This window comes from Lepidothrix coronata, unplaced genomic scaffold, assembly GCF_001604755.1.
Source record: "Lepidothrix coronata isolate B3197 unplaced genomic scaffold, Lepidothrix_coronata-1.0 Scaffold112, whole genome shotgun sequence".
Taxonomy (NCBI): Eukaryota; Metazoa; Chordata; class Aves; order Passeriformes; family Pipridae; genus Lepidothrix; species Lepidothrix coronata.
The window spans coordinates 1,944,699-2,180,776 of record NW_016690292.1 but is presented as its reverse complement, the minus strand read 5'-3'; the positions used below and the strand labels follow the sequence as shown (position 1 = coordinate 2,180,776).

At 51.3% G+C, this 236,078-nt stretch overlaps 4 protein-coding genes and 1 long non-coding RNA gene across 10 annotated transcripts in view; 3 read left to right on the top strand and 2 right to left on the bottom strand.

Moving 5' to 3' along the window:
* The window catches only part of SLC6A9 (solute carrier family 6 member 9), a 19,585-nt gene extending 8,489 nt beyond the window's left edge, over nucleotides 1–11,096 (bottom strand). Inside the window, exons 1-2 of one of the 3 annotated variants that reach the window (XM_017824714.1) lie at nucleotides 11,033–11,096; nucleotides 8,497–8,643 (exon numbers count right to left, since the gene is read on the bottom strand). In XM_017824714.1, the coding sequence (XP_017680203.1) occupies nucleotides 8,497–8,526 (30 nt within the window). In that variant the 5' untranslated portion in view covers nucleotides 8,527–8,643; nucleotides 11,033–11,096. Of the gene's footprint in view, nucleotides 1–4,059; nucleotides 4,181–8,496; nucleotides 8,644–8,763; nucleotides 8,897–11,032 lie in introns of those variants that run through there. The other 2 variants (XM_017824713.1, XM_017824712.1) reach the window with 2 other exon arrangements.
* Nucleotides 11,097–43,286: 32,190 nt separating this feature from the next.
* Nucleotides 43,287–46,855, top strand: KLF17 (Kruppel like factor 17). The gene is made up of 3 exons (XM_017824741.1): nucleotides 43,287–43,419; nucleotides 43,695–44,670; nucleotides 45,488–46,855. Exons 1-3 carry the CDS (start codon nucleotides 43,327–43,329, stop codon nucleotides 45,661–45,663), a joined length of 1,245 nt encoding a protein of 414 aa, XP_017680230.1. The 5' UTR covers nucleotides 43,287–43,326; the 3' UTR covers nucleotides 45,664–46,855.
* A 1,145-nt stretch (nucleotides 46,856–48,000) lies between these two features.
* On the top strand, nucleotides 48,001–48,741 carry LOC108502138. Its single transcript, XR_001876348.1, has 2 exons — nucleotides 48,001–48,175; nucleotides 48,309–48,741. It is a non-coding gene; the product is annotated as an uncharacterized LOC108502138 (long non-coding RNA).
* Nucleotides 48,742–52,145: 3,404 nt separating this feature from the next.
* Nucleotides 52,146–82,840, top strand: DMAP1 (DNA methyltransferase 1 associated protein 1). Of its 2 annotated transcripts, XM_017824740.1 has the most exons (11): nucleotides 52,190–52,212; nucleotides 52,596–52,751; nucleotides 55,458–55,549; nucleotides 56,155–56,350; nucleotides 60,691–60,849; nucleotides 62,003–62,170; nucleotides 63,140–63,325; nucleotides 66,206–66,277; nucleotides 77,304–77,376; nucleotides 79,213–79,496; nucleotides 80,363–82,840. In XM_017824740.1, exons 2-11 carry the CDS (start codon nucleotides 52,650–52,652, stop codon nucleotides 80,417–80,419), a joined length of 1,389 nt encoding a protein of 462 aa, XP_017680229.1. In that variant the 5' UTR covers nucleotides 52,190–52,212; nucleotides 52,596–52,649; the 3' UTR covers nucleotides 80,420–82,840. The 2 variants fall into 2 exon arrangements, with proteins under 2 accessions (XP_017680228.1, XP_017680229.1); XM_017824739.1 differs by having other exon boundaries at nucleotides 52,146–52,212; nucleotides 79,213–82,840.
* Nucleotides 82,841–85,873: 3,033 nt separating this feature from the next.
* Nucleotides 85,874–215,301, bottom strand: ERI3 (ERI1 exoribonuclease family member 3). Of its 3 annotated transcripts, none has more exons than XM_017824750.1 (8): nucleotides 215,289–215,301; nucleotides 205,529–205,800; nucleotides 191,633–191,749; nucleotides 186,616–186,675; nucleotides 184,283–184,374; nucleotides 164,844–164,916; nucleotides 122,921–123,020; nucleotides 85,874–87,463 (listed from the first exon to the last, which is right to left on the bottom strand). In XM_017824750.1, exons 2-8 carry the CDS (start codon nucleotides 205,775–205,777, stop codon nucleotides 87,381–87,383), a joined length of 774 nt encoding a protein of 257 aa, XP_017680239.1. In that variant the 5' UTR covers nucleotides 205,778–205,800; nucleotides 215,289–215,301; the 3' UTR covers nucleotides 85,874–87,380. The 3 variants fall into 3 exon arrangements, with proteins under 3 accessions (XP_017680239.1, XP_017680238.1, XP_017680240.1); XM_017824749.1 differs by having other exon boundaries at nucleotides 87,357–87,463; nucleotides 215,263–215,292; XM_017824751.1 differs by lacking the exons at nucleotides 85,874–87,463; nucleotides 215,289–215,301 and adding an exon at nucleotides 122,036–122,553.
* Between the last annotated feature and the right edge of the window lie 20,777 nt (nucleotides 215,302–236,078).

Below are 236,078 nucleotides of genomic sequence, written 5' to 3'. Positions count from 1 at the left end.
GTGGAGAGATGCCATCACGGGGTGTGTCAGCTGGGGACCCCCCCACCAGCTCCATCGGAGGGGTGACAGCCACCAAGCAGGGCTGGGTGGTCCCCTCCATCCCACCCACACGCCAGCCCCCCGCTGCCCGACACGCACAGGCAGTGCCAAGGAGGGGGAGGGCAGCGGTGGTGGCCCCCCTCCTGCCCCCCCGCGATGAATGGCTCTGCCCGGAGCCCGGCTGCAGCGAAGGAAGAGTCTGCAACTCATACAAAGCAGGTTCGGGCGCCTGAGCACAAAGGGCCCTCTGTTCTCATGCCCCCCCTCCCTGTGCCCGGCGAGAGAGGTCCTGCTGGGTGGCCACTGCCCACAGCTGGGGCAGGAATTGCAGGACCCCTGGTGTGAATCAGAAGCCCCCCTCAATGGGAAGTGAGGTGCAGTGACTAGAGCAGGCAGGGGGCCAGGTGCCTTCCCAGAAAAGGCACCCTGCAGGGTCCTGCCACCAGCTCAGCACCCAGCAAGGTGCAGCACCCATGCTCGGGGCAGCTCACAGGGCGTCCCATGCAGGTGGGTCCCCTGCATGGACAGCCCCAGTGCCCAGCTGTCCCTCACTGGAGGGGACAGGGGAGGGCAGAAGGGGGCAAGAAAGGGCTCTTTGTGCAGCCTGCTGCACAATGTGAGCTCACACCAAGAAGGACAACAAGAACCGGGACGAGCACCCGTCACCCCTGGCAGGGATGGCACCCATCACCCCTTGGCCGTGCCCCAGCACAGCCCTGGACTCATAATAACGTCCTGCCTGCACGCTGTGGAGCTCTGGCAGGTTGGGCTGAGGGCAGATGGCATTTTGGAGTACAGGGGTGCCCCAAGCCCTCCCTTCCCCACCTGAAGCCAGGTGATGGGTGCATGGGGTGAGGGTGCTGGTTGCCAGTCCACAGCCCCACAGAACCCACAACCCTAAAGGAGCAGCACAAGGTGCTGGCAGCCCTAAGAGCACGCTGGAGCTCCACAGTGCCAGTTTTGTCACCACAGACACCCCCGTGCCCATGCCCACTCGCGCTGCTCCCCCTCTTGCCTCCCGCTCCGTGTGGCCCCCACGATGGCTGCCAGTGAGTGGGGCCACAAATGGGAGCCGTCACTTTGTATCTGCTCACGCCGGCGGGGTGCAGGCAGCAGGCGCGGTGCACCTAACCGTATCATTTGATTAGGGCCGGCGCAGCCGGGACGTGATGCCCAGCGACTCCGGCACCGCGCTGCCAAACAAAGCCATCTGCTGCGAGCGGGGCCCGCACGCGTCGCGGGCGGCGGGGGGGCTGCAGGGGCGCGGGGCCGGCGGAGAGGGGCGATGGGGGGACCGCGGGCACTTTGGGAAGGGCTACAGGGGCGATACGCTGTCGTGCCCGGCCGGAGAACGGGAGCGCCCACGCCTGACTCCATGAAGCAAAAGGTCCGTCAGAAACGAGCTCACAGCAGCTCCAGGTGCTGGGGGAGCCCCCTCTCAGGGGAAGTCCTTACTGTGGGGTGCTGTGCAGGAGCAGGGCTAAGGGGTCCCCAAGGCGGGGTGGACAGGACACTGGCACTGTCCCTGTGCCAGGGCACACTGCCCATTCGAGCAGACTGATCTGATTGGGAAGCCTCTGATTAAGCTGCTCACACTAACGAGGCTCCTAATGAGCAGCACAGCCAGCAGGAGGGGGGGCAATGCTCCAACTTGCCTGACAAAGGGTCTGGTGGGGGGATCACATACACTGCATAGTCCTGCCTCAGCCTGGAGCCCTGGTGCCCAAAGGGGACCTCATCCCTGTCCCAAGCCACCGCTCTGCTCAGGTGACCCTGGCACAGCTTCACTCCCATGCCCGATGGGGCATCCCAACTTGGAGCTGTCTGGCATCAGTGCAACGAAACAGCCAGGCCTCTGCTGCTCCCCCCCTCCTTTTCTGCAGCACTGGGCTTTGGTGCACTTGTCCCCAATAAGGGGGCAGCCACACGTGTGTCCATGCATGCACAAGCAAGCACACGTGCGCAAACACTTGCATGTTCACCCATCGGCTTGCTACCAACCCCCCCCTCCCCAAATCTAGGAAGGTCACCCCGTCCTTTACACTCATTAACCACCCTACCAACCCCACATGGTAAAAGAAGGGGGGGAGACAGAGAGAACCCAGACATCTGGAAAGATGAAACTCCCCCTTCTCCCAGAGCTGGGAAGCAAAGTGAGAGCTGCCACCCAGCAACTATGCAGTCCCTGGGGGGGCCAGGTCCTGCTCCCAGGCCCCAAATTTTCCATGCATGTAGTCCCATGCAGCTCTAAAAGATGCCTGGCTTGGGTAGTAACATCAGTGGGGAGGAAAGGTGCCCTAGGCACCCCAAATGTCCCCAAAAAGGGAACATCCAAAATGTCCCAAAAGGGGAGTGCCCAGGGCATCCTTCCTCCCTTACCCAGGGAACCCACTGTACACCATAGACAAAACTTCCCCAGCCCAGCAAGGCAGGCATCATCCATCACCCTGCCTGGCACCAAAGCCTTTCTCATGCTAAGGAGCATTGCCTCACACAATGACAGCTTGGCTGGGGTGCCCGGATGCCCCCCACTTCCCTCAGGGGCCCTGATTTATGGCTGGGAAGCTTGTGGTGGTGGCAGGGTCTAATGCTGGAAGGGGATGTCCTCACTGGAGCCATCTCCAGCATGATCCCCCTCCTCTTTCTTCCCCCATTCAAAATGCCCACACTAGGGTATTTCAGCCCAGCAGAGACACTCTGTGGGGTATGAGCCTTATCCAGCCCCCCCCTGAATCAGTGAGGGATAGTCAACTCTTCCACCCAACCTCCTACTGGGGTGTCAGGTCTGCTCCTGCAATGCCTGTGCAGGGTACCAGCCATCCCCTGATGTCATCAGCCTGATGTCATTGGTCACTGCCATGGCGATGGCAGCAAAGTCATGACTGGGTTAGGCAGGGGTTGCTGGAAGATAGAAATAGATGCTAATTACATCATTTGCCACAATAGTGGCTCTTTCAGGGCAACAAAGTGGAGTGCAGCATGCCTGGGGCAGACGAACCCCAGCCTGAGGTGGGGGTCCCCAGGGGTGGAGGGATGGAGTCACTCAGAGAGGGGGTGTCCTGGGTGCCCTCGCTGGCTGTCCACTGATCCTGGGTGGTGGGGGCCCTATAATCAGTCCCTGTACTCCTTGTCCCTGGCACATGGGGTAATGAATCCACAAGTGTCAGCCTTGCATCAGAAGTTGCTGTGCCCTGCCAGCCTTCCCATCCTGGTTCTGCCAGCCCCACCGGCACATCCTAACTCTCCCTGCTCTCTCTTTGGTGCCCAGTCCCATGTTTGCCTCTGCCCCAGCGTAGCAGAGGCATGTTGCCAGGAAAAAGGCACCCGGCATGCCTGGGCAGTGGCAGCATCATCCATGGGTGCACAGGCAAGGGGACACTCCCAGGGTTGGGGTGATGCAGTGACAAGGGGGATGTCCAAATCCCAGGACCTCCCAGCAGTGTTATACAGCCCTCACCACCTCTCAGTGCAGGAGGCTGCCCAGCCCCAGTGACAGCCCTGAGTGTGCTCTGCCAGCCACCCACAGCAGCACCAGTGCTGCCCCGAGATGCCACGGGGAACCAGGACAAGCTTTGACATTGCTCACTGATGCCCGTGAAAGATAAGATGATGGGGAGGGGAGAAGGAGGATCTTTGCTATACTCTGCCCCTGCACCCTCAACCCAGGTGCTGTGCACCTCTTGCAAAATCAGTAGGTTCCAGAGTCAACAAACACACAACTGTCAGACAATCTCCTCTTGCTCCCAGCACACACGAGGCCACGGAGGGGTTTGGTGCCATGCTGTGCCCTCCCTCCCCTGGAGCACCCCATGTCCCTGGCTGTAGGGTTTGGGGGTACCTCTCCAGCATGCCATGGCACAAATCTGCAGCTGTGGCTCAGCACTGCACAGCCATCACCCCAAAGCCAGAACAAAGGGTCTCGGAGAGCCATGGTGGTGGGGGGACAGCACTGGCACAGCCACCATTCAGCCTGGCCCCCCCGCTCTGCCCCCCAGACCCTGTTCTCACCTGCCCACTGACCTGCTGAGAGGGTCCAAGGGGGCCCCGCTGCTCGCAGCTGCCATCCGGGGGCCCAGGCTGGATGGCTTGGTGAGTCCCCAGCTTCATTGGCACCTCGGGCTCCGGCGCAGCAGCCGCCCACCCTCCCGCCTTCCCCCGCCCACTGCCTCCAGCGCTTGGCACTGCTCCCCACTTGCCTCCTGGCCAGGCTCGGCCCCTTGTCGCCTGCCCCGACACGGCACCGGTGCCCCACCACGCCACCTGCCCCGGCACCATCCTGCCTGGCCCACACCGCAGGCACCCCCGTGCCTACGTAACCCCCACAAGCTGTACCCCCACGAGCCAGGTGCCCTTCCTGGCCGGCGCAGGCAGAGCAAGACAGCGCAGGCTGCACAGCAGGCTCAGCCCTGTCCCACTTAATGAGGCCTCATTAGCAGGGTCCAGCTGCTCGCAGCCCCACACGCTCCAGCAGGCAGCACTGCCCTCCCAGTGGGCACTGCAGCCCGTCTGTCTGGGGCCAGGAGCTGCTCTTGGAGCGTGGTAGAGGGCCACGTTCCCTCAGAGCCCCCCATTCCCATGCTCCATCACCCCCTGCCCCACACATGCATTCCTGCCCCTATGCCCATCATCCACACAGCTGCCCGACCCTGCCTGCCCAACCACAAAACTGTGCACTCAAGGGCTTCAGGGACAGGGCATGGCCCCGCCCGGGGATAGGGGCACAGGGACAAGCCTGTCGGCTGGCACATCCCCAACCTGGTGCCATGCTACTTCACTCAACGTCATACTGCTGGCGACATCATGGGGTCTCCATGGCAACCCTCACAAGGTCAATGCCCCGAAGGGGACCATCTGGCTGGCAGGAGGTCTGTGCCACGACCCCTCCGCTGCCCAGGCACCCCACAACCTCCCTGCTCACCCCCGTGCCAGCATGGGGTGGGACCCTGGTGGGGTGCTGTGTCCCATAGGAGGGCAGGCGCAGGGTGCCCCCCAGCCAGGCTCGGGGTTCCCCAGCTGCCTCCAGCCCTGTGTCCCGGCTGGGGAGTGTGGCCAAGGCGCCAGCGAGGCATGATGGTGCATGGAGGGCGGGGGGACGGGTCGGCGCTTTCGGGAGACCATCTGGGGTCCGGGCAGTGGCAGCCGTGGGCGCACACGTGAACAGCACACGTGTGTGGGGTGGGCGCTCAACCCCCCCCATGCCAGCACCCAGTGCTTGTCTCTGTCCTGCACCAGCCACCCAGTAGCTTGGGATGTGCCCCACCCATGGGATGGCAGCACCCAATTGCGGTCCCCAGGATGTGTGCAAGCCCAAAGCCATCCCACACTGTGCCAGCCCCAGTGATCCCAGCCCAGTCATGCCCTACATGCAACCAGGCACCTCTGTGCCCAGACATCCTACAAGGTGTGTGGGCACCTTGTGAGCATCCCTCTGTGCCCCGGTTCAGCTGCATCACTTTGCCTGAGTCACCTGTGTGCTACCACCAGGTGTCCTGCCTCGGGCACGCTGCCCCTCTTGCCCCCCACAGCAGCCTGAGCACAGCACAGCAGAACCCACAGCCCCATCCTGGGGATGCCAGGCCCTGTGTCAGCCCGTGGGAGCAAAGTGCCGCTCCCTTGGCAGCCCAGCCAGAAGACAGAGGGGACAGCCAGCTGCATGGAGACACACCACTGGAAACAAAGGGCCTGCACTGGGACCCTCACCTTCCCTGGCGTTCTGGTCCCCACCCTGGCTGGCTGGTGCTGCTGAGGCTGAACTAGACACAGGGGGGACAGGTGCATGGGGTATGGCCACAGGTCTCCCAGCCCCTGTCACTGTCCCCCGACAGGGCTGCAGGGTGACAGGGGCAGGAGTGATACCCAGGGACCTGCCCTGGGGCCAACATCCCCTAGCTGAGTGCTTCCCGACAGGGCTGCCTTTCTCTGGCCCCATTCTACCAGGGCAGACATGATTCTCCCAGGGCGTTCAGGCAGAAAAATCCCCCGCCAGCCCCCCCCATCACTGCCCCTTGGTATTCCGGGAAGGGCTCCTGCAGCCAAAAGCCACTTCCGCAGCTCCTGCTGCTGGCCGGTGGCACTGCGCCGCTGGGGGTGTCTGGGACAGGCAGAGCCCCCCCAGCCCTTAACTCCCAGCAGGTCAGTGGGAGCAGCACCCCAGTGTCCAGCCAGGGTGGTCTTGGGTGACCACAGGAGCCTACCTGAGCTGGACACCCTGTGGCCAAAGGCTGCCCAGCTGTGCCAGCAAGGCAGCCCTGGGAGTCAGGAGCCACTGGCAATGCTGGAGCCTGAACAAAGCACCCTGAGAACAACAAAACAAAGTGTCTTTAAAGGCCAGAGAGGGAGAGGCTGCTAGACCCTCCCTGCTTCCCTGTAGCCCCACAGGGACTCCCTCTGCTCAGCCACACAGGGACTGATCCAGCTCCAGAAGGTGCCCTGCACCCTATTGGGCATCTGCTGTCAGGATATTTGTGGGGCTTGGGAACAGTAGGGTTCCCCCCCGCCGCTTGCTGTTTTGGAGTGAGCATTTAGAGCTTCACAGGGGTGCCCGCAAAACACAGAGCCTGCAAAAGCAGGACACAGCACCGCCATTCCCCAGGCCCCAGCCCTCAGGTGGGGAAACTGAGGCACAGCTGTGCATCACCCAGCTGCTGCCTCCATCACCCCTGTCCCTCCCCAGGTGTGACACAGCGGGCACCCCAGGTCCCACTGCACCCGTCTGGCCCCAGAGACTGCACACACAACGCTGGGCAGTGGTTGCACGGCAGGAGCCTGACAGAGGTGGTGGGGGGATGGTAGGAGCTGCACCTGCAGGCAGGGATGAGAGGACAGGCAGGGACCAAGCTTTGCCAGGTTACTGGCAGGGCCCTGGAGACAGGCCAAGGAGATTAGCTCCCTTCTCCAGGGACCCAGGCAGCTCGGTAGCCAGTGCCTGGCCTGCTGCAGCTCCTCCTGAGGTTCTCAGGATGCAGGGATGTTCTAGGAGGAAAGATGCTTTCACAGGGACCTGCTCTTCTCCCTGTAGCCTCCATAGCAGCACACTCCATCCCTGTGCAGGGGTATCCTTGCACTGTGTAAACAGAGGAGCCCTGGAAAGAGGGCTGAGAGCCAGGGGAGTCAACACAGCATGTGTCAGACCCTGTTGCATCTGACACCCTGGCCCTGGGGTGGGCTGGTCAGGTACTTCCGAGAAGCAGGTTAAAGATTTACTGGGAGTGGGTGGGCATTCTTATCTCTGGCTTTCTGCTGCCCATGTCAGGCTCAGCCCTCATCCTGGTGCAATGCTGAGTGCTCTGGCCAGGGTAACAAAACACCAGCAGCATGGAGTCACGACAAGCACCATGTGCAGAAGTGCATCCCCATGACAGACTCCTTGATTGTGCCCAGATACATTCTCAGCACCTCCCTGTTCTCAGCATGGGGCTTCTCCTAGAGAAATCTGCCCTTCTCTCCCACCAGATGCCCTGATCCCTTCTCCACTGTGGCAGGATGGGTGCTGGGCTCCCCACTGCAGGCACAGCCAGTGGGGCCACACTGGGACACACAAGCGGAGAAGCCGCATGCACGCGAGTGCACTGAAAGCGCTTGCTGGAGCATGCCGCTCCCCTGGCTCTTGGCTTCCCAGGCAAATCCTGGCTCCCAGCCCTGCGGCTGGAGTGTGCAGCTATTTCAGGAAGCCCCCCGGGAAGGGGAGGGCCTGGTGACCGTGTCAATCCCAGCGTTCAGCTCCCATCCTTTGGGAAAAAGGGTAAAAGCCAAGCCCAGCTTGGGCTCACCTGCCCAACACAGCACAACAGCCTGTCATGGGAACCTGAGCTTGGGGCTCCCAAACCCCTCACTGCACAGCAGAGCTGCCACAAGCACGGGGCCATCGCAGCCCTCTGACAAAGACATGCAGTGGGCACATCCCGCATCTGCCCAGAACACCGAAGCCATCCGTGGTGCAGGTGAGTGCCTGGCAGCCCCCAGCATCCTGCAACATATCGCTTGTCAGGATGGAGGATCAGGCACTACACCAGTGCCTGGAGAAAACTGCCTGCACACCATCCTAACCAGCCCAGTTCGGGAGAGCCCGCTGGATGGAGGCAAAGGGGAAGCAGCCACATCCACGCCCTTCTGGGGGTACCTGGCATGGAGGAGCCCCTGCACCCTTTGCCAACAGCAGGTTGTGGAGCCGCCCGCCTGGAGAGCTGGGGCAGATGATAAGGCTGGGCAGAGCGCCTGAGATGGGCGATAGCATCTCCAGGCACAGCAAGACACCGCACCCAAGGAGCCCCACAGGCAGCAGAGAGAGCACCAGCCCGGCAGTCATCATGCTGGGGGAGCACCGAGGTGGCACAGCCCCGACTGGGGGCCCCAGAACGGCATCAAGCCCTACAGGAGCCCCGGTGTCTTGCACCCTGGTTCTCTGGGTGCCCGAGGCAGTGGCGTGCACCAGCCCGCTCCCTCCACCCCAGCACTTACCAGCAGCCCCTCGCTGCACTTATCGGCCATTCCTGGAGGCTGGAGCACGGTGCCGGCTGCCCAGTGCAGGGTCCCTCGCCTGCCCACTCTCCGTCACGCTGGCTGCGCCACCAGCACTAGTGTGCTTCAATCCACCGTCAGAGCAAGCTGGGCAGAGGGGAGAAGACACCAAGAGAGACGTGACTGGTGGGGTGGGCACGTCCCCCCCAGGCCTCCCCCTCCCTCCAGGAACCAGGGGACTGTGCCAGACGAGTTGCTCCCCTGTACCTGCCCACGGGGTAGTGGGGCTGGTGGAGGACACCGGGCCCGGGGCCAGGTGGGCTGGCGGTGGGGTCTCTTCCTGCTGGCTCCCACCCGCTTCAGCGTCTCTGAACCCCCTGGCACCCACGGGAGCAGCGGCTCCCAGGTGTTTCCCAAGAAGCAGTTAAAGATTTACCCGGTGTGGACAGACGACCTTGCGGGCAGCTGGCTGCCGGCCCCCCAGCAGGTGGGTGTCAGGGGCCGCGGGCAGGAGTGGGGGCCCCTGGAGCTCTCCCCCAGCGAGAGCTGAAGCCGAAGTGGCTGCGGCACACGACAGCGCCGGGACTGGGCGCTGAGCGGGGCCAGTGCAGGGCTCAGCTGCCGCGCAGGACACAGATGGGAAACGATTGCCTTCTGCCCCGGTGCATCTCATGCACGTGCAGCGCAGGGGGGCCGAGCCGCTGGGCTCTGCCGGGTGCCAGGTGCTGCTGAACAGGGCACAGGCAGCTGCCTCCCCGGCCCTTACCCCTGCCCCAGCCTGGGGCTGCCGGAGGCCCCAGGGGAACACTGAGGCCTGACCTCGCCAGGAGGGACGGACAGTCTTGCAAAACACCAATCTGATTGTCTGTGCAACAGCATCGGTGTTTGCAGAACCCACATCAGTGCTTGGTGCCCTCGGTGGCTAAAGGACCCCTGACCCCCACCGAGGGTCCCTGATCACACCACCAGCAGTCAAACACACCAGGGCCTATCCCCAGGCTGCCATGAGTCTGGAGTGATCAGCAGAAGCGAACGTGGCCCTTAAGTCATGGGGAGGGAGCATGGGCAGTGGAGATAAGGGGCAGGAAGCTAGGGGATGTAGGGCGAGCCCCCAGCCCCTCCAGTGCAGACAGGCTGCTGCCAGCAGATACCGCACCCCACTGCCAATGCCTTCTCCAGAAGTGGCTGCATTTCCAGGGTAGCCAAGATGTCATTACTGACACAAGCCTGACTCCTTGCATGGCACAGGGATCTCTCAAAGGTGGGAGGTGCAGGGTCAGTGGCCAGACTTCACCTATCATCACACACCTACCGCCTGCCAGCCAAAAGCTGCCTGCCCTGCGGCCCTGAATTCAGACCAAGGACTCATCCCGTGTCCTGAGAGGGAAGAGTGCCCAAGGGACTGGATGGCTGCCACTCCCCTCGGGGTCTGCCGGGCGCTGATAAGGCTCCATGACTGCATAGATGCCACTGGCGTTGGCTCCCAGCCTAGCGTGGAGCGAGCGTGAAGCCAGCAGCGGGATAGCATTGGGACGGATGTAGGGATGCCCGAGGATGCAGCATCCCCTGGGACAGCCCGGCAGGGATAGGGATTCAATCCACTGGTGGCTCTCCCAGAGCTGAGTGATGCCATGACAGACAAGAGGACAGGGCAGCTCGCGTACTTAGAGACGGCACGAGTGACACCTGGGCACACACAGAGGCTCCCATAGGGCTGTCACACCTCGGCGGGGGAGGCAGCCCGCGGCACCCAGGGGAAGGCCACGGATGCCGGGCCGGAGGATGGAGTGCCCTGTCCCTTCCTGCCCGGCGGGTGGGCAGCCCGAAGCACCGGTGCAGCAGCCGCTGCCACCTGCGAGGCCGTTTCCTCTGCCAGCATCCGCCGGGCCCGCCGCAACCGGGGTTCCCCGGTGCCCACGGGAGGCTGGCAGCGGGCCGGCCTGTCGCCGCCATGCTCCCCCTCCCGCCCCGCGGGGGCGGCTCCGGCGGCGGCTCCGCGGGCAGCGCTCGCCGCGACGCGCCCGCCGCCCGGCTCCCCCCCGCCGCCGCCGCCCGGTGCAGAACGGCGGCGGGGGGGGCCCGGTTACATCAGCCGCCACGTGGTGGCTGCTCCGCCGCCCCGCCCCGGCACATGCCCGTGGAAAATTACCGCCAGCCCCCCCACCCCGCCACCGGGCCGGGCCGCCCCGGTGCCCGCCGTCCTCCCGGAGTGCAGCGGCGGCGATCCCGCTCTGCGCGCGGCGCCCCCGCGCTCCCCCGGCACCGCGCCGCCACCGAGCACCGAGAGCAACAGATGCGGGACCGCCCCGCATCCCGCTATGCCGCTGTCCCGCTCCCGACACGGACTGACGGGTGGCCGCTCCTGGTGCTTCTCCCGATGTCCCCGACCCCGCCACCCCGGAGGCCCCCACCGCCCCCGTCTTCTTCCCGCCCTTCTCCGGCAGCCCACCCACCCCTCTCCCGTCCCATCCCCAGTGCTGCTGCGGCCGCCGGACGGGCCGTGCGCCCGGTGCCGGCGGAGGTGCGCGCCCCTTACCGTGCCCATTCCGCCGCCCGGCCCCTCCCGCCACGCCGGGTGGGCCCGCGGGGGCGCCGCTCCGCCGCTCCCAGCCCGGTGTCGGTGCCGGTGCCGGTGCCGTACCAGGCCCGTAGCCGCCGCCGCCGCCGGTGCTGCCGCCGAGTTAATGAAAGTTTGGAGGTCGGTGGGGGCTGGCACCGCCTCTCGCCCTCGCCGCCGTGCTCCGCCCCCCGCTTCGCCGCGTTTCCCCCCCCCAGCTTCGCCGCGCTCCCCAGCGCCCCGCCTCGGCACCCGCACCCGTGCCCGCAGCGCGGCTCACGCACCGCGGGCACCGCGGAGGGCGAGGGCGCAGGCGGTGCCGCGGGCACGCGGGGTACGGGTGGCACACACGCACACGCGTGGGCACACGGGCACACACGGCGCACACGGGCACGCACGCCGGCACACACGGGCGTGCTGCACACACGGGCATGGCGCGGGCACACGGGCACACCGTGCGCTTGGCACACTTGGGCATGCACATGGCACGCTTGGCACGCGTGGGCACCGGGAGTGCACATGCAGCCCACAGGCATGTGGACATAGAGGACCATATGCAGGCTTGCCCGCAACCATGGCACATGTGAACATACATGGGACACATGGGCACACACAGGCTCCTACTGGGCACACGCGCATCCCCGCACACACGGGTTTTCACACGCAGAGGAACACCCAGACGCAGCGTGCGCACAGGGCACAGCGCCGTGGTGATCCTGGGCAGTGGCATGGCCACAGGCTCCAGCCAGGATGTGTGAGGTTAGTGTGGGTGTTGTACGTGTATGGGGGTCTGTTGCACATATGTGGGTCACACACTGTATGCCCCTGCCTGTGCATGCTGCTTGCTGGCACATGTACACGTGTGTGTGCGTGCAAATCTGTACACTTACACCCATGTATCTAGGTGTGTGCCTACATGTGGTTGTACATGTTTGCATCTGCATGTGTGTGTAAACATCTGTGTCTGTGCATGTGTGTATGCACATGTATGGGCACTTATGTGCGCGTGTGTGGGCACGTATGCACATGTGAACATGAGTGTACAGGGGTGTGGATGCATGTACTGATATGTATGTACACATAAACACAAATGTGGATGAATGTGTGCCCATACCCATGTGCATGTGCACACATGTATGTGCAGCCAGAGCACGCCCCCACATCCCAGGCCAGATGTTTCCAGTAATGCATGAAGGGTGCGCCAGGGGCCGCCCCTTGCTTGGCCCCTCGCCGAGGCCTTCTCTCCCTCCCCTCTCCTTCCCAATGGGCTTCCCACGTGCTGGGACGGGTGCCTGCACTCCGGCACCCTGCCCTGCTCCCTGGATCTGTCCCAGTTCCTGGGGTGCACTGTACCCTGGGGCTTCAGGGCATCTGCTGGGGAGCACGGCAGGGGTGCAGCTGAGCACGGCAGGGGTGCAGCTCAGCACCCCAAGTTCACCAACAGCACAGCCCTTCCCACATCTCACCCACTGAGAGTCTTCCGGTCTTTTCCACCTCCACAGCCCTGCACCCCATCTCAGGGCTGACCCCCTGGTGTTCCTGGTGTTCCAATCAACTTGGGGAGCACCCCTTACGAGTCTCCATGGATCCCTGCTGTCCTTGCGGGTTGCTGCCTAGTTAAGGAAATCCTCCACAGGGATGGGGTGGAAGTGGGGCAGTGATGGGATGGGTGGCCCAGGGGTGTCTGTCCAGGCCACACTGCAACAGACTCACCAGGGTTCTGGGCTGCAGAATGGGAGACAGCTCCAGCACAGTCATATGCCAGCACTACTTTCGTTTTGCGTGTGGTAAAGCCAAAGTCAGGGCTCCCACAGCAGGAAGGGGAAGGCAGCAGTGCAGGCGGGTGCTCATGTCCTCCCACGCCCTCCTAGCACCCGCACATGCTCTGCACCAGGAGCCAGGTTTCTCACTAGCAACCTCGCTCCTGGCTGCCTGTGGCCTCACACCCCACCCTGCAGCCCAAATCCAGCACCCAGCACCTGAATCCAGCACCCCACACCCAGCGTCCTGTGTCAGAGCCAGAACTCAGCTGCAACCCGCACCCCTGCCTCAGGGTCTGGGCTTTGGAGAGGAGCTGCCAGCTGTGGAGTTACAGATTAGATCCTTAAGGGATGGATTTCTACGGGTGAAACTCATGCTTTCAAACACCCTTCTCAGGATCTCTCTGCCTTTCTGTGTGCTTGATGTGGGGAAAGAGGAGGAGGGGTCCTGCAGCCCCCAGGAGTGTCAGTGAGGGGCTGCTCCTTCCCCCCTTGCAGCCTCCAAGACACTGCAGTGCCCTTTTAGCACCCTGCACCTGGGTGCAAACACCTCCTTCCCAGGAGCCTAGACACTTGGTGTACCCTCAGCTTTGGCCATGGTCCTGCTGTGCTGGTCAGGGCTTTCCTGGGGTCTCATGGTGCCCAGAGACGCAGCAGGAGCAGAGACCAAAAGTAATCTGTGAGGTGAGAGGCTGCAGTGCCAAAGGAATTTAGGAGGGGTGCTCCAGCCTGTGCTTGTGCCCACTTCATCCATCTCTCCCCATCTGGTAGCAATCATTCCCCCATTCCTGCCCTTGGGGAACCCATCTCTTTCTTTCCTCACCATCCCTCCCCAGGCTGGCAGATGTCACAGTGTCCCCAAGCCCTCGCACAGCGGTGGGGGTGATGCCACAGCACCCCTTCCCCAGTGCCATTCAAATCTGTGGGGCTGGAAGCTTCTGTTTCTGCAGGCAGGTGCAGTGACCTCATGGAGTCAGCGCCAGCTCCGTGGGGGACATGGGTTGACATGCTGGTGGCACCGCTGCCTAGGCAGCATGGCCTCTCCTCTTGTATCTCCATGGGTGCTGTTGCCTGGGAAACTGTGGGTAAATGCGGGCAGGGATCCAGGGGGGTGAAGGGTGGGGAGGAAATGCCAGCTCCCAGCACCTGCAAGAGGGATGGGCTGGTCAAAACACCACAATCATCCCTGAAAATTTCCTATGCACTGGGACAGCAGCACGGGCTTGTGGTCATCCCCAAGCGGTTGGAGCCCCGACGTGACCCAGTGCTTGTCCTTGAGTCTGGGGGTGCATCAAAAGCAGCGGGATTTAATGCTGTCCCCACTGTGTGCCTGACATGGAGGCTGGCTGTCCACCTCCCCAGGGGGACCCTGGAGTTTTGTCCCAAGTAATTCCTGAGCACTGTGTGCCCCCAGCACCACCAGAGCTGGATCTGGCCTTGAGGTCTCCCCACGGTGGGATGCTGCATGCAGACCTGGGGGCTTCCTACCCTCCCCATCCAGGATCACACCCCCAGTGCTTGCATGAGTTCTGGGGTGAGAGGCAGATGGAAGTCAAAATTCAGCTTTGGCATGATGGTACATCACCAAAATGTGCAGGTCAGCATTGGGCTGCCTGAGGAGCTGCCAAGATTGGGGAACCACACACTCTAGAGTGACCCTCCTGCTGGTCCCCAAGCTTCCCACCTGAGCACTGGAGCCTGGAGAGGGAGTGAGCTGGTGGGGAACAATCTCTGTTGTCAGGATTGGAAGAATGGGAGTAGAAGTCCCTACACAGACTGGATATGCCCTCTCTGGGGATTTCACAACTGGCCCTACATTACCAGGAAAGACCCTGCAAAAGGAGCAGGGGAAATGCCACAGAAGAGCCACTAGCTCATGTTTTGTCCTTCCAGCTTTCACATCTTTCTTTTCTCTCTGGCATGTCATTCCCACCCTGCCTGACACATGGGGAAAGGCACTGTTCTATGACAGCATGTCATTCTCCCACCCGAAAGGTCCCATGATGGTATTTGAGCTCTCGGAAAGCCCCCCAAATTGTCCCTGATTTGCCAGCAATTCGAAGCCACCTCGTAAGAGCTGCCTTGCTCCCCAGCGTAGACCTGATGTGTTTGCAATGCTGTGGGGGCAGTGCCATGCTCCTGCTCTGGCACTATCCTGCATCCTGAGACTCCTGTACCTCCTGTGCCAACAGCTGCCCCTCATCCAGCCCTGGGCTTAGCTCCCCACTCCCTGTCACTGCCATGCCCTGCCCTGGGCTTTACTGGCTTTACCAGCAGCTCACACCCTCTCCAGCTCCAGGATTCTGCTGAGTGCCCTCAGCCTGGGTGAGTGCCAGGACAGGCAAGTGACCTCGGAGATGGGAGGAAATGCCACAGGCATCATTGCTCCTGGCCACAGGGAGCTCTGTCCCCAGCAGACACAGCTCCTGGGAACTTTCCACTCTCGTGCCTGCTAGTGACCTAGGAAAATTCCCTTACGGAGGATCCAGTCAGCCTGGGGAAAGCTCTGGCTTGGATGGGCAGCAAGATGGGCGTGGATGCCCTGTGGGACAGCAGCCACAAGGGTTGAAGCTGGCCCCCACACTGCCCCATTGTGCCCTCCCTGCAGCCTTCTTTGGTGGCACACACAGCACCCAGCTCACAGCACAGGGCTTGTGTCTCACACCATGGATAGGTGTGGCTGGTACGGAAATTCCTGGGTACAGACAAGAGTTTCACTGCTGGGAGCTTGTACTGAGGTCCTGAGGCTGTTGTTCCTCCCTCTGTTCTGGTTGCACCTGGCTGGGAGGCACAGAGCCATCTGGGTGGGTTCAGCATCACTCATATCAGCTCTGCACTGGGTTGCCTGGTCCCTGGGATGTGGCTCTCTCCTAATGTGGGGGGCAACAGGGTGCTGGGCACCTCAAAGGAAGCATGTGCACCTCCCCTAATGCTTCTGAGGGCAGTAACCAATTCCCTGCCCCAGTGCACTGTGCTGCAGAGAGCATGACAGCTGGGGTGCCTTGGGCTGCCCAAAATAGCTGTCCCCACTCCCCCGCTGCCTGGCCACTGGGAGCTATCCCATGACAGCACCCCACGGACCTGGAGCAGCTGGAAGGGGTTGCCATCCTGCTGCAATGCTCAGCCCACTGCCCACGTGCTGCAGAGAAACTGGGGCTGGGGCAAGCATTGCCCCAGGGACTGTCTCCTTGCCCTGTTCCAATGCCCCCATGGGTGCTCTGCCTGGGGGCCAAAGCCCTGGGACTCCTCAAACCCACCTTTGCCCCCAGACAGGGATAGCTGGTGCCCAGAGGTTGGGTAGGGCTTGCAGAAATGCTCCAGGCTCCTCTTGCAACTTGGCAGCCAGCCATATGCCACTGGGTGCCCCCCATCCCCTTCCCCATCCCGTTCCCCTTTTGCCACAAGCCAGCCATACACAGGGACTGGGCTTACAACTCTCTGTCACCAAATTCCTCTCCCCAGCCCAGCCAGCTGGCTCTTGGGCCCTGGCAAAATGGAGTGGTATTGCTGCCCTGCTGGGGCTGGTGCTCCATCCCTGAGGAGTGGTGGGCAGGCAGGGACCCCGGCATAGATCACACCTGGATGCTGAGGCTAGGCTGGGCAGTTTCCGTGGGGTACAGGGTAGTGGCAGTCCCACAGAGAAGGCATAGGAGTGAGGGACAAGGGACAACAGCTGCACCAGCGTGGCAAAGCAGCAGCTGGCACTTGCCCACCTATGACATTTGCTGATGCAAATCCCTGGAGACTGGCCTCAAGGCCACCTCCTTTGCATCCTCAAGGGCAATGAGGAGGACAAGGTGCTGCCCACCCCGCTCACCCCTCAGTGCTCCACCCTGCATGACACAGGGGTTTCAGTTCCCCTCGGGGCATGACCATGAGGTTTCTCCTCACCCATCCTCTTCCCTTCGGGGAATTCAGCCAAGCACCCCAGTGGAGGTGGGACACACAGTGACATCATCAGGGCTGGGGGCTAGGAAACAGCTCATCCCCCTGCAGCTCTGACATGCTGCTACAGCCAGGGTGCTGCTGTGGCCCTGGCCAGGAGACCGTGGTATGCCGAGGAGTTAGTGACCCATGTATCAGCAAGTCTGAGCAGGCCCAGGCCTATGCTGTGGGCATCCCTTGGCTCCGGGGTAAGCTCCTTCAGGTTAGAAATCAAGCAGTAACAGAGAAGTCTGCAGGGAGCTCGTGCCTGGTACTGTCATGTGCATATCTGTGCCTTCATCTAAGACAGCAGCAAGAAGTTCTCATACTACTGTAGCAGGAAAATAATGACTAGGGCTGTTTACTTATAAGAAAATCCTGTAATAGCTCAAAGGACTCAACTGGGATAACCTTTTCCATTGACAGGGTTTGCATGGTGTGCTATGTGTGGATTGGAAGTCTGTTTAATGCAGGGAAGCTCAGCGTTCCTGCATGTCAAGGGGTTGAAGACTATCTGTAGTAGTCACTCTGTAGTGTGAGCTCTATTAAACAGCATTTTAAATGTCACTTAAAGAGTGTGAGTGCCTTTCTCACTGGGACCGTGACAATCCAGCACCTCGTGGTGCAAAAGAAACACCAGCTGTGTTTGGAGTGAGGGTCCCAGAGTGTCAGGGGGCTGCTGGAGGGCTCCATGGTTGAAGCCCATGGACCCCAGGACAGGTAATTTTAAATTAAATTCCTGGTGCTGGCAGAGATGAGCGGGTGCTACGGGTTCTGCCAGCTGTCGTGACAGACCTGAATGCTGGGGAACCCCTAAGCAGCTGGGTGGGATGTCCCCAGCACATATCCAGAGGGATGGAGACAGCCACGCTGCATGGACAGGGCTCAGGTGTGACCCAACCTTGCTCAGTGAGGGTCACCCTTCCACCCACCTGTCCCGCAGCTCACACTCCTCTGTGCAGGGGATCCCGGGGGACCTGGAGATGCTGAGGGTCCGCACGCACGGGAAGAGGGGTCGGGGCCCGGAGAGGAGCTGCCGGCAGGAGGAGAAGGAGGAGGAGGAGAAGGAGGAGGAGGAGGAGTGCGGCCGGAAAGGAGCCGCGCTCCCTCTGCGGACAGATGCCTCTCACTGCAGCCTCCGGCAAAGCAGCGGGTCCCGATCCTGCCCTGCTCCTACTGTACCCTTTGGGCGGTGGGCACAGCCCGGCGTGAGTCCTCTTCGTCCTCGCTGCTGACAGGTACAAGGGCTGTCTCTTCCTGAGTGTCCAACGCCTGGTGTTTGCCGGTGCTGCCTTGTAGCCGAACACCCATCACCCCCAGAATGGCTCATGTCTCCACATGTAAAGCTGGAGATAGGAGGAGCAGATTAAATCCAGATATCCCTGCCCTGTGCTGCTAAGAGTGTCTCCAAGCCTGAAAACAAGCTTGGGAATGTCTAAGGACAGGGACAGGCAGCCTCTGGGCATGGCCAGGCTCTGCCATGCAGAGCTGCCTGTCCTCGGGACACTCACCCCAGCAAGCTCTGCCGTGCAGCTTTGCAGCTTTTAATGCGACTTGGCAGCAGTAAGGGAAGCAGGGGACAGAGGGAACAGGCTGAGAGGGATGGCCCAGACCTGAGGAGCAGCTGGGTATATTGTCCCCATGGAGAGGGGTGGCATGCTGGGGTGATAGGCATGGAGGCCCTGTTCAGGCTGGCCAGCCCTGAGCTCCCACTGCTCAGAGGCAGAGTCGTTTAGGACTTTTTTTTGGTCCAGGAGGCAGGGATTTCAGGACGAACTAGAGGTAAAAGGCTTGGTGTCAGAGCAGGATGAAGCGCAGCACATTTATGGGAGGACATGGGGCTGTCTTAGCTGTCAAAGGCAATCACAGGCTGGTGGGCATCACATCTATCCTGGAGAAACAGCGGAGTCTGAGATGGGATCTAATTAATAAAGACTAAGCGGGTAGGGATCCTAATGCACGTTGCCTTTGCCTCGTGGAAACTTGACCTCGCCTGTCCAAAACTATCGGGTCCCTCTCTGAGACAAGGAATTCACTTGTTAAAGGCACTGGGCAGACCAGCAAGGAGTCTGGTAAGATGAGCACGGTGGCACGTCCACACAGCACAGGGCTGCAAGCCCTGAGGGGTGCTCAGGTGAACGTCCATGGCACCTCACACAGGTCCGCATGGGACGTGGGGCAGCCAGGTCTGTGGGTGTCTGAAGGCTGCTCTGCACTTCACTGCAGGGCAGGGGCAATGCCAAACCTCTGCTCTGCAGACGATGCCATAGCGACACGGACAGAGCGACACACGGAGCAGCCGGAAACTGTGGGAACAAAATGCCGCATTTCACCGAAAGCTGGGCGAAGGGGAAGAAAGGGGCAGTGGGCCTGGCTGGCAGGGGATGGTGCTGCCTCGGGGCCGAGGCACCGCAAAACCCGGTGCTCCAAGAGCCGGGAGCGGCAGAGCGGAGCGGCGGGTGCCCCGCTGCCGGCAGAGGGAGGCAGACACCGCGGCGGCGGCGGGAGATGCTCCGCACAGCCCCGCCGGCCCCGCGTCAGTGCCCGGAGGGACGGGGGCCAGGGGACAAAGCCTGCTGAGTCGGGGTGGCACAGCGTGCCCCATGGCCTCGGGCTGCTCCAAGCTTACCCGGCTGAGCTCCAGGCTGTAACTTCGGGATGTAGCCCCAGGGTTGCTTCTGAACCCACAACCAGCCCCACATGGCACTGAACACCCAGCTGGGAAGGTGTCAGTTTGTGTCAGAGGAGATATGGACCTGCCCTGCTGGCACTGGCGTTCTCACTGCGTGGGCACAGAGCCTGTGCCATGATCCTGGAAAACCCTGTCCCCCTGGGATGCAGCCTCATCCTGCCCTCACAAGAAGTGCTGCTGTCCCCACAGTCATGCTCCTGTGCCTTGCACCCCACAGCGGATGGCAGTCCTGGGGGTGCCAGTTCTGGGGCACATCTGGTGCTGCTGGTGTACCCACTGCCTGAGTTGGTGTGGCAGCTCAGGCTGCGCCGGGAGCTCCCAACGGCCGTCAGCACTGGATGGTGCCTGGGTGTGTCCCCAGCTAAATTTAAAGGACTTTGCGATATAAATATCCTCAGTCGTAAATAAACAGAGAGGCTAGATGTTTATCGGGGCCTGCCTGGCAGCCCCGATCCAGCACGTCGGGCACACCGCGCAGTCTCTGTAGTCCTGCCTGGGCTGTCCCCTCTGCCGGCAGCACAGCTGGGTCCTGTGCTCCCCTACAGGGACGCGGCCACAGGGAACTACTCCATGCCACAGCCCTGCTCCGATCCCACTGGGCCCTCGGGGGAAAAGATCCAGCAAACACTCTTGCTGCTCCTCCAGAAACGTTGACTCTTGCAGTTTGCTGTGGGAGCGGGGATGGCCCCAGGCCCTGTGCTGTCGCCTGCCACCAGCCCCGTTTGCCCAGTGCCCTGGGAACAGGTTTGCACGGGGACACAGAGGGGTGGATTTGGCTCCTGCCACCTTCTGTGGCTGGTGTGGGGCACCAGATGTCTGATGCTGGGGGTCACTGTGGGAACCCGTGCCACAAGTGCTGGGACCCTGGGAACCTTGAGGCACTCTGGCCCCAGCCCCAGAGCTGGTGCATGAGGCGTCCCTGGGCTGTGGTGGCACTGCCATTTGGGGACCTACAACCGTGGGACCACCGTGGGGCAGGGTCAGAGTGACAGTGAGAGGCAAGACCCAGACCACTACAGGGAGAGGAGCCAGACTACAGTGTGGAGTGGAGGTTGAGGTGTTGGGGAAGAGCCAGGAACATGTGAATCAAAGGTAAGGACCAGGCAGAGCAGTAGGAGCAGGAGCAGCCTCTCAGCGCTGGCACAAGAACCCTTGGGCCCAGAACCCATGTTCCTCCCAGTCTTTCCTGGACTACCCATTTCCATCCCCTGTCCTGCACCCTGCACCTCTCAGGATGTCCAGCTGCTCACTTTCACGGTCCTAACTGACCTGCCAAAGATGTGCTGCACAGGTCTCCCCACCACAGCTCCCACCATGAGGCCTCTGAAACCCTCCTGGTGCACAGAGAGGCTGGAGCATCTCTCTGCAGGAACCAGCAGCTCTTCCATGCCCCATGGCTGTGCCAAGAGCATGGACTGAGCTGAAAGGGGATGCTATGAAGGGGACGCTGCCTCAAGCCAAGCCTCACTGTGCTGTACCCTGGGGTGGTGTCAAGGTTTAACCCCAGTCAGCAGCTGAGTACCGCACAACCACTCACTCATTTCCCCTTCCCACGTCCCCACTGATGGGATGGGGACGAGAATCAGGAAAAAAAATAAAATAGAATCTATGGGCTGAGATAAGAACATGAGCCTGTGGGCATGCTGGGCTGTCAGTGGGTTGGCTGCACCTTGCAGAGGTGTGAGGGGAAACCTCTGGCACATCCGCACCTGGTAAAAGGTCACCAGAATTCACCCAGAGCTGGTCTCCAACACCAGCAAACTGTTACTGGCTAGTTCAGATCCGTCCTCCTCACCATCTGCAGCCTGAGGTTAATGAGTACCTCCAGGGTACACAACTGGAGGGTCATTAAACAGCAGTCGAACAAGATGGGGCTGCCAGCAGCACTCGAACAAAGAGGGCTGATTCACTGTTTGCCCTGCAACAATATTTACTGTGGCCGGGAGTGAGGGAATGTTTGTGCGGGACAGGACAGCAAGGCGACACAGGGACTGGCAGGGGAGTGTGGCAGTGCCAGGGAGAGGACCACTGTCCACTGCAGGTAGGGTGCTTGGCATGGCCACCTGTGTCCTCGGCTCAACAGGGCGTCCCTGTGCCCCCCTGATGTGTCTCTCTGTCGTGGGGAGCCAAGGCCACCTCCCTGGGTTCCCAACCTTCCCCAGTCTGGCAGCCTGCTCCAGCATCCTTGCTGGCATGTTGTCCTGATCCTCTCAGCCCATTTCCCAAAGAGGTAGGGAGCTGAGGACAAGAACAACAGGAATTGGGGGTACCTGTCTGAAGGTGGGGAAAGCCCTCCCCCAGAGACATCTACCCTCAGATCCTGGTGTGAGACTGCTTGTGATTCAGGTGTGGCTGGGAGGAATGCTTGGGGAGGACTTGTGTCCTCACTGATCCTTACTTGTCTTCTTTGCTGTGCCCAGAAAGCCAATGTGGGGGGGGGGTCATTTGCTGATCAGCTCACTATCTAATTAGCCTTGACTGGAGATGTGTCACGTGCACAGCCAATATGCTCATGCTCAGACATATGTGTACACACACACACACGTGTCAGTTGTGTACTCAGCAGCCTGAAGGCCAGGACACCCATAGAGGAACATGCTGCATCCCCTGGGAGATGCTAAGACACAAGAAGTGTTCAGCAGAGACACTGCTTCATGCCAGGGCCTGCCACAGAGCCGGCTTCCCTAACGCAGCAGTGATGGGCTGGGGCACGCAGCCTATACCCTCCCCGTGGGCCCTCCAGCCGCTCTGGCTCCCAGCCCTCTCAAAGCTGCCTGGCACAGCCTTTTCCCAAAGCTGTGCATGTACTGCACCTTGCCAGGGCCTCTAAGCACCCTGCCAGGATCATGCTACCACCTGTATGCAGGGACAGGAGCTGCTGGGATGTTGGTGGCCACTGGCTAGTGGGACTGGGAAGCACCCTCCAGGTCACCCCAGCACATGCCCCTGGCACAGGGGCAGTGCTGGCCGTGGTTGTTGTGAATGTTCAGTTGCAGGGTGGACAAGCAGCTGGTGTCAACCCCAGCTTCCTCCCCAGAATCCCGCTGGAGAGTCAGGGCTTGTGTCTGTGAGGCAGAGGGGTTCTGTGCAGATACGGCAGCACCGTGGGTGCCCCGCCTGTGAAGGGTGCTGCCTGCCCTGCCTGTGCAGGGCTCACAGGGCAGCAGCCCACCTGCACACCCCTCCCTGCTCCTCTGGGCCCTGCAGCCTCCTGGGCTGAGGGCGGAGGAAGGCAGATTCCTTTCCAGGTGGAAGATTTCTCTCCTCAGGAGCAGTGAATTATCTCTGGACTGTCGCACGCGATCCATCTGCTTCTCCACCCACCTGCTTGCCAGGCTGCAGGCACAGCACCTTCCCTGTGTGCTGGCTGCACCAGGGTCCTACTGCAGGGTCCTGCCTCTGCACACCATGTCCACAGCCTGGGTTCCTCACGTCCTTGCAGCCTCACAGGGTGCAGGACCTCAGCAGGGCTAAAGCATGTCCAAGCACTGGCTGACCTTGGCTAAAGTGGGGACCCACACCTCCATCCCCAGAGGACTGAAAGCACCCTCAGCACCCGCAGGAGTGGGAGCTGGTCCCACTCACCTCCCTGCTCTGCCCTGGCCTCTTCCAGTTACAGTGCCCAGCTCAGCCCATGCAGAGCCAGACCCTGTTCCAGCATCCATGGCTCCAGTATGTGTCCCAAACAGTGCTGCCTCCTGTGTACCCCTATGCTGGCATGGGTGAGCAGTGTGGGGGGCTACTGGCCCCACATGCCTCTTTGCAGCCCATGCTGCTCTGGCCTGGGGCTGGTGCAGGCTGGAACCCGCTGCCCAGGCATCCATCCAATCCTGGTACACCCTGGCCACTAGAAATGTGGTGTCCTGAGACAGGACCATGGCTGGATGGGGTTCCTAGCTGGCACCAGGATCCTCAGGTTTGTGGATGACAGTGCTGGGATGTCTCACGAGCTGACCCTCTGGGGCTCGGCAGATGAACTGGAGCCAGGACTCCTGAGTCCCTGGCTAGGCTCCAGCAGCCAAGGTATCCCCTTAGTGTAACACTGGGGGGGGGTGGGAATGGCTGGGAATTGCTGAGTTCAGCTCTTTGATAACTACTCTTTGCCGGGGGCATCCTCATCCACCTGTCTCTGTCGGGGGTAGGAGCAGAGGGGACAAAAGCTTGTCATTACCTGGTCCAGGGAAACCTCCCTCTGGCCAGAGCCAGCCCCCTGCCCCGATAATCACACTCCCCTCATTAGCCAGCTCTCATTCAGCCCTGATGAAGGGGAACAGCAGGGAATCCTATTAGAGACAAAATGACAGACCAGGGCAGGGATCCTGCTCTACCTGTCCTGGCCCCAGGCAAGCATCACTCATAGGGTAAAGGCTCTTGTGGGACAATGTGGGGGACAATAGGAACATGGTGGGTTTGTTGGGGGCCTTTGTGTCCAGCACCCTCACTCTAGACACTGCTGTGATCCAATGGCGCTGGAGCCAAGGCAGGAGTCACAGGTGCTGCCCACATGCTGCTGCAGGGGATCTGCCCCTGCTCTGCACATCCGTCTGTGTGTGTGCCAGGCATGTACAGCCCTGTGCACAGATGTGTGCAGGTGTGCCAGGCTCTGACACCTTGTACTCAGGATTAGGTTCCTCCAGTGATGAAAATTGCTGATGTCCCTTCTGGGGCAATGCACTTGGCTGCCTTACACCACAGCAGGCCCCTGCCACTGGCTGCAATGGGCAGACCTTCACCCCAGATATCCACTAAGGGTGCTGCTTGGCCCCTGCCACAGCCCCATCCCTGTACCTCCACCCCACTGCCCTGTGGGGACCACAGGGACCTTTGGGTTTCTCCAACATGGTCCTCCCCCAAGCCATTCCCCAGGACACCTGTGGGGCTGGATGGGACCACACAAGATGTGCATATTCTGGCTCTGCTGGGGCATCTGGACTTGTCAGTAGCCAGCCCCGAAGTCTGGGTCCCTATGGCTGGTGCATCCTCACCTTCTAGTTCTCGTCAAGGAGAGGACACGGGGCAGACTGCAGGAGCCCAGGCAGGGAGGGGTTACAAACGCAGAAGGACAAGGTTCCCAGCACCTTCCCAGCAGGAACTATGGGGCTCATTAGCCAGATGTCTATGGCAAGGATGGGAGGGACTTCATTGTGGATGGAGAGTGGAGCTCAGGAGCACAGCCTCCTGGCACTGAGGGGCTCTATCCCTCCTCTGTCAGCCAGGATCTGGTCTTGCTTGCCAGGGACAAGACCCTGACTCAGCAGTGGGGCTGGTCAGCCCCACTCTTCCATCCTGAGGGCTGAGCCAGTGATTCTCACTTCACTTGCCTCATGTTTCCTGGTACCCTGAACAGTGGCTGCTGGTTCACCACACCTGAGGGGCTCCTGGAAATGCCAAGGACAAAGGGAGCCCTTCTGTCTCTCCAGTGGTCATGCAGGGTCTGTCCTTCTGTCTCTCCAGTGGATCTGGCAGGGTATCAGATGGAACTTCTAGCCTGGGGGTCCCTCTGGCTCCCTGCAGGAGGATTGTCCCACCAGGACCCTGCTTCTGGCAGGAATAGTGATGGGTAATTACAGACCCTGGCAGCAATGTTAATCACAGGTTTTGGGAATAAAGGGAGCAGGTCCAGGTACCCAGGGGCCTGCACCTCCTCTGCCCCAGCCAAGAGCCCATGTCCTACCTGGTGTGGCCAGGAGGGCACAGAGCCACAGCCTAGTATGGCCTGGAGGGAAATGTCCCAGGACTGCTCCTGGCTGTTGGAGACACTGAAATGGATCTGGCGTTACCATAGTACCTGAGCTGCATGCTCCAGCTCTCTCCAAAGGATGCTCTGGCAGTGCATGGGGCTGGGCAGGGCTGCTGTCTCAGTGCCAACAGCTTCTCTGGGGCTTAACCCAACATGTCTTTTCTGCCACGCTCTCTGCCTCTTTCCCCACATGCAGAAGGATGGGAGGGCAAGAAGGCATGTGAGCTGTTCTGCTGTTGGGGCAGGAGTGGTGGCATGGCCAGAGTTGCCCTGAGCAGGCTGTGGGGACAGCGAGGCACAGCAGGGCTCAGCGTGGCAAGCAGCTCCCACGTGCCTGCCTGCGGCCACAGCTACACCCTCTGCTCAAACCCATGTCCTTATCCGTGGCATGGAGCTGTGGGTGGCTCTGGACAGGAAGGGTATTTCCATGGGTAGTGTGAGCTTGGCCAGAGATTTGACCTCACCCCGAGGCTGAGCATCCCTGTATGGCCGGTACTGTCCTGCACAATGGGAAGGAGAGCCCAGCACACTAGAGCCATCCCAGCCCAGTCCTGCCTGCCCAGCTTCCAGTTCCGGGCAGTCTCTGCCTTCCTGCCCAGCCCCGGGCACCTCTCCCCAGGTTCCAGCACCAGGAGATGCCCATCCCCACCAGCACTGCTCCTCCCGGCACGTCCTCCAGCCACAGCGGTAAACGAACGGCGCCCGCGCTGCCCGCCCGGGCCTGACTCGCCCAGCCAGTCCAGCCGCCCCGACCGCCCGGCAGAGGCGGCAAGTTTGTCCCCGCACCTCCCGCCCCGGAGTGACTCAGAGCCCGCCCGCAGCCAGCGCTCGCAGCCCCGCTCCCTCCCCGCCCGCCCAGCATCACCAGGGAGGGAGCTGGCCAGCACTGAGGAGGGATGCCGAAGCCAGAGCACGGAGCTGGGGAGGCAGGGCTGGAGCCAGGGAGATGTGTTGCCCCAGCTTGGTGCTCCAGGAACTTGTCCATCCGGATGGGGAAGAGGAAGGTGCCAAGCAACCATCCGGGAAATCGCAGCAAGACCTGACATGACTGGCCTGACAGGCTGGGAAACAGCCGGAAAGAGACAGCCCGGCCCCTGTGTCACGGCTTGGAGCCACCGCTGTGGGGAGAGGCACCAGGAAGGGCTCAGGACTGCTCCCCAGCCACCTGCCTGTGCGGGAGCTCGCTGGCCTGCTGGCACCGAATGAGCCACACTGCTGAGTGCTGGGAACTCCTACCGTGGGCATTTGCACATGTCTGTGTGTGGTGCAGGTGGACAGACACACACCCGACATTGTGTGCACCTTGCACTGTACATCCTGTGTACACGCACACGTCACCCACACGCACACCCCCTGCAACCCCCTCTACACTGTCCTCCCTGGGAGCAAGGCACATGCCTGGACACACATCCCACAGGCACACACAGGCCTCCCCACACCCCTCCAAAAATGGTGTGCGTGCATCAGTATCCCCCACACACATCTGCACAGGCAAATGCCCCCATCAGAGTGCATGTGCACCCCACACATGCACACACACCCTGCACACGTATAGACGTGCCCTACACATGCATATATGACGTACGCCCCCACCATATCCACGTAAACCTGGGTGAGCCCAGACCCCACACCATGTATCCCCCCACATCCCTCACACCCCACACATGTGCAGAACCCTGTGTGCCCGCTCACCAACCCCCTTCACTTCACTTCACTTCACTCCTCCCCACGTGGCTGATTCCCCCGGGGTTGTCTCAGTGCGTGGCTGGTGAGCTGCTGTGGTGTGCTGGTCATCCAGACTCTTCCATTGTGGTGGTGCATCCCCCCTGCACCACCCCACCCCAGCCATACTATGATCTGATAATCTTGTGTTTATTTCAGTTCAGTCTGATATTGATTTTGGATTTTTGTGTGCTTTTCCTCTGTATATTTTAGCTATCTAGTAAGTAGTCGAGTGAACCTTGCCAAGAACCCTGTTGTGCCATTGCCTTTATATTAAACCTGCTGTTGCTGATACCTTTACTGGTGATTATTTTGAGTGACCTTAAAACACTCATTTCACAGCATCCATCCACACAGCCTCACTGTCCCGGGCTTGGCAAAGTCACTGCACACACTGCCACCGGCATGAGCCCATGGCCTCACGGGAGGGAAGCTGGGGTGGGAATCTCTGCTGTGCTGGGGGTCACAGGTTGGCAATCCCTGGCATAGCTTTGCCAGGCTTCACAATGAATTCAGGGAGTCCTGTGCTGGGATGAAGGGACAGGTGGTGGGAGAGGCGTGTGCGCTCCTTGCTGACAGTGAGCCATCCTGAGAAGTTGCTGGGGGAATGCAAGAGGGAGCCTCACACACCCCTCCCTCTGCACCCCATCCCCACAGCCTCCCCAGCAACCAGTGTCACCAGTCAAATACTTCCCATGTGCCTGAGGCCTCGGTCATGGCTACTTTTGCAAATGCCAGGCCAGGCCCAGTGCTGCAGAGGTGGCACTCCTGGCATTGTTCCCTGGGATGCTTGGGGTAAAGGTACAAAGGTGGGTGCTCCCTGTGGGGTGCAGGACCCCCAGCACCAAAGCTTCCCTAGGGCAAAGCAGGAGCATTTGCCCCACTCTGCTAGGGTGTAGGGCGGGAAACCCCTCCCCAGGGCAGGGGAGAGTGTCCTGGAGCATACACACACAGGGACAGGTGCCCATCGCCTTGCGTGGAGCCATGCACGGCCACTGAAGCCAGCACGGGCTGCTGGTACAGCCAGGCACGGGTACAGGTTTTGGCAGTGGAGATGTCAGTGACTCAGAGCTGGGCGGAATGTGGAAAATGCAGCCTGGCCGCAGTGCCACGTGAGGCGCAGGCAGGGCCAGGCCTGCCAGCGGCCGAGCTCCAGCGCCGCGTGCGCCGCGCTGGGCGACGCGCGGCCGGGGCAGTGAGGGTGCCTGCTGACGAGGCACCGCCAAGGCCCTCATTAACTGTGTGGGTTGCGGGGACAGGTTGAGCTTGCCCTCCTCTGCAGCGTTGAGCAACCCTGCGGCAGGCTGGCACGGTGTGGCTGCCCGCACAGCCAGCAGCAGCAACCTGCCGGGATGCTTTGGGAGCCCAGGGGCCACGGACACAGCCCCTGCCCACTGCAGCCCTGTGCTGGGGGTGGCTGTGGGTGGCTGCTCCAACAGGGATCGCCAACAGGCAGGCTGGCCAAACTGAAGCTGCCTGGCTTTTCAGGATGGCCACGTGTGGGGAGTAGGGACCCCAGCTCTATGCTTGTGTCCCCCACTGTGATATGCCACTGCTCTGGTGATCACAGATGTTGTCTGTGTCCCCACTGCCCTGTGGGCCCCCCAACCCAACCCCAGCCCACCCCAGGTGTATCTGCTCCTAAACAGACATCGTGCTGCTGGAAGAAGCTGCCCAGAGAACCTCCAGTCCTCCCTGGGTGTCATTTGAAGGTGGCATGAGCTGTTCTCTGCTTCCCAGTGCCTCCAACTGCTCCAGGACAGGCAGAGGATGGCCCTGGAAACCAGCTGTTCCTGGCAAGACCTGGAGCACTGGCCCTTGCAGGTGATGTTGCCTTCAGCCAGGGAAGGAGACAGCAGCAGTTCCTGAGTGGCTGAATTCTTCATCTAGGGCAGAGCTTACAAGTCCCTCTGGGCAGGGCCAGTGTGTGTCCAAGGAAAGTGGCCAAGGGATTTAATGCCGCAGGGAAAAGAAAATGCTGGAAAGAGGTGGATCCCAGCCGGCGGTTTTCCTGAAGCATCCCAGGAGCACAGGCAGGACTTGGGCTGGCAGCAGGGGTAGGAATGAGGCCGGCTGCAATCCAATTAACCATGGTGCTCAGTCACTGGGTCAAACACCAGCTGAGTGAGACCATGGACTTAGTGGCACAGGCAAAATCCAGGCTGCAAAGTGCAAGGGGGTTTGTTGGCATCTTCTCTTCCACCCAAAACTGTGTCCATGACCCCATCCTGGACAAGGGACAGGCCCTTGGGGTCCAGGTGGGATGCAAATAGCATCCAGAGATTTGATTTGAGGGGAACAGCCATGTGACGCTTGCCTGCTTGTTCTCATCCTATCAGGGGACAATTTGGAAAGGCAAAGACCCAGGGACAGAAGAGTTCAGGAACCAGGGAGCACTCCCAGTGGAGTGGTCTCAGGGACAGGGAGCTGTTTACAGGCAGGTTGGGATGCCTGGAAAGTGAGTGAGAGCCAACAGGTGAAGCCGTAGCTGGGGTAGGAACAGCTGGGGGCAGAGAGCACCCTCTGAACCACAGGCAGTGAAAGGCGGGAGGGCAGGAAGCTGTGGGGTCAAAGTGAGTCAGGTGCAAGTCACAGCCAAACAAAAGGTGAGATGCTCGGATAAGAACCACAGCTGACTCAGATTTTCCACCTCTTCCACCTCTTCCAGAGTGACCACAGAGAATGGCCAGGGACCAGCTAGTACACATTTCTCATGGAGGCAGCATTTGGAGGAGGCAGCAATTGCTACCCAATGCCTTTGAGAACCCAGAGTCCAGATCTGTGGTGGGGAACAGCACCCACCACCCCCTCAGGACCCCCATCCAGAGCGGGTTCCCAGGGGAATCCCAGCAGGAGCCCAGCAGCCAGCCTGGGAACCTGGGCTAAGAGCCCATACCTTCTTGGAATGCCCCAGTAGAGGCTGTTTGAATTAAATAGGAGAGATTTCCCCCTTATTAGCAGGCTATTAATCACATTCAGGTTTTTTTTTTTTGAATTGAGCTGTTGCACAACAGGTTGAGTAACAGCCTAATAACAGGCTGTAAATCTCAGTTTGCTCTTGGGAGATTACAGATGTTAATAACAGATAATGACCCACAACTCACGAGCTGTTCCTCTCCCCCGCCTCTTTGATCCCTCTGCTCCTCTCCTCACCATACCCAGCCCCCAGGATGGAACAGGGCTGCAGGGAGACCCTCAAAAATGCAAACCACCACACATCAGAGCTGAGGTCCAACTTCCCACCCCTGATTGCCCACCCCCCAGCCCCCACCAACCCCAACTTCTGCAGCTCCCAACCATCTCCTCTGCTGTCACTCACCCCACACCCCCCTGGAGCACAGGTTTTGGGGTCCTTGGCTGTGTGTACCCATCTTTAGCCACGGGAGCACAGGGAGCAGCAAAGCAGCAGTGTGCCCACAGCTGTGCTCCTGCAGCCCGGGAGTGCTGGCTGGGAGCTGGTGCAGGTCCCCAGCAGCCTGGGTGCCTGCAGGACTTGTGCAGGATGGCTGGGGCAGGCAGGGCTTGGGCCCCACTCTGGCAGCTGCCAGCCTGCCTCTTGCCAGACCCTGGGCATGAATCTCCCCATCCCATGTCCTCCCTGCTGCAATCAGCATGGGGACCAGGCCTCACGCTCTCTCAGGGGGTGCTCTTGGGCTTGCTACCACTCCAGATGTGGCAAGACCAGAGCACATCACTTGCTGCAGGAGACCACTGCACTGAAGGGTCGCAGCAGCCGTGCAGTGGAGCCAAACTCTACTGGGAAAACCTCCTGGGGAGGGTTCCAAAGCTGGTCTCCTCCCCACCTCCTGCTTGCTGCCTCATCTCTGCCTGGCCCATCCCCCACACCCTGACCCAGAGCACCCTTCTCAAAAGTGGGACTGACAACCTGGATGCATCCCAAAGTGTCTTTCCATCCCCTCTGGATGCATGCAAACGTTGCCTGCATCCTTTCCCTGGGATGTGCACACCCCTGTGAGCCCCTGGGGCAGCTGAGTGAGGTGTTTTGCTGAGCAGACCTCAGCTCAGCCCCAGGTGCTGCTCTGGGAACAGGGACAGTCCCAAAAGGACTCCCTCTCTCCCTGCCCCATGTACTGGCTAGGAACAGAAGGATGGAGGCACCTTCGGAAGACAGTTGAGGTTTCCCCCCAAGAGGGGGAAAAAGCAGGGAAAAAAGAGTGGAGGATGACTTTCTCTTGCCCCTGTCCTGGATCTGGCACCACCAAGCCAGGGCACGGGAGCAGGGTGTCAAGGTGTAGCCTTTGCCATGTGATGTGGGGGCCCTCAGGCCCAGGGAATGTCCCCCATGGGTGGCAACTGTCCCTGCCAGCACCACACAGGATCTTGGCCCACGGCTGCTGCTGTATGGAGGGTGCAGGGGCTGGCAAGAGCCATGGGACAGGGTGCAGGAGGAGTCACCCAGCAGGCAGGGCTGGTGAGGGTGGTGAGTCACTGCCAGCTTTCCCTGCCAGGGTGGGACCGCCACAGTCACCTGCGTCCTGCTGCGCTCACTGGTTGCACTGGCAGCACCAAGTCACCAGCAGTCTTGGCAGAACCCTGCCCTGCCCTGCCCCAAGGGCTCCTTCCCCCACATGCTGACCTTGCCAGGAGACTACCCCATCTCCAGCAGGACAGATCAGGCACGGGTCAGCCAGCAGTGGGGCCACCTCCCTTGTACAGGCACTTAAGGCCCCCCACCCCTCTCCTTGCCAAAGGGTGCAGCTGTTTAGGGGGTGCTGGGTCCCCCTGAGGCCAGGCAGACCCCAGTGCAAGCGCTCCCGCCACGCTGTGCGTACCCAGGCACTGTGTACACATCAGCACCATATGGCAACAGTCGCTGGCGCCGGCGCCACGAGCCGGGTACGGAGAAGGATGGGGAAGCAGCTGTGTTTGCCATGAGAGGTAACTGCTGGCCAGAAGCCATGGGCCAGCGCCCTGGACAGCACCAAGCCAGTGCAGCCAGCACCCCTGTGCCACTGAGTAGATGTCCTTGTGTCCCTCCAGGAGCACTGTGCTGCCCCTTCAGCGGACCTGAGGCCCTGCTGTAGATGGATACTAGGAGAGCTGTAGCCAGGAGCCCATCCAGGCAGGGCATGGGCTCTAGCATGTCCTTGTGACAAGGATTGTACAGTGAGACAAGGGGGCTCTCAGGTCCTCCTGAGCAGGAGGAGGAGGGCCACCAGCCCGTGGTGTGAGAGCACTCAGTACACACCTCCAGATGCAGAGATGGCTCAGATCTGTCCCGCCTGCAGGTGCAGTGTGATGCCACCTTGGGCAATGTCCTCTCCACACCCAGGGAAGGCTCTCTGAGGCTACCCTGGGGAGTGCAGAGGATGAGCAAGGAGGAAAGCAAGAGGAGGAGATGCTGGTTGGTCTGCAAGCACACCTTGGGGGATATAGCAGCCACAGCCAGGCCACTCAGAGGTGCTGGCTGTCCCATCCAGCTGAGCCTCCAGCATCTGGCACCCTGCTAAGCAGATGCCAAACAGCATCCTCCCTGTAGGTACGTGGCACAGGGGCTGCCAGTCCTTTCTCTAGGGACACAATGCAGTGGGATGAAGACGGTGACACTCCCTGGTGCAGGGAATGTGGGCCAGGGCTGTCTCAGCCGGTTTCCTTTCGGATGTTACTAGTAACTCCACACATGAGTCACAGTGTTTGTGGGTGCTTCTGTCCTGTGCTGGCCCCGTGGCTCCCTTGGGTGGGTGGAGGGATCTGTGGCCCCCTCCCCAGTCTGTCCATGGCCAAGTTCTTCCACAACCTGCATGGGAACAAAAGAAGTCCTACAGAGAAGGAATCTACAGCAGTGGGGTGCTGGAGTGACCAGGCTGGATGAGGCTTCAAGCAGCCTGGTCTAGTGGAAAGTGGCCCTGCCTATGGCAATGGGTGTTGGAACTAAATGATCTTTAAGGTCCTTTCCAACTTAAATTATTCTATGAGAGGGGTGCAGGCAAGAGCACGGCGGTGTGCCCATCCTGCACCCAAGGAGGGCTGGTGGTCCCTCACGATCCCTGCTTCTGGGGCTTCCACCACCCAGAGCTCCCCAGGAGCCGGGTGACAGCCACCCTGGCAGTGATGAAAGGTGGTGGAGGGGGAGGTCTGTGGCCGGGAGGTTGCTATAAGGGAGCCGGGGACTTTTGATGTGCAGAGTTCTGGGATCGCTGATTGCATTAGCGGGTTTAAGTGCTTGAGCAGGCTCCCAGCCCCGCTATCAGGAGCCGACGAGCCGCTAAAGGGCCCAGCTTCCATTTTAGATGCAAATGACCCTGCAATTGTGTACTTGGATGGCAGAAGAATCCCCACACCACCGTCTCTGGAAGCAGACCTGGCTGGAGACTAAAAAGGTCTCAGGTGGCTGGAGTGGCTGTAATAGTCCCACTGATGGCTCAGGTCCGGGGTTCCTTCCCGGAATCAGCCTCTTTATGGGAAGTGCAGATTCCCTGAGGAGTTTCCCACCATCCCCACCGCCAGCCGGGGCTGCTTGCATGTTCCCCTGCCTAACACTAATGTCCTCGGGCCAAGCGGCCCGTGCTTCTGCCCGGGCTTTGATGTGCATCAGATTGGGCTGGTGGGGAGGTGCCCACACCAGAGCAGTGGCTGAGGGAGGCGATACCCCTTACCAGGGCAGGGATGGTGTGGGGGAGGTGACAAGGCATGGCCAGAGATCCCCGGGTGTCCCCCAAGACCCTGTGCCCACTGTGGCCCAGTTTGCAGCAAGCAAACTGGAATAGGCTCAATGGGGCAAACCTGGGTTCGAGTCACTTTAGGGGCATCCTGGCTCCCTAAATCCACCCATTCTCTAAGAGTGAGGTTGGGCCACAGTCCCAGTAGGATGTGGCAGCCCCTAATCACTCAGGACAGTGAAGAAGGCTTTCCTCATCCTTCTCCTAACACTATCCCTGTGCTGCTCTACTGGCCACAGGGCACCTCGTGCCACCTAGCATCCCCATTCCATATGTGTCCTCTAAGTTGCTCTGGGCCTTCCCTTGATGGGAGGGGACCTGCTCACCAACCCATGGCTCCTACCCCCCACACCTGGTCCCTAAGTCTGTGAGGGCAAGCTCAGCAGGCTTGGTGTTGAGGAGTGCCTGAGATGTGGGGCTGGGCTCTCCCCACTTGGTCCCTTGCTCACCGACCCAGGGACAGACTGAGAAGCAATCCTGTAGAGTTCCCAAGCTCCATAGAGAGCTCCACAGTCTCAGAGCCCCTGGAAACTTCCCCCTGCTCCCCAGAAGCCTCTACCTCAGAGCAGAAGGAGGGATGCAGGGCCATACATGGGGGACAGCAGTGGGGCTAGGGTGGCCTTACAGCTCTAAACTCCTGAGATTCCCTCTCCGCCCTCTCCAATTCTTCCTATCTCTTAAAGTGCACACAGCAGCCTCCTCACCATCACATGTGCCATGAGTTCAGTCAGGCCTCAGTCATTCCACATCTCTAGGAGAGGAGATGGATTTAGGGCCACCAGTCCGTGGAAAGCCCCCCAGGCCCTCCCTGCACCCCACAGTACATAGGGTGCTGGGGGAGTCAGGAGGGATTGAATCAACATTGTGGAGAGCAGGGGACCTCAGGGTCCTGCACAGTGCCCCATGGTCACTGCAGTTTTCCAAAACAAGGAGACAGGCAGGCAGGTGCACAGGGCACAACCTCCATGTCCGTTCCTGTAAAACCACGTGGCTCTGCTTTGATCTAGGTGGAAAATTCCCTGTTTGGCTGGCAATCTGTGGGGCTGGGGACTCCAACATCGGCTACACTCGGCGAGGAGTTAAAAGCGTGTTTTTTGGAAAGATTTTTCCACTCTTGACTGGGGAGGTGACATCCGAACCTTATTTTCCTTTCCATGCTGGGACACGTGCCAGTGGGGCCAAGTGGTCCCTGGGGAGCCACAGGACACGGCGGCTGCACCGAGCCCCTCGCTGACACGTGGGAGGTAGTGGTGGAGCGGGACTGAGGCACGGCAGGGAAGATGGAGCCAGGGAAAATGGAGGCCGCTAGAGGCTGGGTTTGCCCATAGCCAGAACACGCGCTGAGGTTGGGCAGGGAGCCGGCTCGGCTGTGGATTTTAAAAGAGCACCTCATCTGCCAAGGACCCTCCCTCCTACTCTGCCACGGGCTGGGTGGATCCCGGCCCCGCTGTGCACCTTGTGCTGCTGGAGAAGCGCTGCATGCCTGTCCGGCTCCTCTTCAGCGCTGTAGCTGCGGGGCTGGGAGGCAGGGAGTGGTGTGCTGGCTGCTCTGCCACACGCCTGGCCATGGCCGTGCACCAGCTCAGCTCAGGGACAAGCCGCCTGTGGTCACCCCTAGGCACTGTCCAGCCAGGGCACACTTATCCTCAGTCATCCTCCAGGCAGGCTGCTGGGCTTCCAGCTGGAGAGGAGCATTCCCGTTTCCTGGCATTGTCTCCATCAGCTAAGGATCCCAGGGACCCTCCACCCCAGGGTGGTCTTTGCTTGGGACCACACTTGCGGGATGGCAGTGCCCCTTCTGCCTACTTCCCACAGGGCACCAGCTTAGGGCAGGAGCAAACCAGGGTTGCCGCACCAGAGCAACCCAGGGAACAAGGAGGAGAGTGGGATGTGAGTGCTGGGTCTGGGAAAGCTCAGGCTTCCCCCAATCTCTCTCCCATGAGACTGACCTGCTATCCCACAGCTTGTGAACAGCAGCCAGGTCCCCTCTGGAGCAAAACGTTCTGAGAATCAGCCCTTTCAGGAACCTGCTGCCCTGACAACCCTGTGGAAGTCTTGGGGATTGAAGGCTGGAATAAGGATCTTCCTTTGTCTTTTCAGGTGTGGGTGCTGCTCTGGGGGGACACCAGCAGCCAGGCACAGGCTCTGCCTGAGCTGGAGGATGCTGTGGTTCTCACTTGACCGGCTGCAGCACTGCCAGCACCTCACACATGTGTGCACATTCACCTGTGGATGAGCTTGCGAACTTCCTGGGGATTATGCTCATGCCATGAAGCTTCAAAGCTTGATGGGTGCTCTGAGGCAACCCTGCTTCATCCCCAGAAATGGCTGTTGCCCCAGTGAAAGGGAGGGCAGCTTTCTAGCTCTGGGTCTTCATTGATCTTTATTCATTCTCCTCCTGCCTGAATGCATTTACCTCTATCCATCCTTGGACGAAGAGCACTCAGAGGTCCCCTCCACCCCCACAGTCCCCACTGTCACCGATGCACACTGGTCCTGCCAGCACTGCCAGGGTAGGTGACGCAGATGGTTCTCTCTGAGTGACTCATGCTGAAATACATGACGTTCACCATATTTCAGGGCTTTCAGCTTGGATGAGAAAAACATCAGAGCGTAAGAAAGTTTCTTTGCTAGCTGCTCCTAAAAGACGGGAGGGATTTCTCCTCCCACTTGTTCACTCTCTACATTTTTGGGGGAGAAAAGTAGCATTTTTGATTGTTTATAATGTGGAAGACAGACGATTAAGCAACGTATTTTACCTTGATTTATAAAGAAAAAAAAAAAAACAACACAAAGACCGTCTGGGTCCATCCCAAACAGCTCCTGGCTGCACACAGTGAGCAGTTAGTGCGTGGCCCTTCAGTTAGACACGCTGGCTCCACCACCTCCTCTCTCCACCCTGGACCCTCTGTCTGAGCCTTCGTGTCAGGCCAGGGAGCCACGCGGCTACTGTGGCCGCTTGCTGCCTGCCTGCCCACAGGGCTGTGCCATGGCCATACCCGGCAGCACTGCCCATCCCAGCACGGCTCTTCCAGCAGTTCAGTGTGGTTTCGCTGCTGCGTTTGCTCACGGGGTTATCTGCTCCGGAGCTGGTGTTGGTTTTGGCACGCAGCGCCGGGACCACACCTACCATTTAAATACCACAGCCAAGGGCTCACAGGGGGAAAAAAAAAAAAAAAAGGAAAGAGAGAAAACGAATATGAAATATTTGTTGCGGTTTGGAGATACACACACACATGCACACACAACACAAACACACCAGCCTGGCTCCGGATCGCTGGCAGTCGAGGAAGGAAGACTCCGGCTAAGATTGTCTTCAAAACCACCCTGGCGTCAGAGTCTGCTGAAGGGAAACCCTTTGGGCCAAAATTAGCCCCTGCAACATGCCAAGCTGGAGCCTGCCCTCACTGGGCTGGGGAAGCCGGGGCAGCCCTAGCGGCACAGCCGGGGCCAGGGAGCCTTGCCAGCCCTTCCCGGGTGGCTGCGCTCCTGCCAGGCTGTAAAAAGCCGGGGAAAGGGTGCAAGGCATGGAAATCCCCAGGGAGGCAGTGCTCCTGGGGACTGGAGGGTTTTCCCCCCACAACACCATGGAATTGGAGGTCTTGTCCTAGAAATACCCATTGGGCTGGCAGGACTTGCAGTGAGGCTGGGGATGGAGGCAAGGCAGAGCTGCTGCTTGGTGCTGGTTTGGGATAAATGGGCACCCAGCAGCTAAGGATGGACTGGTGCTGGGAACAAGGAGGATGGTTGTTCCATGGGAGCAGGTGTCCTCGATGGGACAGGTTTAGCTGTACCCTTATCCAGTGCTGGACCCAGCGAGGCAGCTGCTGGCATGAAGCCACAGCAAAGTAGCCCAAGGGGTGCTGGGTGGCCGTGACATGCAATGCCATGCTGTGCCATGCTGTGCCACGCAGTGAGGCCTGCTGAGGCGGCTGGGGCAGGTGGATTACCGCACCTTCCTTTCCCCAGGCTCCTTCCCCAAGAAGTTTTCCTGATGATCTCACTGGATGCACATTTCTAAATCGTTTGGTTGATTGTTTCATCATCGGAGGTCAATTAAAGAGAAGGCGAGTTCCTGTCACCCTGCTCTGAACCCCTTCACTGCCAGAGCCCCAGAACAAAGGGAGGAATTGGGCTTGGGCTTGGCCAGCTTGGATTCCCATTTGATTATTTCCAACAAGGGAGCGGATCTATTTTGGAGCCGGTGTTCCCAGGGGATGAGCTCACCAGTGCAGAGCATGAGCAGGGTTGGGGAAAAAAAAAAATATAGCCTTTTGTAATGTGTTGGAAACCTATTTACTACCAGAAGGCTGGGTAATTAAATGCCACTTCCTGGAGCAGAAAGAAGCAGCTCTCTGTGATGCTGGTCCAGAGGGGTTTGCTCCCAATGCAGGGTGGCCACTGTTCCTGCCAGACCCTGCCATGAGTGTTGTGGGTGGGAAGATGCACTTTTGTGGGTTGCTTGTGTGAAACTGCCCTGTGGCATCTCCCTGTGGCTGGCTGTGATCAGGGCCGGTGTCCTGTGCCACAGCAGTGTCCCAGGGGCACGGGATGGTGGCAGGATGACTTTTCCATGCAATGCGTGATGGTGTGTGATTTACACTGGTAGGGTTGCTGTGGGCAAAGAGCTGTATTGGAGGAATAATAAAATCAGATGACCCGGAAAACAGCTTCCACACAGAGCTCTCCAGCTCCTTGCTTGTCCTGCTGTCCCCTGGGCTGTCCCCTACTCCTCACACCAGGCTGTCTCCCCATGGGTGCCAGTGACTCACGGTGCAGACTGTTCACTCAACCCCTTCCCACAGCTCCTGTTGGAAAATTGTTCCCCTGCTGGGGCAGGAGTGCCTGCATACTGCAGGGACACCAGTGCCCAGCTTCCAGGGCCAGCTATGCTTTCCCCGGGGTGAGAAATGGTGTATACCTCCAAGGACCAGGCCTGACTGGCACTGGCCTTGGCACCCACAATTTCCCTGCCTCTGTGGATGGCAAGGAGTGTTTCCCCTACTCACTGGGAATCCAGGTTCATTGGAGACTGAATACCTTAGAGTATCACTGGGGAGAAGGAATGAAGACTGCTCGGAGAAGAGGGGCAGAGATTTTTAACTGGGTAATTTGGAACTTTTGTAGTCAAACTGCTTTTCCATGATGTACAGCTTCTAATCCCCAGCACATGAGAGAAGGACTCTAGTGTGCATATCCCCTGTGCAGGGCAGCCATTCCATGATCCCCAGTGCAAAACTCCCAGTGCAACCTGCTGGCACTGTGTGCTGCGGTATTTTTTTTTTGAGATGTTGGGAAAAATATCCTGTGTTCCTCCTGGTCTCCCTGTTTCTCACAAGGAACCAGAAAACAGCAATTCCTCCTTTTACCCCTCGAGCTGCTGGGGTGCTACAGGTCTTGTCCAGCACTTTAGTGAGTGGCGGCCAAATCAAACAACGGCCACGGCTGTGGTCCAGTCCCAGGGTGATCGTCAGGCCAGGGGGAAGGATGCATCCCTGGGCTGGCACGTGAGCACATGTGTTTGCACGTGAGGCTGCTGCTGCGAGGGCTGTCCAGATGCCTCCAGTGCACTGCACTGTTGATGGAAGCTGTGGCATGTGCTACAGAGTGGGACATCTCTCAGCACCACGCTGAGTGCGATGTCCCTGCTGAGCAGGGGAATACCCCATCCCGTCGTGGAGCTGGCTTGTGGCTGTGTGCAGAGTCCAGGGCTTTCAGCTTTCCTGTACCAGTGAAAGTTAAGAAGTGGAGGAAAAACGTTGCTGTATGTTATAGAGGAAGAGAGGTAAAAAGGGCAGGAAATTTGCACCATGTCCATTTCCCTTTGGCCCCCGGCCGCTGCTCATTCCGGATTCGGGATTTGCGTAGGCAGAGTTAAAAATAACAGGGGTATATAAAGAAGGACGTAGAGGGCTGCGCTGGCCCTGCAGCCGCCAGGGCACAGCCAGGCAACAGGCAGAGATCAAAGCAGGATGAGGTCCAGCCAGTGCAGTGGGGCCAGGAGCGTGTGTGGGGTCTGGGGGGTGCTGCTGTGCTGCTGTGCCAGGGGTCGGGATGCCCAGCTCTGCCAGCTTGGCAGCCTTCCTGGGAAGGCAGCTGAGCAGCACCCGTGGGAGATGGGGCATGTGTGTTCCCGTAGGCAAAGACATCACTCCTGAATGCTGTCCCTCCACAGCCTTTACTCCATGGTGACATTCACCAGGAGTCTGGTGAACAGGTCAACCTGACCTGTCTCCCCTGGCCTCAGAGCTGTGCAGGGAGGCTGGATGTGGCCCCCAGCCAAAGCCCACCATCCAGGGGCTGATCTCCCTGACTGTGCTGCCAGGGCGCTGCCTGCCTCCCCAAGCCCCCAGCAGTCCCGATCCTCAGCCGTGCATCCCGGTGTTCCCCAGGCCTGGGGCAGGCAGGGTGGACACAGCAGCTTGCTCGGCCGGTGCAAACGAATCTGCCCTCTGTGCCCTGATAACATTGTGTTTGTTGCAGAGCGGGAAGAGCCTGCCAGCACACGATAAGAGCAGATGACTTTACTCTGGACCCGCTCCGGATTGAATTATGCTTTAATTTCATTTTCGGTTCCTCTTTTCTTTTCAGGAGGGAAAGGGGGCTTGGGGGAGTGCAGGCAGGTCTGGGGGGTCCCGGACACTTCTCCAGGCAGGCCAGTCCCACGCAGAGGGAAAGACAGAGAGTAAAACAGAGCCAGATCTGTTTTCTGCTCTCAGAGACATAACCCTGGAGTATCAAAGTAGTCTGGGTGTCCTGTAGTGTGGATCCTCCTGGCAGCACCCCATGGGGTCCTCTAGGAAGCTTTTGGGGTTTGGGTTTTTCTTCCCACTGAAGCAGAAGCTCTCTGGGCTATGATGTTGTGGCTGGTGTTGAAGAGTGGGCATTGGAGAGGCTCCAAATGAAAGTCCTCGGGTTCAGTCCAGATCCCCAGCTCTGGTTAACAGAGCACAGAGGGGAACACGGTGCAGGTGTTTTTCAATCCCCAATGTTTTGTGGGGTAGAGGACTCCTCTGGGTCTCTTGGGAGCCCTGTTTGGCAACCTGGGCACTAATACCATCTCTGGCAGTGCCAGAGGTCATCACACCCCTGTCCGCCCCACATGTGCTGCGTGGCATTGGGGAGGGTGCCATGGTGCTGTGGCAGCACTGGCAGGGCTGATGGTGCTCTTGGCTTGATGGAGCCACCTCTGGCACACCATGCTGGGCATGCCACGCTCCTCACTCCTGTCCTCACTGCTCCATGCCAGATGTGCCAAAAGCAAGGATAACCATTAACCCTTTCCTCTTCGGCCATCACCTGAGTGGATAGCCCTTCCCACCCTCTGTTTGTTCTCCTGCCTGGCTGCCGTTTGATCTCCTGGGATGCCAGCAACTTTACAGCCTGCTGTAGTGGCCCGGGAGATAATCCACATTTCCTAAATGGGCTTCTGTCAACAGTGGGCTGTGCATGCACTGGCTGCTCCTGCTTGCCTCCCTCTCAGCTTGGAGGGGGCTTCTGTGGCTGAGGGGATGACAGGGCTGTGACAGGGACCCCCACACATCCACCCCAAGGCTCACTGCAGGAAAACCCTTCCTGTGCTGCCCTGCTGGCTCCCTGTGTGGTCAGCGCTGGCAGCGCTTGTGTTGCTGCGGTGCCTGGCGTGCTGCCACTCTCCACCGCACCAGCCCTCCCACCAGAGCATCAGTAATAAGAGTTTCCTGGGGAATATCCCACATTAGTAAGAAATATTGGCTGTAATATTAAGCTGATCGGTTGGCGACGCCTCTCTTAAATAAGCCGGCGCTGCATGGTTGCAGCTGCCAAAAATGCCTGGAAAAAGGGGAAAACCAAGTGGAATTAGTGTTTGACTCCCATGGCATCTTCTCTCACTTATCTATAAAAGTTTGGGGCAGGAACTGCCTTGCTATTAATTATTATTTGGCCAAGAAACAAATAATGGGATTAACTGGTGACTTAAATAAGCTACTCTGGGAGCCAGGCTAAAAGTGATTTTAACTAATGACCACATGCTTGTTTGCCACTTTGGAGGTGACTTTTTCCAAGTAAAGACTTTGGAGCCCAACAGGTGCCATTAATAAACCTGCTGCCTCGCTGGCAGCCAGGCACATGGGGCCCAGGCAGCAACCCAACATGTGCTCTGGAAACCAGGGCAGGGATACTCGGTAAAAGGGGGAAGATCTGAATTGTTGTTGTTCCACTGGATTACTGAAATAATTTATTGCAATGCTCCACCCTTATAATTAAAGCATGGTGATGAAAGCAACTGGTAGAGTAGCTTTGGATTCAGAAGCGGCATGTGCGTGTGGTGTGTGTGCACACCTCACCTTTGGTGTTTATATTTGTGTTTTTTTTTAAATTGACTCCTCGCTTCTGAACAGCACAGGCAGCAGCCCCAGTTCTTAGAAAGGTATCTGGGGATGGACAGCCCCAGAGAGCAAGGAGACAGGCTCCAGCAGATAAGGGCCATGGCTTCTTGATGAACGCAACAGTAGCAGGGCCATTCCTGGTACTGGCTGGATGGGGGCCAAATGGAGAAGATCTTGCTGGGAGCCAGACAGGGTGGCAGAGAATCCCCGGGGAGGCCTGCCCAGTGCCCTGGGTCTCTGTGCCGTGATCCAACTAGCCAGAATGGGGTGGGTGACCTGGGTGTCTCCTGTGAGGTGGAACAACCCGCTCTCCTTTCTTCCCCTGCCATGGGAAGCCCTCGGGAGGGCAGCACTTCCCCAAGGGCTCTATAGGGTGGGCAGGGTGGGACAGCTGGCCCGTGCCCCCTATGGCAGGGCAGTCGGAGGCTCAGCCACAGCGCTGGTCCCCAGGCAGGGCAGACAAACATCTCATGGGGGCTGTGGAGTGAGATGAGGCGATGCAGGCTGAATGCCAACCCCTGACAGGGTCTGCCGGGCAGTTATCTCGGCTCGCACACGCACCCTGCACGCAGCCAGATGGGAGCTGGTGCGCTCTGGGCTGCTGATTGCCTCACCGGCAGCACCGGTGCGAGAGGACGCGCCTTCACGGGTGCGCTGACATGAACCGAGGGACGCGGGGTCGTGGGGGTACCGGGACTCAGATGCCCGGCCCAGCTCCCACGGTGGCACAATCGCCTCTTGTTGAGACGGCACCTTTGCTCGCTGACGCGCTCGGAGCCCCCCCGGCCAGTGCTGTGCCCGGCTCACTGGCTGGCGTGCTCTCACCTGTCCCCCCGCACCAGGCCCCTCCGGGACGCTCCGCCCGTGTCCACACTCAGGGGAACCCTTGCCCCACTCGGGGCAGGGTACCGGGGGATCCCCGGCTCTGCCACCTACAGCCCCTCTCCCTTACTCGTAGTGTGGGCAAGGCACAAGGGCGCCGTGAGGACGGGCAGGATTCTGAACTTTGTGATTCACAACTGCTCCCCTGGGCCTTCTCCCGCTCGCAGGGGAGGGCAGAGCCGGGAGCGGGAACCTCGCCGCGCTGCCCCGTCCCGTCCCGCGCGGGCTGCGAGCGCTGCCGGGGCACCGGCAACCGCCATCCCCCCACACGGCGGGGCAGCCCCGCGGGAGAGGGCGTGGCCCGGGCGGCGGCGGGGCCAATGGGGAGCGGCGGCGGCGCATATCAATGCGGGCCGGGCCAATGGGCGCGCAGCCATGCTGTTAACAGCTTAGGGGCGCGGGGCGGCGCAGAGCAGCGCTGCTGCCGCCGCGGGGAGCGGAGCGGTGCCGGGTCCGTGCACCGCGCTCCCCCTGCCCGCCCCGGCCCCGCTGCCCCGGCCCGCCATGGCGGCGGCCGTGGACGAGAGCGCCCTGCCCTCTATCTCGACTTTTGCCAGCCTGCTGCCGCTGGAGGAGCGGCCCACCGACATGCTCAATGTAAGCACCTGGCATCGGGGAGGGGGCGGCGAGAGGGGTTACGGGGCAGAGCGTCCCGGGCTGGGGCTCGGCCTGGCTTGGGGAGGGGGTGTGCCCACTCTCCCGCCGTCGGAGGGCGCCCCGGGGGCGGCGCGGCTCAGCCGGAGCGGTGCCGACCCGTCGGACGGGTTGGGGGGAGCCGCCGCCCCGAGCGGGAGGCGCGGGCCACCGTGTTGAGGCGGCGGGTGCCGCCGCAACCGTCGCCCCGCCGGTCCTGACGCCCCATTTCCCCTCAGAGGATGCTACAACAGGACGGCCCCGCTGCCGTCAAGCGGGAGGAGGACGACCTGGGCAAGTTCGTGGACTTGGACTTCATCCTGGCGCACACCAGCAGCGGCGGGCAGGCGCCGACCGGCCCCAACTACCCCCTGCCTGAGACCCCCGAGAGTTGCGGCACCACCTACGACAGCGACGGCTCGTACTCCACAGCGGGCAAGTTCCCGGCGCCTTACCCTGAGGGCCAGGGCCACAGCTACGTGGCCGAGCTGCTCACCCCGGACCTGCCCGGCCACTACGACCTGCAGCGCAGAGAATACACGGAGTTGCGGGTGCCCGGCGGCACCCCACACCACCCCCACCCCCATCACCACCAGCCCCTCCACCCGGCCCTAGCCCGCCCACTGCCCCTGGATCCCCCTCAGCCCTTCGGGCCCCGCATCAAGAAGGAGCAGCCGGAGGAGCGCGCCTGCATGCTGGGGATGCCCTCCGCCGAGTATCTGGGGCCGGGCGGCGGCGAGCACAAGCCACGCGTGGCGCCGTGTCCCGGGCCGGGACCGGTGCCGGGGCCGCCGCTGCCCTACCCGGGCTTCGCCCACGGGCGCCTGGGGCCCCCCGAGGAGCCGCTGCCTGGCACCGATTCCCACCTCCTGGCCGACCTGCCACCCCACTACGCCGTGGCCCCGCACCGCTATGCACCCCACTTCGCCCCCCAACCGCCGCCGCAGTTTCATGGACACTTCAGTGTTTTCAGGGAGCCTCTGAAGGGGCCGGGGCCGGGCCCGGCGGGGCTGCCCGGGCTGCTGGTCACGCCGCCCAACTCCCCGGTCCTGGATTACTTTCCGGCCGGGGCCGCCCCCGAGGACTGCAAGCCCAAGCGCGGCCGACGCTCGTGGGCGCGCAAGCGAACGGCCACGCACAACTGTGAATACCCGGGCTGCGGCAAGACCTACACCAAGAGCTCCCATCTCAAGGCGCACATGCGGACCCACACGGGTAAGGGCGTGCCGGGGCGGGGACACACACGGAGGGTCCCGGGTGGGGTTACCGGGGCACACGGTGAGACCCGCGAGCACGTTCCAGCGTGATTCCGGGTGTGTGAAGGGGCGTCGGGGGAGGTAGCACCGGCGGATGGGGGGGCGCGTGGAGAAGACCCCTGTGGTCTGTCGGGGGGTGCATGGTGGGTTCCCCGTGATGGGGCTGTGTGGGGGCACCCCACCCAGAGCTACTCTGCAATTGGCGTGGGGCTGCGTGGAGGGATTCTGTGTGTGGGACAGGGAGCAAGTGGGGATGGCCCCGAGAGTGCTCAGAAAAACTCCCGTGGTGGGGCTGGGCAAGGACACACAGGGACCAAGGCACACAGCAAGACCACCCCCACTTGCTGGCCTTGGGGTTTAGGGATGCCTGAGGAGGCAGGGCTTGGGAGAAGCCCCCCACCTGGGCTAGGGGCAAACAGAGCAGGGAGACAGACTGGGGTGTATGGTAAGACCCCCTGGTCGAGCTGGGACATGGCACAAGGTGCTGCCCCATAGCAGGGACAAAAAGGGGAGCACCCAAAGTTTGAAGTGGGGCAGGGGCACGTGGAGGGGTGCTGCAATGGGGAAGGGATGCCCAAAGGATGGACCCCATGTCAGGCACATGGGGAGGGGCAGGAAGATGGAGGACAGAAGAAAAGTGGGGCAGGAGGAGGTGCGCAGGAGTCGAGTTTGCAGCAGGGCTCCCCTTCTCCTAAGGATAGGGATGCTGGGCAGGGTAGCATAGGGCAGGAGGCACGGGAACCTATAAGCCCACTGACACCCCCTCTCCTCTGCAGGCGAGAAGCCCTACCACTGCACCTGGGAAGGCTGTGGCTGGAAATTTGCCCGCTCCGATGAGCTGACCCGCCACTACCGCAAGCACACGGGGCACCGGCCCTTCCAGTGCCACCTCTGCGAGCGGGCTTTCTCCCGCTCCGACCACCTCGCCCTCCACATGAAGCGGCACATGTGAGCGGGGCCGCGACCGGACTCAGTGTCCCCAGAGCCAGCTCACGGTGTAAATAGCGTCGGGCCAGGGATGGCCCTGGGGAGCAGCCTGACCACCCAGCCCTCTCTGCTTGTAGCTGATAACTAGTTTTCTTCTCCTGCTCCTGTGAGAGCTGGGCCCAGCCAAGTGGTGGGGAAGGGCTGCTTTGGGATGTATATGGGGATCAGAGCTACAAGAAACACCTGCCCAGGCATCGCCACTCAGTTCCCCATGCCTGGAGGGTCCCCCCCAGCAGGTACCTGGTGAGTGGAGGGGGGGTGCTGGTGCATCAGGGATCTGTCCCCAGAGCTCCTGGCTTGTATTTGGCATCAGCTTAATCTTCTTCCCCCAAATTCTGGTGCCCCCCCTGGCTCCAGGGACTGTGGTGGCTGACTCTGGCTGTGTTTTGGCTGGAGACCCGTGCCCATTGGGTGCGTGGGTTGTGGTGCTGGGAAATGGGTTGCCAGTCTCCTCGGTTATGGCCATCAGAACAAACCTCCTGACCCAGAAGCCCGGAGTGGATAGGGTGAGGGTGGGACTTAACTGGCTCGTGGCTATAAAGGTTTGCAGGGGTCGGCAGCACAGCATCACCTTGCCCAGGGAGCGGGGATGCTCCTGTCACCAGCTTGGAACCCCGCCAGGCAGTCCAGTCCTGGCCATTCCCACAGTTTTCCACTCAGGAGCCTAAAATGGTCTCTCTCGGCTCTTGTTTGCTTTAATTTGTCTTGTTCTTCCCCTCAGGATGACACCAGGTACTGTTGTAGCTGCCTTCCCCATGCTGCTTTCTTAAATTTAGTGTGTAAAGGACAGTGAGTCCAGCTATGAATGCCCAGGTCTCTGCTATACTTGAAACTTTTGTAGGGGGGGAGGGGGAAGAAAGCTCAAAAGAAAATGAGTCTTTTTATGTGCAGCTTCTGCAAAGCAAGTTGTAAATTAAACAAAGCAGTAATATATAATGTTTCTGGTTTTTTAATATATTTTTTTCTTCCAGCTGGGAATACAGATGAGTCTCAGCTTTGGGAAGTGCACTGTTCCCGTCTGTGTATATTGTTAATTAACATTTCTCTGCTTGGGCACGTTAGGTCTCTTGCACTCCGAAATGTTACTTTTCTTTATATGCAAACTGTTAAAATATTGTGATCTGCTGTATAAAAATAAACAAGATGTAAACATGAAAGAGCCAGGAGAGTTTACTTTAAAGGTTTCTTCTAAGAGGAGAGGGTGAGGCTGGGCTTGTTTGTCAGTAAATATTTACATCGATGTTCATTTCTGCTTAAGTTAGCTGTGGAGGATCAATGGGGAACGCCCAAGCCTCGGCATCTGAGCAGCATCTCCTGTGCAACAACTCTTGAGTCACCCCACTTCCCCGTGCCTCAGTTTCCCTAATCTGCAGATGGGGCAATTGCGGCACCGGGATGGTGTGACTGGTCCTGCGGTGAGTCATCTCCAAGGGGAATGGCAGCCGAAACTGTACTGGGAGCCTTGCTGGTCCTGTCTCCTTCCTGAGCTGTCCTGTCCCGCCGTCCCCTGCAGTGGGAGCTCTGTAGTACTGACCTTGTGGTCACAACTGGGAGGGAGGTCAGTGTCAGCTGCCTGGTCCTGTGTGCTGTCTCTGCCGTCCTGGGGATGGCCTGGCAGCTTGGTGGGGTTCAGGTGCTGAGGTTTCCCTGCGTTAATAGGTGGTGACTCAGCACAAGCGTGCTGGCAGGTCCCGAGCTCAGCAAGCAGGTCTGGCTCCATCCCTCCCTCCCACAGCTGATTACCCGTGATGCACGCATCGCTATGAAGGCTGGGACTTGTCCAGACCTGACACCATGCTAGCAGTGCAGGGAGCACACTTAGAGGCAGGCTGTGTGGTGCCCTGGCCCAGGGTGGTGGTGGTGGTGGTAGCTCCTTCTGTGCTCGCTGCCACAACCTGCCAGCTGGCCAGGGCTGGGGGATGCCCTGGAGCTCCTTGCCCTGGAAGTGGAAATGGGATGTAGCTGTGCTGCCAACATGGGCTGGGCTGATCCCACTCTGTCCTGCTGAAATGGGAATGGCAAAGCAGGGCTGATGTCCCGCTGAGAGGTGGCTAATGTTTTGGTGTTGGGCTCTGTCCTGGGCCTGGCACCTGGCCTTGTGGTCTGCCCTTGAGTGGGTACAAAAGCGTGGGTGACTCCAGGCAGGGTGACAGCAGCTTGGGATGTCATGTTTTGCCTGCAGGCCTGAGATCGAGACCATGGGGCTGCATCCACAGGTGTCACAGATCCATCAGGCTCAATCACTTGTCCTTTCCACTGCTGCCTCCACCCTCTGCTTGCCCCACTTTCTCAAAGGTGCCTGTGTGGGGGTGACAGTGCTGGGACACATGTGGCCTGTGATGAGGTACTGGGTACATCTTGTTCCTGGGACTCCCAGGACCCAATGACAAGTACAACACCAGTGCTGTAGCTGGGACAAAACTTCTGCCTCTTCCCCAGAGACTCGTTAAAAACGTCACATGGAGGGAGAGGGAAAGGTGTGGGCTGTTTGAATTAGCGATGAGTCAGGCTGGCAAAGCCAGATGGGGAGAGTGCGTGCCTGTGTGTTTGTGTGCGTATAAGTAATCTCTGGCTTTGTGTTTTTATTATGATTATTATTTTTATTTCCAGGGGAACGATGAATTTCTCCAACCATCCTGTCCCACTGGAAAGGCTGGCTCTACTGTCCTGTCCTCCCTAAGCATCTTGGGAACTGGAGTGACGGTTCGTGGCTGTTTTGAGCCTCGGCTCTGAGATCAGAGCACAAACCAGTTCTTCCTCGCCTTTCATCATCGCTGTGCCAGGGCAGGAGTGAGGTCCGGCTCTGCTGCCGCTACCTTACATGGAGGCAAGAGCAGAGGAAGGTGCTTTTGCTTCTTCTCCAAGCAGAGCTCCTCCAGGTTTGCTCCCCTGTGCCTGGGGCAAGGCACTCCATCAGGCACAGGATGGGGCACGGCAGTCAAATGGGCTGGCATGGCTGGGAACCTCACCTGGGGGAGGAGTGGCTGCAGTGGAAAAGGCAATTACGGTTAATTTGTTGTTAATAAAAAACACCCTCTTCCAATTGCCTGGGCTAAGATACACTCTCCACTGGAGGAGGGAGCCCAGTCCTGTCCCCAGCAAAACCTGCCCTGCAAAGTGATGAGGGCAGCAGGAAAACACCTTCAGCAGCACCAAGGGAGGCATGGCTGGGGTGCAATCCCTGCACTGTACCCACAGTCAGCTGGAAAGCCCTGGGCCATATCTCTCCCTTCCTTTCCCACCTTGGTCATCTCCTGGCTAAAAGGACCCTGGAAACTGTGCAGAGATCCCCGACCCCTTTGTAACTCGTAAAGAATAGCACCATGTCTTTTGGGGTGTGACCTGGCACAGAGAGGAGGCAAATGGGGAAAGAAAGCAGCAAGGCATGGAGAAACACCTTCCAGCAGAAAGGTGAGTCATGGCCACAGCATGGCCTGGCACCATGCAGTCACCTGCCAGCTGGGCTGGGGCCCTGGGGGTTTCAAAGCTGAAGGTAAGTTAAAGAAGAGCTCAAGTGGGTTTCAGTCCTCTGGGGATGACCCAGCTCGTGGGGATCCCCGATGTTGCAGCCAACGGGTCCCACAGAGCTGGCCCAGTGTTGTACGTCTGTAGGGAGAAGGAGTGTGGCAGATCTGAGAGGGCTCCTTACCCAGAGTTTGACCCTGGGGATGCTGCTGTCCACGGGGACAGCACAGAGTTGGGGCAAGAGTGCTGTAGGATGGAGCCTGGGTGCTCCAGGGTGGGAGGGATAGTTTGGGCGTGCTTGGAGGGGATGACACAAATCGTTCCTCACCACAACATGAGGTTCCCCAGGGCCAAGGCTGAAGTATGTTCATGTCTCCCATCGGAAGGGCAGTGGGAAGGGTCCCACCCCTGCCATGGGGGGAAGGTCCGGCCGTCTGCCCCTGCGTTTGTGCCGCTTGGGGTGGGCCAGGCGCCACGATAACGGGGCTGTGGCTGTCACCGCACCCTTAGGAAACATTTGGCTTCAGGCACCTGAACCCACGGGGAAGCGATAACTCCCCGGCTCGCTCGCCCTGCCTGGACCCACACCTGACGCTGTCGTGCCTTAGTCATACACTGAGAGTTTTTCCACTGCCGGGCCCCAGATAACCTCCTCCCGCCCCACTGGTCACAGTGTTTGCACTTGTCCTCCTCCGCTGGTGCCAGCCTGGGAGACATGCACACCCTGAGCCCTGGTCTGGAGGCACGCACACCTCTGGCCTGGGGCCACCTTTGGTCATGCATGGCAGCCAGGGCACGGCTAAAGGGCATGAGGTGGGTGAGGAGCTGGCCTGGAGGGGGCCAGTGCTGCCTTCCTGCCAGGGCTGAATGTGGGGGGACATCTCTCCCCCGGCTGCTGGGTGATGGTCAGATCTTCTGGCTTGGTACTCTGGACATCCCTGGCATCCAGGACAGTTGGAGGTGGGTGATGGTGTTGCAGTGATGCCAAAGCCCCAGAGCACAGAACCACTGGGCTCCTCAGCATTGCTGGTTTTCCCTGACCTGCTACATTCCCTGGGCTCTCCTTGTGCCCTGGCTAGGCAGGACCCTGGTGCTCCAGGAAGGTGACAGATCTGGGCACATGTCCCAGTGCAGGACTCTCAAGGATGGACCAGGTATGTGCAGGCTGACTGAGGTCTCCAGCTATGTCTCTTTGCTCTTTGAAGGCAAAGCTCTGGGATGCAATGGCCAGAGGCAACAACTCCAGGTCCCCTTGCAGCAGTGCTAATCACTCCACTGATGACCAGGTTAGCAAAAGCACCAGTTAATGTGTTTCACCTGTAGGTCCATACAGCTGGTGGGACATAACCTTGCAGTGACACCCATGCTCACAGCTGCCCACAATCTCCACCATTCATGACATCAAAAAGCTGCTACTCTGCGGAAATGAGCTCAAAAGTGCCGCAGGCTGTTTGTGAGAGAGAGTTGATCACTGTGCACTGAGGCAGAGTCCTGCTGGGATAGGGCTTGAGCAGGTCTGGCCTACAAGGAGGGGATACAATCAAAAAACAGACACTGAATGGCCATCCCTGGGTTTTATTGTTGGGACTGGTTTTGTTTTCTGTAAGTGCTGTTTAACAACATGAATAGACTGTGAACGACCCGCCAGCAAGTGGCAAAAAGACTCTTTTGGTCTTGGGGGAGTGTGGACCCCACCTCCAGGTCAGCTGTGGCAAGGAAGCAAGGAAATGTGCTAGAAATTATTGGGAATGGCCACACAAAGTGATGGAGAAGGGCTTGGGTGGACGAAGCAGAGCTGAGGGAAAATAGGCAGTACAGGAGAAACCTCAGGATCAGCTCTTCCTTGTGGAAGAGCCAAGATGCTAAAGGACATCCCTGGCAGTGTGGAAGGCAGCAGAAAAGGAGTTAAAACACTGGGGACAACAGATGGTACTCTGGGGGTGCTACCAGTTCCCATTGTGGCACACTGGCACTGACTGGGCCCTGATGCAGAGGTAACATGCCAGTCTCCGTGGGAAGGGATTGTCAGCAGGATGGGAATGGTGGGAACTTCAGCACAGCCTGGCTGGCACTGGGGGACTCCACGCAAGAGTAACCCCATCACAGCAGGGTTCAGCTCATCCCAGGGCTGCACAGGAGAAGAGATTCCCCCAGAGACATCTCCTCTCCTGGGCTATCCAAGGTGGCTGGCAGATCCCCGTGCATCTCTGCCCTGTGCTGAAACCACCTGCTTCGGGCAAACTTCTGCCAGGCAACCCTGATGGTGGCTCTGAAGTCCCTCCTGGCCCTTCACTGCCGTTTCCTCCCCTCTTCCCATTCTGCCATCTCTTTCCCCCTACAGCCAAGAGGAAACGGGACAGTCTTATCAATAAGACTTTCACTCCTGGCTGCCCCAGGTGAGCGCAGCCACTCTGGAGCAAGGAGCGGGAGGGCGAGGAGAGCACGGCCTGGAACACGAAGCCAGGCCGAGCATCCCGAGCGCACCGCGCGGTGTCGGCACCGGGCTGGCACCCGGCACGGCGGGCAGGGACAGCGGCACGGGGCAGAGCTGCGGGAAAGGAGACGGGAAAACTCCTGGCGAGCTCTGCGGAAAACTGGGCTCAGCCCCGGGGCCCCCGTCACAGAGGCCCCGAGCGAACGGGCACCCCTGGCCGGGGGTGAGGGGGGAAACAAGGAGCGCACACGGGGCGACCCTTCCCCGCGGGCCGCGCTCGGAGCCGCCGCTGGGGCGCGGCTGTGCTGCCACCTCCTGGCGCGGGAGCGAGCCCCGCCCGCAGTGAGCTTTGCGCCCCGAGCGGAGCCAGAGCTGCCGGGCCCCGGGTGGGTCCCGGTGCGGCCGCGGGGGAGGCGGCGCGGGCGACCCCGGTCCGGGGCGGCCGCAACTTGCCGGGAGCGGGGCTCGAACCCGCGTTCTTCCGCGCTCGGCCCCGCGCGGTGCTTCCCCCAAAGCGCTCCGGGCACTTCCGGGCGCCCGTTGGCGGGAGCGGAAGCGGCGCTGGCCGGGCCGCCGCGGCGGTCGCACGTCCCGGTGGCCGCGGAGCCGGCGCCGGTGGGTGCGCGGGGCCCGCTCGGGGCCCGCTCGGGGCGGCGCGGCCGCGGCCGCTCGGGGCGCGCCGAGTCCCCCTCGCCCTCCCGCAGGCTCCCCGGGACCCCGCCGCGGGGCCGCGGGCCGCGGCCGCGGCGCGCGCAGCCCCCGGGACCCGCCGGGTGCAAGGCCCCGTTGTTGGGCCTGGCGGGGGGATGGGAGGCGGCTGAGGGGGGTGTGTGTCTATGTGGAGCTGCGCGTGTGAGTGTGTGTGTGCACATGTAGGCGTGTGTGTGAGCGGATATACGTGCGGGTACGGGTATGCACACACACACGCGCGTGTCTGTGTGTGCCCGCGGTGCCCCCGAAGGAGTTAACCCCGGACCCCCGGTTTCCCGCCCTCCCAGAGCTGGAGGGGACGGACAGGACGGCGCAGAGAAGGCCAGAGGGCAGGCGGAGAGATGGCGACGGGGGCAGATGTACGGGACATCCTGGAGCTGGGAGGCGTGGAGTCGGAGAACACGGGCACCATCAACAAGAAGGACATCATCAACTCGGATAAGGTGAACTGCAGTGTCCTGAGGGGCTGCTACGTGCTTTCTGGGCACCGACCGACCTTGTGTGTGGTGTTCGGGGTGAATATCGGGAAAAAAAGATGGAATAGAGTGTGTTCCTACCATAGTCCATTTATAGTTGTGCTTTCTAGGAGTGTCAGGAAATGCCTGGAGGGCCCCAGTTCTGGGTTCCCGGTGTTCTTAGTTAACTGTGCTGTGGCACTTGGTGTGGGATTTAAGCTGGAGCTGTGTAAGTGGTGTCCTGGTAAGCTGGGCCTGGCCCTAGGACGTTTTCAGCTGTCGCTAAAATTCCCATTTTGTGAAGTGTGTTTACCATCTAACCCCCCCAGGCAGATGGAAATAATATAACACAGTCCTGCTTTAGAAGAGAGAAAACATTGTCTGAGTTAATCATAAATGTCTTCCAATCGAGGGAGCATTCCCTGTGTGGGGAAGGTGTGTGGCTGGGCTTTGGGACAACTGGGATGTGTTGCTTGGGAATGTGGGCAAGTTAGTAAGCTCTGTTAAGGCTGTGAGATGTTCCGTGTGGTAATGTGCTATGTTATCTTGTTGCCTTCTGTATTTTAAATTCAGGCAAGGTCTTGGGTGTCCCATGTTTTGCAAGGTGTTGGGAAGGTCCATTCCTGAGTGTTTATGAGCTGTGGAGGTGTTTGGAAGTGAGCCCAGGGAGATGAAATCGCCAGGAGCCCTCTGGTACAGAGATGGTCTGGTTTGAAGTCAAGTCTGTGTGTTTGTTTGGGAAAAAAAAATCAAAACAAAACTGAACATAGGCAACCATCCCATCCCTAAAGCACTTCCTGGCTGTCATTGTTTGCCTCCACTGGAAAGTTTGTCTCTGAGGAGAAGCACTGTGCTTTCATGGCTGCCTTGTTAGGGGTAGGACACACAGGATCATTGGGGTGATGGAAAAAACATAAGTTTCAATCATTTAAAGGCTGAAATGTAAAACGCCCAGTTATCAGCTGTGGTGGTGAGCAGCTCCTTGGCTGGGTTCAGCCTGGGGTGTTGCCACTGAGTGCTCGGGGTTGTGGGTTCTTTGATTTAAATGTGTTTGTCTGTTAACCAGCAGAGAGCTGAAGGAGCACTGGTGCCTCTCTTTTTGGAGCAGAGAATAAGATCTCTCCTCAGATTTACTGTAATGGAGAGAGAGAGAGAGGAAGGGGAGATGCAGTGAGAGATTTTGGGAGGAATGCAGGAGGCTACTTGACGCCGTGAGTGAAACATTCTGAATTTCTACAAAGTACAGAAACTCAGCCAAACCCAAGGTATGAGCTGTTATCATGTAGAGAGCACATAGTTGCTGATAACAGTGCAGCACTTGCTCAGGAAATAGATCTGCTTTCAATTAGAAAAGAAGCAGATTGATGTCTTGAAATCAGGAGAGAACCGTGAAGTACTTTCCAGTCCATTAGTGACTGAGAATGTTAAATAAAAATTACTAGGCATAAAAAGATTTAAATCAGCAGGACCAAGTAATTTGTTCTCAACTCCTAAAGAGCTGGGTGAGCTGATCTCTGGCCTGCTGATATTAACTTTTAATAAATCTGGGAACTCTGGGGGGATTCCAGAAGGCTGTCTTCAAACAGGGTGTGTGGTGACCCATGGGTAAGTGCCTGGGTTGGCCTTACATTGCTCCTGGGCAAAGTGATGGACACACCAGGAGAGAGGTGTTTGATCAGGGATGAAAAGGTGCTGATATAATGCATGTCTGTCATGAAGTTTTATGGAAAGTAGTTGTAGTCCAAGCTGACACGTTATTATTTTTTCAATGGGATCTTGAATTTGCTTGATAAAGGTGACTGTGTGGATTTAACACAATTTATGATACAGTGTTACTTTTATCAGAAAAATATTCTGATTTGAAAGTCGGTGGTGACGGTAAACAAGTATGTGATAGTAGTGATGTGACTACTGTTATAGAGATGGTTCAGTTAGACCAAATGCTCAGTAAATTTGTCCCACTTAAATAAAGTGCAACTTCTTAGTGTGGCTGTTACTGTATCTACCTGAATCCTAAGCTGATGATCTCATAAAGTTGTATATGTGGTGTGAGTTGAACTGTATCTTAGAAACCATCAGTTCTGACAAGGTAGGGGCCAGGTTGAGTTGTGTACCCTGAATTCCTTGTATGAAGAAACTATGTAAAAAAAAAAATTGTTTGCTGTATAAATGGGAGAGCCGAGTTGGGACCGGAGAGTTTTTGTAGGTGGTACAGGCAGTTTTGCTGAGGGGCTGCTGCAAGGGCTTGATCACAGCTGGTAAAAACTGAAGTTGCTGCAGAACAAAGTGACAAAGACTAAGAGGGGCTGGGAAGACATTTCTTATTATCTTCTCTAAAAGGTAGAGAAGCACTTAATTAAATGCATTAATACCTCTGTATGAGGACCTAGTGCTTACCTAGTACGAAAAGACTTAGTGCACCAGCCCCTGAAAACTACAGCCAGATGTTCAGCTTGGAATTTAAGTGTGTTATCAGCAACAGCAAGTGTCTGAGTACTGGTGAGTGCTATCGCTGAAAGTGGGAACATTTTGTCTGTCAGTGTCTTCCACCGGGAACAGGCACTTTCCTGGAGAAATTCAAGGTGTCTAAACCCAGATAAAATTAAAAACCATCACAGGACACCAGGTTATATAGTTTAATGTTCCTTCAGGAATTGCTGCTTCTCAATCTAAAATGCAGTTCTTTTGTTTCAGAAAAAATCCAAGAAATCTTCAGAGACGTTGACGTTTAAGAGGCCAGAAGGAATGCACCGAGAAGTTTATGCACTTCTCTATTCTGACAAGAAGTAAGAGCTTATGGTCATCTGTGCAAGTTGTGGGGTGGCCTGGGCTTTTGGTGGCAGGGCAGTGTCCTCTTGAAACCAGGCGCAGTCTCGCTTCCCAGATTGATTCCCCTTTTGTGCTTGGCCCATGCTTGTGCCCTTCCCTAAGACAGTCATGGGGAGTGTCTGTCTTCTCTCTTCTAAATTTGAGGGGTTTGCTTGATGTAGGAAATGAATTAGATACAAGCACAATAGTCTAGTGCAGTGTTCTTACCCTCTGTATCTAATTCTCTCAGTCTCAAATGGGAACATTATCCACTTTTATTTCTGCAAAAAGAGTTCTGCAGCCTGTATTTATTATTTGTTATGGATTGTGCCTTTGCCTCAGAGGTCTCTTGCACAGTTTACTTTTCAGATGGTTCTGTCAAACCCATTTGTGCTGTGTATTCTGTCCTCTGATGAGGGAAGCATTGCAGTCTGAGAAGTGCAGAACTTGGAATAAAGCCTAAACTTGGGTTTTCCCACCTTAAACATTGTGGTGGCAGATTCCACTCTGAATCTGAAATCTCTTTGGGTTTCTCTTGGGCCACTCCTTGCTTCTCTTCAGCCAACACTTTTCTCCACCACAGGGATGCACCTCCGCTGCTGCCAAGTGATACAACTCAGGGTTATCGAACAGTCAAAGCAAAACTGGGGTCCAAGAAAGTCCGGCCTTGGAAGTGGATGCCTTTCACCAATCCAGCCAGGAAAGACGGAGCAATGTTCTACCACTGGAGGAGAGCAGCAGAGGAAGGGAAGGACTACCCTTTTGCCAGGTTCAATAAAGTAAGTGGGAGCACTTTCAAACAAAAGCATATAAATAGCAGCTGGAAAATACCCTTCAGTCAGCTTCTTGACTGTCCAGAGAGGAAGTTGGTTCTTTCAACAAGTGAAGGCTGTGTTAGGTTTGGTAATTGCATTTTAAATTGCAGCATGGCCTGCAGCCACGTGACCACAGACTCCAAATAATTCAAGGGAAATGGGCTCCATGTGTGGTCAGAGCTTGCTGGAGCCCCCTGTGTTTCAGGTGTGCAGTCATTGATTTGGTGAGGAGGCACTCTACCATCTCTCTCAGTTCCTGACCAACATCCTCCCCCTGATTACAGGCTCAGGGTACTCAAAGATATTCTATTCTGAGTGAGACATTAAAGTCATAAGTCTTGTTATTTTTCCCAGTATGAAAAAAATTACTTGAGCTTCATGGCCAAAAAGCTGGCTTGCAACCTTTTGGCCAGATTCCAGCACAGATGCTGAATTACGTTGTGTTCCCTCTGAAATTGCTCTTGTGGTATCAGTGTGGTGCAGTACCCTGTTCTTTGCGTCTTATATTAAATTGTCACAATGTGTTGTTGTAATCTCCTGCTGTCTTTTGTCCCAGATGTATCTGCTTTGAGTGGCTGGACCTTTCATGTCTATGCACAAAGAAAAGTACATCAAGATTTATACTTCAAAGCCAGGACCTCCAAAGTTAGGAAGGAGCGGAGTTAGGGTGCCTACATAATGTAATTTAACTCCCTTCATGATGCAAATCTGAAAGGGTAAAAAAAAGCGTGTGCTAACGTGATTCCACAAAAGCTCTGCTTGTGTGTAACCGTATACAATATTTTAAGTTTGTAACCCACAGAGCATCAGCTCTAACAAAGCTTGGCTTCCTGCAGAGTTAAGTGGTTGGTTGACCTTATATGTTAGAAGGCTCAAGCTCTGACTGATGCTTTTCCTCTTGCTGGGACATTGGTAAGAGCCTCCTGTGGTATCTCTTCTCTGATGTCTGGGGTGGAAGTCTGAAGTATGACTCACTTAGTCAAGGCACCTACCTAGCTGCCTGAGTGAAACTTTGTGAGGCTAATTGTCTCCAAGACTTTACTGCTGCAACTGGCTTTGGCTGAGTTCAACTGAGTTTATCAGAGGAGGCCACACATGGGTGTTGTAATTATACAATTCTCGTTTCCTTAACTTTATCAGGTACTGTGAATTGACAGACAGAAGAGCCTTCAGCAAGGCTGTAACCTTTAGATTAGTGGTACAGACCTCTGCCATCTGCACAATCACATAATATTAGGAGCAAGTTGTTACCCTTGTGGTTCTGTAGTTAAGAAGGTCGAAGGCAAGATGAAGAGTTTTGCAGATATTTGCTGTGTTAGGGGAATTTTATTTAGTTTTCCAGACTCTTTAGTGGGTTCCTTCTCTCATACTTGATACCTTTGCCTGAATCTCTCGCTCCCCTTGGCATGAGGCTATTTTCCTGTGTAGTCTGTCCTGTTGGTCGCTCAAGCTACTTAACCCAGCTCCTGAGTCACTGCTCAGTTGCTTCCCTTTTGTCTGTGCTTCCAGTCTCCAAACCAAATCCCTCCTCTTCATTGTGAGATCCAAAATGTAAGCTTGGGTTTCACCGTGTACACCGAGCCTTGTTTCAGGGTGTGAAATAGAAGTATGAAAGCAGCTTTCCTGGTGTTAGAGCAAAGCCCTGTCTCAGCTGATATTCTTTTTCTGGCTACCATCAGTAAAGGCTTAGAGAAGGAGCATGAGAATGGGGCAAATATATTTTTTTCCTAGCTTCTTGTGGTCTTTGGCTTAAGGATTTCTTAACTTGGAATTTGTGTTTAATAATTCTTGCTAGGTATGTTCAGGGCAGAAAGCTGCTCTGTGAATATCCCATGGTAATGAGTTCTTCAGGTTAATTTTGTGTGGTGTGCAATGGTGCTTTCTTCTGCTCATTTCAAACTGCTGCCTTGAGGTTTCATTTAGTGCCTCTGAGATCTCGTGTTACATAATGTAGTAAATGGTCCTTGCTGTGTACTGTGTTTTCTGTAATTTGACATGCCCTCCTGTGCACTGTCTCACCCTCGTTGTTCTCAAATATCCTTTCTTTTGAAATGGGTGGACTAGGAATGAGTGTTTCACTTATGAAAGCGTGGTGGGTTTGTACGTGGGCTGTGTTTCTCTATTTCCCTCATCATTCTTACTGTTCACTTTGTCTTTTCACCACTACTAGGCATTGTGCTGATGTCTTTTTACAGAACTGTCTCATGGCTCCAGGATCCTGAGCAGTTTCAGCTAATTTAATGCTCATCATTGTGTGAGTTTATAGTGTAAAATGTTGGACTGAGAGAGGTTTTCTGGGCCATTGAATCCTCCTCTTGGCTCTTTTGGGTCCTGCCACCATCCAGTCCCTTTCATAAACTGATCAAGTTCCTTTTGAAAAGCGCTTGGCTTTTCCTGCCCCTGTGCTTCCTTGGGAAGCTGTTCCAGACTGTCTCTGCTCCATTTCATTTCCAGGTTAAATTTTCCATGTTAAATTGGCATTTTTTTGCAAGTTGGTTTCTTTCCTTCTTATTTCAGTTGTTCTTTTCTTCCCAGGGATGTTCCTTTCGTTTCATCTAGCATACTTGAAGTCTGCAGATTCCCTTCCAGACTTCCTTTGCAAGGCTGCTTTCTCTTCCAGTCTGCTGTGGGAAGACAAGCTCTCCACCCCATTTTTCATCCTCGTTGCTCTTCTCTCTACTTGTTTCCATTTCAGTTCATCTTTCCTGGCCAGGGATCAGTAGTGTTGTAGTTGGTATTCCTACCAGTATTCTTGTTGTGCAACTGAAACACTGCTGGTTTCTGCTGGAAATCCCTCTCTGGGAGTCATATTTGCCTTCTCATGGTCACATTGCATTCGAACGTGTAGTCATCCCATGGTGGGCTCAAGCTTTCCATCTGTTCCCACCTTCTCACTTCTCAGTGGTTCTCACCTAAGCAGCCATGAGTGGGGGCTGAGGAAGTGTTATGGAAGTGCCTTTGCTCTTGTTGCTCTCTCTTGTCTGGTGAGGTGTCTGCCACCTTCCCTTCCATCCACTGCAGAGGGCCATGCTGGCTCTTCTCATGTGTGTGTGTGCTACTCGAGAAATTACTTTGTTTCATGATGTGCATGGGACATCCTTGCAGTGTCTGGTAGGATGGCACATTGCTCCTGGTGGAAGTGAGGCTTGAAGGTTGAGGTGCAGTGCATCCCCAAGAGATATGCTTTGGGCTTCTTGTGTCTAAGTGAGGGAAGAACAGCAGTAGACCTAAAGAGGCTGTTATTTGGAGGCTCAGAAATGCTCCTCAGAGATGTTCATGAGGGTAACTTTCCTGGTATAGGCCACAGGGCTGTAGAGGTGTTAAAGCACATGTGCTGCTCACATGCACACCATGTTTTCTTGTGGAGGCAGGATCTCCTCAGGCTGAGCAAAGTTTTACCACAGGAGTGGTGGGAGGAGGTAAGGGGGGAAAGCACAGGCTTGTTTACACTTTTGCTTTACCACATGCTAGGGTTTCCCCTAATATACTAAGTATTTTTACTGTTCCTTTAGTACTCATGTGATACTTGTGTTCTGGATAGAGCCCTTGCAGAGCAGTTCCAGACTGAGGACAGTGGTGTGGGCTTGGCCTTTTAGGCACCTTGGGACACGGAGAATTGGACTGTTGTTTGGCTCTGTGGCTCTGCTGGAGAAAGGGTGGATGAGGAAGAGAGGGACAAAGTTGTTTACCAAGTTTATGGCTCTCACTTGTACAGTACTCAGCATTTCAGATCTTCCTGGTGCTGTCTGCACAGAACATGAAAGGAGCAGGTTGAGTATCAAAGCAGAAGGTGTGCAAAAGGCTGGGCACTACTGCTCCTTGCCTTTCCTGTTCATCCTGTACAAGCGAGTGTGTCCCAACCCAAGAAAAGAGTCAACTGTCAAAGCAGTTTACGCCAAGGTATTGATGTTGCTGTATGGGAGGAATGCAGGGAGGCTGGCTGGACCTTGGTTTCACTGTCATGTCGGCCTGATAATTTTGAAACCTATAGTCAGGATGTGGCTTGCTGACCTCTGCCTGTGTCAGCAACCTGAAATTGGTTTCAGCCTTCCAGGTTGTAGTTCCTGGTTGGCTCCCCAGAATGTCATGTTTATGGCCCTGGGATCACACATTTGCTCCATATCAAGTCCTCTGCCTGCTCGTCATGTTTCCTACCCTGAGGACTCATTGCTCAGGGTCATGGCAGCCCCTTCCTGTCAGCGCCGTGCTCATGTTCTTGGCTCAGGTATCCCGGCCCTTACCGGCTGGCAGCGAGGAGGGCAGTGCCGCAGGAGAGCTACCGTGGTTTTCTTTTCTCTTCACAGACAGTGCAGGTACCTGTCTACTCGGAGCAGGAGTACCAGATGTATCTCCACGACGATGCGTGGACCAAAGCTGAGACAGACCACCTCTTCGACCTGGCTCGGCGCTTTGATCTGCGCTTCGTGGTCATTCACGACCGCTACGATCACCAGCAGTTCAAGGTGAGTCCTGGGGGCCAAGGTGCTCCTAGAAACCTGCTGCTATGGCATGTGCAGGGCTTTCTGCACTTAAAAGACCAAGTTACCCTTTGTATCAACTTCATTAGGGGAAAATAATGGATTATTGGCAGCAAGGAATATTGAATTTCCAGCACAGGGCATTGCTGCTTGCTTTGTTTGTAATTAAATCCACTGTGACTTGTGCTCATTCCCTGTTGTGTTTTATTAGAAAGTTAGAAGGTTTGCACCTGCCAGGAGAACAGCTCGTTGTTCCTTGAAGGTAAGGCAGCTGGGGAGTTTGTTTAGCTGAGTAGGCTAGGTGTTTTGGATTCCAGCCTAGGCCCTTGGAGAAGAGTCTGCTAACGAATGCTGGAGATTGGGACTTTCCCTGGTACTGCTCCTGATTTATGGTCTGACCTGGTGGGGGTTTCCACCATCTCTGCCATGAAACAGGGACCACCAGTGGTCTGGAAATGCAATCCTGGTGTCATAATCTTAAATGTCCTGTAACTACTGGTTCCATGCTTCCTGGTGACGTAGGGAAAGATGTGACTCGTACAGAGCAGCTCCAAATGCTGGAGCTTTTTCTTGCCCTCTGAAACGCTCACATAAAGAGCCTCTAGCAAAGTGAACTAACAAGAGTCTGCCCAGCTGAGCAGCCCAGACACCCTTGATGCTTGTGGTAATGGTACACAGCTCAGGCTCTGTGATGATGGGCAGTGAATTGTTGCAGCTGATACCATCTTGGTTGTGGCTTGAATGACCATTGTCTGGAGCAGCTCAGAGACCTCCTGTGCATTTGTTGCAGTTTCCTGCTTGAAGATTTTCTCCTCTCAACTCTCTTTGCATCCTTTTATCTGGGGGTGCTCCACTGCTGTGTTGTCTCTAAACCCTCAGTGGAATAGCTGGAGCCTTTGAGTGGTGTTTTTAAAGCAGTAGCTGTGAACCCATGACAGTTAATTCACACAGCTCACTGAGAAACTCCTCCTTCCCTGTCATTCCTCCAGCAGTGGCAAAGCTTCCTGCTGGTCGTGCTCCCAGGCATTGTGTCTTGTCTTGCATCTGACATCCTTCAGCCAGTGGTCCTTGAGTGGCTACTGCACAAGGTTTTGCTTGGTACTTCCATAATGTTGTCTTCCTGTGATGTCTTCCACAGAAAAGATCAGTGGAGGACCTGAAGGAACGATATTACCACATTTGTGCCAAGCTGGCTAATATTCGTGCAGCTCCAGGCACAGACCTGAAAATCCCAGTCTTTGATGCTGGCCATGAGAGACGAAGGAAGGAACAACTGGAAAGGCTTTACAATAGGACACCAGAGCAGGTAACTTGGTCAAGAGAGCATCACTCCTCCAAAAGATTTGTAAGTTGAGTCAGTAGGTGCATGATATGGGCCAGAGGGTGGGAAAGGAAAAGAAAGGCTGGACAGCAAAAGAGCAGTACCTGAGTACTGCTTTTGTTTTTGGATTAATGTCAATTTAAGGGGTATAAAAGGACAATAACTGAGAAATCTGACTACACAGGAGAAGGGGCTATGTGAGCAGAGTTATGGTCTCTGGTAACTGCCAGGACCTTGTCAGTGACACTTATTGGACTAGTCCTCTGGATAGAAACAAATTCTCAGATCAATGCCCTCATGAGTCCCAGAGTCTCGTGAGGAGAGAATTATTTCCTTGAGAGAAAAAGTCTTACCAGAAAACATCAAAACCTGTAAATCTGTATGTTTAGTTCTCCTCTTTGCTGAAGCTATGTAATGGTCCCACAGTTTAGAGGTTAAGAAACTGTGTGTTCCCCAAAGGCTGGGGGAGAGCATCCTTTTCAGTTAGTAGTTCCCTCTATGGACAAGTTCATGCATGTAGTTACTCTGCTTGTGCTTTCCTCATTGACAGGTGTCAGTACTAGGCATAGCTGCTCTAGGTTCAGTTTGCTGTGTCTGGGAAGGGAAGCCAGCTTTTCACAACACTGCATTTTGCAGCTATGGTGTATTTGGACTTTTTTACCCATCTGTCTGTGCTCTTGGTCTCTTTGGAGATGGGATTAGTCATTTATGGATGCTGATGTAGGGTGCATCATGGATGTTGTGATACAGCACCTCCCAGATTGTAGAGTGGCATTGCCATGGACGCAGGGTAAGGTTATGGAGCATAATGTGCTCTACAAGTCCAAAATGTTAAGCAGGAGCATAAAATCATTCCCAGGCTAGCCTGGGGCAGAGCTGTAATCGGTAGATGGCCCCCTTGACTTGCCAGGCTTCCTCTGCTCTCTGATTGCCTTGTCGTTCTCTGGTCTGCAGGTGGCAGAAGAAGAATACCTCATCCAGGAGCTCCGCAAAATTGAAACCAGGAAGAAAGAGAGAGAAAAGAGAACCCAAGACCTGCAGAAGCTCATCACAGCTGCTGACACCACAACTGAGCAGAGGCGTGCCGAGCGCAAGGCTCCCAAGAAGAAGCTGCCACAGAAGAAGGAGACAGAGAAGCCTGTAAACACTCCTCTCTTTTTCCTTCTTTTTTTTTTTTTTTTTTTTTTTTAATTTCCCCTGTTTATGCTCTGGCTGGGTAATGTGTTTTTCTTCAGCAACCCTACAGGGATCAGGCCCTTTTTGGGCAGGGGGAGCAACTGCTGGCTGCCTTCTGGCAGATGTTTTTTTGGTTGCATCTTTGGAAGGCAGATTAGTGTAAGACAACCATCGTCAGTGTCCTCTGGTGTGCTCTCTGTCTCTCTCCCCTTTGAAAAATGCTGCTTTAAGTCTTGTTTCTCTTTCCTTCCCTGAGAAACGAGATGAAATGATGCCAGCCATTCATGCATCATGGCAAGGAGAAACATCTATCTCCCTGCTTCTCCCAAGTGTATTCTGTTACTGCTCTGTAGGGTTGGCCCACATACCCATTGTCTTTCACCTGCATTCTTTTTCTAGTCCAAGTTTTCCTTTCCTCCCCATCTCCTGAGTCTCAGCAGCATCTCCCCAAATTCAGTACATGCCCCTCTCCTGATCCTCAGCTGCGATCAGAGCAGCCCTGCTGTGGGACTCTTGTATTCTGGGACCTATTGGTATTTCTCCCTGAGCTGAGCTGAAGTCTAAGGAGTCCAGAACACAGGTTTCAGTTCACGTTTGATGCTACCTCAGTTTCCCTTTCTGGAAAGAGGAGGACAGCATGGACTGATCTAAATTCAGCACTTTCAGTAGGAAAGGGCTGTTAAAAAAATCTCAGATGTTTCCAGTGAGTCCCTGGGAATTCCTGTCCGTTCACCTTGTGAACAGAGAGCACTTTTCTCCAAAAGGTTCTATACAGGGAGGGGAGAGAAGTAGTGAATGCTAGACAGTTTTTTCTAGAACTGTGCCTAATGGCCACCACTTCCTCAAAACACTCTTTCAGTGTGTTGTGTCCCGTGTGTGTCCCTGCTATGTGATGAATATAGTATCACTGGGCACCTCGTGCCTTGAATTCCCTTGAGTGTTCATCTGGGAAAGCTCAGCCATAGCTGACATATCTCCTTCTAAAGAAAGCAGTTCATCGATGGTGGTAATGAAAAAAGAGGGCTAGAGAATGGTGCTGGAAAGATGCTGAGGATGCCAAGGCAGGGGAGTCCACCCCTAAATGTTGGCTGGTGCCTGTCTGCAGGCACATAGTGGATGGGCACGCCAGGGTGGGCAGAGAAGCAGTTTCTGTTGTTGCACTAGCATCATTTCAACCATGACAGAGTCCATTAGGAGTCAATTACCAACTATAGCTGGGAAATGTTAAGAAAAAAATTGCATTTTAACTAAGAATTTGAATCGGGAGCTGCATCAGCATCATTTCAACAAAGGAAAATCATTTACCAAAGAGTCAATTGAGGTTGAAGCGTTTACAGCATGTACAGGCTGTACAGGCACACGAGGCAAAAGAACCCATTTAATTGCTTATGTGCCGAGCGCAGTCGGAGTGGGCTCGGCTGAGGCAACGATGCTGATTTACCCTCACTGCTTCTGTCAGGGTGTTCAGCAACAGGCTGAGGGGCAGAGTTCGGGGAGTCTGACAGCCAGCCTTCATCCAAAGGAAGCAGAGAGGGTTGATTTTTGATTGCAGCCTTGTTTGTCTCTAATAATGTGAGCAGGGAGGCTATATCCTACCACAGATCAGAGTGATCTCTGCAAGTTCATGGGCCCTGTTGGTACTTAGAGAATACCTTTTCCTTCATGGTCCTATTTAGGACTCTCTTCCTGGGCCCTCTGTTTATTTGACCAACAACAGATAACTGAAATAATATTAATGCCTGGCCACCTCAAGACCAAGACACAGAGATAGCTAATAGAGATGTGAGAGTCATTGGCAGGGAACTTTAGAAATCAAGTCACTGCCCTTCAGCCTCTCTTATGATCTTGGGGCAGCCCTGCTTGTCTCAGCCCTGTCTGGAACAAACAAAGAACAAGCTGCAGGGCCTCTCTGCAGAGAAATGTGGGAGCAGCAGGCAAATGATGTCTCTAGAGAAACTGGGAGATCTGAGGTGACTCTTCCTTTTGGAAAAATATGGTTGTGCATGTGTTTTGCAGAGGTTGTGGCTATTCTTAGGTTGAATCATGAGTATTGTTTACCCATTCAGGGGACCCCACCCCATTCAGTGCACAGGGCCCTGCAGATAGCCTGTTTTAATAGTTTAAAGGTTTGCTCACCTTGTGCTTTGCTCAGCAGCACAGACTTTTTAAAGACTTTTTATTTCTTTCCATTTTGTTGAAATGCAACTAAATGCCGTAGCGTTAGCGACAACAGCATTGGAAGTTTGCTGCATTTTACTGCTATGCTTAAAATGTGAAGTGAGTGAGAAGGAAAACTGTCTAATGAGTGGACAAATGACAAAACATGTATGAACAGCAGGCTTCCCTGGAGGGGGCCAGTCACTGCATCCTCATTAGTGGGCTCATGTCTGTACAGATCAGAGGTTTCTCAGCTCATTCCTTAGAGAGTTCGCAGTCAAAAGCCAAGATTTAGGGAAGTCCTGGGCTGTTTTGATCAGTGAAATGGGTCTAACTTAGATAAGGATAATATTGGGCAAATGTGCATGAATACCATTTAGAGTTAGGGTTTCTGTGTGGATGGGTATAAGTGTCTGTGCAGAGCAGTGCATTCAAACCAACTGACCAAAAATGCTTGAGCTTTCCAAAGATACCTTGAACTGGAGTATTTCCCTCAGTGAATTGCTTGGGATTTTCCCACTGAATCCCATTGCTCGGGATTTTCCTCTTGCCTCAGCTCCAACATGTGGCCGTGGCAGGTGGTTCTCCGTCATAGGAAACAGTGTTTCCCCTTCAGATAGTCTCTGTATGAAATCTTGTGTTTCTTGTGTTTCCTCCCTCAACACATCCTGTTTCGATCTCTTTCAGGCTGTTCCCGAGACTGCTGGCATCAAGTTTCCTGACTTCAAATCTGCAGGTGTCACGCTGCGAAGCCAGAGGGTAGGCTGCTGTCCTGGTCCCGTGGGATCTCTGTTAATGTCTTTCAGTCTGCTTGTCTCTCTCCTCATCTGTTCTCCTTTTATAGCTAAAGAAAGTCAAGTTCTTGCCTCTAAAATAAGAAAGGAATTCCATAAATGTGGAGACTCAGAAACCTGGAATGCTGGCACTGTCAAAGGCAGCTCGTCGCCTTGCAGAGGCACCTGAACTTGCTGGTGTTTGTTGCTGGTGTGCCTGCTCTGCTGTTAGACACGTGTGACAGACCCAAATGGAGCTGTCCAGTCCAAACAGAGCTCACAGCCAAAACTAGTAGGCCTCGTAAAGGACATATGTCAATAGCTGAGAAGTGCTTTCAGAGTGGTTTGAGTTGGAAGGGACCTTAAAGATCATCTAGTGAAGATCATCTCTAAGAACCGGATGTTCAGGTCATGTCTTGAAAAAAACAGAGACACATAAACACATATGATTTTTAGCCTTTCTGTTTCCATTACCTTAAAAAATATTTTTTTGGAAAAGCCCCTCTGTTCATTCTGCTGCAGAGATATTCCTGAGAAAAGACTTGAGACCTGCCTCTTAGCCACAGGTTTTAAGATATTGAGCAAGTTAAACCTGCTTGGCTGACTGAATGTTTTCAGAGGGGTTTTGACAGCAAAATCCTGTGTGCCCAGTACAAGTGCTAATTTTTAGTTGCTTTACTATAGCAAAGTTGGATAAGTAGGTTCCTTGTCTGGCACCCTCACTTGGCATAGTAATTTAAAAGAGTGTTTTTATGGAATGTTCTTTTGTTGTCAGAATAGTTTCAGATCTTGCTGGGAACAGCCTGGGGCTGTTACTAGAAATGTGTTTGGGATCGTGCTGCTTTGACATAGAGGTGCACGTGCATGTTAGAGGCAGGATGCCTCAGCAAGGTCACTGCTGAGGAACCCCTGGAGTGTACAAGTGCCACCATGTGCAGGCTACCTGTTTGAGTGAGGGGCTACAGCCTGGAGGAAATCACAGTCAAGAGACAAGCAAGACTGCAGTGCATGTGTTGAGATTTATGGAGACGTGGCAGATGTGTTCTCCGGCACTAAGATAAATAGAGTAATTTATGGAGATTGATTTGGATTTTGAAAACTAATAAGTGGTGGTTAATCTTTTCTATTTTTTTTACCCCCTCTGGAAGAGAAGCTGAGCAATAACCTATCAGTGATGGAACCATCTGGCAAAGCCAGCAGCCTTTTTGTGTGCCAAACAGGCAATTCGAATCCCAGCCTTCATGAAAATGGGTGCTACATGCTTTTATCTGTTCCCTTTAATGGTCACAAAATGCAGTGATAAGCTGAGGCATGGCAGTCTGATTCAGTGACTTTTAGCCTGCGGTATCCAAGCTCCTGGAATGACCTAGAGCAACTTCTTATACTCGAAATTTTTAAGGAGATAAATGCTGTTATTAGAAGTACCAGTGGTTTGTGAATTAAAAAAAGATGGTAAATCACTGATCTAGGTGAAAAAACAACACTTTGTTGTTTGAAAACATGAAACCCACCTCTAACCCAGTAGAATGAATTCATTTTTGTCTTTTAGCCAGTCATTTGGCTTCCTTATCCAAGTCTTCACTGTTTCTAAAATGGGAGCTATTAGACTCACTTGCTTCACAGATGCATGATGGGGAGAATTAATTACGTGAGGTCAGTACGGGCCTTTTGAACTGGTAAGAGGTGCTGAAGTGCTAAATGGTGTAGAGTTGACAATCCATGCTAATCCAAATGATTTTACTTGTGGGATTTCTGTGGCAAACCCTCTGCACTCCAGTGGTGTGGAATTGATCAGGGTGGGAGCTGACTGGGACTAAGTGAGGAATTGGGATGAATTGCTGGAAACTTGTACTCTGGCAACGAGCAGCCTAAGATGTTTTGCCCTTAGCACATTGGAAAATGATTTCTAAAAGCTTGTGATATCCTGCAGTAAGTTCTTTTGCCTGAGGACCTAAAGAGTTCCCCACCTAAAGGCTTCTATTGTCCTCCTTTATTTTGTACTTTGCTACTGTGCTTTATACTTTCCTGGTTAGGCGAAGTTGGATTTTGCACTGAGATCAGGGCTCAACCTCTGTCATGTGTGAAAAATGTACCATATCATCCCCAGGATAATAGCACTTACTCTTTGATTAGAGATTTTTTTTTTTTTCCTGAGGATTTACAATTAGTCTGAAATCTTGAGTTAAAATTAATTTATAGAAATGAGTCCTTGAAGAAAAAGTTAGGAATCCGTATTCAACTTAATTTGTTCCCAGTAGTTTTTATGACAATAGCCCTGGCTTTTCAAATTCCCCCTGTCATTACAGCTTACAAAATCTTATGGACAGGCTGAATTTGAAGACTATTTTTTTCCCCCTTAGGATTAATGGTCACTTACAGCCATTATTCTTCATAACCGAAAGTTTCTCCTTCAGCAGACGCTGAAGAGTAATCTTCTGCAGTGAGTTTGACAAGCTGCCTTCTATCAGAGTGGCTTCAGTCTCCCATTGTTCTCCATGGGACTGTGGCCACAGGCAAAGAAGGCCACAGCCCCCGTGCCCTTGCTCTGCATGGGATTTCCCCTCTGCCTCCTGACAGCACAGGCTGCAAGTTTCTCTAAGGCAGTGGGAAACTGGGCATTATGAAAAGCTTCCTCTTAATTCAAGGCAGTGTATTGCCTTGGTGCCACTGAGAACAGGAGGCAGCAGCAGATGTTTTGGAAGGGGGCAAGCCTTTCAAGAGTTCCTTTGCCTTTGCTGTTAGTAAAACCGTGTTATGAAAATAAGATCAGAAATGTGTTATTAATCCTAAGCATTGCTTCTGGAAAACGTCCTGTTATACCAGACCTGCTCAGCTGGGAGGGCAGACAGCCAAAGAGCCAGAGGACATGAAAGGTGGTAGGGAATTTGAACAGGGAAAGGTGAGGAAGAGACTAAAGGAAAGCAGGGAGCTATGAGGAAGGAGTCCTTTGCTGAGGATCTGCCTGAAGGAAAGGAAAATGGGAGCTGTTGAACTTGAATCTTTTCCAGGACCCAGACAAACCAACAGTAACCACACATTTGTGATCTGGGCATCATGTTGCTTCTGTAGGGCAGAGCTGAGTTTGTTTTGGTTTCACCACAGTGTTTCTGTAGTATGTCATGTTCAGCTTTCTTTTAAGTTTAACCTTTATCTTTGACTTCATTGTGTTTAAAGTGCTTGACTTTGGCATACCTAACATCTCTGCACTGTGTTTTGAGTTATTCTTCTCTCTTGACCCTTTCTGTGAATTTTAACTTCTGATTTCAATACTGCTGTTGAATTTTTGCAGCAGTGCTTTTAAGAAGGAAGGTGATGCATGGAAAGGGGTGGATGTTTGTCCCAACTCCTGCATGTTGAGGGATACATCTGTGTCCTTGCTCTGTTGTCATGGGTTTGGAAACAAAGGAACTGGAAGAGAATTGATTGAGTGATGTCTCATCTGGAAACAAGACAAAACTCCATGATGAAAAGGAGTTTGTAGAGTTCTCAATCTGCAGAAAGGACTGAGGGATGTTCCAGCTTAGTCATTCAAAGCTGGCCTCCTCCCCTCAGAAGAGGCTTCCAGCCAGCAGCCTGGCTCCATATGCTAACTGGGATCTTGTAGACAATTTGCCAGTTGAACAAATTAAGAAAGAAATAGAGGAAGGAAAATTACAAATAGAGCTTTAGTATCCATTGATTCAAATATTCACACTCAACAGTTTTTAAATATTTAGTAGCCTGCTGAGCACTTATTTTTAGCACTGATTAATGAATAAGAATTTACCGTGGTTGTGGGGGAAAAGCGTGTGTGTGAGTTTTTCCTTTTTTTTTTTTATTTTCTCAGAGTGAGAACTGAGTACTTACTGCACCTCCAAGGTGAATGATATTTCTAGAGGAAGATGGGGTTGTGTGTATGTGTTTAGACATGTTTATTCTCTGTATTTGATCTGACCTGTAATTAAATGGCCAAGCACGCTGCCTGTCTACTCTGCAGCGGAGACTCTTGGCTCTGTTCCTTCCCTGTCATTAATGCAAACCCAGACCTCATCGGCTGTGAACATGGGAAACATCTGTCTGTCCTCCTGTGATCAATGCTGTCCCTTCAGAGGTTCAGCTTTGGAAGCAGTTCCATAAAATATCAGTTATTTTTATTTGGATTTGATAAATCTAATTACTTGGAGCAATTAATTATTTATTTGTTTTGTATTGATTGCACTCCAAGGCATCCTGACATCAATCTGATGGAGATCAGCACACCCTTATTAGTTAGGAAAGTTTATGTTTCCAGGTCTGGACATCCCATGGATTAGTTAGCTGAGATGTGCTTGTTGCTTCTGTTAGCAATTTTTCATTAGCAAAGTTGTATGTTTTGCGCTCTACGAGAGAGCGGGCAAGAGTAATTTCCATGGGGAGCCTGACAGAAGTGTGGAAGGGAAGTAGTATTCTCATTTCTGTGAATAAAAGTTATGAACAAATGATGCAGGCTGGATCGAATTCATGTTGTGGTATTGCCATCTATTTGTTGTATTATATGCCCTTTAATTAGGGCCAAGAGAGTGCTGGTGCATTTCCTAATCAAACTCCTGCCTGTAGAGAATGAAATAAAGCGAAAATATCGGTGCATTTATTTTTAAAGGGAACAGCAAAGGATACAAAATCTTGAATGAACTACAGAAAGTGAATTCAGCACTTCTCTCCCTCCATTCTTGTTCTTAGCTAAACTAGTGTTTATTAGGTGCCTAATGAAAGGCACCTAATGTTAACTTGCTGAAAGAAAATGCATCCTTTACCTTTTTCGTGGAGGTTACTGGAGTGGGAGAGCATCCGGACCAAAGCCTTAGTAGGTTGTCAGGTGTAAAGAGAGCACTCTGGATACAGGAATGGGGCCTTTAAAATAAACTGTAGTTCTGGAAAGGACACACTGTGTTGCTGCTTCTGTTGAATCATCCAGTACCAAACAGTGCCCATGAAGCATGAGGCCTTTGTTTGTCAGTCCTGGCCCAATTTGAGAAGCTTTTACTACCTTTGTGTGCCTGTAGTGACACAGTCCTGAGTGCCATTCATTAGCTAATTTTATTGTATGTAACTTGTGCAGAGCTCCATATATATCACTTTTTTTTTCATTAGGGTAACCAATATAATGATCGGACTGTAATTAGTCACAGTGGTTGTTTGTATTTGTGTGAGTGTAGATTCACTTAAATTATTTAAGAGAAAAGCGACATCAAGACTAAATGCATGTTTTGCTACAGTTTCTTGTGTCTGATCTGGAAGTTCACAAAAGGTTCTTATACTATGGGAGAGTATCCTTGGAGTTTCCCCTCCTGTGGACCCTCCCTGCGATCACAGCACACGCTTCTGTGCTCTGGAATTGTTTCAGTCAGATGCAGCTTAGGGGCTGCAGCCTGTCAGGGTTTTGCAGCCACCTCTACAGGTCTCAGCTTGTAGTGAGAGGCAGGGGTAGGACTGCAGGGGGAATCTGCAGATCTGCTTAAAGCAAAATTCTATAGTGTCGTTCTGGTAATGCGTTTTTAGCATAAAATAGCCCCCAGTAGAAAATGTCCTGTGCAGCTCTTTCTTCTGCACCATGTATTTTCTTATTTTTCCTTACACAAACACTTTCTGTAGTCCTTTTGCATTTATTTTACAGGCTTGTGCTATTTTTAAAGCAAAAGGTATTTGAGGGCAGGGAATCTCAGGATTTGTAAGTGGTAGATAATGCTTTGCTTGCAGGAAGATGACCATCTTCTAAATGGCAGGCAGTCCTGACAAGGTGTGAATTCTTCTTGTTTTCTCAGTTGTCTTGTTTCTTGTCACAAACTGTGTGTCAAACTGGGAGAAAGCTGGTGCTTTACAGGTTTTCAGCCATCACTGTGTGGATTCCAAGTAATTCTAATTTTAGGCCACTTGTGTAGTGTCAAAGCTATCTGTACCCCCTTCCTAGGGGAGAAAGGGTGGGAGAGTAGTATAAAAACCTTGAATACCTTCTTGCCTGCACTGGTGAAAACCCATCGTGCTGTGACATTGATGCTCCAGGACCTTTGGTTCCTTTAGGAGATCTCTCTTAGCTTTACCTCTTGAATCAGTGCTACAGATGAATAACGAGGCATTAATGTTTATAGGATCAGTGAGCTGCTACTTTGCCATATGCCTACATGTGCTGTGCTTCTCTGGAATCTGTTGGCCTCCCTCACCTGACAAAGCTTTCACTAGGTGTATTTCTGTAAAACTGGTTTAGTTTACCAGGATGATTCAAGTACAGAATTTATATTTGTGTACAATTGATTTGGGGATTTGTGAGGTCTGTTTAACTTCAGTCCAAAAAACCCCTGAAATAACCATTTACATAAGTTATTATAGTAATGTTTTCTTTTTAAAAGATTGGTTTATTTAGCATTAAGCCTCACTGATGGAGCAAGTTGGTGGTCACGTGCCACCCCAAAGAGATGGCTGCGTGTTTAATGTCTTACGGAGCGTAGTAGAGATGGCATAGTGGTATTAATCCTTATTTTTACCTGTCCCAAATCTTAGTGTGACAGATCAGCAGGCACAGACGTAAGACACAGCTGTAAGCTGGGGCAGAGGGAAGCATGTATGTTCTTTGAGACAGAGAATACCTGTGCAGTTCCACACTTTTCTAACTTTTGGATATACCCATTGCATGTGCCCGTCCGCCTTCCGCCGCAGCACCCGAGTTCCGAGCAGTGAAGCACCTCAGAGCTTCAGAAACGTGCACGTTCGCATCCGAAATTGAATTTCTCTGTTGGGGTTTTTTAAATTCCAGAGTGCTAAGACTAAAGTGCTTAATAGGGTTCTTTCCTTCCTTGAGTCTTAAAACTGTGCAGGAGCGGAGGCTCTCTGCTCCCGCAGAGTAGAGCCGTGCAGCCCAGGAAAGTTTGACCTTCAGGCAGAAAATGCAAAAAACGTTATTCATCTGAAACTTTAGCACTTCTTCCTGGAAACCCACTAAACAATTCAGCTCTAAAGATACCTATGAAGAAAGTGCCTATGAAGAAAGTTTTTTTTCTTTTTTGCTGCTGAAATCCACCAAGAAGGTGGTTTTCAATGTCAGTGAGCTGTATTATAATGCTGAACAATACTGGTGCTGGTGCATAAAACCCCAGGTTTACAGCTGTACAGACACAGGTCAGATGTGTGGAGATTTTAGGATTATCAGTTTTAGGACAGTCATATTGTTTAGGGTTAGGGAAGGTTGATTTTTAAAGAAAAGGTTATCTCAAAATTGAATTAAAATGAAGTGCAGCTTGGGGAGGGGGTGTGAAATATTTAAATAACCACTGATTAATTTTAAAAACCTTGTATTTTGGTGATGCACCAAACAACAGGTTTCAGCACAAAAGAGGATTTTGATGGGGGGGCTGGGCAGTTGTAAGCACCAGAAAAGGAGCATTTATGAAGAAAGTGATTAATTGAGAGCAGGACATTTAAGATGGCCACACAGATGTAATCACTTGAGGGACCTAGCTGAGTGTGTCTGTAGATCCTGCAGACCTCTTCCATTCCTACTGCAGATCCCCATGACAGTCTCTACCTGCCAGGTGGTGATGCTGTAAGACATACCAGGGGACTGTGTTGCCAGCTCTGCTGCTACTTAGACTTCATTACTCTACTAAAATAGATTCAAATACATTTACAACTATGCTTAAAAGTATTAGCATAAATCATGAAAACTGAATGGCACACAAAAATAAATGAACCAAGTCTGTTTGGGGAGGCTATATCTTCAGTTATTCCTTATGCTGTTTGTTCATTTAATGAATTTTGCCAATTAGCAATTAATTTGCAGTAGGTCTCCTAGTCATTAGTGTGAATTAGCAAGGTTTTGTTGGCGGAATGCCTCGAACATTAAATAAAAACCCTGTATCGTGCAAGACCTCAAGGGTACTCCGTGGTGAGACCCTCTAGAGAAGTGGAATTGCTCAGGGCCCACCCCAGGTCTCTTTGTGGTGGGTTCTGGGTCTATTTAAGCTGCATGGCCCAACTCCCAAGCCATGTCCTCCTCCCTCGGGGGAGAGCAGAGCAGGTCAGTACCGGTGTATTCCGTGCCTCCCAGGCCAAGTGCACGCCAGTAGATTCTGCTTATCCCAGGCTCCTCTCTGCACAGGTAGGCTCTGGTACTGTGGCTTTGTGGTGTTGACTCACACAATTTTCAGTAGCTCTTTATTTATTTTTCTCTTGGTACATGCAGTTCATGTGTTTAATGCAGGTTGTTTATAGCAGGGACAAAGGATTACAGTCCTTAAATCAAAAGCTACGTTTGTGTAATTATAAGCACAGGCTGGTGTTGCAAAGAGGACTGTAGGGAGAGGCTGTCAAAGGAGAAGAGCATCCAAAATATAGTAACCTCAAAAACCCCGGCTAATCAGTTTTCTGATGGGAGCAATCTGTTTCCCAGGTATTATTATTATATGGGGACTTTAAAGATAATAAATAACAATAATAGTCTACTATGAGGAAGGAAAGAAAAGGGCAAATGCCATTCACCTCGGAAGCTGTGGTTGCTCACTGGAATTCTCCGAGGAACATAATTTTCCTCAGCCCCTGCAGAGGACTCGATCCATGACAACACCAAGAAAATGCCAGGAGCTGTGGTGTAAGCAAGAATATTGCCCAGAGTGGCATTTCTGTTAATGCAGAGATATGGCCCACAGAAACCACATGTCCCAGTGCCCACATCTCAGGCCAGAGAGCTGTTCTCTGGGCCACTGGCTGGGACTTGTGGTCCTGGCAAATTACCTCATTCTTTGGGAATGAGGGCAAGTGAGCACCACTTCCAGCACTCTTGTGCTTCTCTGGACATCTGCTGAAAAGACCAAAACAGAGAAGGGCTTTCTGAAGTAAGCTTGGGCTTATCAGAGCTGTGCAGGGCATGAAGGCTTCTCTTGCAACAAGGCAGCCCAGCTAACGGACCCTGGCTAACAGATTATCAGCAGCGTTTGAGTAATAGACTGCTCATTTAGTTTTAATACATTTTGCATAGAGAGCAATCAGCCTTCATCAGTCTTAGAGATGAATTGGCTTAGCCAGCTAAATTCTAAAGATATTAGGCCGACAGCAGCCACATAAATCATAACATTTTCTTAATGATGGTAAAATTAAAATATACTCTTGCTTTGAGAAACCAATGAAGCCTTCCTGTTTGCAGGCCAGATCCTCCTGCCTGAATTAAAAGGAAGCTTAATTGATGTGTTTTTAAACTAAACTCCCAGCCCCACTCCTCCTGAGCATCTCTAGTGTTCCTTTCTTTGAAGTTAAATTAATTTGTCCTGCCTCTCCCCGCTCCATCCTCTAATCTTCAGGCGTGTCAGTGAACACTTTGGCTCAGTATTCATTGACCAGACTCCTGTGGGACATGAGCCAGACGTGCAAAACATCACAGTTGAAGACTTTGCCAGGTTAATCGTTTCTGTTGCCAGTAGTTCCTTGAGCTAATGGAGGCCTCCCAGGAGAAAAGCTTGTGCTCTTCCTCTAACCAACAAACCAAGACCTCCTGTCTGTCCACCTAGCCTAGCCAAGGGTGAACTTTTCTTGTTTCTTGTCCTTTGTTCCTGAAGCTGGGTTGGTGTCCAGCCTGCTTCTGCCAGCTGGTGTTAAACAGAAGGGAATCCTGCCTTTGGCTAGAAAGACCATGATGCTGGTGTTGGGGCAGGGGTGAAGACAGACTCTCAGGGCTGCAGTAATCACACAAGTATTGTGTGTCCAGAGCTCTTCAATGGGCTCTGTTAACTCTTTGTGTCCCCCAAGTTAAGAAGTTCCAATTGGTGCCTCTTGTCATTTTTGTGTGGGGCAGGGAACACTGGAAATGATGGGTCTAATCTGGGAAACTGGCATTGGGCTGTCTGTTTTTGGTGACTTCAGCATGTGACTTATGGGAAGTAAGGTGACCACAGGATCCCCCAATAAGCTCACCTGAGAGGCCAATTTTAGGGTGGAGTGAAGAATGTCTCTTTCTTCAGGTCATTCCCAGCCATGTTGGGTTGGTTTGGCCAGAGTTTGGGCTGCTGATCAGTAAGTGGAGTGCTGGATGTCTGCAGGATGCTCTTGCCTCCTGGCTGTTCAATGCCCTGCTCGGCAGCTTGGGTTGGTGATGGGCATCCAGGGTTGGATGTGGAGGGGCAGCCTATGCCTGGGTGCAGTAAGATGTTGGCAATGTGACGTTGAGAATAATTTCTTTCATGGAGCGTCTGCTGGCGTAGCTGAATGCTTTAATTTTTTCTTGGATGTATCTGCAGGGCTTAGAAACCTGCTCTCTCTGCCATATTGTGCCAGCTGCATTTGTGCTGCTGGTAATCTAATAAATGCTTGGTCTGAGCAGCTAGCACTCCTGCTAGAGCCCAAATGAATGCAGAGGAAGGACCCTGCTAAGTGTATGCATTCTTCCTCTCCCGGCCAGCTCCGAATCTCTTTCATAGCTCACATCTGATGCTTCCTCTCTCACCTAGCCCCTTAGCTCCGATGTAAATGTGTGTGCACACTTCCGCCAGTCAAGTAACTGTGCTCTCTCTGTCTCTCCCCTTTGTTACAAAGCCTGCTCTGTAAATGAATCCCACAGGTCTGGGGCTCAGCAGGTAAAAGGAGAAGTGAGTCTGTTAGCGCATGAGTCTAATCAGGCCGGCTAAAGCGAATAAAGTAGGGCAGCGTTGCACATTAGCTGCTGTGTAAATGAGCCCTTTGATGGGCTGGGCACCGCAGGAGAGGGTTTGAAGCCAAGAAGAACTTTTGTTGTTAATTCAGTGACACATGGAAACTGTAAAACAGCGTGTCTTGCACACACACGAGAGAGAAAATAAAAGCCCTCACGACCGGGCTTTTCAATACCTGCCCTCGGACCTAGTCTGAAAACTTTCAGCCCCTGTCTCCCTCTCTTACCACTTGATTTTCCTTTCTCTCCCTTTCTTTTTTTGTTCCCCCTGCACTATAAAAAGAAAAGCTCTCTTGCCTTTTGAACTAGACGGCTGTGAGTGAGGGCTATCTCTGAGCTGTGTGGCTCTGTTACCTTTGTGTTCCAGATGAAACTGCCAAGCTCGGTGGGACAGAAGAAGATTAAAGCCCTGGAGCAGATGCTGATGGAACTCGGAGTAGGTGAGTAAAGGGGGCACACGAGAGAGAAAGAGACACACAGAGCTAGCCTTTGTTCTCGAGATGGGCTATTTTTTCCCCTAGTAATACAGCCAGTTTCTTGAATAACAGTATGTGAATGGTTTTTAAAATATTTTATGTGTTTAAAAAAAAAAAAAGAGAGGGTAAAAGCCAGAACAAGATGCACAGGGTTTTTTTTTTTTCCTCCCAGTAGAAAAATCTTTTAAAAGAGCCTTTGTTTCTCTCTTGTTTGGGCCTTTTTAACCATCAAGAGAGGCAGCACAGTATTAGGAAGGCAAATCTCAGCCTTGCCAGGAGAGGTACTTCTAAGTGTGTTAGTGACCATGGCACATGCATTGTTCAGGGCTGCCCTGTCTCGCTTTTAAGCTTCGTTTCCTCTTAATTTACTGCTCACGGTGGCAAGTCCAAAATGCATCTGGGACTGTTCATCCCCCCTTTATAGGTTGCATGCTGTGTGAAAATCTGGAGCATCTCTGCTGAAAGGCGAGTAAACACACATCCCTCACTCTTGAGCTCGAGTGTCTTAGCAGCAGAGAGAAGGGTTCACTTAACACATACAATACCTGCTCGTAGCTAGAGGGGAAGAAGTGCAGCCCGTGGCCAGTGGCTGCTCTCCGTGCAGTGGGTACAGTTTTCAGGTGTTACAGGTCCCAGCATGCAGTCCCTCTTGATTAGACACCTGATGATCCCTTCCCTGTCCCCCCTCCCTGCTGTGGCTGGGGGGATTTAAAAAAAAAAAAAAAAAAGAAGAAAAATAAAAGCCTTATTAGTGATTTACAAGAGATTACTGAGCTTGCTCCCAGCACTGGCTTCTGTTAAGTCTTGTTAGTTTTTTGGGTCAACTGGTTTATGGCTCTGTGTGTTGTTTAGGAGACCATGTGCAGTTCTGAATGCCTCCTGTGGCTGGTCAAAGTGGCTCAGCCAGGACGATTTCCCTTTTCTGCTGCAAAACTAAGGGAGTTACTGTTGAGGGAAGCCTTGGGGAAGGATGTGAGAGCTTCTGAGAGCTCACTTTCCATGAGGATAAGGAGGGGTTCCTGATTCCCCGCTCCTGCCTTACAGAACACACATATCTTGAGGGCTTCCTGGTGCTCCAGCCCTGCTGTGTCTTTGAGTGCAGAACCACACCTGGGCTTTGTGAGGGTGAACACATTGCTGGCAGGAAGGGGTCATGTGGGCAGCCCTGCAGACAGGGGCCATTGACATATGTCAGGGCAAATGTGCAGAGCTTCATCCTTTTCTTCTCCAGAACTTGCAGCTCTTCCTGGCTCTGTGTGTGTGCATAGTGGGGTGCAGCAGAATGCAAGGCGTGGGGTGGTGATCTGCCAGTCCCTGCTACAAACAGGTCTGAAACACAGCAGTAGAGCAGTTCTCTGCCTCAGTCCTACCCTGGGAGGAGGACAAGAGAGGCAGGGGAGCTCAGCCTGTCCACCCTTTTTTGGTAAAGATGTAGGGAACAGCAGGAGCTCTTCTATGCTCTGCGGCAGTGTGGATACAGTATCTCTGTAAGACAGAGCTCCCTTCGTGTAACCTAGTGGGTAGCAAGGTTCAGTCATCTGGTCTTATCCGTACCTTCCATCATCCTTCAGTTTCTGAATCCAGGACTTGCAGGTTCACCCTTAGTCCTTGGCCAGAACCAAAGGACAGCCTGAAAATTCAGGTCTGCAACCCTTAGGGATGGCTACTGATGCATATAATGGGAGTGAAGCTCCTGGCATATATTTTGTGGGAGTGAAAGGGCAGCCAGGACCTTTCTAGGGATTTTCCATTGTAAGGTTGTAGGTCTGGGTGTTTAACAGAACCCCTTTTTCTCCCTAGATCTCAACCCTATGCCCACAGAGGAGATCGTGCAGATGTTCAACGAGCTGCGGAGCGACCTGGTGCTGCTCTACGAGCTGAAACAAGCCTTTGCCAACTGCGAGTATGAGCTGCAGATGTTACGGCACCGCTACGAGGCCCTGGCCAAAGCTGGGAGCATTGGCCCCCTCAGCGTGGAAGGTGCCCATCCAGATGGCCAGACAGGGCTTGGCATCGAGGAGGGCAAGGGAGATACCAAGGACCAGATCATTGATGTAGTAGGAGCACCACTGACCCCCAACTCGGTGAGAAGGAAGGTTGGGGGGGCAGAACAGGGAGCACTCAGGTCTCCGACGCAGATGCCCTGACGAGCGCTGGGGATGCTGCCCTGCTCTCCCTCCAGGCATGCGCGTCCAAGGGAGCAGAACACGCCTGTTCCCCCCCAAGTCCCAGTGCTGCTCTCTGGGATTGTCTCCTGTGCTGGACAGTGTTCTTGGTGCTACAGGTGGGGTCAGCAGGGCTTTCTACATCCTGCATGCAGGCAGATGGCTTGACGTGGGTGCCACCGTGGACCAAAGCAGCGAGGCTTTGGGTGATGAGAGCTTGCTCTAGGGCAGCAACAGTACAGCTGCAGGCCTGAGGCATTTTCCGTCTAGACACAGTCCCGTAAAGGTTGCTCAGCAGAGGGAAGCGAGTGGGGAAAGCAGTCTTGAGGTGATGAGCCATGACCTGCCCGAGACTCTGGGGTCAAGCAGTAGCCTTGCCTGGAGCAGGAGGCTTGGGAAGGAGAGAGGTGTTTGAAGAGCAAAGGGGTGTTTTTATACCCTACTTCCAGTGCCAAGAAAGAAAAGCCAGACCTAGGGGTTCTTTGAGTGCGAGCCCTGTGGCAATGTCCTGTGCATGTACCTCTGCAGGATGTGAATCACTGGCCTCTCCTCCCTGCCTCCAGGAGGGCAGGCTGCCCAGCCCCTCACCACTGCCTCAGGGCCAAGGGTATGCCTGGGGATCAGCTGAGGCTGCTTTCCCCTCTGTGCAGTCCCCTGGCACAGCTGAGCTGAACTGCCTGATGAAAGCTGCCCATCTCCACACCGTGGCATCCCCGACGCCTCAGACACACTGCCCCTGGTAGCGGCACAGACCCTTACTTTCTAAAATGTATAATGTATTGCAGGATATTGAGAACACCTTGTCTGTCAACGGCAGAGGCGACTCGTTAACCTGGACTTGAGTAATGTCCTATTTGATTGTGACAATATGGAGTCGTAAGGAAGAGTTCCACTGAGACAGGTTCATGTTTGTAAAGGAGTCTTCTGAATTATTTTTTTTTTCCCCTACTGCATTCAATCTGGAATCTCACCCCTCCCTCCCTCCCTCTCTCCCTGTGGTCTGGAGTGTCCTGGTTTGCAAACTTTTTCGGGCTGATTTACAGCACACTTGCTCTCTCCCTTGGGACTTGGCTTGTTGGGAAGGTGGAAGAGGTGGTGGTGGTGGTGGCAGCCATGGCTGCAGGACGAGGGAGCCCATGCATGTGTTTCTAACCACGTTGTTCCCCAGTGCCACCTCCTAGAATTGGAAACAAAGGGGTGGGCCCAGGCAGCACAGAGAGGGTTAAACTGACCTGGTCTCTGACATATTTGAAAGAAATATAATCAAGTTAATTCACTGCAAGGCAAATTCAGTACCTAAAGGGCCCCCATGTTAAATACAGCACTGACCTTTACCGGCTGATTACACAAAGACGACACAATTAGATTAGTCCAAGACAAAAGGTCAAGCACATTCACACTGTGACCATTTTTTGCTACCTTTTGAGGGGGGGCAGAAATTACATCCCAGCTGGAGAGATATTTTGGAGAGGAGGAGAATGGGACTGCTGTACCATGTTCTGCCTGGCTCAGATATCTTTGGAGGGTCAGGCAGGGCCTGTCACTGTTCTTGCCCTGAACCTCTCCTGCGGTTGTTGGGCAATGTGGTGGTGGGAGAGATCAACAGCCTGCAGCCCACAGCCGGCTTTTCCAAGGATAGGCTGAGCTGAGTGGAGGTCACGTCCTGGTGATGGTCCCTGCTGTGCCCAGAGCCGGCAGAGCCGTTCTGGTGCCTCTCATGCAGCATCATGGCTGAAAATTGGCCTTGGAAGGTCGGTGGGCTGAGAAGGGGGGTGGCTGGGGCAGTCGCTGGCTGTTTGACTGGTGGGGTGCGTGCTCGTGTCCCCACCCCGCACAGCGATTGCCCCAAGTGTCCCAGGCCCTGGTGCAGTGGGGACAGCGCGGGAGGCAGCGGGGCCGGGACACGGCGCTGGGGGAGCAGCCCCTGCGAGCACAGTGCTTTGCCCCTGCCCCGGGGCGCCTGCAGGGGCAGCGCTGTGGGGGTGGGAACAAGCAGCTCTGGAGGGCAAGCACAGCCGTGCTCCGTGGTGGCCATTCCCTGCCTCCTGCAGCTGACACCTGCCCTTCCCCTTGTGGAGGTGACTGAGAGGTTTAACCCTGCCACGCCAGCCTTGAGTTCAAGCCTGTGCTTTGCCACTGAGCTGCCGGGGCCTTTGGGGGAATCATTTAATCTCCTCGCTTCAAATTCCTCTGAGTTGGAGAATCCCTCTGTGCTGTCTAGCACTGCCTGTCCATGGCACTCTACATGTTGGATTAAACGTGGATTAGTTCAGCCTCTAAACCAGCTGCTCCCCTGAAGCCAGGTTTGTTTCCCTGGAGAGAAGTATCTTGCTCCAGATGTTGGAGGGAGTGAGTGGCAAAGCTGGGAATAGGACAGACTCCCGACTCCTGAGCCCTTCCTGACATGCCTGGATTCATTTCCAGGAATTGGAATGGATGGGCAAAGGCACACCAGGCTCTTCTGAGATACTGTTGTGTCAACAACCGTCTGCCACCACCCGCCTTGGCCAGCAGTGGGGATGGGGGGGGACATGTCAGCAGGGTGTGTTAGCCCAGCTTGGGAGAGGCATCTGCTTGTCTCAGCAGTGAGAGCCCATGGGGCAGCGGGAAGCCCAGCACTGTCCTGCCCCACTGTGTCCATCACTTCTCCCCTGCCCTGGCTGCCTGTCCACCCTCTCCCAGGGGCTGCGGTGCCCATTGCTGACCATTAAAGCGGAGCTGGGATCCCCCCAGTGCTGTTTGAGGCTGACCCCGGTAGGGACTTTACTCGGGGCCTTCAGGAGGTGAAAGGTGAGCCGAACTCGGAACAAATTAGTTCCAAGCAGAAGTTCAGCCAGTTACTCCAGATTGGATCCTTTGATTTCCGCAACTCAGACTCCACTCAGTGATCTGTAATGAGTGACTCTCAGAAATCCTCACATTGCAGCACTTTGTTCCTGAGCTCACAAGTCAGCCCATTAATGGGTAAAGGAAAGGACCTTGAGTCTAAGAAGTCTCGGGTTCAGAGTCAGAATTATTTGACTTTTAAGCTTCCTTTATCTGAACTCCTGCTGACTTCTTGTTTTCTGAGCCTGTTTGAAAGCTAGAAGTTACATTGTTAAGATCAAACGTTCTCTCTTTCCAGATGGAGTTACAATATCTGTCTTTTATATATATATATTTTAATATATATAGTGTATATATACCAGGGTGTATATATATTCCTCTCTTTTTTTTAATCGTTCTTTCCATTAAAAGAAACTAGACTTGTAAGCTCTTGTAAATTATAATGTAAAACATTTTTTTTAACCAGACAGTTCCCAATTTTGCCCGAGGCAACTGGAATAGCTGTGCCACGGAAGGCAATAGGAAGGTGATTAATATGAATTTGTGACATATTTGAAAGATGGGTCTTTTGCCATATAAAGATTATCAAACACATGTGCTCTTCCCCATTAATTCCGCAGCCCTCCCAGGAAAGCCACAAAGCCCAGCTCCTTTGTTTCCAGGGTGGGTTTTTGTTTTTTTAAATGTACCTTTCGGTCCCCTTGATTACCCTGTATTTGATTTTTATAGGGCATCTGCTCACTCTGCTGTGTGGGTTCTCTGGCCCTTTTATTTCCCTGTTAATCGGATCCCGTGAAGGCAGCGGTGCCAGGGCCTCTGACGAAATCCGTGTGTGTGTTGTATTTAACTTTTAGCCGTGCAAATTCCATGCTCTGTTTGCCGTCTGCCCGGCGGGAACTGGGGGCTGCTTCCCGCCGGGGGAGGCAGCGGGGCCTCCCACGACGTGCGCTGCCTCCGGGAGCAAACGCGTGCGGGACTGGCAGGGATGGAGGAGCAGGGATGGGCAGGCCTGGCTCCTTCCAGAGAGCGGGTCGGTGCTTGTCCATCCCTGTGTATTTGCCGGCCGGGCCAGTGGCTCTGCAGGCTTTGGGGACTGGGGATGGCTGCAGGGCTGGGCATGGCAGGGTCCTGACCAGAGTTGCTGTGCTGGTGCAGTGCCGGCCTCTGCCTGCAGTGCCTTGTGCAAAGCGGGCTCGGTGTCCTGCCGTGGGGACCCCTGGCACAGCTGGCCGTAGCACAGAGTTGTTCTGCCCTTCTCTCAAGGCCCTGCTCCTTAGGGCTTGGTGCATGCCAGGTTTCTTGGTCAGGGCTCCTGGGGCCACTGAGTTGTTGCAGAGCTCAGCCCCTTTCTCCTGACCATCCCAAAGCCCTGTCCATGTCAGGGAGGTGACATCCCCTGTGAGGGTGCCATCCCAGCCCCTTGTCACTGCTGGATTAGCTCTGCCCCTCCCGTGGTGCAAGGACCTGGCTCTCTCTCCCTTCAGCTGGGCAGTGTGGTCCATTGGGCTCTGCCCGGAGTGCTGTTGGAGCCCTGGAGTTGGCTCTGGGACAGGTGGGTGTGTTTGCACCACCCGGGCACTCCCACCTGCTGACCCTGGTTTTCCTTTCGTTTCCTGTCTCCCTCTTGGAGTAGAGAAAGTGAAGGGAGTTGGCCTCCAGCTCCTCCTCCATCAAGAAGGTGAAGAAGCCATGAGCCCCCTGTGCAGGGTGAGGAGGAGGTGCGGAGCTGTGTGCAGGGGCAGTGCCAGCTGTCCCAGAGCTGCCGGGGACAGCTGGCTGCCTGCAACCGTGGGGCAGGATGGGGGCCTTGCTGGGCAATCACTGCAGTGCTCCAGAGAAAAATGGGAGCCATCCCCTGCCCAGCACCGTGGCCCCAACCCCATCTGCCCTCAGAGTGGTGTGACCTCTGGGCACCTGCAGCAGGTGCTGGAGGGTGGCCACAGGGCTGTGCAGGGCTCTGCCCAAGGCCACCCACGCTGCCCCATGGCCAGCATGGTTTATGACTTTTTTTTTATGTGCTCTGTAAATACAGAGCCCATCACTTGTACTAGAGCAGAGCCATCCTTAGCCCTGGTGAGCCTGCACGGAGCTGTCTCACCTCCACCTCAGGCAGGCTGGGCACTGCTAACCCTATTGGGAGCCCTGCCTGCCGGTGACCGTCCCTGAGCCCATCCACCTCAGTCACCAGGTGACAGCTGGAGTTGCTGCAGCAGCCCCTGCTGCCTTTGGGGCTGCCAGGTGCTGCTCCAGGCTGCTGCTGCACTGCCCACACCAGGCTGGGGAGCTCCATCCAGCATCCCATGTGCCCAGCCCCTGTGCAGCTGCTCACCTCTGGCAGCTGTTGCGTGCCTGACACCTACACCTTGCTTGGGTGAGGGGATGCCCCTGCTGGAAACAGTCCTGTTGTCCCCCCACTTTCAGGACAGTTCCTCCTCCTGCTGCCTTGCCCAAGGTTTCCATGTGGTGAGAGGCACCCCTGGTCACTGCACCTCATGTTTTGCAGGGCTTTAGAGGGGCTGAGGCATCGCGGTGGGAGCCCTGGCACAGGCAGCCCTGTGGCTGCGTGCCCCACTCTGGGCTACTGCCCACCTGCCCACCCCGTGTCCCCTCCACCTGCCTTTCAAGTGTGACTGGCCATCGATCCACCGTGACAATGTCCTCTGAGTCACATTCTTGCCTGCAGGAGTAAAGGGCAAAGGCCAAGTTCTTAGTTTTCATAAAAAACTAATTAGACGACTCCATCGAAAATGGGTCAATAAAGCTGATCGGGGCTGCAGCGGGAGCCAGTACAGCCCCTGTGACCTTTGCATGGAACAAGTGGCTGCCCCTTCCCTCTGGGAGCTGCCCACTTGGTGCCAGCTGGATACCTGTGACCCTATCACCCGGTGGCACCCTGGTTCTGGGCAGGTCTCTTGGGCACCTGGAAACGGTGGCAGTTCTTGCCCAGCTGGATGTGGCTCCCACGCTCCCTGGTGCTGCACTTGTGCTGGCTCTGCTGGCTGGGGCAGAGTGGGTGCCCCGGTGCCCCAGTGCCCAGGGCAGAGCCATGCTGGCCCCAGCCTGTAGCTGGGATGCTCCAAGTGCAGCAGTGGCTGTGTGGGAATGGTTTACCAGGCTGCAGGGTGGCGGGACAGATGCCAGTGGGATGTGGTAGCGGCTGTCACGCTGCACCAGGTGTGCACCCGTGGGTATGGCCCAGCTGTGACAGGCTGGTGGCAGCCTCAGGGCAGAGCTGCCTTGGGGCACGAGCAAAGCCGAGGTGGTGGTGGGGCCACTGCCCACCCACAGTGCCCATGGTGGAGAGCAGGGCAGTGTTCCCAGCAGCAGGGAACCTTGACCGCCCTTTCATAGTCCAAGACCTTGCCTTTCCAGGGAGCATGGACGTGCCATACCCAAGGGAGCACCCTGCTCCCACCTACCCAGGCGGCACACCCCTGCCTCTGCCCCCCACACAAACTCACACATGCATGGGCACAGCCCGGGCTCCTTTACCCCCAAACTTTATTCATGTGGCACATTTACAGCAAGGATTGGAATAACTAGACAATGAAAATGCTGGGGTTGCATTATCGGTTGGTTTAACTGGAACACCACACACCATGCAGTCATGTACCGCCAAGTTCAGTGCCTGTATTGCCCTTCTGGCTGCCGTCACCGGCTTCGCTCCAGGCCATGCACGCACGGGCCCGGGGCTGCAGCCTCCCTGCAGGTCAGCGCCCGGACGAGGGCTCCATTCAGCAGGGCCCCGGGGCTGGGTGACTCCGAGGGGACGTGCGCCCTCAGCCCGCCCCATGGCTGCCCCCCAACCGCGCCGGCCGGCCGGGAGCCCACCCAGCCGGAGGGGATGTGCTCGGCAACTCTCTCAGGCAACAAGCCAGCTGCTGCTGAGCGTCCGCAGGGACCTGTGAGGGGCACGGCACGTGGGGGGCCGAGCCTCAGCTCGGGAACCGAGGGAGGTCGGGGGGGAGCGCGCTCAGGGCCGGGGGCGATTTGCGGATTTGCGGATTTGCAGCTGCCCCGCTCGGGTGCCCCGGGCCGGGGCCAGCGCGCGCGGGCACGTCCACCGCCGGCAACGGACGCGGTGCTGGGCGCCTGTCCCCGATGGAGCTGGAACGGATGGGCGGGGACGGGGCAGGGCTGGGCATCCCACCCAGCCCCGCAAGAGGCACGAGCAGACGGAACGGGGGCTGGACGGGGCTCCATGCGGACACTGTCACCTCCCTCCTGCCGCCCGCCCGCCCGCCCGCCGGGCCCCCGCCCCACTGAAGGGAGCCCTCTGGGGCCCCGCAGCCCGCGGTGGGGCTGCCAGGGGCTCTGCAGCGGAGAATACAGGCACTTCACCTTGAACATAAAGAGACGGATCGCGTTTGTCACATACAGGAGTCAGAGAGGGGTTAGTGTTGACTCAAAAAGGGGAAAAGGCGCTCAGGGGAGAGGCGGGGGGGCTGGCGGAGAGGGCGAGGGGCCGTCTCGACACGCTGAGCCTCCGTGAGCGCTGCCCGAGTGCAGGCACACACCGGCCTTGCTGCAGCAGCCATCGAGGCCTGAAAACATAAAACCAGAGAAGAGAAAGAAGAAGGAAAGGTGGGTACGGCCCATGCCGGGGTGGAGATGGGGGATGCTCTGGCTACGGGGCGGGAGAGGGAGGACGGGGTGGGATATGGAGGGAGGGACGGAAATCAGGAGCCAAAGAAAAAGAACAAACTACGAGTCTAAAATGTGGTGCAAGCGCCCTACGCGGCTGTCCGCTAGCATGGCATAATGTCCGGAGCAGCCCAGAGAGGGAGTCACATCAGGTCTACACAGATTTGCCTTCCCATATATACAACCTCTACTGGAGTTAACAGCTGAAATTGAGATTTTTTTTGTGTCGGTTCCTCTGGCCTCGGTTGCCGTTTTTTTTTTAATGCTGGAGCCCGTCCTCCCCGCCTCGCCGGCGCCGGGCGCATGCAGCCCTTGCCTGGCTTGCCTTGGGGATCAAAAGGGTTTGGAGGTCTGCTTGAAGATGAAGCCTCTATGGGCCAGTGTCTTCATGATGTTGGCGATGTTCTTACAGTCATCTGCAGAGAGAGCACAACAGATACTGGGTTAGAGACACAAACCAGGCAGGAGTTGTTTGATCAATCCCGGAATCCCACGCTGGGGCTGTGTCCCCACCAGTCCAGGCACTCTGTCCCAAGGACCTTGCAAGTGATGTGGGGTGATTGCGAAGTCTCCAGCTCACCAGCACTGGCCACCTGCATCCCAATACAACCCATCCTGAGATGGATCCATGTCCAGGACCTGAGGTCAGAGTCATCCCCGTTCCCACCAGAGCCAGCCCTTGGTGCTCTCCCATGCCCAGCGACCACAGGGTGACAAGTGGCAGGTGGTCGGGACAAGCAAGCCACAGGCACTCCCAGTGTCAGGCCGTGGCAAAGCAGCAAGACAGGAAGGGGGAAGGCTCTGGCTGGTGTTATTTACCTGGGACTAAACTCAGGCACCGTTTGCTAAAATAGAAGCCGGGCTTAAATTGATTCCTAGTGTCTATATTTCATGTTGAAAATTGGCTTGTAAATCCATGTTTTGATCTATGAGGGCCGTCTCCTTAAGAAAAAGCAAGAGTAAATGTGTAATTTCTCCCTTGACAGCACACGGCGCAGAGGCGATCCTTCTTCCCGCTCCCCTCCGTTTCGGGACAGCTCCACTCGTTCCGATTACCACTCTTTCTTCCTCGCCCCACGCCTTGATGTCTCCATTTCATTACCGCCCGCCCATTTATCAAGCTGTTACCGTAAGGGTGACTTTGCCCACTTGCGTGTGGCAGCGGGGCCCGGCTGACACAGGGAGAGGGTGCCCCAGCAAGGGGGGGCACAGGCAAGGCCCCCCTCTCCCCGCCACTGCTGGATGGATGTTGTGGTGGAGGAAAGGCTGCATCATTACTGATGTGTAAATAAGCCTCCACATCCATCTCCCAACTGTAAATCCAGGGAGTGCTTTATAATCAAGCTACAGCAATAATAATGTGAAATTAGGTCTCTCTATCAACGGGAGGAGGCCTTTTAATCACGGCTTAAAGGGTGCAAACGCTGTTTATCATAATTGAACTGTATCCGGGCTAATTGTGGCCATATTTCACTGTCTAGGAGACAGCAGGCTGCCTGCTGACAGTGCCGTGTGCTGGATTGAGGGCCCCCCGCAGCCGGGCAGCTCTGCCCTGCTGCCAGGAGCCTGCCTGCAGGGACAGGGCTGCCCAGCCTCCTGGACACTCCCTGATGGACTAGCAGTGCTGCCCTGCCCCGCTGCACCCAGTGACATACTGGCAAAGCCATCACCTGTCCCCCAGTGTCACTTGGAGGTGCAGGGGCTTTCCCCATGCACAGCTCCCTGAGAGGCTGGCCTGAGCTGCCAGGGACCATCCTGGCTGATGGTTGGCAGTGGAATAAGTAATGTCCCCATCAGAGCCATGTGTCTCCCAACTGTCCCCTCAGCCCCTCTCATGGCACTCCTTTCCCTTGCTGGTGTGCCAGGCAGGGGACAGGAGCTGGGCATGAGGACAGCCTGACGAAGAAGGGGTGTCCCCAGCCCACTGATTGGCACAGGGGCAGAGATGAGCCTGTCTCTCTGTGCCTTTGTCCTCTCCGCTGCCCAAGGTGGCACCTATGGCTGCAGAAGGGCCCTGGAGGTGACAGGTGTCCTGCCCGGCCAAGCCACAGCACCAGCTCCCACTGCTGTCACTTGTTCCTGCTCAAGGGAGCCCCTCACTGTCCTTAGGACCCTCTGCTCCATCCATCTCACCCCCCAGACACCTGAACCCCTTGGAGCCAGCTGCTAGTGGGACCTAACAGGGTAACAGCGGCTTAAAAGCTGGGGAAACTGAGGCAGGGGGAGGGCAACTGTCCCACCCAGCCAGCCCTCGCCTGGTAGCCCCCAAAACATAACAGAAAAGTAAATCCTGGCCTGTGAGCTGTGGGAGGTGTGTGGCAAGTGAGCAGTTTGGATGTGAAAGCACAGGCCCAGACATCCCACTGCCCACCTCCCTGCCTGCAGCACCACCCCGAGCTGGAGTGGGCCACTGGGGCTTGACTATTGCTCCATATTGCTGGAGGGGAGCTGCACAGAGACCTGGGGAGCCGCCAGACTGGCAGCAAGACCCCACAGCACCTCCTGGGACTTCTGAGCTGGTCCCTGGGGAAACCCTTTGGGACTGCTGGCTGCTTCCTGAACCCCATCAGCTGCCTCCCTGAAGCCCCAGTGTGCTCTGGCGCTGGGTGCCAGTGGGACCCTGTGGGGTCAGTGCCAGCCACACGGCTGTGCCAGCAGCACCGTCCTCGCCATCCCAAACCATGCCATGGCCCCTGGCAGCGGGTGCGCCAAGCTTGTCATAAGTCATTTAGTGAGACTCCTTCCAAATCAGTGCTAAGGTAAACACGCTTATTATAATTATCCATGTAAAAAAAAATCAACAACAGCAGAACAACTTTCTAATATGCAATTACAGCCATCTATTGATTTTACAATGTAATCCGCTCCGATTGATTTAATAACACAATTATAGGCTGGCTCTCGGGATATTAGAGTGGGAGATTTTCATAAACTCCAAAGCAAAAAACTAAGCGGCTTTTAAAACAACACAGTCAGATGGCTGTTTGGGGAATTATTAGCAATATGAAATCCTCTAAATCTGGCCGTCGTTACCTTGTGAAAGGAATTTCTATTACAAAAATGGCAATTGACAGCCTAAGAGAGCGCAAACGGGATTGCTCTGCTGCTTTTCAGTGCTTAATCCATCGCAAAGGTGACCACCGGGTGGGGGATGAGTGGAGTCCGAGGCAGGCGGGAGGGCACAAGCAGCCCTGCCCACCCTGTGGCCACTCTCCCCAGCCCAGCTCTCCCCAGGGGACACGTGGCTGTGGCAACATTGCCCCAGCACCCAGACTGGCACCCACCAGCCCTGTCCCAACTGGGTGACCCTGCCTGGGGCCGCAGAGGCTGGCAGGGTGCAGAACACCCTCCTGATCCCCACCCTGGCACACCTGGCACGCCCCAGTCCCAGACACCTCCAGGGGCCACAGGGGTGCCCCCCTGTGTCCCAAGGCTGAGCAGGGGGCTGGGGTGAAGGTGGTCCCACGCTGCCGGCCGGCGCAGCTCTGCGGGTGCTGCAGAGGCTCGCGCGTGCACACGCGTCCCCGCTCTCCTCCCACTCGCTCCCTCAATGTAATCCCGACTTTATGGGCACATTTTTCTTGTCAAGCTGACAGGGTTGCTAAGTGGATTTCTCCCTGATATGCGGACGGATTATCACATTACTCCAATGTCCTACACAAACATATTACTTTATATTCAATAGCCCTAATGAATATAAACTGCTTTTTCTTTTTTTGGGGTGGGGGGTAATCTATAGATTTTTAATGAGGGCACTATTAACTCCCTCCTCTTTAAAACAGACTTAGGTGCAGCCTCTGAGTGGAAAATCAATGGTGTTATTGTAGGAATATTGTATATTGATATTGTAATAATAAGATGCAATTGATTTAGGGGTGTTGTGTGGTGTGTGTGAAAGGGGTCAGCAGGGGGTTATCCTGCCTCCTGTAAACGGAGTGGTGGCTCTGCCCTGCCTCCCTGCCCCTCACCTTGCTGTACCACTTCCGAGCATCGTCCCATGTCCCAGGATAGCTGGGGCTGAGTTTGCCCTGAGGTGCTGGGCCCTGGCTACCTCTGGGACCCTCCTTTGACCCAGCTGCCAGTGTAGCGTGGGGTGACGCGACACTTCAGCCTCTCCCTGTCCTGGCTGGCTTAGCCCACCAGGTTTTAAACCTCTGCAATATCACACTGCTGCGAAACCCATGTCCCGGCCCTCTCCACAGCTTGTCAAGCTCTTGCTGCAGTGACAGACAAGGACAGCGGCACGTGCATGGGGCAGTGGGATGCTCTCTTAGTTAGGGCTGAAGTTTGCACTGTTCAGCATTGCTGGCTGCCCTTGTCCTTGGAGGGGGCAGACATTCCCATCACATTCCTCTGCCAGGATAGACACAGAAACGCCCCAGCCTGTGCTGCTGGGCTGCTTGCCCGGTGAGTGCCCTCCCTCGAGCCACTTCATAGCAGCACTCCTGTGAACCCAGGATGAGCTCAAGGATTCCTTCAGCAAGAGTCTGTGCTGCGGGATTGAACTGCCAGGAGCAGTGATGATCACTCTGGGGAGAGTATCCTCTCCACACCCACTCCACGCACTGGGAGGAAGGGCAGGGGCTGCCACCCCGTGCATGGCAACCTGCCGGTATTTCTCCCACCTCTCCCACGGGACCAAACCACCCAGAGACCTCCACCACGGAGGCTCAGGGGACCGAGCGCTGCCACAACCGCCGTGCGCTGGGCCGAGACGCTCACGGTGCAAGGAGGGAGCTTTTCATCCCGGCAGCTGCCCCGGCAGGCCGAGGGTGATCGGGGGACTGCAGGGCCCCCCCAAATGGGCTCATTTGGTGGCAGCCCCACTGCACCTGTGCTGTGGCCGGGAAGACGGATCACCCCCGGCCCAAGCTGAGCAGGTCCATATTTAAACTGTCCCCATGCTTTATGGGCTGTACAAGAACTGATGCTCAGGCGCCGAGGGGCCATTTGTCAATGTTCTAATGGCAGATTACTGTTAATGAATAATATCACCGCTGCCTTTGAATAACAGCTCCCTGCAAAGCGGAAACAGGGCCGCCAGGCCGCCGCCGCCCTTCGCCTCCCCGCTGCCGACCCTGGGTGACAGCAGCTGGCCTTGTGACCAGCGGGAGCCGTACGGACCCCCCGCAGCCCAGCACTGCTGCTGCTGTCCCCAGCAATCACGAAAGGGAGTGCTGGGTGTCGTGTCCCCACAGTGGGATGTGCTGCTCCCCATGAGCAGGAATGTCCCCAGCAGGGGACAGCCATCAGGGGCAAGAAGTGACAGTGTCTTCCCAGCATGCTCTCGCATGCTTCCCAGGCTCTCGCAGCTCCTCACCCTGCCCATACTGGAGCCAGGAGGGAGTTGTGTCTGATCTAAATCTATCCCCACCAGGATGCCAGACATAGTGGTGACAAGTATGTGTCAGAGCCCAGAGCTCCCAGCTCCCAGGGATCCACAGGGACACTGGGGATGGTCCTGCCGAGCTGCTCCCAAATTAATGGCCTCATAATCCTGTGCGTGGGGCGAGGGGCTCTGCGTGCCCCGCACAGCCGGCAGGTATATTAGGTGGAGCTGACAGCGACGTGCAGAATATTAAGAATAACTTACCTCATTATCTGCAATTACGTTACTGCCACACACCTCATTTCTTCATGAAGAAAAGAAAATTAGTTTTATATTGACTTCATCCCAGTGCCTCCCTGCCTGCCCCACCACAGAGCGCCCGCATGGGCTCTGAAAAGGGGTTGGACACAATTCACACTCACCCTCCATCAACCTGTTGCTGTATGTGTCCCAGGGGGGATGGGATGCCTGTCCCACCCCTACACACCGGGGTAAATGAGACCTTCAAATCCACTGTATCCCAGCAGGGACACTGAAGCAGGGAGGGCCTGTCTCTGACAGTTCTCAGGTCTGTATGGAGGTGACAAGCGCAGCAAAGGGGTGGTGAACCTGCTGCCCTGGGCACCTGATTCCTCCCACCTGTGCTGGCCACTGTCACCCTGTGGGTGAAAGGATGCTTCCTCCTGTCCTCAACATTGGGGCCATTCTTCCCATCCTGCACTCACCATGCTGGCCCCCTCCCAGGGCAGAGCAGAGTGGCTGGGGACTCTACACTGCAAGACACCCATCTGCTGAGACAGCCTCCAGCCTCACAGGCTGCTGGATGGCCTGGCACAGGCGATACTGTGTGTGGGAACCCTGAGATCTGGGGGATCCCTGTTGGAAGGAATGGGCAGCAGGGGCTGACCTCTCTTACAACATTCCCAACAGCTCCTGGAGCCTACGAGCCTGAAGGGCATCGACGATGCTGGGCAGAGAGTGGCACAGCACGCTCAGAGGCCTCAGCTTGTCCTTCAGCCCTTGCACTGTCCCTGCACACCCAGCATCCTTGCAGGCTGGCTGCCGGGCATCCCTGAGCAAACAAAGCGAGCGCCGCCATCGCCCCGCTCCCGGCTGTGGCCACGGCCGCGCACCGGCCGGGAGAGAAGGGGAGCGGCGGGCACGGCAATACAGGGAAAAAAGCCAATTTCATCTTTATTAGAAGGAGATTTCTCTTTTAGTAATAAGCGCACTTCAAATAATTAGCGTGTTTTACGTAATAATGAAATTATGGAAATGCAGGCCACTTATTCAAACAAGTCACCATTACCATATTTTTAAATATTAGACTTAATTAGAGTTTATCACTTCAGAGAAGTACGAGGAGTGGAGATTTTTTTTCCTTTACAAAAAAAATCCTCATAAAGTGTTTATTAAGAGCGGGTAAGAAGGGGATAATGATCTGTTTGGAAATTAAGGCAATCAAACATTTAATGCTCTGCACTCCTGTAGGCAAAAGCATTCAAATGAGTCAATTATACATCCATTATCCAGGCACGATTAAACAAGGCAGGACGGGGAATTTGTCCTCCGCATCATGCGATTGTCGCGAGGACTTATGTCCACTTAAAGGCAGATAATAAAACACTAAACTTGGGAAGAAGAGGAAGAGAGGACTGAGCCAAGGGAAGAAAAGGGAAGAGAGGCAGCGGGTCAGTGGGACCGCAGAGGGGCAAGGGTGGGAGGTGGATAAAGATGGAGCCGTGTCTGCATCCCAGTCCTTCATAAATCAAAGTAATTAAGTTAACATGAAAATCAACTTCACCATCCCGTTAAATTACAGTATTTGCATATTAGGACTCAAATGAAGTAGGTAGCGGGCGAGGGGGCTGGGAGGGAAGGAGGGAGTGGGGGGGGTCAGGGGAGAAGGATAGGGAGGACCGTGCACCAAAAAGGGAACCATTTATTACGGTGAATAACTAATTTCAGAATTTATAGTACTGGATTTTCGTTCCTGTGCCATTTATATTACAGAAGGAAATTAAGGGGCGGGCAGGAGGCTGGCTGGACATCTTTCTGCGTTATTGCTTGTCTGCCATTTGCAAATCATTATTAATTGTGGCCCATGTCGCTGGTGCAGCAGGGCAGGGTGCCTGGACAGCCGGAGCAGACACACATATCTCTTCATCAGGACCCCAGCCGCTAGCCCTGGAGAGCCAATTACCCCTCCCTGATTGGTATCAGATAAGGAGGGAATTTTTACAAATTAGGGAATAAATAGAATTTCCACACGTGGAGCAGGGAGGGCTTGAGAGGCAGTAATGAAAAACGATACATCACCATCAGCCAGACAACCCTATTCATACGCCGATGCATTACACTCACTACTCATAATCCTACCGAGTGACAGACAACCGCCGAGCCGGAGGGGAGCGCATCCCGATGGCCAGCCTGCTCCGGAGCACGGTCTCCAGCCACCAGCACCCTTGCAGCAGCCCACGGAGGTCCCCGCTCCACTGGCCCTGTGGCACAGCCTCTGCCATGACCTCGACAGCTTCACACAGCCTGCATGGCATCACTGGGCTGTGCAGGCGGGAGGGACAGACCTCCTGGCAGGGGTGATGCTGCACGGGAGCCATCCCTGCTCTGCTGCCAGCAGGAGGAGCCCAGCGGGGCAAGCCTCCAAACTCAGCCCCAAGTTTGGCCATTAAAGTCACCCAGCTGCATCTGAGCCTCTCACCTGATTCCCACATCTTCCCTAAAATTACCCAGTCCAAACTGTGTCCTGAAGAAGGCTGCCTCCTCTCTTGGTGATTCATGGCATTATCCTGCCATGACCACAAGACCCTTACCTAATTTCCAACCTGTATTTGTCTTCTTGTACTATTCAGCCCCCAGACCAGCCCCTGTGTTGCTCAGCCAGCCCTGGGTACCCAATGTCAGCAAAATCCCTGTGTCACCTTGTGAGCAGTGCTGGACTCGAAAATGGGAGAGGCAGCACCAGCTCCAACCAGCCACAGGAGCAAAGGATGTGCTCCTGCACAGCTCTGCAGCATTGGGAATGGACTCAGGCTGGGATACCTCCATTCCCCTCAAGCCTGCCATTGAGGCAGCCCCAACGCCAGCCCTTGCTCAGGACAGACCCCAGAGATGCCAGCCATCTGTGTCCCACAGTCCACCTCCATACCCTGGCAGCTCCCTGCGGCAGCACAGTCCTTTCCCTGGGCTGTGATGGTGCTGGATGGCCCTGGGGATGCAGCAAGCACCCAGCTAATGGGGCTTGGCATGTGGTCGGCCTCAGAAAGAGCAAACCCCGGAAGTGTGGGGACCCCACCAACACTCCTGAGCCCAGTTTGCTCCGTACTCCCCAGCGCCAGAGCCACGCACCTCCACACCTCTAATTAGCTCTCCCTTATGACAAGCACGTCACTAAACAAAATGCTCAGCAGATCAATCTCGCCTGTAAGTCACGCAGCCTTTAATTTATTCAGCATACAATGTCGCTCCACTGCTGCCTTCCTGTAATTTATACCGTACACTGTCGTGTATTATTTAAGTCCCCTGAGTGTTTTACAGTTCCCCTCAAAGTCGCCGTGCAAAATAAAGTCACAGCGGGGCACTGGCGAGGTGCAGGGAGGACGCAAACTGCCCCCATGCTGGTATGAGACCCCTGTCCTTGCACAGGGACAAGGTGATGGTGGCAAGTTCCTCCTTGTGGGTGGAAATGGAACAGAAGGTGGGTCCCCACAGGAGCCCAGTAAACCACAGGTTCCAATGCTGGTGCTCCCTTAGAGGAGGAGAGGCTGGCAGCAAAGGGGAGAGAGCAGCAGGACTCATACCAGGCCCTGAGAGCACGAGGTCCTATCCCAAAACTGAGGTAAGGACCAGGGTTGGACTGGGCTGAGAGCTGGCTGGCAGCTGGCACGGCCGCTCTGAGCAGCTCGAGAGCTTGTCTTTGGCCGTGCAGCTGGATGGAAACAGTCAGTGATGTAAAGCTGGATATCCTCCGCAGGGAAGGTTAAAACCTCTGTTCGGTGTAAAGTTGCCATATCTAAGCACTTATGATCATGATATTTATGGCTAGTTTATTCCAGGCTGTTAAAGGCAGCAGTAGTTATCCACAGATAAAGGGAATTCGGCTCCCCTGACACCTTTTCTCCCTGCAGTGAAGGCATGCCTGGCCAGAGCCGGGTGCTCATGGCGTTGTAACTCATCCAATGGTCCCTGCCAGAGCCAGCACTGGGACCAGGCATGCAGACGTTTGGCAGGGCAGGGATGGTGGCTCTGTTTCTGCTGTGTGGGAGCTGTGGGGACAGATGCGGGACATGCTGTCTCCCTGCCCCTGACTGATGCCACTGGAGCCAGGAGGTCCCCAGGTTGCAGGGAGTAATTCAGTTTGCCCCCCACCACTGCTGTTGGCTCTGCTCCACATCCAGTTCCTGACACTCAGTCCCACCAGTGGGATTGGGACCCTAATTAGGGAGAAATTTCAAGGGAGAAAAGAGAGAGTTTATAAAGCTGAGTTTCTCCTGCCTGAGTGACATGAGATGTCAGAGAAAGGAAATAAAAGGCAAGAATGCAATTCCAGCGCTGCCGAGAGTGTATCGTGAGTCCTAATGGAAAGTTCTCCTGCTCTTTAAAGCTTGGTCAGATGGCCTAGTTATTGCTTTAAAAGGACCCAGAATCAAACTGCGACGCCGCACTCTAAGCCTTCAAATAAAGCGAGCTGTTTCTGCAAGTCCGGCGAGGCAGAGGCAGGCGATTACACAGAGAAGGGCAGGTCTCTCTATCTTGGAGGGAGACCTACCTATTTTTAAACATTAGCTCCAAATCAGCAGCTCACCTCTTTGTCTAACCCAAACCCTCTCTCGCCTTCTGGAGACGAGATCAAACGCCAGCCCTGCTGCCATTGTTTCTCTCCCAGCGAGATGGATGCGGGACTGTAATCTTCTCACAAAGCCACATGCTTCAAAGGTATCAAAAGTGCTTATTAAAAGTCCTAGGAAACTAATTTAATAACATCCCAAAGGGCTGGAAAAATCAGCGCTGGCAGCTCAAAATATAACCTGGCGAGGGAGACAGGCCCCTGTTCAACACAACTTTGTCTGCGGGCAGCTGCACACAGGGCCAGGGCACTTCTGCAGACCTGCTACCCCTCTGCGGTGTGACCGCCCTGGTGCTGCCTCCTCTCCTGTCAGGGTCACAGCCAAGTGAGGTGCGTGGAGGACTCTGTGGGGCCGTGTAAGACTGCATCTTCACCACGGGCTTTTTTGGGCCAGAGGCATCCTCACATGGTGGGGCCAGAGACCGTCTACCTGCCCCAGCTCTGCGGCTTGGCTCCCCTTCTCGAGCCAGAGAGTCCTGCACCATCCCAGAGGCAGGATTTCAGGCTTGCTTCAGGAACATGAAAAGCACTGTGGGGCTTTTCCAGCTATCTCAGCAGCTGCTGGAGTGGTGGCTTTGCGCCAGGCTTGTCCAGCCAGTCTGAAGAGAGCCACACGCGAGGTGGGTGCATGCTGGTCCACACATGGTGCAGGCGAGGATGTCAGTCAGGCCTGCAAACCCACATCAGAGACCTGTGTGCTGCGTGAGACAGATCTGCACATCTCTGCAGGGCTGGGCCGGCACATGTGCCTTCCCACTAGTGTGTACGTGCAGCAGCCACGTGCTCCCAGCCGCAGTGGCATGAGGGCTGTGCTCCCCTGTATCCCCCTGAGCCAGTCCCTGCTCCCAGCCTGTGTCGCAGGACCCTGGGGCTGCTTCCCATCTGAATGGTGCAGGCTCCCGTGGAAAGGGGCAGGGGATGGAAATTAACGCTCCAGCCTCCGTCTCATCCTGCCCATTAGCGGGGCTGTTTTACTCCGGATCATTAAATATGTATATCTTATTACACGCCTTGTTACAGTATTGAGCTCTATTGACTGATAATAAATTCCAAGCATCATCCTGGTCATAAATTTATCTGGAGATGATGAAGACTCAATAATCTAGTCAAGCAGATAATATGATAGGGCCTTAAAAAAGATCATTACATTATATGCCAAAATTAAAAGTGAAATACACTTTATTAACACTGTTTCCACACTCGGGGCCATTACTTGTTATATCTCCTCTTGCCCTCCCACCCACCTGCACACCGTCCCTCGGGTGAGCCAGGGAAGGTGAGATGAGGCAGAGTTGCCAAGATCTACCCTGGTGGAGGGGTACAGGGGGGTGGCAGATGGCACACACAGGACTTTCCAGCTTGACCCCAAGGATGCTGGACCCTGCCTGGTACAGCACCACTGCTCTGCCCATTGGGTAGTGGTTCCTGAGCAACTCCAGGTGTCTCAACACACCCCTGCCCACAGGCAGCCCTCAGCTGTAGTCATTAGAATGAAGGACAGCCTTGCCTCCCACCTCTATAAGGAAAAAACAACTTCCTGCAGCTTCAGGTCTCCTGAGAAAGCTGTCTACCCAGTGGGGTTAACCCAACATCTCCCACCCGACAGCTCCTCTCCCACAGGTTTGGGCAAGCTGCAGAGCCAAGACAGGGGTCCTCACTCACAGCTGGCCACACTGCAGTGTGGCACAGACAGCCAGAGAGCAGAAATGGGGATATGGGTGCAGTTGGTGACCCCTCTGAGAGAGGAAGGTGCCTGGGAGGCTCCCAGCACCCTGCTGCCAGTCTCACCGAGCTGTCCCTTGGTGGGACAGTAAGGGCCCGGGCACTGGGGCTTGGTCCCCTCCTCCTGCTGGCCCTTCAAAGCCATTCCTCTCCTTTAATAAGCAGGTCACAGCCATTTAAACTCCTCTGATGGGGGCAGGTGGCTCGCACCCCTCCTGCCTGGCAGGGCAGCATGGCTACGCTCCTGCCTGCACATCAGTGGCACGCGGCAAGTTTAAAGCGTCCCCACCCCGGCCCCTCTCCCCTCCGCCACCCTCCTCTCCTGACACGCAAGGTGACAAGCGCTGGGGGGCCCATGGATCAATGCTGCGACACAGATCGGCTGCCGGGAAAAACCAATCGCAGATCAGATGGAAACTGACTTCTTCTTGTATCTGCCCGGCTCTCGCAGGGATAGATTGGCTGGAGAAATCCGATGGTGAGAAGAGACAAAGGGGGAGGCGATGGGGAGAGGAGGAAAGGGCTGATAATGCTCCTGCCACGGCTCTAATCTGTGACAGCCCGAGGATTTGCTGAAAACCATTATCACACTGCTCTCCCTTCTCTTGTCCCTGATAAAGCCCCAGCTAATCTGTTTGTTGCAGGTATTGAACAATGCATTTAGCGAAACAAGGGGTGTGTGTGCCCGCGGAGCACATTTTTTTTCCTCTGCACCTCTGGCTTCACTGGGAGGCAACGGGGGAGAAGGAAGGACAGGGATTATTTTGTCTGTGGACTCTGGGCCATGCTGTGGGCTGGAGTGTCATGCCTGGCACAGGGAAACATCCCTGCCGATCACCCTTAGCGAGTTTTGGGGAGCTTTTCTCTAGGACGATGTTCCATCTTCGTAACGCAATCGCAGAGGGCAATGAGCGAAGAAGCCCTGGTGATGCTGCAGTGCCGTGACACATCCCAGATGGAGCACCACCACCGCCCAGCGCACACCCAGCCGCGCTGCCACGGGGCAAAGCAGCTGAGACGGAGGGACACAGGGAGTCTGTGCCCCGGAAACAGCTCCCGGGTCCCCCGTCTGCTGGAGTCTGACTCGCCTAGTGCCTGCCTGTCCCAGTGCTGACCTCGTCCCTCCCCTTGTGAGAGGTGCTTTCTCCGAGGAGGAGAGATAATTCAGTGGCTGTGAAAGCCCAGACCCGGGGCTCTCGCAGCCGCCTGTTACAAACAGTTCTAGTGGAACATTAATTATAGTAATTTAGCCGTGGAACACTAACTGCAGCCAGTGCAATAGCATTCAGTACATTAGTGGCTATAACCCACTCCTTAAAAAAGACATTTGGCTACTGACAGCTGATAAAATGAGTTGTGAAGCATAACCAAAGGGGGAAAAAAAATAATCAGAAGCGTGCTGTGAGCGAGCTGTGGGGCAGGAGGGTGGGGGGCAGCACCCCATGGGGTGCTGGGGAGGGGCAGGAGGTGTCAGGGGGTTGCAACAGGCACCCTCCTGCCCGCCATGTGGCCCATGGGCCAGCGGGCTCCCCGTGCCCCGGGCAGGGCTCAGCGAGGCGGGGGCGCGGGGCTGTGTCTCGGCAGTATGTCAAACAGAAGGACATTTCCTTCTATCTCCCAGCTGCTGCCCCAGGGCACAATCCACCTACATTCAATCTTTACTCCACTACACATGTTTCCTTTCCAGCCTCGGATTATTTTTTATCATCAAATTACCGTGGCGATAAGATGGAGCAGATGTGATAGCGAACAGAGAGTCCGCCCTCCCTTCTCCCGCACTTCCCCAGCGTCCCTCCTCCCTCTGCCAGCCCCAGCCTCCTGCCCTGAGCAGGCAGGGGGGGTATCCAAATCTCAGGATGTGAGGAGAGACCCCCTGAGCAGCTGGATTTGCTGCCTGGGACCAAACCGTGGCTGATAGTGAGCACCTGAGTGCAGGTAAGACTGTAGGTCGCTATCAGGCTGGCTGGGAAAACTTGCAGGGTGCCCTGTCGTGGCATGGGACCTCGCCAGCAGGAGCTGAGCATCTGCTCTCCACTGCTCCTCTGCAGCACCCTGGCTCCCTCACATCAACCAGTGGACCACCCAGGCACCAGAGGTGTGACAGAGTGGTGATACCAGTGAGGCAGCAGGGACGAGGGAGCCCTGGTGAAGGGGTGGCAGGAAAAGTACGGCTGTGCCATCACCAAGAAGTGCTGCAAGAAGCATGAGAAGCGCTGCAAGGCTCTGCTGTGATGAATCCTTCCCTTCTCCTTGTTTACTTCAGCCTGCAACAAATGAGTCCCTGTCCGTCCAGGGATAGCTCATCCGGAGGAATGCTCTTTCAGACCTCTCCCTCTAATCCCTATTAATTTAAATAATGCTTGCCCACTCTTCTCAAACTATTTATTATTTATCAGGTTTGTTTATTTGTAGCTAACAGGTAGCGCTCAGCATGCGTTCCCGGCACAGGGACAGGCGCCGTTCATCACACCGGCTCCCCCGCCATCCACCATCCGTCAATTACTCCTGCTTCCTTTAATTAGTAATGAGGACTAATATCTCTGCCTGGGATGGTGGCTGGAGCGGAACTTCCCTCCGGTGGCATCTGAGCAGCACAAGGGAGGGAATGAAAAATAAATAACTGTACCAGGCTGTGGCTGCTGCTCCCGAAAGAGCAGAGGTGCTCACCAGCCCCACACACCCATTCCTAGGGAGGGTCTGGTTCCCTGCACACCAGAGGCTCCTACCCAGCAAGGCAGGGGAGGCAATACCAGCCATGTCCCGATCCATGGGTGCCCTTTTCTGCACAGCAGGGCCATCCTGAACCACAGGGGAATCCCTGCTGAGTCCCAGCTGCTGAGCTCCGCACAGGTATCAGCAAGGGAAAGTCTAAATTAAATGCCCATTAGAGCCTCTGGCCTCGCCTGGCGGTCCCTGGGAGCTCTGTATCAGAACATGCCATCCAGAAGGAGCCTAATAGCGAAGGCAGCACATGATATAAATGGAGCCCCTTTGATTTATTGACTGGGAGAAGTTTTTACACGATAGCCCATTAAGACGGACGGCTCTGTTTACAGCCAGGCCATCTAGCTATAGGGACCCTGCACTGGATGGTGTGTTTTGCTATTGCTCTTCAGGCAGACATCTCATTAAGGGGAACAGCATATGGAGCTCTTTGGATCTATACTTCACGAGTCCTGAGGGAGGCTTTTACCATTTTTAATAAGCGGGCAAGGTTAGCAAACCTGCAACGCAGTGACCTCCCCTCCCTGTGCGATGGATCTCCCTGAAATGCAGAGAGCTGGACTCACTGGGTGCGCACAGGACTCCATAAATCACCTCCCTGCTGCCGGACGGGGAAACTGGCCAGGCAGGACGGCAATGGGGGGCTGGAGAAGGCAACGCTGCAGCCAGAACAGGACAGCAGCCACACATGGCTCAGCCAAACGCACTGAGGGCAGGCAGCTTGGCAGAGAGCGGTGTGGAGTGTGCTCCAGCCCATCGTGCCGGTGGGGTGACGGGCAGCACGTGGATGACTCAGCCAGGAAAGGTGCTTTAAGGAGAGAGTGTTAACACGATAGCCACAGTGAAGGAAACAAAACCCCCAGCTGGCTGTTGAGGGGGATTATTCCATATTCAGTAACACGGCTGTTTAGGAGAACAAGTAATCTCTGGCAAAGACCTCGGGCTCTTCTCTGATCTGATAAAGCCGTGCAGCCCACAGGCAGGCTGGCCCCTGCAGGCACTGCCGAGGATGGATGCTGTGGGCTGGGGCTGCTGAGGCAGGAGGAGGATGGGGAAGGCAGGCACATGGGGTGAGCCACCATGGGATATGGGGGACACACTGCAAACAAGCTCACCCAGGACATTTTTCCAAAGCGAAAGGGTTTGTTTGTGCAAGGTTTGGGTGTTTGTGCTTGGGCACCACTTACACCCCCACGTAGAGCAGAACAGACACGCAGCCTCCAGGCAGTGGTAACACAAGCTTATGGGCAGAGCTCCCACCTTCTCCTCCTAGCCTGGGTACACCGCTGTGTGCTCACCCATTCTCCAGCAACAGCAATCTGGCTCTTGCCCATCAGCCAGACCTTAAATCCCTGTTTTCCACTCCTGTGGTACCAGCTAAGCACTGTAAACATCACCAATCACCGGCATTTAATTTACACATCTAAAATTCGCACCATGGAAAAACCTGCCAGAAAAGCAGGGAACTAAGAACATGATTGTTTCCTTTTGAGAAGTCTGCCTGACTCTGGTTGGGAAAGAGGGAAGGCAGAGAAGGACAAACAGACAGACGTGGTGGCGTATTTGGGTCTCTTTCCAGCAATTCCCTCACAAACAGTTTGAGCATCTTTGAAATGAAATTTTGTAGGCGATTAGCTCACAATGTGAACTTAATTGCTTCTGGTATTTAAAAAAACCCATTAAATTAAATGGCCGAGATATTGAGGCTTAAGCAATGGCTGCTTGCAATGCACAGTAACTACTGGCCTCATTACCAGGATGCCAAATCCAGCGGGAATGCACAGACCTATGTGACGTGATCGGTGCAGCTCTAATGCTCCCTCCCTGCTCACACTCATTGGTGAGAGGATCTTCAACAGCAGTCAGAGTATGGCTTAGGGCAAGGCTGGCATTGAGCAGCAGCCCAACAGTATCCCAAGCTCCTGGTTCACCAAATCATCCCTGTTGGACAAGATGAGCTTGACCTGGGTGTCTGGAAGCCAAGGGAGTATTGGGCTACTTCAGCTTGATGAGAAGAGCAGTTGGAGTGGCAGAGTCCCACACTGCAGGACACCTGAGTCCTGCTCTGCCAGGACAGCAGGGTGACCTCCACTGATCCACTTTGGCCCCTGTTCCCGTTGCTTGCACTGTCCACACGCAGAGAGCAGCAGGTGCACAGCTCCCACAGGTGACTGTCAAGTGATGAGAGCTCAGCTGGTATCATTTATCCCCAGAGACAGCCCCAAAGTTGGTACTTTGCACCTCTTTACACCATCACTGTGCAAAGGAGCTCTCCTCTGACACAGAGCTCACAGCACTGCCCTGCTTTGCATTTAGTGCCATAATACAGCAGTGCTTTCACCTTACTTTACTTGTTTGTTTAAATTATTTACACTCCTTAGATGCAAGATTGCTCTCCAAAAGGAGCATCCTTTTGGCTGCTGCAGCCTTAAAATGACTTGCATCCATCACTCAATCGCTTTCAGGTCAAACACACGCTCCCGACTTAATGACCACATTTCCGCAGCAACAAATCTGTCACCGCTGTTTGTTTAAAGCCAACAATCTGTAGGAGCAGTGTGTGCAGGGATTGAATTAACTCAGCATCTGAATGACTGTGGTGCCAGATCATTCAAATTGCACCTTTCCTAAGATCTTCCAGCAATGTTAATTAATGTTCCTTGGGTGATGTGCAACATGCTGCAGTGCACAGGGTTGCTGGAGAGAGCAAAGCACAATCCCTGTGGGCCTGGAGACATGGGAGCCAGGTTCCAGGTTGCCTCAGCCTCAGGAGCACACGGGGGTATTTGTGTTGGAAACAAAGAGGGACTAGTGTCTTCCCCTTGCTCTGACACAACCTACCCTGATTTTCCCCAAAGTTTAGTGATTCAGCTGAGATATTCCATGCTGGATGTCCAACTCACACTGAATTTTCTTCCCAGGAAATTCCAGTCTGAATCATTAATACATTGCCATCAACAAGAATGACAAATATGTTGCTATTTCCGTTAAATTTCAGTTACTTGCCGTTGCAAGGTTTTTTTGTGTGTGCCCAGATGTTTTGGAACAAAGCCTTGTAGTCTGTTGGGAAGGTAATTCTGGGGCCAGGGAATGTTTTGGATTTCCCCTCAGAATCAAGCCAACTCTGGGCAAAGCCAGCCCTGCCTGCAGCCCTAGTCAGCTGCACGTGCGCTGACACCCATCCCAGTTCTGGCCCCCTGTTCCCAGCTGCTGCAGCCCTCCTGGCACCCACTCCAGACACCTGCGTGGGAAGTGGGACCCAGCTCTCCGGGTGCTCGATGACTTCCCCAGGAAGTGTGAGGGAGGAAACTGCGTTATTGAAACGCTTGCACCAACAAGAGCTGGAGTCAGGGGCAGGCAAGCAGGAGGAAACAGTGATGGTGAGTTAGTGGGGCTGGTGGTGGGGGCAGCTGGGACGATACCTGAGACATGAGGGAAGGGACTGGGACAAGGAAGCAAGGACAAAGAGCTAGGATGTGGAGAGAGAGGCAGACTGAGCTTGGCAAGATGTGCAGAGAAGGAAGGAGGGAGTAGGATTCAATATAACACCAAACCACCTAGGGTCTCCTGCTACCCCATCCACAGACTCTGGCTTACTCCAGCCCTTGCTCACCAGCAAGTCCTTGTCACAAAGTCTCATCCAGGCCCCTGGCCATAGATTCTGTTTGTCTGGGGAATTCACATCTCCATGGAGCAGAACTGGGGTCTTCCAGGAGGTCTTAAACTGGAGAGCTAGAGCCCTCCCCCAGCCTCCCCTCAGCTCGCTGCAGTTAATTGGGGCACAGCTCTAATCTCTACCTGCCATTGATTTAAATTCAGCTCCAATTTTCTTCTTTGACCTTCTCTCCTCCAGACCCTGCTTGCAAACAGAACACAAATCCTCAAACATTCTCTTCATTTTTCCTGCAATATTCCAGCATGCCCCAGTCCCAGGGTGGGGAAGGCAATGACTGATGCCTGTTTGAGCCTGGACCCTCATGCACAGGGATGGACACACCACTGCCTGCAGACACCTTTCCCAGGGCATGCTCATCCCGGCTCCAGCATGGAAATGGAAGTGGTGATGCTCTGACACCATCCAAATGACAAGAGAAAAGCATGATAAGGGGACTTCCAGATGATTTCCTCCAGGATAGGTGCCTTTTTCCTAGAAGCCTGTGGATCCAAGCAGGGCATATGAGAGTGTTCCTGACTGTGCCCAGATCTCAGCTGCTGGGTTTGCTCAATGCAAACACCCATCCCACTGGAGGGATCATCTTCTGTCCACCTGAAAACTGGTCCCTCTGCGCTGAGCCCCAACCCTGTGTGGGTTGGGATGCTTCAAAGGAAAGTGGAAGGAGATGAGCTGGCCACGAGCTAGGGGAAGATCTCTCCTTCCCTGTGTCTCCGGGGCCATGGATCAGGCACAGAAACCAGGAGCACCTGCTCCCAGCTCCCTTATGCCCCTGGTACTCTGTGCCATGATCTGGAAGGGGAGCCAGCCACTTGGAAGCAGTTAAATCAGATTACAGTGTGCTGGTGCAGACAAGCAGGGGAAGTGAGGGTCCAAGACAGTGCCTTGGAGATGTCCCTTGCAGAGAGACACTGCCAGCACCACGAGGAATGGGGGAGGAGCTGCCAGGGGAGTTCAAGATGGGAAAAGCCCACGCCTTCCTGGCACCCCAAAATGGGTAGGCAACCTGCATCAAGGCTCCTTTCTCAAGAAAGTCTGGATGCCAGAATTTCAGCCCTCCTGGGGTTCTTCTTTTCCTAGCAGCAATTCGCTATGTAAAGAGGCTGGATATTTATAATTATGCTCAAAGTGGCCACTTTGAAAATCTATATGTCTCTAGGCTCCCTGTACATCATAATGTCAAGTCTGTGAATGGAGGCATCCATCAGAGGCCTCACATCACAGACCTCGGAGCTGTGATAAACACTTGGGAAATGCTCACTGAACCCCATGTCCCACTGCTACCTTCTGGGCATGAGACTTGTCTGTGGGGGGTACCCCCATGCAGACTCCTCCAGGAGGGATGCCACTGGCTGCTCCTGAGTCGCTGCTCTGAAATGGGGATGGGAGCAGGGTCTGGGTTCCTCTAGCCCAGGGTCTTTCCTGCTGACCCTTGCTGTCCTCCAGGATGGGGGAGCTTTCCTTCAGGTGGGACCGTCAAAGCCATCACCCCATTTCCATGTTGTGGGCACACTGTCTGCAGAAAGGCATCGTCCACCTCTCCATATCTGGGAAAGACTCAGTTCTGAGAGGATGGTGAGCTACAAGGTCAAGATACACCCTTCAAATACCAGGTCCACTCTTGGTCATCAGACTCCCATCCCTTGGCCCCATCAACCCCAGGATGATCTGAGCCTGACTGAGAAAGATTAGGTTAGTGACAGAGGCAGGGCTCAGTCCTCATTCCCAGCAGGGAAACCAATGGAGGGAGCTGAGCTCTCCTCTCTGGTACAGAAGAGTCAGAGCTGACCCCGAGGTCATGCTCCAGCCCACTGCCCCACTGCGCTTGCAGACAGTTTCTACAGCACCTTTCCCAACATGGGGACACAAAGCCCCCTCTTCAAGTCACCTCCTTGAGAGGTGGGGCAGGTGCCCTGCCAGTGAGCCGACCTCAGGAGACCAGGAATGCCCCTCTCTGCCGGCAGCGTGGCGAGAGGACGCACAGCCTTCAGTGACGCTTTGCCCAGGCTGTTCTTAAAAATTTATTACTCTGTTGCAACATGAAAAATAAGACAGAGAAGTAATCATTAGTATAACTATAACTCCCCGTGCAATAGTCCCACTTGTAAATTGAGATTTATGATTGCAGCTGCCGATATTTTAGAGGCTGGAGCAGGCAGCAGTGGCAGTACAGCCCAGCTACGCGCTGCCCCGACGCAGTTACAGTTTATCACAATCTGCAGAGATTATTGCAATGAATAATACACAACAGGCTGGCAGTGAAGAACTATTCCCGATCAAACGCTTCTGTAAACAACTGAATAAATAATATTGCTCAGCCCCTCTTTAGAGCCCTTGGAGGCCCAGGGAAATCTCTCATTACTCAGCAGGAGAGGCAGCAAAGGGCTTGGAGATGCCATGAGGAAGAGATGTAGTGACTCTGGGCAGGCACGGGACATCCCAGGGATGGGCATTTGCCAAGCAGACAGCTCACCCTCTCGTTTTTTCACAGAAAAGGAGGCTGAGACACTGAAAAGACCTGCTCATGGCCTCACAGTTCCACGTGCAGCCAGGAACAACCTGCTTGGACAGCCAGACAGATGCAAGCCCAGACAGATAGGTATTGCTGTTCTCTCTTCTGCTTGGCAAGGCTTTTGCTCACTTCTGATACTGAGTTGGAAACAGGTAAAGAGCAGGCTGGGGGGTAGCCTGGCCCGCAGGCAGCTGGACCCATGTGCAGCAGGGATGGGACATTTGGGGCCGAGCCCACTGGCAGTGGGGCTCCATGCACTCCCTGAAATGTCAGTAAGTAATGCAGTGTGATCGGGGTTGTGGTTGTGTGCCAACAGCTGCAGAAAGGGCATTTCTCACACAGCTTGAAAGGATAAAGTTCAACTCTGTGATGCCCCAGGTTCCCCCACCACAGTGAGCTCCGACTTGGCCACCACACCGTGCTGCCACAGGTATTGGGTCTGCAGAGACCCCCACCCAGAGGGGAAGCAGGGAGGACTCACCCCTTCCCCAGCACAGAGAGGTTCTTTATTTAGTCTCCAAATGTCTGCGCTCAAAATACAGTCAGCACTGGAGGAGGGACTTGAAAGGAGCTAACGAAGCGCTATAACCCTTCTTGGGCTATAAACCAGCCCTGCAGCAGCTCTTGGATGTTTCAGAGCCTTCATACCATGCTTTCTGTGGGGTGGGGTGCCCACGTGCCTCTGCTTAGACATCTGCAGACAGGGAACAACCACCTCTACCTGTGTCCTGCCTGCTCCAGAACCAGCTCCTAGGGGTGTTCCCTGCTTCCTACAGGCTCTACCCACAGTCAGGTCCTGAGAGGCAAGAGAAGAAAAGCAGGAAAGTTTGCATCCCTGCATCTGCTGCTCCACAGTGCCTGTATGTGCAGCAATCAGCTCCAATTAATCCCCCCTCAGCCTGGCCCGCCCGCTTCATTACCTCCCCTTGATGAGAACCATCAGTGGGGCCTGTAGGATTTTGCTAATTAGCCTCACTTCGTTTATCATTTCCATTTTCTCCCAGAGACGCTTGGCTTGCTGGGCGACAGCTTCATCTCCTGCTGAAACAATGCGGCCCCTTCTGTGCTTGTCTCACTTAGCGCTGTCACTGCAGCCATTATGAAATTGGGGTTTCATTTACACACTAATTAAACATTACAGCTTGTTCACAATTACAACATGGGGATGAGGAGGTAACTAATTACTTAAGAAATGAGCTAACATTTATCTCTGATTCTTCCCCCCCCCAGCCCACCACCCTCCTCTCCAATCAAGATTAGAAATTGTTGTTGGACGGCGGCAGCCCAGCGGGCCCCTGCCCGCCTCCGCGTGTGCCACAGCCCCATTGGGGGGCTGCACTGAGCCCCTGGCCCAGGGACAATCCATCAACCCCTAATTGCAGCCGGGATGACGGGGGGCTGTGGCAGTGGCGTGTGGCGCTGTGCCAAATGGACTGCACAGGGACAAGCTGTGACGCTGGGGATGCATCCGTCCCGGCTGGATCTGCCCACTGATGCGCCATCCCCGGGACAGCCCAGCCACAGTGATGGCAGGGGCTGAGGTGCTCCCTGGGCATCACAGCCCTCTGCACCTACCAGGTTCTTGCCCACTGGGTTAACGCCTGGCACAGGGGCCAGGGATGCCAGCACACCCTCCGTGTCCCTGCTGATGGGCAACTCATCCTGAAAAGACATTTTCTTCAGGGAGGAATTAACATTTAAAACTGAGAACCATTAGAGTAGATAAAGCAGGCTGTCACTCAGATCAAAAGGAAACCCAACGTTTGGGCTTGGGACACAACAGGCCCTGGGGAGCAGGCACAGTGAGAAAGGGGCAGGCACCCCTTCCTTCGTCCTTAGGGGTGCAGTGGATGACACGGGCAGGCCAGCACGCCGTGTTCAGCCCAGCAGGGCTGGGTGCTGCTGCTGAGGAAGCAACAGCCTCCTTGCATGGGCAGCACAGGGCTACCATGTGCTGCTGTCGCAGGCAAGCAGTCCCTTTGGTCCTCACCTCCCTGCAGTGAGGGCAGCGACCAGAGAGCTACAGAGAGGTTAGAAGAGAGGGCAGTGGAGAAGGGTGACAACAACCAGGATCATCTTGGGATGGATGCACAGCTGCCTGCAAGGCAGCTATCTGGCTGATGGCAAAGAGGCTGGGGAGGCCACCGGTGCTTGGACACTGCTGCGGGCTCTGGGAGAAGACTGCATGGCTTTTGAAACACAAGAAACTCCCCACACAAACAGCCCTAAGCACTGGAAATGCTTTCAGGAAAAAAATGTCTAGTTCAGCACCAGACAATTAAGGTTCTTTTGCAACTCTTAACCCATGATTTTGAGACAAAGAATTTGGCCTTGGCATAATTTGAACTGCTAATTGCTTTCCTGATCTACCCGTTGTTTGTCGATGAACTGAGCAGAAGCGGACACAAAAAAATCACCTTCCCTGTCTGGGAGAAAATTCAGAGCTGCTCTCCAGGGGGAAGGGGATGCTCTCTTCTTCCCTCCAAGCAGCTTAAAAAATAATGATCAGGAAACAGTTAAGCAAAATGGGGGTGAACTGGTGGTTTAAAAAAAAAAGAAAATTCACACCACTTTATAATAATAGTAACAACTCATTCCCATAGTTTTTATCCTTCCTGTCTTTAGCCCACCAAAAAAAAAAAAAAAAAAAAAAAAAAAGAAACCCTGAGCTAAACTACTGACACTGGCTGGGAGCTTAGAACTGCCGCATCAAACAGAGCCCTTGAATCTCCTGAACATAATTGTGCTGCCCTCTAACCTCAACCTTCAATCAGTGCAGTGTAACTATCTCATTTTAGCCTACAGGACACACCCCTCTGCTAACTAGCAGCCATATTCTTCTCATTAGGAGACTGCTCTGGATGGGAGCGTGGAGGCAAAGCTGGCGTCTCTCCTTTTCTTTCCCTCTCTCGGCTGTTATATATGTACTTTTGGAGGGGGAGAGCACAAGCAGGGGGCTTTGTGGGTGCTGGAGATGACCCAGCTGCCAAGTCCCAAGACTGCTGGGCATGCACCTGGAAACACACAGGCAAGGAGAGAAAGGGGCAGGTGCCCCTTCATTCGTCCTTAGGGGCGGAGTGGATGAATGGGAGAAGGGTCCCGGCCCTGGCCCCTCCGCAGGCTCACTCTGTCCACAGAGCCCCCAGGGAAAGGATCCTGAGGTGGCAGTGCCAGGGCACAGGTCCCCTGTCTGCTGGGGCCAGGCTGAGAGGTGGCAGCAGGCAGGGAGATGCACGACCTGGGAAGCAAAGGCAACCAGCAGTGCCAGTGCCATGCCTGCTGCTGAGGGTGGGCAGGAGACCAGGGGCAATGCAGGGGTGGTGCACTGCAGGAGGGTCTGTGCAGAGGCAGCTCCTCTGGCTGGCTGGCTGCTATCCCTGCACATCACAGCCTGCATGTAATTACAGCAGGAAAAGTGACCCAGGGCTGCTGGGCGCTCTCCATCTCCGGGGGGTTTGCATTGCATCACTGGATAAGGGTTTTTCATGGTTAAAGATCAGCTCTGTGCCATGGGGGGATGAGGCAGGATAGCTCTGCAGCCCACCTGGCACAGCCCAGCCAGCTGATCCTGCTGCATCCCTGGACCACCACCTGGACAAAAACTGATAGAAGCTCTCGAGTCCCTGCTTCATGCCATCTCTTGAGAGACCTCTGGGCATGTAGAGCAGATATATCACACCACAGCACTGGCCATGGAACCTTGGTGCCAAAAGTGTGGATCAGTGCATCCACTCTTAGCAGTGACCATGACCCTCCCCTCCTGCTTCCTCTGCAGGTCCTGCACACTGGCAGCACCCAGTTTGGAGACCAGGCTGGGAGAAGCTGCTTGGGTTCTTACTGGGTTTGAAGAATGCAGGGTTGCTCAGGATCCTCAGGAACCCATGGAAACACTGCCATTCCAGCACAGCCAGCTGTGTGTCTGCTACAGGACTAGGAGCAAGCCAGACCTTGGGTGGTTAATGGCACAGCTGGGAGATGCTATGGAGGATAAAGAGGAGAGTAGATCCCCTCTGATCCCACTGCAGACCCATGAAAGGATCAAGGCCGTGCTGGGAAAGGGCAACAGTTTGGTTGGTGCAGCCCTTCCCACCTGTCAGGGCCCTTTGCCCTGTGATTTTAACATGTTAGCAACTTGGGAGCAGGGGAATTATGCTGATTTGTGTAAGGACAGCGAAGTACACAGCACTGGACAGATTCTTGATGCCTCAGTGCCCATCTTCCCCACCCAGCAGCATCTTCCCCATCCAGGCCTCATCCCTAGATCCTCTGCTGAGCTATACCAGCTATTAACACACTCTGAGTTTGTTATCTTAAAACAGGCCACTCCTCAGGACATGGGGCCACGATCCTGAAACCAATTAATGTGATCCTTTGGTTTCTGGGGACTGTCAGCACGCAGCGAGGCAGGAGTTACGGGTCAGAGCCTACCAGCAGAGGTGCTCCTCAGCTCTTCACAAGAGGCAGGGGTGGCAGGCAGCTGCCAGACCTGGCTTCTGTTAGAGCCCTTCTCTGCATCCTCAGCCCTGGCCCAGTGCCACTTCCCAGGCTCCAGGGAGAGTAAAGGAAAGCAGCACCAAGGTGCTTAATGGGGGTTCAGTTGCCAAAAAAGCTGCTGCTGTCCCGTGCCTGGGTCAGGGCTGCCAAGAGGAAAGCAGTGATGGTACCACATCTCAGCACTCATTCTGGCACAGCAGGCACATGGCACGGAAGGGGCTCTCCTCTGCCACAGTGGGAACAGCCACAGTGCTCAGGCTCAAGGCTCTGGGCACCCCAGGGTGCCAGGGGCAGTATCACCCTGCAGCCCAAAACTTTCCTCTTTCTTTCTTTCTTTCTTTGCTTGGCCGTTTTTTTAAAGCAGAAGTTACCCTGGCGAAGTCTTTTGGGGGAGGTGGAGAGAGAGTAGGAAGTCAAAGAGAATTGTCTTGCTAGTCAAAGCCTTTAACAACTATTTTTAATATCAGGCAGAGGAGCAGGATTTTGAAATGAAACAGACGGTGCAGCTTTGATGGGTGAGCTACAGATCTTGAAACAAGGTCCATTCCCTCCTCCTTCACTAACTAACAGCCATATTTCTCTCATTAAAGACAATCTGGCTGTATTTTCAAACTTCTTAACAAGGCGATCATCGTAATTTGAGATTTCTATTATCCATGCTCCTATTACAACAGTCTTTTAAGCAGCCAGCTTTTTTTTTTTTTTGCTTTCTTTCCCCGACTTTGTCTCTCCCCTCAAACTGCCATTAGTGGTAATGACGTGCAGAAAACAAGAGCGCCAAGAACCACCTTTCCCCCCCCCCCTCTTTTTGGTAGTAGGTTGTGTGGGGGTAGCAATAAGGAATAAAATAAAAAGCAAAATGAAGTTTGGTTATCTCTTATCTGGAGTTTGGTTTTTAATCCGCCCAGGAGAGCAAAGGAAGCCAATGCAGTACCTTATCTCCCCCGTCGATCACGGACCCCTGCCCAAAGACCCCCATCTCTCTCCCCTTCCCAAAGGCGCCTGGTCCTGGCCCCCTCCCTGCCCCATTAGTCCTTTACTGGGCTCTGCCAGATGGATGCAATTTGCATAATATCACCAGCAGAGGCTGGCAGATCAACTGGGGTCAGGCTCTGACATCTCCAGCACAGTCTATCTCCAAGTGCTAATTTGGACTGCATTGATCTCTCTTTCTGATTTCTTTGTCATTTACGTCTGCCACAGTTTGACAGGAGATACAGAGACAGACAAGGGGGGAAAGGAAGGAGGAGGGGGGGAAGAAGAGGAGAGAAACAAAGATTGTAGTTACAGATGTCTTTAAGGGAAAAAACAGATTAATCCAAGGACTCCTCTGAGGGTCGCAGCTTTGAAACATCCTAATTATCCTATTCTTATGAATTCCTGTACAGACTTAGAGGGGGGTCTTATCAGGGAACTCAAGGGAATGAAAACTTGTTAAATTGCAGTGGAGTCTCTCTGGCTGACTGGTACCCCCTGCCCTCCTGCACCTTGCAATCAGTTCTCATTAGGCAAAGCGGGGCAGCTTTAAACCTGGCGTCCCTTGCTGACACAGCCTTCCCTCCATACCTCTGCCACCACTCTCCTTAAAGGTGGATCCTCAGTAAAACTTAGGCAGGAGTCTCTCCTCCTTGCAGAGGGGGACCACGATGCTCACAGCCACCAACCCCATGGCTCCAGGGAGTACCGAGATGGGAAAAGATGGATGCCCAGACTCCAGAGATGAGGGTTAACCTCAGAGGGACAGCAGCATCCTTGTGATCCCCCAGGATAGAGGCATGTAAGGGCAGATTTGGGGACACATTGCTGTTGCAGGACAGCATGACGTTAAAAGATACCTTCCACCGGTGTCCAGTGCAGAGCAGGGCTGGCAATTGAGATGTTTATGTTCATTAACACAATATTTATCTTCATTAACATTCTTCCCCTCCTCACAGCTAAGGGAAGACACGTTACCATTTAGCCTTGTCTGGGACATATCGCAGAGAGACACCAAGGCACCAAAAGAATCTACGGGAAATCAAAATGTCACTCAGTGTTTTACATTGCTGCTTTTTGCAGAGAAAGCTCTGCAGAAAGTTAATGGTCTTCCAAGGCTTCTCACCTAACACACATCTCACTGCTTGGGAAAGCTGCTGTTACAGGGGCAGGAGAACAAGTGCTAGTGAAGATGTTCTACCTGCCCAGCTCAACATGGGACAGGGCTCACTCACTGCAAGAGTTGTGCCAGTAGTGTCTGGGGAGAATATTTTGCAAGGGCTCAGGACTGGACAAATAGCTTACAGTGCAATGGGTCCAATGCAGTTCCAGGGTCTCTGTAGCACAGATCAGTTCAGGTCTGCACAGGTTTTGGGACTGGCTGATTGCTAAGACAGAGCACACATAACACAAACCATCTGCCTCTCTCTGTGATCCCAGTTTAGAGTGGTATACATATAAGAGGTTTCTCATCTGTCACTGGGGACAGAAACTGGGCCAGGTGTTGGGCTGAAGAGGGAGGGTGGGAAGGACAGCAGAGCTCACCAATGAAGACAGTCCCCAGTGCTGGCCCTAAAACCACAAGCCAGAGGAAGGGGGTACCAGAGCAGCCCCCCTACCAGAGGGCAGTTCCAGGATGATGGCAATGTTGTCCTGCTGGGGATCAGCCAGATCTCAGGCTTGAGACAGGCTTGCTCCAATCTGCAGCTGGGCCTCCCAGGCATTGCAGCACAGCAAACAATCCAGAAATCCCTCTTAAATCTTCAGTCTAATACTGGTGCTGCAAACATAACTGCTTCCAGCCAGAAGAGAGAGGCTTGCACATACCTTCCACGCATCCCCAGGGAGCAGGCACTGCCGCTGCTTGCCTGGGGGCTGGGAGGAGCACATGGCAGCACCCTGACTTTTCTCAGGCAGCTGAAGTCCCTGCAGCCATCACACTCCCTCCAAAGATCACTCTCCAGGGATGGCGAGCCCTCAGCCAAGGACAAGGTGTGACAAATCCATCACATCCCCGGCAGGCAGTGGGGTTGGATGGGCGCTCGACCAACTTTTGGCAGGGTAGGACGGAGGGGTGAGTGCAGTCAACACAAACACTCAATCATCCTTCCTTTCTTTCTTCTGTGTCTCCTTTGTTAACTGCAGGAAACAGCTGAAAGACCTTGAGTTTCCCATTGTAGCATGTATGGGAACAGAGCTGCAGTGATCAGAACATACCCCCTGCTGCTCCAGGGGAAAAAGGGAGAGCAGAATCCTTTCTAAAAAGGGTTTACGATTAGAAGAGTGTTCTGTCACTCTGGTGCGCAGTAATCCACTGCGCCACCAAGTCCCTTCAGAGAGATGTCGAAAACTTAAATGACTGAAAGCAAAAGAGCCCCGGCTCAGGTTCCCAGGCAGCCAGACATCCTAATTATCTTTAGATCCACTCCCACATGGAGGGGAGAGAGCATACAGGAGTAAAAAAAAAAAAAAAAAAAAGGGAAAGAAAAGAAAAAGAAAGAGGGGAAAAAAAAAAGACTGTCACATTGCTTTTTTCTTTTTTTAAAAGCTTGTCTCTGCTCACTGCTTTTCCAGCTGTGACACCTCTCACGGTAGTTAATTAGAATCATGTCACCACGTTAATGTGCTCTGACTGGACTCTGACAGTTGCTCATCCTCTAACTGGCCACCCTGGCCGGCCCTCCCTCCCCACCCCTCCTCTTGGATGTGGGACCCAGTGCTCGCAGCAGGACCCCCTGCCACCTGCCCGCCACCCTGTCCCCATGGCCATGGTGCAGCAGATGCCCCAGAGCAGCTGTGCCGGACCCTGCACCCCACCTGGGTGCCAGGACACGCTGCCTGGCCACGACACCCCACACGCAGCCGCTCCACCTGTTCTGGATCCGCCTGACCTTTACGAGCACTAATTCAAAATGACACTGCTCATTTGGTGACATTTCTGTTGATTTTTACTTAAGTCTCTTTTAATTATTTAATTCAGAGTCCTTCTCCTTCTGCCTTGGGCTGGGGCTGCTGTGTGCGGGGCAGTGCCCCAAGGCAGCCCTGTGTCCCACTCCACAGGAGTGAGTCCTGTGTTCAGCTCTCCCTCTCGGTATTCCTTGGCAAAACGATGGCGTGGTGCAAATGGCACTGCCCCCTAGGCTTGGCACCAGCTGTGTGCCACCTCCGCTGAGAAATGAAGCTGAAAAAGAACGGGATATGCCTGCTCTGGGAGAGTACAGCGCTCTCTGAGGCTTCTCCCATACCCTGGGAGGGACAGGGAGGATGGGACTGGCTCTGTCTGGCTCTTTCCATCCAGTGGAAAGTGGTCAAAAACATGAAGATGAATTTCACAAAATGCTGTCCACCTCCTTGTTCTCCCTGCCCTGATGCAGAGGGGGCAGGTGGGAACCAAGGGTGGCTGAGGATCCCACAGATGCTGCACCCCCAAGAGAGGCAGGAAAACCAAAGAGGGGAAAGGAAAACAGGGAAGAGTGAGAGGAGGCTGAAATAAAGCCAACAAGCTGCCAGGACCACACACTCCCAGCACCTCCCAGGGCGAGGCAAAGCCTCATCAGCCCCCCCCGAGGTCCGCGGGGGAGAGCCGGCGCTGACAGCAAAGGCCCCCATTACGGCGGTGGCCCGTCACTTGCCACCGCACTCGGCGAGCGCGGCCCTCGCCGCCCTCTCCCTCGGTGTCAGCCGGAGCAGCCCAGCGCTGCCGGGCACAGCGGCAGGAACAGGGATGGCTCCGCCGGGCAGGAGGCACCCCGGCAGGCGCAGGCCCGGCTCCCCGCGGCGGTGGCAGCTCGAGGTAGTTAATTAGAATCGTGTCACTAAGTAAATGTGCTCTGACTGGACTTTGACAGACGCTCACCTATGACACTGGGGGCCAGGAGACAATCCACATCAAACTACTGCAGTGTGACCCTTTTAACACAAAGAGTAAACTCACTGCACATCGAGTTGAAGCTCATTAAAACTGTCTACTCTGCGAGCATCCCATTAACCTCACTGTTAAAAACACGCAATTCCTCTTCTTCTTTCCGAGGCCTAATTAATGCTCTGGATAAGGAACAATATCACATCCTAACCTTCCGAGATTTCCAATCAGTAAATGAAAAGAGAGAGATGGAGCCAGGAAGGCACGGTGGCTTGCTGGGTCGCTCACCGCGTGGGCTGCTGACCTGCCCAGGCAGGTGAAGCTTTTCCATTTGGCACGGCAGAGATCCCCGTGGATGGAGCACGGCACAGCCCCAGCCAGGGGAACCATGGGCGCAGGAAAGATTGTGAGTCCTGCACAGAGGCTCACAGCTCACAGGATTATGCCAGCTGGTGTAAAACAGCCCAGTGAGGGCACTGCATCAAGACAGGTGCTACTGTGGGACCAGATCTCCTGGTCACCTGGGATGGGTACTGCAGTTCAGCAAGACACACAGAAGCCTGGTTGCCCTCTTTCCCCTAAAAAGAAATAAAAACCTCCAAACAAACCAGACATTTACAACTAAATCTAAAATCACAATAATGTGTGTACTAAAGCCTAAACTTTAAAAACTCAATTAAATTCAATTAGATTCAAAAAAGATCAGTAGCAAGGGGTAATGTCACGTTTTGAAGATGGTCAATGCACTGCAGATGGAAGCATAGCTCACAGATGAGAAACAAACTTTCCCAGCAGGAGCAGATACTTCTGCAGATTTGGAAACTTTTTCCTGTTTCTGGTATATTTGCAGTTCAAGAACTGGCTTATTCAGGGCTGAGAAACGATAAAGGACTGACAATAAAAAAGAAGGTGTGCTTTTTATCTTTCCATAATCAGGGAAACAAACAAACCAACCAACTAAAGCAGGAGAGGATGAGATGTACTCATTCTAAAGTCTTGAAAGGGTAGTTTCCGGAAACACTTCTTCAACTCACTGATCACTTCTTGTTTTGGTTTCATGCACCGTGTGTTTTAACCTAAAAAGTATTCTCAAATTTACTTTTCGTTCTGTATTGTGTATTTGCAAGGGAAAGAGATTTTACTAATAAAATCAATTCAAACTGCTGGGGTACTTTAGCATGGCATTACAGTTTTCATCCAAAAGAGCAATCATGAGTAATAATTTAATCACCACCTCTTCAAGAGCAAATAGTGATTCACCATTTTTCTAATGTAAAAAATATCTAAAAACTAAGACTAAAGGCATACTATGTTACATAATCGATCAAAATAAAAGTAGCAAAAATAGAGTATTTGATGAGTAAAAGAATAACCAGATTTAACAACTGAACAGTGGTAAGGAAAGCTATACTTGGTTTCATAGGTGCTGTTCAGTAAAACTTGACCTTTTTTTCAGGGAAACAGCTTAAAAAGAAAGGCAAAACCAGAAGAAAATCAATTTCTGAATGCAAGTGATCTGCTGTCACTAAAACCTGTGATTTTGATCCTTCTGACCTATATCAGTCTCTGACTATCAGTAGAGAGACCCTAACACAAGTACCCAGCTCCACTGGTGTGGAGCCTGTGAATGCTGGTCTTTGTGTGCGAGTGCCAAGACCCCCATTACAAGCTGCAGCTCAGTTTTGGCAACCACCACCTCAAACACACGTTTTAAGAGCGGCAATGTCCATACATATGTGACATTGAGTAGCTTCTTGGCAAGACTCTATTTCATTTTGTTGAGGGTCAAGAAAACAGCAGACAAAACCAAGTTCCTCACCCCAAGATTCTACGGCTCACACTGCAGCTGACACACAGCTAATCTGTGTTACAGAATGAGATGGAAGTCGCAAAAAAATGTCCTCTCCGGTCCTCAGGGCCACATTCAGCCCTTCCTTTGAGCTGAAATATCAACCTGAGAAAAGGTGTGAAAGAATAGGCTTTATGCCCCTTTTGCTCCTTTCTGATCTCTCAGGTAATTCCTGCATCCTCACTCTCAGGAAGAGGACTTTTCTGACTTTTCTATCTCCTTATTCTGCCCAGCGCTTCTCAGAGAGCTGAAATATTGATATTTCCCCCCTTCCTCTACCTTTTCCCTCCCAAGAACACAATGGCACCAGACGTGCACCCATCCCACCCCAAGGCAGCTCTATTTTCAGGGTATGCAGAGAGACTTTAGTCTATTTGGAGACACAAATCACTTTTCTACCTCCTCAACAAGATTTGCAGCTCACTTGCTCACGAGTACAAACCAGGCGAAAGCTACAACATGAGCTCTGTGCAGCAACCTGCTCTATGTGCAGCTGTATATCCCAGGGGATGTGGGGACACTCCACTGTGCTCCAGCACGAGACCCTCCTGCCCATATGCACCAGATGCTCAAGGTGGTTCCCATCCAGAATCTGGCATTGGCCCTGAAGGGTGTTGAGCGCCCTGAACTCCCCAGATTTTGGACATGATGGAGGAGAGAACATGAAGCATGGAGTGGGACTGGTCCCAGAGCATGCCAAGTGCAGGGATTTGGAGCCAATCTCTGCTGAGATCGTGAATCAGAGAGTGATTTGAAAACAAAGCAATACACAACCGATCAGGCAAGACAGCAAAATTCCTTGCAAATCGTTTGCAAAAACAAGTGGCCATCCACTGCAATTTTTCTGTCAGATTTGAAGGGAAATATCCTTGTTGCACATTCCTGCATAAGCAAGCTGAGGCTTCACAGGAATGTCTACATCCCCCTGGACCACTCTCCATGCTGGAGAGGCTTCCCATGCTCCTGGGAAAGGAGCTGCACAGACAGTCTCTTACATGGCATGGTATTTGTGAAACTGGTGAGGCTGGCTAACAAATCTACTTGCTGCTCCCTTCTTGGCCCTCACTGGTTTGCAGATTTCTGGACATCAGTGACCCACGAGGATCATAAACATCAGGGGCTGACCCTGGTTATACCCACCTTAGATGCCCCCCTTTCAGCTCCCCAATGTTGCTCAACCCTGCTGCACCCTAGGACTGAGAACAAAGAGAAAGGAGGCTCTAGACCACATGGGAACCACCCCCAGAACCACAGCCAGCTTCTGTCTCACTGTGGGCAATGAGAGGCTGGCAGGTAGCATGCTTCACCATTCTTCCCTCCCTTCTTGTGCAGCAATCCTTGATTAGAGGTCATTTATTCACCTGAGAAGCAGGGCTGTGTTGGTAGCAAGGCTCCTTACAGTCAGGGAGGGGAGGGCAGCCCTGGGCAGTGAAAGGGATGGATGGCTCCTCCCAGCCTTGAAGCAGTTGAGAGCATGAAGAAGAGAGAGGTGAGGACTGCTCAGGGCACAGGGCAACCATCAGCAATTGGGATGACTGTTCCCAGTGGCCCAGTCCTAGTGGCTAACATGGAAAGACACGGCTGTGGAGGACTGACACTTGCTCCAGGACAAGGCAGCAAAGCCAGACCCAAGGAAGACAGGTTGCCTCTGCAGTGAGCAGCCCCTCCTTGGCCCTTGGCTTGGGGACATCTCAGGCTCTCACTACAGCCAACACCTGATCCATTCCTAGGGCCTGAAAAGCCATCAGGCTGGGAAATAAAGTGGCCAGGAAGCTTGTTCCTTGAAAAAATGCCTGGCAAGGCATGCCTCCAGACATCAGCACCACCCCTTGGCTTCTCCCAGGAGGACACTGGGCTACCAAGCCCCAAAGCCAACAGCCATGACAGCACAGGCAGTGGCTGTGCCTGGGGCTCCCAAGCTGGCCAAGAGGAATAGTTCTTCTCCCCAGCTGCCATTCAATGAGCCTCCAGCTCACTCCTGAGGGTTCAGCCTGCAGTAAAGCTACTTGGCAGAGAGTGCCAGTGTCTGCCACCTCTGCAGGCAGTCAGAGGATTCTAGACATCCCAGACAGATCTGCTCTGGAGCCAGCTCAAATGGAGCAGCCAGTAGGCTGTAACACACAGGGCACATGTGCACCCTTGGCAGTACCAGGGAGATGGAGACTGTCACACTGCTGGCCTGGCATCCCTCGCAGCACCCACGTAAATCCTTTCCAAACTGTGGGAAAGGCAAGTTTGCCACTGGGATGAAGTGCTGCAAGAATGGAGCTTGGTTGCTGGGTCTTGCTTCTCCATGGGCAATTCACCCACAGTTCACCCTGTACTGGGGAGAGCTGGGAGTGCTCCCCCACAGAGGGAGTTTGGCAGAAATGAAGAAGCAAAACCCTCCTAAAGGACTGGAATGGGGAGGGACATGAACAGCATCTCTCTGAACTCCGTCAGGCAGAGGAGTCACACCTGTGCAAGACAACAGCACTGAGGTAAACATGGGCAGAAACCAACGGCAGACAGATGATACTCTAGAGATGTGGATGCTTTGTTGGAGTAAGGGATGACAGCAATAGAGAGCTCATGATATAAATAATATGAGGAACAATGAAGCAGAAACCAACTCTGCATCCCCTGGGAGACCCGAGGAAAAGCCTAAGCCCCCAGAGCAGGATAAGCACACACAACTCCTGAAGTCCCTGCTCCCTCCCCATGATCCCCCAACATGGCACACAAGCAAGGCAAATCTGCTCCCAGGCAAGGAAGCAAATTTTAATGCTACCTCTGTCAATAATGCAACCAGATCCATAGTTCAAAAGGAGCTTGCTAATTAAAAGCTGGTGAGCTTTAAATAATTCATCTCCTTAACTTGGATTGATTAGAGAGTTTAATGGTTAGAGTCTTGAAACAATATTAAACAGCCTCTTCAAGGCCCAGGTAGCCAGTGACTTTTCCAAGTAAATCTTACCTCCTTGCAAACTTTAATGCTCAAATGTCACTGAGGATGAAGAGCTGGGAGGCAGAGGGAACACCTGACCACTGGTCTCCAAGAGGTGATCCACTGCCCCGCAGAGAAACAAGACAGGCAAGAGTGATGCAGCCCTGACTCAGCCCTGTCTACAGCCCAGTAAATCTGAGCTCCTGCCCGTACCACAGCCTGCTGCTGTCCCAGCTCTGCATCCCCAGGGCTAAGCAGCAGGCAGATATATGGCCTCAGTGTCCTGGGCGAGGTCTCCCTCATATCACTTTGATCCCCGGTGCAGAGGAGTTGGGGCATACACAGAACTCTGCCACTGTTCATCTTGAAGCACTGTTTATCAGTTGTTTATCTTGGAGCAGGCTGGGGGACCACGAAACTCATCACACATGTGAGCAAACAGGACGATGATTCAGTTCTCCAGCTGGGACCGTGCATCTTCACTCTGCAGTGTGTTTCCAGCCAGCTCCCAAGGCTGTGCTGCCTGGCAGAGCCTCCTTCCCAAGGACGATCACAGCATCCAGAGCAACTCAAGGGCTGGTCCAACAGGAAGAGCATCCCACCTAGCCTGGGGACCCTTGCCCTGTGCTCCACGCACCTGGTGCTGCCCCACATCCAACCCCAACCCAAGCACTGCTAGAGCAGTCAAGGAGGGAAGCAGCTCCCTAGCCAGAGAGACCTGCAGGTATGTTTGGCACACTGGGATATGCCAGGGACAGGCAGGTCATCTGTGTGCTCATCCTGCCCTGACACATCTGCATCCCTTTTACCAGCTGGAGACCCTGCAGTCCTTTGGCTGGCTCTTAGCACCCCAGACTGGACAAGGTCTTGGAGCTGAGGCACGTTCCGCGCACCCGGAGCAGCAGCCGTGGGGATGGGAATGGCACAGGGCAGCAACACTCACCTATCCCGCTGTGAGGCCTCCCTATGTGCTGTAGGTTCAGTCCTTTGTTCATGTCTAAGAGCCCGTTCTTTGGCCAACTCCCCATGGCAAAGCTGTACGCCTGGAAGAGAGAAGCAGAGTGTCAGACAGCACAGCCCATGTGCAGGCATGATTTGTGTTTGCCCAAGTCTGGCTGCTCCCGGGGCTAGCGTAGGTCTGCGTTCACCATGTTCAGTGCAGACCCACACACCACCCTCACAGCAGCTCTCCTGGAGCTGCTCGCACAAAGTACCCTCACCCTGCCCCCGTCCCACGTGGTGCTCCTCAGAGAAGAGGTATCCAGAACCTCTGGTGGTGTCCTGTACAGCTGACAACCCTCATGAGGGAGGGATTTGCATCACTCAAGACTACCTTTGCCATGCTGGGGCAAGCCAGGGGCTGTGAGCTCATCACCCATGTCCCTTGGTTGCTCCAATAAAATCCCCCCATTCCTGCCTTACTAAAGATGGGGTCATCAGCAGGAGTCAGGGGGATTTGGAAAGGGGCACCCATGCCAAGGCTGGCCTGGCCAGCAGTCCCCTTCTTCTCCCTCTGAAAGCACAGCCCTCCAGGCTCCCTCTCCTTTCCACCCCCAGCCCCCAGTTGCTTCAGGGCTCTCCATCGCTGGGTGAAATCCCACTGGGAGACAGCACTGCTCACCCCACTGAACAGAGCCTGCAGCCTGGCCAGAGGGAGCCTGCTCCATCCCCACTGCATCCCCTGGCAGGGTTTCCAGCAGGAGCAAGGCAGCTGGGAGCCTGAGCAGCACAAAAACCCACTGGACAATGCAAACATAAAAGCAGCCAGGCCTCTGTGTGACACGCACAGCTGTAATTACAGCCTGACAGCCACATATCTTCTTCATCTTGAGGAATTAAGCTCAGCAACGCATTGTGAGCAGTAAGAAGGGTGCGTGGGCTTAGCGTCGCTCACGCTGGCACTATCTCTGCTGCTGTGAGGGCCATTGTCCCCAGATGAGATCAGGTCAATCCAGCAGCCCCTATCTCCCTTCTGCAGGGGGGATCATCGCTAACTGCAGCCACAGTGTGGCGGGGCATTGCCGACACCCTCCGCAGGCTGCAAATGCCGTGGAGATACTCTGCAGCAGGAAACTGGGCGAGCAGAGCTGAGCAGTGCCCCCCACCAGCCCACCAGCCACCTGCCTGCCACTGGGACCTCCTGCCAGCCCCTCTTCCTTGCTACCTGCTGCTCTGCCCACCACAGGCAGGTCCGGCCCCTGAACAGCCCCGGCTGCCGGCAGCCCCCCCGAGAGCCACAGGGCTTGGGGGAGTTAATTTATTAGTGGCCCACGTAACCATTCACGCTGCTTTGTTCCTCCTGCCTTAGCAAAACAGAGGGCTCCACAGATAATTAATAGACAGCATTGCTAATCCTGTTGGGAGATGATTAGCAATTAAAACTCCTAATTAAGTCTATGCATAATTCACTGAAATTACACTTTGTGTACACAACGGGGAGGTTTCTTTTGCCTTCGACAAATACACTCTGGCATGTTCACTGCCATGGGCGGGATGCAGGCTGGCCAGCCACAGTGGGGGGGAGCCAGAGGTGCAGGATAGGACCCTGCCACCCATCCACTGGTGACCCTGGATGATGGTGGAAGTGGTTCCACACACGGCTCCCTCTCCTGGGCTCCATCCCACAATGCAAACCCAGGCACAGCACAGGAAGGTTCTCGCGCTCAGCACCAGCATGATGACAGCACTGGGGGCCATCCCTAGGGAAGGAATGTCCCCGGATGGGGAAAGGCTAGGGGTTTCCCTGCACAGGGAGCTACCATATTGCAGGCTGCCTTCCCAGTCCAGACGTATCCCTTGGACCCTGGCCAGGAGCAACTGAGGGAGCACAGCAGGAGGCTGGCAGGATCTCTGGAAAGCCATGGGGACAACTCTGGAAAGCTCCTGGCAGCTGGGTGCTAGTGCCAATCCTGGCCTGCCTCCCCTGGCTCTGCAGCAGTAGCAGCATCAGCAGGGAGCTGGCAGCACGTGCCCCGACCCTCGGATCAGCACCGGGCCCATCTCTGCACAGCGCTCTGCTTTCCTGATCAAGGTCATTCGGAACAGCCACAATACCTGAGCAAACTAGCTAAGCAGCCAGGGTGGAAGTTGGCCTGACCACTGAAGGTCAAGTGTGCACTTATGCATATTCAAAGCTGCCTGCAGGATCGATCGGGTTTTAATTGTTTTTCCTGGGGTTTTGGAAGGAAGTGCCAGGGGCATTGATCAGTCCCAGACAAGGCTGCTCACACTCTGGGGCTGGCAGGGACCGTCACTGCTGCAGGCAGAGGAAAGTGCAGGCAGTGATGATGAAGGGATGAAGGCCAGGCAGGGAAGAGGTCAGCCAGCCAGCATCGGCCGGGAGGAGGAGCCATTGCCAGGCTGCGCTGGAAAATAAAGTTTTTTAATTAAAAGTGGCAATTCCGAGCCGCCTGCCGGCAGCAGCCACACAATCAAGAGCGAGGAGCTTTGCTGTTTAATATTTAAAGACAACGTTTAATCTTTAAACAGGAAAGTTCTTCTTCTGACTGTTAAAGCGAGGCAGAAAACGCCGGTGGGTCCCCGACGCCGGGGTCCCCAGCCCACAGGGGTGGCCATGGCCACGGGCTCACTGCAGTCACCGGGACACCACCACTGCTCCAGCCCCACACAGCTGCTGGCACTGGCACAGACTCCTGTCCCTTCAGCCTTTATCCCTATGGCAAGCTGTGAAAAAGTCTGAGACACCCCTGGTTCGCTCGCAAGCCAAAGGATTTAAAAAAATGCCATGAAACCCTTTCTGAGAGGAAACCGCACTATTTTGCCCCTCCCTCCACTTCAGTCCTGGTGTTGCAGCGACTGGGTTGCTCCCTTTTAGGTCAGATGCTGAAGCAGGGTGAGGACCCTGAGGCTTTTTATTTTTATCTGCATTTTAATTGATAGAAAATGTAGACATCTTTTAAAAAAGCTATTTTTTAAATGGTTTTGGCCAGAATCCTGATTTAGAGAGAAACTCAATGCTTCTGATCTCCCAAAAGCCACCCAAAACAACATTGGCAGAATAATTTCCAAGCAGCTTGGATACAATTACTTCATTCATACAAGCTCCTAGAAAGGTTTTCCTTTTTCTCTTGATTTTGTTTGTAATTCTATGAAGGTTACATTTACCTCCCTGCCAATGCTGCTCTGAAGTCAGATGATTATTAATTATATTTATTTACTTATACAATCCCATAGGCATACGCAGCAGTTCACAGACAAATACTGCCCTGGGTCCCTGATGGAGGGATCTCGAATCAAAGGTAAGCAGATACTCCTGTGATAAATGTGAGCTAACAGCAGCAGGAGATTAGTAACATACTGTGTTTCCATGCATAGAGCCAGCACCACAGATAATCCACACCTTGTTAAAAGTGCTGGTATGGGGAGGTAGGTCCTTAGGTAACCTGTACCTCACGTATCCTGCAGAAAATCCAAAACCCAGAAGTGAGGATAAACATGGGGTACAGCAGCTTGGGGCATGGAGATGATGTGTGTGTAGAATCATAGCATCTGAGGCTGTATTTATAATAGAGCAAAAAAGGGTCTGAGACCATCCTCTCCCATTGCACCAGGTCACAAACCCTCCTGGTGGCCGTAATGCATCTGCCTCAGTTTGCAAAGGGCCTGAAACGAGAGCTCCGTGGCTTACTTCTGGCACCGCTGGGGTCCCCTCTGTGCTGGGGCAGGAGCACATGGAGCACATGACTGTGGGGTTGGGCAGTCCCGTGGAGCACAGGATTTGTGCGGTCTGGCACTGAGTTTGGCCTGCCTGCCCTTGCTGCAATCCCAGTGCACCTATCCCCAGGAATGCCGGGGCTGGCAAGGCGGCAGCACCAACACGGTTGGCTCCTGATGTGGTGCTCCCTGGAGTTTGTTTGAGTTGCACACCATGGATTATAAGCAGCAGAGCTGCAGAGAAGATGTTCCAGGGCGTCAGAAAATTCCAGGAACTGGAACTTGTCAAGCTGATGTATTGATCTAAGTGGACTGAATAATGCTCCATCATTTATTTATGGGGAAGTGCCCGGCACACTTCACAAAAACTGGTGTTCGGCAGGCACATTAAGGCAAAATTTAACATCCTACACCATGCAAACAGGTCACCTGTGCAGAGGTCAGGATGCTCACTTACATGAGGAGCCCCACAAATCCTTCTTGCACGCACAGGAAGAGACAGGGCTGGTCCTCGCGGAGCTGCTGGAGCTCTGTCAGGGCAATGTGTCGATGCTGACAGAGCCAGCCCTGTCCTTTCTGCATGTGTCTGTCGATGCTGTGACCTGCTGGCCAGCCCCTGGCCCCTCTGCCCTCCACTAGAGCTGCAGGCATTGCATGGCCCTGGGTGCTTTTGCTGAAGGGCAGGAGGGAAGCAGGGTTTTGTGCTTTGCAATGGCATGAGCATGTTCACAAACCACAGCAGCAAAAACTGCCAGGACCAGCACAGTCTCTCCTCCTACCCTGACCAGCAGGGCAGGTCCTACCAAGACGTTTTACAGGTCCTACCAAGACGTTTTATATGTTTCATCTGCTAATTGTAATTTTAATATTAATACAGACACTTTCAGGCAGGCAGAAAATATTTCCTTTGGAAAAAATTCTCCCAGGAGCAAAGGGGCTCAGCAGTTTGAGAAGATGCTAAAGGGTGGGTAGGAAGGAATAAGAGAAGAGGTGTTTTTTGCTCAAAGTTTTCATTCAGAATTTAAAAAAGACACCTGAGAAAAACATGCGTTTAACCAGATAGAAAGTGGCTGCGACATCTCCCAGCTGCCCTCGGCCTGGGCAAGCAGCAGGTGCCAGCTGTGCTCCCCCAGTATCAGGCTGGGCACAGCTGCCTGCTGACCAAAGCTGAACCCCCTGACATTTTCACAATGGAGAAAATGTCTTTGGAACAGAAAAAGCATCTTCCTCCTCTTGTCACGTCAACTGCGCGCTGTGTCCGCCCAAAATAAGCATTTGCCTTTAACTCCTCTCATCCTGCTGCTGCCACAATGAGGTTTTATAAGTGATTTAAAACCTCAAAGTCAAAGTTTTATATTTCCTCATATGGTGGGAAGAAAAAAAGAGGTCATGGCTATGACTAAGTGAACTTTTAAACACAGCTTGAAATGTTTTTAGCAAACGTAAGGTTTTGGGGCTGGGATTATCTTGGAGGCCATCCCTGAATAGCACCCAGGGCACTGGAAGCTCCAGGGCATTCCCCTGACATCCCATTTTAATTGCATGCCACTCCAGGGATGGGAAATGGACACTTCTTGTTGGGATTTCTTGCCATGCAAATTTACCAGCAGGACATAAATGTAACACCACTGAGGGGCTGACCCCACCATGAAGTCATATACTGGCAAGACTCTTGGACAGGGCTGAATGCAATTAAAGAAGAGGCAGGTAATGAATAAGCAGCTTGCCAAGCCCCAGCTGACAACAGCAGAGCTCCTCTGTTGCAGGGAAGGCACGGAGGAAAGCTCACCCAGCAGGATGGAGGCATGGAGCCTGGGATGGCTTCGGCAGTGCTGGAGCCTGCTACCCTCACTGGCTGTCAGGAGGCAGGAGATAAACCCAGGTGTAACGTGTCCCTTTTAAGCAGTTTAGTCAGAAGTGCTGCCACATTCACAGCTTTTCAAGTATTTTTAAATCACTTACAAAAGCAGGATTAAATGATCAGGAATTCCATTTAATAGGACAAATAAAGAAATAACAATCTACTCCATCAGCCCTGTGAAAGGCAGGTTTGATTTAAGAAAAAAATAAATAAAAAATAAGTATAAAAGAGAGAGAGAAAAAAGGAAAGGGAGGTGGAAAAAAAAGGATAATGTGTGTTTACTCAAGCAAAGAAAAAAATATTTAAGTGATGTAGGGGAGAAGATTGCGGTAACTAGTGAAGAATAACATCGTCTGCTTTGCTGTCAAATCACACAAGAATTTCAGTAATAGATTCTCATTCTGACACTCAATTCAATTCGAAGGTGATCCTGCTTTATCCCAACACATCAAATATTAAACACTCGTATTAGCCAGGGTGCCGTCGCCTTTCCCGGCTTAGACGCGGCAGGAAGCTTTTCCCCCTACTTTCTCTCACTCGCTATAATATTCTCAATGTTATCTAAACATGCCTTCATACACTGGGGTTCCTTATCAATCCCATTTGGGGAGGGAGGGGGGGTGTACTTAAAACGGTATTAGTTTGGGGGGCTTTTATTATTATTATTTCCAAAGCTTTTCAATTTTGTGTGGAAAAAGCTTAGAAAAAAAAGGCGGAGGGAGGGGAGGTGGCGAGAGAGGGAGAGGGAGCGCGGGAGCGAGAGAAAGTATAAGAAAGGGAAAAGCAGCCAGCAGCTCTTGTTTGACTGATGCCTTTCAACAAGGGCAGTCTAGCTTGTCAAAGCCCGGGCTCGAGATGAATTGGCATATCTATTCAGCCTGCCTCTGGATGTCATGCAATACAGTTTCATATTCCCAGATAAGGCATGATAAGCAATTGCTGCCCTGACACCAACTCCATCCATCCCTGCCTTTCTGTCCACGCGTATTACAGATCTCTGCTGCACCACTAATAAGAGGCATTTAATTTTTACAAACGCGGCAGCAAGAGGGACCTCCAGAATGACCAGGTACCACATTAACACCACTCAGGTTTAATTAGTTTGTCTCAGCGCACCGAGCTCCCCGAACACTCACGAGTGGTATTGGGTGCACAAAAACAACTTTTGCCCAGCATGGCACCTGCTAAGCCTTGGATTAAACATCTCTGCTTATCATTAACGGGTGGGGGCGATAAGAATGAAGGCCGTTTGTCCTCTGCCAAATATATCTGCAGTGTCACTGCAGGAGGTGGTTTGGCTGGGGTTTGGACATGAGAGGACCATGGGGAAGAAGTGTCCAGTGCCCTTTCCCAGGGAACAGTCCCTCTACAGAGCACAAACCCTCTGAGAGCTGCTGGGGCAAAGTGAGCAGCTGACACACTGAACAAGGGGACATCACACATGGCTTTGGCCCCACTTGGGTGGAAGCAGGGAAAAACTGGAAATCCCTGCCACTGGGAGGATGAGATCTGGACAAAATCCTCCCATGTTGCTGAAAAGGTGCTAGGGCCTTGCCTGGTGCTCTGCCCTCTTCAAACAATGGCACTCAAAAGCTTTTCAGAGAACAATGCCACACAGTCAGCTTCTCCCGTGTCCTGGATGAAGGGAGCCTTTGGCAAACCCAGCTGGTGTCCACTTCAGCCCATTTGCAAAGCTGCTTGTTAGAACAGCAACATCTTTATGCCTCATGTTAGGGAGTAAATTAAACAAATAAAAAGATGAATGGTCTATTTCCAGAAAAGTGAGCACTGGGCACACAGGAGCTGCCTGGCTCTGCCCACCTTTGGGAAGTGCTTTACAGAAGTAAGGTGCCCCTAGACGATGGGAGGAGGACAGGTCAAGCTTAAGGGAAGGCATTAAGATGTCAAATAAGATGCAGAGGATGCAGTATAACTGTACATGCTTTCTCCTTATTAAAACAATCAGCCCATGCCATCAGAGCTCCCTTCACTGGACCTCTGCAAAAGGGAAACTGAGGCACGCAGTGATCTAATGCCTGGGCCACTCCCACCCAGACAGACGTCTGAGCAGCCTTAGTCTGCCCGTGTTTGGCAATACCTCAACACAGCCACAGTTATACAGATTCACTGCCAAAACTCCTCTGAACTTCAGGAGGGAAAGGACAGACCCTGGCAGCCACCAACATCCCCTCTCCAGGGTGCATTTGGATGCTGCGGCCCCATCAGGCAGTGGAGAGGTGGCCCTTCCACTGCATGGGATTAGCGTGTGCCCTGGCTTAGGCTGCAAGGGACACACACTGGTGTGCCTGACTCCGGGGTGTCAAAGTGCCAAGCGGTTTAGGCTTCACATTTCCCTGTGTTTGAACAAGAACAGTTTCTGCCTTGCTCCCAGGCTACGGATTATCCTGGATAAAATGTTCTTGACTGCTGTGTGCTCTGCAGCTGGCTACACACTAGGTTAATGCCGTGGAGACCTGAGTCAAAGCCCTGGGTTTGGTCACAAGAGAAACAAAGCTACAGATCTGGGTCCCTGAAGGGCTGGGAAACAGAGATGGACCATGTAAAAGTCAGCGCTGGCCCAGGAGAGGGGACAAGCAGAGCCATAAACCACCAAGAAAGCAGCTCAAGGATGGGGGCTGCTTGCAGGACCGGGTCTGGGCTTGGGAGCAGAGCAGTGTGGCAGGAACGCAGGGGCTGCTGCAGATACAAGGGTCTGGAGGACACATGCCCAGTGCCTTTCCCAGTCTGGGACAAGTGGGCAGGCTTCCTTCTCATGGTGTCCTGGCATTCCTGGCTGCACTGCAGGGTGACAGACCCCAGCTGGGTTATGCTGATGTATGCAATCAGCTCCCAATGTATCTTGGCTCCCCATGCTAAGATACACAAGCAGCTCCCGATTAGTGCCTGGAAGGCAGAGACACATGACGACATGGCAGACAGCTTCCAGGGAGTACCTACACATGGCTGATTTACCCTCTCGGCTCTGGAAGGATGGGCTCACGTTCTGCAGTGCTATCCCCCGACCACCCCAACCAATTCAAGCAGGAAAGCAGTGCTAAGCCTTTCTCCATTACAGCTTTGTGACCATCAGAGCAGGAAGCTGGGTATGATACGAAGGAAAACCCACAAACACACTTCATGGATGATTCATCACAGCTTCTCCATACAGGAACCGGATCAGTCCAAGTCTGGCTGCTCTTGGGGAAACTGGGGGTTCAGGGGCAAGGAGAAGATGCCTTCAATAGTTCTGGAAACAGGCAAATGTTGGGACTGCTCCGTAATCAAACACACCATCAGCCTCTGTATAATGAGGACAGAAATCAGCATGACAGGGTCCCAGCAGATGTGCCTTGCTGCAGAGCTGAGCTGTTAGGGCAGCAGCAAGGTGGATATGTCTTGCCCTCCTTGGATTTAGCTTCAGATGAACAACCACCAAAGAGAGCTGCAGTTTTGCCATATTACAAGAGGGTGGATAACAGCACCTCTCCACCACCCTCCTCTTTCCAGAGCCACAAATGATGGCTGTGATGCTCAGACACACGCCACAGTCCCTCAAATACACACCCTTTTACTCTAACCCCAAGCCCTTCCCAAGCAAAGCTAGCACCAGGCTCACTGTCAAAACCATCAAGCCCTTCCAAAGGGGGTATTCCCCCCTCACCAATTTCTATCTTTACACACACACGCGCTCGCCTCTCCCTCGCTCGCTGTTTAATTTCCGTGTGAGAGGGAAGCAGGTGCCCGTGCTCCCGTGAGCTCTCCCTTCTCTAGGTTTTTTTTCCCTTCTTGGATCCTGCCCCATTAGTTTAGTGCCCAGCCATCTGCGACGTCTCCTGTAATGCTGTCCCCCTTGTGTACCAGGGAGCTTTTCCATTAGCGCCTTTAATATTCTGACACCTTAGCACAGGCTGCTATTACATTCAAACACTGATCGCCCTGTGAAATTACATCGCAGGGCTTGCTAAAATGGAATTGTGTATAATCAGGCTCCTCCATGCACTGTCAGTCCCATCACAAATACAACGTAAAGCAGGCTTATGGATGGGCTTAGCAGCTGCTACAAGTGTATTTTTTTTTAATAGATGAAGTATCCCTTATTTAAAGCATTTCCTTAAGAAAAAAAAAAAAACAAACCAACAGTGAAAGACAAATCAACAGCTGCTGCATTATGTTAACCATACCACCGGTCTCTTAAAACATGTTATTTAATAAGGTAGCTATCTGTTTATCTATAACTATATCAAACAGAGAAGGAGGGTGAGATAAAGATAGTTAAACAGACAGCCAAGGAGATATCTGCCACTGGGAAATAATAGCTAAATAAAAAGTACCATTATTTACTCCAGAGAGGGGAAGAGGGAGAGTCAGCAATTTCCTCCCAGTGTTGCACAGCCTCTGGTTTGTAAGGGGAGCCTGTGCCAGCCTGCAAATGCCCCAGCTCACCTGGCTCCAGCCTGCTCATCTCCCCATGACCGTGGCAGATAAATGTGGGGGAAAAAATGCAACATATGAGGGCTGCAATGCAGGGAAAGGCGAGAGAGGGCAGGGAGCTGTTCTGCTGCCGGGAGCAGGCTTGGTGGGGCAGCCCCCCACCTCCACAAAGGCTGAGAGTGGCTCAAATTAAGGCAAAAGTGCTCAAGGCAGAGGGTCTGGGTGCATTCCTGAAGTGGAGACTGGTTTTTGTGTGGCCAGCATGCAAGCGACCAACTCCCCAGCTTTTTTTTTTTTAAATTCCAGCTAAGGAAGTGATGGATTAGGACAAAGGTATTTCAGGGGGATGCAGGAACTGGCAGGGACACAGATGATGTGTCAGAGAAATGAGCTCCCGAGCTCCCCAGCTCAGAGTTCAAAACGCTGCCTCTTACCATGCCCTAAAGGTTATTCTGTCTGTCTGCTGTGAAATGCGACGGCACATCACCTGAAGGGAGATTTCCAGAGGCACTGTGACCCTTTTGCTATCTCCTCTGAGAAGCCTCTGCAGGAATGATGAGATTGTAGCTCATTTCCACACACCTTGAAAGAGCCGGGTTGGATCAAACGTGCTGAAAGCAGAAGCAGCACATCCCTGGGACTCATCCTTGCCTCCTGGCAGGGAGCGTGCTCTTGCTGTAACGGGCTGGGAAATGGCATCCACCCCACTGAAAGACCAGTGCTCTGACACTGCCTTTCATCCTAAACCAGGATGGAAAAGCCAAAATATTGTCTTGTTTCACTATGCGGGAACAGTTCTGCTTCGGAACCACAAAGTAAAACCCAGTGACAGAACTGTTGCCCTTTGGAAAGGAACAATCTATTCCTGTGCAAAACACTGCTGTGACATTTTGACTCCAGTTTCTCCAGTGCAAAACAAAGCCATTTGTCCAGAGCAGACACACTGCTCCTTTGCACCACGCACAGCATGTTTCAGCATATGGTGTTCTGGACACTTTTGGCAGGGACAGCTCTGGTGATGGTTCAGCTGCTGTGCACAAACACACCAGACGGGGAGGATGGGACCACGGAGGGTAGAGACCCACAGGCAGGTTATCAAGAGAAAAGCACAGGGAAGGTGATGTACAACTGCACATCCATTCATGCTGCAGGTGCCACACAAGGCAATTCAACCTTCTGGTTTTCACTACCTATCATTGCCAAGGTTGCTTGCAGGGTGGCAGCAAGGGAGGGGTGCTGGATGACCAGCAGGTTCACATCTCAGTTTCATAATCTGTTCCTAAAACCCAGGCCATGGGGATTGGGAAAGAAATCAGAGAGTGATCCTGCAGGACCTTCTTACCACTTCTATGCACCTGTCTGTATGTCTTATCACATGTCTCCCTCAGTTCACATCCTACAACCCCTTCCATTCTCATGTTCACTAGGCCTTCTCGGGACAGATACATGACCTTCTCTAAAACTCACCTGTGGCACACTGCAGAGAAACTGGCCCATATACAACAGACCAGAGGGGCAAGGAGATACAGGCTCTGCTTCTTCTTACCTCCTCCTCTCAGACATCAGACTCTCAGGAGCAAAACCCAACCTTTTGTATTTGGCACAGCATCAATCTAACAGAGCTGTCGGGGCCTCTGAGTGCTACTGCAAGAATCGAATAAAGCAGAGTTTCTCTGCACTCCCACAAGATGCAAAGCCACTCAGAGGAGAGGCAGCTGGAAGAGCAGTAAAAAAGAAAGAGAATACAATGCACAAGGCATCAGGGAAAAGATCAATAAAGATTATGAGGGCAGCAGCCACGTCCCCTGCCCGTGTTGGAGGCTCTCATGGCTGCACTGAGGGAACACCAAGGAAAGCTAACAAGGTGCTGCTGCACCAGTGCCTAGGGATGATACCTGTCTAATCAAAGGTAGAGTTTACACTGGATCATCTAAGCAGCAGCTCTTCCCCATGATTGTTGACTCAGGTCAGGGTTAAGACTAAGGAGGTTAAAGCGGAGGCACCTCTAAGAGCTGTGATGGATGCAAACACCAGGCAAGCAGGCAATGCATGCAGCCCAGAGAGCAGAGACTGTCGGGGCAGCAGCAGCAAAATTGAGGCTCCCCAATTTCAGTGGAAGAACAAACCGAAGGAGATGGTCTGAGGGGTTGGACAGCACACCATGAGAGAATCAATTTGGAGAGAGGTCAGGAAAGCAGAGAATAAAGGGACCTGAGAGGAGGATGTGTCAAGGTCCTGAGGAGAGGTTATTAAAGGAGGCATTGGGGGGATGAACCACAGCAGCTATGGCCGGGCAGGAGTTAGGGGCAGGACTGGCTACCTGGCCTGGAAAGGGGGCACCAGCACTGTGTTACAGCACTGAGAATGTGACAGAGGAGATCATGACACAGTTGACAGAAATGGGCCCCCAAGGCCTCAACTCACATCTCCCAAGGCACCTCCAAGGCTCTTTAGTGCTGCCAGGCTCACCAACCACCAGCCAGGCTGGGTTCCTGCAAGGACACAGTGAGTGACCACCCTTTCTTGCAGCCAGCCAAGTAGGGTCTCCTTACCAGACAAGCTGGGACACTCTCTGCTTATGGCTTTTAACCATGTCTACAATTCTGCCTGTAGTAAGGCACTGGGGAGGGCTGTGACACCCAGATACATGGATGCTCCTGGACCCTGCTCCCTGTGGAAGGAGCCATCATTGCTTGTCACTGCTGAGGCCCAGATTCTGTGGCTTGGCTGGCTCTTCCCTGCCAGTGCACCTGGGAAACACTATTAGGATTTGTCTAGTTGCTGCCTGCTGATGGTACGTGACCAAAGGGACAGGTCAGGAGTGTATGCCCAAAAGAGTAATTACCGAGCCTGGGTAGCAGCAGGATGGTCCCCATGCAGCCACAGCACAAGGACAGAGCTGTGGGGTCATGGAACACTCATGGCACCCCCTCAGCATCCTTCAGCTGCCCTGTGAACCCAGCCTTAACCTCTGTGTGCTGTCTTGGCTCTGCCTGTGGCTGGTGGAAACAAAAAGAGAAAGTGAGAACAAATGCCCACAGAGAAGAGCCGGTCTGCAGTTGAGGGCTGGAGGGCTGAGATGTGATGAGGAAGTCCATGGGCTGTCCAGAAAGTACTTGGCTGTGGATCACCTGGCTTTCCCAGATGTGGAGCCGTGCCAGGCAGTCTGCCCACTGCTTCCTGCCAGTGTGCCAGCAAAGAGTGAGCTGCTGGTATGGAACAAAGTGTCCCAATTAGCTCTTCACTAATCTAATTAGATCTCCATGGGGACAACCTGAGCTGGAGAAATGACATAGCTGCCTCCTTGACCAGACACTCAAACTTTTCCGCCTGCAGCATTTTATTTTTCAGATTTTTAACTTGCAGTATCTTTTTTTTGTCTGGCTCAGCAGAACCTGCCCTGCCTTGGGTCCTGTCGCTCCTCACCAGAAAAGTGCAATTACGTGTGTACACAAACAGGCATTCAGTGATCATGCAGAGCATCCAAGCTCTCTGCTCCTGTGTCAGGGAACAGCTGCCAGGGTTGCAAATCAGAGGCGTAAGGAGAGAGACAAGGGGCACCAGAAGGCAGAGCTGATCAGGAGGACATGGCAGAGCGCGCCAAGTCCCTCTTACTCCCTCCCCGAGCGACAGCAAGCCATGCAAGCACGCCTGCCCTCCCCGCTGCTGCCCCGCACCACCCCAGAGAGCTGGCAAACAAGCTTCAAACCAGCCCGCTCCTTGTAATCGGAGTCAGTCAGTGTGTGTGTTACGCTTGAGTTGATGGCTGGTGTTAAATTCAATGCCTTGAGTATTGATTTCCTTGCACATCCCGGACTTTGTTAAAGGGTTAGCCGTGAACTGAGATCAAAGGGAGGTTAACTCGTTTCTCATAAGTGGTAAAGCAGACCTCCAGCAGAACCGGGCGCTGGGCCTCCTCCGCAGAGGATGCTCCGTGCATGTTGTTAGCTACCCGCTCGCCTCGAAAGCCAGATAAAGCCACAAGGCCGCCTCAGAGCGGGGAGAAAAAATGAACTCAACAAATCCCCACGGACCCCCAAGCTATCAGGACTGTGCACTGGGAATGGGCAGTGTGGGGCAGCGTGCTTCTTCTTCATGACCTGTCCCCCACCACAGGGGGCTGCTCCCCTCGCTTGGCCACAGGAAAAAGGGGGGAAGCAAGCCTTTGATGGTTGCACCCCAAAGAGGCTGCCCCTGAGGGGCTCAAGAGATGGGGAGAGCCCTCCTCGCGATGACTGGGGTGTCCTAGAGCTATGGGTGGTAGAAGGGGAAGGCACAGGGCTGCTCCCCAAAGGGCCACCTGGCAGGGACATGGCACCCTCCCTGCCATGGCCAGGTGGAGAGGACAACGTGAGCCAACACTGCCACCAACACCACCTCAACCTGTGCTGCACATGCCTGCTCCATTTTACTTTACTCTCTTCTTGGCTTTCCCTGTCCCACATGAAGTACTTTTGGCACTGATAGCATCAAAATCAGCAGGTTTTACTGAGGCAGCAAGAGTTAAGTGTACAAATAACATGACACTAACAAGCATTACCTTTGTAATTTTTAAGGGATGGAGGCAGGGAAAGAGGTGTAGGAGACAATCTGAAATTGTTATCACTAGTATTAATGAATGCCCAGAGGCACTGAGCAAGAAGCATCCATTTCAGATGAACATCTGTCAACAATAAGTGGTAAAATTTCAAAAGCTAAGGTACTTCAGAGCCTGGATTGCACCAGCTTCCCAGGAGGCTTAAGCACCCAAGTAATTTCTAACAGCAGGACCCTTGGCCCCTAAGTCATCTGGGCACCAATGCTATTTCTCAACTCCTTTCCTCTGCTCTTAGAACTACCTGCAGCACAGTACATCTTTCCAGCAGCCATGTTTTTTTCCAGTCAGAATCACGGAATATGCCAAGTTGGAAGAGACCCACAAGGATCATCGAGTCCAACTCCTGGCCCTGCACAGATTCACTGGGTTTCACTGGAACTGTATCTTCCACTCCAGAGCGGCACCATGCCCAGTCCCCACCTCTCCCAGGAGCCAGGCAGCTTCAGCTGCAGAAATTACAGTACATTCTGCCCCTACACCACAACTCAAAGCAACTTAGAAATGCTGGGGGTGTAGTTCCCCAGGTCCTGCAGCACTGGTAGGGAAGAGGGATCCATTCAGCCCATCTTGGGGGTGAAATCCTCCGTGGGAGCTTTATTCCTTAGCACCTATAGTCACACTTAACTATGAGGTCCTCCTTATGGTGCTAAACAAGTACTCCCTCGCCCCTTCTCCCCTCTCCCAAACTCTTGCCACCCAGCACTGCCCCAGCAGCCAATTTGTTTTTAAGTGAAAGGTTTACACCAAAGTGCTTACAGAATATCTGCTCAGTGCCCAGCATACCAAGTGCTGAAGATTTAACCTAAACTCCCAGCATCTGTGTATCTCAACTAAATTAAGCTATTTGCTATAAAAGAGCACAATGACAGTAATGGAATAATAACAGCATTAATAAAACACAACAATCCTTGAATGAGAAGTGGATGCATCAGCTAGCTTCAACCAAGAGAAGAAGACTATTTTAAAATCACACACAAAAACCATCTGGGGGTGGAAAAACACAACAAAAGCTCTGAAACTCAGAGGTCAGACTGAAATTACGTTTTTAACCTCAAAAGAAAGATGCTTGCCAGAGCCTTCCCAGTCAGAGCTCCCACACCGGTTGGAAAATAATTTCCACAGCTCCCAGCAAAACAGGGGCTTATAATGGGCATGCTGGCTCCACAAAAGAGGAGTGGGAGCACTCTTTGGGGGGAGAACATAGAATTGAAAGCCCAACATAGAAATGATCCCTCAAGCATCGGCAAGGTTTGTTTTTGGGGACAGACGCGTTGGAGCGGGGGGTGATGCTGAGCTGAACGTGTGAGTGCCGAGCTAGCGACACGGGGCCAGATGCTGGTGCATCATTATGCAAACATCCAGATGTCTCAAGCTCACTGCACTGCCAGTCTCCGCTTGGTTGGAAAAGTCGCCTTCTCCCCATTCACAAATTCTTCCTCCTTCCTTTGTTTTGGATGAGGATGAGATTAAATACAGCACCTTCATTTTCAAAGTCACCTACACGCTGTCTCACAAAGGTAAAATAACCCTGAGACCCGCAGCAGGGTTGGGGACAGGTGTACCTGAGTCCTAATCACAGCTCTCTGATAAGGCCACATTCCCTTGCTGCCCCCCTTTAGGGGAGGAGACTTAGCATATGGTGATGATCAGAGCAATTAATGTGCATTAAGATGTCGTGCTGTATCTCTGAGGTCTCGCCACAGCCCCATCCTGTCCAGGGAACACCCCCAACTATTGTTTGCCTTGTCTGGGATTAGGAGGGTGGATGACAGTTGTTTCCCGGGAAGGGGAGGAGATGGAAGAAAAGGAGACCTCTGTATTTACCACCAAATTCATATCCCACACCATGCTGAGAAGGACCAGTAGCAGGTTTGTGCCACCAGCACGTGGGGACTTTGTGTTTCCCTTGCAGGTACATTTCTCTAACCCAGGACTTGCCAGAGCCCAGTGGGCAGTGAGAGCTGAGTCCCTTCCCTGCCCAGGCTCCAGTTTAGCTGTCTGCCTCTGCAGAAGGTACATAACTGGGATGGCTGGAAGCCTTCTGGGTACAGGTCCATAACACAGGTCCTCCTGCTCATCTTCTAAGCAAACAGGTTCAACTCAACTGACCTATCTCCTCCAGGCAATCCACAAGACAGCACTCCAAACTTCAACCTTTCTAAATTCCTATGGAGAAAATGCCAAAGCAGCAGCTGCCCTAGACTTAAACAGGCTGCAAGTTTCTTTGTTTTCATTACAAATTCCAATCCTGATGCCTTTTTATTTTTTTTTCCAGCCATTTCTTCTCTGCCCCCCGGAAGGTGCTCCTGTGATTGAATGAAACACGACCCCAGGCTCCAATAAGTGTATTTCAATTACATCTGTCACCATGTAACAATGTAATGATATATCATGTGATATTAAATCCATGGTAATCATATCAGCGATTTTTTTAATAGTGCACTAATCACATTATTACATCTCAATAATTAACAACAGAAGGCCTAAAAATCCTGGATACAAAGCAGAAAGCTCAGAGGGTCCCCAGATCATGCCTGGGAGAGGCCCAGTGCATAGCAGGATGGCAAGGTACTGCCAGGTGGGCATGGCGTGACAAGGAACAAGGGTACAGGAGTTTGGCACCGGCACCATCATACAGAGCAGCCTGGCAAGACCAGATTCTCTCCTAGTCCCAGACTAAAGAAGAAGCGAGTATTTTGGAGATGGGAAGAGACACTTGTACATCCCGTCTTGCCCAGCACTGTTCCCTTCTCTTCTGCTGCTCCTGCGCTGCCACTCTTCCTCCAGCAAACCAGCTCCTCTGCTCTGGTAAGTGCCTTATGAAGGTGTTGTCCTGAGCAGACAACCACTGCTGGTGCCCCACTGCAGAGGGAAGGATGGTGTCTTGAAAAGGAAGGACGATCCTACCAACACATCCTTACTGGGCTGCTGGAAGAACGACATCATTTCCCTTATCCCCTTGCACCAGCTTGCAACGTGCTTTAGAGCACCTCACCTTCACAGAGCCACTGCAAGGCTTGAAGTCACTCTGATTTTTGGAGCAAAACAAATCTGTCAGCTTAAAACTGAAAAGTGGTCAGAGTCCTTTGGAGGGACAGTAGTCCTCTGGCTCACCACCTCCACCCAAGCTCTCACCCGCATGCCTGGAGCAAACTGGGGCTGGTCTCCAAAGCACTGACTGACACACATCCCCTTGTGTGGCAGGGAGTCACCCAGTTTTGTGCAAGCAGGCTGCTCCCCCCAGCTCCAAGCTGTATTTTACTCCCTGCAGGATGAAGGTGAAGCTGGCTGCAGGCAGCAGGGAGCTGTGGTGGCAGCAGGCTGGCACAGAGTGCCCTGCATGGGGAGTCCCGTGCTGTGCTGTCCCCAGCTGTGACAGAGCTTTCTTCCAGTTGCAGCCTGGTCAATGTAGCAGTTTCCACATCACAAGCTGATCTGAAGAGAGCCTCATTAACTGCCTTAAAGTTCCAGCCAAGCACTTAGCTCTTAAAGACAGGATTTAAGAAATATTTGACTGATCATTTTTCTCCTCATTTAGTTTGGCTGCTCTGAACCAATTCAACCTGTGAAGTTGAAATAGTGAGAGCAGGAGGAAAAGTATGTGCAGGCAGTCACACCACACATGACGTCCCAGCTCCCCTGCCAGCTCTTCCCAAAGGGTCACATCTTGTCTCAGCCTGATCCTCACAGCCTCTCCTGTGCCAAGAGTGGCAATGGGGCATTTCCCAAAGGGGAGAAATCTCTTCCTCCCCACCCCTAGTGGGACAGGCATTTGGGGGACAATTAATTCCCTGGCATCCAGACAGTACCTTTATGTATGCTTGGAAATGCCAAACGCATCATCCTGGACCTGGCAGAAAAGGATGGAGAGAGGGAGGAGCCAGCCAGGATTGACAGCACCACCACTCCCACGTCTCCAACTGACCCAAGACAGGACATTCCTGTGTCCTTCATCCCCTTGTATGTCTCCCTCCTATTCCACTTTCCAGCACTGCTGTCCCCACAGCCGTGCCACACAGCAGCTGGGCTGCCTGTCCTGCTGCCTGCCCCGACAAGGTGTCACACACCCAGAAACGCCCTGCTCCCTCTCCCTGGGGACCAGAGCCTGTGGAGGGGTTGGGGGGAGGTCACAGGGAGGTGAAGGGGCTCCCAGGGCCAAATGGGAGTTGTAGCAGCAAGCAAAGAGGCCCTGCTAGTCATTCAGGGGCGATCCTGCCAAGGGCAGGCAGGACAGATGGACGGATACCTTGCTGGCCAAGGCACTGCAGTTAGACTTTCTCTCCTTCACCTATCTCTTTTCTTTTTTTTTTCCTTTTAATTTTGTCTTGGAAGCCACAATCCTTTAAAGATGTGCACGTCTCATTAGCTCTACCTTGACAATCATTACTGTTCCTGCCAAGGCAGGAGCAGAGCTCAGCCCAAGCGCGGGGGAGTCCATTACCTTGTAGTTAAAGGGACATTGACAGCGCTGGGCTGCCCCGTGGTCTGACTCCCCCTTCGAAGCAGGGTCCCTCCCACACACCACTGTTCCCCCTCCTCTACTGAGCAACAATTCCCCACTTGACCCAGGCAAGATGCAAACCTTGCAGTGGTGGGTGGTCCTGCACCCGCCAGTAGGCACTTGCTGCTCCCCTGGAGGGGCTGTAGGGCCAAGTCCATGCTCACGGCCTCTAGGGCGAGGGGCACCGAAGCCCCCAAACCTTTCCAACACACAGCACATTGGCCTTCACACAACCACCTCTCACTTCAGCAGATGCATGCTCTCTGGCTGGACCACAAGACCCAAATCTAGCCATAACCAAGCAATGAACACAAAATATCCACAGCAGAGGCCATAGCACAGGCTGAGGTAAGGACTCCCACAAAGGACCCTGGGACAAGGGCACAGTCCCCATGTATGAATGCCTGGTGGCATAACTTCAGGGCAGTGAGCTCTGTCCTTGCTTCAAAGTGCACTGTAATGTACACCTATGAGTCTGTCCCTAGCTTTTCTGGCTCTGCAGGGTTCAACATGGGGCACCACACACCCAAGGGTGGGGATGAGGAAGGGTTCAAGCGTGTGAGTGTGCAGTGGAGTGATGCCAGGACAGAAGCCAGGACAGAACCCTACTCACTAAAGATGCTGGTCCAGAGTCCTGTTTTGCCCCATAGCTGGGGGCAATTACTCTGCCTGGCTGGTCCCAAGCTTGCTTTGCCCCACCCCAAGGTTGATAACAGGGGACCTGACTCATGTTATGCAAGGGCAGGATTCCTCATTCAGGAGATTCGGAGCAAAGACACCAAAGCAACTTCTGATGAATACCCCATGCCACACAGGGCTTTGAAGCCCGGTGCAATCCTCAGGAGGCAAACACAGCAGGGTGCAGCCCTAAGAAGATGATCCTGGTTCTTTGTGCCTTGCAGGATGGGAGCTCTGCTGCAGCCACGCTAACTCCTCACTGCTCTCCGCAAAGCCACGGCAGGAGACAATAAAGCACGGCCGCAGCCACACTCCAAGGAAGGATCCTACCTCCACACAAGGCTGTCCAAGAACTTGACAGGACTCTGTTTGAAAAAGATGTTGAAAGAAATGATCTCTTTAAGTGCAATGGGAGATATTTGTCTCTGATTTACCCTTGGCTTTTTGCTCTGGTTCAGGTAGGAGCGGTGTGGGATGGCTGGCAGATCTGAGAGCATGGCACGCCCCAGCGGGCAAAGCGAGCAGTGCGGAGGAAGGCGCGAGTCAGTTTGGAGTGCTCCCCATTTATCAAACTCACGCAGCCCGCCAGCAGAGCGAGTCTTTCCATCATTACAGCTCTCAAAATCCGATTCATACCACTAATCCTGCCTTCATTCTCCCAGATTAATAACATCTCTTTCAACCTTCACAGTGTGATAAATAGACAAAGAGAGAACAAAAGGAGAAACAGAAGTGAGAGAAAGAGCCAGAGCAACTCCACATAATAAAGAGAACCAAGAAAGGGGAAACGAAAAAAAGGGAAAAGAAAAGGGAAAGAAAGGAGCCGGCACACTTGACTCTGCCATTTACTTTAGCAGATTCTCCCCAAGAGCTCCCTACGATCCTTAAAGAATGTAAAACATTGCTCAAAGGAAAGGCTCGTTAGCAACCCTGACCAGCCCAGGTTTGCTGGAAATCTTTTCTCTTCCAGCCTCCACTCAGGTCAGCACTGAAAATGAGTTTGTTGGTTTCTCGTCCTGCTCCTCCCCAGACTCCCACAGAGGCAAAGCCTCCAGCACACACTTGCTCTCTCCTTTACTTAAGGCACCAGCTTCTCGGAGGGGAACAGGAGTCTCAGCCGGTGTCTGCTCCAGGGGTGTCCCAGCAGCTCAGCAAGCCCAAGACAGGCTGGCAGAGCAGTAGCAGAGGAAAGGGGAAGCCTATATGGACACAGCAGAATTGCAATAGGGGTGTCACAAGCCCCCCAGCTCCCCATGCTGCACCTCTCTGTTCCCTGCCTAGGGGAGTAGGGAGCTCCTATCCCTGCCCTTGTTGTACAGCCCAAACCCACATTTGGGCCATCAGAGTCCCGCTGATGATTGTGGAGCTGCAGCCCCCCTGTATGCTCATAGAGCTACACATGCCTGCTCCAAGCAAGGGGGTGGCACTCACAGTCACCCCCTCCCCAGCACTCCTCTGCTCTGGTTTGTTCAGAAATAACTGAGCCCCAGGAAAAGCTGATCCTACAGCCCAGGACCCCAGAAAGAGAACCCCACTGGCTCCAAGATGCACGGACAGAGACATTTGGCCATTTCCCAACCACAGCCCTCACCTGAGCTGTGCTGTTGGGCTTCTTCACTCTGCCACACCATATTGAACACTCCGTGCACTCTCTTAAGTTATCCTAATAATTAAATGCTTATTGGCACATTTTTCCCATACTGCTTCCAGACTTGCATGACTTTCTTTCCAGTGAGCGACTTCCCTTGGCTCACTCCTTCCACAGGATGCACACCTGCAAAACGTTTCCTCTGCTCCCCCCACATGGAGCATCCAGCCCCCTTGCAGCCCATCCCCATGGACTCCTGGCAGGTGCTGTGCACACCAAACACCACCATGCCAAGCCCAGATGAACAGGTTGGGAAGAGCGCTGGATTTCTGGCTGGGATGGTGCTCTATTATGGCACTCTCAGCCCCTGTGCAGAGGCTGGGCTAGGTTGGGTTTTTTTATTCTCTCTTCTTTTACACTGTTCCATATTACCCCAGGCTTTGAAGTACAGAGAAAAGCAACACTCAATGTGACTTTTTTTTTTTCCTCCTTAAAGCTACCTTTATCATAGCAAATCTTTTCCTTCTCCGCTGTGTCGTTGGAGATAGATATCAAGCAAAAAGAAAGTCTCCCCTTCTAACAATGGATTTCCCTTCCCTTCTGAACTTCAAATAGAAAACTCTTATCTACAGCCACAGTTGACCAGAAGAAGAAAAGAAATGAAAACAGACATATGAACTGAATCCAGGCTCTCTTTCTATTCACTCAGAAAGGCTGTGCTGGGTTCTTCACACGGAGATGCTCTGAACATGTTTATAGCACCTATTTACTTCACTAGCTATCCGCCCACTATGGAAACCCACCTCTCCTCTAGAACAACTCTCCTTTGCAATCTTTTCTTTGCCTAGCAAACTCCACGCACCTGGGCCAAGCAGCACAACACCACCTGCGCCTAAAGCTGGGGACAACAAGAGCTCTTCAAACTCAGCTAAGAGTAACTGCAGCAATGCCCCTGGCACACAGAAAGCATCACTTCTGTACAGTGTAAGTTCTTTAAATGACAGGATGGATTACAGGTCAGACCTTGCTGGCTGTACTTGCACAAGATGCCTTGCACTGGCTGAGACCAGGCTGCTTCAGCCACCTATCACCTACTCACACCCCCCCCCAAGCAGCACCCATGTGCCACTGCTGGTGCCAGCCAGGTCCCCCGTGTGTTTTAAGATCTCTCTTTGAATCATCTTCTTGCCTTTGATGGAGCTGCTCCGAGGAGAAACACAGAATCATGAAAGTTCTTTCTCTTCCCTTCTTCGGATTCTGGCTGCAGACCTCTCCTGTCCTGGCTTTCCTCCCCTCCAGCTGCTTGATCTCTGGAGAGGCACTGCCAGGTCCCAAGCTGGGTTGAACACCCACATACTGGGGTCCAGCTGTTGTGAAACCACCCTTGCTCTCTGCCCAGCCAACAAAAGTTAAAATGTGAGCACCGTGGTTGACAGGTAGCATTTCTCTCAGAGTGCCAGGACCAATACACACATAGCATGAAACACAAGGAGGCAGGCACTACTGCCTTCCTCACCTCCCATTGTGTCCTGCTGGGCTACACGTGCTTCTCAAACTGGTCTTGATTTCAGCTTTGACAGACCCTGTCACACAAGCCTTGAGGAACACGACCTTACAGCCCTGGAGCACCTCCTGGCTACGGCCATGGAGCTCCTGTTTCTCCTAACCCTCTCAAACCCATCCTGAGTTCAGTTACAAACTTATTCACAGGAGGCTGCTGGACAGATGAACTGTCCTCCTCACCACACAAGGCACCATGGGCTCTGCCACCAGAGATGGACACAGCTACTGCCACATGTTGTCCCCAGCCTGTCAGGGGGACCAGAGTCAAAGAGACCAATGGCTGGAACTGAAGCCAAACTCCCAAATCAATTGGGGCAGAGAGGGCTGGAAACTTTCCAGATAATTTTCCATTAGAAATAAGAAGCTTCCTTCATCAAAAGCCAGATCTCATTCTCATTAGGGGAATTTGGAGCTCCCAGCCAAAGGGAGGATGGACTCCCACCTGAGATATGGCCAGGAATCCTATGCAGTCACACTTGGAGACAGCGTGCAAGTCCAAGCTCTGACTCACTTGTACTGGAGACAGTTTTGGTAACTCTACCTGGGTCAAAGCAGCCCTCAGTCAGGAGAGCCCATCCTGCATCCCCAGCTGTGATACCTTACAGAGCTATCCAGGCAGCAGCATCATTCCTTTCATGTTAAACTCCACAAAAGTCCCCAGTGCTCTTCCCATGGGGCAGTCCCAATGTTGCAGAAGGCTCCTCCCTGTGGAGCTACAATGGGAAGATCAATCAGACAAAGCACCTTCTCTTCAATCTGCCTGATGACAGATGTTCAGCCAACGGAGCAGCGGGATTGGTGGAGCACCACAGAAGCGCTTTATAATTCCTGCTCCTCTTCTCCTTCCTCAGCGTCTCCTGGGAGAGACACGATGATGGACGGTGACATAACTGACTGTTTCCAATCAAGGTAATGTAAGTAATGACAGCTGACGTGATTCCTGGAACGTGCAGGCGAGGCTGGCCCACGTGCCTTGCCTACCACAGGCAGCACTGCCAGAGCTCGTGGAGAGAGGAGACTGGAGCATGGAAGTCTGGCTGGGGGATAGGACAGGGAGAGTCCCAAGACACAGAGGCTGTCTCCAAATCAGCTACAAATAACTCATTACATCAACCTGCAAACAGAGCAGGAGCCAAGGGGAGGCAGACAGCACCTATGTCATGGATCAAACCCCTCCTGGGCTGTATACAACGCCTGCCTCATACCTGGACCTGGACACCACTCTATCTTTCTCTAGTGACAACTGAGACTGTAGCACTCCTAGTTCTTAGGAGATGGTTTGTGGGGGTCTTGTCTGGTCCCTCAAAGTTCAGTAAGGCTTTTATTGCTCTGGCCCTACCCCTGCTCTCCCCATCATCAGTGACTATCTGGAAATGGGAACATTAAGTCAATAACCTGGACCTCACCTCCCCATGCAGCTGGTGTGCAGGCAGCACTGCAACATCTGAACCCAAGGCAAGGGGGTGCAACAGCCCCAGACTGCACACATGGGTGTTCAGAGACTAATGGAGTGAAAGAAAACACTGTGCAAACTCATACCCGCAGTCCTCTTCCAGAGCCTTGAAATTAGTAGGCAAATTTAACATGCAGAGAAGCGACCGATTAGTAACCCAGCATTGACTTAAGAAGACCTTGAATAATACATAGTGCTTGTACATGGAAGGGGAAAAAGTCAAGTCCTTCTGCTTGTCAAGTGTATCTGCCTCCCAAGCACCGACACTTGATGAGAAACCTCCCTGCCAGCCAGCCACAGTTTTAAGCAGCTCTTCAGAAACACCTTTTGCGAAGATGAACGGCAAAACTTTGCGCCAAGTTAGACTGGCACTTGGACGGGTCCAAGTACGGTGTTCTTTTAAATGTAATTAGCACTGCTTGTTAATTAAGTCCCTTTAAACCTGCCAAGCAGAGGATGATGCTGAGCATCTGGAGCCCACAATGATGAGCCATGCAGATGCCCCATGTTGGCTATGCTGGTAGGTGAGAGAAAGGACTGTGAGGCTGCCCCAACCTCTACTCCACCCTGTCTGCACTGCAATCCTTCCAGCAGCTCAGCCATGTCAAGGAAAAGTCAGACCCAAACAGACAAAAGACTGGCAGAAGCCCAGCAGCAGGTGCTGGGCTCCACTGCATGATGACAGCAGATGAAGCTATGAATGAACTATTCCCTTCTACAGCTTGATTCCAGCTTCTGTTGTTCAATGCTGGTTTTAGCGTGAGACACTGAGTAGTGGTATCAGCATCCCTGTGTGATGCTGTCTACTTTCCCAAATGATGATAGCTGGAGAAAAATTTGCTCCCTTTCGGGAATATTCCAAACCAGAATTGACAACAGCCATTTTTGTATGGGGGCTACATACACAATGCCCATTGTGAGAGGAGCGGAGAGTTGCAGAGCACCAGGGATTTGTGTAGCGTCAGTGAAATACTGTGAATCAAATACTTTTAATTTTTGAGATGGGGAGAAAAACTGAACAGCAGCTCAGGCAGAAGCTCCCAAAAACCGGTCATTCTGACTCTTGCAGCTGAGTGACCCTCCTGTGCAGCCAGCCCATGAGGATGCTGCACGGATTTAACGCCTGCAAAGTAATTTGAAAGTGAAAAGCCTCACAAACAAGCCTTGTGGCTGAAGTCCAGAGGCAAGAGAGACGAGACCTAATTTCTGTTTCAATCTCTGATATGGATTCACAGGAAAATCATCCAACCTCATGCCTCAGTATCCCCATCTATTGAGTTTTATGACCCTAAATTCATTCATGTCTTTAAAGAGCTTTAGCATCTACTGCCTGAAGACCAAAGGACCATCACTACGCAAAACATGAGCTGTGTACAACAAAAGGTCAGAAGGCATTTAAAAAAGCAGCCACCCAGTGCAAAACACAAGGGAAAAAAACTGAGCAGGAAACAAGATTTGTCTTCTTCAGATGTAAATGAGTGCCAGCTAGCAGTAGAGCTCCAAAGACACATATTTGAGCATTGAAGAGTGTTTCTACAAAGGAAACCAAGAAAAAAAATGTGATAAACAGGCTCAATTCCTAAAGTTTGATTTCCAGAGCAATAAGCACAGAAACTGAGCCCAAAGAAACGATCTGTATTAGAAACCAAATCCAATCATTCCTATAATAAAGAAAAGACATCTGGACTGGTGCAGAACTATTTCCAGAGAGAAGTTTGTCTCCCCATCCCTTTCACATCCTGCAGTGGCTCAATGGAAAAATACTTAAGAAGTTGCAAGTTTGGTCATAATGTGTAAAAAGCCCCTGAAATGCGACATCATTTACTCTTCTGTGGTATTGCTCAGCAGAGCTAATAAATCTTGCATGAGCAGAGCTGATTCTAATTTTCTAATATGAAAAGGCATTTGGATTGAGAGAGAGGGGAAGATAAAAGTGATTGAATCTCCAATAGCCCAGCGTCAGTGACAAGAAACATCCTGCTACGGACCCCAAGGAAGAATGGCTCCCCCTCCTCCCCGAACCACAGGCACACTCACCGCGCGCACATCCAATTCTCTCTGCTTTCTGCTCGCCACGTCTCAGTCTCCCCTATTGACAGGACGTGGTTTTAAACACAGTTACACAAGTTATCATTTCTGCCTTTTGATCAATCTGAATTTTCAGGACAATTACCCTCTTAATCAATGATTGCTATCAGCAGCCCCTTGGATTCTTCACCAAGGCAATCGTGCCGCCGGGGCAGACGGCGTGTGCATATGCAATGAAGCTGCGGGGAGGCACAAGTCCATCTTCCCCTGACGTAGTCGTCGGCTGAAAGGGTGGAGAGCTGTGAAGGCCACTTCAAGGAACACCTGACGTAAAAAATAAGTGGAGGGAATTAAAAGGGACGTCGCGCGAGGTATCTGCGGCACAGCTGGGCTGGGGGGGCCAGGGACCTGCTGAAAATATCATCGAGTTGAAAAATAAACCAACTAATCCAACAGATTTACCATCCACCGAAACCATATATTTAAGAGCTATCTATAGCCAGCACTAACCACTCCTAATGAGGCTAATAAAGTCAGTTTCCAATTAGAGACTGAAACGACTAGAAGGAAAGGCGGAGAGGCAGCTTTTAACAACCTCTAAAGATGTGGGATTTCGATATGTGGGTTTCTGTATTTTTTTTTCCATCAGAAATTACTTAATATCACCAAAATGCCCCTAGGATTTACACACACAAAGCAAGCCCCCTGCTGCTCTTTCCTGGCAGGGTATATGTTTCAGTAATTGATGTTTGCACAGAACCTCAGCTCTTGGAGGACGTGGCTCCTTCGAGGCATCTCTCAGCACCACGGAAACGTGGTCTTAGGTATTTAGACGCCACAAGAAGCCCCAAAGCAGCCAAAACCCAAGTGCAGGGGCCATGGGCTGGCTGGGGGCTGAGGCTTAGCATCCCTGCTCTTACAAGAGCACCACCAGGCCTTTGGCAGGTTCGTGCCATCTGGCTTGTGTTTTTGGTACTCCAGACAAGGCAGGGCAAGGAGAACGCGGCTCCCACCCGCACATTGCTCTGCGCTGCTCCCTTGACAGCCTTCAGTGCTTCCCCTGGGCATGGGACTCCTTAACACATCATTCTGCCCCAAAAACACCTCAGCCAGACCCAGATGGCGTTGTGTCTTCCTGAAAAGCGCAGCAGGTAGACAGGCTGCATCTTTTCCCAGGCTTGGAAAGCATCCTGCACCTCTCCTGCTGCGTTGGCTGAAGAGAGCTTTGGGACCTGGGTGGCATCAGGGAAATGCTGCTGGAAAGCAGTCGAGCTCCCGCAGAGGAAGGCACTGGGGTGGCTTCACCATCTTGACCACCAGATCGGGCTGGCAGTAAAGCAGCAGAGGCAGCGCCAGGTGAGGCTGGTGGGCCAGCTGCCTCTGCAGGCTGCTGGCTGGAGGAGCTCTCCGAAAGGCACAGTATTTCACTAGCTATTTTGCATGGAGAATTGCCGATCAAAGATATCCCCACTGTGTACTCCAGAGCAATAAAAATAAAAAAAACCCACAAGAAGAATTCTTTAGGCGGGTAATGGGCATTTTATTCCTTTTTATGACACTAAACATAGGCAGCTGGCATAATTACACCACAATAAAGGCATAATGTGCACCTAGCAGAACAAACTCATACTTTTGATAATTAGGCAGAGCAAACACAGTCTGGTATTCAGTCACATGGCTTCACTGTCTCCTGGATCTGTCGGAGCCCCTGTCTCCACAGCACATCAGCCCCATTCCCGCAGCAGGATTTAGCTGGGCCCCATGGGGAAGGCTGAGCAAGGAATGTATCACCAGAGCTCTCCTGCACTGAGAGGAATAGCCATGCAGCTCCACTCCTTAGAGCAGATCGAGAGCAAGGTGCAAGGCAGGGAGATGCAGGATGGGTCCATGTGCAGCTCCTGGCAGGCAGCTGGAAACTGTGTGTGGCAGAGCACCAGTGGAGGATGTCAGTCACCTCCTCACTGGCACTGACTGTCCCCATAGGCAAGAAATGGTGCAGCAGAACCAACCCCATGTGGTCAAATCATACATGGTACAATGGCAAAGGGAGACCCAAAGCACAGGAGAGACACAGAGCTGGTTTTGGTTTGGCAATTCCACTAAGGCCAGTTCCAGTAACTAGAAGGGCTGAGCAGAGGCACAGGGACACCTCTCCACAGCAAAGTCCTTGGCCAAATGCAGTCGGTGCCAAAAGGCAAGAAAAGAACAGAAGAGAATGTCCCAGACCCTCACCTACAGAAAGAAAGGCCCAGCCTGGACCTGCTGGAGGCTAGCAATTAGCTCTTTGAAGATTCTGTGCTACCATTAGTCCTGGTGGTCCTGCTAAGCTGCAGACCTGCCTCCTCCAAAACACGCTGTCAGGCAGCAAGCACACTCCTCTGGCAGCTGCAGGTATCCACACAGGACAGCTCTTCCCTGAGTGAGGAGCACAGCCAAGGCAGAGATCCTAAATGATCTCTAAAATATTAATGGCATCAATCAGAGCCAGGCTGACAGAGCTTAACACACTGGGAGAGCACAGAGAACAGGCTTTCCTGAAGCTGGCACAAAACCATACACCGAATAACTACAGTTTGTTTAAAAATGCATCTGCAGGATGCATGCAGGAGCAGTGCTGGTAGAACAGCATGCTGAGGTTCCATCTCCACACCACTTAAACCCATTAGGGTGTCAACCACTGCTTGCAGGAGAGAAAACAGCTCAGATACACTCCATCCTGCATGGCTTAATGGAAGTCACTGGCTTTAAGGTATTCTCAGTGCAGTGCAGGAATGCCAAAGTATCCTGACTCAAAGAAAGGCGAGGGGTGTGGAGCTGATCCATCAGCCATGAGAGAGACCTGCACATTCACCTGTGGATAGGATGTCCAAGAAAACATCAAACAACATCATTACGACCTTTTGTAACACAAGATTGAACACAAGGAAGGGAAGGTGCACGTTGTCAGCAAATAAAAGCATCCTGCCTCCCCACTACCCACTGACACCCAGAAGGGCACTGCTGAGAACTCGATGGGTACTGAGCAAGCGTGGGAAGGCTGCAGTGAAGCAAACCAGACCATCACTTCAGGAGGGCCATTTGCTCAAGAGCTTTGATGCCCTATAAAGATGGCAGCAACATTCATGTCAGAGCAACCAAGGAGAAGATGCTCATGGTCTGCAGGAGACAGTGCCCAGGCAACTGGGAAAACCAGCCACTGTGAGATAGACCCTGACTGGGCACATGCTTCGGCGTGATGAGAAATGCCCTTCCCAGCAGGCCACAAAACAGGAGAAGTTTATGCCCAGATGAGGGCAAAAGACAGGCTGTTTTCTAAACAAAAGCAGACTATATCTGTAGACTTTCCAGACAGTTCTTAGAAAGCCACTCTGATAGGTCCAACCCTAGGGCTGCAGGCAAAGAGTTCAAGGAAACCTGCAAGAGAGCAAAAGCCAGGATGGAGCCAGAAGTGCTGTGACAGCATGGGGGAAGGGTGACAGGAGACTTTTAATCCTAACTCTGAAATCAACTTGCTTAGTAGCCTTGGGGTTCTGAGGGATTTAATTAATTAATTTAATGAGTGTGAAGTACTGCAAGTTATTAATATACAAATTCCACTACTGTATCTCCCATCTCCCTGCTCATCATCTCTTGCCACTTTATATCGAGCCCATGAGAAGCAAAAGCCAAGCCCCAGTATGCCTCTGTGCAATGGGGCAGAGGCTGCACATTCACACTTTCCCAAGCTCTCTCCAAGACAGCAGTAGCAAAGTCCCAACCCTTTGAGCAAAACAGTGCATCACACTTGGCACAGGGCACCAGAGACACCTCATACAAAAAAAAAAAAGAAAAGTTCTTTCCACTTACAGGTAAGCCAATGGCTACCACAAACCAGCCTGCTGTTGCTGGTGGAGATGGCAAGCTGTCACTTTCCCATTTGTAGCCATGCTGCCTTGGTAGGACAATGAGGACTAAACCAGTTAATGTTATAATCCCCAAGGGCAGAAAATCTGATTAACCCCTCATGCCTTCCTGGAGAATTGCACAGGTCCATTTTTATGCTCCTACATGGAGCTCCTGTCTTTTAAATGCAGAGAAAAGATGACACAGCTCCTTTCCCAGCCACTAGGCAGCTATGCTGGTACCCAAGTAAAGGTCCAGCTGAAGGGCTGGGATGCAGGGATGCTTTGCCCCTTGCCTGTCCCATGGGACTCTAGGAAAGGCCATCTTTCACGCACTGTGCCTTCAACTCCCAGTTCCTCCTGGCCTGGAATGCAGCACACGTTGCAGGATTATTGTAAAACATGCTCTGCCTCTAATCCCTTCTCCTCTTCCCTTGCTCTGGTATTGACTGCAGGGAGCTGTGTCAGGCCCGGGGTCAGGCTTCCCTCTCACAATACCAAGGCACACGGAACGCTCCAGCCCCTCCAGCTGACCTCAATAGTTGAGACATAAGGAAATGCAGGCTGTCCCAGACCTTCACATAAACAGGCAGGTGAGACTGGAGGGCTCCAGCTTCTGCCAACAGCACCAGCGCCCGCAGGTGGCCCTGCATGCAGGTGAAATTCCAGACCTGTGCCAGACTGACGTCCAGCTCACTGGGAGATTGAGGGCCTAATTTTGACCACCTTTGTGGTTCCCTTGGCTTGCTCCTATGCTGCTATGCTAAGGGCATATTACAGGGCAAGTCTGCATGCAAGCTCTCTCCAAAACTCTGTCTTAGGCACCTACAACACAATCCCCCATAAACAGGCAGGACTGGGACTGCCAGTGTGGCTCCTTCCTCAACCTGCAAGCAGCAACCAGACTCATGGAGCAAAGGTCTAAGCAGTATATTTAACCTCAGCAGCAGTGCACACACAGCCAGATGGGAACCAGGAGGCTCCCCAGTGCAGGGGACAGATGTTCCAAGTCCCCCAGCACGGGCACAGCGAGGTGCAGCTGAGCAATATGGCACTCAGCAGGGAGAGCAGCATGCAAGGTCTGAGCAGCTGCTTCTCTGTCTTTTGCCTGCAGCAACAGCAATGTGCATGAGGAAGAACCACAAATGCCAACCTGCCTCCAACCACTTGCATAGACAAGGATGCTTTGGTAAATTGACCACTGCAGTGCGCTCAGCAAACTGCTGCTTAGAATTTCATCTGGAAGGCAAAGCTTTTGCCCTGGTTAAAAAAAGCCCAAAGGCAACAAATTCTACTCTCTCCTTTGTCCAGTAGCTTCAGGCTGCATGGGGACAAGGAAGATAATTGTGCTCCTCGGTTTCTCTTCTCTTCCAGCCCTATTCAAGAGCCCCCTCTATCACATGTGGCACCAGGAGTCCCAGGTCCTTGCTGGAGCCCGAAGGCCCTGCCAAGTAATAAAGTCTATCTTGGGACTTTCCCAGTACAAACATCTGGGACCTGGGCAGACAGCATCAGGAGAGGAGTGGAGACTGGATGTGGCACTCAAAGCAACCACTCCTTCTTTCCTTGCTCACGTCCTCTGCATTGCAGTCATGTGTTCCAAGGAAAGCAGGCAGCCTGCGTCCAAGTACAGGGGCAAAGGAAGTCACAGTACACAGGGTAGGCTGGAAGGGAGAAGTGCTTCAAGGCAGGACCAGCTCTGCTCAAATCATCCCCACAAGACTATTTTAAACTCCCAAGAGTTAAAGGTCCCATATCCCTGCTCCCATTCACAGAGACTGTTTACTGATCTGCATGCAGCAGGTAAGGACGTCATCAAGAACCATCCCACCACAACCAGCCAGAATAAACTTTCCTCTGAGCATTTTCATTCCTCAAAAATGATTTCTGCTTAGTCTTCCCTAGGCTGAATATCCCAGATACCTCAGTCTTATTCTGGAGGTCACATCTTCCTATTCTCTGACCCTTCTTCTGTTCCCTCCTGTTTTCCACCTGTGCCAGGTCCTCCCTGAATAAAGTAGGCAAAACTGGTTTGTTCCAAAGGCTAAAACCAGGCTGCAAAACAGTCTGCCTAGCAAAGGAAGTGAGATTTTAACATGCACATTTAGTATGTATTAGCAAAAGAAAGCATAGGAGAACTCCTGATGGTAAAGAAGTTGACCTGCCTGTGAGATCCATGAGATGAACACGTGCAGGATAGCTACGGAAGGAGAGATGGATGGAAGGAAGTTACAGGAAGAGCTTGTTGTTAATAGGACCAAAATACTTGCACGTCCCCTTTGTCCTGGAGTAGCTCTAAATGGCTTCCATGTAACAGGACCTTGTCAGAGGCTATCTTTACCCACACAGCAGAGCCTAAATGCCAGTGAGCAAGGAACAGGGTGCATGTGCCCAGCCCACAGCCTTCTGCTTGGCAAAAGTTTGGCAGAAAGAAGGGTGCTTTTTCACACAGTTGTGGGTTTTATGACCAAAGGAATCACCAAACTATTTTGCAAGCCAGGAAACTTAGCTACTCTCTAATGAACCAAAGCCAAAAACTTACATTAACCCTCTGGGGATCACATCGTTCTGTCTGCTCCAAACAACCCGTACAGACATGTTCTACAGAAAATTGCTCCTGTGCTTTTAGGATGCTATTAAAAAATAAAATCAACAAAAAACCAAAGGAACGGGAAACACACAAAAACATTTGATCTAAGTGAAAATGGACAGTGCTCATTTCTGCCCTTCTGGGATGGGCATGTATGTTATCACTCAAGTCATCCAAAACCAGTGAAGCCTCCAGGCTTCATCTAGAGCCCCTCTCAGCTGTAGCACAACCAGCTCCCGAGGCTGCAAGAAAAGGAAATGAAATGCGAGGCTGGGATCATTACTTTGAAACTATAAGCTTGTGCCACTGAGCCAAAGCCTGTTATATCGACATGGGTTTGTGTCACCCCAGCAGCAGAGATCATTCTCCATCTCCACTTGCTCAGTTCCCCGCCTCCCAGGACAGCTGGCAGCACAGCCATCTGCAATGCTCTGCGAAGTCTAGCTACAGAAAACTCCCAATGCTTTGCCCAGCAGGTTAAAGTTATAGTACTGAGCTACTGCAGAGTGCAAAGCATCCTGCTGACTGCTCCATCACACTTGGAAGCTGCTGGCAAAGCACAAAGTGCCACTTGCAGAGGAGTAAATAGCAAAAACTTCCAAGTTTCCTTCCCCAGAACAGAAAGTCCAGAGGGAGGTGGTGCTTCTTAAAGCTTCCAGTATTTAAAAGACACTGAATTTGTACCTCAGCTGTCACACAAGATACTCCTGTTCTGGGTCTTCCGTCACCAGCCTGGGCAGCACCTCTGAGGGAGGCAGACAGCCCTGCCTGGCAGTGAGTCCCAGGCTGAGAAGGTCAAGGGCAGAGCCCTGAAAAACAACTACTGTCCATGCAGCTCACATGCTGTGCCTGTGCTTCCTTTGTTTTATGTGAAAGTGGATGTTGAAACCAACCCTGATGGTTACTCCGCATTACATGAGCACAATACCTTGCAAACTCACCACATCCACAACCCCTTGGTCCATCTGGTTACAACCCCTAGGGAAACTGAGGCATCAACCTATCCTGTACTCTCTTCTAATGAGTCCAGGAGGAGAAAAGGGAAAAGACTGCCAAGAACTTCCAGACTTTCCTGCCTACTGTTTTCCTTGGAAATGTATTTTTACTCAGCACTCCTTGTTAAATAAGAAAGGAAGGACAGGTCCCTCTGCAGAAGGACAGAGAAGGCTGCTCCTTTAAGGCCTCTCCTGGATGCCCTTTCCCTTTGAGATGACTATCCTCGACTCCCTCCTCATCTCCCTCCCTTTGATTTAAGAGTTCCTCTCCTGGCCCTGACAGTAAGGTATTTCTGTCCCACAGATTATAACTCACTCTGGGCTATTATTCAACTCCCAAGCCCTGGCCCTGCTGCATTTAGTCCAAACATAATATCCTTCATGCATATATTATCTGTCTCCCTATTATCTGGAATCATTTCGGAATTAAATTTCAGTCCTGCAATATTGGCTTGAAGAGCGGCTCGCTTTATGGGCTAGTCAAAGGTTAGAATACCAATCAAAATAACACTGCCGATGCAGAGAGACATTTTAATATTCCAAAACCTGGTAATTGTAAAAGGACATAATATTTTTTCCCTGATTACCCCAAAGGCAACACATGTTAACAAGGCGAGGGAGAGAGTGAAAGAAATTTCAGAGTTCAGACAGCTGCACGACAGATTTAAAGGAGAAGTCGTGGATGGCTGCCGTGCTCCAGCCCCGGAGCAGGAGGGCTCCCCTGCCCGTTCCAGAGGTGCCGCGTTCCCCGGGATGCCATCCCCTCCATCCCCAGCCTCGTGGTGTCCGTGCTGCCTGTGCTCCCCCAAGTCAGGAGCCCTCGGGAGCGCTCTCACCGCAAGGGAACAGAGTGGCCAGAGCTGTGCAGAGATGGACAGTCAAAGATCACCACGGCAGAAGAAACCGCCGCGATCGGCTGGCCTGACTGTGCCAGGAGACTGCCCCAAAATCCTGTCTGAACCAGAGCTGATGTTTTTAGGAAAAAGCCCTCCCTCCCAAGATGGAGAATCCACCACAGCCCTTGGTAAGTTGTTCCAATGGTTAATTACCTCACACCATAAAGATCTGCACCTGAATTACCTTGCTTTGGCTTCCAGGAACTGGAACTGCTTACGCTTTTGTCTGCTAGAGGGAAGGAATCTCTTGCCACATCTTGGATATTTAGATATTTATCTATTTATCCCCTTCAGATATTTAGGGACTACAGCCAAGTCTCCCTTACCCTTCTCTCTGGCACCCTAAATGGCTCCCAGGGTCTTTACTGCATGGCGAGTGTTCCCATGGGTCTTGCATTCTTGTCCAATCGTCAAGTTTCCAGAATTCTTTCTAATGCTGTGATGGGACCCAGCATCCCACACTGATCAAACCAGTCCCAAAGAAAGAAATGATCCAGTCCCTCTGCTCCCACTCACCACTGCCTGTTTATAAATCCAACAGCAGCTGCCTCGTGGATGCACTATCTGCACACGTTATCGAAAATGATTTTTATGTTGTCTTTCAGGGCATTGATAAAAGTGTTAAATACAAGAGGTCTGAGAAATAGATCCCTGTGGGACCCCACTAGGAAGACATGCACTCCATGATGATTATCCATTTACAATTAAATGCTAGGAGCTGTCAGTTTGCTCTTTCTTAATCAATGTAATGTGTGCCATGTTGATTTTGTATCACTCTTGTTTCTTAATCAAAATGTCATAAGGTACCAAGTCAAATGCCTTCCAGAAGTATATTACATTGACATGGTTACCTTTATCAACCAAACATGTATTCTCATAAAAAAAATATCAAGTTAGTTTGAAAAAGATCTAGTTTCCATAAATCCACATTGATTGGCATTATATTACCCTCTTTTCATTCTTTATTAATCAACTATGATATCTGGCTTTTCATTACTTTGCCCAGAATTAATGTCAAGATGATAGGGCTATAATTACTTCATCGGTCATCCCATTTGCCCTTCTAAATTACTGGTACAACATTAGCTTTCTTCCAGTCCTTTAGAACTTCCCCCATGTTCAAAGACTTATTTATAGTCCAAGGTATCTCAGCCAGCTCTTTAAAACTCCTGTAAACCCGCTATGCAAAATGCCAACCAAAAGACACCACTTAACCTTATCAGAAAACTGCATTGTAACAACAAACCTCTTGCTCAGCAATATGGCAACATCTGCCTTTCTGTAAATACAGAGCAAAGTATTTATTAAACACAGTCATTTGGCTGTTATTAGCAATTCCTTCCATTTCCTTCGAACCAGTGCTATTGCACAGACACTTTTCTTTCCTCATCTTCGTAAAAGAGACACTCCCCTTAACCCCAGAGTTGTGCTTTTCCTTGTGTTGCCTTTCACAACCTCTCCCATTCCTGCCTTCTGAGAGCAATTTCCCAAAGCCAAGAGTTCCGTAGAAGGGGTGAGGAGCCAGGCAAGGCCAGGTCCCCTTGAAGAGAAGGTGTGACAGAGTCTCAGAACGCGCACCCCTGCTGCAAACCAGCAAAGCACTGGGCACCGTGGGTGTAAGAGCAGCTCTTCACAGTTCACAGGCAACATCTATTCATGTGCTTGCTGCTTTGGCCATGAAGCACTCTGCCTGAGGAGTCCTCCTCTGGCATTTCTAACCTTACTAGGCATTTTATTCCCTGCAGCCAGTAACTCAATAAACAGGCAATTGATAGCAAACACTGTAAGTCTTCAAGAAGTTAGACCTCACAAAAGCAACTTCCAGGCATATGGGTTAAAACATAAACCATTTCTCATCTGTACCCATTTCAATGATCTTCATCTTCAAGACACTTCAGCACCAAGTGTCTGAGAAGCACTCAGAGCTCCTCCTCCCACCCCAAAGGCAGAAGGAATTGTTAATTCAGAGGAGAGACAGAAAGCTGTTAGCAAATCTTTGTTTGTTTAAGATGTTTATTTCTAGTAGCCAAATATTAACAAAAACATCCTATTACATGCTTCCTCTGTCAGATTTCACAATGCAAGTAGGTGACCTTAAAACATTTGTGCATGTGTATTAACAGTTTGCTTCCAACCAGGAATATCTACAAATCAATAAAAACTGGCCCTGGAAAAGGCCAGCTCTGCACAAAGCCATGGCACCCCAGCATGGTCACGTTGTGCTCCCCAAGGCTCTGTCAACTCAGTTTCATCATGCCCAGAGAAGGAAAGTTGCAGTTCTCCACACACATCATTCCACTCCTGCCTTTCATAAAAACTCTCCTGGGTTTCAGGATGATGTCAAACTAGGACCACTGTTCTGTCACTCCTAAAGCAACAACTATTCCTGTATCTAAAGACACGCTGTGCCCTGTGAACAGAAATCAAAGATGGTCAAACATGCCAGGACAGCTGTCCTGAGAAAGGGACAGCTCTGTGATGGGTATGAAGATTGTCCTTTTTTAAAAAATAAATAAAATATCATTTGAAAAACAAGGAATAAAACAAACCCTTAGTGGATACATAAACAACTCCTCTTATCTTTTAACGGTATAACATCCAGAGAAAAAATGGAAGATCAGGATAGTGTATACAGTGTTAAAAACAACTTACACAAGCCAGTTCTAGAGTCACAGAGCCTGCAAGTGCCTTTGTGCCAGCCCTCCAACAAGTTTTGCTGTGCTGGAAGGGACAATTAAACAAGAATATGGCAGAGGTCTCAAATCATGAGTGAGTGGCATGGAGAAGAACTAGAAACACTTACTTGTTCCATCACACAATGCAAGACCTAGGCCCAAGAAAATGATCTGACAGTAAGTTTAAAAGAAACAAAGGGACCTGCATCTTCACACAATATCTGAGTAAACAGAGTATAATTGATGCATAATTAAATAGCAGAAGTCATTGCTGCAGGATGCTGAAGAAACTGAAAGCATGAGCAGATTCAGAAAAGGATGTACAAGTTTCTGGTAGACAGATGTGGTAAAAACAGTGGGTGCTAAACACAGTGGTCTAGGGACAGCTGCCAGCTCTCAATCCTTGAGGAGACAATTGCTGGGAATCAGAGAAAGCTGACTACAGCCATGCTCTCCCTGTTACACCTGCATGGTGTAACCAGCTACTGGCCTCTGGCATGGAGACAATCTGGGTTAGACCTTTGGTTTGGCCATTTTCACACCCTCATCGTCCTTCTAATGTTTTTCTTGCACAAGCTCATTGTTAGAAAATCTATCTTCACTCTTCTTCTTCCTCCTCCTCCTCCTCCTCCCTCCACCAAACCACTCTCCTCTCCGTGATGTGCTCCCAGCCTGGTGGTGCTGACATTCCTGCTGCCTGCCGTGTTTCCCATTCTCAGGCTCTTGGTCACACTGCAATTGCAGGCACCACATCCTCAGCCTAACACAGCACTGGCTCCAGTCCTGGCGGTGAGGATCCATCACGGGACCAACCATGCTGCTAACTCAAGCAGGACCTGGAACAACAAACCACAGAGGCTCCCAAAAGAGCAGAGGGAGCACAAATGAGAGCTGATCCTTGTGTTAGAATAAGCACTAATGAATTTATCCAGGCTACCTGAGGATACTCTTGGGGCAGCAGCTTGGTTGTAGCTTGTTAGCCGCAGCAGCTTTCCTTTCTGCATAAATCTTGACCCACGGCCTCCTGCTTTCTGCACGTATTACTCCACTAGTGCCCCTCTCTCCTGACATGAAGCACTCTTTGTTAGTTCCACCCTGAGCATCCAGCTTCATGTAGCTCAGGTTGTGCACCTCAGTCCTAACCCCGGGGCTTCTGCGAATCGAAATGACAGGTACCTAAGGAGGACTGGCAGATGGGATGGTGGCTTTCTATTGAGATGGTTTAGGGGGATATCTGAAATGTTGCAGCATTCAAAGAAAGCCTCCTCTGCTTTCTGCTGCCCTCCCACAAGGCTGAGCTAATCGAAGTGAAGAACATGATAAACTCTCTGCCCCGAGTCAGCTCCACACTGACAGTTCACTAGAGATACAAGATCGCTCAGTGACATTAAAAATGTCAGCAAACACCGATCAGGCTTGATGGAAGGGATGCATTAGCAGGCTGGGGGGTGGGCATGGGGCAAGGTAAAACTTCAGCAAACCCAGTCAAGTGCACAGGCAGCTTTTTCCCCCCCCTCTGTTCTTCCACAGAAGCTTTTTCACAGATCCCAAGACACTGTGGCCACCATTGCAGCAATCAGGTGTGGAGCTCACCACCACCTGCATGGCCAGATCAATCCAACAAGGTTTGCCTGAGGCAAAACAAGCATGGCAGCTCACGTGGCAGCTCACGGGGGGCAGTTCCTGTCTTCAGCTCGCCCGAGAGGCAAGTCTTGGAAATTGTGAAAGCTGCCTGGAGGCACAGGGTTCTTGCCTCAACTACTCCTGCAGCACAGCAGAGACAAGGGAAGGAATTTATTGGCCAATGAACCATGAGAGAGAGACTGTCTCACCAGTGAGGGAAGAAGGACTGCTGAGCTCCAGAGCATCCCGTGCTCTGGCACAGGGAATACAGACAAGGACTGTTTCTTAAAATGATATAAAACAGAGACAAAGAGGACCTGAAGCTGTGTGTGCATGGGCAGAGGGAACCTGCTACTGCACTACACATAGGTACACAAACATAGGTACAGTGTGTAATCCTACTCTTGCATTGCCTGGTAGTTGCAGAAGGAGTTCCGTAATTCAGAAAGGTCCTCTTGCTATCACTGCTCACAAGCAGAGACCCAAAGGAGGGACAGAAGATGCAGGGGGGGCCCTTCTGCAGAAAACTGCTGTCACACGTGCCTGGTTTCTTGACATCTGAAACATTCAAGTCTCTGCATTATCCATGACCTAGAAATCATCAGTTTCACACTCCACCCCCCCCCAACACCTTCACTTCATGGATCAGGTCAGAGGCAGACTAAGCCTACAAGTCAGGAACACGCCAGAGGGAGGGAAAAAGGGGCCACCTGAGCTATGCAGGGACGAACAGGGGGGCTAGTTACCTGTCCACTCTTATTTGTCTCACACTGGGAGCTCACTCAATAGAGACTGAGGCTCCATTGGGTCTGCCTGCTTGGAGAGAATTAGTTACCTAAGCTGGAAATCCTCTCTTGTGAAAACATACAGGCAGTTGCCCCACAAGCACCTGAAAGCAGTGAGTGGCATGGAAAGATCCTCGCCCCGGGGTAAGAGCAGGTCCCAGGAGAAGCAGCTCTTAAATACAGGACAGGAGATGTCCCTGCTCTCCTCTGCAACATGGTTCACTTCCCAGAGGGATGTGGGGTCCCTGAAGCCACCCTGTGTCAGAGGGCATCAGATACTGAAGCGTCAGAAAAACTTCATTTTTTTAAAGAATGAGAGGGATTGGAGGAAGATGAACATTTCTCTCTCACATCCCCTCCTCACATGATCTGAAGGAGGCTGAAGCTTTCCTTTCCAAGTTACACATGTGCAGAGGAGGACAACCCCACCCATGTGCCCCCATCCTACATGCTCAATATGTGACACCTTCAGAGAGCTGGGAAGGGGAACACTTCGCTGCAACAGCTTCTCTCCTGCTCCTGCCTTTAGCTCTGTGCTTGGGACCTCATGGATGCTCAGCAGCCCTCAGCTTAGTGTCAAAGTATTTGCTGATGTGCAATACACGAATGCCCATCTTGAAGAACAGCCACTTGCCTGGACATCCACGTTATGGAGAATCCCAGCTCCTCACACACTAAATCCAGGAGCCTTGAACTATGGGAAAGAGCCGTAAGTCATTCATCCAGAGGCCCAGAGGAGGAGCTGGATCAACCTACTTCTTAGCAAACATCACAGTACATAGGGATTTTTTTTAAAGTATTATTATTCTGCAGCCATCAACCTGCTGGTTATATAGCTGCTATCCATTCACCGGAAGTTTAGTGAACTTCAAATGGCGATCATTAATGGTCACTGAACTGCAGAATGCCCCAATGTGCTTTCAGATTTCATTTACCAAGGACCAGCAATCAGCCAAAAGATTTGCTCTGACAGCAGGGAAATACAAGACCCTTTGACAAGTTCAGCCAGGAATGTGCTGCCAGCATCCCTTGTTACGTTCATGTTCTACCCTATTTGACGGAACAGATCATGCAAATTGTCCTTCTGCGGCCGCTCAGCCTGTCACTCACGCTTCCATTTAAAACAATAAATAAATAAAAGAACAAAAGAAAAGCCCACAAGAACAACAAGCTGTTTATAAGCAAATTTCACTTACTGAGACCCCTAATTACCACAAAAAGGCACAGGAACCCAAATAAAGCACTAAATTGGATGGGGGAAGGAATCTTACGCATCCAAAGGTTTAACCAGGAGGGCCACCCCAGTTTTCTCTTGTGCACAGACTGCAGCCTCCTCCCTCACCCTGCTACTGTACTGCTTGTCATCACACTTGTTCTTTTCTTCTCACTTTGGTTTGTGTCTTATGGCATCACCACGTTTTTCTGTGCAGGTGGAGCAGCTGTGCCAGGGGAGACCTTGTGGATGCACAGCAGGCTGCCCCTTAACCACTCAGTGAAGGCATGGAGCAAGACAAGGCATCAGACAGTACTGAGTCCAAGGCATTTTGCTTAATAAAGTGGTCACCAGTCTCTTAGGTGGATGTGCTGCTGAGACATCTCCCTTTCCCCACGCCACAAAGGGAAATGCTGATTTTTATACTGGAGTATTTCCACATTTATTAACCAGAATTTGGCCTGAAGGGAACCATGCTCCTGGGAGCCTTATGTGGCTGCAAAACAAAACAGAGTCAGCAACACTGAGGACAACACAACCTTCACTGGAAAGGGGCCTCACAGTGTCCCACTATTATGCAGAGACATCGCACTGTGCCTGCCACAATGGGATTTTCCCCAGCTGCAGAACACATCCCATCAAGTACAGTAAGACTCTATTAGAAGAGATACAATAGGGAGCTGGAGGACTCGCTCAGCCCAGCTTCTGAGGAAATAACTCATTTCAATGCAAAGCAGCAGTAGTTATTAGACACCTCCTTAAAGAGGAAAAGTGAAGGACAAGGGGAGGAGGGAGAGAGGGAGACAGGGACTATGGCAGTTTGCACAGAAGTACCTTTTTCAGATTAATCCACTGTTTGAAGTAATCAGCAACCGGCAGCCCTAAGTACTGGCATTGTCCTGGTAACCTGTAAGAGAGAAGAGAGCAAGTTTGATTCAATCAGTGTCCTGACAACACAAACTCTGTTTTCTTAAGTGCATTTTGTTCAGAGATGGAAGAGACCCTCAAGTCTGCTGTAACACGCTGCACATCAGAAGGACCATAGCTCTTGGCAAAAAAATCTCATGAGAGCACAGCTTTGCTTAAGACTTATATACATCCAGCCACATCTAGGCTGCTGAAACCTTTTGGACTAAACATTTTGAACAGCAAGTGCAGCGCTCAGCTCTTCTCCACAGCGACTAACACACAAACACGACTGGAGTATCCGCGCTGTCCTTAGCTAAGTGAACCCATCACAAATCCCTGAAAAACCATCCTGCTTAGCAGCTTACAGGGCAGACAGGACTGACAATTCACTTGTCATACCCTGGTGCTTCTGGATTTGGCCTTTATGGTTAAAACACCGAACGAGACATGAGGGAGGGAAGGAGGCAACAAAACATTCAGTTTTGGGTAGCAGTGCTGTAGGACCAATGCTTTAGGGCTAGGAAGGCAGAGGCTGTTTTCCAAGCAGGTGCTTGGAAGAAGAGCAGTCACAACTCTAAAGACTCAGGGTGCTGCACACTGTCTCACTAGGGGTTTGAGCACAGCAGCCAGAGCTGCCAGCACATGTATTTACCCTCTCCCTTCCTACAGCAAGCCAATGGAATAGAGCTCAAAATAAAACAGCACTGGTAGGGGAGGTGGATTGCCTGAAGGGACAGCAGGACCCCAGGAAAGCTGTTTCTCTCACACTGTGCTGATCCCAGTGTGTTTGCATGGGAGCTACAACGTGCCCCTCAGCTGGGGAAGGCTGAGTTGCAAACTGCGTGGCTCCAGCCGAGCCTGTGCAGGGACATGAGTTATGTGAGTTTTTCCCGGCCAGTTTGATCTGATCAAGAGTAATTGATGGATCTTGTTCATTCACGTACTGCTGAGCACGCCTGGGGCACTGGTCACAAGATCTTTAACTGAAGCAAAGGAACATCCCAAATAAATATGTCAACTAAATAAATGACTAAATTAGAGCTGTTTGTGCATGTTAGAAGTCACAACCCCAGAAATCTGCTTTTGCAAACAGAGGGGGATGGGGAATCTCCCAACTTCCTCAGGCACATGGGGGCTGTAGGGGGAGGCTGTAGAGGAGGAGGGAAGAGCTATGACTGTCAGCATCAGCTGCTCAAACACCCCAACACAGACCACCACATCCAGGGCAAAGTCTTCTCCCATCTCCATAGAGGAAGGAGTGAATAGTCCAGACCAGACTTCAGACTCAAGACTGAAATTCAGGAACACGCTCTGGTCAGAACTGGATACAAGGTAGATACACCACCCTGAGCTAGGGTGCACCACCAGCACACCAGGCAGCACCTGAGTGCTCAGCCAGCTCCCAACCCTTTGGTGAACAGGGCAGCATCTCTCTAGACATTTCCCCAAGCAAGGAGATGAAGGAGCAGCACAGATAATGCACTTGCAGATAATGTGAGATTCAGGGTAGTGCAGCAACAGAGCGGTCTGGTCTTGGTGATGCCTCCATTTCTATGGAAAGGAAAGGAAGGAAGCTGGTAAACATATACAAGGGAATCTCCTGGGAATATGTGGCCAACAGAGCCAGCATACACTGGGATTCACCTGTGTACCACCTTTGCCCTGCTTAGGCTAAGAAATTAATAGACTCCCTGTGCCAAAACAATATGCCTGGTCCTGAGAAGATGCAAGTGTCATCATTTAGGAGCAATAACTTAAGTCATACAAACACTTATGTTATGTGTGACTTAAGTCACACTCTGTACCTTCTTATTCTAAGAAGAAGAATAAGAAGGTACAGAGGAATAAGAAGGTACAGAGGAAGCTCTTTGAAAGCAGGAAGCCTGTCAAAAAACCGAGCTTGCAAGCAGCAGGTCTGTGGCAATTTGCAGGGTGAGCAATGTGACCTGACAGCACAGTCTCATCTCTGGGCACAGCTCATCTGATGTAAGCACTGAAATAAACCACCTGGAGTCACTCCTCACAATGGAACAGCCATGACATAAACAGGAGCCTGGTCCAGGCATTTTAGAGCCTTATACATATGTCCAAGACATCCCATAGTCAAACAGACCCCACCAGCCCCAACCAGCATGCTAAGAAACTCTTTCTCCAGGAAAGCTGCTTTCTACTGGTGCCCGAATCAAAAAAGATCACAAGGAACCTTCTAAAACAAATGACTGGTCTAAATACAGATATGTGGTTAGCTCAGCCTCTCTTGTACTCTTCACATTTAGCTAGAGAGGATGATGACAGGAGCTAGCAAAAGGTATGTTACTTAAAATTGAGTTTCTCCTCCCAACCCAAGAGGTTTTCATTAATACAGGTCTCAGTGTAGCTCCAGTTAGAGGAATAATTATCAACTCACCTAACCTCTGGATAGGGCCCAGGAGAAGTAAGTGCAGCATTGTTCTTGTTAGTCACAGGAATTGACAGCTAACCACCCAGTGCAATGGATGACATCTAAAACACTGCCATCCCTGTGGGACCAAAAGGCCCAGGAAACTGGACAGTCTGGTTCTATTTCCACCCTGAGACTGATGGCAGTGTGCCCTGGGCGCTGGACAGTGGGTCTTTAATTGGAGAAAATAAATGCTCCAAATAAATATGTCAACTAAATAAATGATGCATTTTTGCAAACAAGTAACAACCCCAGAAACCGCCTGTGAAGCCGTGTGACCTCAGGACATTCTCCCTCCCCCTCCATGCTTGTGCTCCCCTCATTTCACCTCAGCACCAGAGGGGCTACACCAAGTTTTTCAAGCACTAGGAAACCTACGCTCACACCATAACCTAGGCGGGCTGTCGGCAGCATGGACCACAACATCAGTCTACTCCCTGAGCTGGAAGATGCAGGCCTGGTGGCTCCAGGCCAGTGAGGACACAGCCACTTAGCAAGGATTAGCAAAGCATTGCTACGTGGGTCTGGTCTAGTCCGCATATGCAGCACTCCCAGCACAGGGAACTGGGGGCTTTCACTGCACAAAAACCAGGTTCCCAGGTAGCTACGAGAAGGAAAACACTCCTGCAATGTCTTTTCCCCAGCTCCAAGCTTGTCCAAGCTACAGTGGTCTCCCCCACTCTTCAGCCTGATAAGCAGGCAAGAGTTTCTCCATCATCTTCTCCAGGTTGGAGTGAATAAGGCACACCTGTGGCTGTCCTGAGGAACAGAAGTGCCATGGCCTGTAAAGAAGTAAGTCCATTTATGAGCACCACCGTTTACTTGAGCTCATTTGATGAACAAGCTCTTATGCTCAGTATGGCTTCTTGCTCTTGCCAGAGCCAACCTTGCACACTGGGGGCAGCTTTGCTTGAGCACAGAGCTCAGGATTTGGCCCTCCCTCAGGTAAGGGAGAAGAGAAATGATGGCACATTTCACTGCATTCAACATCCCACGATCCTTCCAGTTTTTGAACAAGGTCTCACTGCCTCCCCAAACACTGAAGTGCTCACACCTTGGGAAGGAAGCTGGCTTTCAAAACCATCCTGCAGGGTAAATGGGGTCTGGAGATGAACAGGATGCAAACAGGAGGCGAGGTGACATGGCTGCATTTCTCCCGTTGAAGCCAGCTCTCTCCAAGGCGGCAAGAAACGCACAGCTCGGTGGTGATAAACGGCCTTGCTTTAGTTATCACTTTCCTTAAGTTAAGGAGAGCAGCCTAGTGATGGATGGGCTGGAATTCGGTTATCAGGGAAGGCTGTCAGCCAGAGTTGCCTATCTCCACACACATTTAGCAGGGCGTCATTATGCGATGGCATGGAGTTAAAATATGACCAAGGGTATTGAAAGAAAAAGAACAGGATTAAAAAAAAAAAAAGGCAAATTGAACAACAATAAAGGAGCATGAGGCAAGAACGTTATCGTACTAGTGACACCTTTTATCTCGGTCTGGTTAGCTAGAGCAGGGCACAAATTGGTCCTTCCTCCACTATTGTATCCTCTTGTACAAACAGAGGCAGATAAAATGTGTCACCAGTGCGATAGCATATCAATTTAACCCTAATTATCTAGAGGGTCAAACTAAGAAATAGGGGTTTCTCATTTCAACAGGTCCCTCCATCTCTGCTCAGAGCCACCACATTAATATGGAAGGGGGAGGGGCAGCTGTAATTGATTTCCGTCACTCAGGTGGTCCTGGTGTATAAAAAATTAATGCTTGATTCTCCCAACTAATCAGAGCTGGTTAACGTCCATCTGCTTCTGGGTTCAGGATGTCAGGAAACAAAGAAATTGGGGAAATTGGGCCACTTGCTACACACTGGGTGTATTGATATTGAGGCAGTTAAAAGAACAAGTCTCTCTACAGGAAGATAAAGAGACATTAAATCTTGGGGTTTATAGACCTGATCGCAACCTTCCAAAAAAATCCATGCCCTGGAGACCTTGCATTGTAAGAGATGCAGAACATTTTAATTGTGTCCCAGCCAATTCCAGTGCACCAGGCTACAAAGGAGAGGGCTGGCAGGCTCCTGACCTGGAAATCCTTCGCTGAAGAAGGAAGCTATTAGGGTGCTGCAGCACTCAACAGCAAGAGCTGGGACCAAGCTAAGAATTTAAAGTAGCTTAGGTAAACCGACAGCCTCCCAAAAAGGCAACCTTAGGTTGCCAAAACCACTGTGCCAGACCAGGAGGCCTCTGACAGTGCGATGTTACAGCACCTGCACATGAGCAGAGCCTCCCAGCCACAAAGAACTGCCCATGCCACACTGCACCCTGTGAAAACTGAAGCATGCTGATACACACCTCAAAAAAAAAAAAAAAAAATCCCCACACCCCAACTCCCTCATCTCAATAATTCAAGTCAGACTGGGACAACTTTCCTGTATAACTGAAGGCTTTGGCAGGCAGATGTCTCCTCAGTGCTGGAGTCACTCAGAGCAAAGAAGCCAAGTGCCCACACATGCTCCTGTCCAAAGCTAAGGATGAACCCCCTGCCAGATCTCTGTCTCTCCACTCACATACTCCTCAGCCTCACAGACCTGCCCAGGGGTCAGAGGAGCCCACCTGCTCTTCCTTTCCACCAGACAAGCTCTTGCCAGGTGACTGCCCATGGTGCCGTTTCTCCCTGCCCCTCATCAGTGCAGGACAAACCACCCCTGCATGGCTGTACTTAAAATTCACAAGCAGTAGCTGTGGAAAGACAATACATCTGTAGAGGGTCTGAAAAGCCCTGGGCTTTCACAGAAACTCTGAGACAGGTCCCATCTCGCTGCTCCCTCTTTGCTTTCCTTCCACCCTCTCAGTTCTCTCAACCACCCCCAAACTTGTCACAGTGCAACAAGCCTACGAGCCACACATCAGCTTTAAATATCAGCATGCATGAAGCAGGGACATGAGAGCAAGGAAGTGGGAACAGACAGAGCAAGCCTCCATCGCCTGTCAGGAAACACTAATGAATTTCAACACCAGCAGCCATTGCCTCAGACGGGTTGGTGAGAGGAGACGGAGTTACAGCGAGGAGCCTTTGCAGGAGCAGCCTGCCTCTTTTCAAAGCCCCCTCTGTTAATAAATGTCATTGCCAAGCAGGCTGCAGCAGTCCTCGAGCCGGGATGGCGTGGGTCGGGGGGAGACAGGCAACTGACAGCACTCAGGATGCCTGGGCAGCGCAGCCCTTTCTTCTGTTGCATCCCCAGACAAGAGCCAGGAAAAGGAAGCAGACGAGACATTGTCATTGGCATGAAGCTGTCTTCCATTAGGGTCCCAGTACCCAAATAATAAACCTCCACAAGGAGCCACAAGTGCAACCCCAAAACTCCCCAGTCCCACTGACTGGGATAGATGGAGGCTCTAAAGGTAACAGTCCTGGGATGGACAGAGGGATGCAGAGACATCCAGACACACTGCCTGCATTCCCAGCAGCAGCAAAGGGTTACAGAGCCCTCTGTCCCTTTGCTAACACAAATGCATTCCTGAGGCAGTGCAGGAAGAAGCATCCAGCACAGGGCAGGGTATGGCAACCGCACCGATGCACAACATGAAGGTCAGTGCAAGTCTTCTTTACAAATGTCAACCTGTCATCTCTGGATATTAATGAGGGCTGACCAGCAGCTAAAATGCATCCATGCTCCATTAGTAATAAGAGAGACACAATGCAGGAGAAGAGCACACACCATGGCACATGGAAGAACCAGTGGGTCTGCAGGGCCTGGGGAGGTGTGGTGATGCACAACATAACTTGGGCCACTCCAGCCACCCAGGAAGGAAAGTTGCCACACAACCCCCTTCACTGGAGTGTGTGCTATCTTTTCCCATCAATCTTTAATTGGATTAGTGTAATGAGGCCAAAAACCAAGGCTAAGCAGCGAAGCTAATACCTGGCACTTTCAGATGTTCTTTCTTTTTCTGTGACGCCCATTCTGTGCAGCGCTGCATTCTCTCTCTATCAGGCATATTTCTGCCTAGGAAGCCTAAAAGGCAAGCTGCAAGCCTTAACTCCCGGGACTCAGCAGCATTGGCTGAAATGTCTGAACACCCATCACATGCTAACAGCCTGATCCCTATTCTCTAAATTTTTGCTGGGTACTAAGAAATTTGGGAGAACTTCAACATCCACGCTTTCCAAGCAGCTCGCCAGTGAATTGAAAAGGCTGTTATCCCAGACTGCAACCAGAGCAATGTATACACTGGGAACATAATTCTGCCACAGAAAGCACACAGGGCAAGTGGCTCATTCGTGACTTGTTCGTCCTGCAAAGCACTGTGTGCCTTCCACTGCCATCAACCTTAATGAAACATGAAGGCATTTAACACCATGCGAGATCTGGCCCTTTTATGGGTATCTGTCTGTGCGTCAGCTAGATGCTGGCAGAGATGCTATCTCAACATTAAAAGCAAGGCTGTAACACAGCAGGTATTCAGCCTCCAACAGAAGATGTTCATCAACAATTGCACACACATGATGCTACAATAAATCTATGTGCTACTGTTTAACAGCTTCTCTTAAAAAGATTCATAGCTCTATTTACTGGGCCTGATTCTGCTGCTAGGCATGTGGGAGTAAATCTGGAGCAACTCTACCTGGAGTTAGTAAACAGCCAGGGAGAGTAGGATCAGAATTGAGCTTTTACATTTTTAAATAAGTACTTAATTACCATGCAGGAAACCAGAGCTTGCTGGCTCCACAGTTCAGCTGAGGTTAGGAGTGCAGCAGGCAGAAGCTTCGCACTACTCCAGATTTGTGGAGGAGTAGAGCAAATGCCCTCACCAGCCCTTCCAGACAGGGAGAACAACTGGGTGGACTTCCCTTTGACATCAGAAATGCATGACACTGCTCCCAAGGAAAGAGAAACTGGAATATCTCCAAGGCTGAGGTCACCCCTCCAGCCTTGGGAACCTGATACTATGAAACACCCTTAAAAACAGATTTCTACACATAAGCTTGGTGTGACAGTCTGTCTGCTTACTAAACATGACATTATACAGCACCTTATGAAGAGGAGTGTACAAAATTGGATACTGTGTATATCTACCATACAGGCATGTTCTCAGTGAATGTCACGCATCATAACCACAGGCTGCAGCAGGTGAACTTCCAATTTGTCATCAGGAAAAACTCTTCACCATGCAGGTAATAAAGAACTGGAACAGATTGGTGGTGAAATCTCCTCCCCTGGAGACATTCAAACTCATCTGGAGAAGACTGTGAGCAAACTGATCTAAGTTTGAAGTTAGTTCTGCTTTGAGCAGGTGGCTGGATTAGAGATCTCTATTTAAATTATTCTGTGATTCATGCTGTAGTGGAGCCTGATTACACAGAGCGTGTCCTTTCTCTGTCTATATGGTCTCTTAATAAGTCTTTCATACAGACACTAATTTAGCAATTGCCTAGTTCTCTGCATACTAGCTGCTTTAAGAGGGAGCATTCAGACTCCTGCTGCAGAACGCTAATTACACACTGAATAAGGGAATATATTGGATGAAACAGATGCACCCACAACCCATCACGTCTGAGCCCCCTCAAAACCAAAACACGCACAAAAACTCAGCTAAAATTAAACACGATTCTCCTCCTACTGCACAATTTCCATTGCAGAAGTATTTCTCCTCAGGAAACCTGAACATGCAAGACCCAGAGCAAGGTGCTGCTCTAGAACTGAGAAGACACGTCCTGCCCCAGTCCTTTCTTGGAGCTGCTCTGCGACAGGCAGGAGGAAACCTTGCTTCTTCCATGCCTTGCCTGTCCAGACCATTTAGCGTATCAACTCTTCAGAAGGAGGGCTTCTCTGCTATGAGTCATAAACTGTTTAGTGCCTAATGGTAAAGCCTATAGACGCTTAACATAATACAATCATGTCACTTAAAGGCCATTAGTCTCTAGTCTAAACAGCACTTTTCCAGTCACAGAGGGGACCTGCCAACCCAGGAAGGCAGCATAAGGGACGTGGGTGGTCAGTCAGGTCACTGGACTCGCAGACACCCAACGTGAAGCCCCAGGTAGGACGGAGCCCAGACAAATGGCACGGAGAAAAATCACAGCGGCTCTAGCAATCAAAAGTTTTATCTTTCGTGCTTTCTTGAACCACTTGAAACAGCTGAAAACCCCTGTCTGCAAGGTGAAAAACCTCTCCACCTCCAGCCACAGCTGTACCACTTGCAAGGGGAAGAGCCCCTCACCCACAGAGGGATTCTCCAGCGTTCTGCATCACCTCTCTTTCCACTCAACGAAGCAGATCATTTATCTACAAGAAAAGATGCCATTCTGTCTTGTGACGCTGTTTGACCCCCTCTTCTTTCCTGGCACCATCTCTGCCCTCCTCTGGCACCATATCATCCAGTTCTACTCTCTCAACTGACTTCTGTGATTGCTTCTTCTTCCCTCTCCCCACTAAAGGGAAGAGATAAATCCTGTAAGGAGCCAGGGGGGTGGGGTAACACAACCCAAAATTACACACACAACAGCTTCACGGGCTCTCAGCACAGCCTCCATGCTGGCAGCAGCGGGGAGAGTGGCACGTTGCGTAACAGGGTCTGAGCACAGGTTTCTGTGCAGCTGCAAATTACACATGCACAGGGGAAAACAAGTTTGTCTTTTCCTTGTGGGGAAGAGACCGCTCCCCACCTCCAAGCGCAGGCTGCCATTAGTATTTGCTTCGCCGGAGAGAAGGAGCGCCGAATCCTCCAGAGCAAAGGACAAGTGCAGCAATTAGGATGCAGGGGCTGCGGGAGCTGTTTAACAGCACGACCCGGAGGTCAGTGCCGCCGACTCCCAGCCCTGCATAAATATTGTATGAGTCCAGGAGAGGGGCTGTTACGGCCACCCTCAGCGCCAGCCCTCCCCCCTCCATCGCCACTCTGCATCCAGCTAGATACACCAGCAACATTATTTACAGATGTGACAGTCGGGAAAATCACTTTAGTAACTAAGGGAATGGGAATGAAGGCTGCGCAGTAGAGCAGGCGACTGGGAGCAGGCTCCCATCTGCACCTCCTGCTTGCAGACCTGCCAGACAGCACAGCCCGTTCTCCAACCAGGAACAAGGAGGGGAGGGGAGGCTGTGAGCGCCCCTCTCAAGGCTTGCCCAGGGGTTTGATTATCAGTGCTGCTGAAGGACACTTCAGCCAGCAGCTGCTTTACAGTTTCCTATCAGTATCTCTGCTAGACCCTCCCTTTGGAGGGAGCTTTATATCAATATAATGAGAGGCTTTAGAGAGAGTTTCCCTCAGACTGTCTGCGTAGCCCTGTAGAAGGGTCCCCACTCCAACACAACCACAGGGGCCTCATCCCTGCAGAAACTCCCCCAGCTGCTCTGTTTGGTACCACCTTCCTCACCCATGACCTGTTCACTGCTTATTCTCTGAAGGATCATCTTCACCTGCAGCTTCAGTCACACTGATTGGCACCACCTCTACAGTATCCTGGAACATCCTCATTCCTCTGCCCACTTTTCTTGCTGGACATGCCAGGTGACTGCACATTTGCTGTGATGCTCTCCACAAATACAAACCTCCTCTCTCAAGTTCACCAAGACTGGAGGCTCCTGAGGACAAGGACATGGGCTTTTCTCCAACTGTACCAGCAGCCCATGAATTCCTAGGGGCACGCTGCTAATAAACATTACTGCCCAGGGTAACACACAAGGGCTGCAAGATAGGAAACACAGCTCGGATGTGCTTCTGACCATGATACCTCTCCAGAAATTTTTCCACTTTTCTGTGGCTGGTTGCCGAATCCAGGGAAGGCAGAAGCCCTGTCTTACCATTAGCAGCTTTCCTAAACTCACTGTGCAATTAATGGGCTTAATTATTGATGGCAAAGGCAGGGAAGGGAGGAAAGGAAAAAAGAGCCAACGAGAAGGGAATGATGTGGGGGTGGCAGGCGCCAAAGGTCTCCGAAGATCTTCCCTCAGCCTAGAGCAGAGAAGGAGCCCCTATCCGCTCTGCCGCTCCCACGGCCCTGCTCTAATGCTCCCTGACATGCCTCTGAAGACAGCGAGCTGTTTGCAGTCACCACCGTGATTTGTTAGTAATTATTTTCACGGTGTCACATTGCTGTCACTCTCTTAACAAAGAGACAGGCAGCCCGAGGCTGCCTGCAAGAAAGAACCAACAGAGAAAAGGAATTGTCAGGCACCCAGGGATCCTCTTTGCTTCCTGGGTTTCACAACCAGAGTCCTTACCAGCTTCTGAAGCAACTTCTGAGGAGAATTGGCAAGTCAGAATCATCCCCCATCCTGGCCACAGGAAGAGGAATTAATTACTTAGTCCCTTCTCAATTTCACCTTACCTGTAAATCCAGTGCAAGACCCAGGTGCTTAGAGCTCCTTAAGCCAGCGATTTGCTTCAGGCCTGCAGCAAATGCAAAACAACTGTGGCAATTGATGACTTTTAGTGCTCTCCTTGCAAGGCCAAATTTCTTTTCATGTGGTCTTGTCATTAGAGGATGCTTCCCAAACACAGCAATCCTGATGACAAACCTAGGCCTGCCTAAGCCCATCACCTTCACACATTAACCCTTCAGACCGCTCATATGTGCTCTTCCTATACCAGATTCATTAATTACAACATACTGCTGTGCTCTGCACGGCAGTAACATTTCACTTGGCATTTCACAGTGCCAGGGGACCCCAGCAGCTTCCTCACACCTGAAATACACAGTCTAATGGCTTGCTGTTTTCTCATATGCAGTACAGTGACTTGACAAGACCCTCCCCTTGAACCACCTCCAATCCACCCACTCATGCATCCCACACCTTCTATGCAATCACAGCCATCCATCCTTCAGCTGATTTGTCAGTCCAAGGTAATCATGCCTTTCCCACAGTGCTTGCTTTGGCCCCCAAGGAATGGAGGCTATTCTGGCACCCGAAGTGTCACACAGTATAAGGATACAGAGATGAAAGACACCTGGCCAGACAACCTTTAAAGCATCCTTGAGCTCTATGCAGAAACAAACTGGACTTCCTCCAGAGTATTTCCAAGTCTGAACTACTCCCAGCAGAAGAGTTCTTCCCCTGCCTGCTTACTGACAGTGCACAAGGGTCAGTCCCTGTAGCCCTGGGGAGACCTGGGTATTAATTCACCCTCTTAGCATAGGGAGAATTTTGCCTCACAGTCTAAGCAAAATCTTCCTGCAATTAACTGCATGGAAGAGCACTGAATCAGAGGGCAGCTCCTTTTCAGGGGTCCTTTTAATAAACTAAGAAATGGCACATACATGCTGTGAAGAATTAGGATCACCATTGGGAAGCTAAATGGTCCATAAAATGGAAAGGTTCTCTTCAGAGCTGGGAGCACGGTGAGCTGGAGGAGAGGTCTTGGCAACCTCCCACCAGGCTCCTCCATCCGCTCAGTTTGCAGGGATAAGACAGGATTCCAGGCAGGAATGAGGAACTGAACTCAGCAGGTGCCCAGGCACCTCTGACATGCTGGCTGACGGTCAACACCAAGACCTGGCTCATCATCCAGATGGAAAAATTGAAGCAAGGAAATTAGAGATGACCAAGAGGCACCTATGGAGGAAAAACAAAGTGTCCCAAAGTGTTGGGGCTGGGCAGAAAGGAGGAGTAAACCCTGCTCCAAGGGAGGCAAAGCTGGTGAGACCAAGGCAGGATGAAGTCCTGGGCAGTATGAGCTTCCCATACACAACCTTGTCAGGACATCATCCTACTTCCTCAGTCTTCTTCCCACAGACTTCTCTATTCTGCTTTCTTCTAGTACCACCTCCACATGCCTCACATCATTGCTAACACCTGGTCCACAGCAATCTCTGAGCACAAGACACCCATCCTCAGGGTCCCAGGCTGCTGAGGGCAGCACCTTGGCCAAACGCAGAAAAAGGTGATTCCAACAAGGAATGGACTCAGCTCAAAAAGTTAGTCTGCAGCTGCAGTGTCCTCCCGAGTCCTGCACACACCCAGACATCCACTCCTGAAAGTACAGAGTCGCTGGACAAGACACGTGAGAATACGCTGGAGGGAAAATACCAGGGACGACCTCAAGATGGCCCAGTAGGTCTTTGCCAGCCAGGAGCTCCAGGAGGAAAGAGACTGAACCCATCCAGGAAAATGGCTCCCAACAGGAAATAAACATGCAAACAAAACAAAACGCTTTGAAGGAAGCTATGGACTCACACAGTAGAGCCAGTGAAAGAGGAAGGATGCTGCTCCCAGGCTGGCAGTATTCTTCAAGCAGAGCTCTCTAGGCACAGAAGACATAAGTGCATCACTCCCAGTCAAGCCACTGGGAGGGCAGCACTGATGCCAACACACAACTGCTTTGCTTTGGCTGGGAAGTAAGAAGTGCAGAGATCCAAGGAGAGACAGCTGACATTTCAGCCCCAGCACGAAACACTATGGCTGTCTAACACTAGAAAAATTAAGCTGTTTTAAGAGAAAATGAACACTTCGTGAAGCTGATCCTGTTTTTCACACATGCCACAGACAACAAAATTGAGATGGCAAACAACCCTCCAGTGGTTATCATGTGTAGTCCTCAAGGCAACCAGCTTTTTAGTTCCCCAGGGCACAAGATCACCACAATGCTGAATTGCTGTTAGAAGGCTCTTATACAGACAGAGCTTAGGGTGTTTTTTCTACCAAGTATCCATTGATTTTGAAACCTTTTGCCTGAATTCACTGCAGCACTAGACACAGATTTCACCCTAGTGATTCCTGGTGCAGAGGGAATAACAGTTCCTTACTCTATGAGCAGATGACATTGAGACCAATGACTTGCATCCAGTTTAGTGTGACTGTTTTCAAATACAGCTTAAGTCACCCAGGGATGGAAAATCCACCTTCTCCATTCATTACTCCATCCCAAAGGTTCAGTGTTGGAAATAAAGCACTCAATGCCTGTCTCATTCCCCCTTATGCTTCAAATTTATTCCAAGTTTCTTTACCATCTTTCACGCTGTTTCCAACTTGTTTGGTCTTAATTCCCAGGCAGCAGAGTCCTGCTCCCCAGAGTGCACCGGACATCACAGCTCAATAAATCTGTGGCCAGTACAGCCCTGACTATGACAAATGTTTTTGCTATGACATGCCAGACAAGTAGCAGACCTGAAGGTGACAGCCCATTGCATGATGATTCCTATGCAAAGATTTCATGTCCACAACTTAACCCAAAGGCATTCCCAGAATGACACATCTCAGACAACGTAACTTGCGACCGATGATTTCAAACACAGACAAGAAAAGGGAAACTGGTATATAGGGATAACAAAAGTCAAGTCTGATATATTCATTTTAAATAAGAGTGTACAGAGGGGGAATCTTAAAATCCAAAATTTATTTTGCATGAGTGATATCATTTCCTTTAAAAACAAAAAGCTGGACTGCAGGGTCACAGAAGTGAATGGGGTCAGTGCTGCTCCCTGTAAGTGCCAGAGAAGAGCATGCTCACAAGGCTCCCTTGCTTAGCTCCAGCAAAGCACTTTAGGATGTAATTATATGAACAACTCCATCAGCAAAGCTGACTCAAAAGGTTCCTGACCCTGGATACTCAGTCCCATCCCCGCACTGTAGTTCACACCACCCTCTTCCTTCAGCCAATGTAACCATGTAAAAAGATACACCATAGGCTTGGTCAGCAAAACAACCCCCACTAAAAGCAATACCACCAAGCTAATCCAAAGATCTTAGTTGGAAAGGAATTGTTTTATTAGTTTTAAACACAGGTTACTATATTAACTTTCAGTTACCACATCTTTCTTGTTACTCTCAAAGCCACCCTCTGAACATACCTCCTGCCCTGCTGCCACCCAACCAGCCCACCCTACACTTCCTGCCTTTCCTCACAGCTACCCAAGTGGTCCCACTCACTCCAATCAGTGGCCATCTGCAATTTCTCCCCCAGCAGAGGCTACCAACCCCCTCCCGGTCCCCTGATAAAGAACAGCATGCACAAGGGACACTAACACCATCAATCCTTCTTCATTCACGTCCTAAGGCTGATCTCAAACTAAACCTCCAGGACAGAAGGCTGGAAAGAGCAACCCATTGCGACACTCAGAGCAGCTCAGAGAAGGCAAGCATCCTCCCAGCCTGTGTAACTTGCAAAGAAAGAATTAAACAGTAAAATTAAGCAATGGTATAATTTACTGCTTAGAATTTACTAATATCCAACCTAGGAAGAGCACCAAGGGCTATAAACATTTCAAGACACTTCACTGTGTTTTATCACTATATTAGAGAGTACTTGCCTTTTAACACTTATTTAAGAAAATAAAAAACTTCTGAGCAGTAGCTTCCTGTGAAGACATAAATTAGCATGTTCTGACCAGCCACACTAAGTGCAGTACAAGCATCTTCATGTCAGCTATACAGACTAAAGCCTATATGTACTTTTAGCTATGCTCAGTGCATTTGCAGAATGATTCGAAACTGGGGAGAAGGATTAACTGATGCTCTTGACATTACGGTGAAGGTCTGAGTTTCGGCACATGAGGCTTCAGCTCTGCCTCTGCCTGCCTGCACAGCCACAGGCATATCACTTAACCTCAGTGTATCTCAGCTCTGTATCTATGAACACACGGTAAAAATGCCTCTTTGGTTGCCAAGATTAATTCATATTGTGTTTAAGAGCCCACAAACTGGTTCTATACAAAGAGAGAGGCAACTTGACATTTCAGGGGAGACAGACCACACTAAAGAGCTTACATTACAAGGGCTCAACCCTGGTAGACACTAAGAACCCTCTTTTCCAATAAGACCATCTCCTGTAGTCAGTAGCTCCCTCGGCCCTTCAGAGGCACATTACTCTCACCACCCAATGCCACATCAACACTATTTGCTTAATGAATAACGGCAGTTCCAACCTAGGTGCAGGAGGCACTAAAGCAGACTACACCAGGTATCTGAATCCATCCCTGGAGCTGTTAAACTCAGAGGATAGCTCCTTGCAACAGGCTAAAGGAATCCTCCTGCTGAGCACACAGAGGCCCGAGGACCGTGTGCCTAACAAGGCTGTATCTCCACTCATATTTTAGCTTGGCAGGTCTGGTGCTCCTTTCATCTTTTGCTTCAGGTAGCTCTCTTTAATTAATAACATTTCTGAGTCGACACAGGGAACTTTCCACCCAGAATGAATGGCCCTCTCTCATTAGAACCACGACTTGTCATGATGTATTCAAGAGCAGGAGTGTGATTCATTCCCTTGTCTGGGAACGAGGGGTGTTGCTGGGGGGTGGGGGGAAGAAGAGTCTCTGTAATGAGTGACTGATATTTGCTGAAGTTGATATGCGACTCTGTCGGCTTGAACTGCCTTGTCAGGACAAGCCTTCAAGAAAGGTGATGTTCCTACTCAAGAGGTTTTCCTCATTAAAGAAATTGCATCTTAACAGGAGGGAAGGGGAGGGGTGGCAGGAGAGCTGCTGTCTCCCCGCCTCCATCCTGGTTCACACACACCGAGCACTGAAAGCGGGCTGATCCAAGCACAGCCCGTAGAGGATCAGCGTTCCATTTCGGAGGAACGCTCACACAATGAGCCCTCTCCAGCAGTAACCAATCCCTCCAACAGGGACACTCCTTCTGATGGTCCACCACACCCACAACAAAGCCTTTGATAGCACGGCCAAGGACCTCAACTCATGCTAAACCTCCATAGGCCCCTCCCAGATGCTTGGTGTCCTGTTCTGGGCACCCAGCTCCTTGTGACTAGTGCTCCCTGTTGTCTGAGGGAAGCCAGACAAACAGCTCTGTGGTCTTCCAAGAAAGCTTCAATGTTCAAGAGCAACCAAGTTTGTAGCCACACAGTGCCTCATTCCCTGAGGATCCCTGAGTCAAGCAGAGGCTTCACTGATCCTGTAGCTGTTTCCAATTTGAATCCTGCAGACTCAGATAGTGCCAGACACCATCAGCAGAGAGCAATACCTTGACAGTCACTATTCCTCCAGTGCTTTTCTTTGACATACTCCTGGCTTAGACAGGGCTATTTCCCCGTCTTGTGCCCAGATCCACCACTGACAGGCTTGTAGATTCCTCCTCTTTGTTCCAGCCTGTCATGGTTTGAGACCCCAAAAATCCAATTTCCAATTTCCAAGCCCCACTCCCAATTTGCTTCAGTGTGAGAGGATTTTCAGACATAACACAATTGCTAGCATGAGGAAATTGTATCAAAATTTATTATGAATGCAATAATACTATAATACATTATATACAACAATTCTAACTATCTCTTCCCCACATCCAGTCTGCTCATCCTACCGGGCCTTCCAGTGCCCTGGCACCTACCAGTGGCACCTACTGGAAGCCCTCACAGCAGACAGGCCAGTCCAGAAGACATCATGCCTCAGCTCTTCAACAGCACTTGCAGACAAGAGTCAAGCTAAATGCCCAGGTCATTGCTGGAACAAGGCTGCATGGTTTACCAGCCAAACTAAGGACAATGGAGGACAGGAACTTCACACCACTCGAGACATAGGTAAGAGGACTGCAGCTTGCTCTGCAGGCAGCCATGCAAGTAGCTGTCATTACTAAGGAAGCTGTCATTACTAAGGAGTGGACCTGCCACAAGTGGTGGCTCCTTAAGCCAGGAAGCACTGCACTCACCTCATTGTCCTGAATTCCTCTGGAACCCAGTCGGGTTTCTACCACACAATTCTTCCACCAACACACTCCTCCAAATGTGGACAAGCAGCACTGCCTCCCCTCCTATTGCCCCAGGGCCTTCTGTGCCCAGTGTGTGGTCTCAACACAGTAGCAAAGGGCACTAGCTACACCACAAGTCTTGTAGGGAAGCATGGGGTGATTCCCTGGAATACCTCCTAGATGTTCCACATCTCTGAGGCTCTATCTCCCTGTCTGAGCAGCCTTGTTTCAGCTCTCTGCTTTCTCTCTTTAAAAAGAGATGCTCAGTTCTGCTTTGCTAAACCCTATTTGGCAATGTGTCTAAACACACGCAAACTTAATTAGTTCAGGAGGGAGACTCGGCATTTCTGGTGACGGATAAAAGTAAGGGGAAATGAGACAAGTCAGAGCTGGCAGGGAGTCCTCACTCGAGCCTCATCCACTGGCACAGTGCTAATCAGATGTGACGCTACACGCTGCAGCACCCAATCGGCGACGGAGCGGCGTGATGTGCTACTCACCAAGCGGCTGCAGCCAGACTCCTGCTATCCATGTGGCTGGAAACACGAAATTTTCTGCTTTGCCCTGCAGATGCTTCAGGATTGAATTCTGAAGTTAATGGTTTAAAAAAATTTTTTAAAAGGAAGCGGGAGAAATGAACCACTCGCTACAACCTCATGGCCAGAAGTGGAGTCTTCTTTTCCAGCTGACTAGTGAGGGACAATCCATGCGAGAGACCACTGCAAATGGTGAACTGTGCATCTCTGCTCCAGAACTACATGTCCTGCTGAGCCAGCTCACCCCACAACCCCTACGGCTCACCAGAAATGGGGCTCATCTTTACCTCTGTTTGACCTCTGAAGGAAAAAAAAAAGCCACCCAACATATCCAGGTTGCTCACTCCATACAGACACCAAGTTAGGATGTTACCTGGTAACCCTGTCAGCCCACTGTGGAAGTGATGGAAAGATGGGCTTGAAGCAAAGGTAACTGTTTCTTACAACCACCACCAAAAGTTGCAAACTGGGCTCTCAGAACAGCAATACAGGAGTAAAGAACAGAGAAAATAGAATAGACAAGAAACAGAAGTTTAGCACAGCAGCTGTTTGAGTTGGTCTCTAACAGAAGTTTAAACATTATATATAAAGAAAAATAAGCCTCATTCTTCATTTAAGCAGCTAACACAGGAACCTGCAATATATACTAGCTCTGGACACAGCTTGAGCAGAGACCCAGACTTTGACTCAAGAGCTCACATACCACCCCCTGACTGGAGCATGGCCAATTTCTCATCTCCACTAGCGCTTGTGCTGAGCTTTGGTCCTCACATCTCATGTCTCACTAATCACACCAAGAAAAGGCAAGGAGCTGCCACTCTACAAAGACCACTCTGCAGGGAAGAACTGGGGCTGATTGCTCCTAGGCTGTGTGCAGTTTATTTAGGCTTCCGACTTGGGGAAGCCAATGTCACAGTGGAAACCAAGTCATACTACTAACGAGTTGTGGCTGTCAGTTTAGCATTGGATGTGTCAAGCCCATGCTTTACTGGTGTGATAACAACAGCAGTCTTTATCCAGCACTGTGGGGAAATTAAAAATGAAGCAAGATTATAGGAATCCAAAGGAATTCAGCACAATATGACGCTGATCTGCAAACACTTTACGGATTAAAGCAATGTAATTTTTAGACATTTAACTCTGTTCTTATAATAACATTTTTAGGTTGGTGGTCTAGCAATGTTCCTGACAAAACATGCACATACACCAACACTTGCAGATCCCAGTGCAGGTTCCCACCAGATACAGTCACTCAGCTGGTGAAGATGACCTTAACGATAAGAACACCAATGAATCATGCCAGAGCTGTTTTGTATTCTGTCCCAAAGACTACTCTGTGATTCACATCGAGTTACTGTGCCAAGATGACAGAGAGGAAGCCTTGCATGCGTCAGGTAAGGACCATCACTTGATTTGGGTGTACAAAAACAGCATTCCACGTATGCACTCAGAAATATCCATCCCTTTGGAAAGTATACTGGATAAAAAGGAAAGCATCACAAAACTCCAGTCTAAACCCCTCTTGGGATTCTGAAAGGATTCATTCACTACAGAGAATAACCTAGGCAGTGATCTTGCACTATGCCCAGCACCTGTCTTCCAAAACAGCTCTCCAGTGCCATTTATGCACGGCAAACAACAATTCCCCTAAGAAACGACAATTAGGGACAGTTGGAGGCTTGCAAGGACAAAGACATAGGTGCTACAGGCAAGCACGGAGCAATAAAGCCCAGAAAAATCTCCCTCCCCTTCCATACTCACATCACTTTCAAATCCCAGTCTCCGCAGGTCACAAAAATCGACTTGACGCTGGGATCTAAGAGGCCTTCCTTTGCCATCCACTCGTCAACCCTCTGAAAGTAAGGCAAGAAAAGGGGATGAGTTTTGCGGAGACAGGCCGAGCCACAACAGTTAAACTCAGATAAGCTGCTTGCAATCAAGAGAGAAGAAAATTGTGATCTTATCCACCCTCTCCCTCTCTCTCTTCTCTCTTTGCTTGCCATCTCAACAACAGCACGTTTGGACCTTTGAAGATTTCTGATAGGAGACATCAGGCAACCAGAGCAGAGATGATCTTATCAGACACCGCAGCAGCTCTGCTCATGGAGGGATGGAAGTTGTGCAGCGTTAACGGGATGATACAACTGTGCTGTTACCTGGCATTTCTCCTCCACTTCTCCTCTCCCTGTACCAAAAGGGCTCCCAGTGACCATAACTTATGTCTCCTTCACTGAGGACAAATACACAGGTATCCTGAGATGGCATCCCTCTCCTGCAGCATTTTTCACATACTCTGATTCATACAGCTCCAAGGGGATACAGGAAAGGGGGAAAAATGGAAGGGCTGGGCATACACAGGCAGTGTGTGGCAGTAACAAGCAAAGCCACATGTCCCCTTCCTTTCCAGTCTGGATCCCTCTTTCCTCCTTACAGTTCTGAGGAGATGCATGTTCAGGGCAGTGTGGATTTAAAGTGAATCCACTATTCCTGATCAACTTTCCATAGGAGCAGAAGTTCTGGATCCTCTTCAGAAATAGGTCACGTTAATCTGGAGGATGCAATCCACCTGGGGAACTAAGCAGAAGGAGCTAACCTAGAGTAAAACCCCTGCATAGACACTTTGTCCAGCTAAAACTAGCAAATGATGTGCCTAAAATCTTGTGGTGGCAGGCAATCAGCTGCTATTATGCAGCCTCACTAGCAGCATTTCCAAAGCTTCGGCAAGAGAAATCCGTCCTCTTTTCCCTCACCTGACACCTTTCACTCCTGAATAAACCAGCATGCCCCAAAAGCTGCCTGACCTGAATCTCATTTTAAGCTAGAAGTATGCTGCTGTAGGAACAGCTTTTCAGTCCAAATAAAAAAAAAAAATCTAAATAAGTGTTTCCACACTGTAAGAAGCTTCCATAGAAACAGAACAAACCATTTTCTGGAATACTCCAGTGGCGATCTACATTCGCCCATCCAGGTAGAGAGGGCTGTCCCTCCTGGGGAAGCAGGCACAGGCGTCCATATGCTTATGGACACGCACGGCTGCTACGTGCTCTCTGGAGAGCACAGGGAGAGCTGGGGGTTTGCATGGATGCAAGATGTCACCTTCGCAGAGCACCGTCTTCGGTCTCGTGTCATTGCCGCAGCCTTTCCTGGCAGGGGTCGATGCTTCTTCCTGTGACCGATTGCACAACAGCCCTCTGAGTAAAGCTCCCCGGGAAAGCAGCATCCAGCCTCTCAGCCACACTTCTGCCTCCCTTGGGCTGACAGGATCTTCCAGCCAGCCTCGCACGAGGCTGCCCGAAGTTGGGGACAGCAGCAGTAACCCTTTTACGTTCCCTGATGTGAGCGCCCATGAAGTGCTGTCTCCGTGGAGGATTTTAAAGCCTTTAATTTGATTTCCTCAGATAAGCAATTGTTGCAATTATTCCGATTAGGAACAATTAGGTTCCACAGCAGTGGAAATCCTGACAGAGACAATGCATCGAACACCAACCTGCAGCCCAAGTGGGCTCTGCTTGAGGAGGTTTCCTTCACTATCTGACTACCAACAAAAGCTATTGATGGAGAAATACTTCCAAGCTAATTAAGCCTTAAATGCTCTAGGAATTCAACATTAGGCAGATAGTATTATTAGGGCTATCTCTGCATTTGCACATCCTCCAGATTAGATTTTAGAGGCATTTTCTTTCTATGTTACATGTATTATTGAGCATTTAAATAGGTAGAAAAATTAATTTAATAAAGTGCTGGGGAAGGGGAAAGGAAACGAAGGCAGAACCTCCAGGAGCAGTGGTCTCGAGCAATGTCTTGGTGCTTTAAAACCGGCTCAAGAAAGAATCGCCTCTTCTCCTATCTACTGGCAGGAGTTTGGATATCTTGTCAGCACCCTTGACATGAACAGCTGGAGATGACAGATCAATGGTTCAATACTCTCAGCAGCGTGTCACCAATGTGACAGCAAATGTTATTCTAATGAAGCTGTAATCATAGTCAAATTACGCGGTTCGATTCTCAGCAAGGGGAGGGTGCGGGGAAAGAGATGAAGAGGGGACGACAGGACCAGAGGTCAGAGTTCGAGAACTAAAGGTTACTCTGCTTACCTCAAGCACTTGCTGGAGGCTTGGCTGGCCATCCACCATGCCTTGAATAATCCCAGTCAGCTGAAACGAGAGACAAACAGAAAGCAGGCATCAGAGCAGCACTCAAAAGATCATTAGAAAGGTCTACTCTCCTGTCCATCTCTCTGCAACCAAAACATGCTCCTGTGACCCACATGGATGCCAGTAGCCCACATGAGTAGCCCACATGAGTAGCCAGTCACAGTAGAGTGACCCTGGCAGCTCCCCAGCCACAGGCAAGGGCACAGCTTCATCCCAAACACAGAAATGTAACGGGGCTCCTACCCACACCACAAAACAGCAAACTCTCGGCAGGGCAGGATCCACTTGGGGAGCAGTGTCATGCTTAAGCATGATGCCCTTTTAAACATGCATTTCACCTGTTTTGATGTTGCCTTGATGTACACAGGAAGCAGTAACTACCGAGGTCTCTGACCGTTCCCCTGCTATCGCAGTTACACCAAAATTTCAGTGTTAGATGAACAGAAGAGACGATTGTTGGTAGGTAAGACACAGAGTGGACCCAGTCATCCCCCCCTGCACTGGGCAGCCAGCATGTTTTTTCCCATAGTCCATCACAGCATTCCTCTGCATTTCAAAATTGTACTTAGAACAATGGAACGAAACCCGAAGAAAAGCACTTTCTTCCAGAACCCTGTCCACTCTGTTTTTCAGGAGGTTCCTTAGGAACAGATCCTGCTAACACATAGTCCTACTGACTGCTCCTGGACTGCCTGGCTGTTTAAAGCTAAGACACAGACATAAAAAGATGAAGTCTCATGGGCCTCTGCCTGTGTCTGCCCAGGAGGGCTTGAGGCACATGGAAAAGAGATAATTTTTCTGTCTGCCTTCCAAGTGACAAAACTGTCTTTTAACATATTGAATATCGGACGTCAGTAGCTTGCCATCAATGCATCCAAGTAATTAAAAAAATCATTACTAAAACAAGTGCACACTATGGGATTTCACTTCATATGGCAGTTTCCTGAAGCTACACACCTCACACATTTTCATAAAATAAGGTCAATGCAGGAGCATGCCCTGGTGCTTGCACACTCATCCAGGGCTCCAGAAGCCATAGCACCTATTCGAGAGGTGCTGACAGCCTCACCACCACCCAGGAGTAACTCTTCCATGCAGACCAGCTCAACCTACTCATAAAAATAAGCCCTCTCACAAACCACAGGGTTTGGCTTTATTAAATATGTGGCAACTGAAGGAAGCTAAATGGTTTTTACCTCTCAGTTTCTCTGGTTCCTTGGCTTACAGCACTGAACTCAGAGGATGGAAAAAGAAAAGATATTAAACTCCAATTAAACTGTAATTACACTTAATGAATACCAAATACCTGACTCACTGAATAAGCTGTAAGTAAAAAGATTATTTTCTCATAGTGACTTCCACAGAATGGTAATACATACCTTTTAGGGAAAGTATTTTAAGAATGCAAAGCTTTTCTACGTGGGTTTCTCAAGTTTATCAAGCCATTATGAGGCAGAAAGTACCAACTTATCTGTACAAGAACATACTGCCCAATACACACACACAAGATTTGTGCTGCAGAAATCATACACATGAATACAAAGGGATATACCTGCTCCATGGGTATATTTCAATACAAGTCAGAGAGTGCTCAAATGGGACCAGATTTATATTCTCTCACCCTTTCTGATCCTTTCTGTTATCAGTCACATCCACCTGTCACACCCAACCTAGTGCATTGGATCTCTGCAGCATTATCTGGTCTTGCAGCTTTGAAGAAGTATAAAAACATAAAACTGCACAATTGTAAAGTTTCAGTGGTGATCCCAAGAAGCACACAGTACTTGAGAACACAAACAAGCTATAAGGCATTTATCTTTCTGTATTTTTATTGTCTATTCCTTCAGGGAAAAAAAAATCAATAAAAATTAATCATAAAAAGAGAGCAAAGTACCATGAAAAAGCCTGTACAAGCACCTTCTGTGTAGAGAGAATCTTTCCTTTAGCTCCCAGTATGAACTTGCTTGGGCAGCAGACAAACCACTTGCATCTTCCAAAAGGGCATGATGAGCTTTATACACCTAGTAACAGCTTTTAACAACTTGCAAGCACTTTCCACCTTCTCCGCCTAAACACTCATCATAACACCCAGCCCTCATCATAACCAATCACAACCTGTTGTTTTACAGAAGCAGATCAGGAGAAAGGGAACCAGATGAGGGCTCAGAGTGAGCCAGTACTGGAAGACATGCTCCTGGCCATCTCTGTGACGAGTTGAAGAAACCTCCTGTAGCCAGGAGGTGCACAGACACACTAAAAGCAAAGGGAGGGTGACCACAAGTTCTCTACCCTTCTAGGCACCCTTCCCATGCTGTGCCGTCCTCTTCAAGGAGGAAGAGGGATGGGAGAAGTACTCCAGATCCAAGGAGTAATATCAAGCAACTCCAGTAACCCTCCCACACAGAGTCTATCCTAAGCAGTTCTACTGCTTCCCAGGAAAGGCAGGAAGCAGAGGGCAGAGGGGAAATCAGCAGCACGGCAGACAGGCTCCCATGTAATGTTAACAGCACTGCTTTTCCTAGAGAGTTTATCTGGGAAACCATCGTATTTCTACTCCAAGACAGTTTGCTGATTACCTAAGCACTTGTCTCTGGTGTACAATCTGATAATCAGGCCTGGTCTTTCTTTGTAGACAAAGAGGCCAATAAATCTCACCCTTTGTAAGTAGAGGTGCCTAGACAAAGCCCTTTACTGGCATTTAGCAAAATGAGTATTTTTCAGAAAACATAAACCAGCAGAAAGTCAATGGCAAGTGCTGGAGCTGTTCAGGCAGCAGCTCCACAGCAGCACGTCCTGGCTGTGTCCCTGGGGTCTCAAGGGAACCTACACCAATGGCACAGGGCTGACCCCTACACCTGCCTAGCAGCAGGCACCGACCCCACTATTTAGTAAGGTCCTCAGTACGATCAGTTCACCTGTGGCCTTCAGGGCAGGGCTTCAAATTCAGCCCCAGCTACAGGGCCTAGCGACAAGCCCAGTTACATTCCCAGCATGATCCTACTCCTGGACCTCTTTGCAGCCCCTGCAACAGGCCAGTGGACTGCCAAGCTGGGAGGGACAGCAGCCATGCTGGACACTAAGCAGCAAGGGGTGCAGTGGGAAGATGCCCAGGAGCCAGTGACTTCCAAGCTAGGACTAAAACTAGCTCCCTAACCCACACTGTTAATAACAGAGGACTTGCCAAACCTGGCAAGTGGGGCTTTTTCGTACCATTGATACACACAGGTGGGGGTTCTGCAACCATTTTGCCTGCTGGCATCAGCACTGCCTGTTTTCATCCAACTCTGGACACGATGCCAGACCACGGTCAGCGGCAGAGTCTGCAGCACAACGCTGAGCTGGGACAGCCGTGCCCATCCTGGGGACTCCGGCAAACGCGTGGCCATCACACACACATACACACACAGAGCTCTGCTTGCTTTAGGGCTCCACACAGGAGACACAACAGGGGGAAGGATGAAATAGAGGGACTTCCAGAAGAAGGAATTTTGGTGGTAGTCAATGAGACAACTTCTCTCTAGAATTTAGAGGACTTGCAAAATGGACATTTTGGGCTCTACTCTTTCAGAAGATGGCGCTGGTTTTAGCCCAGATCAGGTGCAAACTGTGAGATTTATCACATTTGTACAAGCATATGTCCAGCAAGTCTCATGGGGATAAGGAGAGCCAAAGTAGTTGTCCAGCCTTCTAGCATTAAGGTTGCAAAACGGTTTCCATTATAACCCTCTGTTCTCACACATTTATAGCTTTCTGAAAGCCCCTCTCCTGGGAATAACGTTTTCAGTGCTCAATTTTTTTTTTTTTTTTTTTTTTAGTTGAAACAAAATACCTTCAGATGGTTTTCAGTTACAAGAGAATAAAAATAAGTATTTGTTTTTACAATGTGAAAATATGGAAGGGGCTGGTTGGTCCTGGAGGGGACTCCACCTAAACAGAGGAGTCATTTTTCATCAGATTAGTACATGTGGGACAAGCACTCCAAGGGCTTAAACCTGCAGCCAGCAAGGTAGGAGAAAACAGACTATGGTGCTATGATCCTAGACAAGACAGGGACAGAACAAAGAACTTGGATACCCTGATTCCCACATTCGGTACTTTAGTCACCAAGCTGGCCAACAATGAACCAGTGGAGTGGCAGGAAAAAAAGCCACTCCACTGGAAAAAAAGCAAGAGCAACTTAAAGTTTGTTTTGATGGTTACAACAAGAAGAAAGAACACACTTGGGAAAACATTCAACTTTTTGTGTTGAACAAAAAAAAAAACCAAACAAAAAACAACAACAAAACCCAACCCAACCCCTGCCCCCAATTCTTTTGAACCCTCAGGGACCGTTCTGCCCGCCTTCATTCTGTATCTGTGGAAAGGTGGCCTCGGCTCAAGAGCAGCTGTACTCAGCAGTGAGAGCAACCAAGAAAAAAGAAGCTACTTCTCCAGCAATCATTTCAAGCACCCCACGAGCATGACATCAAAAAGAAACTCTTAAAAATACAGACATCCTACCGCTCTGAAGGACTCATCAAACCCCAACATGCAGGCCCACAGGAGAGTCATTTAGAGCCTCTGAATACGCAGCCGTACAGCACTTCCTTCCCTCAGACCATGCTCCCTCTGACCTTCCCCACCACAGAGCAGCACAGCAAAATCACAAGAGCTCACAGGGAGGTTACAAGACTTTGAGCATCAGCTTTTATTTTGTGGTCACCCAGTTAGATGTTTGTTAATTGTAAATACAACTATCTCGGTCAGCAGATCACAGGTAGAGTTATTTATGAATCCAAAGTGAGGTCTTTACACGGTACTGCAATAACAAAAGATTATTCCCCTTGTCCTTAACCTAAGGCTGGCATGACACACTGCACTGCAGCTGAACCGTGAAGAGGTGACCCCAGTCCCTGGTGCAATGGAAACCTGCTTCCCAGGGAGACCCTTGGAGCACCAGGGAACCTTTGCACTTTACCTCTGTACAGAAGGGCGTAAGCTGGGGATGCACCACAGGCTGAACATACATGTGAAAGGTGGATTCGATCTCCATCGTCCTGCCATTCAGCTTCAGGATAGGGAATTCGATGATTTCCTGAATAGTGCAGAAAGAAAAGCAGTTGTTCATTTAAAATAAACAAAGAATGAAGCTAGAAATTATCCCATTTAGCAAGGTGGCTGTAAAAAGAGGGGCCCGATAGTCCCAAACAAAAATAAGCCCAGCACAAAGGTCTGCAAAAGTGGGAAGGTGGTGCTGCAGCACAGAGCACATCCAACACCTCAGGCACAGAGCAGGATGGTGCTGATGCTCATCACAGCCAGGATGGCAGCAAGGAGGTCTCTGTGCCCAGCACTGCAGCTGCACACAGCCCTGCCTGAGCTGCACCTAAGGAAGACGGTCTCTCACCACCCACACGTGATACCCATGGAACATGGAGATGTACCTGCAATGGCCTCAAGTCTGTTTGGCAAGGACATCCCAGGGGCTGAGCCCTCCCCAGGACCAGTCCCATCCTTTCCACCCCACCATCCTTTTGGAGGACACCATCAGACAGACAACAGGGACTACTGCATGAAGCACCTCCTCCTCTGGAGAGGCTGAGGAGCACTGCCCTCCTCCAACAGACTGAGGAGCCATTCCTATGGGATACAGCACAGTAGCAAGCCCTGCTTCATTTTCTTCTTTGTAGCCAATTTATGCTGATAGGGAAATAAAAACGTTCCTTCATCAGAAGAATGTTCAATTATTTGAATAATCAGCAATCAAAAATTTACATGGACCTGTTAATAAAAAGTTTAAACAAATCCAGTTGCGATGGATTTCTCAATTATTAAAAAATATACATGAAATTAAAAAAGCTGCCCACTGAATAAAAGCGATAAAATCCTTTGTGTTCACCCCCCTCCTTCTCCATTCCCTTTCTTCCTTCCAGTTTAATGTAAGAGGAGAAGTGACAATTTGTTTGGTGTCTTTAAAGAATAATTTGTCTATGTTATTTAATAGAGATCCATGGCACCAAGGTTCTGGAGTGCAAATGAGGCTGCTGAGTGATATCCATGCAACAAGCCTCTCAAATCACTTCTGGAGAGAAACAGAGAGAGGGAGAGAGAATAAAAAAAATATTGCTTTTTAATATTCAAAAACAGTTTGCAAAATTTAATCAAAGCAGAGCAAAAGCTAACATTTTTACCACTTTGACATTTTTATTAGCGCTTTCATAAATTTTTAAAACATGAATGGAATTAGTTTAACAACAAAAAAAAAACTGCCTGAAAACATCTGGAAGAGACAAATAAGAAATAATAAAAAATGAAAAAAAAAATCCAACTCCTGTGAGTAAAATTAGCATGTGAAAAATGCAGCCGCTGCAGAGGAACTAACACACTTTTTTGGACCCTGGCTGCAACCCTCACGACCTGGAGGCGGAAATTATCATGAGGTTATACGTGTGAGCTGGTGACATCACCACCCCACTAGGCAGCAGGAGGGCAAGAAGCTGGGTGGGTAAATGGAAATAACAGACAATTTAAATAGCCAGGAGGAACACCCAATTTCCACGGTGGACAGAGCCTGTAGCTGCAGGAGAGCAGCTTTCCTGGTGCAACAGGCACACAGCCCAGACCAGGGCACGTGGGGAGCATGTGCTGCTGATACGGAAAATTAGGGGAAAAAATTAAAATAAAATAAAGTGTTAATAATGTTAAGTGCCCAGGTGTAGACACAGAGCAGTGGAACTGCAGAGGATGCGGGGCTTAACTGTTTCCCCATGGTCATCTGTGCCACACTCCACGTGTGCCACGTGGGCTAAAGCAGAGCAGATGGTTGGGCACATCCTTCCCCACAGCCGTACCACCCCACTGGGAGTCACCAAGTTTCCCCAGGAAAGAGAGGAAACTCGACCCAGGGGCTGGAAGGGGAGGAGAAGACACGTGCAAAACACCTGAGCATCACCCAGACTGCCTGTTGTGGTGCAGACAAATGCACCAGCTTCAGCCACCCAGGAGGACCCACGAGAAAGCAAGAAATGCTGGACACAGCTGATCCTCCCTTCAAAAGGGCTACCACAGATAGGCTCTGAAAGCAGCAAATTTCTGTTCAGAAGGAAAACAGACTGCAAAGTTTGAAGCTAACGGACAGGCTGTCATAACAGAGCCACGCTTAACCCCAGGATAACACTGTGGCATCTTTCAAATCGGGCTGGGGCGTCTCACTGCCCCTTAGGTCTGCATCCCACCCAGCGGGTGACCATGGAAGCAGGCAAGCCCATGGCAGGGCAAGATGAGCATTCCCCCTTCTGGAGAGAGACACACACCGGCTGGATTTCACAGCAGGGCTGCGCTGCAATGCCGGGATAGGTCCTAAGGGACCAGAAACATCCTGAGGGGCCATCAAGTGGCTGGATGCAAAGCGAGACTGAAAGACAGCCCTGCTGCTGATCTGATACACAAAGGCGTTGCTGGCCTTCCAGTACCAAAGGCAAAAAGCACTTCCAGGAGGGTCGGATTAAGACAGACGGAGGAAATAAAAAGCCATACTAAAAAATTGTGGAAAATTTAACAATATCCAGAATTACCGCGGGTCTTTAGGAAGTGCATGGCCAGGAGTAGGGTTGGAACCCCAGAGGCGACTTGAGCGTCTTAAGAGAAAGAGCAGCCACTTTTTTGGGCTTATTTGGTCAGTTTTGGAAGCAAGTGGTAAAGAACCTTTCCCAAAAGGCTGTTTATCTGCACGTTTCCTATAGCAGAGATTTTTCCAGTCTCTGGCAGTGTTTGCTCCACTGGTATCTAAGGCAACAGATACCAGCCCCATGAAATCAGCCCCACTCCTCACTAACGACGTTAGCCAGTCCTGCAATGAAATTTAACCTGTGACACTGCTGTACTTTTCATTTAAACTTTCATTTGGAGAGAAGCAGTGTTTGGAGACCCTGCAGTTTGTCCTGCTAATAAAGACAAGTGTTGGGACCTTTAAAGGTGCCATTCATCTTTTGCCTTTATTAAATTCAATTTTCTTAAGCCCATGATACATCATGAAATTAAGAGTTGACATTCCTGCAGAAACAAAAATATCTATCAAACATAAACAGAAAGGGGGGAGAAAAGAGGCCTCTATTACCAAGAATTTATGGCTTAAAGTTGATCTGTTTCCACTTTTTTTTTCCTCTCCCTTTTTTTTTTTTACAAGCATATGGTTTGTTTTAGATATCCGAAATGTTATTACAGATCTAGAATTTCATTAGTAATTATTATGAAATGGTGAGCACTTAGACACTCACACACACAACCCCCCAGCAGACTGTGACGCAGGAAGGCAGCCGGGTGCTCTCTCACGTTTCACAGCAGCCCAGTGAGCTCAACATGCTCAGCTCCATCTCCACCATTCAAGGACCTTCGCTGCTTCCTCCCAGAAGGGAAAGGTGGAGGAAAAGAGCCACGAGGGAGTTAAGAGGAGAGCTTCACTGACACTTCCTTTCTTTTATCTGAACCTGATCATCCATAGGTGTTACCTTGAGATCCTCACCCAGCTCCACTCCAACACTGAGTACACGTCCTAACTTCGGCAGCAATTTGTGCCAGCAGCATTTGGGGCTTCTAAGTCTTCCCCCTGACCCACCCCCAGCTTACAGCACAACCAGAAGTTATGGATGTGCTAAAATAATGCTGAGGGTGTCCAGAGGCTGCAAATAGCCGCAAGCTACCAGAAGAACAAATGTACTCATTTGAATTTTGCGAGCACTGCAATTAGGTATTTTATTTAGCACTGCAAAGTAACTTGAAAGGAAATCCAGGATTCAAACCACCACCAATAAATAAGCGGCTTTTTATTTTCCTTTCATTGTCATGAAAAGTTGAACATGTTTTCTGTTGAGAAATTCTGCACGAGGCTCCCAATTACAGGCATTTGCATTTATATTGTTGGAACACAGAGCTTCTAAAATCAATATTAACACGCTTAAAGAAAAAGGCATCGGCACCCTGTCCCTCCCCTCAGCTGCGCCCCCAAACACAGTAACAATAGGAACCTACAGAGCCAGAGGCTTATACATATCCATTACCAGGTCCACTCTCTTTACAACAATCTTGCATTTACGATTTCATGGTCCTTCAAGCAAATCTATGTGACGGCTTCCTTCAGAATTTTTGCCTTTTCTAAAAACAAAAACAAAAACAAGGGTTCCAGGTGAAAGCCTCTCGTGCAACCTGGCCAGTGGGCTGAGCAGCAGCAGGAGGCTGCAGGGTAACTGTGGAATGGCTAGGGACTTTCCTTTAAGAGGGATTTGAAAAATTCATAAGGGCATGTGAAAGCACTGCTATAAACCCAACCTTTCCTTACCCACTCGTCCTAAATGAAACTCCCCTCCCTTTAACACCAGAGCAGGGATGCACCAATTCAGCCTTCTTGATCTTCTTGCTAATAAAAGAAATGAAGAAGAACAAAACTGTACTTGCTAAACAATTTCCTGTCAGAGAAGAAAGCACCTGAAATTACACTAATTCCCACAGAGGAATCTTTTTGCTTATCCTTTTGGATCTGGATAGCACTCACATCACTAGACAGAAAGAATAAAGTGCCCAGCAAGAGCTTCCCAGCTCTCAAAACCTTTTAATACAGAAGCCTATGTATAAAGTGGCCAGGCCACTCTTCAGGACACTGGGTTACATATTTGAGGAAGGCCGTATGGCCTATTCAGTTCAAAAACTATGAGAGAATAATTTATCCCTCACTCTAACCCCCATGTGAAGAAGTTTAATAAACACAGGAATAAAAGATGCCCATAAAAATCAGAGCTGACTGTTCAAAATGCAATAAAAACAAGCAGAGGCTGTTGAGAGAAACGGATTTTGTCTGATAAGGAAAAGCATAAAACTTCTTACTGAAAGAACCCTTTACACCTTCAGAAAAAGGTAAGGGCAGAAGAGGCAAGGGAGTGTCTCTGGAGGAGCAGAGCCTTAGCACCAGCTCATTTTGTTCAGGGATGCTTCCCCCCACCAAAGAAAAAGTCATTTTATGCACAAGGAGCTTATTTCTTAAACAAACACTCGTGTTTTTGATTTACACCACGGGCTGCTCCTAAATAATTTATGGCGGGTTAAATTTATTGCATAGCCCTGGCCGGCTGCAAATTCGAATTGCCAAATAATTAGATTTTAGGGCAATGCTTATAAATTATCCGCCGATTTGTCCGGACTTGTTTGTCAGTTGCTTTGTGCTTCGGGTCATCTTTGGCATTTCGCTGTTTGTGTTTTAATTGCTGATTTACACTTTGACAGATGAGAGTTGATGCCTCCAAGATCGGGGAGGGGGCGGGGGGTTGAAGAGCAGGAAGAATCAGAGCTTTTAAAGCCTTGTGATTTTCCTTTTTTTCCAAGGCAATTAAAATCGAAAAGGGACATAGTAAGGACAGCACTAGCCTAACAGATCTGCCTCCCCAGTTGCCATCCTCTGCCTTAATTATTATTTTAACTAAAGCCATTTCCAAGTGAGCAGCCTTGCACTGGCCCTCGGGGGCAGTAACCAAGATGACCTCATAGGTCTTTTCCCCACTTCAAAATTTTTATTAAACTAACCAAAACAAGTACCATAAAGGCAACACCTCTGCAGTGGGGGACAGCAGGACTTCTGCTGAATCAGGGCTCTGCTGGCTTTCCAAAGGATGCTTGTCTGCACACGCAGCGCAGAGCCTTTCAGCACTTTGGTCTTGGGGAAGTTACTCTCTGTACTGATTAATCCTGTCAAAAGGTCTTTGGGGAAGCAGCTGACCTCCAAATTTCCTTTTCCATCACTGCTTAGCTTAAAATGCGCATATGCACACATCTAATAATTTAATACATTTAAACAACTATTATCTCCCAGAAAAGTGTGAAGGGAAATACAAAACACAAGTCAAAAAACAAAACACAACGGAACTGGCAGGAATATGGAAAATATGGCAGATCTTATCACAAAACACTGGGATAAGATGATGTGAAGAAACATTCTGCTGCCTGAACATTGAATATCCAATGTTTCTTCCTCCCTCTGCTCCCAGGTGAACCTCACTGCCTACCCCCAACACTCAGGCACTGAAGCCCAAAGGCTGGATTTCCTCAGAGATAAAATCTGAGTAGCATTTTGGGCTCTGCATTGGCATCAAACGTGGCTCTTATTTCCTAGTGCTTTCTTACTACTTTAAGGGTGAGGGACCATTTCTCTTTCTTTAATAGAAGCTGAAATCCCCATCTAATCACATGCCTCCAGGAGCCTCAGCTTTAAGAGAGACATCTAGTCCATGCACCTGCCCGAGGGCAGCATCATCACCCCCTAAATAATTTCTGACTTTGTCTAGGCTGTTTTTACCGACTCCAATAAGAGAGACTCACACACTCCCCAGGCACTCTATCCTCCTGTTTCATTAGTCTTATCATTGGAAAGTTTTTCCTAATGTCTAATCCAAATTTCCCTTGCTGTTGTTTAAATTCCTGACTGCTCTTCCTACCCACAGCAGACACAGGCCAGAACACTGTCTTTCTCATTTTTGCAACAGAAGACCTCATTTTACATACCCTCTTGTCACTGCACTAAACACAACCCCAATGCCATCCAGCCTGCACTCACAGTTATGTTTTGCAGACCCCTGGTCACACTCACTGATTCTCTTCACCCTCTCAAAATAGTAACTTTTTTTTTCTTTTAGAGCATGGAATGCCAAGTGAAGCGCTTCCTCAGCTGAGTTCCCTCCTTACAGGGCCAAGAAAAGGAGGATCCACATGTTTCACAAATGACATTTTTCCCCTAAATTTACCCCTGTGGTACCTGGGACTTATTTCATGCTTGCCATTATACCTGAAATCTTGACAGTTGGCTCACAACCCTTGTCCTGCCATCCTGAACAAAATTTTCGGTAATCATTTCCTCCCAGGCTGGTTCCTGCCTCTCACCTCCAGCATCATCTCTCCCTGTCAAAACCCACTAAGCTATTTTGATCTTTCCAGCAGGACCCAGACATCAAGAATAAGGCAGAACCTCCTTCCTCTTTTCACACCTGGGATGAGAAATATAGACCAACAGACATCAACACTTCAACTTGTTTCTTCAAGCACTATTGACATATATTTAACGACCCAGAACATGTCTACTGACACAGCCAACAACAATTTAAGCTTGACAGTTTGGGGGAAGTTTAGTACTCAAACCAGGTTAAAAACAGCACACACACATTTCCAAGTGCTACCTTTCCATTGCAAGATGACAATCATGCTATATCCTTTTTCATATCTGCTCCTTTCTACCGCCTGTGCAGTCCCTGTTGCAGAATTATCAAATCACTTCAAGACCCAACCTCTTCACCTGATATTGAGCAGCACAAATGATCAATGTTCCCAGCAACACTAAAACATCTGGGATAGGTAGAAAGGGCACGCTAGTGCATGTAAATGAACACCCAGGGTTTTACAGACATCACAACTAGCTGCTGGCGGCAGCGCATTTCTGCCTGACAGAGAGGAACTAAATAACGTAGCCAAGAGTTATTTTGCCAGCTAACAAGTGCACAGACCAACAAAGACAACACAGGGATGGTTGCACAGTAAGCTTGGCACAAAGGGGAACAAGCCCACAAGATTTAGTCATGTCTTGTGCCTTTCTCACCAAAAGAGCTGAGCTGCACTGCTTCTTTATCGGGAAGGTTTTGTTCAAAGCTAAGACAAGACAACTTCAACGCAGCAAAGACCATTCCCCAGGTCCCACAGCAGCCTGAAAAGCTACATCCCTATGTACCAGTAGATAGATGCCACATTATGGAACGCTGCCTAGTTTTAAAATATCATGCTGGGAGGGATGCAAAATACTCCCTGTGCCTCAGAGGTTGTGAAAGAGCAGCAGGCACCCACTGATCATCGATGACAGCACAGGGCCATGCACTCATCAGGACTGGCACAGCAAACTACAAACCTGTGGCACCCGTCCCCTTCACTTGAGAAATGCTCCTGGTGTGAGCATTTCCAGCAGCACACGCTGCCCTCATCAGCAGCTTTACAGAGAGATGAACAAACCTTTAAGCATGATCCAGCGGACTTGCACATTCCTGAGCTAGCCTGGATCTTTTCTTTTCAAGGGTGACTGCCTCTCAACTACTTTCTGCTGTAACAACAAGTCTACTTAACTTTGCAACTTGTCACCTAAACGATGTGTAATGTTTGCACAGCTAAGGATACAGTGTTCAGACAGCACAGGTGGGGAATTGCACGCCGGGATGCATAACTGATGTGGGGTCTCCGCATGCTGCGAGGGAAAGGGCAACATGACTGATTGCTTTAAAGTAGTCATCTCATCGGCCTGTCAATAACCAGCCAAAAGCTGAGCAGGTTGGGTCAGGTTAGGACTGCAGCAATTGGCCACCCGAGTGCCTTGGTATTTTAGTCTTGTTGCTATAATAATGCCGGGTTTATATCTTTAAATAAGAGATTGCTTTGAATTTCTTTTCATACATCAGATGTCTTGCCTGGTGGTCTCGTGGCTGTGCTCTCCAGGAGATTTGGGTTCAGTAACTGTTCATGTTCCCTAGCTCATCGGGTTTTATACAAATACAGCTAATTCTGTTGCCTGAAGTCATAACCCGCCCTGTCAGACTCACACGGGTCACAGCAAGGTTGTCCCCACTTACTGGGAGAATGAGGGAGGTCTCCAAGGCAAAGTGAATGCAGGTCTGAGACACCAGGTGCGGTGTAACCCTCAAAAGCTACAAGGCCTCAAAAAGGCTTTTCAAAAACTTAATGCAAACAGAAAAATCCATCTGGAAAGGCTTTTATATGAACTATTTCCTGCCACTCTAGGAACTTAAAGCATTCTGATGTAAGAAGAGTGGCATAACAACAGCCATAATTGGCAAAGAGATGATAAAATACTTATATATATTTGCTTTAAGTAAAAAGAAAAAAAGACTTTTAAGTCACTGTGTTACATGCATTTTAATGGCATTTTGCTAGAAACAGCATTGTAAGAAGCTGAATTAAGAACTAGGTAATTAAAACTACACTCAAGCCTAAGCTGCATGAATATAGGTAATTGCAGATTAATATTCCACTGTAATACTTATGGCTGAGTTAAAGTTGCCATGGGAAACAAGCCTGAATTTCTTCACTTTTCAGCAACTCATGATCACCTTCAATAAAGGTTTTGGCAGGTGATTTCTAGTGCATTGAGCTTAACAGCCACACAAAAATGGTATGAGAAGAAAGCTGCTATGTGGGGATGTCCAGATAGAACAGACAGGCACATGTCCTTTATCTGCCTCTGGGTAGGATTGTGACCACGTCTGTTACTGTGGGAGACACCTTCTGCATTCCCATCCCGGCCTTCAGTTAGGATTGACTTGATGCAGGCTCTGCAGGAAACCACGTGGAAGGCACGCAGAAGGTACCTTGCAGCCTGCTTCCCAGCAGACCAGCAGTCTCTCCATCACCTCCTCCTGCAGCAAGTTTGTGATTTCAGGGACATATTCCTCCTACAAAGTAGCCTCGGATACGGCTCCCAAGGCAGCTTCCCTATCATCTATCTAGTCACCCCGCGCAGAGAGCTTGGCAGGGACTGCACATCTGTTGCTACGGCCTAAATTTGGTGGAAATCAACATCCATTCCCATTACAAGGTCAGTCTATAAATCACAGTATCTCAGGAACAGAGGCACAGGATTCAGTTGTCCCTGCCACGGCAACAAGAGCACAGGTAGAGCAGTACAGGCAGCGATCATCACAGCCACTCCAGCTGCACCTGCCCGTGACTGCGGGCTGGAACCGCAGGACAGACGTTCAGGGGAAAACCCCTGCAGTGCTCAAGGAAACAAAGACTGAACATGCTTTAACCTTCTCCTGCATTTGTACTTGATATTATCTTACAGAAACACTGGCTTCCATTTGTTAATACACTTTTGCCAGTCATGAAACGTACTCTGATCATCCAGATTTGTTTGTACACTTAAAAGTAACTTAGTAACTGAACATATGCTTAGTCACAGTCTCAGTGTTTACAGTTTTATGTTGAAATGGTGAGTGATGTTTTGTATTTATTAGTATGTCCAGTTTCATCTGACAGCAATTATAATTACAAATTCTCCCAAAATAACAATCAAAATGCAAGCCGAACAAATTTGAAATATGTAGGATAAACTAAAGAAAAATATCAAGATACTTTTGTATTTAAAATGCACTATTTAAGAGAACACAGAAAGTACCGTCTGTAAACAATTTGTTCTTCTGCCTCTGGTCACAACCTTCTTTGGCAATGAGAAGATCTGAACACTTCATATTTTCCTTTTACAGAGAGTTTGAAAGGCAAATTTCTGATTCCCAACTGATTATCAAATTTGAGTGAATCTGAGACACTGAACGCAAGCACCTGAAAAAATTGACATGAGAAAAAGCAACTTCATCGTTACCAAAAGCTCATTTAGCAGTTTAGCAACTCCTGGATCCAGCTCCTTCCTCCAGGTCAGGGGTCTGATGCTCTTTTACACTTCCAGGCAGCAGACATACAAAGCTTGTATTTTATTTGATTTTCATTTAAGTGGCTTTAATAGATTATAGTAGAGATTAACATTCTATATAGAAGGCTAATTTCAAAATCATCTTTGAATAGAACCAGATTTCTACCTTCAGACTTTTTATATTAAAAAAAAAAAAACCACTGCTTTTCATCCACTCTGCTGAAGTTGAAGGCAAGGTACTTGGCTTGCTGACCGAAAGAGGCACACCCTCTTACTGCATTAATAAAGCAAGGTTACAGGCAGCCATGGATCTGAGCCTGTGGAGCTGCTTAACACAGTCACTGAAAGCACTGACCACCATAAACACTGATGTATACAAGGACAAAGGGACAAAAGAGCAAGACGCTCACTTATTAATGCATCTTCTCATGAAGCTAAAGCATCATATGTACCCAGCCCTAGGGGCTGACAGTGTATAAAAGCAGAAGGTACTTATAAACTCTTAGCAGACAGTAAAGGAGAAAACTCAGAGCTGAAAAATGAAGCACACCAGCACCACCATGGTTCAGGGTCCACTGACCTCTGCACAATGACAGCTCCCACCTGACCCCACTGGGCTCTGGATCACATTCCAAAGGCACAAGGTAAGCTTTAAAGACATGCAAAGGGCCAGCCATAAACATCTCTTACTACCAACCTCTAATGACCTCTGGCTGGCTAAAACACTACATGACACAAAACTGCTCAGTTAGTCCCACCCTCCCCACTTCTCTTCTCTCTGGCGTGGTCCAATTATTCATAAATACATGCCAAAAGCCAACACAGCCAAGTGGTTTCTATGTGTATAAACCTGCACTTTGATTTAGGAGTGTATCTGCTGAAAGCTGTCACAAGTCAGGGCTGCAAGGATGCTCCCATTCCTTCGTGGGTGTAGGGCAGGGAACATGAAGGACCCTCGATGCCTGACCCAGGAGCGGTGAAGCAGAGGGCAGTGGCCACAAGGCACTCTGCCAGCAGTCCCAGCCACTGGAGCCACAATGCAGACAGCTTCCCAGGGGAATACCACCATCCTTGACCCTCCTTGATCCCCATTACAGAGGCCATACCACGAGACCTCAGAGAGATTGGGCAGTGTGAAAGGGAATGGAAATGAAGGCGTCTTCAGGGCTCACCACTGAGCATGAAGGACTTCCCCAGGGATAAAGCCAGTGAGGCTGCCGGTTGCAGAAGAGCATGAGTAAATACAGCAGGAGGGGGAGCAGATGTGGCAGTCACACATCTTAGTGTAGATAAAAAGATAGCTCTTTCAGTAGTTTCTTGTAAGAAGCCAGAATATTTAGAAGAGCAGTTAGTGAAAAATGTGAAGTGTGCTGCATGGTGGCAAGTGCACTCTGCAAGACTTTTAGGCTGAGCTGCCTAAATTTACAGCTATGCCTACCCACTTAAAGTAACCTGAATCACAGCTTAGCTTAACTCTGTACATGCAGCTTCCTCATCAAATTCCAATGCATCTGAATTTCACTGTATCTAGACTTCTATTTTGCAAGTATTAAAAGCAGAAAAATTAGCAGGATCACAGTGAAGATCAGCACCTCACCATTCCTAGCTCTCAGACAAAACCTCCAAAACCTGTCTGCCACTATGCCAGTGAAAGATCTTGCCAATAAAGCCTTGCAGAAAACATCACTGAAATACATGGCACAGTTTGCTCACCATGACATACAGCCTACCAGTGAAGAGGACAAAAGCCATGATGGTCAGCAAAGAGGTAAGAGGTAGATAGGAGCATCAACTAACATCTCATTTTATAAAGTTACCCAACTGGCAGGCACTTTCAGCCTTTCCAGCTACACCGAGCCCCATGTAGCAAAAGTAATTTCTTTATTTGTCAAACTAATTTGCTGGTGAGGCTGTGAGGGACTGACAGCCCTTTCCACACATTATATGATGCAGACAGGCACTGAACACAGCAGACTGGAAAAAAAAAACACTGAAGAACATCTCTACCTTAAAGGTGCTATCTCACCAACAAAATATATAGCAGATCTGCATTGGCCCAGACCATTACTTTCCCTGGCAAGGACTTGGGGACAAAGCTCCTTAAAACAGTAGTAATCATATTCCACTCATGCTCCTTTTTACTGCCAGCTGTAAACTAGCTCCACATGCATCATGGTTTTGCATCAAAATGTGCACAGACCAAACCCATATCCAAAGGGACAAGGTAGATCCAATTTACAGCTTTGACAGGTCTGTGCACCCGAGGCGGAGCATGCAGGAAATAGCCTGACATCTCACTTGGAGAGCAGTTAAGACCCTGTTACCAGAACTGGAGGCAGAGCCACAACAGCCTCCCACAAAGAGCCAGCAAAAGAGCTGGGAATTTGATGTCCATTTTTGAAGAAACATAAGAGGCAGGCGGCACTCACCAAGGTTCTACTGGGGAAGAGAGGAGTCAACTTCAATCCCAACTTGCAGCATCCCTTAGCTAGGACAAGCCCAAGGGAAACCACAGCTGCAGTGGGAAGTGAATACACTGCATCGAGTTACTTCAGTAATGAGACACCACACTGAAAACTGCTTAAGCCTTTCATAGTTAAAACAAAGCAACAGGAACTTATTCTAACCCACTGCAAAAAATGCAGGACAATTGCTTGGCGGGAGGGGCGAGTTCAATTTAGACTCAGAAATTCTGTTTGTTCACTACCAACCCAATATTAGGGTTTTTTTCTATTTAGTACAGTTTTCCAATGTGAATGGAAAACCTAGGCTCATCCTGCTGACAACTGAAAATATATTTACTAATATGGTCTACACTACTGTGGAAGAACTGCCTGCAAAAAAACCTCTGTACTTCATCTGGATCTCTGTATGTCTCCAGTGGTAGAGCACTGGAAGCTCTCTCTGAAGGTGAACTCTTCCTGTCTCATCACACTCCAGAGTTAACACCCAGGCAAGATATCTGATCTCACTGAAATTATCTACAAACACCATTATGTTGCATATATTCCTATAACTCAAAATATTCTCTTCCTAAAGCTGTTCACTACAAACAGCCAGTTTCCTTGCAGAATCAAACAAGGCTGCCATCTTCTAATGCAAGTTCCCAGCCAGAAATTTTTAGACCCTCCCCAATTAAGACAGATGACAATTATACACGACCTAAAGATGTTTTCGATAACACATGAATTGTGACTTCCTTGATGGAAATCAGCCTCCTTCATTCATTCCCACCAAACAGTCCTGGTATTGCTCCTGAGACAACAGGTGACTGGCAAGAGTCCTGGAGAACCAGCAACAGAAGGTGGGACAAACCAGAAAAAATGAGTGAGCCAGCACTGTGCTTTTTCCTTTTACCTCTCGGAACATGAGTAGCAACTTGCAAGGGGATAATTAACAGGGTTGACTATTTACCTGAGGATGAATCTGTGGTTTATCACACGTAGCCTCAAAATCCAGCACTAAGAAGTAGTGATATCTCTGTGGAGGGAAGGATGACATTGCTGCCATGGAAGCTCCAAAGCCGTGGGACGCCAGTTTCCTGCTTACGATGGAGCTGTACCCTTTGAGAACACCAGCCAGGAGGGGGGACACAGCTTGTCTTGCCCTTGAAAGTAAGTTTTGGGAAAACTTTGCTGCTCCAGTATGGAGGAATGCTATCATTGAACATCCAGAGGCATCTGAAACTGAAGAGAGACTCACGTTACTCATGTACACATACATCTCATCTCTCCTAGTATCTGCTCACTGTCCTCCTCTGACAGGGATTTCCTCTGTGCTTCCCAGTGGAGGTTCCAGCATTGCAAACCTGAAATAACACAGTAACCTGCTCTAAGCACAACAGATGACATTTGGACTGAGCTTAAGGTGTCCACAATCACAGGCAACTGAAAATTAACTTCTGCAAATGGTTCTAAACTAAGAACTATGAGACACACAACAGCCATGGCTCCAGGAACCAGATCACACCTGACTACTGAACCTTATCACGGCAGAACACAGCAAAAAAACAATTAAAACACAGAAAATCTAAGTCCCATTGAAATTACTGAGGAGGCCTTTCATCTTTTCATATACAGTGCAGTGTCTGATACATGGTAGGAATTAAATACAGCAATACACATCAACACTACAACCCATCCAAACGGCTTGGTCCTGAAACACCTGTCAGCTGCACCAAAACATCCCACTTCTATTACAAATCCAAGTGTCTGGTAGCTGGATGCTCTTACCCAGGGGAAGTTCTGATTTGCTCTGTGTATGAGGTTTCTCAGAGATGTGAATTTAGTTCTGCACTCCATCTCTTCCTTATTTCTCAGAGGAAAATATCAGGTCAACTAACCATATCCAGGGACTGCAAAAACTGTAAAATGCAAGCATGACTCTACAGGTTACAGTCTCCCTCTCAGAAAAACACCTCACTCAGCCATCGCCTTTTGATATTTCTATTTAAATGCTATTTAATAAATTACATTATCTATACGAGGCTATCTGTATTTCCCCTTCTACTCTTTTTCTTTTAAAACTTCACAGGAAAAACTTGCCAGGACTGTCACTATCCAAGGCAGGTCAGACTCAGGGCTGTTAACAGATCTCTAGGGAGGAAGTTCAAGCCCAACCCACGGTGTTACATAGATGGGTACAGTGACTGATAGCGAAACAAGCTAATTGCAACAACTCAATCCTCTTGAACAAGGATATGTTGTGTATGCATATATGTATGTGTGTGTATGTATATTCACACACATACACACACATCTCACCGCACAGATATTTAAATTTATCCCCGCAGTTGGTCCCACTGCTCGTGGCTCTGGGAAGAACTCCATGCCACCACATGCCACCCACATGCCCTTTTTCAGAGCCTGGTCTCCCCACACCTGTGCTGGCTTTTTGCTCTGCCGTGAAGGGCTGCAAGTGCCCGCCACAAGGCATGGAGACAAAACAGGCACAGCAAAAAGGGGACTCACCGCTCATGAACAAAGTCACTGTTTGCATAAAAGACAGCATTTGCTCTCTCCCATCCGTTAGTCCGTCAGGTAAATAATGCACGTGCCAAAACACACACTTAATGAGGTAAATAATATGCCTTGAATAACGGCTAAATCTGTATTTACCTGCGAGACCACAGAAACTCAGAAGGACCAGATTAGGAGATAATTGCAGCTAAGCAGGTTGTGTGCTTCGAGTAAACACGCATTTGGTAACCTTCCCTTTCCAAGGTTTTGAGTGAAAGGCAAAAATCAAAGGAGCTGAGATGTTTAAGACCAAGCCAGTGCCCACACTGCCAATTCTATGGTGTATATGCATCCCTGCCTTAAGGCTTTCATGTTTTGGGGGGCTGCTTTCTTTATTAACGCAGTGTGCCAGGCAGCAGGTACCTGGACAACTGAAAACTCAAGCTGCAAAACTGAAACAAAGAGCCCAACATGGCATTTATTTTAAAGGGGTTCAGTTCTACCAATTGCCTCTCCATCTACAGCTTTGCCTGTCATTCATAAATGCATTACTGCCAAAAAGAAGTTAGTTACACTCACTTCTAACTTGTGCCAGATAAGAGATATTTAAGGTATACATGCTTTAAATCTTCAAGCTACTGGCTATGAATCTAAAGGCCCATCACAGTAAATATAGTATCTCAGAATAAAGCAGCTTGTAAGTTAGTTGCAGTAAAACCTGGTCTTTAGCCTACTGCATAAAGCAAAATACACAGTTGGAGTGGGGGAGGCAGGCATGCTCCAACCCCTATATCAAACACAGGCAATAAAACATACATTATCCACCCACCCACAGCAAGATCAATATTTCTCCAATGTATCTTAACTGGCAAGACCAGGGTTATCTGACATGGACCCCACGAATCTTCAGGCTGGGCTGCACCACACACTGTGGGGCAGAGATTCCCGAGCCACTGAGTCCACATAGCAAAGGTAAACCAGCCCTCTTGGCAGGATTGAGGCACGTCAGCAGGCAGACAGGGCAGCACCACTCCAGACCCCAGCAGGTCTGTGTCACACAGGTACCCTGCAGCAGCAGCAGAGGGAAATAACAGCCAACAGCCAGTGCCTGTTTACACTAACAACTTCTGCAGAGGTTCATGTCTAGCAACAGGATCAGGCTCCCCATCCTAAAAGCAGCCTCTCTCCCGTGTAGCAGAGGGAGCAATGCTCTGAACAAAGGTGTGAGTGGGGTATAGTAGAGCGATTTCCCTACGCAGGCAGCATACAAATAAGGGCAACCCCACTGCAAACTCTGCACCTTCAGCCAAATGAAGTTTTAACGGCATGTTTACCCAGCCACTGCTCTGAGTGCCCTGGGAAGACCTCACATCATCTTCTTTGGCAAGGTCAGAGTGCCCCAGAGCACAAGATAGCTGGTGAGCAAACACACTTTATTAGAAGTCATGTAAAGCATTTATAATGCTTTTACTAGTGCTAGGACAATGCAAAGCACTAGTAATTATCTCGTATTTTTTCCAATAGACAATGATGCAAGCAAGGCAGCTTCAAAAATTAAAAAACCAGCTCTATCCATATAAATCCACATGTTCAGTGATTCCATTTCCAAACCTACATAAACCATCACATATATATTTCTTATGCACACAGGATCAGATTATAATCTCAGACAGTGCAAGCTGTCACATCTGGCAGTCAACCCTACTAGGTTAATATTTCATATCACACAGCTCAAATTCCTCACACAGATACGTATAAGATGTAATGGGACCATGAACTGAGGCTAGACCTCAGGAATTATTTTGACAGATTGTACGCAGACCTAGGAAAATGTGACAGCACTTTACATTTGCTGCACCCAGTAAGATGGGAAATGGCCACATGTGGTGGGCTTCAGCTGCAAGATAAAGTTTGTGTTCTGTACTGTATAACAGCTTGTGTCCCATGTGATAGTACTTCGTATAGTCAGCATCTGTATTTTAAAAAATAATTTTAAAAAAAAGAAAATTATTCTCTGGACATCAGCCGCAGGTACAATCCCAGGCTGACCACAGCTCTTGCTTCTTAGCAGTCCAGGCACACGGTACTAAAGCACAACAGTTTGATCACCAGCAAGTAAGCAAAGCCAAGTGCCAGCTGTAGCCACCAGCTTTGCCACTTTGCCAGGGGCCCCACTGAGTGTGAAGAGGAGAATCTGCACCAGCGGCTGTTGCGCGCCAGGCTCCCTGCTGGGAGAGCTGCTTAGGGACAACCAAAGTGGCAAGGAACATGATAGGGGACTCCTGCCCCGTGAAGAATGCTGGTGACAAGAGCCAGCAGGGCATTGCAAGTGCTTTCCCCTGCCTGTAGGACAGCCTCAAAGCCACAGAGAGAGATGTGCACCACACAAGTTGCAGAGGATTCAAATTCATCAACAGCAAGACAAATCAGCCTACAAACTTGAGATTAATGGCTCTTTGCACATAACGTAAATATGAACTTTTTAGAACCACATCTAATTAAAATCACAGCTTGCCTTTAACCTCAAAATATTCCCCTTCACTGTCCAGTTTGATAAGATGAGTAGGGAGGGGGCAGGAAGACAACACATAACTGCAGGATGGAGGGGTGACCCAAGAAATTACATGTTTTATCAGTCTTCACTTACATGTTAAATTACGTTGTTATGGCAATACAGGCCTCCACCATTTTACAAAATAAACAAACAAACAAACCAAAGCAAAATAACCCCCCCCCTAATCTAAACAACAAGACAAACTGAAATTAAAAAATAAAAGCAAACAAGCTCTGGGAGTAAAACACTTCAGTTTATTATTTGTGCAAAGCCTCGGTAGGGGCAGTTGTGACTCCTGGCCTCCAACAGACAACTTAGCTCAACGCTAGAGCAACGAAACCAATCAAAAATGTAAGTCAGGTTTGTCTATTTTATTAAATTGTAAAAAGATAGGATAATAGAGATGCTTTTGATAGAACAAAATTGCATACATTTAGCAACATCTGGAACACAGTATAACAAAAAAATGCAGGACTTCAATTTTGGTAGCTGTTCAAATGCATACTCAGAGGTCAAATGTGAGCCCATATTTCACTTGCGTGAAGATATAACTGAAGAACAATAGAGATAACTCAGATTTTTTTTTTAAAATCAAGCTTAACCTAAACCCAAATATTTCATTAGATGAACTACAGTCCAAAAATGACAGCACCTGGCTAGCCTGTGAGGCAGGAAACGAGAAACAAGACCAGCTTATCCACTCTCACCATCCAACCTTGCAAAAAAAAAAATAAACACATAAAGTAAAACAAACAACAAAAGACAAAGCTTTTAGAACCATTTAATAAAGTAACACAATTTTAGACAGGTAAATCTGCATCTTTAATTTGTTAACCTCACAGCACCATCTCTTGAACATGAAAACAGTACAATTCCATGGCTGCACTCCCTTCACGTTTGGCTGGGTTTGTCTCCGGCACTGCTAGACAACCAAGCCTGTGTTTTGGAAAATTTGTAATGTAACTTTCCCAAGGCATTGCCACGTCATGCCTATATGCTGCCCCATCATTGCTCAGCTCAGATACAGCTTGGCATCCATCGTTTTGTTTTTACAGCACTCCACAATCGCACCCAGGCTCTTCCCACTACAGACGAAGAGGTCCCTGTTCTCAAGAACTTACAGTCTAAAATTAGAAGCAATACAACAAGTGAGGTGAACAGCAGAGAAGAATGAAGGTTACAGGAGGATAGTTGGGCAACCACTCATCTGGGAGAAACATGCATCTCAGTAGTTCAACCAAAAAAAATAATTCAGTCTACACAAGCACTGGTTTCCCCCTAAGTGCCATCATGGAAGAGATCAGTGAATAGGGGAAGGGCTGACTATAAAGGACGGAGGGCACTCTTGGGTTAAGGAAGGTCTCTCCCATTTCTTGAGCTCATTCTTCCCGCTGGGTTCCTTGGCTGACCACATATGTCAGAGCACCAGAATCTCTTCCATTGTGACATCACAGACACGATGGCTTGTGAGATCACAATGTGTGAGGCCGAAGGCGCTGATTACTTAGGGGAGCACTTGCTGGAGCTATGGCACCCTACAAGGCTGGGAAACAAACACATCTCAGTTCACTTGACAACACAGTGAAACCCACACGAGACTCCACACCAGCAGGACGTGAACTCGTCCAAACAGACCACCCAGAAGCCGTCCCAAAGATGCACAGTATAATTCCACTCCAATTTTATTAGGCCACCTCTGCTAGGCAACCCACTTTCGTCAGCTCCTTGACTGGTCTCCTAAGACAGGCTTTGCTGTGTATTTTTAAACCTCCTCCAAGAGTAACTGCAGATGAGCAAACGGGTCTAAGCTGGAGTCTGAAGAAGTTCCACACAGCAAAGGACTGGTCACTTAGAAGAAACGTAGAGAAAGGAAAGAACAAAAATTAAAACAAAGCAACAACAAGGATGCATACAGCAAAAGCCACAGAGGAAGAGCAGATTTGCTATTAAGGAAAAGAATAGTTGCACAGGATCAGACCAAAAATCTTCTAGTCTGCTCTCCTGCTTCTGCCTGGGAGCGATAAGACAACGCACCAGGGTGAAACTACACACAATGAGGTTAATTAAAAGCCAATAGTTCTGGGAGGCCAAAAGGAGGCTGGCCTGTCCTTCCCTCTCAGTCTTACTCTCCTGCTGATTATGTTACACCAGTTCCTGAGCTTGTCTGGCCCTTCTGTGAGCTGATTCAACCACAGGAACCTATAAAAGCACTAACACAGCCAGAATAAAGTGCAATTAAAACAAGATAGTTTCCGTCTGGTTCAGTGAGACAAACCAGCTTGGGGCCAGGCTGGATCAACACCAAAGCTCAAAGAAGAGGATGGGCCCACACTGGCATGAGCAGGAGCAAGATGAGCCATTGGGAGCTGTTGGTCAGCTCAGCTGCTCACCAAACTCAGACCAGGATACAGACACCTGGGATGGTGTGGCACTTTCCAGGAAATGGAGAAGGTATCCCGGCTGTAGCAGCATAGACACATAAAACTTGAATTCCCAAAGCCCATCGGACCATCCTGTCTGCACCTCATGTAATGCTGGCCATAAAGTTTCCACTTCCTTACTCAAGCCCAAAGGCTTGAACATCTTTCAGAAAAGTTTCTGGCCTTGAATTGCAGCATCAAGAATGGAGGTTCCCCACTACCTTCAGACAGCTCATTCCAGTGGTCAATCAACTGTCAAAAAATAACACGTCTTAGTTTTCACTCAAACTTTCCCAGCCCTGGTCTCTGAAGCAAGTTCTGAAATTTATGGCACTTCAGTGTACTCAGTCCACAGCACAGCTCCCGGTGCCAGGAGCAAGAGATTTGTAGCTCCTATGCATCTAGCCAGTAAAAGCTACCATTGCATATTGGTCTCATTTAGTGGAAGAGAGCATAACCCACCACCCTTTGTTTAAGGGTGGCATGCATGACTCTGGCATGCATAATTACTTCATTTGCACACAGAGGAATGCTACAATTGTTCAAACCACTTACACAGCCACACACCTTTGTTATCTGAAAAAATGAAGGTTAACACCTGAGAGTGCCAAATGAATCTCAGTCTGGATTCAGGGAGACAAGATTTACGTTGCTCAATACAGTGGTCACTTTTGATCTTCACAAATGAACTCCAAAAGTGTTAAAGCTCTGTCCAGGTAGACTGGCAAATGCTCCAACCAGGGCATGGTTTCCACACAATCCAGTCTCAGTGAGCCTGGAAAACCAGCCAGGGAAGATGCTGACTCTAATATTCAACCATGGAAAAAAATTATGACTGTAACAAATACAGCTGAAATTTAAAAAAAAAAGTAAATTATTTTTTTGTTGGGAGTGAAGTATCTTTACCTGCACAACATATCTGGAGAGAATATAACTTCTCAGCTGGCATTTGCCCAGCACAGATCACTTCTCTTAGAGGAGGGAAATGGTCCAAATGATACCTAGCAGCAACAGCCAGCACCTCTGCTCTAGGTTATGCTTTGAGAGCCACAACTTTTCCTCCTCTTCCCTCATTCCCCTGCTTGCCATGGCACCATGCTGGTATGTTAGCTCACCACTACTAGAGAAAAACACTAGGAGTCTCAGGATGACCACTTCCAGCAAAAATACCTGCTTCAGATCCAAGGACAGACTTGTGACAAAAGCACAGGTGCTTACAGCCTTCCGTGCTCTCCTGCAGCCACAGCTGGATGCCACCACATCTGCACTCTCCGGGCTTGTGGCCCTTTCCTAAAGGCTCCTCAGTTCTCCTGAACTGAGACAGGGACAGAGTAAAGTGCAAATACTTGTCACATTTAAGTCTCTTCCAGAACTCCATTTCCAAAATTTAAGGGGGGAGGGGGATAAAATCAAATCAAGGCCTTCCAAAGTTAACAGAATCAAAACAAGATAAGCACCAAACCAGCTGTAATCAGGCCTCCTAAAGGAAGCAAACTGAAGTGTCTCTCAAGAGCAGAACAGAAACTTTAGGTCCTATCAGAGTATATTTAATCCAAGAACTTCTTTATTTAGCATCAAGCACACAAGCATTTTCTTTAATTCTTTAATCACTTTCTTCTTTTGGATTTTGGTAACACTCAAATATGTCTAGACACACACTAACTTTATTAAAAAGCCCAACACACCATTCATGTAGAGCTACTCAAAGTTTGAGATAAACAAGAACCATAAAAGGGCCACAGGGTCACTCTTCAAACAAAAACAGGCATTTAGTCCACGCTGTAAATTAACATTAAAATCCAGCTGCAAAGGGCAGAATTCAGTGCTTCAAAAAGGAAAACAAAAATATCTGAATTAAAAAAAACAACCAAAATCAAACTTCCCAAGCCTACAGGCTGAAGAGTAAACAACTGGACTTCTAACATACTACCTTATTTGAAAACAGAAGTTCAAATGCCAACTTTAACATCAAGCACTATGAGATGTTACAGTGTTGCAAAGAACAACTACAGGACAAAATAAATTCAAGTTACCACTAAAAAAAAAAATCAAGTACAACCCTCAAACAGCTGTCTAACAGCATCTGATGGGACAGGTACCTCTGAGACGTACCTTCCTGGAGCCCTCATCCTTCCTGAGGCACAGTACAAGCATTAACCTATTAGAAAACTTTTTGGTCCCTTGCATCGCAGCTGAAAGAATACTAAGAGTTCAGACTAAGCAGTAGCTGTCAATCCACCATTTCTGAACACAAAAGCTCAATAAAAACCCGAGATAAATAAAGAAGTAGTAAAACTAACATTGGACTTATTAGCAAACAGCCCAGCAGTGACCACGCAAATCCACCAGACACAGGACTTGTAAAAGACAGAACATAAGCAGTAAATGACAACATCTCTTCATACATCTCAGTTTGGAAGAAACACCTGTAAGAGCACAGCAGCGAGAAAAGAACAGGAGAAGAAATTCCTACTGCCAGTCAGGAAACAAGTAAACAGACTGCACTCCTAAGCTTTCTCAAGTTTACTTCAGTCTCAAGATCTGAGGCAGGTGATCAGTTCAATCCCACAGAGTAAAAAAAAAAAAAATCAGGGGAGTGGGGGGTAAACCAAACCTCCTACTCCCCCATCACTTCCACCTATGAACCTCCCCATCCCAAAAAGAACATGGAAAAATCTCCCTGCTGCTGCCTCCTGCGCACCCCGCGCACACCCCCCTGGGCAGACGCGCCTCTGTCCCTTCCCCAAGCCCTGACAGCGACTGATCCCGCTCCAGCTGGGACCTGGGGGACTGCTGCCACCGCCAACACCGGCACTTACACTCACGGCAGGGCCTGGCCGCCGGGGCGTCGAGCGGACGAGATGCCAGCACCCCGCGCCCTCCCCTCGGCCCGGGGCCGCCCCCTGGCCCCCCCGGCCTCCCCACAGCCTCGCCCCGCCGCGCCCCGGCCCCCAGCCCGGCCCACCGCCCCACGCCCCCAGCCTGGGCCCCGCAGCCGCAGGGGGGCCGGGCCGCGCCCCCGCTCCGCGCCGGGCCTCTACCCCCTCCCCGGGCCACGGCGGCCCCACGCCTCCGCCGGGCCTGCGGGGCCCCCGCGCCGCCCGCGCCCCGCCGGGCCGGGCCGGGCCGGGCCGAGCCGCCGCCTGCTGCCCGCGATCCCCCCCCCGCGGCGGGGCCGCCCCGGCCCGGGCGGGCCCCGCGCCCCGCACTCCGCACCACGAGTGCCCGGCACCGCCACTCACCGCCCGCACTCTGACCCCCGACCCCGCGCTGAGCGGCAGCGCCGCCGCCCAACCGCAGCGTCCGCCGCCGCCGGGGGCGGTGCCTCCGGCCCGCCGCGGCCCACCGCGCATGCGCGCGCCGCCCGCCGCGCCGCGGGGCACGATGGGCAGCGTAGTCCCGCCCGCCCGCCGGCCCCGCCGCGTGGCCGCGCCTCGACGCCGTGCCCGCCCCGCCGGGTCCCCGGGCACTGACCCCCCGCTCCGCCCCCCGTGCCCGGCGGACACCTCGTGCCCTCCCCACTGGCCTGCCGCCTCCTGTCTCCCCAGGGGTACCGCTTACCATGTGTCCCAAAGGGCCATCCTGCCGTGCCCTCGGGTTGCCTCCCCCAACCCCTGATGGCTCCATCCGTTGATGTTCATGGAGCTCTCTGATCCTAAACCTGTGTCTGGGCCTTGCCTGGTTTCTGCTAGACACCCCCAAACTCTGGCACCTCATCCCCACGCCTGTGGCTGGTGCCTGCAGCCAGGACACACACACACCTCGCACCTTGATGGATGTCACACTCCAAGGGTTCTGAGGCAGCCTGTGTGCCCCCCATCCCTGCCAGCTGCACAGGGAGCATGGCAAGGAGCACTGGAACAGGCTATCCAGGGAGGTCATGGATTCTCCCTCTCTGGAGACACTCCAAACCCACCTGGAAGTGTTCCTGTGTAACCTGCTCTAGGTGATCCTGCCTTGGCACAGTGGGTGGGCTGGATGATCTCCAGAGGTCCCTCCCAACCCTAATGATTCCATGATCTTACCTGCAGTGATACCCAGTCTTTAACCTACTTGACGCATCCGTAAATCTTGGAAAGCTCAGCTGCAATGTCAAGTGTTCTAGCTGGGGCTATTCCTGCACCGCTTCCTTCCTTGCTCCCACATTAACTCACAGCTCCACATTTCAATACAGCAGCTCCTTGGCTCATCCCTGATACCCACCACGTGTGCGGTGAGCAAACTCAGAGCACGGACTTGCACAAGTAGGACTGTGAAGGATCCTAGAGGTAACCTCACCCATCCTTTGCCCTGAGCAGTCCTACCTCTCTATCATCTTGCTGCCCTCTTCAAATCATCCCTTAAAGCTTTCTCTGGCTCAATGCCTTAAAATACTAGACAAAGGTAAGCACTGGAGTGCAGAGATCACTGACTGATAATTCACTCAAGATGGGCTGCCCGCACTTCCACAGCTGCCTGACCGAATCTGTCTGGTGCTCCTGCCTTTAACTGAGTTGCCAGCTCTTTGGACTCGATTTATCCTTTTGCTCTGTTTGTATGAGGTCTTGAACTTGGGAGCCTGAATCATGAAACTAGCATGTCATAACTGTAAAAATACCAACAGCAAACCATTTAATAATAGAAAGAGTTCCTTTAAGCCCTCTTAGATTTGGCATCTCTCAGCCTCCCACCCACATAACCAAGGATAATGTGAAATTTTACTTCTAAGCTTAGCTGTATCGCTGTGATTTGTCAAGTCTTTGGTGACTGATGTATGGTTTGCCAGGAGCCCAGGAGAGTGAATTGAAGGCCTTTGTACTGTGGCATTCTCTGAGCAATCTGTCCCTGCTCCTCCTTACCTGGGATGGAAACTGGCTGAGACATGCTTGAATTACACTGCAAGCCCAAGGCTTGAAATTTAGGGCTCACAGCCTGCCTGTGTTTCTAGGAGGATGAAAGAAAGGAGGCCTTTCCACTGCTGGCCTCTGCATCTAGCAGTAAAAAAATAATTCCTCAGTCTAGACAAACGATGAATGGCTCATAGATGTGTGCATGTCCTTTTTTCATCAACCAAGCCTTGTGCTGTTTCAGGGGTTTGCCAAGCATCACAGCAGGCAGATTTCATCCTGCCCAGGGTTTTTTTGGGGGAACCCCTTTTCCCAGCTGAGTTTTCTGCAACAACCAGAGGCCACAACTTGGCTTCTGCCAGCCTCAGTGACCCTTGTGAGATCCGTACAAGTTGTCCTCCAAAGACTGCATGACAACAATGAGATTCCCTTCGGCAACTGCATTTTCAAAGAGGGCCTTTTTTCTGGCACAGCTATCAGCTGTTGAAGAAGGTACTCAAACCAGTTTGAAGAGAGCCGTGTTTTATGAAAGATTGTCACTGTTCCTGTATTGTTCATATCCGAGCCTGTCTTATGTGGGTGTGCATGCCTCAAATGAACACTGCAGGCCACTCAAAATGTCACCTACAGATTAATCTGGCTCACTCCAGCCTTCTGGAAAAATGAATGAGGGTGATCAATAGATATCCTGTGGCTTGCCCATCAATGCACATGGCCCCTGTAGCATCATCACTGCAACAGCTCCCCTCCCCAAGGGACTCTGTCAGTGGCAGAGCTAGGAAATGTAAAGGTGAACAATTGCCATGGAGCCCTGAGCAAGGAATGCTGAGAAACTGGGTTGTGCAGATGGGGAAAAGTGGCCAAAAGGGCTGATAGTTGCTCATCAGGGTCACCTTATTTATTCCAAGTAGCACAGCCCATGACAGTCCTGCTACCCCATTGCCTCAGGACCAACAGAACCATCCCTCTGTCTGTCCAAGAGCAAGTGAATGTGTTTCAGGAGCTGCTCTGATATCTTAATTGCTTGCCCTACTTTAGAGTTTTTCGGATGGCTAGAAGCAGCCCAGAGGAAATAGGGTCCATGCTAGGGCAGTGTCTGGTCTGTCCTGATTTACATGAAGGACTATTTTCAAACCCTGGGTGGAAAGGTCAGCTCAAAGCTTCCAGCTGTGCCTCTCTCTCCTATGGCCGGATCCCTGTGCTGCCAGCAGATGCAGCAACCAGGTCTACAGTTACCTGTCAATTTTATTTGTTTTAGAAGGCCAACAGTTTCTTAACAAAGCATCATTTCATTCAGCACAGATGTGCAGCCACCACTAGGCTGACAGAGGGACAGAGCTTTACGAGAGGGCAGCGGGGGGAGGGGGGGGGCAGGGGAAGGCAGAAAACACAGAATAAACCCCCCTGACCCAATGTGGCAGCTCTGAGTGAATAAAGGGATGAGCTCATCCCAGCCCAGGATGAAGTATCAGGTCGCTGCCTGTTTAGCACAGAGGAGGAAGAAGAGTCCTGCCAACTGCCCCAGCCACTCCTCAAACCCCACTCCCAGTACCTCCCTTTCCAGGGCCCATGGAGCACAGCTCCTTTTAAAGCAATGGGATTTTACATGATTGTGGCACAAAGAAAAATCAGCTCATTTCAAAGGCGACTCCTTTAGTTCTGTTCAGCTGCTTATGCTGAGTGCAACTTTTAAATGTCTTATAATACACATGACAAGTAGTTTTGTATCACTGTTTTCTACTTAACAAGTTAATAACGTGCCAACCCAAATCCTTCAGTTACTAACGCCACCGGTGGGACTCATTAACCAACATGAGCACATATTTAAGGGAATACTAATATTCACAACGTACATTTTTATATTCATGTTGTCATTCTTGAAACCACAGCTCAGTTCGTGTATTCTGTTGAAACATTTGTTTGCAGAGGATTTCTCTCTCCCTTTTCCTCTAAACTCATAGACTATCACTGGGGTATCATTCTGGTGAATGATATTAATGACAGCTTGTCATCATGGAAAGCTATTTCTAGCTGTCAATTAAAGGGTGTTTTGAAAGGAAGCAGCTCATTCAAACCCGGTGGGAGTTAAGTGTGTCTCATTGTTTGACAGTGACCCCCTTGATGAATTTGGGAGCAACAGCAGCTCTGTGGGGCTAGGAGCTTTGCAGATGCAGCCCAGCGCTCTTGGGTGACAATCACAGGAGATTTTAAAGGTGCTGACGTCCTTAGCAAAGGAAAGGCAAAAGAGGATTTCAGATTATAAAAGCAATCCACACGTAGGAGTATAGGTCAGGAAAGGAGTCCCAGGGATACTGAGCCATACTCCTCCATCCTGTAATAAAATTTCCTCTCCAACATCCCAGTAAATTTATCAACCTCCATCTTCAAATATGTCTCTTCACTTGCCCATGCTAACCCAAGCAGAAGGCTACTTCAGCTCTTCTCTGCTCAATAGATAGGAAAACCCCTAACTCCCAGATAAAATGTATTCATAGCTAGTTTACACTAATTTATTCTGGGAAAATGATCCTTTGATTTAACTTGTTGGTTTCTTTCCCTCCCCTGGTGTATTTATAGGCATTTCTCAGATCCTGATCATTTTTTTCATCTTTCCTTTGGTGGCCTAAACAAGCCATTTTTTCTTGTGTCTCCTTACCACTTTATCTTTCCATTTCCTACTCCAGCTTGGTAGACCTCCTCTGCACCTGCTTCAATTTCAATTAAATTTTCTTGAGTGTGAGTGCCCAGACTGGTATGTGGTATTCCCGAGATGGGCTCCAAGGCCTCGTACTATATATGTCACTTGACCCTATAAATATCACTCATATAAACATGCTTAATTTCTATATTTCCCCCCTCAACGGGGTGGTCCACACTCAGGGCTTTCTTGTTCCTTTTATTTTCCTAAGCACTCCTTGCACAGTAATAAAAATGTACAGACTCAGTGGGGATCTGTTTTAACTTCAAATGTGCTGATTCAGTTCAAAAACCATTAATTCAGCCAGAATCAGGGCCATGGGGTGGAAATCCTTTTCCAGTTAAAACAGAGGTGAGAGGGACAGCCTTTGGCAGGATAGGAAACAAAGTGCATTAGAAAAACAGCGCAGGACATCAGAGAGTGGATATTAACTGGGCTGTGTTAACAGAGGACAAGGGAGTCTTGGACATTTCACATCAGGATGGCACGTCTGCATAGGGGATCTGCTGTAGCTTGGATTTGAGCAAACCTCTGGGGTTTGATGCATGGAAGCATTTTATTTCTCTAGCCTCTGATTTGCTGGGTTGAACAGAATGGTCCCTGCTGGACCTCATACTGACTGAGCACACAAGGCTGGCCAGGCAGGCTGGTCCTGTCTCCAAAAAATCCCACGTTAATCAAGAGTGCAAGAGGATGCAACTGCATGCAAAGCAAACACAAACAACTGTGTTGCTTGGGCTGCACATCACTGTTAGTCCCCTCTGCGTGGGTACAGTGGGACTGCCCCAGGCACACGATGCCTGGTGCTGGATGTGAAACTACTACTGTTGTATGTGCTTCAGAAAGCAGGAGCACACCTGGGTAGGTGTGCTTGAGTAAGGAGGGAGGGTAAAAAGTTCCCAGTGAATCCAGGTTTTGCCCCTTACTCCCGCTTTGTGTGCGGGGTGAGCAGAAAAACTACCTACATATGCCAGGATGGTGTCAGCACCAAAACACAAAATTACCCCTCAGCAGAGCATTTCCACAAGATATTTGACCAAAGGAAAACGTAGGCTGAACATCAGGAAAAATTTCCTGAGGCTATTATGCATTAAACTGTGGGATCACCTCCCGAGGAGCAGTGGGAACCACGAAACCGGCCGCTTACAGCACCATAAAACGTCCCATTAGTGCCAACCTGATTTTGGTTCAAGGGAGCTGCACTGAATCATCTACCATGCCTTGTCCAACTCTTGCTCCTAAAAATCAGACTCAAGAAGTACAAAGAAAGAAGGGCAAACAGTGATGTCAATTTGTTAAAGAAATACAAGCTTTTTTACGTTATTGTATGTCATAAAACCCTTCTGCTCGCACTGTATACTTAATCTTGATATTCCAATGCCATCCACACAGAAATTCAGGCTTAACCCTGGTAAAAAATATTGTACAGTTGGGTGCAGTTTATTCTTTATATTTTAATGGCTATAGCAAAACTCCATTGCTAACTAGTAAAAAAAAAAAGAAAAAAATAAAAAAGTTGAATGTGTTTTACAGCTATGTCGTCATGGGAAAGCTGTATTTCAAAGTGAGGGCATCAACAGCAGTGAAATGGGACATTTTTAAACATTTTAAACATTTTTAATGGGACATTAAAAAAAAAAAAAAAAACTTCACCAAAATCTCTTTGCCAGTATTTTAGCTAATAGGGTTGCAGTGCATAAAGGAGGGGTTCTGACGCCTGCACAGGCCACCCAATATTGAGCCGCTGCTCAAGTGTCTTGAACTCTAAGTGTAAATGGAAAAAACATCTAAAATTAAGCATTTCTCCTGGAGGAAATATTGCTGATAAAGCAAATCTTCCCACAGGAGAAGCACACCTGCTGGAAGGTAGAGAGACATTTTTATGTGTGGGATTTTAACGTGAGATAAAATACTTTTCACGGGCAGTCATATGGAAGACAGCTGGCCAAAAATAATAACAGAGGAATTTGTGTCCCTTGGGAAATTCAGAGGTTTCAAAAAATATGATTTTTGTCCTAAGCTGGGACAAAAAGTTTAGTGCTCTGATTTTTTTGTTGTTCTTTAATGACATATTTCCAAATAAAAATAGTATATTTCTTTTCACTTTATCACTTTGACATTTCTTTTGTTTTATTATTACATCATTCTAGAAATCCAAACCATCCATTACACCACGCTGTTACGTTTCCTTATACTGTACTTTAAATTGACAGGCATAATCTCCACCCTTTTTTAAGATCCCCTATTAAACCAGCTAAATGTCTTCGTAAAACTGGATACCAGGAACAACAAGGATCCCTGCCCCAAGCTGGGGGGCAATGGGTTCTGACAACTGTTTTTCAACTAGGCCTTTAAAAGATGAACATAAGGCACTGAAGCAGCGGGGAGAAAAGCGACCAGCACAGTCCAAACAAGCTGAGGGGAGATGATTGTTGAAAAACCTGAACTAGCCCTTGGTCTGATGGCTGGCAGGCAAATGGCCTGGCACAAGCCCGTTGTAGCTGGTGGTTTGATTCTTTCTGTGGGCAGGAAAACAAACCTTCATAGATGAAAAATTCTGTAGCCAGAGAGCACCTGCCTCCCCCACCCCAGCTCAGGAGACCCCATGTTTTAGGCCAAACTCTTGGACCAAAAGGGTATAAATGTATAACAAGAGTAAAACAATACCGTCAGAAGGAGATGAGAAAAAAACCCATAGGAATATTTCGGGTAATTTCTCAGCAAAAGCTTGGATGATACTGATACCTCCTAAGAAATGCTCCCAGTTACTCCACTCCGTGTTCTATGGTAAAACATTGATCAATTTGAAAAAATGTTACCTACTCTACCATGAAATCTTTTATGTTCATTATTTATTTGGACTCAACCATGATGCTCAGTGCTATGCAAAATTTCCTGGATCCAACAATCCTCTATACTGCCCCACTGAAACTAAATAATTACCTGGATGGCTCTAATCACTGCTGTTCCATGTGTCCAGAGGCCAAGTCTTTGGAGGAGTACCTAAACTCCTGACCAAAGCAGCTCCTCTCACCAAACTTAAGGTCTTGCCTTTCTCTCCAGAAACACACACCTCCAAGAGACAGCTAAATTCACCAGAGGGAGGTGAGTAAGGGGTTACTCTCTGGTGTGAGGGACTGGGAGTTAGTCTCACATATCTTCTGCCTACACCACTCTAATTTCCCCACTGTCTCCCCTTCTGTTTATTCTATTTTCTGCCTCTTTGTCTTTCTTCTCCAGTGTTTGGAGACCCTCTTTCCTTTTCCAGCCTCTCTCTTCCTCCCATCATTTCCCGCAGCTCGCTCCTTCCTTCCTTTCTTTCTTCTTTCTTTTCTTCTCAGCACTCTCCCTGGAGTTTCTATTCTCTGTTCTCTCCTCCCTCTCTTGCACCAGGACTTCCCCTACTTCCACAGGAGGCACCTAGTCTGCCAGGGGTAGAGAGGAGAAGGACATGCCATGTCCAGAAAAGCCTGAGACACAGACATCCCACTTGCCTGGGGACCAGTCACAGATCCTGCTTCTCCTGCTGCTTTCAGTCCACAGGTACCAGCTGTGTGGATTGCCATGTAGGGGTGGGAACACTTAAGGGGTCCTGGGAGACAGAGCAGAGGGTTCAAAGGCTGGAGACCTCGAACCTCTGCGCTTGCAAGTGTCCTTTGAAACCCAAGAGAAAGAGCCTGCAAAAGTGAGCAGTGCATCCTCACCCAGACCTCCTCCTTTGTTACACCCCTGAAAGTAGCTGAGCTTTGAAATATCAGAATTCCTCTCCTCCACCAAATATTCTCACTTATGTTGGCTGAGGCCACTGAAATTCACCACACCTGTGACCCACACTGGAGGTAGAGACAGCTCCTCCAGCTGAAGAGGCCAGTGTAGTAATGTGCTACCTTATCTCTAGTGCCACTGACTTTGGTCTATTTAATTTTCCCTTTGATTTTAATACAGATTTATTGAAAACAACAGTTATCAAAACAAACTGCACTGGCAAATTGGTGTTCGTCTGTAGCTGTACAAGCACCTATAAAGCTGCCAGCATATAAAATAAATGGTGCTATATGGGAGGTCAGTTATTGCAATAGAAGTTCCCCAAGGATTTGCACTGGGCAGTTTAATATTTTTCTTATTACCCTCTTTTCTTCTCTACTATTTATGCCTCTCTGTTTAAATTTAAAGCATACAGCCATCTGCCAAGGCAAGCCTCTCTGATAAAATCATCTCTGGTAAACCTTTTCATGAGTGGACTTCCCTCAGAGTAATGGCAAATACTAATGTGTCCCGTTCAAAAGGCAGGCAAACAGGGACAGGGAAGCCAATTTTTCTTCCCAAAAGGCTTCACCAGGTAGGCCAGCCCTTTTTTCCCCCATTTTTGAAAGGGTTTGTCCTTACCTCATGCTCCTTGAAAAATCCCACTGGTTAAAGTCCCGCTTCTTACCACATTATTTAATCTCCATTCAAATTCTGTGGCAGTATTCCACCTTACTCAAATTGTACCTGATATCTGTGGGGTCCTCCCTACACAGAGTGCTAAAAAAATCAAATCCAATCATAGTCTAAACCTGTTCACCAGAAGAGATAAAAGGGTTTCTGTACTGATCTCCACATCAGGAGAACACAAATCAAATAACATAACTGTCAAATGAGGAGGTGAGGTGTTTAAATGCCTATAGAAACAGGAACTCTAATTACAGAAACATCTATAATGTAACTAATATTATTTACATTAGAGCAATGCTAATCCAGATGAGGGTTAATGTCCCTGCCCCTAAAACATTACAGTTTAAATAGATAGTGAGAGGATGGAAGGAGGATCAGCATGCTCATCCCTGCTCGAAGATCAGGGTTGGAGGCAAACACCTCACGGCAGGAGAGGATGAAAGTGAGCCAAAATGTGCAATAATGAAGATGAGTTTAATTACAGCCAGAGTGAGCAAGCGACTTGCTCAGCCTCACACAAGCTTCCTGGGGGGGGTGGTGGAAAATGTATAGAAACCATGGATGTCTTATATGAGTCTCTTACAGGAATATTACTCGGCAGTGGGCAGCGCTTGGATCTCACAGAGCTTTGTACTGTGCTCTGCAAACATCCAGTTCACTGGGAATGAGCTCCTACTGCCAGGCTGTAGGTTTTCAGACCAGGCTGCTCCAGGTGGACCTCTGTCTTCATATGAGAGGCACCAGCCATCATGTGGGGGCTCCAGGGAACAGGCATCTTGCTTTGGTTGACAGAGAAAGGGTCAAGCTGATGGAGAACAAGAAAACTCCTACATCCTCTGGACCGTCATCCTGTCAACAGGCAGACAACCCAACCTATGCTCAGAATTAAACCTTCTACCCTTAAAGTCTACACCCTGGAGGAACTCATCCAACTTCTCCAGGTCAAAATCCTCCTACTCATTATCAGTCTCTACAAACTGGGGCAAAACATGCAAATGCTTTGTCCTTTATCCACTGTGGTCTCCTGCTCTGGCAGCTGTTTCCCAGCTTCACAGAATACAGATGAGAGGACATATTCTCCTTCTCCTACATCCTGCCCCTTCCCACTCTCTTCTGAGTGCAGAAGCTCAACACTCAACACTTGCAGCTACAAGTGCTTTAGAGACCACTTGTTGTCATTCTTGCCTGGCCGAGCTACCCCACTATGACCTGGGGTTGGATATGACCTGTTCAGACCATATTCCCTCTGATGTGAACTGCTGAAGCAAGGTAGAAACAGAAAGAGCAAGTATGATAAAGCTACTGCAATACCAAATATAGCCCTGATCTCTTAAGGGCTCTCAAACATTTCTCATCCACTTCAGAAACTTCCTGTAAGAATAACAGTCCCACACACCTAAAATGAGACAAAAATCTCCTGCTTTTGGAGGCAAAGGATCAACACAATTTTGCACTGGACCCGGCAGGTTTTCCTAGGCTCTGGTAACAGTTTAGCAGAAAAGGGAAAGCCAGCAGACGAGAAGCAGAGCATTAACAAGTCTGAATAACACGTGCAGCCAGATTGTCTGCTTTGCTGACAACTGATGCCATCCCCATTACTGGGAAAACACTGTAAGCATGCTTCCATAGTGCTCAGCAGCTTATTGATATGGATAGCCAATGTCTCCTGTCATGGCTTACAGCTTCTGTGAGCTGATGTAAAATGGCTTGCTGTTCCCATGCCCAAGTTTACAGGTGGAAACAGCTGATGCACAGACAGAATGTGCCCCTCCAAGCATCTTGTATGATTTGGGATTCTGCAAAGTAGCAACTGTATTATAAATACTCCCCTGGAACAGTTAGAGAGACTGCCTTTTAGAGAAGCTAGAAGGCTTCACTGTTAAGCATCAAATACCAGACAAGGGAGAGGGAGTCCCACAAACAAGATCTTCTGAACTTGCAGAAGGAGAGCACAAGGATTTAGAGATGCTCCTCTAAATGGGACCATTAGGAGACAAGGGCTGAGGTATTTAAGCTAGATAATTTATTCTCACCATTTCAGGGAAGAGTAAGTGGAAAGGCTGGGGACAGCAGCCACTAGACAGTAGGACTGTGCAATTGAGCAACCCCAGCAGCCTTGGAGCAGGCAGTGGAGGGCTGAAGGAGTGGATCTAGGCAGGCAGGGACTGCAAGTAAGGATCTACTACAGAAATGTTATAGAAACAGTCCTAGAGCACTCCCCTTGTTTCTGTTAATATTCCCTCTTCATTCTCACTCTCCAGTTCTTTTCCTTTGACTCCTAAAGTGTCTCACAAGGAAAGAACATGCAATTTGCCTCTCCTGACAGAAGAGATGTGACACAAGCATGTGGTTTCACATATTTACATCCCTCTTACATCCTCCACCTACAGTCAGAAATACCCTGTAAGGAAAACAGCTGTAGTGGGTAGGCAGAGCAGGAGATGATGGGGAGAGGAAGGAACAAGAAGAATTGGAGGCTGATGCAGAGCATCACTGTGAATCATTGCAATTTCCCCTGATCCTGTTTTATCATTGGGGGTGGGAATGTAAAAGATGCAGAACCTGTGTGAACAAGGTCAAATTAAATCACATTTCCAGGCTGGGGAAATTACTTTTGCCTGCAGCAAGAGAGGTGCACTACACGAATGAAGGAGGGGAGGTTCATGCCACCAGGCATGCTGTATCCAGCTATTGCAAGACAGAAGGAATTTATAATTAGCCCACTGAAATATATCCCTGCAGGATTTCAGTGGAGGGGGGAAACATGCCAATTGAACGTGTAACAGAAAGACCAACTGAGATCTGATTTCAAACCTTATGGAAGACAGCTCGTCCTTATCTCAATGAACACGTGTTTCTGTCTAATGAGATGACATTACTCAACAGGGTCAACTACCCACACACTCTGAAGACGTAAGAGAGAGACCTTGAACATCTCCAGGACAGTTCAAGCCTGACAGCTCCAAGAACATCAATGGGAGAAAGTCACAGATGCTGCTGAAGTTCAAGATTTCCTACAAGAGCACACAAATTGTCAGGTCTATTTAACGCCTCTCGGTCAAACCCTACAACTGTCTCTCACTGACACAGCCTTAAGGGAGGGAGAACAGTGCTGTGCATAAGTGGCTTGCTGAACTGGTGGAAGGATGGATGGAAAGGAGTCTCCCAAAAAACAGCCTAAGAACACAGGACTGGAAGGAGTAACCTTTCCCATACTTCACGTACAACAGGAAGAAATTAATACATGCATCCTCACTGGGTATGGATGATGTATTGCAGGCACATGGGAAATGGTGCATATGCCTTAGCTAGCTCACTGTCTCAGTACTAACAAAGTGGCTGAGGTGGTGTGTGCAGGTGAAGGCTCTCAGCTCTGAGGTGCCTAATTTGGGGTGTTGTCGTTATATTCTTGAATTTTGACTAGAGTCAAAAATACAGGAATGTGGAGATGGACCAGACCTAGAGCTCATCTAGTCCATGTCGTGCCCCTGGTGGTAGGGGCACTGCCAGAAGGTACAGCAGGCATGCAAGAAACTTTGCAAGGGAAAACTACACTGTCAGGACAAGACATTTCCTGTGCCAGTTTCCTCTTCAAGACAGCCACTGGTCCAATCTGTACTGTAAGATTTTATGCCCCTTCAAAGGTTTATTATTTCTATTTGCTCTTAAAATTCAAGCTATTCTTGTTATTTGAATAATTTTATGAATTCCAGTAAATTCTACCTTATTGATCCCATGAAGGGGTTAAAGTCCAGGAAACCTGCAGATGCAATGAGATGGTTCTCCAACAATCGAGCCAGGAATCTGAAGGGCTGTGAGATGTGGGGCACTAAGACTGGATGATGGGATACAGGGCATTAGAACTGGATGGCAGAAAAGGCTAGCTCAAGATAAAGCTGGTCCAAGATAAAGAAATTTTGAGTGTATCAGTTTCTGAACAGGCTCGTGTCTGACAGAAAGCTGGCTTGTTGCATGTATTTGCCTGCTTTTAATAATTTACTGCTAGAGTAATATGAGCTGGATTAAAGGACAAGAGAGGGGCAAGAAAAAGGGATGGGAAATGCACGTGAGAAGTGACTTGTGAAAAAGACTGGTAGAAAGAAGATAGGTATTTCTCAGAGGCAGATGGGTAATTCCCTGGGAGAGGAATAGTGAGAGCCAGGCACCGAGTCCTGGAATTCAGCAGCAGGAGGCTATGTGTGTATGAAATTAAAAAAGTTGTAAGAAGGGATTGTGAAAATAAGCTCTGCAGCCAGGTTTGGTGACTGAGGCAAGGAAGAGCTGGAGCTCTGGAGCACGTCACCCTCTCAGAAAGGGAAGACAGGTAATCCTGGGGAGGAGTGAGGTTCGGTTGGGTCTGCAGAAGCACCCTCCCTGCTGCAAGTACCCTGATGGGTACTTCAGAGTGTGAACTCTCTGCTGGGGCACCAGATGTGCTGGGGCAGAGTGCAAGGCAGGCTAGGCACGTTGGGTGCTCATGAACAGTGTGGCAGCTACAGGGATAGGCTTTCCTTGTGACATGTCCCTGCTGGGGCCATACTGCTGTGGGACCAGGATGGGGAGTTCAGTGTGGAAGTCTCTGGCCTGACCCAAATCCCCAGGGAGGGACTGGTTGGGCAAAAATTCCCATTCCCCTCCCCTGCCACAGGAGGGGTTTGCTTCACTAGAGAAGAGGTTTTGCAAAGAGTGTTCTGTAAAGGACAGAGGGGATGGAGAGGGAAAAAGACATTTCTCTCTCTTTTCCTCTGAACAGAGGCTGGTTTGTATTTCAGCCTGGATTTTCCTCCCTTCAGATTTAATCTCCAACTCCTGTTAAACGGACAGACCAGTCTAGGGAAAGAAAGTATTTATTTGGTTATTATTATTTTTTCTAGGGAGGAATACCATCTCGTTGGCATGACAACAGTGCAGTGGGCCACCATAAACACTGGATCATTAGCACCAAAGCATTGGGCTATTATGTAGACTTGGCCATCAGCACGGCTAAGGTGTATGGGTTTATGGTGCAATCCCATTCATATGGCAGCATAGGAATTATCACAGCAGTCACAGTAGTGAGCACCACAGCTGATGCTGAGGTCCAGCTTTACAAAGGACTAACAGCATTGGCAGAGTGCATTTTACCTTGAAAGAAGGCAGGCACAAAGCATAGGCTCGTGTGAAGTCACTGATGGCATGTGATCTGTCTTATATCTAATGCAGTTCCTGGGATAGACTACAAACATCTTAATACTCAGCACTTTAAACTCCTAAACAACATCTCTGTGTGTTACGTAGTATCATGAGAAAATGCATGTGCATATAAGACACTGGTGTATTTTCTCCCGAGAACAGGCAGTTCCCATTACTACAGATGTGTGGGGTGCTCAGCATGGCTCTGAATTACATCCACAATCTGTATGATCTTGGGAAAGAGCAACTTGTCTTTCTTTTTACTGTAAAGCCCCATTTCAGCTTATATATCTGTAGCAGATATTAATAACAATCATGCTGCACTTGGCTGCTGCAAACTCTGACTGATGAGAGCAGCCCTAACTCACACAAGTTTCCAATTGATTTTATCTCATGTTAAGCTCTAACTAATCACACCAGAGAGCTGCCTTAAAAGCTCACTAGATCTGTCCTGCTCAGGTTTGCTTGCCTGGCCGAAAGGGTAGGTGTTTTTTTTTTCCAGTCCTCTGCTGAATTGGGGTTCTCCACTGAACTGGGAAGGGAGGTGCAGTGACATAGGTCCAGGCTGTGGAGATAGTGCTGCCCCTACTCCAGGCTCTGCAGTTTGGGCCCCAAAAGCAAACCCAACACGTCTCCTGAGGTACAGTCACAGCAAACACAAAGAAATAAATAAGAAGAGCAAAGTGTTGCTCACGATGTCTACTTGCCATGAGCCAAAGCAGGAGCCACCACTCTGAGCTGCTTTTGGACATGGCTCCAGTTTCCCCTGGCTTATGAGGCACAGTTCAATAGCTTTGCCTTAGTTTTGCTTGATCCCATTAATGACAAAGATGACAAACACATATGCGTTGCCTTTATAGCTATTTCACGCTTTGACATGATCCCGGGCAAGTTACCTATGCTGTCAGCGTGATGGATGGTGCACAGAAGAGGGGTTGGACAGGTGTAGCTCTTCTCAGAGGGAAATATTTTTCCACACCATTAGCCTGTGGAACTCCTAGCAACAGGATATTGCTCAGAGAAGGATTCAAAAAAGCCCTGAGAAAAAAGAGTGGATGCTTGTGGAGAAAACAAGTGTCCAGTGCTGTAAAAGCAAATGTTAGAAAGAGTTGACAGGAAAGGGTGTTGATTGCTCCATGCATGTGCTTAAATCACTCACTCCTGCTACCTGAGCTGAGGAGACAACTTTCAGCAGCAGCACGATGTCCCAGAGGTGCCCCCCTTTAGGGCTCTGAAGATCTGACCCTAAGCATCCGTGTCAGCCTTCAGCTGTGGAAATGATAATGTGGTTGATGCTCACTTATGAGCAGTGCTCCTGAAACAGTTGATACAGTTACTTGTCAGGCATCTGCCATCCAGTCTACAACCTCCTCTTTGGAGAAGGAATTTTCCAAGGGGAAGGTCATAAAGGAAATGATGCTGCAGGGCAGTGGTTTATAAAGCACTTGATCACAAAATCCCAGGCATGGTCTCCACTCTACTGTAGAAATTCGGTGATAAGCAAGATTTAAAAGCGTAGTGGCATCTTGCAGCACCTCATGAGAACCAGGAGGTTCTCTTTGCTTTCCTGTGTAAATCAGCAGACTTTAGAAGAGATCAAGGTGATGGTGATGATGATGATGATGGTGATGGTGATGGTGATGATGATGATGATGGTGATGGTGATGGTGATGATGATGGTGATGGTGATGAAAATGGGCTTATCTGTCAGCCACAGAAAACTTTTCTAAGCTGAAGAAAATTTTCTCACTACTAGTCATATGAGTCAACAAGTCATTTTCAGGACTGCTCTCTCATTCTGGGAAGACTAGTCACTGAGAGTAGACCAGCTCTAAATTTCAAACTTCTGGCAGATAATATGATTTCAGCCTTGCCTCCGCCAAATTCTTCCTCTAAAGAGAGTGGGGTCTGGCAGAGGGCAGTCACAGATGGCTCAGAAGATGAAGAGATCCCATATTATCCTGAGCTATATGACAATCCTTACACCAATCACTAGATTAAAGTCCAGATCAGCTGCTAAAACCAGAATAATGCTCCCAAACTCATAGGTCAACCTTCATCTCAGATGTCCTTGCTAACAGCATCAGAGTGAGACATGGCTAATTGCAGAGGCTCCAAGCTCCTGTCCTCCTGGAGCGTGGCCACCAGCTCAGGGATGCTTACAGCAGGGCCACAGTTCTGACAGAAACACGGGGACAAAATCATTTGGACAGCAGGGAGTGCTGGCACTGGCAGCCCTGCCCGGCACCTTCTCCCCGGAGTGGTCGTTGTCGCGGCGGCGAGGGCAGGGTGGCGGTGGCAGCTGCCGAGACGCGCGGGCTGTAGCCAGCAGAGGGCATGGACATTACGCACGGCAGCCACCCACACCCCGCGGGGAGCGGCAGCTGCCTCGGAGACTGATTGCAAGAAAAAGTTTATTTTTAATTAATTGACTGATTCATTTGCCATTTCCCCCTCCCTCCACCCATGCTGCAGATGAAAGGGTGCAAGGAGTGGTCTGGGTCTGGCCATAGGTGGTGGCGGTGCCAGTGACTGCAGGACGAGGTCCCACGCCGGGAGAATTTCAGCACTTTCTCGGGGTGTCACTTCTCGGGGGACTCACGGCACCACGATAGGGCACTGCCCAACAAATGCAATGCCCTGTAATAGGATCCCAGTGTGCTACAGGTACACATGAGACGCAGTCTGTCCCTTGCTTTCTGCAGTTGGTGCTATAATGTATCACATATCTCAATATTATTTTATGCAATTGGAGCTAGAGGACATAATGATGAGTGAGGGGGTCTCTTGTCTTAAGAACTGTGCATTGGTATTGTAAAAATACAGCAGGCTTCTAGTTAAGGCACTGTTTATGGTGGAATTTACATCTACACTTGACTTTATGTATTATTAGTAGTCCTATTGAAATCTGTATGCATAAAGTTAAGTGCATCCAATCAGCTCTGTAGGTTGTATATATCAATTTAGACTTCAGTATTTAGAACAGAGTTTGCAATGAGGAGGGACAGCACTGTCACAGCCTGTAACAATCTCAAATTTTGTTGTAATATTAACTGGAAAAAAAACCGACTGGAGGTGTCCCCCATTACTCTTAGAGATGAGCAATGCACAGAAAGTTAAATCAGATGTTCAAAGTTATTTTAGGGTCCAAATGATCAATGTAGCATATATATTTCAGTGGAAATTTTTCCTATGGGCCCCTGTGCATATCACAGCTCCATGATGGTGCGGGAGTCCATGTTTATGGATCCATTTTCAGGATCAAAATCCTCATTAGTAATACAGATTAATGGTAATTACAAATATAAATAACTTGAGTGTATCTTCTTATTTTCCTCTGAAGACATTGCTCACAGAAGCTAGCTAAATGCCAGATTTGTTCCCTGAATCCAAACTGTATTAAGTTTATGTGTGATGATGCAGTAACATAAAGTTAAATAAAGCCACATTTTTTTTTTCAAGCCTCAAAACACAGAGCTTAGTTCTCATCTAGCATAAATTGGACACTGGTGGAGGATTCAGATCCCTTTTTCCATACTAAGGAACTGAAAAAGTGAAAAAACATTTGCTTTTTCACTAAGAACAAAAGAAAGAAGTTTAAATCTGAGGGATCATTTTTCATTATATTGTAACTACTGAAAATACAGCTTTATAATAGGAGCACTTTTTCCACCAGAATTCTGTAATTCTGACTGTGAAGCTGTAGCACAAGCTGGGCTGTGGCTGAGTGTTTTTCCCAGGATGCCTTGGAGATAAGGGATGGTTTTTAATGTGGCTTCCTGAAGTGTGTCAAATTCCGATGTTATTTAAAATGTGGCTCATCTACACTACCCTGTGGAATATTTACTGAAGTCCTGAAGTGTTGATGCTGTTGGAGTGGAGCATGCTGCAGGATGAGAGCCTTGGAAATGTGTGTGGTGCCAGCTAACTCAGGGTCCCCACGCAAAATGGCAGGACTCAGGTGTTGAGACATGTCTGTGTGGACAGCCTGTGTGGCAGCTGTTTCCAAAGAGGTGTTTGAAATGACCAACCCTCAAAAAATAATAACTTTGGTTGATCAGAGGGTAACCACGAGATGTTACTGATGAGCAAAATACACGCACAATAACTTTTGCTCGCATTTGCGAGAGGTTTTTAACCTGGACTATCGAAATGGCAGTTTTTACAGGAAGCAGAAAGGGGGCTGAGGAATCTGAGCCCACATTTATTATTGTGCCATGGCTGATCCATGGAAGAAGGCAGTGCTTGCTGCCTGCCCTGCCATCCTCCTTGCTCCTGCACACTTCGTGCAGGAAAGCAACAGGGGAGCACATGCCTTGAAGGGAAGTAGGCTCTTTTTGGTGAGTATCATCAGCCTCTGAGAGGCTGAGCTGCAGGTCAGAGCAGGGAACAGAGCTACTGATGGTTATGTAAAGAAAGTACACGCAGCTCCTTCACCCAGGCACTTTATGAGTTGAGGAGTTTGAAACACCATGTTGTTTTATTTTGAAATTTGTGTGAAAATAAGAAAGCTTTTTGGTTTTTGTTTTTTTTTTTTAATGTTTACTAACATTTCTGAAATTTTTACGATTCGTAAAGCATGCAAGCACTCTGACTACTCTGACCTACCTCTGAAATGTTGTAGAAAGGATGGGTGAGCTTCAGTCCGGCAGAGAAGCAAACTGTTATGGTCTGCACCCAGTAAAGGCCCGAGGACATGTTTCATCTTGTGCCTGTGGACCTTTTTATAGGGGCTGGTGCATTCAGTGATCCTGGAGTAACAGGCCTATACAGTTCAGTGATGAGTCACTGCTTACACAAAAGTTGCTGGACAACACAAGCAGATGATCTCTTTTACTCTCATACACAGAATACAGCCCAACTGTTTGATGACGCTCATGGGCTTCTTTCTTCAGTGTGTGTCACATAGCATGGTTGTATTTTGAGAATGCCAGTGCAGAGTTAGCTAAGAACCACAAAATGCTGCCCATACTCTATTTCTAAGAACAACCTGAAATTATTTAGCAGTTGAAGAAAAAAACCTGAAATGTTTCCCTCTTGGGCAAAATAAGTAAATCTCTTGGATCAAGGTTTGGTGCACTTCACAAGGAACAACGAGATAAGTGTTTCTTTCAAGTCCCCATCTAAAACTGGCTCTTCCATTTCCTATGACTGGCAGTTTTTGCTCGGGACACTCCTAGGGCTGGCAGGGGAGTTGCCGGTGGCCGAGGCGGAGCGCGTGTGCAGGAGGGTTTGTACGGAGCTGCGACGTGCATCCAGGAAACATTAAAATAGCAGTGTGTGAGCCATGCGTGTGTGCCGCAGTTGGGAAACACTGGGAGTGTGAAGTCCCTAATTTGCTCTCTGGCTCTGCTGTGGCTGTCCAAGGCAAGTTTGGGGATGATGCCCATCCCTGGAAATCATGCCCATCCCACGCCAGGAGATGCTGCAGGGTGCCTGAGGAAGGCTGCCTGCCCGCGGGCATCCCGAGGGGAGCCGGCTGCCTCAGGGCCGGAAGGGTACGGGGCTGCTCCGGAGGGGGGAAGCTGCCGCCCGGGGGGGCCCGGCAGCGTCCCGCTGCAATTTGGGAGGGAGCTGCACCGTGGAAAATATGACCGGCGCCAAGCGGGTGGGCGAGGCCGGCGCAGCGGGGCTGGGAGGAGAAGCGGCGCCCCTGGGAAGGGAGCAGCCCCCGACACCCCGTTCGGGCAACGCCGGGGGCCGCGGGCGGCCGGCGGGTGGGCGCCGGTCCTGGACTGCATTTCCCATACTGCCCGAGTGCCCTAATGTATGCAGTGCTCAGCCCGGCTCCGTGTGTGTGCGAGTGTATGTATGCGTGTGTGTGTGCGCGCGTGTGTGTGCGTGTGTGTGTGCGGCGGGAGCCCCTCGGAGAGTGGAGGCTCATTCACTGATGAGAGCCGGCACTGAGAGGCAGCACTGCTCCTTCCCTCGCACCCCCGCCGCCTCCCGCGCTGCTACATGCGAGCGGCGGGCGGGCAGCGGGGCCAGCACGCCCGGGACTGCCCCGCTCCCCGCACGCCGCCAGCTCCGCGCAGCGCCCGCCGCCCGCCGCACCGTGAGTACCGGCCACCGCGCCCGCCCGGCCACACGCAAACTTTGCAGGGCAAGTTTCAACCCCCCCCTCCCTCCCTCCCTCCTACCTCCACCCCAGCCCCCCGCGCCCTTTCCCCCTTCCCCCTTCTCCCTCCCCAGCGCCGGGGAAGCCGGGCGGCTCGGCAGCGGCGGGGGAGCCGCGCCGGCCGCGGGGAGGGCCGGGTGGGTGGGGATCGGCATGGTAATGCCGAGGGGAAAGGCAGATAAAAGCGGGGCCCCCCCGCACCCTCGGCGAGCCCCGAGCTACCCGGATCCTCCCCCCCGGTGGCTTTCCGAGGGGGACCGGTAGCCACCAGGGGGATCAGGTGCCGGGGACCGCCGCGGCAGCCCGGCTGGGGACGGCGCACGGCGAGGGGGGGGCCCGGCCGGACCCGGAGACCGGCACAGATCCCTCGCTCCCAAATAGATATAATTTTTTTAACTCTTTTATTTTTTTTCCTTTTTTTTTTTTCCTCGTTGTTTTTCGGTGGGGCAAGCCGGGCAGTTATTTCCTCGCTTCCCTCCGCTGCTCCCGGAGCTCGCTCTCTCCACAGTCGCTCTGGGCAGCGACAATTTCATTTCCCAGCAGCTGCAAAACAAAAACTTTTTTCAAAGGAAATAAGCAGATCCACGCACCCACCCAGGGGTTTGTTGGTTTGGGATTTTTTTTTTTTTCTGTTTGTGGTTTTTTTTTTCCCTTTCAAATACACAAACTCAGGGCTTTATTTTGCAATAAAAGTATCTGGAAAAAAAAAGAAAAACAACCACCACCAAAAACCAAAACCCCCGCCAGGTTTTCTGTGCGCTCAAGCAACACTGCCCAGCCAGTA

Bases quoted from the DNA above. Each gene is read 5' to 3' on its own strand.
- DMAP1 (XM_017824739.1), top strand. From the start codon at position 52,650: ATGGCGACGGGGGCAGATGTACGGGACATCCTGGAGCTGGGAGGCGTG. The intron at 55,550-56,154 runs GTAAGAGCTTAT...TCTCCACCACAG, and splicing joins CTTCTCTATTCTGACAAGAA to GGATGCACCTCCGCTGCTGC. The intron at 56,351-60,690 runs GTAAGTGGGAGC...TTCTCTTCACAG, and splicing joins CTTTTGCCAGGTTCAATAAA to ACAGTGCAGGTACCTGTCTA.
- ERI3 (XM_017824750.1), bottom strand. From the start codon at position 205,777: ATGATAGCATTCCTCCATACTGGAGCAGCAAAGTTTTCCCAAAACTTA. The intron at 191,750-205,528 runs GTAAATAGTCAA...TGCACTATTCAG, and splicing joins AACCACAGATTCATCCTCAG to GAAATCATCGAATTCCCTAT. The intron at 123,021-164,843 runs GTACTTCTGTGC...TCTCTCTTCCAG, and splicing joins AGTGGATTAATCTGAAAAAG to GCGTACAGCTTTGCCATGGG.
- KLF17 (XM_017824741.1), top strand. From the start codon at position 43,327: ATGGCGGCGGCCGTGGACGAGAGCGCCCTGCCCTCTATCTCGACTTTT. The intron at 43,420-43,694 runs GTAAGCACCTGG...ATTTCCCCTCAG, and splicing joins GGCCCACCGACATGCTCAAT to AGGATGCTACAACAGGACGG. The intron at 44,671-45,487 runs GTAAGGGCGTGC...TCTCCTCTGCAG, and splicing joins GCACATGCGGACCCACACGG to GCGAGAAGCCCTACCACTGC.